A 257,815-nucleotide genomic window follows, 5' to 3' on the forward strand; every position below is an offset into this window, starting at 1 on the left:
CCTTATAGGTAAACTTCTATTGTATGAATGGGATAAACTGAATTTTCAAGGTTCGAGGCTAAATAAGTAATTTATAGGCTAAATACAAACTTACCTGTCAAGGTAGAATTGTAATCTGAGTGATACCGGTGTTTCTCAAGTCACCATAATAATTAGGAGTTTTGATTTCAAACAAGATTTAAAAATGAGAAATTATATGTGCAAAAAATTGTGGCAACCACAATATATGATCACAACAAGAAAATATAGGAGAAATATTTATATGATAAATAAAAAAACAGTCACCTTTGATTAGTAATTAATATCTAGTATTTATCACTGACTCATACGAGCTCATTTATAAATGATTATTATGATGTTTTAAACTAATTAATATTTTTGTAGAATTAACTTGAGTTTGTATTTTTAATAATAAATGGTTCTTATTGTCGTTTTATCATCATTCTCGAAGACTTCAGTGAATAATATTCCCCTTTCCATGTCCTCCAAAGTATTCCATGGGCCTGAGTAGAGTGAATGCCTCCTAAATATTTACCATTTAAATTAGAATTATGGCATCTATTGAACCACCATGCACCAGTAAACAATACAGCGCAATTGCCGCTAGAAGCATAGTCGTTTTTCTTGTCCTTGGTAGTAAACATCATGCCGTTGTGCAGCCCGTGATTAGGTCTCCCCATGCTATCTCCTATTCAGGAAAAACAAACAGGATCAATATCACATTTAAATACACAATATAATTCAAATAGTTTATCAAGGCAGGTGATCCTATATACTGACTGAGCAAAAAGAAATGTCTTCAAAGGGTACTTTTTTACCCATGAACTCGGATATCAAAGTATAATAGATTTAATATTAAGTAATTGAGACCTATGGTGTAGAGATGTGATGTCCTTTTTCAGCTAACACAGAAGAACAGATTATAATTCAATGTCAGCTTCTACATTGTAACGTTTGCTTGATATCGCTTCTTCTCAGATACTTCTATATACTAAACAATTCTAAGGATATGTTAGAAAAAAATAAAGTAACAAAAATACCGAATTCCGAGGAAAGTTCTAAACGCAATCCTACAACTAATAATTAATAGTAAATACACAACTATTATCAATATTTATAAATGTGAACATTTAGTTAATTACAACAATATACATGTAATACAAATAAAAAATTATAGGAAGACAAATGAAAATTTCAATTCATTTTTAAGAAGGGAAATATAACTCACAAACAAACTTTCCTTAGCCTTTTTGATATTTGATTTCCATGATTAGTTATAGAAATGTGGAAAGTAACATAATTTCTATTAATTTCGTTAGAAATTGGACACATTGTATTTTATTATCTCTACCAAGAAATTCAGCTTTTGGTTTTATACATCTGTTTGTTAAGTAATATTATCTGTCCCTTTATCAGCATGAGACGTCAGATTTACAGGTGTAGTTTATCATTTTATAATTGAGAGATATGAATATTTCTCACTGAAGGGCTTAAATGCAAGACTGAACCAGAAAGGACCTAAACAAATGGCAAAATCAGCTATAGTAGGTAACAATGATCATCAGTCAACATTGTGTTTGAGAGAAGATATGAAATTTTCTCTCTGAAAGGCTTAAATGCAAAACTAAAACGGTAAGTACCTTAGCAAATGCAAAATCGGGTATAGTAGGTAAAAATGTCAAAATTAGGGATACATCAGTCAACATTGTGGTATAATCTAATATTTACAATAAAAGTTTTAGTCTTCCTGCAATAAGGTAAAAATAATTCACTTTTCTTCTCTTACATTTCCATTCCTTATAATAAACCACCAAAAGACACATTGAAGAATTGTTTTAACTTAGTTTCATAACCTATAATTTCAAACATAAAAAATCATGTTTTTGGAAGAAACAAACAACGTTCTGCTATAAATGATGCTCTTTTATTGAATAATTCAAAATTGGTGACTATGTTGACTGCACCAATCCCAATAAACTTGCAATAAAACATGATCAAGTATTCGATAAATAAACTAGTAAAATCTGTCCCATATCTTCACTTGTATCTAGAAATAGAGATAGCTGACTATATGACATGGGCTTTGATCATTTTTGAAGACCGTACAGCGACCTATAATTGTTAATTTCTGTGTCATTTGGTCTCTTGTGGAGCGTTGTCTCATTGGTAATCAAACCACATCTTATTTTTATATTTTAATGACCCGTTGATATTTTAGGCCTCTCTTTACATGATTTTTTTTCTAAAAAATGAATAAAATTCCTGTCTCAAAATGTACATATCTTTATACATTTTGAATAAAAAAAAGTGTGTAGAATATTCGTGTTCTGCTATGTCACTATCGTAAAATGTTGAAACAAATCCGATCTATCTTGAATGTAAAATGAATATGATACTTTTCTGTTACAAACTTTTTTATTATTATAAATTTTATTAATATATTCAATTATACGATCATTGTTTATTGTTTGCTGAAAATATTATAATTATATTGAGAACGATATCATGTTTTGGAGATATATGTTGTTTGTTTTTTTGGGGGGGAGGGGGGCTTTGCACCAAACTTTAACGTTAAGCAAGATCCCTTTCTTGATGTCATTCGATAAGAATCAGATTTCATACTGGGGTACACATCACCATACCCGGCCAACTATTGCAACTTCAAATGTGCTCAATAAGGAATGACTGTAATATCTTTTCAGTCTATAAAGAAATCAGATAACAAATGTGGTGCACACTGACTAACTCGAGTAGCGTTGTTATTTAAATTGTGCACCTCATTTTTAGCTCACCTGGCCCGAAGGGCCAAGTGAGCTATTCCCATCACTTTGCGTCCGGCGTCCGTCGTCGTCGTCGTCGTCGTCCGTCGTCGTCCGTCGTCCGTCGTCGTCCGTCGTCGTTAACTTTTACAAAAATCTTCTCCTCTGAAACTACTGGGCCAAATCAAACCAAACTTGGCCACAATCATCATTGGGGTATCTAGTTTAAAAAATGTGTGGCGTGACCCGGTCAACCAACCAAGATGGCCGCCACGGCTAAAAATAGAACATAGGGGTAAAATGCAGTTTTTGGCTTATAACTCAAAAACCAAAGCATTTAGAGCAAATCTGACATGGGGGTAAAAATGTTTATCAGGTCAAGATCTATCTGCCCTGAAATTTTCAGATGAATCGGTCAATCGGTTGTTGGGTTGCTGCCCCTGAATTGGTAATTTTGAGGAAATTTTGCTGTTTTTGGTTATTATCTTGAATATTATTATAGATAGAGGTAAACTGTAAACAGCAATAATGTTCAGCAAAGTAAGATCTACAAATAAGTCAACATGACCAAAATGGTCAGTTGACCCGTTTAGGAGTTATTGCCCTTTATAATCAATTTTTAACCATTTTTCGTTAATTAAAGTAATCTTTTACAAAAATCTTCTCCTCTGAAACTACTGGGCCAAATTAATCCAAACTTGGCCACAATCATCTTTGGGGTATCTAGTTTAAAAAATGTGTGGCATGACCTGGTCAACCAACCAAGATGGCCGCCACGGCTAAAAATAGAACAAAGGGGTAAAATGCAGTTTTTGGCTTATAACTCAAAAACCAAAGCATTTTGAGGAAATCTGACTGGAATAAAAATGTTTATCAGGTCAAGATCTATCTGCCCTGAAATTTTCAGATGAATCGGTCAATCGGTTGTTGGGTTGCTGCCCCTGAATTGGTAATTTTGAGGAAATTTTGCTGTTTTGGGTTATTATCTTGAATATTATTATAGCTAGAGATAAACTGTAAACAGCAATAATGTTCAGCAAAGTAAGATCTACAAATAAGTCAACATGACCAAAATGGTCAGTTGACCCGTTTAGGAGTTATTGCCCTTTATAGTCAATTTTTAACCATTTTTCGTAAATTAAAGTAATCTTTTACAAAAATCTTCTCCTCTGAAACTATTGGGCCAAATTGATCCAAACTTGGCCACAATCATCTTTGGGGTATCTAGTTTAAAAAATGTGTGGCATGACCTGGTCAACCAACCAAGATGGCCGCCACCGCTAAAAATAGAACATAGGGGTAAAATGCAGTTTTTGGCTTATAACTCAAAAACCAAAGCATTTTGAGGAAATCTGACATGGAATAAAAATGTTTATCAGGTCAAGATCTATCTGCCCTGAAATTTTCAGATGAATCGGTCAATCGGTTGTTGGGTTGCTGCCCCTGAGTTGGTAATTTTGAGGAAATTTTGCTGTTTTTGGTTATTATCTTGAATATTATTATAGATAGAGATAAATTGTAAACAGCAATAATGTTCAGCAAAGTAAGATCTACAAATAAGTCAACATGACCAAAATGGTCAGTTGACCCCTTAAGGAGTTATTGCCCTTTATAGTCAATTTTTAACAATTTTCATTAATTTGGTAAATTTATGTAAATTTTTACCAAATATAGTTCTCTGTTACTAATGGGCAAAGTTCATTATAGATATAATTGTAAGAAGCAAAATCGTTCAGTAAAGTAAGAACTTCAAACACATCACCATCACCAAAATACAATTTTGTCATGAATCCATTTGTGTCCTTTGTTTAATATGCACATAGACCAAGGTGAGCGACACAGGCTCTTTAGAGCCTCTAGTTGTATATTATTCCTTATATAATTTAATTCTAAAAAGGAGTAAAAGAGGGACGAAAGATACCAGAGGGACAGTCAAACTCATAAATCGAAAATAAACTGACAACGCCATGGCTAAAAATAAAAGTACAAACAGACAAACAATAGTACACATGACGCAACATAAAAAACTTAAAAATAAGCATCACGAACCCCACCAAAAACTAGTTGCTCCGGAAGGGTAAGCAGATCCTGCAGATCCTGGAGTATACTATGATAACGTTGATGACTTCGCGGTCTTATGCCACGTTACACATCATATAGAGAAAAGTATGTAGTTGGTTTTATACAACTGTAGACTGACAAATTTTGTCATCTTTGTCTTCAAGTACAAAATTTGTCATCACCCTCTTTTATACTTTGTTTTCAAATATGATGTTTTAATTAATTTTGAGTAAAAGCGTTTTAACGTATGAAAAATGTGTCACTGTAAAGGAAATTTATACCCAATTAAACGGTTTTTATATTCATTTTCCAAATTTACCTTTATTGCATATGAATATATATACAAAACGTTGCAAATATTTGTAAATAGTGTCAAATACACACTTTGTTTAAATCTAACTAGATGAAGCTTTTAATTTTAATTTAATTCTAATGATTAGGGAAAAAGTAAAATCACAAAAATACTGAGCTCAGAGGAAAATCAAATCGGAAAGTCCCTAATCACATGACAAACACATCAAAAACGAATGGACAACAACTGTCATATTCCTGACTTGGTACAGGCATTTTAAAATGTAGCAGATGGTGGATTAAACTTGGTTTTATAGCGCTAAACCTCTCACTTGTGTAATTGTATAATTCCGTACTTGTTAAAACTGCTTTGAAATATTTTACACACTTTTCTTTATTCAAAATAATCATATGAAATTCTGAAATTATACCTGCCGTTCCGCAATATCCATTTATCTTTAAAATATAGTTTGTTCTTGCGTTCCCGATACTAAATTCGCTATACTCTGCATATCTCCAATTCCCGTCAAAATCTTCAAGGTGGATGAAAAGCTTGTAGTGTCCAGAAGATGCAAGTATATTAATGTATTTATTTCCTGTGAAAATTGAAATAAAACTTGAATAGTTATCAAAGGTACCAGGATTATAATTTAGTACGCCAGATGCGCGTTTCGTCTACATAAGACTCATCAGTGACGCTCATATAAAAAAATATAAAGCCAAATAAGTACAAAGTTGAAGAGCAAAAAGTTGTGTGGACACATTGTGTATTATACTGAACAATCTACCATCTTAAGTTTAATATTCCTTATATATTTTAGTTAGAAACAATTCATTTCTCTCTTATCTATACTAAAAAGATATCTAACTGACTATGCGGTATGGTATTTGCTCATTGTTGAAGGCCGTACGGTGAACTAAAGTTGTAAATGTCTGTGTCATTTGGACTCTTGTGGAGAGTTTCCAAGTGGCAATCATATCTCATCTTCATAGTTTTGTACAATATAACAGAATACGTCGTTACCGCACAATTTATCTTCGAAACAATTAGAGTGAAGTTTAGTTAAGTTGTTGCTACAATAAATGGATATTTCCATATAATGAGATAAAGTTATTAATAGAAAACTTTTCATAACATTTTTAAAACAGGATATGTTTTTTTTTCACTCATATGAAAAATAAAAAATAAAAAATGAAGATATGAAATTTAATTCGGTCATCTTAAATCTTACATGCATTATTATAATTATATACCGTGAAACAAATCATTTTCTTCAAAAAGTATTTATAAACTTTAAACTAGGCAATGAGAATATTACAAATGATAATCTTTACAACAGATGCAATGTTTCTGCTGACATTACTATACCAAACAATTACTTTCCAAACTTTCTTCCTACACGTAAAATAATTGTATACTCGAAAAGTATCACAATAAACCTTTTTTTTAAAGGTACCTTAACAAGCCGTATTGAATGAAAACAAATATAATCTAATTGGTTCTGTAGATAAAATTACCCAACCAAAACTCAGATTTCAAATTTCCAAAACCAATCTCATAATCCAACCATCCTTTGTAAAAATTGACAGTTCCATTCACTCTGCTTTGAAAAACCTTTAAAATATCATATATTACTATAACAATGAAATTAAATAAATCCCTTTTTTCGGCGCTTCAAAGTCTAAAATTATTAAGTGTTTCATTTTTTTTTTTTTTTTTTTTTTGCCTTTTGATTCGATGAATGTGTCGTGAGAATTGGTAAAGTGAACATCAACTGTTAAAAATTAAACACTTGTTTGATACAGTGTAATGTTTGATTTTTTCAGGTTGTATAGACTCCTTTCTCGTTTTGCAATTACCTTGTTGTTTCTTTTTTTTATGTTTTTAGAACATGTACGCTACCCATAACACACAGAAGAATATCTCAAAAACGTTTTATGGGAAAATATGAATGCCTACTAAAATTCAATCGATTAGATAAATCGAACTATTACAGAAAAGTGCCCACCATGCATTTGCAGTGCTCTGTTATTAAAGTATTAAAGAAAATTATCTATACATGTTACTGGTATATACAAATATTAATATAAATTAATATATATCAACTAACCAGAGTATATTGATTTGTATCACTACAATGTAATAGTTATTACGATGAGGTTGAATTGCCTGTTTTTAATTCACCATTTACGCTTGAACTTGTCTCAGAATATATCTCAATACATTAACCTCACTTTCAGGTAATATATGGTTATTTTTTAAGACAAGCGCTTGTGACCATCCATAAGAACTTGCGGTCATCCGGTGTTCAGTACTCTATTACTATTTTTCCATCCTCAATTTTATTCAATTTTCAGAGGCCTTGCAAATAAACTTCTTCCTTTTGGCCCGAGAACAGTTATTCAGTTATTTCGTAGTGCATTTCTTTGAAATAATAAATTTAAATTAAAAAAGTCGCACATGCTCTATCTCAAAAAGATTATTACTGTGTAGTGTACTACTAGTGGAACAAATAATATCAAAATTATAGAAATTTCTACAAGCTCTTACTCAAAATATTGACAATTCTGTGTTATTGGGTTGTAAAATTTAGTTTGACAGCTTCAGACGTAATAAAATTTTACCTTTTTTGACTGGACCAAATCACTTCTTAACATAAAGATTTAGCACCAAAATGACGTTTTTTGAGGACTCGAAAGCAGTTATTTATGTGGGGAAATATTAAAGATTTATAGATATAAGAAGATGGTGTATGAGTTCGAATGAGACAACTTTCCATCAAAGTAATAATTTGTTTTAAATAACCATTATCGATCAAAGCATGGCCTTAAACACGGAGCCTTGGCTCATAGCGAACACCACGCTATATAGGACCCAACAAATTACTAGTGTTAAACAGGAAAATCAATGGTCTAATTTGTATAAAAAACGAGATTCAAAAGTATAGGTCAGATTTTGTCGTATCAATCTGAACGAGGACAGTATGATTCAATTTTGGCACAAGTTAGTTTCATTGTCACCAATAGAAAAGTCTTCCATGTGTGCGTTGGAAGAATATAGGATATATATTATTTCAATGCGTTCATTATGAAATTTGCTAGATGGAATATATGTGAACAATAATTTTGATACTTAGCTACTTAATTACGACATTGTTGATAAACTCTTATTTGATTAGTTTTGCTTCCAAAACCATTTAAAAAATTTGAAAGATGTTACCAAAAACAATTTGAATTTAAGCAATGGTCTTTAAACTGCTTATTTACATACAATACTACTAAGAAGTAAAATCACAAAAATAATGAACTCCGAGGAAAATTCAAAACAGAAAGTCCCTTATCAAATGGCAAAATCAAATGATAAAACACACCAAACGAATGGACAACAACTGTCATATTTCTGACTTCGAACTGGCATTCTCAAATTTTGAAAATGGTGGATTGAACCTGGTTTTATATCGCTAATTCTCTCACGTGTATGACAGTCTCATCAAATTATGTTATATTTACAACGATGCGTGAACAAAACAGACATAATAGGTAAAATTGTCAAAATATGGGTACAGCAGTCTAATATTAATACGAATAAGTACCAATATTGATATAACAAAAACACTGTTATGATATTTTAAAAGTATCGCACTGATTAGTATTAGAATTAATAGCATTTGTTTATTTATGTATATATGAAAAACACCGCACTTCAAACTTTACACGGACATAAACTTTTGCTTTTAACTAACTTCTGAATGTATATTTAGACTCAATTGTTGTTTATATTTAAACAATCAGTTTAAAATTAGTATTTCCTTAATTTTTCGTTACCGAAAACAAAATTTTCCGCATGGAATGTCTGCATATTTACAATTGATATAAGACAATATGGCTATGTGATATAAGAAACGTTTTTACGCTTCCTCCATAGACTGATACAGTTCAGACGAATTGCCGATAAAGAAATAATTATGATCATATTCTATACGAATATAATGATATTAGGATATAATACCAATAGATGATTAAAAATCTACGTCTTCACTATACTTACAGTCCAACCAAATCCTGTTGTATCCATGTCACAGTAAACATCAAAGTTTTCATCTGCTGGGTATATTGTATATACCCCGGATTTACTTCCTTTAGGAAGATCATTGCAGTCACGAGGCCGAAGTTCTGGAAAACATTTTAAAAAGTAAATATATTTTTTAAGACTCTTTGTGTCAGCAATATTTAACATGGTCCAATGAATCAGAGGATCTAGATATGTTCTAAAAGAGGGACGAAAGATACCAGAGGGACAGTCAAACTCATAAATCGAAAAAAAAACTGACAACATCTGGCTAAAAATGAAAGAAGACAAACAGATAAACAATAGAACACATGACACAAAATAGAAAACTAAAGAATAAGCAACACGAACCCAACCAAAAACTAGGAGTGATCTCATGGGCTCCGGAGAGGTAAGCATATCCTGCTCCACATGTAGCACCCTTCTAACTTATGATATTTTATAAACGCGTCATGTTCATCTTTTTTCTTTAAAAGTGATCGCGTTGGTTTGTGTTGTTGATGTGACGTAACCGATGAAGACGACAATTTAACCATTTCAAGTGAAGCATTTGATAAAAAAATTAGTAAGTTTATATATTTTTGAATCAGTGATTTAGAATAATTTATTTACTATTTTTTGAACTAATAAAAAAATTGGGAGATGAGGTATGATTGCCAATGAGACAAATATTCACCAAATAATGTGGATGTAAGCAATACTGGTAAAGTCTGTTATAAAAAGCCTTGACATGAAAAATATGAAACAAATCAACTGACGGCATAATTTATAACAAAAATAAACGAAAAACAAATGAATTAATATGAAAGATATTGGTCATTTTACTTTTATATACAGAACTTATCTTCGCTTATTGGAAGTGGGGAGGAGGGTAGGGGAAGGGAAACAATCTGTGAGGAAACATACGTGTTTTTCTTTTCAAGAAGCCATCTTAAAGACAGGTAAATGTTTTAAGTTCCCTACTGGTGACTAACAGATTTCAATCCCCTCTCATTTTCTCAATTCTTTTGTTCGTTATAAGAAAGGGGTTTGTTGCTTGTGACGTCTGGGAACTTTATTTCGATATATCGATAATGTTCGCATTCATATTTACCACACATTCATTCAATTTTAACCTTTTATGCGACTTTCAAGTGATATGTTTAGCTAGCTATGAAACGTTCAATCCACCATTTTTTTCCTGATACACCAAAACGTCGTGATTGGTTAAACAAGCCATAATCAATAGAAAATTCAACCAATGGTGTGAGGTTATTTTCATTTTGGGGAACGAACAATTAAATTCCCCATGATGCTTTAGATTCTGAAACGGTGAATTGGGAATTAATGCCATGATAATTTGTTAAGTTATCAAATCAATATGATTTGAGTATAATTTGCATTAAATTATACATGGTTGTGAAATACAGACTGATTGGCAGACAAATTTGAAATAGCGGCCACATAGGATGTTGCAGAGTGAGTTAATAACTTAAATTGACTACCAAATACATACAGGTATCTACAATTGAGTAAAGTTTCGTGCCTGAATTATCAAACCAACAATTCTTCAAAAAATATGCACGAATCAGGTGCACTTTTTATGTTTAACTTACGTGTGCTGCTATCTGATAACTTCAAAGGTAATGGAGCACAATAGTATCCTGGTCCCTTTGGCATACAGACCTCATTGAGTTTACAATTATTACCATTGCAATTGCCAGCTAAATTCTGAAATTTGAAGGGACGAAAATTACATGAACATGAAAACTCTATGTTTTATATGTGTAAATTTCTGCTAGAAGAACGATAGACATTGTTTGAACTGGGGTACTAAAATGGCATTCTTAAAGTGTTATGAATGTTCTTAAGATATATCGTTGAAATATGACTGCATTAATTTGAAAATATATTTCAATTTGACCATTTCTTTCTCTAAAAAATAAATAATGCTTATAGTTTCAAGATACGCCGTAAATTGTGTATACTTTTACAAATGTTTTAATCAGAGTTATTTCTATTGTTCTCTGTTTGACTGAATTACTTGCTAAATGAAGTAAAACTGCAGAATATACCCCATCAAATCTGTTTGCCCCAAATGTCCCGAGATATAAAACATGTGATATGAAAGACACACCTCACCACATAAATTATCTATTTATAAAATACATATATTCAGGTTAGAAAATATTTTCGACGGCAATTGCGTTTTGCATTCATTTTAAGAATAAGATTTTGAATTGTGTAATTTGTTTTAACGTGAGCTATCTTGCATGTCGAAATGTACTATTGTATTGTTTATTTGTGTGTTTTTCTGTTCTGTTTTTTTTTTGCATTTATTTTTATTGTATTTCTGTTATGTAATGGTGTCCTTTTATTGTTATATTTCATATTGCCTTAAAAATGCGGGGTTTGGTTAGCCACAAAACCAGGTTTAACCCAACATTTTTTTCTTAAAATTCCCAGTGCCAAGTCAGAAAAATGGCAGTTGTTATCTTATAGTTCGTTTCAGGGTGTTGAATTATCGTTTGTTTTTTGTTCACTTCAGTGTTTCTGTTGTTTCGTTGTTTTCCTCTTATAGTTGATGTGTTTCCCTCGGTTATAGTGTGTAACCCAGATTTGTTTTTGTCTCAATCGATTAATGACTGTCGAACAGCAGTATACTACTTTTGCCTGTATTTTAAAGAGAGGCGAAACATACCAACAGGTCATTGAATCTCATAGGTGGAAAATAAAATGACAATTAAAAACATAAAAAAAGAAAAATACAACAGACAAACAGTAGTATACAAAGCACAATATGAAGCACACAAGAGTGAGCAACACGAATTCCACCAAAAAACTGTGGTGATCTTAGGTGCTCTGGAAGGGTAACCAGATACTGCTCCAGATGTGGAATATAGTATCAACTTGGAGACAGCCGCTACAGGAATGTTGCTACTTAGAAATGGAATGTTCAAATCTTGGATGCTATAATCATCCCTTCAGTCGTTAAGTAATTTCAACCAACCCTCATTGTTTTTTTGTATATGTAAGTCAAGATATGAAGCAAAATTTGGCGCAAACAAACTAGTTCAAACCGCTGCATTTGTTTGCACCTGTCCTAATTCAGTCGTTTGATAGAGTGGTTCATAATTGTTTCTCGTTTCTCGTTTTTTATATAGATAAGACTGTGGGTTTTTCCTGTTTGAATTGTTTAAAACTAGTTATTGTGGGGCTCTTAATAGCTTGCTGTTCTGTGTGAGCTAAGGCTCTGTGCCAAAGCCCGTACTTTGACCTGTAATTGTCTACTTTTTACACATTTTGACTTGGATGGAGAGTTGTTTCATATGCACTCATACCCAAACTTCTTATTTTTATTAACTGTATCCTTTATCTTAAGTTCAATGGGATAGACCCTTTCAACATAGCCACCAGGTTTTGAATTATTTATTGAGAGAACATCACCAAGTGGAAAGACAAGTTACAGGGCACAGCTAACTTCTTCATATATACTTCGTATGCAGGCGCTGCTGGTATGTTGCTACATAGAAATGGAACATTCACGATCGGGAAGCTGGTTATTGTTTTGCAAAATCTCTCTTGTCATAATGTTTTGTTTTTAAATGACTCTCATTGTCAATTGCCACATATAAGTAAAATTATGAGGCAGATATAACTGTACATGTTTTATCTCAAGTTCAATGGGAGAGATGCGATCAACATAGTCACCAAATTTGAATTATTTAGTGTGATAACATCATCGTTTTAGCAGTAAGTAAAGATAAATAATACTGTTAACTTCTGGTCGTTCTCTGTAAGAAGTTACTGTATGAATTCAGCCTCATAGCAATAAAGGAACAAGTCGGCAAGACTGTTTGAATCAGAGTGATTTTTTACAAAGTAGGGTTTATCCCTCCATAAGACAAGATAGATGTCTTCACATGGCCTATTCTTTTTAATGAAACACAACAGGACAGACTCTTTCCATTTGTCTTTTAGTATGGAATGTGGAATACCTTTGTAAAGTGTAGAAAAGTCAAATAACTGGTTAATACTATTGTAAGATGAAAAAGTTTTAGATTGTATATACCCTAAAAGATCTTAGGATTGTTTTCAGTATCCACATCTGATCAAGCCACCTATAGAACGTGACGTTTCAAAATAACTTTAGATATCGGCTTTATTGCTGATAAAATATGTTAATAATCAAGAAAGACGTTTTGTCGAGCACTTGGAAGACCAGGCAATAAACTGTTGTATGGGAAGACGCTAAGGTTCAGGTATCTTATAAAGTAATGAAATATTCAATTCGTCAACTTTGATTGAAATTCTAAAGGAACGTATATAGTACCAAAAAAAAACTATTTAATTTGTAAGCTAGGGTATTATAATTTAATTTTGGATGTAACGCGTCTTCTGATTGGCTGATAGTGTTTTGTCTATCAGCTCGTAGACATACTTTTGTCATGTGACATCAACATTTTTTCATGATTTACTCCGTCTTAAAATAGAATTATGAATTAAATTATAAGGAATGACTGTAATATGACAAAAATGTGGTGCACACTTCAAAATAGCCCGCAGGTTATATTTTGAAAACATAACCATCAGTTTTGATGATTGATTCATGAAATAATTATATAATAGTTCTTGAAAATATGGTCATTATCGTGATATATGGACTGCCCATAGGACAGTGGTATTGACTAAGATAGTAATAATGACTGAGCTGAAGGCGAGGTCCTTATCGCTGTCGCAGTCAATACCACTGTCCTACGGGCAGTCCATGTATCATGATAATGACCAGTTTTTCAAGAACTATTATATTTAATTGAGAAACCATGTTTTGGAAAATTCTCATAAATTCAAAATGCCTACAGCGAACTCGAGTAGTTGTACGATTTATATGGCAAAGAGTGAAGACCAGTCGTAGTAATACTGCCATTCATTTTAGTGCCATTTTCAGTATATAAATACTTAATCAAGTTATCTTTCATTTTATAATTAGCGAAAACATATAATAAACAATTCAACAACTTAAATATAATATTAAAAACAGGAACATGTTTTATGAAAGGTACATCTCTCTAAACAGAGAAACCACGCCTCACCGGTCATTAACAGAGAAATCACGCCCCAGCGGTCATTATCAGACGAAAACCACGCCCCAACGGTCAATATCAGACGGAAACCACGCCCCACCGGTCATTATCATGTAAAAGTTCGTTAACGACCGGTTTTCTGGACCGTTTTTTTCTGTTAATGACCGATGGAATTTATTACTGACGAATAATGAATCTCATGTGACCCCTTTTAATCCAATAAGAGAATCTTATTCTCAACCGATATGAAATAACACTAAGTAATGATAACATATAATTTGTAAATACCTAAAGACATTCTGCATTGTTTGTCATGAATCTACAACCCTTTTAAATGAAATTCAAACTATATTTTAGAATGCAATAATAATTTACTATCTCCACTTGTATTAGTTTTCTCATATCTAAACGAGAATGTAAAATGTGAATTTGATTATTTCGCGGATTTGTAAATATATTGCCGCAATTTTAATGCATACATTTTTATATATTCCTTCACTGTACATAGTTTTTATCCTGCAACTAAACATTGAGCCGACACATATAGTTAATAGTTATTTTCAATCCCAATCTTGAAATTTGTTTTTGAAAGAAATCGACATGACTTAGAAAAAAGTAAAATCACAAAAATACTGAACTTAGAGGAAAATCAATTCGGAAAGTTCATAATCACATGGCAAAATCAAATAACAAAACGCATCAAAAACGAATGGACAAGAACTGTCATATTCCTGACTTGGTACAGGCATTTTCAAATGTAGAAAATTGTGGATTAAACCTGGTTTTATAGCGCTAACCCTCTCACTTTGATGACAGTCTCATCAAATTCCGTTATATTTACATTGATGCGTTAACTAAACAGACACAATAAACAAAATAGTCAAAATATGGGTTACATCTGTTATCATCGTATAACAATTTTAAAAGCGGACCGCAATGATGATCCCAAATCAAACTGAGAAGTAAATAGTTATTTGAACATAATCGTACGCTTGCAACAGAAGAAGGGTAGTGTACGACTATAAACGTCTAGTATCATTCATCGCTTCGTGTTATCTGTACACCTGTATTCGTATAGTAGATAGGTCGATTGCAAGATAAAACTGTATTACTCCATATCATCTATTGTTAGAATGTACTGTCCGGAAACTCTATGAAAAGAAATTTTTTAAATCTATAAAAAGGAAACGGTATTATATAATAACATAAACGGTACCAATTTGTCTGTACCAGATGCGCATTTAGGATGTAATGTATTAACGAATGTTTTGCTACATTTTTTTTAACAGTATTAAACTATATTTACCTCGGGGAAATTCGAGGACATTACCAGGCTGTTTCCAACACTTTCAAGGACTTCACAATTACTGATCCCCGGCTCATCATCATTTATCTGACAAGTTTTATTCCATGCTATAAAGTTGATGGATTGGCATACTTTTACTCTTGAGCAGTACTGAGCACATATAGACCACATCGGCATTTCTATTTCTAACAGCACATGACCTGTATATATTTTGTCTTTTTCTTTTTTGATAACAACTATTTCACATAAAGCCGAAACAGAAAGGAAAACTAGTAAAAATGTCAAGCGGTACATATTTATCAATTGAACCATCACGAGAAGTTATGGTACTTTCTATTTTCGACAAGCATTGCATGTAATGCACTTACAAAATGTGGAATAACCTTTAAACAAGACATTTGAAATTTTAATATGCGCACATTATGAAGCTGATTGCACATTTCAAATTAAATGGTTTCGATTTCTGATTTTAACTAAAAATGTCCTCTGGGAATATTCAGAGTTTCTAATCAAACATATTCTACAATCTTCAAACATCCAGTAGACGGTTAAATTAAAATAGGTAGAAATCCATGTTAAATTGTTACACAGTTACATAGTTACAAAGTACCGAAGTGATTGATCGCAGTTTTGTTTTGAAAGTTTTACCTAATATTGTGCATTTTTGTTAATTAAAATAAGATGAAATACATGTGAGATTGTTACATAGTATCTGTTTGTAAAAGCCTTTGTCAAAATAAAAGAAATTGATCACAGTTTTGTATTGAAAGCTTGAGATAACATAGTGCATTTTTTTCAAATTTCGTATTTAATATGGCCTAGTTAATGTTTCTATTTGAGTACCACCGATGAGTTTTATATTGACGAAACACGCGCGTCAAGAAATCCGATTTATTAGTCTTGTATCTTGTTACATGTAAGTTATTTCTCGCTACATTGAAGACCTGTTGGTGACCTTCTGCTGTTGTTTTTTTCTATGGTCGGGTTGTTGTCTCTTTGGCACATTCCCCATTTCCATTCTCAATTTTATTTCAACGTTAGTAAAAGTTTAAAGAATAAGGTTCATACAAATGATCGTAAATAATAATAATGCGACTACAACATGTAAATATTTAGCCAGTATTCAAAAACTCACCTAAAGATTAATTAAAAAGTCCTTAGTTTTCAAAATGTAATGGCAAATGTTACCGTCTAACAAATAACATATTCAACACGTTCTGCATATGTACAGTATAGGTTTCAACGAAAGAAAAAAAGCATCAGTCTTTTTTTTTTATTTAAAAATATATATACTCAGCATGACATTGTAGACTTAGTTTGTTTTAAATAAATTTTTCACTTGTTTTTAAATTCAAAGTACATTGACCTATAATGGTTTACTTTGTTATTTGGATGGAGAGTTGTCTCATTGGCACTCACACAACATCTTCCTATATCTAAGTAAACATATCAAGCTAGCTATATATGTAGAGAGGAACTCTCCTATAATTTTACATATGTTCATAGAAACTACTGCGTTTTGGCGATTTTGAATGTATATTTACGCAGGCAGGGTTAAAGCGTATTAAATTTTTGCTTTATATGATGAGGAAAATGAATTAAATAAATAGGCCAAAACTTACCTGTATTATTGAGTCATGTTATGTGGAGCAGGATCTGCTTACCCTTCCGGATCACCTGAGATCACCCCTAGTTTTCTATGTTGTGTTAAATGTAATATTGTCTGTCTGATTGTCTTTTTCATTTTTAGCCATGGCGTTTATTTTCGATTTATGAGTTTGACTGTCCCTCTTGTATCTTTTGTCCCTCTTTTAATGTAAATTGTAATTGGATATGTGTATATTCTATCATCAATGTTTATTAGCAATAAAAGTCCATTATATTTTACCTTAAAATATTCATTTTGTTTTATTATTGTTTTTGACTTTGAAAAAGCTGCCAGTAACTTTGAGTTCTTTTAGGTCTCTACTTAGTGGGTTTTTTTTTTTTTTTTTTGTGGGGATGTATTAATATCCCGCCGCCTCCACTCTATGTTTTATTACTTGTTTTTGCTTTGTATTTATGAGCTAAAACCTTTTGAACTAATTTTCAAAGTTTGTTCATACATGTATGTTGTACTGTTACACCATTGTTTTGCGACCGTTAACACCTTGAACCCCGCCATTATTAATGTGCCTATCTCACGCCAGGAGCCTGTAAATCAGGGAATGTTGTTTGTTGCTATTGATCATACATTGTATGTGTTTTTTTATTTATTGTTTTGTACTGTTCTTGTGTTGTTCTGTTGCACCTCTGTCCAATGATAAGGGGAGGGTTGGGCTCTCGATAATATGTTTCCATGTAAATTAGATGTGGCAATGCTATAACAGTTGCATATCAAATACCATTAACTTATTATAAGTCGTTCCCTTTCAAAAAACCTGAACACAAACATTAACTTGTAAACAATTTTAAAATTTCAAAGTCAAAGAACCATGAAGAGAATGTTGGGCTATATAATCTCCATGGAAAAGATACTTGCAAATGCCAATATAGCATAGTCTTAACATTAGCAGTTCATCTTAAACTTGTCTAATCACAATACATGTTAACTAAGCAAAAGTTTCGAAGTCGATAGACCATGATTGAGAGGACGGGGCCAAATATTCTCAATTGAAATGAAATTTTCTAATGCTTATACAACTGCATACCATATATCATTGACATGCCACTAGTGGTTCCCCATAAACTGACCTTATTACAAACAAATACATGTAAAATAACAAAAGTTTCAAGGTCAATAGACCATGACTGAGAGGGTTTGGCCAAATAATCTATATGGTAATGATATGTGCCAATGCTAACGCAACTGCATACGAATTATGATTGACCTACCACTTGCGGTTCACCATAAACTAGACCTAATCACAAACTAATAAATTGTTGACGCCGCCGACGCCGGGCAGAAATTTGTCTCGCAGTCAAGGCGAGACAATAAATCAGGCCGTTAGACTTCTCTTTCAAAGAGTTTTACATATGTCATTTCGGGGCCTTTGCTCACTGTTGCAGGCCGTTCGGTGATCAATAGTTGTTACTTTCTGTGTCATTGTGGTCTTTTGTGGAGAGTTGTCTCATTGACAATCATACAACATCTTCTTATTTTCATATCTATATTTGATTTCAGTTATCAGAAATATGTTCAAATGAGATAAGAAAAAAATGTATGCGCGTTTATATTGCATTCTGGTAAATCAAATCGATATTTATTCAAATTAACACAAATAACAAAGAAAAAAAGAAAACCAATATTCAAATTACCGTTCCTTGACATTGCAAATACGAACTAGAAATTATTCGATTTAATGAGAATAGGATTTTTTACAGTTTATATTTGTTGATTTGTATCATTTATTACAAGGCTAAAGAAACACGCTAATTTTACCTGCAAATTGCCTTTTTTTTTTCTTCTTCTTTTTTCCTTTTTGAGGAGGTCTCTATTTAAATGTTTGTGTTTTATTTGTCTACCTGAAAGCGTCACACTGGCCTCCAAATGGTAGACCAACTGAGTTGTGGTAATAGTAATGCAAATAAACTCTCTATAGATATGACCGGACGAAAAGCATGCTAATTATTTGGACTATCATCTTTCTGACTTAAAATACTATATCTTTCAATTGTCATTTTTAGCTCAAATATTTACACACAATTATTTTTGGTTTAAAATGTATGTTTCTGCTAATCCAATAATGGACTTCATATCTACGTGTCAAAGACAGTTTTTAGCAGATTATCTGAACGATGGACAATAATTGCGTAATCCGTTGTTACATGTATTTCTAAATTATTCTGTTTTATATACTTCTTAAAACTAATTTATATTCAGTTTTGGATAAGTTCTTAAACCGTAAACACCGGACTCAATATTGTATCATCGTTTATATTCTTGTTTATTAAATTGTTAAACTTCATACCGACTTGAATCTTCATTTGATACCCAGCAAATAGTCTGGCTTTATAGATACCAGGATATAAATTTTGTATTTGCGTCAACTGCGTGTTTTTCTACATTAGACCAACCAATGACGCTCGTTTAAAAAATAGTTAAAAGGTCCAAATAAAGTATGCAGTTAAAGAGCATTGATAAGCACAAATTCCTACAGGTTTGCCAAATACAGCTTAGGTAATCTATTCCTGATGTAAAAAAGCCTAAGTTTTTCAAAAATTAAAGTTTTGTAAACAGTCAATTTATAATTATGATCATATCAATGATAATTCATGTCAACACAGAAGTGCAACTAATCGTTGATCTATTCTCAAACTGATTAAAGCAGAAAACAGAATATGGAAAATTTCCTTTTTCAAAGTGTCTGAAGGGGACGGGGTCTCCAAATAGTCCTCAAAGTGATATATACAGATAGTTGGGCACCATTGTAGAAAATATAATTTATCCATCAGAAGCAGTTCTTTCTTAACTGACTTCGGCAAAAAAATATTAAAAAAGGTTGATACAAACAACCATATATATGAAGTTGTTTATCTGCCAGATAAACCTGTACACCTTCAAATCATTTGATACAACAAGCATCGCTGACTTACTGCATCAAGTTCTAAGAGATGGGCTGTTCGGTGCGAGCCAAGGCTCTGTGTTGAAGGCTGTACTTGAGCCTACAATGGTTTTTTTTTTTACAAATTGTGACTTGGATGAAGAGTTGTCTCATTACTATTTACTGATTAAATTGAACATTGCCACGTTTACAGTATTATAAACGGAAAGCACGAATATGCATCAATATGCATGAACATGCATGAATATTGCATGAAGATCATCTTCAACTATTTTTATTTCATAATATAATATACATTAAGTTACGTAAATCTTTAGATTGAAAACACCGTATTAACAGTAACAAATTAGGAACACAAAACATTATCTTAAAATATATTGGCTGTATAACATATCGGAATAACGTGTAGAAGATGACAGTAATGTGAATGATGTGGTCAAAATGTGATAGCTTTGAGGCAATTTGAATTTAATATTCAATATAATATCACGTTATTCTTCAATATGAAGAATTCAAGTAAAATAAATTTGAATGTTATCAATTTCTTTCATGATATTTGTTTTTGTAGTTTCATAAATAATTACTTTGCCTTAAAAAGACGTATCAGGAAGCAGCAATATATCTAAACAGATATTGCAATTAACGTATACATTTAAAAACCAACAGGAAATGTGAATTCGTTGAATTGAATTTTGGTTTAATTCAGTATGAGTTAGTAGTCTCTGTACAATACATTTTGAGTTTTCTAATGTTTATTTTGGTAAGTGGTACATTATTATTAATTAATAGGTTAACAATTTAAAGGTGTGGCTTGTAAAATGTACAGACTTATGTCGTGATAGATGATGTTTGATTGAGTAATTATTGATAATATAAGGTGTATTTCATCTTCGTTTATATTTTTTTTTCAAATGTTTAAAACATATGGCTTACTCAATTCAATGAAAGTGTATATTAGTACAGTTTTCCTAAATTATAATCTAGGTACCTTTGATAACCATTTACTGTAAAGCAATAAATAATCATATGTTATTGCTGCTAGACTGGCCAACCTCTCAATTACAAAACTTTAAATATATCATACTTTTAGAGAAAAAAAATATGCTTTACTGCGAAAAAAACAATTCTGAATGTATCGGTATGAATAATATTTTTATATATATTAGTTTTAAATTAAGCAAGTTGGCATTTTGCAAATAAAAGCTGTTTACATATATACATACAACAATACGTGTAAGCTATGGTATCTGTTTCAATGAAAAATGCCCCGCGTATCCACTAAAAGACCAATGTCATCGTCGTTAGCAAATGCACCTCATCAATGAGAAACATCATAATCATATATAGTTACAAATACAATGTAATAAAACGCCTTAAAATTAACAAGTGTTAAACAATTAAAAATGAGAATGAACGGTCTGTTATGATTAAACAATAGACAACACAAATATAACCTATATAGCAACCTACAGAGACAACTGAATTTCAGCATTTGTCAGGTTTCTTACATCGTGTACATAAATTCATACAACATTCGAGACACCCCTGAATATAACTGTATCTCTCATGGCGATACAGTTTGCTGACCCCAGGGCTCTGGTCTACTGTATAGTTATGCATAATGGAATGGTCCATAAGATTTTCTGGGGATGCGACTTGGGGCTTTGATAAAAAATGATTTGATCTTTCACCTGTTGTTAGGCTTATCTATGGTATTGAAAAATTAAATAATCATGTTTGAACCTTTTTTTTTCCTTAATGATTTCTAATTTTGTAAGGCCGAAATCTCCGTTTAATTCTGTTTTGCGGCATTTTGCCGAAATTCAAAGCGGAAAGTTTCTCATCAAATGGCAACTAAATAGGTCAAACACATCCGGTTGTCCTACTGACATCAAAAGAATAAATAACAGCTGTCATATTTCTTACTTACTACAACCATGTTCTATATTAAAAGATTGTTCTTAAAAATTTCTTATTCTACCGTCGGTAACAAATCAATAACCGTAGACGAGTGTTTCAAGTGTTTCATTCATAAACAATGAGAAAATTCTGTCAATATTGTTTTCTTTTAAAAATATTCAAAGAGTTTGTATGCCCATTTTCCCTATATTTATTGATATATTAATAGCCTATTATAGAACATATCTAGTTTCTTGAATGGCCGAGTATAATATATGTTATTGGTTTTTTTTACATAGATATCCACGCATCGAAGTTAATATCCCTAAAACTTTTATTTTCCTAATACCAACGAACTACTTAATACAATAATTAACAGATAGTCATATCTTATTTGACGTTTTGCGGACGTCTGGGAGTAGTTTTACCTGATGCAAATTGATGCCTACTTAAACTTTGAAATTTAAAACTGATTATTTAGAATAGTATGGATGACAGGGATGGATTTCGCATTCATGACCAACACAATCAGCGAAACTTTTTGAAGAGAATCAAAACGATACAGTAACTGTATATAAATGAAGCGAACCATGTACCACAAGCAACTTTTCTGGTCGAAATAAGTTAAAAGTTTACTAGGAATCTAATTATAGAGAATCTGTAGAATAAAGGAATAAATGAGGGAAAGTGATTTTACACTCAATGCCTACACCATCAGCGGAGAAGTTAAGAACGAAACGGTAAATCCAAGCTTCGACTCATATATTACAAATACCCTGAGGGTACCGAAGGCATTGACAATACAATGTTTCTTGAAATGACTGAATCAAGTCAAACATTGGCAACTGCATTCAATATGCATCCTATTAAATTTCCAAAACAAAAGTGTTTTACAGACAAAGACAGACAAATCGAAATAACACTGCAACAGAAACATATGTGTCGTCTACCACAGAGTTGATAGAAGATAAAGATAGCTTTAACATAGACAACAGACTATAAGTGACAGATAATTTTGACTTGAAAAATGACATTTCTGATAGGAATTGATCGACGAAAAACTATTGATTCCTCTGCAAAACATAAACAGTTAAGTAAGTCTACAATAGATAGTCCCATCGGAATGATATTTCCAGACAATTAGTTTTAGAAAGAAGTCCCTACTGCAGGTTCCTTTATTCTAAGTTATCAAGTTTGGAAAAGTCTTTGCAAAGGACAGAACAATGGATGTCTTCAGAGTTTTTAATACAAGCACATTATTTCAAATGGACAAAAAAGTGTTGTGTTCATATTGCAAAAGTTCCAATTATAGCAAAACACAACTCTAAAGCAAATAAGTTTCAAGTATTCAGGGATGAGGGTTTACGCAAATTTACTAATTGTAAAATCAAATGTTAATTTCACATGGATGACAAGACAAGCGTGCACGCCCATTAAGGAATTAAGGAAACAAAAAAGCAAAAAGAATATATATCGAGGTCAATGTGCTTGTTATCGAGATATTAGCCATTGAAATTTTGGCGGAAAAATGTTCTCTCTTGATTTTTCTTAGCTTTATCATTGACAAGTTGAAGTTCTAAAAAACTATTAAAAAATAAATAAGATTTTATAAGACTTTTACAAATGGCTTATAATTATACATGCAAAAGATTTATAAAAAGAAAAGTGGGGGTCAATGGGCATTCAAATGGATTAAACCAGAGGATTCCGAAAATCTGACAAAAATTTCAAAAAATTACAAGCAAACATCCTTAAGTCCTGAGATAAATCATCAAATAACAAAGAAGCATGCCAAACCTTTCCAGGGAAGACAACGACAAAAGCTTCGTGAACTATTCAAATCCAGAAAGAAACCATCCAAGCATTACTTAAAATAAATAAAAAAGATGTCAATGGATGTAAAAATTACAGAGAATTTCTCCGATTTTGTGAAACAACAAAAACACTACAAAGGAAAGCTACAGAATCCAGATGACCAAACAAATTAGATTTGAATGAATTTGAAAGTATGCTTAAACTATCTGGTAAAAAGGTACAAGACATAGAAATAAGAAAACACATTAGGGTTTATACAGCATATTTTCATGATTCCACCATACGTGATGTAATGGTCAGAAGATGGAATAAGGATATAGCATGAATGACCAAAGATAGCATCTATTGAGAGGTAACAAGAACGATTATTAGAAGCAAAAACTTAAAGATAAATGGAAATATAACTATCACGAACGTGTTATCTGAACGAAGATCTGAAAAACGAATGTTTGGAATGAGGTGGAAGTTTGCAGAAACGATAAACGGATCGTTGCCATGTTTGCGACAGTACAACTACCGATAGACCCACGCAAAGCTTCAAATACAATGCAGTGATCTCTACTCTAATGCTAAATAAACATTTCATTCAATTCTAGTCATTTTTTTAAAATTTGTAACGAAAAGTTCCGCGAAGTGATGTGTGCTTAAACTACATGTTTAACGTCAAATGTATGCATTTGGCATCAAGTGTAAACAACGGACAATATCTTGCTTCTTGTCCGTTTCAGAATGTGATAACATTTGGTCATTGTTGGTAAAAAAAATCTAGGGTTCAAAAATTTGGTTTTTTTAGCTTATTAATGAAGATATGAAATCATACGAATACTATCTTCTCTTGTACTCAATATTAAGTAACATTCTTTTTGAAATACCTAGATATGTCACTTAAAGAGTTAGTACGCAATATAATAGAAAAATCAACAAGAGTGCACATGTTGAAATGTCTCCCTTGCTTTGCTGACCATCAATTTTATGTTGATAATCCTAAATATAAATGTGTACTACTAGAGTCTCCTAGACATAAACACGATCAAAGCAAATGAGGTCAAGGTAAAAAAAATCAAGCCGGAAATACATATACACCTTACAATCATTCCATATTTCGAATATGATTGTCCTTTTTCTTACAGTTTTAAAGAAACATATCAAATCATTAAAACTCTATATTGACAAATGAATCATCAAAATGCTGCTAGACAGACAGTATCTTTTATATATTTCGGAGTTTACTATGGCGTCCATTATCACTGAACTAGGACATATTTTTGTTTAGGGGCCAGGTGAAGCACGACTCTGGCTGCGGGATGTTTTCGCTGTATTGAAGACCCATTTGCGGCCTTCGACTGTTTAATGTTCTTCGAATGGGATTCCTTGCATCAAATAAATTTGAAAAAAAGCTTACTAGTATATTGGAAACAATATTTATCAGGAAGATTAACATTGACCAATGAACCACGAAAATAAATTAAAGGTTAGATGACACATGTCAGACAGACATATAAACTAACAATCATTGCATACAACACATTTAGTTGACATATTGCTAATAGTTTAAGAAAAACCGACCAAAACACACAAAACTTATCATTGAAGAAAGAACCATGAAAGCGAGGTCAATGTCAAATATAACTTGCAAGACTGATATGTACATCTTGAAATAGATATAATAATTTACCTATTGTATTCAGTATTAGAAAAACAGTCAAAACTAAAAATCATGTTAAAAACTTAACTTTTACCTCTGAACCCTGTGTATGAAGTCAACAAAGGTGACGCCTGCCACTTGGACATACACACCTTATAATCTTTTCATACACCAAAGTAAAGTAGACCTATTGTTAATGGTATCTGAGATAAGGACTTAACCTTGGTTACTGATCAATGAAATGAGTACTAGATCAAGGAAGACACATACCAAATATAATTGTCCTGTACTCAAAAAATAAGAGAGAAATTAACATTACCAAAAATTCGGGGGGGGGGGGGGTGGGGGTGTTCATGTCGAAACAGAACCATAAAAATGAGGTCAAGGACAATGGACGGACGGAAATCTCATATCATAAGGCTCGTATATACAAAATGCGACATATTCCCCATTTCCATTCTCAATGTTATGCATATAAACACATCATAGATACCAGGATTAAATTTTGTAATAACGTAAGACGCGCGTTTCGTCTTCAAAAGACTCACCAATGACGATTGAATCCAAAAAAGTTAAAAAGGCCAAATAAAGTATGAAGTTGAAGAGTATTGAGGACCAAAATTCCTAAAAGTTTTGCCAAATACAGCTAAGGTAATCTATTCCTCAGGTAGAAAACCCTTAGTTTTTATTATACCTCTGAAATATTAAGCTTTAAAGTCGTTAGTTTAAACCGTGTCTATCATATACAGTGGCGGATCCAGAGGGGGCGTAGAGGGCGTACGCCCCCCCCCCCCTCTTTTGTTCGTTTTTTTATTTTTTTATTTTTGTAAAATGATTAATCACAGACTAGACTTCGTGAACTTTGCCATTTCCCGTGTACTCTATTATTTATTTTTTATGCGACAATTCTTTACTTATAAAGATATTTTTCGCTGGAATTTACTGATTGTCAAAGTCATGTGATTCTCTATGGTGGAGTTGACCAGTGCGTCGAACAAAACGTCGCTCAGTCATTTTGAAATTCAAATTACAGTTACATATTGCGTAGGCTGAGGATGACAATCATGAAACCTTCAAAGCGATACAGGATTGAGCAAGAACGTATTGACTTCTATTTCACTTTTCCACCAAACAGAAAGTAATACTCTATAGACTATTACACTCTCATGAAAAAAAGCACCTAAGCAATATTATTTACCTACTAAAACATGTTTAATGATAATTAAAAATAATATAACTGAGTAATGATCCCCAGTCAGTATAAGCTCTAGATATATTTAAAGTCTAAGGTACGAACCATTTGATTTGAGGAGACAGTCTGAGTACTTGAGAGAAGAAAAAGTGACTCTGATTTTTGCCTTAAACAAAAATTATGGCTGTATCTTGATTGAAAACAACAATCTTGTCCACTGTTTTTGCTATTAGAAACGAAAATTTCCAACGAAATTATTTTTTTTGTGGCAGGGGTTTGCATATCTGACCGGAATGTCTGTTCGCCGAACTGATATATTAAATACTTTTTTCAAGAAAGACTGCAACCTGCCTGCTGGGTGTGGCCTTTTTGTCTCCATTTGTCGGCCGTCATTCATAAATTCGTTGTCATTTCAGACTAATTCGTAGCTTTTGGTTGATTTGGAACCCCTCACTTCCCTTAAATTTGTTGGGTGAAACATATCAACCAAACATTTGGATAAAAATTGCTTGTTTGTCTTTTTTAACTGGTGTCGGTCGAAATGTACATTTCATTGAATACCCCGGCGTATATCTTGTTTACAACAAGAAATCTGTGAGGTTATGATAACATAACCTACAACAAAACGGCGAGAATTTCCCATGTCTATTGTTTACTAACAAGTCCCACATCAAATTTACATATTATCAGGGTTGCGTTCAACATCGTAGATGCTACGTAGTTCTACGTAGATTTTGACTATTGAACGTGTAGCTATAGACTAGTTGTTACATAGATATTGCAGGAACCGTTAAAAAAGTGCATATTACACCTTTTTTATGTTTTTATCCCCAAAAAGGTCCCAAAATATTTTTAAAAACTTCGCCCCCCTTTCGAAAATCATTGATCCGCCCCTGATATATCTATCCCTATGAGGTAAAATTGACAAAATAGGGATACAGCAGTCATCACTGTGTAACGATCTCAATAAGAACAAAACCTAACAAATATTTAACAAAAAAGCACAAAAAACATCTATCAAATTTAACAACCACATTCATTGCTTTCTTATATATGTAACCCATAAAGGATTGAAATATTTGAAGTCCTGTGACAGAATTCAAATGCGTGTTTGACGTCAGAATGTAAACGTCATGCAGGAAGAAATATAAAATAATTTTGTCGTTCACAGTATTTCCAAAGTTGTAATTTCACATGGGAAATGGTGGTTTACAGGGTTGAAAGATCAAAAGTTTGTTAGAACTAATTTCAGAAAAAGACAAAGATTAAAAATCATCCAGAAGTTCTTTAGAATTTTTAAGACTCCAAATATGGTTAAAACCACTACGAGAGTGAAATAATTAATCTAAACAAGATGTGTCATTATTTAGAACCCATACCTTGAAAACAGCTCGTTCACCTATCATTTATAAAAAAAAATTAGTCAAAAACAAACTGGTAATGCCATGGCAAAAATAAATAACAGAAAAGACAAATAATAGTACAAAACACAATGCGCTGACAAAATACCTTCTCCTGTACGATTTTAATGCAGTGTTAGTTGTCTAAAAATGTAAACACCAACACATGCCATGGACAGTAACCAAAAGTTATTTGAAACTATTAGCTCCTAAATTCATAGTCCTTCTCAATGTTTTATGAATATTGAACATCTATGTTTTGCTAGTTATTGATAAACTAAAATCTCATTCATATATAACAGAAGAAGATAAGCAATGCCATTATGTAAGTAATAGAAAGATGATATTTAAATTAAACTAAACTGTAGCCAGTGACTTCAGATATATTGCAGACACAAGATGCATTTTCTAATAAGCAGACATTAAAAGTCTCTGTTTTATCAGGAATTCGGCAGTTGTTATAAAAAAAGTTTCTGGTATGTTGCATTGGTGTTTGTTTTTGTTGCACTTCGGCGTTTCTGTTGTTCCATTATTTTCTTTTTATAGCTGATGTGTTTCACTCGGATTTACTTGAAACCCGGATTTGTTTTCTTTCAATTGATTTATTACTTTTGAAAAGCAGTATACTACTGTTGCCTTTATTTGTTAAAAGGAACCAAAAATTAATCATTTGAATCAATAATTATACATGGAATGCACAATGAAATATTGTAGGATGAATTGTGCAAAATTTATTGAAATCTACATGTCCTTTAGGAAAAATTGTAGATAAAGATGCTTTTCACTGACAAGTCCCATGGAATCCAAAAAAAATGATTGACATCCATGTTTGATAACCAGGGTTTAAGGAAAAGTTGCAGATAAAGGTAACCTTTTTGTAGACAACAATGAATATGTTTTACTATGGGGCTAATTAAAGGTAATTCGAAACGAAACATAAAATAGGTCAACACTGTCATTAGATAATTAAGTTTCTCAGTAAGCTATGATATAAATTTTAAAAGATATGTAAACAAGTAGGCGAATCTGTATCAAACAAATTGATCATCTAGAACATATTAGTTACATCACTGTCTTCAGATATTTATGTCAATTATATATCATTATTGGGTTGTTCAGTATTGTTTTATACACCTTTGTACTTATTGATGCATTGTTTTTACTTGCTTTTATAATTATGGCATTTTTAAAAGGTATATAAAGGTCGAAACATAGATGAAATTGTAGAAATGGGGAAGCTGCATTGGAATCATGAGTATGATTCCTTGTACAATTTACAGAAACTTAAATTAATTCTTTGATATATATCAGTAAATGTAAATAGTTATCACAGGTACCAAGATTATAATTAAATACGCCAGACGGGCGTTTCGTCTATATAAGACTCATCAGTGATGCCCAGATCAAAAAAGTTGTAAAGCCAAACAAATACAAAGTTCAAGAGCATTGAGGACACAAAATTCCAAAAAGTTGTGCCAAATACGGATAAGGTAATCTATTCCTTGGATAAGAAAATCCTTAGTTTTTCGAAAAATTTAAAGTTTTGTAAACAGGAGATTTATAAAAATTACCATATAATTGTAAATAGATCATGTAATCTAAAATATTTTCAGGTATATACTAGTTTATTTCTTAGATGACAAAAAAAGATAAATAAACTTCCTGACTCCATTTAATTTTTTTTTAAATGTGTTCCAAAAAATATGGTATGATAAAATATGTGGGACCTCGCTCCTAAATCATCAATCATATTAGAAGTAAATATATGCCTAATATTATAAAAGTGCACAATGTATTCAATCATATCGATTTACAAAATATGTATGATTGTTTCAACTTTGTATACCATCATTGTTTTTTTTCTTTTTTTAAGATTTGCACTTCACTGGAATATGTTTATGTCATTATCTTTTATTATACTGAATAATCAACTAAAAAATCTTGTTATAGACACATACATTTTGATGGTCTGATATTTAACCCCTACATGTAATTGGAGGGACTGTGCTATGATGAAGGCATTATCTTTTAAAATCAGTTTAATTGAGGTCTGCAGCTGACATTTCAGTAACTGCTAGTAGTCCTTTATTAAGTTATGTATCATTGTCATTTTGCTTAGTATCTTTTGTTACCTATTCTACCTTAGTTAGAGGCATAGAGAAGGGTTGAGATCTCACAAAAAATATTTAACCCCAGCTCACTTATGCGCCGTTCCAATTCTTGAATTTTTTTTTAATTCTAGTTCATTTACATGTTATGGAGTTAAGTATGACATCCATATTCAACCCAGTACACATTTTAATTTCAAGGCCAGCTGAGGTGGGATTTCACACTGCTTAGAAGTGCCATTTGTGGCCTTTAGCTGTTTTTTGCTCTTTGGTCAAGTTGTTGTCTCTTTGACATATTCCCCATTTCCATTCTCAATTAAGAGTAACTTCTGGACATAAAGATATGTTACTGAAAACACACTATAAACTGCACATACAATTTTAATCTTGCATTTCTTAAAACATATTGCAAACAAACACAAGCAGATTATTTCTGCAAATAGATTTCTATTGTCTGTGCTCCTCTAATTAAGTATGTATGTCTGTTTCACAGTATATTGCAAGACAGTAGACTTGTATAGGAGGTTCAACAGTTCTTTCTAATGAAAATAAATAAATAAACGTCCTCTGCACATCTTCTGGCCAGTTCAAAAGTCCCAAGTCATACAAAAATAAACCTTTCATTTCCTTTCTTTCTTCCTTAACATTTGACCTGAACCTGAAAAGGCTTCAAAATCTTTTTCCTCCTCCTGCAGAAAATAAAAGATAGTAAAATGAACTGGATGGTTTAGATCAGATGCATACAGGTATATATGTTTAAAAAAATATAAATGTAAGTTGTGTAATTCAGTAACTGTTTTTAGTTTATTGTTTTTTTCATAATTCATGCTGTTGCTTTTCTCATTTGAATTAATTTCTCATTTTGTCAGGATTTGGACTCCTTTATATATATACCATTCAGTATAAGTTTTGCTTACTGTAGTCTTGTAGAAGGCCGTACAATGACCTAAAGGCTAACATTTGCGGCAATTTTGCTCTGGATGAAACTACCTCATCAACAATCATACCACATCTCTATATTTTTAAAGTAATTATAATATATACACAAATCATTAAAAGCTTTAAAAGAGAATAGAGAACTAATATTGAGTGAAACTGATACATACACCATCAAATGATATTAAAAAAATAGAAAATATTTAAAGGTAACTGATTAAAAATTATTCAAAATCCATATTTTTCATTTTGCATTACTAGAACTAAACATATAAAATGCAAGACATTTCAAATACATGAAATATATGCACAAATAAAACAATTATACACTTAACTTATTGTTTCTGTTTCAGGCTACTTTTAAAAGAAGCTTTGAAATTGCATGTACCATAAATACTTTAACAGTAACCATTTAAATATTATCATAGCCTTTATTCCTATTTAAGAATTGAATGCTTTTTTTTGTAACTTCATTGGGTTGTAAAAGCTTTGACCAAAGTAAATTTTGTATGAAGCGCGAAAGCACTTCATTCTAAAAATGTGTGCACCATCAACGCTTTTACAACCCTATGAAGTTACAAAAAGAAGCATTCAATACTTATAATTACATTTTTTAGCTAGGATCATGAAAACACGAAATACATATTTTTTTTATTTAATTCACCTGTGCACTTTATTGTGGGACCTCGTGTTATCATGAATGATAAGTTTTATTGACTAATGCAATTGCTTACGGAATAACATGTGATGTGCAGTTAGCCAATCAGAATAACTTATTATAATGAAACATACATCCAATGTAATTATTATGTGATATAAGATATGAAAAAAATATGTGAGGTAAAATATATGTGTTAATGAAACTTTGAACCAACAACCAAGAAGATATTAAAAGTGAATAACTTTACCTCGTTATTATCTGTGATATTTCTTCGTGTTCTGATAAATGTTATAGTACCTTTCTTATGTTTATAATTTGGGATTCCTCTGAAATTCAAATAAAATTGATGTGAATGCAACCACCTTGATATTGTAAGTTTCTTGTATCTATACTAGCTTATCTGAAATTGATGATAATGCAATAATCAGTGACTATCTAACTTTGTCTATAGAAGTGATCCGTTTGGGAAATAGAGACTCAATGGAAAATTACATTGTAAATGGTAACACATCTACAGTACATTCCTTGTGATAGTTATGAAAATGTTTAAAACCATTGTTCCTATTATTGTGAAAAATACAACAATATAAATTTGCAGTTGTTAGAACTTGTAAAGAATTCCGATTTTCATTTTTAATATACAGCATTTCCCGTAATCCAATTCAATTATTTCAATTTTGCCGACTGATCAATAATTACAACAATTTCTGAATTTAAATGAAGAACCCCTTATCAAAAGCATTATTAATACATGAAATTTTTCATTACCTCCAGGCTAACATCCCTTGACCAATATCAGAAAGCTTAAGCCTACTTAGACATATCTTTTAATCTGCACCAAATACTTTGATATCAATAACATAAGGATTTACTGACCTTTTGTGTGGAACTGAGTTTTTAACTTCTGGAGAAGCATCCAGACCTTTCTTTTTTCCATCTAACCTATTACCAGAACCACTAAATGCCTGTAATTACATATTAAACACAAACTTATATAAAACCATGTAAAAGGTTAATTGTAAGGGGGGAAGAGACTGAAAATGAATACATATTCAATTTTAATTCTACATTTAATTATATACATGTAGAATAATAAGGAGTACAGATCTCGAAGTTTTCAACAGAAGTATTACATGTTATACATACATGAGTAATAGAGTATTAGAGTGCTTTACCTCTTGAACATTAATGAATATGTATGATGATGATAATAATTATATTTTTTTTGGTTAAAACTTTAAAAAAGAGAGACAAAAAAAGGTTTTGAAAACCTTCAAGGAATGACTACTTTTTCTGTCTATCAATTTATAAGAAATAACATAAACTAGAGACTCTAAAGAGCCTGTGTCGCTCACCTTGGTCTATTTGAATATTAAACAAAGGAAGCAGATGGATTCATGACAAAATTGTGTTTTGGTGATGGTGATGTGTTTGTAGATCTTACTTTATTGAACAATATTGCTGCTTACAATTATCTCTATCTATAATGAACTTGGCCCAGTAGTTTCAGTGGAAAATGTTAGTAAAAATTTACAAATTTTATGAAAATTGTTAAAAATTGACTATAAAGGACAATAACTCCTTAGGGATCAATTGACCATTTTGGTCATGTTGACTTATTTTTAGGTACATTATTGCTGTATACAGTTTATCTTTGTCTTTAATAATATTCAAGATAATAACAAAAAAAAGCAAAATTTCCTTAAAATTTCCAATTTAGGGGCAGCAACCCAACAACGGGTTGTCCGATCAATCTGAAAATTGTAGGGCATATAGATCTTGACCTGATAAACAATTTAACCCCGTCAGATTTGCTCTTTTTTTTGTTTTTGAGTTATAAGCAAAAAACTGTATTTTACCCCTATGTTCTATTTTTAGCTGTGGTGGCCATCTTGACTGAATGGACGGGTCACCGGACACATGTTTTAAACTAGATACCCCAAAGATGATTGTGGCCAAGTTTGGTTTAATTTGGCCCAGTAGTTTCAGAGGAGAAGATTTTTGTAAAAGTTACAATGACAGACGACGACCGACGCAAAGTGATGAGAAAAGCTCACTTGGCCCTTCGGGTCAGGTGAGCTAAAAATGTTGATGAACATGACAAAATCATTTTTATGAGCTGATAGACAAAAGACTGCCAGTCAATCAGAAGACGTAATACATTCAAAATTAAATAGAAAAAAAATAACTATGATATTTTTTATACATACCGGTACTGCTGATAAAATAATTACTTTAAATTTTATATCATTTAGTTGATACCTACTGTAAAAGCCTTATCTAGATACTCTGACATGTCTATTGGATCCTGAAATAAACAAACAAAATATACATTTACTGAAAATATGTACTTGATAACAAATCATGAATACAAATTCCTCATCAAAGAATGTAACTATTGTTGTACTAATTTTATTAAATATAGTAAAATGTCTTAAAACTATTTATTTTGCTCATTGTTGAAGGTCGTACGGTGACCTACAGTTGTTAATTTTTGTATCATTTGGTTTCTTGTGTTGAGTTGTCTCATTGGCAGGCATACCACATCTTCTTTATTATAATCAATAACACTGATTAATTGAATGCAACAACTGCTTCATCCTGAGTAATACTTATTAAATGCTAGCTTGTTTTGCTTTGGTTCAAATTGTTACATTTTTAGGAAAGCATATCACCTGGCATATTCTTATAGAATATCATTCTAGCAAATAATTTTTTTACATCACTCTACTGTGCTGTGAAAAAAAATTATCAGTCACTAAGATTATAGGAAATTTCATAAAATAGTGATAATAATAATACATGTATTAGCAATCTGTAGTGAAAGTCTTTCTTCATACCCATGATTTTTTCTTGTGAAATAGAGAAGCAGTAAATACTGATTTGAATCATGTGACTTTGGTTTGACAGAAACCAATCAAAAGAATGGATTCCATGTACAAATCAAATCAGGTTTGCATTCTTGTATATTAATTAATAATTTTTGCATTATATTAAGGTGGTACCCAACACTACAGGGAGATAACTCTGTAAAATCAGCTAAACGTTTTAATTACGTTGTGTTGTTTAGGGAATATTAAGCTTCTCGATGATCAAAATAAGTGTTTGTCAAACTGCTATATAACCAGTGTAATTTTTCTGATAAAACGGTTGGTTAAAATTTTTTGAAATTTTTATATTTATGTCAAAGGGTCAAAGTAAATACTTTGCCAAAATTTTATGAAAATTAAACGAGCCAAATTAATTTTAGTTAAGGTGTTGGGTACCACCTTAAGTGCCAAATATTGACCTGATTTCTTTTTGTTTTGTATAATGAAAACTGTGTATCAAACTTTTTGCATAATACTTGACAGTGGATTTGTTTAGAGTTATATATGTTTTTAAATTGATGGTGTCTCTCTCTCATCATACAGAAAGGTCAAAGGAAAATTTTAGAAAATAGCAATCACATCATTTATGTGGTAAAAAGTGTTTGAGCATTACGCTTGTTCTTGATATACTATGACAGCAGTTTATGATAGTAGTTCATAACAAAACTGTAATAAATATCTTAACATCTTCTGTGATTAGTCATTTCTGAACGAATTTCAAAAGTTTTTTTCTAAGATTTTTTCCCCCATTTTGTTCAACAGGAGGTAAATTTTCATGTAAAAAACATAAAAATAGATAAACAAGAGATATAAACTCTTGACAGGAGATTGTGTATACTGACTTTAACCTTCATGACTATAGTTTCCTAATTTTTAAGCATAGTATCATTGTATATTATTATTATAAGATATAACATGCAGTCTGTAACTGGAATTTATATCGTTATTATCAATATCATGAAAAAACAACATAATCATTACATGCACATTAGAAAACTGGTAAGCTAGAATTATGATAAGCATAAAGACCACCTGTGTAAATCAGTATTTAAATGTACAAAATTTGGTCATTGTTATAATAAAGGCATAATTAAGTTAGGTACACTTCAAGAATTCAATTTTCTTTCAAAACACATAAATATATACCAATATAAACAAACTTTCTCAATATTAAAAACAAAATGCTTTGCTAAGCGCAGCCTGAAACGACCACAGAGGTCGAACCCTGAACAGTTGGGGCAAATTTTAACACGGTATTCAAGCTTGATACTGTCTGAATTTGGATTGTGATCAAATTTTTGATATAGTATAGGTTTCTGACAACAAAACAAATGTGGTCAAAGATCTTAGAAATCTATTGTGCGATACTGTGCAATTCAATGATTCTTCTTTATTCTTGAAACTGTTCAAAAATTTGAAATTTGAAACACTTTGAAAAAAAAATATGAACCCCTTAAAAAAATTGGACCCCCAACTTTTTGAATCTCTCCTTGGAGCAATTAACCCCCCCCCCCCCCCAACTCAATCCTAGCCTTTCCTTTGTAGTATGGAACCTTGCAGTACAATTTCAGAGAGATCCATTCACTTAAACACAAGTTATTGGCTGGAAACTACAGAAATGTTTGTTTTTGGCCCTTTTGTGGCCCCTTATTTCTGCATGTTTGGGGCAATTACCCCTCAACTCAATCCCAGACATCCCTTTGTGATATGATACCTTCGGCTTGTAACATTTAACATTGTGGTACAATTTCAGAGCAATGAAAATACTGATAAACAAGTTATTATCCTGAAACTAGAAAAATGCTTGTTTTGGGCACCTTTTTGGCCCCTTATTCCTAAACAGTTGGTACCATCATCCCAAAAATCATTCCAAACCTTCCAAACGAACCTTCTTTAAAAATTTCATAGAGATCTATTCCCTTAAACTGAAATTATTGTTTGGAAACCAAATGTGTTTTCCGTTGACAAAGCAGACGACAACATCATACCATTATAGGATCTAAAAAAAAAATTTAGGCGTTTACAAAGCAAAGGACAAGGTATGATAAGGGCTATTTTTGGCCCCCTCTCCAAATAAGTTTATATTGATATCAACGATGGTCTTAGTGTAGACACTTGAAAAAATAATGATTTTATTGTGTTCCGGTGAAAGGAAGGTTGCCTAGCAACGGTTTTTATTAAGAATGAAAATTATCACATAATAATTGCTTTATCAGTAAAAATTTAAATATTTGCAAATAATATTGTTTGTCCAAGAAGAACTTGAAGTCACAAATGAAAAAAACCCTTTGAATTTGTTTATTATATGTTTAAAACAACCTTGGCAACAGAAATGTTGCCTAGCAACGGTTAAAAAATTGGTGCTTGCCACTCTTAAATATGAATTAAGAAGTTGTTTGAAGATTTTTCTTTCCATTTCGAGTTTCATTCCAATATTTTTTCATATACATCTTTTTTTTATTCTTTACAAATTTCGTATTGAGCATAGCAACACAAGTGTTGCTTAGCAACAGCAAAACATGTTTGAATTAAAGCCAACTACAAATCAATTAGTCATTATATTGAACAAATTAAATTGAATGCAATGCAGATTGTCTGTTTGTGAACATGTTTAGTTAGAAATGAACACTTAGTTCAATTGTAGGTCACTACACGCTGATCAACAACTAAGATACATAACAAGTGCATATCAACCATGCAATAATAGGTTCTTTATATTTTTTGAAGTATGAACTTAGTTATTTTTTAGGAATTTACTTCCTAATACGGTGTTACACTATAATATAAACATCTAGATTATCATTATTTTTTGGACGAATTCTATATCGAGTATAGAATCCCACATCTTGCTTAGCAACAGCAAACATTTTTTTTTAAATTGTAGACCACTACAACACCTTTGTTTGACTTTCAATGTGAAAGTTTTTTCATGAAAACAAGAATATATAGGATTTAATAATTTGAGATGAGTTTGAACAGCTTTCAAAGATACTTAACAGTTAATGGAATCAAAGAGACGTGACTTGTACCACATACAGACATAATCACATTGTGTGGAATAAAATGTCTAATCCAGGCAATTACGAATTAATATAATGTAGGGGTTGGAATAGGAATGTGTCCTCTGCATGGGTACAAAACCTATAGTGAATTAGAAACGACTTATCAAGGCAAAAAGGGGGGGGGTTAAATCATTTTTGAAGTTATTAACGAGGCATTAATTGACCTAAGAAATTAATCCTATTGTGCAGTAAAAAAATGGCATAGCCTGTAAGAATATATATATATATATGGTTTAAGGGTTAGACAATCATTTAACCATGAAAGTTAAAGGTCAATTAATTGTACCTTGAGATCAACGGTAAATGTCATAATGATATTAGACTGTTATGATATCTGATTCATGGCTATACACTGTATGCCAAATATCATAAGTCAATGTATAAAAACTAAATAAGTGTAGACCCGGACAAGTGTGTATGAGAATAAAATTCCAAAAAAGAAGAAGAATAGTTATGTTTAACATAATGTATCCATTCATTTCATCTTTTGACATTTTTTTATTCGACCGTCACTGATGAGTCTTTTGTATGCGAAACACACGTCTTACAATCAAGATGTCTTTAATTATGATGCGTTTTATTCCTTTCATATTCAATACTTATTTTTATTCTTTTGAATATGTTTAAATTCATTCTACATGTAGTGCTGTTATTTAAGAAGACATATGATTGATTGAATGTTGTTTCCTGGCCGTCCAGTGACAAATACTTTATGCATGCAAATTTTAATGAAAAGATATGTAGAGAATGATTTGCAAACAAGAAATACGAAGTAGCACGCGTTTTCGTCAAGATAGAACAACGGGAAGGCGGGTGACAATTACAAATAATAAGTCAAATAAATTCAACACCATGACCAAAACATAACTCAAGATACATAATTTAGATCATAAAAGTGTTGGATAGTTTTGTTTAATCTTGATTATTGTTATACTTACACAATTAACTAATTAAAATTGTCACATGGTGTCTTCTTATGTCATATAAATTACAATGTATGTTATTATTCACAGTTCTGTAGTTTATTTTGCCATCGCCATCTGTATTTATATTAAATGATTGTCTAAAATGTTAACTTGGCATGCCATACTTGGTAGAAATGCGGACGTGAAAGAAAGCACTTTTCACAAAAGTGTCATCGGAGATTAAAACATTCCAGGGCGACGATTTCGTCAATTATGAAACAAAATAAGTATATGTACTGTTTGAGTATGAACCAGTTATTATATTCATTCACAATTACGTTCCCAGAATTTCTCTGAAGTTTGTCACAGTTCCGTCTAATTTGGGTCAAATTTCGACGGTCTGCTAAAATGTCACTTTAAATTCAAGAATAATGAATTATACAGGAATATCCTGTTTTCCTGTCTCAAATATGTTTATTTTTCGTCCTGAAGAAACTAGCCATTATTATAGCGTACCATGAATACATTTCCGTCGGATCCAGTAAATACCGGAAATCATCTCCGGTCCGCAATTCGGTTAAAAATTTCGATGATTCAATGAAAACTACCGACGATTTTTGTCACTTTTTTGAATTTTTAACTATGAGCGTACTTACGACCCACTAAAATATTTGAACTGCATCAACATTTATGTTCAAGGAATGTCTGGTATAAATATGATCGTGGGTCGTAGGTACGCTCATAGTTTAAAATGCAGAAAAAGGTTTAGAAACTGCCATTTTTCTGGCCTTTTCGCGAATCTTGAGGTCTTTACAGCAACAGAGCATGAATAATATCAGCGGAAGTTGAAAAATCTATTGGTGTTTACAAAAATATAGGTTTTAAACTTTAAAAATAATGTATTATAATTAAAGGCAGGTCACTTTTAATTTGAACGAAATTAGGGGGCCGTTCTCTGATGCTTATCGTACCTTGTCCTTTGAATCTTAAAAAAAATGTTTTACCTTCTTTTTTTTTAATATTGCTAAGTATATATTTTTTGGCATGATACACAATTTTATTATATAATGCAAAATAACTATTTTTGATGACAGAAAATTAATAATTGTGTAAAAATTCTGTACGCAATAAAGGTTCTAATATTATAAATGCTTAACTGTGATAAATCACCCATATGTTTAAATTTGAGATAATTCAGTATAAACCACCAAAAATAAGCATAAGATAACAATATTATAACGTATCAAAGTTATACATAACAATAAAATGTAAAACATTTTGTATATCTATCACAAAAAAGCTGTGTAAACTGACATGAATATTTATTTCAGCACTAAATATAACATCAAGTAGGAAAAAGTGTCTATCAAGCTGATGTCATGATTTAATGATAAATTCACTTTCTAATGATTGAGTGTAAATAAAATGTATTTAGTTACAATGATTAAGCCACTCTGAAGAAATGGTTTGCAGATTGTTGCCAACTTCCGGAAATAAATCAGTAGATTTATTTTCCCCCTTTTTATCATCAACACCTCCTTTTGCTTGAAACATGTTTTTATCAAGCAATACATTATGAATTTGTATATAGCAAAAATTTGAAATGAAGTCTTCAAAAGTTACAATGAATTCACAATCACACTAAGCTACAGGTGAAAATATGATGACAAATTTTCATTACCTGCAAGGCATGGTGCTGAAATTAACATTAAAAAATCTAATGAAAACTTTATCCATCTTTTATCTTAAGAATAATGTTAAAAGATACATTATAATTTCAAATTTTCAAATAAAAGTTTTTTGATTAATTTCATGTTTTGTCTTGAAATTGAATTAACTCCCTAAAGATGTATGTGACAATTATTTGTTTTTATTTCACTTGAACTAATGCAGTTCTTTAACAGTTATTTCCCCTTTGTACATATTAAATATTTCATTCTTACATTTATTTACTAAATGTAAAGGAATCCAGTTTGCTTAGTGTGGGTATATAACTACAATTGGTTAATGAGAAAACAGAGCATTTGAACAGAAAAGTTTTCACATTTTCAGCTAAATTGTAATGTGTTTTCAAAAGCACTGTTAATCATATGTGTGCTTTTTCAATGATTATTTTTGCTTGGTTAAGTTTTGGTTTTAGAGAAGGATGAATACATGTATCTCTCTTTGTCATGTTTGTTCTGTTATAAAATGACAAGACCAATAAAAAAATCCAACAAGAATAAATTTGACAATAAAATAAAAGGCAAAACCAGTACTATTGCTTGTCTTATACCAAAAAAGGTTTGTTCCCAAGTATAAACTGTTGGAAAATCTAGTGTTGTCATTGCAATAAGTGAAAAGCATATATCATGTATATATGTTTTTCAAATTAATATATTAATTTCGTTTGTAATTTAAAGAAAATCTGTTGCTTTAAGAATCATAAATCAGTGACTTAATATTTTTTGATATATATGCTATATATCTTTTCCTGAAGGTAAGTAACTTCATACAATTTCGTTAAGTCTTGACAGGCAAGCATTTTTTGTGCTATGTATGTAAACTGTAAATTTAAACCTTTAATTCTACTGCTATCTATATACATGATTGGTTTTGAAATAAAATTGATAACTTTTCTCCATATTTGAAATGTTTGAAAACCTGTGGGAGTCCCACTGGGACATATCATCACCAATGATGACACAAACATTATAAATATGTAAGTCCCAAGTCTAGATATCATGCCTCATTTCAAATCCTGCAAGATTAAAAAAACATTGAGGGTCATGATGGCCAGGATAAAAATATCCATTGTATGTATTGATATTCTTCATTTATATTATTCCTCATGTTTACCGCTGACATATATAAAACACTCAAACACTGCTGTCAGGCTAATATGGGCATAGGAGATTGAAATGCAATTTGCCTATACAAAGCATTCAATAATCACTATGTGATACATACATCCATATCTACATCTTCATCATGTTTTTTCTCTGGTCTTTTTGGTTCTTGATAACCAACTGGAGGTGCAAAATCAACCTGTAAAGATATTGTTATGTAATAAATCAATGATGAAACAAACACCAATTGTAAAATCAAAGAGCTGAAGAGCTCTGAGGGAAAAGACGGCCATTGTTTCAATTTTTAGGGGGTATCTTTTGATAGTCTAAATACAAAGAATGAGCAAAAGAACAGCTAGAACATATAGAAAGGCTGACAATAATGAAACTAATTGTTGTTTATTGTTATTTCATTTCCTTAGTCAAGAATTCATCATAGAGACAATTTGGACCAATGAGATCTGCACCTTCTAAATCAAAACATTTGATTAAAGTTGGGAGTTAATTATCTAAAATTCAATTGAATTGAACTACTACAATATATTTTAGAATTTTAATTATGTACAACTGAACGGCAGGCTAAGACCATTCTCAATTTTTTGTGACAGTATTCTCAAGAAAGTGAGGACTGAAAAATCTATTCAGTTTTAATTTTCCATTGATAAAGTTCCCAGTTACAACTCTCATCACAGGGATACATGTACTTATAAAATCAAATATGATTGATATAAGCTGTGTGAAGTTTGTTTCCAGATCCCACATTTTGATATATCTGTAAAATTCATGAATAAATAGTTTTAAACTACAAAAAGCAATATTTAAAAAAGAAATGAGAAAAAAAAATGACCACTACAATAATTATGTTGGTACGCAAAATTATTTTTTAATTGATGACTACTTATCATATATATACTTAATGTGACATTTTTAGTGTTCAGATACATTAACTTTCATTTTAGTGGGTAATTACTCATCAATTGAGGTGCTCCTTAATTGGAGATAGATTCTAAAAACATAACTTTACAAAAAGAATGAAAACTGCAGTTGCTCTCCCCAATCTCAATAGGTATAAACTACAAAAAGCAACATTTTTTTTTTTTTTTTAACCATTTCAATAATTATGTTGGTACACAAAATTTTTTTTATATAGAAGACTACTTATCATATACTAAATGTCACATTTTAAGTGTTCAGAAACATTTACTTTGATTTTAGTGTATAATTACTCATCAATTGAGGTGCTCCTGAATTGGAGGAAGATGCTAAAAACAGAACTTTACAGAAACAATGAAAACTGCCGTTTCTCTCCCCAATCTCATGTATCCCCATTGACATTGTTTACCGTGAAAGTTGACCTACAAATTATCTGATTATAGCCTCAGATTAAAGCATTGCATGTTGGTGTGTGAATCATCTACACTACAGCAAACATCATTAGGTTTACCTTTAATAAATACGGATTTTAAATTAGTATACAAATACTGTGAATGATTTTTATAATGAATAAAGGATATCCCTGTGTAGTGTGGCATTCCAACAATGACGTCACTAGGTTAGATATATTTAGAATATTTCGTAATACTGATTTTTCCGGACTGTAAAAGAAACGTATATAGTGTAAGGGAAAGTTCAATATACGATAATTTCACGAGAAACAGAAGGGAAATGTGTAAACAATGTATTTAAAATCAATCTGTTCTCCTTGTCATCAATTTCAGTATGACATTTTGAGGGGGTTTCCAAACTATCAAAACAAAATGATTGACGTGAGGAAATGATACTCTGGCCAACCCCATTAGGGAATTGACGGCTTGAAGCCCTCTTTCCCCAAAAAATCATAAACATATATTTATTTTTCACCTTTCGTTTTCTTTTATCGGTTGAAAAATTAATCGATATACTGTTAACCAATAGTCAGTCGATTTAGTATTTCCCCTATGAATTACAACAAAGCAAACAATTTAAGCATGAAAACATGTTGAATAAAAATTATGAGCGTTGCTTGAAAATAACCCTTTACAATCCACCATCCTCTTTGGCTGACAACCATTGACATTTCTACAGCACATTTTCAAAATAACAAGCTTTTCATAACACTAGTATATATTGATAGGGTATTAATAGAGAAGCCAAAAGAGCTAAAAAAAAATGTATCGGTCAATAAGATTGTTTTCAAGATATAAGCCATTGAAATTTGGGCTGGAAAATTTTCTCTCTTGATTTTTCATAGCTTTATCATAGACAAGTTCCCCAAAACTATTAAAAAATAACAAAGATTTTATAAGACTTTTACAATTGGCTTATAATAACACATGTAAAAGTTTTATAAATAGGAAAACGGAGGTTACTTGGCAAAATTTTAGGGCCTTCAAATGGATAAAACGAGAGGATTCCAAAAATCTGACAAAAATCCCAAAACATGACAAGCAAACTTCCTCAACAATGAGTTGAGATCTATGCTTCTTGTACTGTTGAGTTGCTGTCTAATTTTTTTGTTGTAGCCAATCTAATTGGGTGGTGAAGATCAGTAACCATAATTAACCTATCTACAAAAATTGTTGCTCTGAAGTCGGTTTCAAAAAAAAATTGCAACCAAAATTGTTTCCAAATATACTGAATTGTGCATGACTTACGATCTACCTTTTATTAGAGAAACTGACACATTGGATCTGAACACTTTTACCTTATCTGGGGTATATATGTAGTTGATTAGGTAAACTTACATTCATATCACATTCTATAATAGATATAGCATCCTCTGGTTTAGTTTCCAGTACACATAGTTCATACTCCTGCAATAAAACAGAATTTAATTATGTGCTAAAATAGAAATACATCTTGTTAATTTTATAAGGCAGCAACCATTTGATTTTCTGGGGGGGGGGGGGGGGCTATGTTTTTTTTTTTTTTTTTAAGTTTGTTTCCAGTTTTTGGTGAAAAAAATAATTTGTTTTTAATTCTGAGATAAAAAAAATTGTTTGTTTCACCCTCAGCTGCCACTATATGTAATGCTAAAATTGAAAGAAAAAATAGTTTTCGACTTGTCGCGAAAAAAAAAATTTGTCCAGAAAAAAAACCCATTGCCCCCCCAGAAAATCAAATGGTTGCTGCCTAAATGTTCCTTTATTTTTAGTTGATTTCATTTCCTTTTATCAGTTGCACTATAGAAGAGTGCATCAGTGAAATTCCATCATCTATATAAAACCATTCAAAAATTCACATTTTACACAATTATAAAATGTATTTGTTCACCATTAATTGAACGAGAATAATTTGAAAAGCTTCTTTTTTTCTATTTATTCCTATATTTCATTTAGAACATGTGCAATGACATTTTCTTGTGGGTGACAAATTCACAAGAGATATTCAGATACAACCAATATCAAAAACAATCCTTAAGGTGGTATGGGAGTCTAAAATAAAAATGATAAAATTTGTTCATACTTTGCCAAAACGTAGTATCTATTGATACATGTGGAAATATATAATAAAAATTATAGGTCACCACACATTTTCTCAAGCTACAGGACGCGACAAAATGACACATTTTGTAAGGATTATACAGGAAAAAACACCATTTGGTGATAAGAAACTAAACAAAATGATAGAATTGTTAAATACTTATGGAAAAGATAGCTTTCCGACAATGCTTTGAGAATTTCAAAAGAAAAGATAGGGTCACCGTGAGTTTTTTCCGGCTAAAATATTAAATAGGAAAATTCCATGTACAATCCTTCAGAAAATGCACTTTTTTAGAGTTACCTCCCCTTAAAATGGCAATTTAAAAAATAAAATAAAAAACAAACAAAAATAATCAACATTTGCAAAAATATTAATAAATATAAGTTATATTCTCATAAATTGGTTCTTTTAAATGAAAATTCATATTAAATATCTGCATTCCTACATCAAATTTTGCTAACTTGATAGAAAATCTGGACCTTTGGTTCACTGTTTTTTACAATCCAAGATGGAGGAAGACACCCATACCACCTTAAGGATAATAAAACACAGAATTTGAATTAAAGAATGTAAAATATGTCAATATTTTCCTGTCTTCCTTATTAACATAAGATTTGTCCGCTTTAGATAATTAAAAGGTATGAATGATCCTTGCTTTAAAAACATTGTTGTCTTACCCTTTCATTGTACTTGATTGATATTACATCTCCTTTAGTTAAACAGGCAAAACTTCTCAGCATGTTCTCTAATCTGTTGCTCAGTCAAGGACTTAACAAGAAAATATAAGTGACTAATTTCTACTTGACTCCAGATGTTTTTTTGTTGTTTTGTTAATCTATATTCCACATTTCCCTTTATTCCTTTATACACAATAACTAGACGATGAATTTATGATTATGCTAAAAAAAAATCCTGCGACTCTGAGTACAATCAAGAAATGATTATCTCTAAGAGTTTAAATGGCATTTTAAAGTATGGTTTGATTATTTATTTGTTTGTGATGTTAAATGCCACTTTCAACTATTTTGGCTATATCATGGCACCCAGTTTTGAATGGTGTGTCGCGTAGGAAGCCAAAGTGTACAGCAGTAACTACAGACCTTCAGCAGGAAACTGACAACTTGATCAATTTCAATTGAAGTAAAACATGGCAGAGTTGGCAGGCTTATGATCGCTATTGTTGTAAATTAATTATTCTGCTACACTTGTTACCCTTTATAAATAAACTGAATTGAATATATCTACAAATTCATTATAATCATAATTAAGAAGTAACAGTGCATTTTTTGTAAAGGATACACAGCTTTAGGATTTGTTATATCTAAGAAGTCAACTGACTGTGGCTGGAACTTTGTAAATGTGGCTACTTTCAATGCAATATTCTCTACTTCCACAAGGTCACCTTCATTTAGTAACAGGTTCCTCATCATCTGAAAAAGGTTGAAAAAGGGTTAAATATATAAAACATGTCTCATATTAATAGATACCGGTTATTCCAAAAAAATATTTAACAAATTCATTATTCTTCTTAAGTTGACTTCAAACTTCTAACTCACTGCTATGTGTGTACCCATCATTAAACTGGTAAATGCTAACTTTATAAGTTATTAAATTCCACCATTGACCTAATAAAATAAATATTTTTCCTTCTTCTGTCACAAACTAATGCACCACAATATGTGTGCTTACCTGTCATAATACAAAGTCGCTAATACAATGTATGTGCCTGTTAGTATGCTTACCCAGTAAGGTATATAAATTCTTCCTTCGTCAGCTACAAATTCTAATACACCACAATGTGTGTGTCTGGCTTGTTGATTGTTCCTTAGTTTAAACAGCATAGGGTACTGTATATGCAAACGTGCTGTAAAACATTTTTTTCCATTTTATTATGTGAACTTTTTTGGCATACAGATATGAAAAGTGGGTGGAATAACATGCATTAAAACTTTTTTAGATTCCATTTATGAATCTCCCTAATTAAGAGTTTCAACTTTGAAATTTCTTTTCAGTTCAATAAATATGCCATTTCCTTTATCCAATTGCTTGTTTAGTTATACAGTACTGAGTTAACATGTTGTCTGTTTACTAAATGTGTTACGCTGCAATTTTCTTTATTTGATTATTTGTTTGGTTTTATATTGGCCAATATTATAAGTTTATCTTACCGACTATCTTAACGTGTGAAATTTAGACTAGTGACCTTATCAAAATGAGCAAGTCTTCAATACTGTTAGCATTAAGAAACTACTCCCATTGATCCTACAAAAACAGATACCAACAATAACAACTTGTTAGGTTTAAATGTGTTTTATGAATTTATTTCAATCTTAATCATTACTTTTTTCATCTGTTGAAACCTTTACAATTTTTTCTCAGTACCGTTTTGTTTTTATAAAGGGATGTAACACCACTACTAACCGTGTATGAAATAAGCCCCGCCTTCCTACTACCTTATAAGGAATATAAAGGGATGTAACACCACTACTAACCGTGTATGAGATAAGCCCCGCCTCCCTTCTAACCTAATATGAAATATACACGGTCTCCAAGAGGGTGCTTTTAACCAATCACATTCCTAGAAATGTATAGGAGGTAAGATAAGTAGTGATACTTACTTAGTTGATCTAATGCAGAGGGAGGCATAATTACTGAAATAAAAAAAACACATTGAATTAGCAGTAAACAGGTGAGATTCAAAATACATATATGTATAGTAATCTTGTCCAAGCTTAAATCTGGAATAAAAAACGAAATTTCAGTATGTTCATCTTATCTCCTTTTAGTTCCATTTAAAATTTGATGTTGTTGTTAGGTATTAGCTGTTTCAGTAGAATTAATTCCAAGTTACTGCTAGAGGTTGACATATAGGGCATTTCAAATTTTTATTAATAGGTATATTTGAGTGATTTAGACCTTTTACTGGTCAGCTAGTGTTGTGAATTGTTCAATTTTGAAAATAGAATATGTATCTCTAGATGTAATATGTGTTTTTTTTGTTTCATTTGTGCTTTTACTAGCTAGGTTTCTATGTAAGCGCTTAGGGTAATTTTAATTAGATAATGCGCTATATAAATATTGTAAATAATAATAATAATAATATGTCTGACATACACTATCATATACTATAGATCTCCGATATATCATTCCATCCATGATTGAAATAATTTAGGAACTTTTACTATTGTTCTTGAATTACACGAGATAGTAAATATAAATGTTTTGGCTATGACCTGATAACATGGACATTTTTTTCTATAAAAAAATCTTGTCCCCAAAAGTAGTACACTTAGTTAGTGTAAAAAAATCTTTTTGAGATGGAGCAGGTGCAATTTTTTATAATTTGTATTTTTTTACTACAAGACATGAACTGCAAAATAACTGCTTTCTGTGACCATGTGACAAGACCAAATAACAAAAGGAAAAAAAATGCTTATCAAATCTTCTTTATTATATAAAAAAAAAAAAATCTTGTGGCACATATTAACATGATAAAGGGAGATAATATGTAAGTATAATTATGTTTGTTTATCTTACTTTTTCCACCTCTCTCTACATCTTCTCTGTTATCTAACATGGTCACAGAGTAACATCTGTATGTTTGTTTAAATCCACCAAGACCGCCACCCAGCTCAGGCCCAAATATGTTACCTCCAAATCTACCAAACTGGAAAACAAAAAAATATAAAAATTGCATACCTGTCAACCTGTGACGATGAAAATGCAGGTCATGACCTGCATTGAAGAATCAAATCTCAGGTCATAACGCGTACGAACTTTTTCGAGCTGAATTTCAGTATTTATGGTACATTTTCTTATAATGTATATCAAAGATACCAAAACATCAATGCATGTTCACTTTGTTAAGTCATTTTAAATCTTATTAAATATTATTTCATTGCACTTTTAAAGAATTTTATAAATTTGTGTAACTCAGTCTTATGTGCTTTACTTTTTGAGAAAAAATACTACAATCTTCGAACACTAGAATTTAATGTACTTCTTAAATGTTTGAGACTGTTGACTATGTAGCCTTTAACCATAACATAATTCATTTAACAAGGAAATTAGACTATGATAAAATATAGTAATACAGTTAAAGGAAGTATAAATGTAAAAAATAATTTTCAACTTTTTCAAAAAAATTGTATAAAGGTATAAAAATAATGAAAAGTTATGTATTTGAATTTTATATTTTTATGATTTAATCTTTTTCACCCATAAAGCGTAAATATAAGGAATAATTTTGAATGGTGACAAATAAGAGGAAGTAACTCTAGTTCAGTTTTTAAACCAATGGTGTAATTTATTTACGACCTAAATCTAAGGTAATTGGTGTTAATTAACAGTGTGTTTGACACCAAAGCTGTCAAGTGAAGCCATGCACTTAATGGATCACTTAATTTGACAGTTTACATAGCTAGATGAACATCCTGTTCATGGAAGAATTACGAATTTGCCGGTACGGGATCCGGTATTTCAAAGGAATATTACCAAGGATAAGAAATACGGGTGAAATCGGGTAATTTTCGGAATTCCCGGGTTATTTCAATGACCCGGCGGGTGTTCCGGGTGATCCCTCAGAATTGTGAAAATCTCGGGTCACACCCGCAGAATACGGGTCAGGTGACAGGTATGAAATTGTCTGCTACGGGTAATAATAATTATACATTATGATATTACCATCTACATGTGTATTATACATGTCTATGTATCAAGTGTATTCTGAATTGTCAAATTAATCCATAATAATCATTGTTAACCATCATCACATTTTTTTGTGGTTTAATTTTCTGTTACCAAAATTTTGAATCAGTTTCTCTCTGAATTTGATGGATAATTTACATGCATTTCTCTCTATCTGTCATATCTGTCTAAATTCACCAATGTTTTTTTATGAATGAGTTACAATGGTTGACCTGTGGTCAATCAGCATAAACGCCATCACACAATGGGTTCTTACTCAGCATTGTGACTTCTGGAAATTACCGGAAGGTGCATGAAAAGTCTTCTAATGTATCTGGCATCATATCTTCTTTGTTTTAATGTAATATTAAAAAAGTTTTTGTATATTGCCAGTTTGACAAAATGTTGGAATAATTCCACAGTTCTTCTATTGTCCTATATCCACATGTTCAAAGGTTTTTCTATAGTCAGAAAGCGAGAACATATCAAACAACGTAATCACTTATTTAAGTAGCAAATTCAATGTTTTGTCACAAATTGGGATTTTCAAAATTTTAAACACATAGGTTTAAATATTATCTTTTAATTAATAAAATTAAAAAATATGAACTTTTTGCTTCTTTTATTAAAGTAGCAAGGTTTGATACTTAAACAAGTGATTTTTATGTCATTATCCTAGATTCAGTACAAGGTCATCACCTGAAATGACCTGGTCATCTAGACAACACAGATGTTGGTTCTGATAAGTTTAGAAACATAATTAGTCTCTGGATCATTAGTATTCTATATTTAAAGCTACAATAAAATTAAATCACTTCTTCCAGTGATTAATTTGTACTACTTAAATAGGTGATTATTAAAGAAAGACAACTATAACCACCCAACCTTTATGGAAATAATGTTACTTGAATCAGTGATTTAGAAAATCACTTATTTAAGTAAGTCCCCTGACTGATGTAGTGATGTACATGATGTACAAAGGCATGATTACAATGTATTCTCAAAGAAAATCAACTCGATCAATAGGGACACTGTTTTAATATTGTATACTTGAGAACTTGTTTACATCCCTAGTTAAAACATGTACACCCAATATGAAGGATAATGTATGGCATGTATGGTGGCTAATACACCTTATCGCTATTTGTCCGCCCTTACTGGATATCACACAGTTTCCCGTAAAATTTTGACGTCATAAAGCAAAATATCTGACGCCACAATGGAAAAGTGATTGTTGTTGACGTCAAAAGTTCAAGCGGCCAGGTCGGCCGGGATTAGCGATAAGGTGTATTGCTTCTGTCAAAAAAGATTACAGCGATAAAATTATCTTGATTCTTGATGTGAATTGCTTAAACTTTGTCATGACAACTGTATTACACTAAACTAGTGAATAAACTGTCTCACATCTGAGAACCGACACAAATTTATTTATATTTAATTTTATATCAACGATTTTGAAGATTTATACTTAATCTATTAATTATATGAATCAGCTGTACTTTCTGAACTATCAACTTATGTATTTAATTTGATGTTTTCATTACCATTTCTGTATTGTTTGGTTTCCTTTGGATTTAAACGTGTAATATTCTTAATTCAACAAAATGACTCAGTGGGAAATAAATCGAAAGTAAATAACCAATGTGTATTATGTTGTCAGTCAACCTCTGTGTTTTCTTGTCCTGATAAACGCAATACTGATTCAGCTTTTGTGGCTTAAAATAGACTTTTCTCAACTAGGTTATGATTGGTCAATTTCTACTTTCGTATTGAAAATTCTACCAACGAAAGATATTGTTACAAATGACAACAATTTGTCTTACTTCCGGTGTAAACCCCCGCCACAATCTAAAATGTGAAAAATTACTTTATTGTTGAAAATGTTTATAAAAGACCTCAGAAAGGGCTTTTATGACGAGATCTTACATCAGGTAGACAAGACACTAAGCATTCGAACTCAATCATTCAATCATTCAAATAAAAAATCATTTTCTGATGGAATACATAATCTTTCAATTCAGAAAAAAAATGCTCCATGACCATGAACTCAGTAACTACTAACTGTGAAGCAAAATAACGTCTTGTCATTAAGTAATGTTTTTTGGGCTCTCATGACGTGACAGCCACATTTTAATGATGTCCATACTGCCACATCCTTTGGACACTGACACTAGTCCGCTTGGGTGCTGTGTTTATTGTGATCTCAATTTGTATTTTTCCTTTACAAAAAATACTCAAGTGTGAGATTGCTATAACATCCAACAGCTGTTTTGCCAGACGAGCTGGGGTCATTGGACATCAGTGCTTGTCCCATATCAAAATTGGATAAAATGGATACACTTCTTTGTTGCTTCTTGAGCCGACTGATGTCCCCATATAGATTGTTTATATTTTATTTATTTTTTTCATTTAATGCATGAGATGAAGTTCATTTGAAAATGAAATTTTCATTAATGAAAAGATATATGAAAAATCAACAAGTTGATGTCCGATTTATATGGGTCATGGGATGTTGGTTGGCTTCAGAACAACAAAGTAGCACATCCAGAGTAATCTCAAACTACTATTACTTGTAACTCAAATATTGCATCCACTTCCTGTAATCAATCTACATTCTCAGAAAATGTTGTCATCTACATGTATTCTTTTACTTTCTGGTTATACTCACCTTGACCATATCATGGTTATATTGTGATGTAAATTATGCATACACGGTATTGTACTTCAGGCACAATTTTACTGTATTGTATGTATCCTGAATCCGTGATGACAGTGGCTTAGACACCAAAACATGCAGATCAATAAATATGAAAGTTACTTGTTGAGGTATCAACCCTGACCTACCAACCACTTTTTTGTCAAACGTCATATGACATTAATGGTCTCTACTTTAAGCTGGTCTAGAAGTTTTTTTCGATATTGCTTTATTAGCCTCAAATAGTTTCAAAAACTTATAATGTTTATTGTTTTATTTTCAGAGAGTGCTTGTTTTAGTTGCCTTTGATGTTGATGCTTTATGTGCCTGTAAAATACTTCAGGTAAGATATCATTTATTACACAGTTATTGTTTGTTTGATTGCGTTAACTGTGTACTGTAGTGCCCTTGTCATACATTAAAACAATTAAACCCATTCTATCTGGGGAAAAACAAAAACCTAGAGCAAACTATCGACATGCAAGAAGGGAAAATCAAATTAAATATAACTGGCAGTTTTATAAAGCATAAAAATAGATAACAGGAAAAGCGTAAAGTATATGACACCACAACAGAGCACACCGTCTAGCAGCAATGAGTTCTCTGAGAAAACAAATGTGCAAACAACAATGAAAAACACATATCATGTATATACTCAGTGAATTGTAATTGTTCTAAAATGTATTAACATGATTAAGGAGGCTTGAGGGTTAAAAAAAATCATTTTTGTTTCATTACAAATGTTATTTATTACACCATAAGTTGTTACTTTACCAGATAATACAAAAATTGAAGAATATCTTTTTTAACTCATTGGTGACAAATATTTTTTATTATTTTTTTCAAATATGCTGTACTTAAACTAAACTATTATAAAATTTAAGCGATTACTGTAATTTAGTTCTTTTTTATTTCGATTTTACCTTTTTTCTCCTATTAATTCAACAGAAAAAAAGTAACGTAACAAAATTGCATGCTTCTTTCTAAGGCAGATTGTGAGCTTAAATAAACAGTGACCCCATAATTTTATTTTTCTATTAAGTATGGAATAAAGTTTATTTATAAAAAAAATAGCGAAATCCTATATTTAAAAAAAAAAAGATTTATACCCCTGAGCCCCCTCAAGGCTTGAATTTTTAATATGAATATGTTATTTGTTGTATTTATTTCAATATGAAGTACATTTTGTTTACCAAGTATTAAAAGTATTAAAACCTGGATATTGTCTGTGAATTGTATGAATAGATCTAAGTCAGCCCACCCAGTCCATGTATAAAAGGCTATCTTTTTGCCCTAGATTTTATCAATATTAAATTTAATTTGAATTTCATTGTCTTTCTTTTTCAGTACTTATTTCAGTGTGACCAAATCCTTTATACAATTGTCCCTGTCACAGGAAAAGAAGAATTAGAGAAAGCTTATGTAGAAAATTCAGAAGGGGTAGGTTTTGATACACATTGTATAGTGTATATATTCCTGCCTTATTTGTCTTGTGGTAGCCTGTTACATGTCTTATCATTGAGTACACACCTGTGGTAAATTACAAACATATTGTATTTCAGCTGATTTAAGTTGTATACTTTATGGAATGTTACCATCATACTCCCAAGTTGTATGCTTATTATGAATGATATACTTGAGTCCAATCAGTCTAAATGATGTCATTAAAAGATCAACTCTTAACTATCTTAAGACCATGAGCACTGTACAGGAATATGCAAGAACGTGAAAGTTGTCAATACATTTACATGAAAACAATGATAATGATAAGAATTCTTGGAAACACTTCTTGTCAAATAAAAGTAAAAATTTATCAAATTTGTTATGTGATTAAGGGAATAATTATATGAATGAAAGTGACATATAAATTTAAAAGACACAAATATTTGTTGAAAGCAGTACCAACCTAACCTCTTTTAATTGATGTTATGTATTTTATACTTGCAGGTAAAACATGTGATATTTATAAACTGTGGAGCATCAGTAGATGTTGTAGAGACTTTACAGCCAGAAGAAAGTGTTAGATTTTATATATGTGATAGGTGAGGTATATGGTCTACTTTTAATGTTGTAGAGACTTTACAGTCAAAAGAAAGTGTCAGATTTTATATATGGGATAGGTAAGATAGGTCTACTCTCAATGTAAGAGAATTTGAAATAGGGAGAATATGATGTGGCATTTGGAAATAATCTTGGCATGATTACTAATGAGTCAACTAATCATTAGAAATCAAAGGATAATCTTGTAATGTTTACATGGTTAAGTGTTCCGTGTGAAGATAAAATCTGAAAAGGCGCTTCAAACTAGTAGTGAAACAATGTTCTTGGTTTAATTTTCAATTAATTTCATTCATATTATGGTTTGGTTCCCTTCTGGGTAAATTCTGATTTTATCATTTTCAAAACTTGATTCAAATTACATGTCTCTATGAAAATGGTTGGCTGATAAATCATTAGTTAAATAAATATTTAAGATCTGACTAGCTACATTTGAGGAACAGCATGTTTGCTAAACAAAACAATAAAAACAGTTTGGGTATTGATTATGTATCCAATAGTCATCCTAGTATTGTGCATGTGGTAATCAGATATGTATGGTATCATACCTTCTTTAAAAACACCCAAATTTATAAAAAAAAAAAAAAATTTTAAGCTTGACTGTTCATGTATTTATTTTAGCCATAGACCAGTAGATATACACAATGTATTTCATGCAGCACACATAAAACTGTTGTATTATATTTTAGCCACAGACCAGTAGATGTACACAATGTATTTAATGCAGTACAAGTCAAACTGTTAATGAAAGAAGAAGAATTTGACGAGTTACCAGAGTATGATTCTTTATTCAGAGATGATGATGTAAGAATCCTATTAATAGGTCAAGTAGTTTATCCAAATGGATGTATGAGACATATACAGTACGCCCAGAGAGTATGTAATCGCGAACTCTAATCACCGATTTCCGAGTGTAGCGGTGTGACACCGCGAATCACGGATTATACTCCCAAATTCCTCCAAAGATTCTCTCCCAACACCGCGTGGCTGTTTATTGGTTTATTGCCCATGGGATGTACTGAAAATTAATGACGCGTGACAACATCATAGGATTAGCCACATTTATTACCTTTGTACATTTAATCGATCTTGATTGCACCTGTGTGCTTTAAAATACGTTATTTAAATGTCCTTTCATTGTCAGATAAAAGTGTGACATTATTTTGTATTTTCATTATAGTCCGATCAGGTCATAATTTTTGTTTTTTCAACAAAAACGATTTTACCACAATTAGAACCTTTTATGACCTACTCAGTGAGCAATATTCGGTTCATTAATAGTTCAATATTATATAATTAATATCAACTGGCTTAAAACAAAATGATGTTTTTTACGGTGATATGTCCAATCTAAATTAAACCCAAGAGTTAATTTATCGGATCAACAAGTGAACTCTGTTACTTTCAATTTATTTTGAAATGCAAAATATTATGTTTCACTACCTCGGTAGATTACCGACTTGAAATATTTGAATTTAAAAAAGAAACTAAAGTGACAAATAGTTTTGTTTGCAATGTGGCAGCCCTATATTCATAAATACTGAGATACATTCGCCGCCCAGACACAACACAATAATCACAACCTTTAAATATTTAATTATATGGAGAGAAAAAAATCATGTGTTTTTTATCCGTTATGATCTGTTATTGATCTTTAATTATTTAAAATAAAATTGGATTGGCGCAATCCGTATTTTACTGCTTGTTAAAAGTCCTTGGCGAAATATAAAAAGAAGTATTTCAACAATTATAAAATAGAATATTTAAATGAAATTATATCGTGTTCTACAAGAAAGAAATATGTAAAAAAAAATGTGGATCGGATTTTTACGATCGGCAAATTTTCACAGAGGATCTCTACCAACGCCCATCAGGAACTGAACGACATGCATCCTGTTTTCATCTACCATTAATATATAGTGTTGACTATGGACGTATAAATAATGTCCGGTTTAATGTCCTCTGTTGACTGAGAAACGTAAAAATAAAAGGCTGATGTTGGTTAATTCAGAAAAGGAATACAATTTAGAATCCGGTTAATCAATTGTAAAAGTACCTTCTAGAGCCTCAATCTTAACGCACAGAAATTTATGTCAATCATTACAAAGCAAGTTTAAACCTTGAATGAATTTTCCCACGGTTATCCAGAAAGGTCACCTGAGTTTACTGTTACATGATACTATTTCCCGCCAAATAAAAATCTCGTGGACAAAATTGATGTCTCTATTTTTAGCATTCAATATTGTGAGCAAAGTCAAGTTCAAGTTCAACTACGCACTGTTGATCACTAAGATGCGTATTGTCTTCCCACGGCAATTAATTGCTTTAAAAATATTTAAAGATCACTGTTCTAAATACAACACAAAAGTTTACATTCATTGTGCGTAAATGAATATTATGCAACGACGAGTTGATGCAGCTATAGAAGTATTCCTGTTGTAGCCGAAATGTATTATTTATCCTAAAGTAATGCTAACAAATCGTGAAGAGAAAATGCCGTAGACTTATTAAGCATAAGGAATGGTGAAAAGTATTTTCTTTTTTTCTTGCATATACAAGTTTTAAATAACGTAATTTTCTTTCTTTCTCACATTTATACCTTCAGCGTTAATTTTCGTTTATTTTCACGCAAGTATGTCTCTTTTCGTAAGTTATATAAATTACCTATAAAAAAAAAAACGAGGTCATAATCAAAGTATAGATTTTATTTTTATAAAACTTTAATGCAATTGAAAGCATTAACAACAACCTTTTGCTTTTTTGTAATCGTAAAATGGAAATGGCGTAGACTTATTAGCATAACAGATGGTTTTTTACTTGTATAAAAAACTTTGAGACGTGTCACTTTTCTTTAAACTACCCTAATTTATTCAGCGTTAGTCTCCTTTTATTGTTACACAATTATATCTCTTTTAGTAAATTAAATATTTATTTACTGATAAAAAACGGAAGTCAAAATCAAATATAGTTGTTTTTAAAAATTGATTTAAATGTACAGAGTAATTAAAAGAATTAACATCAACGTTTTTATTTTTATTTTAATCTTTCATTTGTTTCAAGCAATCAGATATAAACTGATAATCAATAGACAGGAAATACAATTGTTTAATTACATTAGAAATCTCGCATACAGTACAGGTAGGGACTTATTTTTATGGATGCCTTAATCCGTCTAGATGTCAGACTGGTCGGACAGTTGTCCCAGTGTAATAAACACCTGCTGTGCAATATCCAAGTGGAAGGTCGTAAATCAATCTGTACCAGCTTGATTAGAATTAAATTTTACCTGTACAGATATATTAGTATTTATGGAGGATAGATAAATGTAAAATATTGTTTTGTATTCAAAGAGAAAGAATTAAAATTAAAATTAAATATAAAAAATAAAATTAAAATTAAATATAAGAATAAAAATAAAAATTAAATATAATTTTATTTTTTTTATAATTTGAAAATGAAATAAAGACGATTTTTAACAATATATTGTGTTGCCAATTATTTCAATAGTTTTGTGCCAATAAACTTTTTTGTATTTGTAATAACAACCAAGACTGTTAAAAGTTAAATCAAATTGTTGAGACTTCAATCCCGTAAATTATACGAGTTTTCGTTGATGGTTATATTATTTCCCGCTTTTAACGTCCTGTTCCTTTATATGTTATTATAAGAAACTCAATTTTAAGTATAAGGCCAACATATCGTATTTATGAAATATATATAGGCATTGTGAATTAAGTTATTTTCCTTTTGATACAACTTTCCCCGTCGGAGCCTCTACATCTATTCACACCTGTCAATCATTTCTCGCAAGTGAAACATTTTGGTCAGACAGATCACTCGTGCTTTCTATTTTGACATATTTCCCGTTAATCTCTTTGAAAGTCAAACAATTGGTTTCCTTTAATACAATATTTATAACGCCGAGATCATATTTCGATTCCTATTTTTTTTAATTTTATTTCAAATTGTTGACACTCAGATAATATGCCTTTCTATTTTCATGTCTAAAATATTTTATGAAAATCGCGGGTGTTATAAATATATTTTACAAATTGTATCAAATCGATACACGAAAATCAAAGTTTAACCTTATATAGTTTATTGACTAAATGCACATTTATACCCCAATGGGGTTGAACGCTAGTCCTACTAGTCATGATCAGCTGTCTTTACTTTTTCGTCGTACTTCTAGTCATTTTAAAGCTCGCGCAGTCAGTTTGATTTTTTAAATCGATGTTGTATTATTTCCGAAGTTTAAAGGAGGTCTCCAAATAGATTATTTAAATGGGAATCCGGGAAATGACTGATAAAAATAAAACAAAAAAATAGTTAAAGAAGACTAAATCGTGTTTTTATTATACATGTATGTAAATCGATTAAATTTCTATTCTGGTAAATCGATCAAGAGCCTCAAAACTAAAACACATTACTGTCAATCATTCCACATCAAATTTAATCATGAATGAATTTTCCCACGGTCGGTCAGTAAGGTCACCTGTGTTTACTGTTACAACATTTCCCGCCATATAAAAATCTCGTGCAGTGGACAAAATCGATCTTTAATATCTTTTATTAGCATTCAATATTATTGTGAGTGGAGTCAAGTTAAAGTTCAACCACGTGCACACGCTGTTGATCACTGATATGTGTATCATGGAATTGTCTTTTCACGGCAATTTTTCTTTTAGATTGCTATAAAAAAATATAACATACAAGTCTCCTTTGTTACATGGATTGTGCGTAAATTAATATTATGCAAATAAGTTCGGGATTTCGGGATTAACCCTTTCGGGATCTGGGAATTCTTTTTTCGCGATGTCGGGATTTAAATTTATTTAAATTCGGGACCTTGTGACTTCGTGTTTTTAAGCCCGGGATTTCGAGATCCGGACCCCTTTTACCCCCAACCCCCAAATGCAGATCAATTATATTAATTTAGCATAATGAACAAACACGGAAATCTTAAAATAAACTTATGCCCGGGAAGAATCAATATTTTCTTCTAGTGTTATTATTTGCGTTCTATTTTAGTCATACATCTCCAACTTTCGGACAATATTTGTTTACAGTAAAAAGTAAAAACTACAAAGAATCATCAAGCTACTAATAATATACAAGTGTTGCTCACTGTAATTATTTTTATCTCGGAACTGACACAACAGACTGTATATTAAATACAAATTTTAGAAATATTTTGCATGTGACCGCGTCAAACTAAAATGTATGCAGCAGCACTTGAGATAGCATTCTGCTAATCAATGGATTTACGTGGAAAATAAATCAGTAAAATAAAAATAACCGTAAGCTTCAAGAAATAGAATACATGTAAAAATATATATGTTTAAACAATTTATGCAAACAAATAACAAAAAGATACAAAATAAAAAAAAACAAACGAAAAGGAACATAAGATAAAAATAATTTTTAGGAACAAACAAAATAAATATTAACAGTTGAAAATTAACAAAAATAGGCTATTTTTATTAAACAAAGTTTTCTCCAGTACTTCACCTGTAAAAATATTTTATGTCAAATACGATGTAGAACTAATATAATCAATAAAGTGACTGAGAGGTTAAAATTACAGGTAATCTGATTCTGAAATCAGTGAACCGTAATTTTAGCAACACGGATTAAGATGAAAGGACCATTCACACCTGGATCTTTTGTTTAATGAACATACTACCTACCATAAAAATGTCCGATTATTCATATCCGACTAGACGGATTAAGACATCCATAAAAATAAGTCCCTACCCGTACTGTACCTTGACTGTCGCGTGCCGGCATAGATCAGAAGGATTAGGGCAATTAATTACCTGGTGTGACACCGCGTCACTCCAGACTGGGAGAGATGTCGCTAATACAATAAACAAAAGGTAACGGATTTACACGGAAGTCGGAGGGAATACTCCCAAATTTCTCCGAGAATTTAGGGAGTGATGTCGGAGTTTCCTGGTGTCACACCAGGAAAAAACTCGGTGTATGGAGTTTGGGATGGCTTTCGCGAAAATTGTACTGTATTACTTATATAACAACATAACTTAAGTTTAGTAGGACTTTTCTCAATTTTCTCATTTGAATTGTTTCACATATCTCTTGTTGGGCTTTAATTTCAGACTATAGCATTCAGAATGGCTTTTGCTCAATTCTGAAGCAATGCAACAACCTTTTAATTTTTGAAATCCATGTGATTTATAAGGTTGGGGTGCCATATCCCCCTAGCAACTTATTTCACACTGACTGTTGAAACAAATGAAAGAAAAGACTATTGATTGTGAACAACATTGGTATACATTGGTATACAGCTCTAAAATAAGTTGTAGGAAAAACTTGTTTACATTTTCTTTTTATTTTATTTACAGTCAGACGATGATTCAGGAAATGATAGTGATACTTCAGAAAGGTCAGGAAAAAGAAAACGATTTGATGATGAAGCTATTGAAAAGAGACGAAATAAAAGAATCTGGGATGAAAATAGGTATTAATATCAAATAATTGTTATCTTATGTATAAAAAAGCCTTGAAAGAGTTTGACATAAAATGTAAAATCTGTAAATAAACATTGAAGGAATTCTAGAATTTACTTGTATCAAAATGAAAATGGGAGATTAATTGTAGTTATAGATTTGATAATTCAATGCATAACATATGCATTATTCCTTTAATACTCGCTAATTATCAGAACTTCCATGATAAATACATATTTTACAATCAAATTGGAAGAGGAAATCTTAAAGGTTATTATCATCTAATGGTATCCAGTCAAAAAATAACATTAAACCCATTAACCAATCATACAATATAATGTACAGTATTTTTATCTAAACAATTTTATTTTACCTATTAAGTTGCTGCTGACATAAGCAAATGTTGTTTTTCGTTTTTTTCCAGACAGAAGATATTATTTGAATACAATCAGTTCTCTACATATGGCACTTCTGTAAGTACATAAATCCACCAGCCTTTGGCATCAATTTTATTTACTGAAAATATTGAAAGTAATTACCTCATATAAGCCTGCCAAAAAGTATATGCGTGTATCGTACCTTGACTAACCCTAATTCTTGAGAGCAAACCCTAACTTTTTTCACTGAAAATTTCGTGAATTTATTTTCTCCGGTATAGATCTCCACAGAGATCTTCTTTTTTTTCAATCGCTACCTTAATGCCGAAAATCGTTCACAAGAATTGGGTAAACCAAGTAAAAACTTAAATGACTGACAAAAACAACTTCTTCAAATGACTGCTAACAGGAAATCTATGTAAATGCAAAACTAGATCTAATTAGGAACTATATAAGGTTATTTTTTGAGGTATGCCAATCAGATTTTGAAGAAAATAATTTGCTTTCTTTTAAGTTTTATTTTAGCAGGTAACCGTAAACACAGATGTATATTTTGTTCTATCATAACCATGGCAGGTATTCATGGAACCTACAGGTCATTTGCAAAAATGTAAAAGGCACCAGATATACCTATGTGTGATAGAGTTCAACAGTTTCACAGTAAGGGTTGCTATTTTATCGAGTGGTGTGTTCATATTTCTCTTAGTCGTAAAATTGTAGACATGAGTAAAAAATGATTAATACCCAGTCAATAGAACAGAGCATGCAAACAATGAGGTTTAGTGTAAACTGTACAGTTCAATAACTTCAATTGTTGTTTTTTTTTCTTTTCTTTTTTTTTACTTTCTGTTCAATTGAATCTGTCTCTTATTTATTACAGGCTTCTCTAATAATGTTTGAGTTGGCATGGAAAATGTCAAAAGATACAAATGATTTAGTGTGGTAAGATTCTTTTTTAGACTGAGCTTTTTACAGCAACAGTGCTTAATGTATGGTATATAATAGTTCATTCTTTAGTCATTTCATGATTTATAGAAATTCAGAAAAACTTAGGTTATTTAAAAGACCATGAAAAACTGCTTATTAGCTTACAAATATATTTTAAGCATTTTGAAAAAGAAATGCATTTCTTATTCATTTCCACACACAATCAAACATACCAGTATCATATATTAAAAAATTTAAAACATACCAGCAAGAATTATTTATTACTTTATTCATTTATTTGAATCAATATGTTTGATGTATAGATAAGAAATTATTTTAAATCTCTGATTTGTTTCTTTACAGGTTGGCTGTTGTAGGAGTAACAGATCAGTATATACATTTTAAAACCCCCAGGGATAAATATATTGATGATGCAATGGCTCTAGAGTCACATGTTGCTAGACATAATCACAGGTTTACATTTATGTTTAATACTCTAGAATTTAACTAGTTAGTCCAATAAGTAAGAAAACAGACTAAAAGTTGTTTGAAAGGACTTTGGTAAGGGAAAAAGCCAGTAGAAGTATCTAGGATTTTATCAAGGCCTTATTAACTTTGACTTTCACATATCACCAATGTCAAAATGAATAAACCAATGTTGATAAGTTTTGAAATTATCTTCCAGTTTGCTTTTGAAAAAAGAAAACACTTGTTTCTATCATGAAAAATTCACAAAAACAACCCAACATATCGAATATCTAGTTTTCTGCATTTTAATATTGCTAAGGCCTTTTTTTTTTAATTAGTTGGTTTACGGATCCGCCGACCCGATTTTGTTTAAAAGTGAAATAAAATTAAAATTTTGATTTCGTGTTGTTTTTTATTCCGCCGACCCGATTTTTCGAGTGCTGTGAATAAAAAAATCCGAGGCGTTCCAAAACGTTTTGTCTGTGTCAATAAAGCGTTTGTAGTGAACGGCGTATTTTGAAAAGCTTCGAAATGACGCAGACGAATTCAAAAACCCAACGAGGGAGGACCATGGAGTCTGACGGCTTCATCTACTTTCAGTTGAATATTAACTTTGATGGTCAACGTACTGAGAGCACTTTTATCAAATGCAAACCTAAGCAAACAATCGGCGATGCCATATTCGACAATATGGCTGATGAAAATGTTGCCATTGTCAAGGTACAAACATTGATCTCAACTTTTTATTTCTTTGCCACCATTTCCACTTTTCAGCGAACGGGATTCATGCATAATTTAGATGCTAACAAATTTCTTGTCTGTACAAAATATGTGTTTTAGTCAAACTTTGGTACATTGCTATTTCTTCATCAGCATGATAGGATCATGAACACAGTTGATTATCAAACATTTCATAAATCAAAGAAATTTGTTTATGTCAAGTATATTGTCCTCAAAAGATTTTTGGGTCAAACATGCACATATATTCATACGTGAAGACCACGTGCACCTTAAATGTGATGGTATTGTGTTCACCTGGAGAGTGAGAGATCTTGGGTTTGAACCTTGACCCGGTCAAATCAAAGACTTAAAAATTGGTATCTGCTGCTTCTTCGCCAAGCACGCTGCAATTGCAATTATTAAAGGAGTCAGAATAATGTGTTTGGGTAAGAGTCAGAATAATGTGTTTGGGTAAGGTAACATATCTTTGGGGGAACTGTTACCTTGTGAGCTACCACATTTAAATTCTGGCTCAGTGTGTCAGTTTAGCATTTCATTTCTCATTTATATCATATTCTCATCCTAATTATGCATCTGATTAGCCACTAGACATTAAACAACAATTGACCATCCATCCATCAAATGCAAAGCATATCAAGATAAGAGCTAAACTATTTCTCCTCCTCAACCCCTGTAATGTCATGAATGAACAGCATTTTTTTTTTTTTTTTTCCTCCAACTCAAATTTTTCAGAACAGTTATACGTGAACAAAAAAAAAATCTAAGATTGCTATTTTATTTTTATTTTTTTTACCTCCTCCGACCCTAACCTTTGACACTAGTTGTCCGTAAACCAACTAATTAAAAAAAAAAGGCCTAACTATCATCTGAACAAAAAAGCTTCACATTGTGACTCCTAGGTAATATTTTATAATATTATTAATTCGTATATTTTAACAAATTTGATTCGTTTAGGGATAGTCACATGTTAAACTATATTTTCGAAGGTAGAGAGAAAACGGCGGATAGCAAAACGCATCAGTGTTCTCCCCAGGCCGTTTTAGCGTCGCGGTACCGCGACGCTATATTTTTTACCGTGATGCTATAATAATTCCCGCGACGCTATAATTATTCCCGCGACGCTATCATTATTTTGAAGATGCTATTTTACTTGTCCTCAATTTTGAACTTTCATCTATTATCGATTATGATCATAAAAATTATATCACCTTTAATTGTAATCCCTTTAAGTCGGACACTAAAGGCAATTAAGAGATTAAATAGCTAGGTGTTAATTGCCCTTAGGGTGATAACTGTTTGGATGGGAATATCCCAAGCTGACACTTGTGACATGACTAATACCACGTGTCTGCAATCGCCAATTTCGACATGGAAAAATGCAATCACAAAACAATTCGAAATGTATGTTTTGTATTACGAAATTTCAAAGATTGAAACGATTTTTTTTTTTTTAAACGTCGTTTATTTCTGCAACTCTCCAAAAATTACTTTCTTTCTCAGCGAGAATTTTGGTTTAGAGCTAAAATAAGTTTAATACTTCTTTAAAAAGTTATCATAATTGGCTTAAGTTTATGTTTAATCCATTTAATGCATTAAAAGCGTCTTATTCATTCACAATCTCTTGTCAAACAATGTTTATTCTCGGACTCATTTTCGTAAAATTTTCTACGGCCACCTTGCACATTTTTTGTAAACTACGGAACCGGAACCGGAACAGATATGACAAAAATCCGCATTTTCACGATAATGACAACAGATGGACAGTAGACAGAAAAAATATACCAAGAGAGAAAACTACGCATTAACAGACTATTTGTTAGATAACTTTGTTAAAAATACATATCATTTTGATGTAAAGATAAGAAACAACTGGGACTAATTCATTGAGTGCCATGAAACAATGAATTTCATAAACATGATAAAAAAAAGTTTTTAAATTGATTTTTTTTTTGCTACTTTATCTTTACTTGATATAATATAAAAAAAAAAGTTAATTTTGTGTACTATATATTTAGTTTTGTATATATAAAGGTTGATCTATAATGAACCATTCATTCATTTGACTTATTGTTGGGTAACTGAAACCACATATTTATTTTTATTTGGCACAAGAGGAAAAAAATAATTCTGTAACTATAAATGAATAAAGAAAACATAAACTGAAACAACTGTTTTTGTGGTTATAGTTTAATTGTATTCTCAGTTATGAATTGAACAATATAAACTAAAACATATAAAGGAAATAGATCATCAACGCGACGCGACAAACAACATTAAAGAAAATACAGTTATTTTTTTTTACGCAAAATGTGATGCTATCTAAAATTTCTGGGGAGAACACTGCGCATATTGACCGGCAAAAAGCATATTGCACGGTTATTTTTAGAATATCTAAAAAAAAAAACGATATACTTTGTGACGTCATGTAATGAATTTCAGGATATTGTTTAACATTTTGAAACAAATGATATCTGTGATCAATTATTTGACGAAGAAAAATCTTCAAATACATAAGATGTCCCAAAAAAAAAGTAAATGAAATAACAACTAATATGTTGTTATTGTCAAGGAGACAATGTAAAATATATAAAGTTCCAACAAACCTAAATGACGATTTTGATACAAACATGGTCGGAAATTAATAATATAACAATTATAGCCTTTGTATGATATGGAACGCCAACACTGTCTTGTTATGACCATTTTCATTATATGATGTGCATTTACCTTTATATGATGTGCATTTACCTTTATATGATGTGCATTTACCTTTATATGCTGTGTTTTTACCTTTATATGATGTGCACTTGTCATTATATTATGTGCACTTGTCATTATATGATGTGCAAACACCTTTATATGATGTGCAAATATCCTTATATGATGTGCAAATATCCTTATATGATGTGCAAACATCATTATAGTATGTGCAAACATACTTATATGATGTGCATACATACTCATATGATGTGCAAATATACTTATATGATGTGCAAATATACTTATATGATGTGCAAACATTCTTATATGATGTGCAAACATTCTTATATGATGTGCAAACATTATTACATGATGTGCAAATGTACTTATATTATGTGCAAAGATCCTTATATTATGTGCAAAGATCCTTATATGATGTGCAAATATACTTATATGATGTGCAAAGATCCTTATATGGTGTATACATATCCTTATATGATGTGCAGTTTCCCTTATAATACGTGCAAACATCTTTATATGATGTGGTTGTGTCATTATATTATGTGCTTGTAATCTTATATTATGTGGTTAGGTTTACTTCATTATATGATGTCGAAACGTCATTATATGATGTGCTTTCATCGTCGTTATGGTCAATGAACATGATTACGATTAGAATGATTACTGTCTACGTCATAACTGATTCCGATCTGCTTCTGTAAATTATTAACCCGGCTCAAATATGTGTCTATCGCTAGCGAAAGTGCAATTTAAAGGGAAAATGAGACAAAGCAATTTAACAAAATCAACGTTTCAAACATTTCGGTTGAAGATTAAAATCAGTTGATACAGGAGCTAGTTGAAGAAATCTCCGGCTGTGGAGAAAATGATAACAAATAAGAGCCTTTTATAACTTGCTATTCGGTTTAAGCATAGGCTCCGTGTTGAAGGTCGTACTATGACCTATAATTGTTTCCTCTTACAAATTATGACTTGGATGGAGAGTTGTCTCAGTGGCTCTCATACCACATCTGCTTATTTCTATTTATTGCAAAAGACACCATTGAAATCACAGTCTGTTTCAAAAATATTTCATAACAATAGCTATACAATTATCTACTGATGCATACTATGGCGAGATGGTTTGTTTTATAAAATGTTATTGAATAATATTAATCTGTAAATGGTAAGATGTATAATGTAGTATTGAATATGTACAATGATATTACATCTAGTATATCATATAATCTGTGCTACTAAAGGAGTAGACCGATTTCATTGAGTCGCAACTCCTCTAAAACCATACCAAGTCGGAAATATGTGTGATAGGACTTTTAATTTGTCTTTTAACCAATCTTTTTTCCACAGAAAACGCCAATTATGTGAGAAAATACCCAATTTCGAAAACTGCAAGCTTAGTCGACGTAGTGCCCACAAAATGCGAAATGGCTATGTGGGAAATTATAAAAAATGAAAAAGTGGTATCTTTGCTAATGAGACAACTCTCCACAACAGACCAAATTACACAGAAACTAATGACTATAGGTCACCATACGGTATTCAACAATGAGCACATATTGGCATATACAGATTGTTTATTTTCAACTTATTTTAATAAAGATTTTTTTAATTGCTAATAAAATTCTGAAACATTAGTACTAGTATGTCAACATATTTGGAGTAGCGTTAACGATTTCTGAGATATAAGAGGTTGATTCCTGATGAAGTGTTTTAGATTTAATTTTTCGTCCAATTAGATCGGATTTTACCTTTGTGGTACTTATTTTGATCCTTTTCTCGGTAATGGCAACGGATTTTACGTAGACGATACAGTTATTGAGTTAAAAGGGGGGGGGGGGGGGAACACTGAAAATCACACTTTGCCACACTTTTTCCAATTTAGGGTATTTAATATTTTTATTTTCCAACCGAGATGAATGGGGTGACGCCCGTCTTTCGCATTTTGTTCCTCTTTTTCGTCTCTTTAACAAAAAATAGAATAAAAAGCATTAACTTTGTCATTACTGTGTCCACCTTATTACTGTATCATCATTCTTTGTTTCAACACTTGCCCACTCGCTGGCGTCTCCTTGTATCATCGGTACAGCGGATATAGGTACTAACCAAGGGGTCGTGATCGATTTTTCTTCTGACACGGTACGAAAATCTTTGTTTTGTTTACATTATATCAATGTGTACTTCAATCTAAACATATTTGTTGTTTTAAGAAATGTTTTGGTCGTAGGTTGGTGATTAGTCTCACTATTTGCCCAAAACAAGAATCCTTACTAAAAACATGTGCAAATACTTGTCAAAGAAGTTGGCGCTCGTCTCATCCGATATGATTCTATATTCATTGCAACTCTTTTTCTGATAGAAGGCCACTGTTTGTGCGTAATAAGTATAGCTGTTTCAATAATTGGCATTGAAATATTTTGTACATATGTTATTTTTCGATATTTTATTCCGACAAGAAGCGTTGTGTATAGCTGACCATATGAATCGTTCTGTACGGTGCATAGTTAAATGAATGTACGGTATATAGTTTTTCATGCTTCGAAGTACCTACAAAGCTATATCCGCTGTACCGATGATACAAAATAGTAATTATAATTCGGAATACTTTGCTTGCTTGTGACAATGGTGTTCGACAAGGAGAAAACTTATCACCTTTCCTATTTTATTTACTTTTGATTGACTAAAATAATTTCTTAGTGACTAGAAATATTACATGACTTAACAGAACTATACCAGAAGATCTGGAAAGAGAATTAGAAATATATCTTAAGTGTTTTGTTATATTGTTTGCAGATGACACGGTGTTGTTGGCTGAAACAGCACAGGACCTGCAGACTCAACTAAATGCTTTCCATGATTATTGTAAGGCTTGGAACTTGAAAGGAAAGTTGTCAAAATTAAAGTCTTAGTGAGGTTTTTTTTTGGACGGATGCCAAAAAATCTCCGAATTTCTTACAATGATACTAACATTGAGATGATAAAACAATATAACTATTTGGGTATTGTTGTTACTAAAACGGGAAATTTCAATATGACAAAAAACATTTATCCGATAAGGCTTTAAGCCATGTACGAAAACTTGAAAACAGGAAGGATGTATAAGATTTCTGTAAAATGTCAACTTCAGCTTGTTCGTTTATAAAAAATATATAAACACGTGCGTTTGTCCTCCAGCTGGCTTAGTAATTTTGAAACCTCTCTCTCTCTTGTTTTGTATATACTGTAAATAGTTATTATTTTTATCTCTGTATACTGATGTCATACATTGACATTGCTATTATATAGATTTAGAGGCCATAAGTATACCGGTATGGATGATTGATTGACTGTTATTTCGCGCAACTTTCAACACTTTCATGCTATTTCGTGGCGGTGAGTTTATATTGGTGGAGAAAGCAAAAGTGCCCGGAGAGACCCCCTGACCTTCGTTTGGAAAACATACAATTCTGGTCAATTAAGATTGGAATCGAGCTTACCTGCCACGTGCGGGATTTGAAATCGCACACCTAAGGGTTGACATGCTAGTGATACAGCAGTTCGACTACTTATAAAAAAGAAGAAGTGGTATGACTGCTAAAGAGACAACTCTCCACAAGAGGTCAAAATGACACAGAAATTAACAAGTAAAGGTCACCGTACGGCCTACAACAATGATCAAAGCCCATACCGCATATTCAGCTATAAAAGGCCACGAAATGACAATGTAACCACTCGACCACCCAGCGCCCATCACTTTCACCCGAAATGGATGAAAGGAGATATGGAATGAACCTGAACTCGGTGTATTACATTAACGTGCAGCTTTTTATCATGTTTTTTGTGCATATATTTCACAGTTTCAACTATAGATGATTATGGGTGGATTCTTGAGGTCCAGCAGCAAATTGATATATGCATATTCGTACAAGAACATGTTTAACCCCGCCGCATTTTTGCGCCTGTCCCAAGTCAGGAGCCTCTGGCCTTTGTTAGTCTTGTATTATTTTAATTTTAGTTTCTTGTGTACAATTTGGAAATTAGTATGGCGTAAATTATCACTGAACTAGTATATATTTGTTTAGGGGCCAGCTGAAGGACGCCTCCGGGTGCGGGAATTTCTCGCTACATTGAAGACCTGTTGGTGACCTTCTGCTGTTGTTTTTTTATTTGGTCGGGTTGTTGTCTCTTTGACACATTCCCCATTTCCATTCTCAATTTTGATGTGGTATGAATATTAACCCTGTTTTGTACTAGACCGACACCCTGAGCCGGACTTTTTAACATGCTAGTTCAAAAGGAAGCATTCCGAAGGAAGACATGTATTTCACCTTACCCGGACACATTTTTCTGATTCCGAGCCGACCAGCTTTTGCTCTTTATCCTTAATCCCGCGTGCTTATATAATTAGCTGGGAAGCAGCATGTAAATAAGAATTTTAAAGTCTTTGGTTTTGACCCGGCCGGGGTTCGAACCCACGACCTCTCTCACTCAAGGCGAACATACTACGACGAAAGTACCACCACTAGACATGCAGTAACCCGCAATATAAAAGGTTTCGTGGGAAGCCGCTCATATACTAGTATTCACCTCTAGACTCAATTAAACAGGGCTAACTTACCGACCATTGATATTTTTATGTGAGGGTGGGGGGCAAGTTGTTTTTTAAACGTTTGATTCTAAATTTCTTGAAAGAGATTTTATCTATTTCAGAAGGGAAGCGAAATAGTTTGTTTCTATTTAAAATGAGGAAAAAATAAAACAATGATGAAACTTAAAAAAAAAATAAACCATGTTTTTTGTTGTTTTTTTAATTTCGAAAAAGGAAATACACGTGCTCCTTCCCTCAAACTAGAGTCGGTGTCTAACACATTTATTTATTAATATATAATGTACAGATCATCTGTTTCAGCTTTGGATACAAGGATCTGACAACACGTCATTTTATTTTCTGTCCTTGTATATATTACATCAGCCAATGACATTTCAGCCTTCAAATTTTTGAAGGTGTGTATCAATCCAACAAAACCAGAGAATTGAGCGTTTTTAATCTGGTGTCTAAATGAACTTAAAACATGCACTGCATTTATTTATTTTTTACTGAGACCTGTTGTTCTCTTACATATAGAGAGTGGTGTTTTGGATTTCCAAAGTGAAGATTTACGGCAGCGGCTTTTAATATTTTGCGTTTATCCTGGAAACATAATAGATTTAAAAAAAACAAATAGTGCAATGTGTCTGAATATACTCTATAGTAAAGGTACTTTTTGGGCAGTTTTGGCTTTTCAGAGTTTTGTTGTTTTATTGGCTATTATCTTGATAACTAATAATAGAGAAATCTTTTCTTGCAAGGTATAGACAAGAACATATATAATCAAAGTACTGAAGTATGAAAATCGTTTGCGACTTCAGGGAACTAGTTTATTCTTATGTTGCACTGTTATACCACTTTCCAGGTTAGGGGGGGGGGGGGGGGGGGGGTCCCGCTAACATGTTTTACCCCGCCACATTATTTATGTATGTGCCTGTCCCAAGTCAGGAGCCTGTAATTCAGTGGTTGTCGTTTGTTTTTGTGTTACATATTTGTTTTTCGTTCATTTTTTTTTACATAAATAAGGCCGTTAATTTTCTCGTTTGAATTGTTTTACATTTTCTTATCGGGGCCTTTTATAGCTGACTATGCGGTATGGGCTTTGCTCATTGTTGAAGGCCGTACGATGACCTATAGTTGTTAATGTTTGTGTCATTTTGGTCTTTTGTGGATAGTTGTCTCATTGGCAATCATATCACATCTTCTTTTTTATATTAGTTTGGATTTGCCGTTTGTGGTTTCATTAATATTTACCACACCTTCATTCAATAATAGCATCAGATGAAAAATTCTCTGCTAGAAGAAATTGTTGAAACTAAATTTTCAGGTTTTAACAATTCAGATGAGCGAAACGAGGCGTAAAGATTGATGCCTACGGTTGACGAAGAATTCGCCATAACATTATACCGCGGCAAATTTATAACTATATAAAATTGAATGCCACTTTTCCTATCCCCTCTTTTTTTTTATTACAAATGACCGGTTCCTTATATGAGCCATTACTCTATCAGAGTCCGATTTATTCCCAATTGTTTGTGTCTATCTTGAGAATATATAAAGAGAAAGTCGAACAGCTAACCATGATCAGAAAGGCAATATTTACATAAATGAAAATACTAAACTTCGTGTATTATCTTCTTATAGAAAAATTGCTAACGTTAGGTATACCGAAATTGACAAATATAATGCCTTCCCTCGTTAAAACGATCATATAGCATGACATAAAAGAATTATTTATTCAATTCAATAACCTTAACCGTATTGAAGACTCCGTATGTTTATTATTAAAGATTTGCGATTTAAACAAAACTTTGCAATTCATATATATTTTTTACAATTTTCCAACAATATCAGATGTGATTTTTTTGCATCTTAAAACGAGGTACTAACATGCTAAGGTTTATCTCAAGTCTCAACCATTTTCCAAACGGTAGCAACAGATTTGATCCTAATTAGTAGTAACGGTTACTCCGCAGACGCAGATCGGAATCAGTTATGACGTAGACAGTAATCATTCTAATCGTAATCATGTTCATTGACCATAACGACGATGAAAGCACATCATATAATGACGTTTCGACATCATATAATGAAGTAAACCTAACCACATAATATAAGATTACAAGCACATAATATAATGACACAACCACATCATATAAAGATGTTTGCACGTAATATAAGGGAAACTGCACATCATATAATGATATGTACACATCATATAAGTATATTTGCACAGCATATAAGTATATTTGCACAGCATATAAGTATATTTGCACATCATATAAGGATCTTTCAACATAATATAACTATATTTGCACATCATATAAGGATCTTACAACATAATATAAGCATATTTTCACATCACATAAGAATGTTTGCACATCATATAAGTACATTTGCACATCATATAAGTATATTTGCACATCATATAAGTATATATGCGCATCATATAAGTATGTTTGCACATCATGTAATGATGTTTGCACATCATATAATGATGTTTGCACATCATATAAGGATATTTGCACATCATATGATGACAAGTGCACATCATATAAAGGTAAATGCACATCATATAAAGGTAAATGCACATCATATAAAGGTAAATGCACATCATATAAAGGTAAATGCACAACAGATAATGAAAAATGGGCATAATAAGACAGTGTTGGCGTTCCATAGTATGAGGTCAATACAGGATATATCGACCCAAAGAAGTATATCGACCTCGGACTTCGTCCTCAGTCAATATACTTCTTTCAGGTCAATATATCCTTGTATCGACCTCATACAAAGGCTATATTTGTATAATAATATGCATCAACCTGATTGATACAAACTCCGACAAAAATGTACAATTTTATGTCAATAAATACGTTACCATCATAAATTCTGAGTTCATCCATTTGCGCAAGTCTGACAGGCGGAAAACCCCAAAATAAAAATATCATCCAATGAGAAGAGGGATGACCAGTGCCCGTATAACCATGCCTTTATATCATCCATTTAATTTCCGCCTGCGCATCAAGACACACGTATTTTTTGTATTAGCATGATTAGTACATAACTTACAGAGAAGACTGAAGTTTTTTGTTTTTTCTATATTGAATATCGTAGGTATCCCCATACCATTATTTATTTGACAATTTTTGTTATTATATTGTTGTTATAAGTGTTTAACTTCATACTTATTTAATTATGGAGTTTAATGCTCCCAGTCCTTACGAGGCCATTACAGGTAATGATGTTTTCTTAGACGGTTCATTACCTTTTCCTGTGACCGTAACAGCGGTAGGGCAGGGAACCCCTCCTATTAGTAGTCAACTAACCGACGTTTTTACTTCGGTGACTACTAAGACCGGTCAACAGACCCTGCATGCAGGTTCTGTCGGTTATGATGGAGGTGTCCCTACCACTGCTACGGTTACACACACTTTTTCTAGGCCAGTTGACACCACAGGGTCCATTTCATCTTACCCTGGTATCTCTATGGGTTTGAACTTACCTGGTTCTAGAGCACCAGCGTCCTATTGTGGCTTAACTTTCCCGGCTTCGGCTAGTAATGCCATGTCATGGTCTAGACCTCCTTGGTCTCAGGGTTATCCTTATTCAGGCTTTTCTGGTCAGGGTTTTCATGGTCAAGGGTTTCCTGGTCAAGGTTTTCCTAATCAGGTTTTTCCTAGTCAGCCCTTTCCAGGTTTCTGGCCTTATTGTGGACCAACACCAGTTATTGTTCCACAGAGTACTACTCCTAATCTGTCAGTTCCTGCTCCTCCTGTAGCAGTGTCTAGTAGGGGTAGTAGTATATCTACCTGCTGCTCTGCCTACCTCTTCTGTTGGGCATCAGTCTAATCAGGTAGCTAACTCTGGCCCCGCCTTAGATGGGTTCAAGAGTATTTTGGATGATTTTCGTCAATCTATTTCTTCGGAATTGACTTCCTTTTCCAATCGCCTGTGTACACTAGAGAACATTGCCAATAAGTCAAGTTCTCCAGTGATTTCACTCCGTCCAGATCATGACATTGGAAGTGACCTGGAAGACAGTGATGAGGAGGAACGTTTTTCAGTTGCCCCAGGCAGCCAAGAAGAAGGGTTTACTTCGGATGAAGATGACAACTCAGTTCAGGTTTCTCAGATTGTTTCGCAACCTTCTGTTCCTGTGTCTTTATCTTCATCTGTAATTGGTCAGTCTTCTACCAATTCTGGTAAAGAACCAGAGACTGAAGATGCTCCTTCCTCCTTGAAGGATCTCAGAGATTCTGTCTATACAATCATGAGAGATGTCAACAAGGTGCCTTTTCAGTCACCTCCCAGACCCAAGAAACTAACCTCCACATTTGAGGCTTCATGTGGTCTGCCTGTAGACGATAATAAATCTCATAGTAGTTTTCCACAGTCTAATCATATGTCCAACTCTTTGCAGATCATTAATGATGGGATTGTGTCTAATGAGTCCCAATTTTCCCAGGTTAGTGGTTTCGGTCTGGCCTCATTCTCTGAGCAGTTCCGCTCTAAGGATTATGAAATTTTTGACTCTACTTTGGGCAAACTAGTACCCAAATGTGACAAAGTTTTATCATCTACTATTTCTTCTAAACCCGCCGATGGACTGCGTCTTACTCAGTCTGTTTGGTCTAAAACAGAGAATCTTCTTAGAAACGCTTCTCATGTTCTAGGCACTGCTGAACATTTCTTATCAGCAGTTGCCCCAGTTCTTAAAGACTCTTCTCTTCCACCAGAGGTCAAACCTTTCCTATTACAGGTAGACAAGGCTTTGGGTGTCTCCCAATTGCTGATTATGGGTTCCATCGCCAACTGCACCTTATCCAAAAGATCTGAAATTATGGAGAAGGCAGATAATCTTAAGGATGCTTTAATCAAGTCTCCTTTGGATGAGAAGATATTTGGGTTACCACTTGATGAGGTACAGAAACATCTCAATCAAACTCCAGTCCCAGTGAAGGTAAATGTATCTGTTTCGGGAAATAATTCTAAGCGAGGTAGTTATTCTTCTGCTGGAGGCTCATCTTATAATTCTCAGGAGAAGAGGAGAAAAATCACTAATGATGGAGGTAATAAACCTAAGAAATCTTCAATCCCTAGGTCTAAACCTAACAGTTTTAAGAGAGGTGGCAAGAGGGCCAACCCCTCTTCCTAGGAAGTTGCCCCCTCGTACGTTACTGTCAGAACCCAATCCAGAGATGTACTACAAAACTCCTCTTTCTCAATTACCAGTACGGGGGAGGTTAACTCATTTTCTAAAAAAATGGATAAGTATTACCTCAGATTGTTGGGTTCTGTCAGTAATTCGAGGGGGATTGACTCTTCAATTCAAAGAACAACCACCTCTTTCACCTGTTCCTATCCCACTGTCCAATACTCAAGATCCACAGAAATTTCTTCTTCTGTCAACAGAAGTAGAGACTCTTTTGACAAAGAGGGCAGTGGAGGAAGTCCCTGTATCTTCAATAGATCCAGGTTTCTATTCTCGTCTCTTCCTTGTATCGAAGAAGACCGGAGGAATGAGACCGGTCATCGATTTGTCTATCCTCAACTCTTATATGATTATTCCCCATTTCAAAATGGAGACCAATCGTTCAATAAGAGCTTCTATTCTTCCAGGTATGTGGACAACATCCCTGGACCTGACGGACGCTTATTTTCATGTCCCAGTTTGCCATTCATACCGCAAATTCCTTCGGTTTGTTTGGAACAAAAGGGTTTACCAGTTCAGGGCTCTCCCTTTTGGTCTGTCAACTGCACCACTAGCTTTCACCAAACTTATGCAGGTAGCAATTGCTCACCTTCATTCACAGGCTATTCAGATTCATTCTTACCTGGACGACTCACTGATCAAGGAACTTTCTCCCGAGAAACTCTATCTCAATACAGATGTAGTCATCAGATTGCTGCTCTCTCTGGGGTTTCTCATTTCTTGGAAAAAGTCGGACCTTATTCCGTCTCAGGACTTTATTTTCCTAGGCGAACATTACCTTACTCATCAGTGCATAGTTCGACCTCCTCAGGAAAAGTTTCAGAATCTTTGTTCAAAAATTCATCTGTTTCTATCTCAAAAAACAGTCACTGCTCGCCAGTTTTCACAACTGCTAGGTCTCTTGAATTCTCTAGCCGATGTTGTTCCACTTGGTCGCCTTCACATTCGACCTCTTCAATTTTATCTACACCAACATTGGCTCCCAGCTACACAGAATTGGGAGTTTCCAGTTCCAATCATTCATCAGGAATTGTGTCCTCATTTGGTTTGGTGGACTTCTCAAGCAAACGTTTTGAGAGGCCAACTTCTGTCCTCTCCAGTCCCAAATCAGACTCTGTTCACAGATGCCTCCAACCTCGGTTGGGGAGCTTATCTGGAAGGTCTTTCAGTGTCAGGAGTGTGGACTCCAGATCTTTTGAAGGAACACATCAACATACTAGAAATGAAGGCAGTGCTTCTTGCCCTGTCTCATTTTCAGTCCCTACTGCAGAACAAATCTCTGGTTCTAGCAACGGACAACACCACTGTGGTGGCTTATTTGCGAAACCAAGGGGGAACTCATTGTTACGAGCTGTATCTTTTAGCAAGAGAAATCCTTCTTCTTTGCAATCAACTTCATCTACAGATTGTAGTTCGTCATGTCCCAGGGAAACTCAATGTGTTAGCAGATGCTCTGTCAAGAACACTTACTCCAGTCAATACAGAGTGGGAACTTCTACAATCAGTATTTCAGGCAATAACACTGCAGTGGGGGTCTCCCCATGTAGACCTGTTTGCAACGAGCCTCAATTACAAAATTCAAGTGGTCATGTCTCCTGTACCAGATCCGAAAGCTTACGCAGTGGACTGCATGAGTGTTCCTTGGGACGGGATGTTCGCTTACGCTTTCCCATCGTTCAGATTTCTGTCACAAGTTCTTCGGAAGATCTCAGCAGAGCAAGGGTTGATCATTCTTATTGCTCCAGCTTGGCCCAAACAAGCCTGGTTTCCAGATCTTCTTCATCTATCCTGTGCTCGTCCACTGGTTCTACCAGTACGACACAATCTTTTGTCCCAGTTCAAGGGCAAGATACTTCATCCCAATCCAGAGAAGCTACATCTGTTCGCGTGGCTTCTCTCAGGGATAGCTTCAAGGAGAGAGGTTTTTCTGAATTTGCAGCCAGACATCTCTCCAGGGCAGTCAGAGATTCCACTAACATCGTCTATGAAGCCAAGTGGACTATCTTCAGTAGTTGGTGTAGTGGGAAGGAAATTGATCCTTTCCAAATTTCTGTACAACAACTAGCAGACTTTCTGATCCACCTTTTTGAAGAGAAAGGATTATCTCCCTCTACTATTAAAGGCTATAGATCAGCTATTTCTAGGACGATTCTACTGTCTGGAGGTCCAGATTTTGGTAATGATGAATTCATTTCTCTTTTAGTTAAGAATTTCACTCTTGAACGCCCTAGACAGAGAGTTTTAATCCCGTCTTGGAATTTGAGTCTTGTTTTATCAGCTTTAAAAAACCATCCTTTTGAACCTGCGGAAAAGGTTGAAATCAAGTTTTTGTCGTATAAGTGTTGTTTCCTTCTTGCCTTAGCTTCTGGTAGAAGAAGAAGTGAAATTCATGCTTTTTCCACTGCTGACTACTGCCTTCGTTTTAATAGGGATAAGTCATCTGTTACCCTATTAACGGATCCAGCTTTTTTAGCCAAAAATCAAATTCCTGGTAGAGGTTCAGAACCGATAGTGATTCCAGCCCTTCCTGTTGATTCAAGTTCTAAAGTACTCTGTCCTATCCGAGTCTTACTTTTATATCTTCAGAGAACTCAAAGTCTCCGCACCTCCTCAAATTCCAGGTTATTTATTCCTATTAACAAAGGAAAACAAGATTTGTCTGTTAAAACCATTTCATCTTGGATCTGTAAAACTATTCAATTAGCTTACAGTTTTTCTAATGAAGAACTTCTGAATAGTATGCATATTAAAGCCCATGATGTTAGAGCTATTTCTACCTCCTGGGCCCTGTTTAATAATGCTTCTTTAGAGGAAGTCTTATCTGCAGGTTTCTGGAGAACTGAAAATTCTTTCATTTCTCATTATCTGCAGTCTGCTACTCAAGCTCAGAGTTTGTACTCCTTAGGACCTTTAGTTTCCGCACAAAGAGTTGTTTTTCCTCCTGCATCTTCTGGTTCAGGGGATTCAGCTTTGTGTTAGATTCTATATTTCACTCAGAATTTATGATGGTAACGTATTTATTGACATAAAATTGTACATTTTTAAAGTAAAATGAGATTTTATTAAATAAATACTTACCTTCATAAATTAAAGGTCCCTCCCAACCTCCCCTTCATCCCCTGTTTTTTTCCTATGGCTTCATGCTTATGTTGGAAAATTAAATGGATGATATAAAGGCATGGTTATACGGGCACTGGTCATCCCTCTTCTCATTGGATGATATTTTTATTTTGGGGTTTTCCGCCTGTCAGACTTGCGCAGATGGATGCACTCAGAATTTATGATGGTAAGTATTTATTTAATAAAATCTCATTTTACTTTAAAAATGTACAATTTAATTAAAAGCAAAGCATGTGGTATTCAATATTTTAATTTGTAATTTTCTGTTCTAAAATATTTGTATATCAACTGAGATTCTTATTGTTATTTTTCTTTACAGAGGTGATGATGAAGATAATATAATATCTATAAACTGTTTAAAAATAGTGTTTGATGAAGAATTACAATTAACATTATACCGACATTGGTCGTTGTTTGACAGTATATGTCATTCTGTCAACTTGGCTTGTAAATTCAAAGTATGGACATTAAAGGGACAAAAAAGATTACATGAATTTTTAGCTGAAATGGGGTGAGTATTATTTCCTTTGAAAATCATTATTTTTCTCATATTAGATCTATCAGTGTCAGAATGACCACAATATTCAAATCCATGAAAAAAAATCCACAACTTTATGCCCTACACATTTTGGTCACTATTCCCAACATTTTCTGAAAATAAGATTGAGATCTATAGATAAGTTTTCATGTCAAGCTTTATATTTCCTGCCCAAAATATAATGTTAACCTGCCCTTTAATTGCTTTAAAACTAAAAATGTCTTTTCAAAAATGCCAAAAATAGATTTGTTCATATTAATGCAATTAGTGTTTCCAGTAAGATTGTTTCCTCTTGTGTAAACTCTGTAATTAACTGACAATGTACATAACCCCTATGTTATGGTTTTTATCACCTTTCTTTAGTAAACATTCATAATAAAACTTGCTTTGTAAACACTTATAATTAATGACTTTGATTTATTTCAGAATGCCATTGAGTCAGTGCAAACAAAAATTTTCTTCAATGGAATCAACTTTACGACATAACATAAAACAGATGATTCAAGATCACATGACAAAATATGGGTAAGAAGACGGCTTACAATTATAACATGTTACTTTAATGAAGGAAAAAGCATTTTGACTGAGATTATTGCTGGAATTTGTGAACAAAATTTAGAATTAAACCCCTGCTTAGAAATCACTATTTGCCTTTTAAAGATACAATGATAACAACAATCATATCTTCAAGGATAAAATTGATGCATGTGATATGTTACATGTTGTCCATGATTTTGTACAGCTTGATCTATCCACATTAGTATTATTAAACTATTAAGGTGGTACCTAACACTTTCACTAAAATTAATTTGGCTCGTTTAATTTTCATTAAATTTTGACAAAGTATTTACTTTGACCCTTTTGACAAAAATATAAAAATTTAAAAAATTTTTAACCAACCGTTTTATCAGAAAAATTACACTGGTTATATAGCAGTTTGACAAACACCAATTTTGATCATTAAGAAGCTTAATATTCCATTAACACCACAACGTAATTAAAACGTTTAGCTGACTTTACAGAGTTATCTCCCTGTAGCGTTAGGTACCACCTTAAATTTATCATAATATTTGATTGGCAGTAGTTTGCTTGTGGATGATACTTATATTTTGTGTGAACATTGTCGTTATTTCACAATACATCAGACAACAAAACACGCAAATATTCAAATTCATTTTCTTTCTTATTGAATACTGTAAACAGGGAAATTTTCGCGGTAAGCATTGAACCGCGAAAATATAAAGTTAACTCTTTTTATTCAATTTACTTTTACAAATCATGACTTAGACGGAGAGTTGCCTCATTGGCACTCATACCAGCTTCTTATATCTACATATGTGGATAGAATATCTATAGGACTATTGTATACAATTGATTTTATAGACGACATATATATAACTGAAATCATAACTGTATATCGTAATGAAAAGCAATGTTAGAAGTCATGTCTTTAAGTCAAATCAGTAATCTCATAAGCGATCATTATGTATATTGTTATGTAAACAACACGCATTACCATTATGTTAATGACACATGTCAATCAGTAATAAAAGTATCACCTCGTTGAATCTACTATACAGATTAATCAGATCAAACAATCGAAAAACTAGCATTAATCCTGACAGCATTTTATTCTAATTCAATCCTAATTAGGTCTACTTTTCTAATATTGTGTATGTGTTTTTACAAGGAAAACATGACACACGTTTAATCTACTTTAACATTAACATGATTAATAAACCGAAAACAGAAGATTTATGATTGATTTAATAACTTGATTTAGGATATATTATAGCTGTTCACTTTTGAAAATCATTTATGAAAATATTTATATAGACCACAGGGAAATCGCGAATTCTAAACGACGCGAACTTGGATTGTGTTAGTAAATCGCGAAATAAAGACGGCGCAAAAATTTCCCGGTTTACAGTAATGATGCTCCATCATACAAAAGATTCATCTTATTAAAGTTATTTAAGAAAGGATATGCAATACGATATTGTACTGAATATAAGATCTTGTATGACTTTCTATTTATTTTGACAGTTTAACAAACCAGGATGTTGTGATACCATCATTTTCAGCCCAGTATGGTTATAAAAATAAATTATGTGCAGCTGACTATGTGTTGGCGTGTGTCGCTACACTAGAAAATATAGTAAGTATACTTCTGAAGTTTGAATGACACAATTTATCATATGTGGTACAATTTTAAGACTTTCTTTATTAAAGGCAGAAATCTTGTTATAATTTGTGGAGAGAAGATATGTCAGAGGTAAAAATCAATGAGATAAAAATATAACATCACAAAAACCTAGAAACATTGAGAGGTTAGAAAAAGGTTTTAAAAATAGCCAATACTTTGTATCAGGCTCTAAGATAAGAAAAGCAAGACTCAAACTGCATCGGTCAACAAATGATGAACTCTTGTACTCAGGAAAATATAAAGGCTAAGTTGACCTTTAAAAGTCTTAATATTAAGTTGCAAACAAGAAAAACAGTACAGGTTTGAAATAGGACAGACATAACAAATCTATAACTGTTTTTGAGATAAACCTGTTGTAAATTAAAAAAATAATGTTTTAATAATTTCTTTCATTTAATTACATTTATTTACTATAAAAATACTATTTGTTTGTATCTTTCAGGGAAATTCAACCATTTCTAAAAGGGAGATTCCCAAACCAGGAAAAAGGGGGTTGGGTTCTAAATATAACTCCCCTTTCAAATGTATTGATCATTAAAAAAAGGGGGGGGTTCCTATCCTGGAAACTCTTCCCCCCTTCTGGATCCATCACTGACTTTTGTGATTTTTGTATGTTTATTTTTACTTTTGTTTATAGCATGTTGGTCATTTGTATCAAACATTTATATTAAATTGTTTATTTTCATCTTGTACATTTCAGGATAAAAATAAGAGTGCTACAGATAACTTTTTAAGTGCATTAGATATTCTACAAAGGTAATTATATAAATATTTTTGTTGGTTTTAAATGAACAATTAGATTTGGAAAAAAAAACTTACACCATGCTTGATATTACAAAAGATTGGTTAGACAGAAGTAGGATTTTTTTCAAGGTTTGATGTGTTTCATGGGGCCAGAATTAAAATTTAGTTTGTTTCCCTTGCCCTGACCGACTGAGAAAATAGCCGCCGACTCAAAAAAAAAATTGAGTTCCGAGTTCAATTTTTTTCTTTTTTTTAATATCTTGAGTACGACCAGATCAAGTAAAACTTGCTGTCATGGTAGACAGGTTCTCTGTTTGTTTCTGATAACTAGAGTGACTCAGACAGGAGTCCAGATACCCCATGGATTTTCCTAGCATTCCGCATGCTCTGGTCCTCGGCAAAACTCCTTATTTTTTTGGAAGCAAAATTCCCAAATGATCACAAAATTCATTTATTATTCATGACAGAGATATTTATTTAGTTCAACAGTAGCTTTAAAACCAGGCCGGAAACAGATAAGGCTAAAAATCTGGGTTTGCTGATCAAGTACAATGTAGTTTCAGTTTAATTTGTCAAAGAAACAAGATGCTGAGATCAAACATCAGACAATTCGGTTTAGTTTGGGATTTCAGATTTTTAAGACTTCAATAACTTTGTCAAACCATTAAAGATTTTTTTTAAAACATGGACAGAAGCTTTTGAATGGTCAAAAGACAATATCCAGTATCCCATTCATTACAAAAAAAGATACCCTCTATCAAGTACTCAGGGCTTTCCATTGAAATTGAAGTAGAAGGCTCAATTCAAATAATAGCCGGCTGTAACATGCGTTCAGCAAAGCCGGACGCCCACCAAGCTGTAAGCTTGGTGCTATATGGCAGGGGGTCTGGGGGCCGCTGAAGGCCCCCAGAAGCTCTGGCATAAATAGAGCAAAATCCTGCATTCTCGCAATCTCCTGGCACCTAATTTCATCTTTCAAATGACCATTTTTTATGTATGAATTAAATTAAAGAAAAAAAACAAAAAAATCTCAAAGAAATTTCTTTTTTTTTTGTTATAGTTTTTTATTTTATTACCTTATGCTTAAAATTCATTTACTTTTATAGGAGTTTTATTTATATAATAATTCGGTTTGTTAGAAATCTTGATCGATTTATTTTGCATAACTACGTGCATTTGTAAACAAATGACCCCCCTTTTCTCTATAAAGACTGTTACACGTATTTAAATCATACAATTGTTTCTCAAGCATTGACAGAAAATTGATATATCCTCTGATTTTCGCTTTTTTTTGTATACTGTTCAATAAGTCGGATACATAAATCATTTGGAAATGTTATTTATTTGAGGCTGACAATATTCTACTTTCGTTTTTGACCTTGATTCTCTGAACACCACGTGGGTTTTGAAAAATGAACTTCAAAACTTTTTTAAAGATACTGTTTTCCAGATTCTGTACAATATGATCTACTATATTTTCTTTAATTTGACTGCTATTATTCCATAACATAAGATTGCCATCCTATCTGATTGTCTTCACGTTTTAAAAGCCCCCCCAAAAAAAAGCCAACGAGTTAATGACCATCGGAACGTCTCTATTGTTATCGTTCAATGACCACTGGAACGTCTCTCTTGTTATCTTTGAAAAGAAACGATGCATTCTGACTTTAAATAGACAACCAATCAGTGACCTGAATTCATGTGAACTATATTTAGCCCAAGGTAAACACTGATTTTCATCCTTGTTTATCGTGACCGCGACTTTGCGACAAGACGTCTCTCGGCTGCCTGTAAACATTTGAAAAAGATATTTTTGTCTTTTTGAATTTATATTTTTGTCAGTGAAGTAGCCGGCACTGGAATCTACCGCAAGCGGCGGATTTCCCCCGGCTACCGGCTTCAATGGAAAGCCCTGAGTACTAAATGCTGTTGATATTAATTAAAAGCTAAAAGTGTTTTCTATTTCTAGATTTTATGTTTATCAATCATTTGTCAGTGGTAGTATATTTTTTTGCCTCTTACAGAGTACCTGTTTATGGTAATAACAAACTTTCTGTTTCCAGAGTAAATGTAGCTTCCCTAGAGAAGGCAGTAGAATTGGCCAAGAAACAGACACAAGCCATAGTAACCCAAGTTCAGACATTTCTAGACATGCATCAGGTCATATCTGCTGGTCCATTCTTGTATGCTTTTATACAAGAGGTAATTAGTCATACTCATAAAAAACAATTGTTAACAAGAAACTGTTTGTCTGTCTGATGTAACAGTTTCTATTAGTCTGCAGCAGAGTACTGCATGAATTCAAATTTAACAAAAGAGCCTGGAAACCACGACATTTTAAACAGTTGACAGCCTAGTACAATATGTAAGCATAAACAATAGAGGGATTTGTCTTTAAGGCTAGTACCATATTACACATTGCAAAGTAAAGAAATGGGATTTATTTTGAGCAGAAGAAAATGATGCAGTCGTATAGCTGTCAAGGAAATCTGAAGTGTTCTTACTATATGGTGTTTGAAATTCTGAATAATTATGATGCATTTTCCTCAATAGAAATGGATTCAGATGAAAATGTGTCTTCCACAAGCTGTTAACTTTTACTATTTTTGCAGGGTACTATGGATGTCAAGTTCTTCGCCAAACCTCAATGTTTGATGAGATTAGCCAGGTTTACATTAGAGGCTCACTGTTCTGTTGTAAGTATCTACCATAAATATAAAAATATTAAGATGTGGTATGATTACCAATGAGACAACTCTCTAAGAAAAACCAAACGACATAGAAGTTAACATCTATAGGTAACTGAACTGCCTTCAACAATGTACAAAACAGATACTGCATATTAAATGTATTGATTGTTTCTGAAATGTTTATACTGTAAATTGCTATGTACATAGTTTTTCTTTCTTTACAGAGTCGTAACAAGAGAGCCCGAAGTCTCCCACTGGTTTTAGGTGCTCCTTTAGATGGAGAACAGGGAACAACTCTAGTTATAGGTATCCCTCCACTTCAGCTGGATGAAGAAAGGAAAAAGTAAGATGTGTCTTCGTGCAATTAAGAACCTTATTTATTGGTATTATTGTATTACAGTGTAATATTCTAACTGTTTGAAACTATAGAAAAGTTGTTTTTTAAAAGCTCACTTGACCCAAAGGGTCAGGGTCAAGGGACCTATTCTCATTAATTGGCACCATTCGTCTGTTAATTTTTACAAAAATCTTTAAATCTGAGACTACATGTACTTGTTGGCCAATATGAACCAAACTTGGTAACAACCATCATTTGGGTATCTAGTTATAAAAATATGTCTGTTGATCCCACATGACAACCAAAATGTCTGACATGGTTACAATAAAACATAGTCTTGAAAACACTTTTGATAAAGAAATTGAGATTTACATATTGTCTATTGTCATCAAAACTGTCATATGACTCTTACAGGAGTTATTGCACTTAAAAAATAAATATTACAGGGATGCATCTTTATTTTTGCCTATTATCTTTAAAACTATACACAGCAAACGTGATATCTACAATTTCAAAGTCATCAGTCACTCTTTTTTGGACTTATTGCCCTTTAATAATGATGAACGTTTACATATTATTTTCCATTTATCTTGTTATCTTTAAAATTAAAAAAAAAAGTTTTACCATTTTTGATTTCTTATTGTCTATTAATTTGAAATATAATGGATGGAAAGAGTCTTTTGATGCATCAGACAAGATATTTAAATAAGTCGATGTTGCCAAAATCTTTGGTTGACTCTTTATCAGAGTTATTGCCCTTAAATGACAATCTATCCAATTAGTTAGAGATTCCAAAAGCAATAAATTATCAGCGCAGATTAAGTTATCAATGCGAAAAACTTCAGGCAACTTTTAACTCTTTTTTTTATGCCCCACCTACGATAGTAGAGGGGCATTATGTTTTCTGGTCTGTGCGTCCGTTCGTTTGTTCGTCCGTTCGTTCGTCCGTTCGTTCGTCCGTCTGTCCCGCTTCAGGTTAAAGTTTTTGGTCGAGGTAGTTTTTGATGAAGTTGAAGTCCAATCGACTTCAAACTTGGTACACATGTTCCCTATGATATGATCTTTCTAATTTTAATGCCAAATTAGAGATTTTACCCCAATTTCACGGTCCACTGAACATAGAAAATGATAATGCGAGTGGGGCATTCGTGTACTGAGGACACATGCTTGTTTTTAAATGTTTTTGCCTATTTATGAATAGAAACTTTAATCAGCAAAACTGGTATAAAGCATGAGGGAACAGTTTTTTACTTTAAACTGGATGTCATAATATCTTTTTTTTTTCAGTTTCTTTGGTAAAGCATTCGAGCAGGCAGCTGTTAGTACTAATTCTAGAACTTTGCATGACAGTTTCGACAGCTACAGTAAGTTGTATAATTATAGAAGTTTAATGGTAGTTTTTTTATAATCACTTTAAGTTGTATATTGTTCACCAATTTTTTGGGGTATGAACACGGTGTAGCCTTTTCTAGCAGTATAAAAGTAAGGAGATATGGCTTCATTGCCAATGAAACAACAGACCGCTAGAGTTCACATGACAAAATTAAAAACAATCATAGGTCACTGAGGCCTTCAGCAATAAGAAAAGTCTACTCTATAGTCAGCTTTAAAAGAACGGGACTTTTAAAATGTAAATCAATTCAAGCAAGAAAACTAAATGCCTTATTTATACAAAACAATTTACCAAAAACAAATATGGCAGACATGAACCAACAACATCCACTAAATTGCAGGCACCTTACTTGATATATAAAGAATGTAAGCTATAAAGCATGTTTGTGAGCAATCAACCTCCTCATAACCTGAGACAGAGATGTAAGGGCTCAACAAAGAACAAACTTTTTTTCTGATTTTGTAACTTTTTTATGTATTCATATAGTTGAAGTATTGAAGTCGCATGTCTGTGTTAATTTTTCTGTGAGAAAAATGCAAATACCTCACCCAAGAAAAATTAGTCTACAGAAAAGTTTGGAGCTTCAGTTATCTTGGTTTTATCTTATTACTATGTTGTTTTATGATTTCAATTATAATGGTCAAAAGGGCTGATATCAGATATGAATAAATAAGAACTGTTCTTATTGCTTTTGTTATTTTTGTTTCAGTTATGGAAATGAAAACAGAAGACAGAAGCAAGTTTTTTGATGCCTTAATAAGTCTACTGAATTAAACAGACATTTTATATGATTGTCATAAACTTATTCCTGAGTACAAAGTATGATTCTTAAAAATGGAAAATTATTTTACTGCTTGTATTCCATGATAAAACTTATAATAGAAGTTATCAAGAATCATTTCTACCTGATTCTGTGAATATAATTTATTACATGAAATGTATTTTTGTTTACTGAACAACTTGATTTGATTTTATTACTGCTGAAAATATACAGGCCTGCCATTAACATATCTTTATTTTGATGCAAAATCATTTATTTATATTGTAACAGCTATGGCGTCATTAAAGTATAAAATAACAATGCAAATATTAAGAATTGATTGCTCCGCTAATTGTTTTACAACTGCAGAAAGTGTAGAAAAAGTCTCTTACAAAGTTGTATTTTTCAGTACTTTTTGATTCATAATTATTCTTAATGTCAACAATTTTTAAAAATATTATTATGACAGTAAAAACTTGTATTTGAAAATAAATAAAATGTGCATTTTAATTCATTTTATTTGTAGGGAAATCTTTGATTTATGAAATAATAAGATTTAAAAATAAGGACCTGTGTCTTTACTCCTTAATTTTAGAGAAAAATAATTGTTTAGAAATTAGCATGTTCATAAAACCCTTCTCTTAGTGAATTGTGTTCAAGCTTAGTTCATAAACCCCTTCTCTTAGTGAATTGTGTTCAAGCTTATTTTAAAAAAAAGACTAGACAAACAATGTGTCCTGAATTGTAAATACATTTGTCTTTATGGAGGTTTCTGGATGAGTTTTTCATTTCTGTATTCTATAATTTTTAAAATTATTTTCCCCCATCCTTTCTTTATTGTGTGCATTATATTAGAGGCGGATTTAGGGGGAAGGGGGCCTGGGCCCCCCTTTTTGAGAAAAAAATTGGTTGCTTATATGTGACCAGCCACGACATATCCAGGCTTATGGAGGTAGAACGTCATTGTGAGAAAATCGCCAATAAGTATATGCCATTTCCAGGCTTATAGGAGGGTACATTGTCTAAAATTTGATTTGTATATATATCTAGAATATATATTCCGAAACAAAACTCTCTGTCATGTTAATATAATGACATATTTGAAACGAGTCAGTACTACGGAAGCGTATTAGCGTCACACATTTTTTTATAATTTTTCTTCCTATGTTTGCGTTATAACGCAAATCTTTGCGTTTTAACGCAAACCTTTGCGTTTAACGCAAACCTTTGCGATATAACGCAAACCTTTGCGATATAACGCAAACCTTTGCGATATAACGCAAACCTTTGCGTTATAACGCAAATATCTTGATTTCAATTATTCATTCAGTTTTGTTTATATGTCCGTCTGTCATTCATTTCGGATGTGATTTACTAGTAGATAAAAAAAAGAAACATAAATACAAGGCCAAATCATTATAATAAATATGCATAGAAATAATGGAATACTTGAAGTGCAATTATACATAAATTAAGACTGATTTGTGCATCAGAAAAGTATATAATTTAACAAGAAAATAGATATAGTTTAGTATATAGTCATATTTAAATTGAAAGATCAAAAATAATGTCATACAATTCTGAAACCTCCAAGTCAAATAGACAAAATGATCTTTCTGCTTTAAAATGAATTATTAATAAGGAAACATTTTTTTTAAATCTCAGAATATGATCAAGATTCTTTGATAGAAAGTCATTGAATTTTCTTTTCAATATAATGAAGTATTTTTAAGATGCTTGGGTAGCAATTTGAATAGAGAGAACATAATTTTATTAATAAAACATCTTCATTCTATACATTTATTGCCAAAGGGTAGCTTGTTTGAATCTAACCTACTTTACACAGTTCTCAAACGAGAGCTTACTTTGGAAGTATATTTATATTCGGTTATAGCTATATTAGCAGGGTTGATTTTTTTCTTGGGTATAACCTCAATTTACTCAATTTTCTTTGTAATATATATATTGTTAAAGAGGCCAGCTGAGGGACGCCTTCGGGTGCGGGAGTTTCTCGCTACATTGAAGACCTGTTGGTGACCCTCTGCTGTTGTTTTTTATTTGGTCGGGTTGTTGTCTCTTTGACACATTCCCCATTTCCATTCTCAATTTTATTAGTAGTAACATGGATATCGTTTTTGGGGACCTTTATAGTTTGTTGTTCAGTGTGAGCCAATGCTCCGTGTTGAAGACCGTAATTCGGTCTATGATGGTTTACTTTTACGAATCGTGACTTAGATGGAGAGATTTCTTATTGGCACTCATACTACATCTTCTTATATTATTCTGCTCATTATTAGTCATTGATATGATCTAATTATTCAAGCATTTTACTTTGCAATGACTACAAAGGTGATAAATTTTAATATATACAGCCTCCTCCATTAATAACTACTGTTTCCTTTGAATCTTAAATAAGAAATAAGATAAAACAAATGTTTGCGTTACAACGCAAAGGTTTGCGTTATATCGCAAAGGTTTGTGTTATTTCGAAAAGGTTTGCGTTGTAACGCAAAAGGTTTGCGATATAACGCAAAGGTTTGCGTTTAACGCAAAAGGTTTGCGTTTAACGCCGCAAAAGGTTTGCGTTATTTCGCAAAGGTTTGCGTTACAACGCAACATAGGAAGAAAAAAAATAAAATGTGTGGCGCTAATATGCTTCCGTACATTTCAAATACCGGTATGAAAATGAGACTGTTCTATGACGACTTTTATTTATTGAAACCACTAATTTATAAAACACAAAATTATTGTATTTATTGGCTTTTAGTGATGTTCAATAGCATATTTGAATAAAATTTCAAAGACTTAAATTTACTACAATGCAAACAATTCTTAGCTCTATTTTAGAACATGTAATTTAAACTTGTTGAAATGAAGTTAGTTTGAAATTTGTCAAAGTAAGCTTTAAGAATTCCTTTTTTTTAATTTAGATTTATTATGCATGTCTCTAAACATGGTATGCGACGCGTAACAGTTTATAAGTAGGTGTTCTCATATATTAATTTGATACGGTGCATTTATTTATATGGATATATTTCAGACTTCATTTATGAAAGAAAATTTAGAGCAGAGAATTATTTGTTTTTTTGTAGCTCTATTTTAGAACATTTAATTTAAACTTGTTGAAATGAAGTTAGTTTAAAATTTATCAAAGTAAGCTTTAAGAATTCCTTTTTTTTAATTTAGATTTATTATGCATGTCTCTATACATATAGTAAGCGACGCGTAACAGTTTATAAGTAGGTGTACTCTTATATGCATTTGATACGGTGCATTTATTATGGATATATTTCAGACTTCATTTATCCTTTATGAAGGAAATCTATAAAGCAGAAATTTGATTTTTTTTTGTATCAATTTAAAATGTAGATTCAAATATTTTTCACTTCAAACGATAAAGTAAAACTTCTTCAAAACTTGTAAAAATGTATAGTTCGGCGTCCGCAAAAAAGAAGCCAACGAAAGTGTTTATCTCTTCTTCACAAATACGTATTTCATTGAATCTCGATATTTATCATGTTTATAATTTTTCTAACAATGACGTTCTACCTCCATAAGCCTGCAAATGTCTTGGCGGGTCACATATAGGGAATCACTGAAGCGTGACGTGATCGGGTCCCCTCTTAGGCAGGCAGTGGGCCCCCACTTATGAAAATTTCTGGATCCGCCACTGTATATGAAACTTCGACACCCAACTATACACTATTTTCTCTATTCCTTTACTTCAGCACTTTCTGTCAATCAATTTATTCTGTATTCTGTACATCTCATCCAGACCCTCATTAAGTATTTATGTTGTAAGTGATTATACTAAAACAAGTATGTCACATTAAATGTTTTTAATTGTATAGATTTAATTGTACTAATTTATATTAAATTATCATATCTGTATACCAGTCTTATTTTATGTCTAATATTATAGTTTATATACGGTGGAATCATTTATTTTTGTGGATGAAATATTCTATTTTCGTGGATATCTGATGTGGCAACCTGGGAAATCCAGCAGCATTTCAATAAATAATTCATGGTTCACTTATACCCACAAAATCAACCAAAATTAGGACCGCACTAATAATAATGAAGTAATGGTATGACCAGATGATAACAAATATACTAAACTGAACTTTGAATTGTTTTACATTGTCTTATCGGGGCCTTTTCTAGCTGACTATGCGGTATGGGCTTTGCTCATTGTTGAAGGCCGTACGATGACTTATAGTTGTTAATGTCTGTGTCATTTTGGTCTTTTGTGGATAGTTGTCTCATTGGCAATCATACCACATCTTCTTTTTTATATAGCTTAAACTAGAACTACTAGTTTACAGTCTTGATAATTATGTCATCAGCAATATACCACATCTCTCTTTTTATGCCTTGTCTTAGCAGAGGGGGCATTAAGTTTTACCCTTATCCATCTGTGTATATGTACGGAGCCTACATCCCAAAATTAGTTTTTGTTCTCTAACTTTAGTTTGCCTCAACCAAATGTTATAAAACATCAAACTTATACATAATGCTTATAACCACAAAACACAGATCAAGTTTGAATATTAATGGACTCACTTTTACCTATCTAGAGTTATGCCCCTTTAAATTTGGAAAAAGAGCTGAAGCTTTGGTTTCCATTCTCGAACTTTAGTTTTCCTCAAACAAATGTTATGAAACTTAAACACAATGCTTATTACCACAAAACACAGATCAAGTTTGAATTTTGGTGGCGTCACTTTTATCGTTCTTATCTAGTGTTAATTCCATTTACAAATGGAAAAATTCCTGATTTTTTGTTTGTTCTCTAACTTTAGTTTTCCTCAACTAAATGTTGTGAAACTCATACACAATGCTTTTAATTACCATACACGGATCAAGTACAAATTTGGGTAGCATGACTATTACGGTTCTTGAGTTAAGTTCCTTTATAATGTTGTATGCAAGTGGGGGCATCATCTGTGTCACATTCCCCATTTAATTTGTTTGTTGAAGGAATTCCAAGATTTTTAGTCCCTATATGCTGGCTACTTTCGGAACTTCAACTATTTCATGCAGCATTAGATGTGTGACTGTTACAAGTTACAAGCACTTTGATTTAATTTTTGGGTTAAACATACTTTAATTGGTCATTAATTATATCTCTTGCATTTCTGACCTTTATTTCTAATTCTATTTTATCTGATACTCTTAGGGACATTTTGATTCTCTAGGAAAAAAACCCATTTGAGATCACATAGTCCTTGCATTGTCTGTGTGTCATAAACAAATGTTTTCCTTATACCTAAAGTACCAATGTCCCTTTCTTAATTGTAAGATCTTGGAGGATGTTAATTAGAAGGGGAAGAATTACATAGGTTCACTTGATCAAAGTTTGGGGTAACTTACTGCATACACTTTTCTTTTTATAAAACATGGCTTCTGGACAGGTACTTGAGTTTTCCTTAGTTAGTTGGAATGAAAAGTATATAAATGTAAGAGAAAGAGAAAAAGCGTATCTTATGGAAGACAATATGCCAAAGTTCAAGATCCCTTACTATAAATAGAATTTTGTTAACATATTGATAGCAATTGAAGTTTACCCAATGATTGAATAACATTACAGGTTATTGGGAATAGGATTTTGGAATCAATCAGTCAAAATTCAAGGACAAAAACTATGAAAAGGAGTTATTAAAAAGTTTGGTTCTCAAGAATTTTACAGGCTATGTGCTTGAAGACTTTAATGGCTAAACAATGGCCATATGAACCCCATGCTTTACTGATCATGATTGAATTAATGTTGAAAAGTCTTAAAGGAAATTTTATACTTTGAGTACATGTTGGTATATTGAACAATAATCCATGTAAATGAGGTCAAGGTCAAATGAACAATGTGGAACATGCATGTACGCCTTATAATCATTACATACACCAAGTATAGTTGACCTACAGTTATGCTAATACTACTTATAGGATCTGAAATACAAACTTGACCAAGAAAACTAATCCTTTATCACTGATCCACGAAATCAGTTCTATATAAAACAGAAGATGTGGTATGATTACCAATGAGATAACTCCCCTCAAGAGAACAAATGATACAGAAACTAACAACTATAGGTCACTGTGTCAGGTGAACCATGTCAATACACACACTAGTGACATAACGATCTTGCAAGGAACATATACAAAAGACAAATATCATATTAATCATAAGAAGTGAGAAGTACACATTAGCTGTACCTTAATTTTTGAAGTTCAGTTTTACCTATAATGCCACTTTGAAATTGTTTTGCTCACATGTCTTTGCGATTTTTTCACATGACAAACACACTTTTCAGTTTTTTAATAGACACGTAGCCATGAAAATGAGATCAAGCACACACTGCATATGACAGACGGAAACCTCGTACAATGTAACATATGGGTTGATATACAAGGTGTGATGCATCAAGGTCCTTGCCCCGCTGAAATATAAAGCATTATATAAATAGTGTGAGCTGCATCCCTAATTAATTTTCTCGAATTTTGTGACTTGCCGTCTGAGATACATTCGCTGGCTTGCTGTTTATGCAATAGCATTGTGACCCAGCAGGATCTCAAAATTATTGGCCGAATTTTAATACGCCCGTCAAAATTTTGATGGGGACGTATTATGGTATACAAATGTCCGTCTGTCCGTCTGTCTGTGGGGCGTAAACATGTCGCACCGTAACTTGAGAACGACTTATCCTTATTTCATGAAACTTAATATAGTTGTTTCTTATGATAGTCAAACGATCTGTATACCTTTTGGTGAAAATAAGATTAAAACTTTTTGAGTTAAGGGACTTTGTAACTAAAACAGGGATGTGTTTTTTCACATGTCGCGCCGTATCTCAAAAACAATGTATGATTATTGCTTAAAACTGTACACACTTCTTTGTTATAATAATCAAAAGATCTGTATACTTTTGGTGATGATTCAAAATTTTGTTTTAGAGTTATTGAGTTTTTTGTTATAAAAAGGTTTTTTTCACAAGTCGCGCTGTATCTCAGAAACTAATGATGATTATTGCATAAAACTTACACACAAGATGACCGGCCTATTATGCGCCTATGGCGCAGCTGTTTATTTCACTTTGTCATTCTGTGGACTGACTGTTTGAACTTTCTCTAGATAGGTAATACTAGGTCGCTGTCTTTGTCATTCTGTAGACTGTCTGTTTCTCTAGATAGGTAATACTAGGTCGCTGTCTTTGTCATTCTGTGGACTGTCTGTTTCTCTAGATAGGTAATACTAGGTCGCTGTCTTTGTCATTCTGTGGACTGTCTGTTTCTCTAGATAGGTAATACTAGGTCGCTGTCTTTGTCATTCTGTAGACTGACTGTTTCTCTAGATAGGTCAATACTAGGTCGCTGTCTTTCAATGTCGATAGGTCAAGGATTTGTGTATTAAGATTTACTAGACAAATCCTTCGACAGGTATTGAAGCATTTATAAGGTTCGTTTTCACTTGGATGAATGAATTCTACAAGTTTTCTTAAAACTGTTTGTAATAAAACATTTAAATCCATCCTCCATTACCTATATGTATCTACACGTTTTATCTTTCATCTAAACTGAATAAAATTATAAACATCATTTGCCTTCCGCGATAGGAATGCTTTATCAGCTTTCAAATCTAAAACAGTACAAGTATTGAGACACCATTATTTAGGCTTTGATAGATGCAGAGACGGATTGGGGCGGAGGTTGGGGTTGGGGTTGGGATGGGTAGGTGGGGGGAAATTGGTTCATTACTTTGGGACCACTAAAGCGTGCCCCTTCTTATGGCAGTTATGAAAATTTCTAGATCCGCTACTGAGATGCGACCGGAACATGGGTTAACCTCCTCGTTCTTTATTTTCATGTGATTAATATGTTTTCAAAGTTTCTCTTTGTTTATAGTTCATTCACTGTAATATTTTAATTAATCTAATGTAATTCTTATTCATTCCTCTCTTATTATAGCTATAGTGATAGCGGTACGTTGTTTTCTTCACATTTGATCTATCCTATCTGAGACTACTATACGTTATCAGAAACATATAATTCAATATGTAATTTCAGTTTAAATGAAAGATAAAACGTGTAGATACATATAGGTAATGGAGGATGGATTTAAATGTTTTATTACAAACAGTTTTAAGAAAACTTTAGAATTCAATCGTCCAAGTGAAAAATCCACCCGATCTTAAACTTGACAGCAGCTTTTTCTTGTCTGTACTGTTGTATCATATTGTCGGAGGATGATATATCACGCCCAAAACATATATATTATAGTCAAATGTGTATAATTGATTTAAACTTTATAAATAAATTTATTGATAAAACAGAATTATAATATTCTACATGTGTTAGTGTTTATTAGTATAAGTAAGTGTTTCAAACATGATTATCAAGGTTAAAGTCATACATATTGTATTCTGTTTATTGTGTAGTTAGTATTATAAATATGTTGTTTTCTTCATTTGCCTTTACCAGCCATGTGCGGTTGAAGATCTGTATAAACAATCTGTACCCTAAAACAAAGAAATATGTTTTTCTATACAAATATCACAAATATGTTCATTCATCAGAATAATTCGCTTTATATGCAACAATAATTATATACGTTATAAAAAATGTCCCAAAAAAATCAATGTTTTAGAAATGGCTTGCGAACGGGTTTCTTTTACCTGCCTGTTTGTTTGGACTTGTTATGCTTGTGCAACTCTAGTAAATTGTTCGTCTTGAAAATTCTTTCCATTGTACGTTTAAGTAGCTACATTAAATCATTGTCTAAAAGAATGATGTATTATTAACGAAACAACAGATATTGTTCAATTTCATCGCTCTGAAACTCAGTCGACTGATTTTACTTTTGTTGATTTGTTTTCGTCCTAAATATGTCTGAAGTATTTAGCATTGGACATTAAATACGCAGCTATCAATCATGAAGTATTTAGCATTGGACATTAAATACGCAGCTATCAATCACTCGTACTTTCTTTTTACATTTTCCACAAGATTAAAATTCCGAAAACACATTTTTGCCAAGTTGGCAGGGCCTTCAGTACAGGATGTGGATAATATTTTTTTCCATTGTTTGCATTTGTAATTCAATTTAAAAATAAGGTTTTGGTGTGTTAAATGGATCATGTCAAAGTTTATACATTCTCCAAAAACAAGGTATTACTAAGACAAACTTAGAAAGTGCAAGTATGTGGTAGGTAGACAAAAAAAATTACTGATGATATTAACAATGAAACAAATTTCTCATCCTTCACCTAGCGTATGTGGACAGGGCAAATGTTTTAACATTATATAGATAACCTACATTCTATAAAATTGAGATGAAGCAATTGCTAAAAAAGCTGTAATTAACGTCATACTTGTTTCCAGGTAATTTGGTTTCTTCCTTAACAAAGGTAGTAATTTTGTCTGTATATCCTGGATTGTCTTTCTCGTTAAATCTCGCGATGGATATGATTGAGATCAGCATGAACGGTGATTCGTCTCCAGCATTACAAACTAAGGCATCACAGGTGATTACTAGTGTTATTTTCTGAAAGAGAAAATTTACAAACTAAAGCTTCACTGGTGATTACTACTGTTATCTTCTAAAAAAAGAAGATTTACAAACTAAAGCATCACATGTGATTACTACTGTTATCTTCTAAAAAAAGAAGATTTACAAACTAAAGCATCACATGTGATTACTAGTGTTATCATCTAAAAGAGAAGATTTACAAACTAAGGAATCACAGGTGATTACTAGTGTTATCTTCTAAAAGAGAAGATTTACAAACTAAAGCATCACAGGTGATTACTTCTGTATCTTCCGAAAAAGAAGATTTAAACACTAAACATCACAGGTGATTAGTATTGTTATCTTCTGAAAGAGAAGATTTACAAACTAAAGCATCACATGTGATTACTACTGTTATCTTCTGAAAGAGAATATTTACAAACTAAAACTTCACTAATGATAATTACCATTGTTATCTTCTGTAAGAAAAGATTTACAAAATAAAGAATCATAGATGATTACTACTGTTATCTTCTGAAAGAGAAGATTCACAAACTAAAGCATCACAGGTCGCTACTACTGTTATCTTCTGAAAGAGAAGATTTACAAACTAAGCATCACAGGTGATTACTTCTGTTATCCTCTGTAAGAGAAGATTTACAAACTAAAGAATCATAGGTGATTACTATTGTCATTTTCTAAAAGAGAAGATTTACAAACTAAAGAATCATAGGTGATTACTATTGTCATCTTCTAAAAGAGAAGATTTACAAACTAAAGAATCATAGGTGATTACTATGTTATCTTCTGTGAAAGAATATATACAAACTAAAATATCACGGGTGATTACTATAATTGTTATCTTCTGTAAAAAAAATATTTACAAATTAAAGAATCATAGCTGATTACTACAGTTATCTTCTGAAAGAGAAGATTTACAAACTAAAGCATCACAGGTGATTACTACTGTTATCTTCTAAAAGAGAAGATTTACAAACTAAAGCATCACAGGTTATTACTAGTGTTATCATCTAAAAGAGAAGATTTACAAACTAAGGAATCACAGGTGATTACTAGTGTTATCTTCTAAAAGAGAAGATTTACAAACTAAAGCATCACAGGTGATTAATTCTGTTTCTTCCGAAAAAGAAGATTTGCAAACTAAAGCATCGAAGAGGATTACTTCTGTATCTTCCGAAAAAGAAGATTTAAACACTAAACATCACAGGTGATTACTATTATTATCTTCTGAAAGAGAAGATTTACAAACTAAAGCATCACATGTGATTTATACTGTTATCTTCTTAAAGAGAAGATTTACAAACTAAGGCATCACAGGTGATTACTTCCGTTATCCTCTGTAAGAGAAGATTTACAAACTAAAACATCACAGGTGATTACTTCTGTTATCCTCTGTAAGAGAAGATTTACAAACTAAAACATCACAGGTGATTACTTCTGTTATCCTCTGTAAGAGAAGATTTACAAACTAAAACATCACAGGTGATTACTTCTGTTATCCTCTGTAAGAGAAGATTTACAAACTAAAACATCACAGGTGATTACTTCTGTTATCCTCTGTAAGAGAAGATTTACAAACTAAAGCATCACAGCTGATTACTTCTGTTATCTTACAACAACAACAATTTTTATTTGTCAATCAAGACGCCCCGAGGAGCAGTTAAATTACAGTTTAAATTAAAAAGTACAAATAATTGTGGTGATTTTTTTTGTTTTCATTGAAATTACAATACATGACAATAAAACTAAAACTATATAAGAGAAGGGAGAGAAGATGTTTATGAAATTATTGTAAAGATAAAGGTTGAATGGAACATCTGTGCATAAATCATAACAGTTTTAGGAAATCTGAATAAGATGCTGTTCAACATAACCAAGCAGAGACATGTACACTACCCCCCCCCCCCCCCCCCCCAAAAAAAAAAAAAAAAAAAAAAAAACCACCCCAACACCAGTACTTATTCAGATGAAATCAACCTGTAACCAGAAATATCTTGGGTGGGCGTAAACGGTACGACCTGAGTCTAGAGCAATATGGACAAAGCTCAAAGAAAATATCGCCCTTATTCAAACTGTTTCGCCATGAGAATCTACTCAATAGAACCCACGGTGACATTGTAATAGCGTCAAAATAGATCAACAACTATATATTGATTTTGAACGGTTTTAGATAGAAAAATGATAAAATCAGTTGCGTAGGTAACCACATGATTTGCCTGTATGATCAGTATCTCTCGCATGGATAACAATGCAATGCACTCATCCTTTAAAAATCAGTTATATACTAGTACAAGATAAACTGAACTGTCACAGTTGTTTTTTATTTAAAAATGAATGCAACCCACAACATTGGAGACATTTCATCTTGTTATATCAAATATACATGAAATATTTGCCACTGGACGTTAAGCAACCAACAATCAATCAATCTTACACACCCAAGAATAGTTTTTCGGTTTTCAGAGTTTGTCGAATTAAGGTAAAGTTATAACTTTATAGTTAAAGTGCAAAAATCAAGTATCAAAATCGTTCAACTAACAAAAAGGGACGAGCATAATGTATAATTCACACAGGTAAAAGTTCTTGTATATAAATACTTACCTCAATTGGCTTGTCCAAGGTCTCGGCAAGAAACGCAGAAAATTTCTTGGCAAAATCTTTCGGTATCTGTTCTTTAGTAAGACTAGTTGTTATCTGCACAATAGGCATGTTTACATGTATGTGTATAATGGAGTAATGTGTATTGAATTTGTTTATCTGACTTATTTAAATGTAATATTATGTCACATAAACACATGTATAATTAAGCGACTTCTCATTGGTAAAGATTAGAAGCGGGGAAAATTTAAATCGATGTTTATAAATAAATTCGAGAGAAGCCACAGGTTTTTGATATTTCTTACAGTTATTATGTATTATACTTTATCATGTTTATATATAAGTCCATTTTTCTCTATTGTTGTTATTTGGATCGTTATTTCTTTTTCCGAGAGTTGAATGGGGTATAGAAATATGGCCAGTCCGGCATAATAATCTTGCTACAATATGCTTCCGTTTGCCTGTGAGGGATGTATAAATACGCAGCCACGTCAAGTCAGAATTGTACAGTTAAATCTAAAGCATCGTGTAGAAAGAGTGTTAAGCTCTTTGTGTGGTAAAGAAGTTCCGAACCCTCGAAAAAAAAATATCAAGATGAGGAGCCTGTAGTTGGTCAGTTACAATTCCTATTAAACATACCTGCATTTAACAGTGGCATAAATATAAATAAGATGTGGTATAAGTGCCAATGTCTGTATTCCCCGTCTCCATCCCGGTAGGACCCTTTCTTGTATATCGTACTTAATCTTTTCTTTGCCTTTCTTCATTTGTTCTCGTCCTGGTAATCGCAGAAATATTTACCACTGGACATTAGGTAAACAACAACCAATTAAACAATACATCTTTTATTCTCTACTGTATACCACATCGTTATAAATATTCTCTTTTCTTTACAATTTAGCACACCATTATTCCGTATTCTTTAGTTGATGGTTAGCTCTCAAGTTCGCGCATCTTTTATAAATATCATAGCTATACAGATAAATGAAGAAGAAAACTGAAAAACCGATTACAATGACATTAACGGGGACCTCCTAAACTCTTTGATTGATTGATGATTGCTTAACAACCAGTGGCAAATGAGATTCGATAGGCCATAGATAGGGAAAGAATTTTTGACTTGCAACATATCACCTATACGAATCCCTTAAATAGTTGTTGAAATATTTTTTTACGCACAGATAGCGGGATACTCGTATCTTCAAGAGGTATCGGATTTAGTTTCCCCGTCAACCTATATCAATAGCAAACTACTTTACTCTGAATATATGGCTCTGTCAGAGGCGGATTTAGGGGGCAGGGGGCAGGGGGCCCGCCCCCTTTTCTGTGATTTTTTTTGTTGATTATATAGGGAATCACTAAATCATGACCGGAGCGGGCCCCCTCTTAGACAGTCAGTGGACCCCCACTTATGAATATTTCTGGATCCACCACTGTCTGTTACCTCTGCAGAGACAAGATTTTAAGTAAAAGTACATGACACTGCATTATGTATGAATTATAAATGTACTGCAAGTTTGTGTTACGTTGCCAAATTAAATACCAACGCTGATCGAGCTCTCTATTACACAGGCTGAAATTTGTCTTTTCCTCTTTTTCGGTAATTGTTCAATTTTACTCTTTTTCGGTAATTGTTCAATTTTAGAATAAACATAAAGGATGAATCAATTTGTTTTTCTGCATTGTTAGTGACGTTTCTGTCTGATAACTTAATGTATTCCCAAGACATCGTCTGTTTCGTCTTTTATCGTGTATAGGAGCATGTAGTTTGTTTGTTTGGTCAAAGACCCCAAATCTGAACATCATGTGTAACAATTGGACAAATCATACCAGTAATTTATCTTTCCCATGCTTAGTCATAAATATTTCATCATATTTGAATAGCATTTGTTGATGTCTAGATATATATGAATGGAATAAACACGGCTGCTGTAAATGACTTTACTAGTCAAAACTGATGTCTTTTCATTTAATTGCTGCAAACAAACAATTTACCCAACATGGAACAATAGCGCAATTTTCATTACTTTTAATAGCAAATATTACAGTTTGAAGGACTGAAAGAATATAAGTGTTTCCTTCAAAATCAGAGTATTTTACATGTATTAATACACAAGTATGACCTAATTTAAACACACCCCCTTCCGACTGGGACGACATCAAAATTTCAATGTAGGTATGTAGTTTTGAATAAACTTAATTCAAATAGTTTGTTCACTGACTAAGAAAAGATTGAGTATTTTCAAGTATGGTACTTCATCATATATAGCTTAGTGTAATTTGTCGCTGTGGATATCGTTCTTATATGTGAAGACAAGGATGTGAAAGGATCTTTTTTATAGTATGTAAATTAATTAGCTGCATCTTTTGTAATTCCAATGATAAAGATAGTAGGATTCGGAGGGAGGAGTGAAATTTGGTATATTTTGAAAAAAAGCTAGATATATTTAGCCTACTCACAGAATTCTCTTTTGTTACTTTCTAGAGGTGTGCCTGAGACGAAGGTTTTATATATACTTTATTCATATTCGAATATATGAACACTGTTGTTTCTTATTTGTGTACTTTATTGTTTATTATATTTGTTAAAATAATATCATAATGATATTGTATTATGCTCCTTGTCACGGAGCCCATTTGATAGAAATAAACATCTTCTTCGATCTGTATTAGTGACCGCTGTGGATAGTAAACTTGGAATTGATATACATAGCAAAAAAAAAGTTATTTCTCATATATTTGTGTTCATATTAAAAAGAAAAAAAAACCACGAAAACTAATTGAAATTATTAAAAAAGATATATCACTGAATATGGAAAAAAAAGGGGGCACTAAAAAAATGTCCTGTCCCCAAGTACATTGAATCGCTATAGTCCTATAATATATGCCTTCGCATTATATATTCACTATTTAACGTTTTCATGCTGATATTTTCATTTTTTATTTTTTGTCTCGGGTGGCACATTGATAGTAAAAAAAAAAATATCAGAACAGCAAATAGAAATAGTAAATAATGCCCCCGAGGTCATATGTTATAGGACTAATTGAATCGCTAGTAAATTCACTTCTCTATTGTTCTATAGTTAGTGGTTTAAGTTCGGTTTTCTATTTGCAAGGAGAAAGATATGAAGGATTCCCGATTTTTCTTTTCCGTGTTTCCGAGTTGGCATGGAATGAATGACTAGTCCCTTCCAGCTTTTCGTAATGCCCACTTTTAGGAACGATAACTCTAATTATCACTACGATAACAGATACAGGCAACAGCCCACCACATAGTTTCTTGTAAAATATACGAGCAGATAAAAAAATGTCATCGCAAAGTATACCCGTAAAAAAGGCAGATATGAATGTTCCAGCAATGGAAGAAGTTGCAAAAGGTGAAATATAACGAAAAGTATTCATTTTAGATAAGTTTTTACTAAGGGTCAAAATATAGTACGTGTTTATATGTATAAGGACATAAAAGTTGACAACATGTGTATTTATGTACTTTTAAAAAAAGTTGAGAATAGACCAATCTGAAATTTAGAAAATTATTTCAATATATTCATATATAAGTTCATTATTTCTTTGCTATTATAGGCTTTTGTCATGGACCCCTTTTTTTTCTTTTTCCCTATTTTCGTGTTTACAAAAAAAATAGACGGAATAATATTTTTATTTTTTTTTTTTTTGTGTCCACACATGTTTTTACGTGTGGACACATGTGTGGACACAAAAAAAAAAATTAAGTAGCCAAATGATGAAAAGAAAATATGAAAATGACAAATGTACCCACACAAGAGACAGTTTATTCGGTCTAACAAAAAATATAAGATACAATGTATACGAATCTAATTTCCATGTTCCATCTTTCACCAACTATTGTTTTTTAAATTTTTAAAGTCCTCCTCTAGATATATAAAAGTTAAATTTATATTGCATATCAGAAAGATAAACTAGTCCTATAACATATGACCTCGGGGGCATTATTTACTATTTCTATTTGCTGTTCTGATATTTTTTTTTTTACTATCAATTAGTCCTATAACATATGACCTCGGGGGCATTATTTACTATTTCTATTTGCTGTTCTGATATTTTTTTTTTTTACTATCAATGTGCCACCCGAGACAAAAAATAAAAAATGAAAATATCAGCATGAAAACGTTAAATAGTGAATATATAATGCGAAGGCATATATTATAGGACTAAAAGATAAACATGATAAAATCGGTTTTGGATTTTGATGGACATTTTTTTTTTCTTTCCTGTAAAAGATGTAAAGAAAAAAAAACACCTGAGTTGCATTTGACACGGTCCACTCAATTCCTACCTTTAACTCACCTATCTATGCATAGATAACTATTGTCCATGCCAATCAAGGCCAATCAATACAATTAACAAACCAGTTGTTACCTGGGAGGGAGCATCTCCAAGTTGTTTCCCATCTTAGTTAATGTTTACACCTTCTTGGTTTTTTTTAACATGCATTCACATCTGTTATTTTGTAGTACTAAATGATGGTTTGGAGAAGAACTTTTCAACAGTCAGTGTGAATGTTGTGGATTGTCCTGATCTGACCCAGAAACCGTATGGTCTTTCAGCACCAGGTAAATCTTCATGTTACAAAGCCTCATCAAAAACAAACCCAGACACTGTATGGTCTACAATCACCAATTAAATCTTCATGTTACAAAACCTCATCAATAACAAACCCAGACACTGTACGGTCTACAATCACCAATTAAATCTTCATGTTACAAAGACTCATCAAAAACAAACCCAGACACTGTACGGTCTACAATCACCAATTAAATCTTCATGTTACAAAGCCTCATCAATAACAAACCCAGACACTGTATGGTCTACAATCACCAATTAAATCTTCATGTTACAAAGCCTCATCAATAACAAACCCAGACACTGTATGGTCTACAATCACCAATTAAATCTTCATGTTACAAAGCCTCATCAAAAACAAACCCAGACACTGTACGGTCTACAATCACCAATTAAATCTTCATGTTACAAAGCCTCATCAATAACAAACCCAGACACTGTATAGTCTACAATCACCAATTAAATCTTCATGTTACAAAGCCTCATCAATAACAAACCCAGACACTGTATGGTCTACAATCACCAATTAAATCTTTATATTACAAAGCCTCATCAATAACAAACCCAGACACTGTATGGTCTACAATCACCAATTAAATCTTCATGTTACAAAGACTCATCAATAACAAACCCAGACACTGTATGGTCTACAATCACCAATTAAATCTTTATATTACAAAGCCTCATCAATAACAAACCCAGACACTGTATGGTCTACAATCACCAATTAAATCTTTATGTTACAAAGCCTCATCAAAAACAAACCCAGACACTGTATAGTCAAACCCAGACACTGTATGGTCTACAATCACCAATTAAATCTTTATATTACAAAGCCTCATCAATAACAAACCCAGACACTGTATGGTCTACAATCACCAATTAAATCTTTATGTTACAAAGCCTCATCAAAAACAAACCCAGACACTGTATAGTCTACAATCACCAATTAAATCTTCATGTTACAAAGCCTCATCAATAACAAACCCAGACACTGTATAGTCTACAATCACCAATTAAATCTTCATGTTACAAAGCCTCATCAATAACAAACCCAGACACTGTATGGTCTACAATCACCAATTAAATCTTCATGTTACAAAGCCTCATCAATAACAAACCCAGACACTGTATGGTCTACAATCACCAATTAAATCTATATGTTACAAAGCCTCATCAAAAACAAACCCAGACACTGTATAGTCTACAATCACCAATTAAATCTTCATGTTACAAAGCCTCATCAATAACAAACCCAGACACTGTATGGTCTACAATCACCAATTAAATCTTCATGTTACAAAGACTCATCAAAAACAAACCCAGACACTGTATGGTCTACAATCACCAATTAAATCTTCATGTTACAAAGACTCATCAAAAACAAACCCAGACACTGTATGGTCTACAATCACCAATTAAATCTTCATGTTACAAAGCCTCATCAATAACAAACCCAGACACTGTATGGTCTACAATCACCAATTAAATCTTCATGTTACAAAGACTCATCAAAAACAAACCCAGACACTGTATGGTCTACAATCACCAATTAAATCTTCATGTTACAAAACCTCATCAATAACAAACCCAGACACTGTATGGTCTACAATCACCAATTAAATCTTCATGTTACAAAGCCTCATCAATAACAAACCCAGACACTGTATGGTCTACAATCACCAATTAAATCTTCATGTTACAAAGCCTCATCAATAACAAACCCAGACACTGTATGGTCTACAATCACCAATTAAATCTTCATGTTACAAAGCCTCATCAATAACAAACCCAGACACTGTATGGTCTACAATCACCAATTAAATCTTCATGTTACAAAGCCTCATCAATAACAAACCCAGACACTATATGGTCTACAATCACCAATTAAATCTTCATGTTACAAAGACTCATCAATAACAAACCCAGACACTGTATGGTCTACAATCACCAATTAAATCTTCATGTTACAAAGACTCATCAATAACAAACCCAGACACTGTATGGTCTACAATCACCAATTAAATCTTCATGTTACAAAGCCTCATCAATAACAAACCCAGACACTGTATAGTCTACAATCACCAATTAAATCTTCATGTTACAAAGCCTCATCAATAACAAACCCAGACACTGTATGGTCTACAATCACCAATTAAATCTTCATGTTACAAAGCCTCATCAAAAACAAACCCAGACACTGTATAGTCTACAATCACCAATTAAATCTTCATGTTACAAAGCCTCATCAATAACAAACCCAGACACTGTATGGTCTACAATCACCAATTAAATCTTCATGTTACAAAGCCTCATCAATAACAAACCCAGACACTGTATGGTCTACAATCACCAATTAAATCTTCATGTTACAAAGACTCATCAATAACAAACCACGACACTGTATGGTCTACAATCACCAATTAAATCTTCATGTTACAAAGCCTCTTCAATAACAAACGCAGACACTGTACGGTCTACAATCACCAATTAAATCTTCATGTTACAAAGCCTCATCAATAACAAACCCAGACACTGTATGGTCTACAATCACCAATTAAATCTTCATGTTACAAAGACTCATCAATAACAAACCCAGACACTGTATAGTCTACAATCACCAATTAAATCTTCATGTTACAAAGACTCATCAAAAACAAACCCAGACACTGTATGGTCTACAATCACCAATTAAATCTTTATATTACAAAGCCTCATCAATAACAAACCCAGACACTGTATAGTCTACAATCACCAATTAAATCTTCATGTTACAAAGCCTCATCAATAACAAACCCAGACACTGTATGGTCTACAATCACCAATTAAATCTTCATGTTACAAAGACTCATCAATAACAAACCCAGACACTGTATGGTCTAAAATCACCAATTAAATCTTCATGTTACAAAGATTCATCAATAACAAACCCAGACACTGTAGAGTCTACAATCACCAATTAAATCTTCATGTTACAAAGACTCATCAAAAACAAACCCTGACACTGTATGGTCTACAATCACCAATTAAATCTTTATATTACAAAGCCTCATCAATAACAAACCCAGACACTGTATGGTCTACAATCACCAATTAAATCTTCATGTTACAAAGCCTCATCAATAACAAACCCAGACACTGTATGGTCTACAATCACCAATTAAATCTTCATGTTACAAAGACTCATCAAAAACAAACCCAGACACTGTATGGTCTACAATCACCAATTAAATCTTCATGTTACAAAGCCTCATCAATAACAAACCCAGACACTGTATGGTCTACAATCACCAATTAAATCTTCATGTTACAAAGCCTCATCAATAACAAACCCAGACACTGTATGGTCTACAATCACCAATTAAATCTTCATGTTACAAAGACTCATCAAAAACAAACCCAGACACTGTATGGTCTACAATCACCAATTAAATCTTCATGTTACAAAACCTCATCAATAACAAACCCAGACACTGTATGGTCTACAATCACCAATTAAATCTTCATGTTACAAAGCCTCATCAATAACAAACCCAGACACTGTATGGTCTACAATCACCAATTAAATCTTCATGTTACAAAGCCTCATCAATAACAAACCCAGACACTGTATGGTCTACAATCACCAATTAAATCTTCATGTTACAAAGACTCATCAAAAACAAACCCAGACACTGTATAGTCTACAATCACCAATTAAATCTTCATGTTACAAAGCCTCATCAATAACAAACCCAGACACTGTATGGTCTACAATCACCAATTAAATCTTCATGTTACAAAGACTCATCAATAACAAACCACGACACTGTATGGTCTACAATCACCAATTAAATCTTCATGTTACAAAGACTCATCAATAACAAACCACGACACTGTATGGTCTACAATCACCAATTAAATCTTCATGTTACAAAGCCTCATCAATAACAAACCCAGACACTGTACGGTCTACAATCACCAATTAAATCTTCATGTTACAAAGCCTCATCAATAACAAACCCAGACACTGTACGGTCTACAATCACCAATTAAATCTTCATGTTACAAAGACTCATCAATAACAAACCCAGACACTGTATAGTCTACAATCACCAATTAAATCTTCATGTTACAAAGACTCATCAAAAACAAACCCAGACACTGTATGGTCTACAATCACCAATTAAATCTTTATATTACAAAGCCTCATCAATAACAAACCCAGACACTGTATAGTCTACAATCACCAATTAAATCTTCATGTTACAAAGCCTCATCAATAACAAACCCAGACACTGTATGGTCTACAATCACCAATTAAATCTTCATGTTACAAAGACTCATCAATAACAAACCCAGACACTGTATGGTCTACAATCACCAATTAAATCTTCATGTTACAAAGATTCATCAATAACAAACCCAGACACTGTAGAGTCTACAATCACCAATTAAATCTTCATGTTACAAAGACTCATCAAAAACAAACCCTGACACTGTATGGTCTACAATCACCAATTAAATCTTTATATTACAAAGCCTCATCAATAACAAACCCAGACACTGTATGGTCTACAATCACCAATTAAATCTTCATGTTACAAAGCCTCATCAATAACAAACCCAGACACTGTAGAGTCTACAATCACCAATTAAATCTTCATGTTACAAAGACTCATCAAAAACAAACCCAGACACTGTATGGTCTACAATCACCAATTAAATCTTCATGTTACAAAGCCTCATCAATAACAAACCCAGACACTGTATGGTCTACAATCACCAATTAAATCTTCATGTTACAAAGCCTCATCAATAACAAACCCAGACACTGTATAGTCTACAATCACCAATTAAATCTTTATATTACAAAGCCTCATCAATAACAAACCCAGACACTGTATGGTCTACAATCACCAATTAAATCTTCATGTTACAAAGACTCATCAATAACAAACCCAGACACTGTATGGTCTACAATCACCAATTAAATCTTCATGTTACAAAGACTCATCAAAAACAAACCCAGACACTGTATGGTCTACAATCACCAATTAAATCTTCATGTTACAAAGACTCATCAATAACAAACCCAGACACTGTATGGTCTACAATCACCAATTAAATCTTCATGTTACAAAGCCTCATCAATAACAAACCCAGACACTGTATAGTCTACAATCACCAATTAAATCTTCATGTTACAAAGACTCATCAATAACAAACCCAGACACTGTATGGTCTACAATCACCAATTAAATCTTCATGTTACAAAGCCTCATCAATAACAAACCCAGACACTGTATAGTCTACAATCACCAATTAAATCTTCATGTTACAAAGCCTCATCAATAACAAACCCAGACACTGTATGGTCTACAATCACCAATTAAATCTTCATGTTACAAAGACTCATCAATAACAAACCCAGACACTGTATGGTCTACAATCACCAATTAAATCTTCATGTTACAAAGACTCATCAAAAACAAACCCAGACACTGTATGGTCTACAATCACCAATTAAATCATGTTACAAAGACTCATCAATAACAAACCCAGACACTGTATGGTCTACAATCACCAATTAAATCTTCATGTTACAAAGCCTCATCAATAACAAACCCAGACACTGTATAGTCTACAATCACCAATTAAATCTTCATGTTACAAAGACTCATCAATAACAAACCCAGACACTGTATGGTCTACAATCACCAATTAAATCTTCATGTTACAAAGCCTCATCAAAAACAAACCCAGACACTGTATGGTCTACAATCACCAATTAAATCTTCATGTTACAAAGCCTCATCAATAACAAACCCAGACACTGTACGGTCTACAATCACCAATTAAATCTTCATGTTACAAAGCCTCATCAATAACAAACCCAGACACTGTATAGTCTACAATCACCAATTAAATCTTCATGTTACAAAGCCTCATCAATAACAAACCCAGACACTGTATGGTCTACAATCACCAATTAAATCTTCATGTTACAAAGACTCATCAATAACAAACCCAGACACTGTATGGTCTACAATCACGAATTAAATCTTCATGTTACAAAGACTCATCAATAACAAACCCAGACACTGTATAGTCTACAATCACCAATTAAATCTTCATGTTACAAAGCCTCATCAATAACAAACCCAGACACTGTATGGTCTACAATCACCAATTAAATCTTCATGTTACAAAGCCTCATCAATAACAAACCCAGACACTGTATGGTCTACAATCACCAATTAAATCTTCATGTTACAAAGCCTCATCAATAACAAACCCAGACACTGTATGGTCTACAATCACCAATTAAATCTTTATATTACAAAGACTCATCAATAACAAACCCAGACACTGTATGGTCTACAATCACCAATTAAATCTTCATGTTACAAAGCCTCATCAATAACAAACCCAGACACTGTATGGTCTACAATCACCAATTAAATCTTCATATTACAAAGCCTCATCAATAACAAACCCAGACACTGTATAGTCTACAATCACCAATTAAATCTTCATGTTACAAAGCTTCATCAATAACAAACCCAGACACTGTGTAGTCTACAATCACCAATTAAATCATGTTACAAAGCCTCATCAATAACAAACCCAGACACTGTATGGTCTACAATCACCAATTAAATCTTCATGTTACAAAGCCTCATCAATAACAAACCCAGACACTGTATAGTCTACAATCACCAATTAAATCTTCATGTTACAAAGCCTCATCAATAACAAACCCAGACACTGTATGGTCTACAATCACCAATTAAATCTTCATGTTACAAAGCCTCGTCAATAACAAACCCAGACACTGTATGGTCTACAATCACCAATTAAATCTTCATGTTACAAAGCCTCATCAATAACAAACCCAGACACTGTATGGTCTACAATCACCAATTAAATCTTCATGTTACAAAGACTCATCAATAACAAACCCAGACACTGTATGGTCTACAATCACCAATTAAATCTTCATGTTACAAAGCCTCATCAATAACAAACCCAGACACTGTATGGTCTACAATCACCAATTAAATCTTCATGTTACAAAGCCTCATCAATAACAAACCCAGACACTGTATGGTCTACAATCACCAATTAAATCTTTATATTACAAAGACTCATCAATAACAAACCCAGACACTGTATGGTCTACAATCACCAATTAAATCTTCATGTTACAAAGCCTCATCAATAACAAACCCAGACACTGTATGGTCTACAATCACCAATTAAATCTTCATATTACAAAGCCTCATCAATAACAAACCCAGACACTGTATAGTCTACAATCACCAATTAAATCTTCATGTTACAAAGCTTCATCAATAACAAACCCAGACACTGTGTAGTCTACAATCACCAATTAAATCATGTTACAAAGCCTCATCAATAACAAACCCAGACACTGTATGGTCTACAATCACCAATTAAATCTTCATGTTACAAAGCCTCATCAATAACAAACCCAGACACTGTATAGTCTACAATCACCAATTAAATCTTCATGTTACAAAGCCTCATCAATAACAAACCCAGACACTGTATGGTCTACAATCACCAATTAAATCTTCATGTTACAAAGCCTCGTCAATAACAAACCCAGACACTGTATGGTCTACAATCACCAATTAAATCTTCATGTTACAAAGCCTCATCAATAACAAACCCAGACACTGTATGGTCTACAATCACCAATTAAATCTTCATGTTACAAAGACTCATCAATAACAAACCCAGACACTGTATGGTCTACAATCACCAATTAAATCTTCATGTTACAAAGACTCATCAATAACAAACCCAGACACTGTATAGTCTACAATCACCAATTAAATCTTCATGTTACAAAGCCTCATCAATAACAAACCCAGACACTGTATGGTCTACAATCACCAATTAAATCTTCATGTTACAAAGCCTCATCAATAACAAACCCAGACACTGTATGGTCTACAATCACCAATTAAATCTTCATGTTACAAAGCCTCATCAATAACAAACCCAGACACTGTATAGTCTACAATCACCAATTAAATCTTTATATTACAAAGACTCATCAATAACAAACCCAGACACTGTATGGTCTACAATCACCAATTAAATCTTCATGTTACAAAGCCTCATCAATAACAAACCCAGACACTGTATGGTCTACAATCACCAATTAAATCTTCATATTACAAAGCCTCATCAATAACAAACCCAGACACTGTATAGTCTACAATCACCAATTAAATCTTCATGTTACAAAGCCTCATCAATAACAAACCCAGACACTGTGTAGTCTACAATCACCAATTAAATCATGTTACAAAGCCTCATCAATAACAAACCCAGACACTGTATGGTCTACAATCACCAATTAAATCTTCATGTTACAAAGCCTCATCAATAACAAACCCAGACACTGTATAGTCTACAATCACCAATTAAATCTTCATGTTACAAAGCCTCATCAATAACAAACCCAGACACTGTATGGTCTACAATCACCAATTAAATCTTCATGTTACAAAGCCTCGTCAATAACAAACCCAGACACTGTATGGTCTACAATCACCAATTAAATCTTCATGTTACAAAGCCTCATCAATAACAAACCCAGACACTGTATGGTCTACAATCACCAATTAAATCTTCATGTTACAAAGACTCATCAATAACAAACCCAGACACTGTATGGTCTACAATCACCAATTAAATCTTCATGTTACAAAGACTCATCAATAACAAACCCAGACACTGTATAGTCTACAATCACCAATTAAATCTTCATGTTACAAAGCCTCATCAATAACAAACCCAGACACTGTATGGTCTACAATCACCAATTAAATCTTCATGTTACAAAGCCTCATCAATAACAAACCCAGACACTGTATGGTCTACAATCACCAATTAAATCTTCATGTTACAAAGCCTCATCAATAACAAACCCAGACACTGTATGGTCTACAATCACCAATTAAATCTTTATATTACAAAGACTCATCAATAACAAACCCAGACACTGTATGGTCTACAATCACCAATTAAATCTTCATGTTACAAAGCCTCATCAATAACAAACCCAGACACTGTATGGTCTACAATCACCAATTAAATCTTCATATTACAAAGCCTCATCAATAACAAACCCAGACACTGTATAGTCTACAATCACCAATTAAATCTTCATGTTACAAAGCCTCATCAATAACAAACCCAGACACTGTGTAGTCTACAATCACCAATTAAATCATGTTACAAAGCCTCATCAATAACAAACCCAGACACTGTATGGTCTACAATCACCAATTAAATCTTCATGTTACAAAGCCTCATCAATAACAAACCCAGACACTGTATAGTCTACAATCACCAATTAAATCTTCATGTTACAAAGCCTCATCAATAACAAACCCAGACACTGTATGGTCTACAATCACCAATTAAATCTTCATGTTACAAAGCCTCGTCAATAACAAACCCAGACACTGTATGGTCTACAATCACCAATTAAATCTTCATGTTACAAAGCCTCATCAATAACAAACCCAGACACTGTATGGTCTACAATCACCAATTAAATCTTCATGTTACAAAGACTCATCAATAACAAACCCAGACACTGTATGGTCTACAATCACCAATTAAATCTTCATGTTACAAAGACTCATCAATAACAAACCCAGACACTGTATAGTCTACAATCACCAATTAAATCTTCATGTTACAAAGCCTCATCAATAACAAACCCAGACACTGTATGGTCTACAATCACCAATTAAATCTTCATGTTACAAAGCCTCATCAATAACAAACCCAGACACTGTATGGTCTACAATCACCAATTAAATCTTCATGTTACAAAGCCTCATCAATAACAAACCCAGACACTGTATGGTCTACAATCACCAATTAAATCTTTATATTACAAAGACTCATCAATAACAAACCCAGACACTGTATGGTCTACAATCACCAATTAAATCTTCATGTTACAAAGCCTCATCAATAACAAACCCAGACACTGTATGGTCTACAATCACCAATTAAATCTTCATATTACAAAGCCTCATCAATAACAAACCCAGACACTGTATAGTCTACAATCACCAATTAAATCTTCATGTTACAAAGCCTCATCAATAACAAACCCAGACACTGTATAGTCTACAATCACCAATTAAATCATGTTACAAAGCCTCATCAATAACAAACCCAGACACTGTATGGTCTACAATCACCAATTAAATCTTCATGTTACAAAGCCTCATCAATAACAAACCCAGACACTTTATAGTCTACAATCACCAATTAAATCTTCATGTTACAAAGCCTCATCAATAACAAACCCAGACACAGTTTGGTCTACAATCACCAATTAAATCTTCATGTTACAAAGCCTCGTCAATAACAAACCCAGACAATGTATGGTCTATAATCACCAATTAAATCTTCATGTTACAAAGCCTCATCAATAACAAACCCAGACACTGTATGGTCTACAATCACCAGTTAAATCTTCATGTTACAAAGCCTCATCAATAACAAACCCAGACACTGTATGGTCTACAATCACCAATTAAATATTCATGTATCAAAGCCTCATCAATAACAAACCCAGACACTGTATGGTCTACAATCACCAATTAAATCTTCATGTTACAAAGACTCATCAATAACAAACCCAGACACTGTATGGTCTACAATCACCAATTAAATCTTCATGTTACAAAGCCTCATCAATAACAAACCCAGACACTGTATGGTCTACAACCACCAATTAAATCTTCATGTTACAAAGCCTCATCAATAACAAACCCAGACACTGTATGGTCTACAATCACCAATTAAATCTTCATATTACAAAGCCTCATCAATAACAAACCCAGACACTGTATAGTCTACAATCACCAATTAAATCTTCATGTTACAAAGCCTCATCAATAACAAACCCAGACACTGTATAGTCTACAATCACCAATTAAATCATGTTACAAAGCCTCATCAATAACAAACCCAGACACTGTATGGTCTACAATCACCAATTAAATCTTCATGTTACAAAGCCTCATCAATAACAAACCCAGACACTGTATAGTCTACAATCACCAATTAAATCTTCATGTTACAAAGCCTCATCAATAACAAACCCAGACACTGTATGGTCTACAATCACCAATTAAATCTTCATGTTACAAAGCCTCATCAATAACAAACCCAGACACTGTATGGTCTACAATCACCAATTAAATCTTCATGTTACAAAGCCTCATCAATAACAAACCCAGACACTGTATGGTCTACAATCACCAATTAAATCTTTATGTTACAAAGCCTCATCAAAAACAAACCCAGACACTGTATGGTCTACAATCACCAATTAAATCTTCATGTTACAAAGCCTCATCAATAACAAACCCAGACACTGTATAGTCTACAATCACCAATTAAATCTTCATGTTACAAAGCCTCATCAATAACAAACCCAGACACTGTATAGTCTACAATCACCAATTAAATCTTCATGTTACAAAGACTCATCAAAAACAAAATGTCCCATGGTTAACATTAAGTAATAATTAGGTAATACATTTCAAAGATATAAAGTGACATGGTGTGATCTCAATTATCTGGTTTGCACTGTTTGCTGGTCTGCCACAGTTTCAAGGTAATTAATTGGATGTATCAGACTCAGCAATAGTTGAAACAGTGTATTGTGTAATTTAAGATGACTGTTGTAAAATTTCAATCTTCTAAACATTTTTGAACAGGTTTGAATGGAAACCCCAGACTTGCTGACATTGGTGGACCTCCCTATCTGACACCATTGCCACAGCTAAACAAGGTACACACATAGACCTTATCACTATTTGAAAATCTCTGCGATTTCTGGGCTTTTCTGTTTGGGAAAGGGGAGACAACTCCTACTCCAAAGTATCACATGCCAATGTTATACTGCTAATGGTCAATACTGTAGCACATACCAACTCATGAAACCAAATGACATTACAGCCGATTTCGATAAGTTGGTAACTAAAGGTAATATCTTTGGTTAACTTGGTTGCTAGCTGAACCGTGAAGTCATTGTTAGGTTAGGTTAACTACCCTACTTTAAGGATGTTCTCTGCTCAGTTTCAAAATAAATATCTTTCCATAACACTAGTATATATTGATAGGGGATTAATTGAGGAATCAAAAAAGCAAAAAAAAAAAAAATAGGGGTCAATGTGCTTGTATTTGAGATATTAGCCATTGGAAATTTGGCGGGAAAATGTTGTCTCTTGAATTTTCATAGCTTTATCATTGACCAGTTAAAGTTCTCAAAAACTATTTAAAAAATAAATAAGATTTTATAAGACTTTTACAAATGGCTTATAATTGAAAAAGATTACATGAAAAAGATTTATAAAAAGAAAAATGGGGGTCCATGGGCAAATTTTGTTAAGGCATTTAGATTGATAAAACCAGAGGATTCCGAAAATCTGACAAAAATTCCAAAACATGACAAGCGAACATCCTTAACAGATGACTAGTCTGACAAGTAACCAATCTATCTGTCTGTAAGACTAGGCTTCTTCGAAAGGAGGGTAGTATACCTTACCTAATAATGACTTCACGGTTTAGCTAGCATGCAAGCTAACTAAAGATATAACCTTTACCTACCAACTTATTAAAATCGGCTGTAAGAGGTTGACATACTAAAGTACTTTGTTTTAAACAACATGTTTGAATATTGAGTCTTATATAGGTTGTAAATAGTCTAATTCGGTGGGTCATATTTGTGAAAAGGGAAGGGTATTGTAGTTAAACGACATGAAGGAACATGTCCGATATCATCTGTGAAACGTTATTCTATAACAGTCAACCAACAGTGATGGCATCCATAAAATTTACGAAGCGATGATAAGAATATTAAGTCATGCATTTCTAAGTTGTTGGAACTACATTTTGTGTACCTGTGATGAAGAAAAAATGTGTTTCATATTTTGTTAGTCCCCTGTCGATGAAGTCAGTTTTCTTCACTTTTTTCTTCATGCTTGAAGAAATTGATTTGCTATTTGGTGTATTGTTTTATCATGACAAGTTACAGATCAAGTTATAATGTTGTTCTGGTCTGATGATTTTGTACAGAGTTATGGTCCCTTGTCTTAGAAAATTCACTAAAATAATCTTTTTTCCACACTTTTTTGTCATGTTTGTCATGTGTAAAGATATTGATTTGATAATTGGTAATATGGTTTTATCATGACAAGTTACAGATCCAGTTCAAATTTTGCTTCTGTTCTGATGAATTTGTGCAGAGTTATGGTCCTTGGACTAAGAAAAATTCACCTTAATAATCATTTTTTAGAATGCTTGAAGATATTGACTTGATATTTGTTTTTGTTATATACATGTAGTTTACACCATGACAAGTTGAAGATCAAGTTAGGATTTTTTTCTGATACAATGAATTTTTAACTAGTATGGAACTATGCATTGGCTTGCAATACTCACAGAATGCTTGTTATCTTTTATATTGCTTCGGGTTGGTAGAATAATCTGAATCCTTTGTGTTTACAGGTCTATACATTTACCCAGATAGCTGAGTTGGTTGACTTACCAGGAGCATTTATGATTGGAGCAGGAGCAGGGCCACACAAACATATTGGGTGTTGTTGTGAGGTGTGTAGGAAAGACAAATTTAATACCTGATCCAATTTTGGCCATAGCTTTGGTCCTTATTATTTAAATATGCTCTTTAACTTCTGTATTACATTTTTGATTTTCTACTATTTTGGGCTTAAACATCAATGAAGAGACATAGATTGCTGATATGTGCAAAATGTTTTTTAAGTACTGTGGATTCATTTTTATTCGTGGTATACCAATTTTCGTGGGTTTCGTGGGTCACAGCGAACCACGAATTTAAGAATTCAACGAAGAATAATCCCGAGAAATGTGTATGGAGTCGGATGTTTATTTCCGTTTATGTTATGCAGTTCTAGTATAGTGTTGACTAGCGATAAACATTGTAACATAACACGTGTTCTTTATTGATAGAAGATACAAGTATTTTGATTAAATCTATAATAAATATATCGAATATCAGTGATAATTTACTTTTTAAAATTGATTAAAACTGTTCATGGAAAATAACTGCAAGTTGTTAATTACCGTGTCATAGTTTGGTTTACCAGTGATTAAAAATCAAAAGGATTAAGTACTGGGATATTGCCCGTAGGTAATATTGTTTATGACAGGAACATTTATTTTCACACCTTATACTTATATCACTGTTTATTATATCGTGATTAGGGAAATGAGCTTTCAATCATAAAGTTTTGAATGCCTTATAGAATTCAGACAAGCATTTATAAATTGTAAAACAAACAAATAATTAGTTGTCTCTGTCCATTATTGTAATCGAAGTTATCAATGAACACTTTAACCTAAAATGACCAAGCGAGGATTTTGACAATTCAAAACTTTTTCAATGAATTCCTTCTTTTTTGTTTTGTTTTATTATTGATCAAACCAAGGAGATTATATGATCTCCTAAATCAAAAAGAAATCCACGAATTACGTATCTAATTTTATTTTTTGTTATCAGCGATCCACGAATTTACGTATACCACGAAACGTCTTTTTTTCTCTATCCACGAAAATTGATACCCACGAAAATTGATACCCACGAAAATAAATGAATCCACAGTATATGTTACGATGTACAATGAAAAATTCCACCCCTTCGTCATAGAGCACTGGATCTACCCCTGCTAATTATGTATTTCATTGTAAAGGAAAGTAGGTAACCTTTTTTACTCTTAATTTCATTTCCATTTGTTTATCAGTTTCTAATGTTTATTTTCTTTTGAAATTGATTAATATTTTTAAAGAAAAATCTATTGTTAAAATAATATAATGATAAATGGTATGATTATAATTTCAATACTACAACATAATTTAAAGAAGAGAAAATGCCAACAAAGAACCACAACTGTTGCAACGTATATTAGTCAAGAAATAGCAAAGATTCTTAGTTATGTATTTACACCAATGAAAACCTACATGAAATAGGCAAGTACACTTACTGTGGTGTTATTAAACACCAATCAATTATTTGTATACCTGTTTTAAAACTTAAAATTCTATTTTCAGCTAATTAATGATGTAAAGTTGGACAAGTCTGGAAATGTGGCTGTTATGAATTCACACATTGCAAAAGTCAGTACAGAGGTATGATTAGAAAATCTGAAATTCTACATCTTTTACTCTTCTCTTATATTATTAAGCACCAGACCTAAAAATACAAATACATAGATAAAATAATTTGATATTTGTCATTTCTTTGAATTGAATTATACATTTGTTTAGGATTTAAAAGTGGAAACTGGCTTCAGCATATTAAGTTTAGTCATATGCTTTTTCTAAACAGTTTTGATAAATCCACAACATATGGGAGATAACTCTAAGATACAATGGGAGATAACTTTAAGATACATTGCAATCATAAAAATATTTATGCACAACATGTTATTTCATGGGTAAACTAAGAAAAGTGAATCCAGCAAACAGAAAAAGTGTTCTAACTGGTGTTGAAAAATAAAAAATTACGCAGTATCATTACCGGTCCATGTATGTGTTATACATTTTCTTAATAATGACCTTAAAGTCATTTTAATTAAAAATATTTTTTTGATAGGATGGAGGTTGTATCCAGGAGACACTCACTAAAAATGAATTTTCTTTGATGGGGAATTTTTTATGTTGTGATGGCAACCCAGGAAAGGTTAGTAGTTCTTTCATAAGTCATAAAAAAGACTTAAATATCTTTAAGATAGTATTTTGCGATGTCTGGGCTTTGGTGGCCGAGTGGTCTAAGTAGTTACTACTGTAATCACTAGCCTGTCAACACTGAGGATGTGAGTTCGAACCCCTGTTCATGCAAGTGCACTCGACTCCAGTCTTAATTGACTACTATTGTCAGTTTTCCTATCGAAAGTCAGTGATTTTCTCCAGGCACTCAGGCTTCCTCCACCAATAAAAAACTGTCTGCCACTAAATAGCATAAATGCGGTTCTTAAAAGGGAGTTAAAACACCAAAAATCAATCAGTTTTGCGTTGTCCATTAAAGGTAATGTGGTAACTTATAGTTGACCAACATTGAAAACTATTTCATGGATAATTCATGATATAAACATAGAAACATACCATATTAATTGTTCCTTGGTGCAATATGAATTTATAACAGTTACTAAATTATTTTTGGTAAACAAAATGCACTGCAATGCAAAATAGACTTAAAAAGGTGGAAAATAATGAGAAGAAAATCAAAACTTATATCTTGAAGAGATTGACAAAACGATGGCTAATAAACAGTGAAAAGACAAACTTTCAATCCACAGAACACTTTAAGGATATACTTGGGTGAGGTTTTGGAACATGTGTCAAATGTTCGGACTGCTTGTTTTTTTTTTCCATATGGTATAATGTAAAATATTTTGCCCCATAATACCCATTTGTTTTTTCATATAAGACTTAAAATAGCTCATAAAAGGTCATTTGCCAAAATCTGAGCAGATTTTTTATTTTTAATCATTTGATTTAAGACCCAAATAATACCAATGCAAATATAAGGTAAAAGTCTGAGTCAGCCTTTTCCTGCCATGTTATAAAAAATTAAATATCTTAAAAGGAGCTGCACAACCTTTCAATATTTTTAGCTTATTTGGTTCCTAAACTAATGCTCTTTTGACTGAAAGTATCAATTTTAAGTGGGTCTCATTGGGGTCTAAGCGTGACGCGGGATTGCTGATTTTTTGTAAGCGTGACACGTGAAAGTCAAATTATTGTGTGGGGAAAACGGGAAATGAGGTCTAGCGGGATCCGGGAAATGGCAAAAAAATGAGAATTGCTTACGTACATAGTGTAAGCGGGATACAGGAAACTGACAAAACAGTAAGTGGGATCCGGGATCGGAACCCCCCAATGAGACCCCCTTTTAAATTCTTGTTTTTTTTTTATTTCACCTAAGTACATCCTTAAAGAATTAAAAAGACTACTGTACAGCAATTTAAATTAAAGAATGTTGCACCTAAGATATATCTAATAGATTTTGAATACATTGATATACTTTACATTAGAAAATGTTTTGTTTTATTAAATTCAGAGTACACAACTAATGGAATGATTTGTATGGCCCTGCAACAAAGTTGTTGGTGTCATAAAGTATAGTTTTACCGTTGTCCATCATTCTGTCATTCCGTCATTCCCCAACAACCCATTATACAGACTCTTTTTTTCTAAATGCCTTCAGATATTGGGCTGATATTTGGTATGTGAGTTAACCATGATGAGTTACAGATCAAGTTTAAGTTTCATTCTGCTCTGCTAGTATTTGCAGAAATTATGGGCTTTGGACTTGTATAATTTGTTGAAAATCACAGTTACACAGACTTTTTTTCTTAAAAGCTTCAGATATTGGGCTGATTTTTGGTATGTGAGTTAACTATGATGAGTTGCAGATCAAGTTTAAGTTTCCTTCCCCTCCGCTCATTTTTGCCAAAATTATGGTCTTTGGAATTTGAAAAAATCACAGGTACTCAAGAGTTTTTTTCTAAAGGCATTTAGATGTTGGGCTGATTTTTGGTATGTGAGTTAACTATGATGAATTAGAGATCAAGTTAAAGTTTCGTTCTGCTCGGCTAATTTTTGCCGAAATTACAGGATTTTGACTTTGATAAATTGTTGAAAATCACAGTTATACAGATTTTTTTTCTAAACACCTTCAGATATCGGGCTGATTTTTGGTATGTGAGTTAACCATGATGAGTTATAGATCAAGTTTAAGTTAGATTCCTCTCTGCTAATTTTTGCGGAAATTACATGCTTTTGACTTTGATAAATTGTTGAAATTCAGTTAAAGACTTTTTTTCTAAACGCCTTCAGATATTGGGCTTATTTTTAGTACATGTGAGTTAACCATGATGACTTATAAATCAAGTTTATGTTAGGTTCTGCTACCCTATTTTTGTCAAAATTAAGGGTTTACGACTTTGAAATTGTTGAAAATCACAACTATAAGGACTTTTTTCTATACGCCTTCAAATTTCGTTTGTGTCCACATGTGTTGTTGAAATTGCAGTTTGTCAACTTGAGACGGGGCCATTCGTGTTGTTTCGACACATCTAGTTGTTGTAAAATCTCTCAAATTGTTCAATTTCAGCATTTTTGTGATTTCTTTGAAATCAGGTCAATTCTTGAATTAAAACTATTGTGGTGATAGGCTGAAATAATTTAAACATATAGATGTCACCAAATTATAAAACTATGTCCCTGACATTGATGTTTTACCTGATATACTTGTGTTCTTTTTAGGTGATAGAAGTAAAGGCTAGTAAGAGAACTGGAGAAGAAAACTTTATGTCATGTATCAGGAAAGTCCTAGGCAGTCATTATGGCACCAAACCTGTGGCACTAGGTGGCGTCTTTCTTGTGGAGAAAGGGAAAGCTAACCTTCATATCATGGTATATATATATATATATATAGAATTATGCACTTTCTTCAATCTCTGTCTGAGTATTACACATTTTGTATTTAAGTTTTGTCTGTTTTGGTTAAATTTCTAGAGTTATGCCCAATAACAAATGGAAAATTTTTTTGTGTCAATTTCACATTTAATGTCTCAACCAAATATTATGAAATTTATACACAATGTGTTTGCCATAAAACACAGATCAACTTTGAATTTGGGTGGCATTATTTTTACAGTTATGTCCCTTTATCATGATATACACGAGCAGGGGCATCATATGTGTACCATTTACACATTCTCCATTTATTCTTCAAGCATTTAGGCCTACTTGACTACCATTTTAAATTTGCTCCTGATACCTGAAACAGCTTTTTTTTATCTTAGGATTTGTAAACCATATCTGTATGATTCTTGCACAATTAAATAAGTTGAATAAATTTTGTTTTTCAGCCTGATTTTTCTAAAACACCACTGACTACTCCAGAACAAGTAGGTAAATGGCTAAAGTTTTATGAAATGGACAGTCCATTAGTTTGTCTTGGAGAACTTGTGTCACATGACCCAGTAAGTATTAGCTTACAGTGTTTTGATAATGAATTTATAATGTTTACCAAAGTTTTGAATTCTTGTATTAATTAAAATCTTCAAATGTAGCCCTAACAATTCTTAACAGATAATACAAAGCAATGAAAATGCAAAATGAAAGCAATGCTCGCAAGCCTTTGAATAAATTTTTTTTGGGCACATCCTTTCCAATTTTAAATATGCTGTAGATACAGAGTGAGATTGAAATGTCTGTTTAAAAAAGAATATTTAACTGGAACATTAACACTTATGTGTAAATCATACTCAATGTGTCTCTTTTCAACTTATTTGTAATTTCTCGTTTCAGGGTATGGATTTACGAGTTGAACATTTCCATTGTTACAGTGAACATGGTCAGGGTGGTCATTACCATAACGACACAACACCAAATGAAGTGGAATACCGTGGATATTTTATACTAGCAGACTATGTATACAGGGTAGATCAACCTCCTCAGACAACAGAATTAGCACGATAATGGCTTAGTCCTGTTAATTTATAGTGAAACCTTGTTATAGTACACTTTGTTAATGATGCTGTCAAGAAGTTTTGTGCTAAATATAGAAGACCAGAAGTTTTATCAGACCTCAATAGCTTTACGCATTTCATTATTATCCTGCATTTTGAAGGGGGTATATTGTGATTAAAAGTCGGTTTATCTGTCTATGAATTGATCTGTTCCACTTTTAAATCTGCATGATAGTCAAGGTACTTAAATACTCCCTAGAAGTAGTAGTATCTGCAAAAGGTCCAGAATTTCATCACAGAATTTAAAGAAACTTTCACTTAAGCTTACTTGCATGATTTACTTTATTCTTGGGACTGTTTTTAATCATTGTTAGAATTTGTTTAAGCCTTTCTCATAATCTCATCCATATAATACCATTGTTCACCTCTCATTTTGTGTTTTGAACCTTTATCGTATAGGATAATTTTTTAGCAAATCACAAATTTTTCATTGGTTAATATTGGGTGTGTTGGGCAACATTTTGTGAGTTTTGCTAGCAGTACTTCTTGATCTAATTAGGATTTATGGATTAGGCCACAATCTGTAAAAATTCTTTTAATCAGACTAACATATTTATCATAATGTGTATAGGTGCAATACATGTTTTTTTTTAATCTTTTACTAGTCCTTTTACAGTTTAGAAAATTGTTTATTAGTATAAAGTGAAATATATGAAATGTTTTGATATTATATTAGGGAGATTGATCAGCATATATTTTCATGTCAATAGCTTATTTTATTTCATTAAACTTTTTTCAAAAAATTCTTAAAGCAATGAGATGTTAACATAAGGAGCTTTATAACAAGGGTTTACTGTATTTTGCAATAGCTTGTCTCATAAAACAAGTGACAATCAGGGTATTAAAATTGACAAGTTTTATATTTAAATGAATTCATGTGAATAATTATACAATTGTTAGATACTGTAATTGTTTTTGATTTTAATAAAGATTTTATGATTTTTTTTCCCCTTCTTTTTTAGCCATGATAACATAATGTACTTATGCTACTGTTGAAAAACGTAATCTTGGCAGCATTTCATTATATTTAAACTTACTGCTAGTGGTTTCTTTGAAACTGATCTAATCACATACAAATGCATGTGCACTTTTAAAGACAATCGACTATGACCGAGAGGGAGGGGCCAAACTGAATATCTTCATGGCAATAAAGATTTGCAAATGCGAATCCTCAAACCCAATATCATTAACCTACCACTAGTGGTTCCCTAAAATGTCTAACCTGCTTCACTGACCATTGTTTTTATGTTGAAAGTCTTAAGATAAAGGTTTAATTAAAAACATCACAGAAACTTGAGTCAGATAAATGCTGTTGGACACCCATCTTTTGCTAATGATACATTGTAATTGAAAAACAGACCAAAACCCCCAAAAAACATGGTGATACAGTAACCAATGAACCATGAAAAAGGGGTCACGGTCAGATAATACCTGCCAAACAGAGATATACACATTAAAACCATTCAATACACCAAATAAAGTGGACATATTGCTGAAAGTTCTGAAAATCTGACCATACCACATAAACTTTACATTGCCCAATGAACCATGAAAATGAGGTCAAGGTTAGGCTAAACCTGCCAGACTGATATTTATCCATTACAATCATTACTTACGCCAAATATAGTTGACCTATTGCTTATAGTACTTGAAAAACAGTTCAAAACAAAACTTAAAATTAGCCAGTGAACCATGAAAATGAGATCAAGGACAGATGAAAACTGCCAGACTGACAGGTATCCACTAGTCATTCCATACACAACATTTTTGTTCAAGCAGTTGCTGAACTATAAAAATAAGGTCAAGGACATTAGACATATGACAGACAGAAACTTTGTCACAAAAGCTATCTGCATACAAGATATGAAACATCCAGGTCTTTACCTTCTGAAATATATAGCTTTAAACAAATGTAGAGTTTATGCCACCACTGCTGCCGGATAGTAATACCTATTGCACAGGCGAGACAAAAACCAAAACATTGTTGACTCAACTGGTGGAAACACGCCTTTGTCTCCCTTTTTAGCTCACCTGGCCTAAAAGGCCATGTGAGCTTTTCTCATCACTTGGCGTCCGTCGTTGTCGTCGTCGTCTGTCGTCGTTAACAATTTTTCAAACATCTTCTCCTCTGAAACTACTGAATGGATTTGAATAAAACTTAAAATGATTGTTCCTTAGTTTATCCTGCACAAAGTGTGTGCTTCGATTTTTGATCCGTCAAAAAACATGGCCGCCGTTACTTAAAATAGAACATAGGGGTCAAATGCAGTTTTTGGCTTATATCTCAAAAACGAAAGCATTTAGAGCAAATCTGACATGGGGTAAAAATGTTCATTAGGTCAAGATCTATCAGCCCAGAAATTTTCAGATGAATCAAACAAACCATTGTTGGGTTGCTGCCACTTAATTGGTAATTTTAAGGAAATTTTGCAGTTTTTGGTCATTATCTTGAATATTATTATAGATGAAGATAAACTGTAAACAGCAAAAATGATCAGCAAAGTAAGATCTACAAATAGGTTAATATGACCAAAATTGTCAATTGACCCCTTAAGGGGTAAATGTCCTTTAATGACAATTTTTCACAATTTGTTCATCATATTTGCTAACTTTAAAAAATCTTCTCCTCTGAAACTACTGAATGGATTTGGATGAAACTTAGCATGATAGTTCCTTAGATTATCCTGCACAAAGTGTGTGCTTCGAGTTTTGATCCGTCAAAAAACATGGCCGCCCTTACTTTAAATAGAACATAGGTGTCAAATGCAGTTTTTGGCTTATATCTCAAAAACGAAAGCATTTAGAGCAAATCTGACATGGGGTAAAAATGTTCATTAGGTCAAGATCTATCAGCCCTGAAATTTTCAGACGAATCAAACAAACCATTGTTGGGTTGCTGCCACTTAATTGGTAATTTTTAGGAAATTTTGCAGTTTTTGGTCATTATCTTGAATATCATTATAGATAAAGATAAACTGTAAATAGCAAAAATGATCAGCAAAGTAAGATCTACAAATAAGTTAAATATGACCAAAATTGTCAATTGACCCAAGGGGTTATTGTCCTTTAATGACAATTTTTTCACAATTTGTTCATCATATTTGCTAACTTCGGTTACGCAGGTTTTTTTTGAACTTGACCTCATTTTCAGTCCATTGCTAAGTTTTAAGTGTTTGTGTTTTGGTCTCATTTTCTTTATTTATAAACAGTAAGTCATATATATTTGTAATATTGAAGAATTGTTAGCTGTACATGTTTGCCTGGCATGGTTCAATATGTTCAATAAGGCATTGTTTACCAGGTGAGCGATTCAGGCTCTTGAGAGCCTCTTGTTAGACTTTGTAGAGGTAAAGAAAATATTGTTCTTATACCAACTGCAACAAGAATTGGTTATCTGTGCAGTACTGCATGTTGGGACTGTGATCCTGATTGATTTTTATCTCTTGTGGCCAGAATAAACATGTTATTCATTGGAGTATGAATGAAATAGATAGAACTTGTAAAACAATGGCAACAGATTCTCAACATATCTTTACGACAGAAAACCAATCCCCAAATAAAGTAATTTTGTTCGTATGTTATGCCGTTACACTTCTGTCCAAATGGGTCTTTAAAAAGGTCAGAATATGACAAATTTGTAGATTAGGAAGTGTGTTCTTAGTTTTATTTTAATTTTAGAAGACACATTACTGGTATAAAATCTACTTTAAACAAGGATTTCTCAACATGGATGGCAGATAAACCATAAATATGGTGTTTAAAATAAGCTTGTGATTGTGTGACCTTTATAGCTTACTATTTAGTATTGTTATTGCTCATTGTTGAAGGTTATCAGGTGTTTTATAGTTTCTTTAATCCACATCACTTGATCCCTTGCAATCAAACCAAATCTTGAATCTTATTTTGTGAAATTGAAGCCAAGATGAAAGCTTCATATATCACATTGTCTAATTGTCTGGAAGATAAAGATGGCATTATTTCTGTGAATTTGAAGAACAGTTTGACAATGAGTACTTTGACCTATACTGGTTTACTTTTACAAATTGTGACTTGGATGGAGAGTTGTCTCATTGGCACTCATACCAAACTTTTTACATCTATATAAAAATTCATTGTTTGAGAATTGAAATACTGATAAACCAGTGAATTAGGTAACAAAATTGTAAAGTCATCAAATTGCTGGAAATTTTGTACCCAGTAGAAATAATTCTCATTTAATATAATATCACTATAAAATCGAAATATAAATCAATATTCATTTTTTTTTATATTTTATTATGAAAAAATCATCACCAAAAAATTGGTAAATACCCCCAAAAAATAGCACCAAACTAAATTTGTCACCTTTTCTCACATACATAAACAAGTCAATCTTTGTTCTTGCTAGAAGATAAACAACATTTCCAGTAATAAGTAGAGAGTAATCTCCCTTTGTACTTATTTCTTTCATTAAAACTTCTAAACCAAAAACATCAATCAAGTTGAAGTAGCTAGTGACATATTGTGTTCGTTGAGGTACTGATCGTGTCTAGAGTCCTTGCCTTATTCTTCTCTCTATATACAATTTACACAATTTAGAGATTCTTTTTGATTGCCTCAATAATTAGATCTGCTGTTTCTGGGAATTTCATCTTCCTGGGTGGTCCTTTCTTTACTCCTGTCCATATTACAGTTTCTGTAAAATAAAAAAAATAATAATGCAATGAGGATGTTACTGTTGCAATACATAATAATTTGTATCGTCCAAGATATTGCACAAAATTCTGACACCAATATTAATCTGTACAATAGCATTATTTTATTGCTAAATGGAAAAACACAACTTCATTTCAACTTTCTGAAAATGTTTTCATTTTGAAGCAATTAGGTTTTTCATGGAATGCTGTTAAACATCAATTACTATTGCCAGTGGTTTTTTTACAAGGATGCAACGTTGATATACAGTAAAATTGTTCATATTGAAAGGAGTGTTTGTCCCATTATTTATTTGTCATGGCTGCCAAGGCTGCAGACCAAATATGAAGTCATTCTTTTCACTGGCATTGGAAAATTGTATATTGAAAATATTGACATATTAAAAGTATTGACAAAGAGGAAGATGATGCTAGACAGCTATAAAAAGCACTTAACACTTCATAACTCATTAGCTGTCAAGCTACTGATCACCAAATATGAAGTCCATCTGTTAATAAACGTTGGAGATGTGTGTGACAAAAATATTTAGACAAATGAATTATCAGATCAACAAGATCCTAGAGTGTGAAAGTGGGAATATGTGAATATTTACGTTAACCTGGAAACATTTTTGTAACCAATTAACTATAAATCTACATAATGTATCTTTATTTCCAATAACTGATTAAAGCCTCAGAATTTTTTATTAAGTTATACAATGTACATTGATATGACTTTTGCGTGACAGGATTATAAATCTAATTAGTATACATGTTAAACTGATGTCACTCAGTTATTCTCAAATAAACCTACCCTTCCCACCCTTAATCAGAGTGAATTCAAAACTTCCACGGCGAGGTTTGGAAGGATTGAAATCAACTTCTACCTCACCAAAGGTCTGGCGCAAGTCTGCTACTAATGTTTCAGCCCTGCGCTTGAATACTTGTCAGGATTTGCTGAAATTGAAAACAAAAGAATTAGGATTATAACTTTACAAAAATGCAATTGAAACTAGAAACATCATGACGCTCGATTTGTTAGTCAATGTTAGTTACATTATGATCTAAATCAGTATATTCATGATCCTTACAGCAGTAAGGCTATCTGGATAGCATGTTGTTTGAAATTCATGTGGAATTACTTTGATATCTTTTTTTTCTTAAAAAGAATAACAACTTTTGTGTTGATGGCTATTGACCTCATTATTTTGATGTGCTTTATTGAACTGCAAGTAGTCCAAATAATTATGACGTCTGGCAAGACTATTTTATTTTTTTTCTGGGACGCCTTCCTACAGCGTCCCAGAAAAAAATTAAAATAGCCTTGCCAGACGTCATAATTATTTGGACTAAACTGCAAGTACTTTTCACTCTGATGAGTGCAGTTATCCTATAAACTGTTTCAATTCATACTTTAAATGTTATATGAGTAAAACTAAGGAAACTTAAAAAAAAAAGAAACTTTTTAATAGTAAAACAGAGGCGGATTTAGAGGGGGCCTAGGCCCCCCTTTTTGGAAAAAAATTTGGTTGCTTATATTGGGAATCACTGAAGCGTGACTGGAGCGGGCTCCCCCTTAGGCAGTCAGTGGGCCCCCAGTTATGAAAATTTCTAGTGTAAAATATTGAATAATCTTGGAAAATGTAAACTATTACAGAGCTCCAGATAAGCTGCGTATTTGCGTGATCACGCAATACAAATAATTAAAAACCCAATGCAATTGCCCATTGCAAGGTTCAATAACCCAATTATATGCCAAAACCATGAGTTTTCAACGCTTTTATTCTCTATCTTTTGCGTTATTTACCCTTAACAGTTTATAGTCTTCACGTAATTCTATTTTTATAATATATATAATTGGAAATGTCCTTTCGTTCTAAAAATAGAGGCCTGCATCAAGTAGCTGAAATGGGTTCCCGTTGGAATTTTCTATTGTTCAAAAGGTATACATATTTATGAAAACATTTCAATCTTGTCAGCGTTTATCCAATTAGCGTGTATCATGTTGTCATATATATTTTTTTTAAATTTCTCGGGATTTATCATTACATACAATGAGTTAAAACGAAAGTTAATGTCCGGTAAAAATATTGAATAGAAGCATGTTTTCAGCTTCTTTTGAATAGCTGAGGAAAAGTTATGATGATAAAAGACTCAGTTAGTGTTTTTAGGAAGGGTCCATCGAATTCACGGGCGTACGTGTTTGCGTACCTTAACGAGAACATTACTAATAACGTCCCAGAAAAATATAAAATAGCCTTGCTAGACGTCATAATTATTTGGACTTATAATAATAATGGGGTTTGTCTAAAACGAAATCAGTTGGAAAAAGTGAAAAGCAAAATCAATTATGACATGATATGTAGTTGGAAAACATTTCTAATAAGGGACAACTTAACCCAGATTTATGTAAATTGAATTAAACAAAAACATTCAAGTATAATTTTAGTTTATATACTATTTTTTTCATTTTAGTTGAGTGAATACGCATATATCCGTTTTTTACAGTTTACATTAGTTGTGAGAAAATACAAAACGTTTGAAACAGGACACAGACACAAAGTGCTCGTCAGTGAATAAAACAGCTACATGTAGCACATATACAAAGAAAGAAACATATATATTTTTTAAGATGGGAAAATATTCAATATTGTGTTGATGAAAAAACCCAATACATTAAGGAGCTTGGTGGTGAAAAACCCCAATTTGATATTTGCTTGAGGGGTGAATTAAAATTGAAAATGCAATTCAAAAACTTTATCACCCAATTACATAAGAAAATGGTGGGTAAAAACCCCAATTTGTGAATTCTTATCTGGAGCTCTGCTATTTTATTTGAATGTAACAAATTTAAAAAGGGGGGGGGGGGGGGGGTGAATCTCTAAATACAAACTCAAATTGGGTGTCAAATGTTATACTATTATGAAAAGTTTCCTTAGATTTAAACTCTTAACAATTATGGTTATCATGGTTGGTTATGTTTACTATCACAATTGAAGCAAGGATTTGTATAGTACAAATCCTTGATTGAAGATAATAAAGCTAGCTGGCAAAAAAGACAAAAACCTGTTTCATACACGTGGTTTCATACCAGTATTCAACAATGAGTTTGAAAGCGTCTGCTTCTGAGGCTTTCTTTGATTTTTTCGTCGGACTATTTTTAACAGTTTCTTTACTATCAGCTGTCTCTTGTGACTTTCTTTTCTTAGCAGGCATTTTAGTCTTGTTTTCCTCTTTCCCACTTTTACACCTGGCTATCGTGCAGTAGGATGAGTCCAAAAGAGTTCCGTAAAAACGCGGGAAAATGTTATTGGAAAGGTTTAAACAATGGAGTGGGATATTGGAATGGAACCGATTGATCGGTACGGTAGTGCTAATACAGAATATTGAGATCAATGGAATATAAGAAATGAAACCATATATACTCTGTTTGAAAAGAGGGACCAAAGATACAGGAAGGACAGTCAAACTCATAAATCGAAAATAAATATTGATAACGTCTGCCGGTTAAAAATGAAAGAAGACAAAGAGACAAACAAAAGAACACATGACACAACATAGAAAACTGACTAAAGAATAAGGAACACGAACCCCACCAAAATCTTGGGGCGATGGAAGTTATGTCGATAACCTGGTATAAAACCATATGTATATACATATAATTATATACATTTACTCTGAGATTACTATATTACAGTTATAGTAATCTCAGATTTACTTTTGAAATTGCAATGGTCATATGATGGTGATCAAGATGTCTTTTACGTTTTTTTTTATGAGAATTGATGTATAGTTTCAGTTTAAGGCTCCCTTACTATATTATGTACTCAAATTGTCCATGTTTTTCTGGCAGGGTTATAGAAAGGCGGTGTATGTTCTGTATATTTGTCATCTAAACGGTACATTCTTTCAAAAACGAAATTCAATTCTGTTCCCCATGAAACTAACTGTTACAGTCTTTTAAATAGATATTTGAAACATAAGGAGATTAATATGAAATTTGGTATGTATATCTAGATGTATTTCAATGTTTTTGCATACATCTGTTGGGTTGATGTCCCATTGCAGTAGGTCACTAATCCCTATTCAAATTCGATGTAATTAATTGATAGTTAGAAAGATTGAAAAGATTGAAAAACACGCACTATATCGAATTAAAAACGTTCAATCATTATTTGCCAATGGTTACACAACTGAAATCAAATTAATATTGTTTAAAAATAGTTGAAGCACCTTCCTCATCATGTTGCGAAACTATTACATTGTGTATTGCATCACCGCCTATCCGTCTAACTCTAAATGTCCAAGCCGCCTTTGATCTTTGCGACATGTGTTTTTGTTAATGAAACGAATGAATACTGAAAATATTTTAATTGCGCAAACATTGGTTTAACCAGAGACATATAATTATATTATAGTTCTCTGGTTTAACATGGTCCGTATTTAACCACATGTAAGTTTCTGTGGGTACATCTGGCTTTGTCAAATTCACATCTGAAAAAAACAATAAAAGACAGGATTGAAATATTTATTAAATAGTGTATAATTTATATTCTGCAAAATTTAATGCAAACCACATCGCGCAACTTTTTCACACTGCTAATGCAAAATCTTAATCTACCAAGGGATCAATGTATCGAAATATGATAAATTCAAGATTTGAAAAAAAGATTCAAAATTAGAAAAAAGAACTTTAACGTACAAAAGTTTGTTATACCAATTAAAATTAATCAATTTCACGATTAAAATAGGTTTTTTAAAAACGATAATAACTTTGTTTAATGATGTCAAAACATTTTTTTTTCAAATTGTAAAATAGTGATATAAGTATAACGTACAAGTTAATGTATGTTGCCTTATTAGAGCCACATAACTGGAACGACCTTTCCAATAAACAGTTGTGATGAAACAAATCCAAACAGACTATATCATAGGCTGCTTGTAATCCATCTTGTGTGGGAACTGATGGTATGTCAGTGATTGTCGAACTAGTTGGACATGGTCCAGAGTGGACAGCATGTAGTCTTGGGTGGTCACAAGTTGCTATATTTAAAGCACACCTGAAAGTGAATCAGGTGTACACATTTTCAAAGTAAAGACACGAACGATTACAAAATTTGATGTTTTCTGTAAATTATATCACAACTCTTGTAAAAACCGTAGATGCCAAATGTTACTGTGTAGTGTTTTTGGACTGTTATTTAATTATTTGCCATGGTGATGACTTTTTGGATTGTATCCTTGTTTTCTTCTTCCTCTTTTGTCAATAGAAAATCTATATTGATATATATAATAACAATTATAATCATCAGTTAAACGATATAATGACATAATAATTGTACTTCATAAATCTACAATTTATATATACACATTGTAGTAAACTTCTCCTTAACTATTAGATACATACATATTAAGATAAACTTCTCATAACTATTGAAGACATACAGATATTATATTATTCTATTGATTTTGTATTTACATTGTATGCAAGATCAACTTTATTCATTCAGTGTATGTTCACTTGCTGTTAATATGTCTTTTGATTGAGTTAAGCCATTTCAATTGATATTTTATAGTGTGTCTTTCTAGGTTGGGATGTAACACTATTGTTTCAGATAAGGGTGAAGGTTTGGTACCATTAGACGTTTAAACCCGCTGCACTTGTAAGCACCTGTCCGAAGTCAGGAATCTGATGTACAGTAGTTGTCGTTTGTTGATGTGGTCACAGTCATAAGTGTTTCTGGTTTCTCGTTTTTTATATAGATTAGAGCGTTGATTTTCCCGTTTGAATGGTTTTACACTAGTAATTTTTGGTGCCCTTTACTGATATACTTGCTGTTCGGTTTGAGCCAAGGCTCCGTGTTGAAGACCTTACTTTGACCTATAATGGTTTGCTTTTATAAATTATGACTTTGATGGAGAGTTGTCTCATTGACACTCATACCACCTCTACTTATAGCTATATGTTGTGGTAATCTTCTCGTAACTATTGGATACATACATGTTGTAGTATGTTTTGCCGTCTGACCCACATGTTCTAGCCTCGTCACGTGCTCTGCAGTTGATTCTGTCTGCAAGCTCACAATAATATCTCGTCAAGGCTCTGGTATTACAAGGTGATACAAAAACTGAGAAAAAAAAACATGTGCTTTGGACATTGATCTATTTTTTTAATATTGTGGTGGTTTTTTTGTAATTATTTGTTTTTCTAATATTTTAACATACTTTCACTTGCTAGTATTCAGTGTGTTTCTTAAAAAAACAACCTCATTTATATAGTTTAAAAAACAATGAATAGAAAAAAGAAATTAATATATTTAAGAAATCGTCTGCTGTGCGTTCAACATATCATCATTTTCCAGTGGCAATTCAAATACTTTGCCTTCCATTTTAATTCCTCTACATAGCATATATAACTTTCTAATTTTATCAATTGTTCATTTGCTCTCATCTTGAATATGCATGAAACATTTGTCACTGGCATCAACAAAGCATTAATTCTTACATGTTCCATGATATTTAGATTAATTAACTTCCATTTCTCAAAAAAAAAAAATCAAGTTCACAGTAGGTCAGTTACTTTTTGGTTGCATGGCTGGAAGGGTTGTAAACATTAACCTGATACAAAAAAACCTAGTCTTACAATGCAGATGCAGGGGCGGATCCAGTCATTTCAAAAGGGGGGGGGGGATCCCAACCCAGGACAAAAAAGGCGCGGTGGTCTAACTATGTGTCCCCATTCAAATGCATTGATCGGCCAAAAAAAGGGGGTTCCAACCCCCGGACCCCCCCCCCCCCCCCGGATCCGCCAATGAGATGGTTAACTTGTTTGATTGTATGTTGTTTGCATAACGTTCTTCAATCTTGGAAGGATCATGATGATTTGAGTTAGGGTGTATAAACTACTGGCATATGTCAGTAACTGCCAGTAGTCCTCTGCTTGTCATTATGTTTAGTTGCCTATAGGTGTTTAAACTACTGGCATATGTCAGTAACTGCCAGTAGTCCTCTGCTTATCATTATATTTAGTTGCCTATTCTAGCATCGGACTCGGACTTCTTTTAAACTGACTTTTACTGTGCGCTATTTTTGTGTGGCTTTTCATTGACTAGAGGTAAAGGGGAAGGCGGAGAACTCAAAAAACATGTTAAACCCGCCAAATTCATTTGCGCTTATCCCAAGTCAGGCACCTTAAGCCTTCGTTAATCTTGTGTGATTTAAAAAAAATGGTTGTTTATTTTACATTGACTAGAGGTATAGGGGAAGGTGGGCAACTCACAAAACATATTAAACCCGCCTCATTTTTGCGCCTGTTCCAAGTCAGGCACCTTAAGCCTTCGTTAGTCTTGTGTGATTTAAAAAAAAAATATGGTTGATTCATTTGTATGTTTTGGAGTTTAGTGTGTTTACAATATTGTTTTTTGTCAGCTCAAGACCGCCTTCGAGTGCAGAATTTTATCGCTGCATGGGTCTAAGATCTATATGTGGCCATAACAGTGTTCTGTTCATTGTTCGGGTTGTTGTCTTCCTTCGGAAATTCAAAAACAAATAAAAACTAAAAAAGCAAACCGACACAACATTTGAACCCGTAAATACTGTATAAGGACATGCATTAAATTTTAAAGATTATTTGCTTAATTTCTCACAGAGGGGTAAAATGCAGATAACAAGTATTGTTTATAAAATAAATTGTCTTAACTAACAATATACTACATACCTTGGATGATCAACAAAACTAAAATGGAATCATAATTCATTTCAACAAAAATTCCGTGCTCAAAATATCCAAGTTCTGTTTCAAATGATAAGTTATCATAAAGAGAAGAAATAACCTTAGGAATTTGATGTTGTGGCCTATATTTAGGTAACTGGAAGGGCATAACATTAGAGGGAACATGTTTTTGAATTCAACAGAATGTGTATACCTGTTTGACTTTTTTTTAAATCAACATGATACGTAGACATTTAATTCATGTATGTATGCATACGAGATCGAAATAGCCATGCAGACTATCACAAAAAAAAAATATATTTATATGTAATACAACTTCAAGGGGGACACACTCCAAAAGACCATGCATTGTTCTTTTTTGGCCCGTTCATTTCAGAGTATTTCGGACTATATCCTTATGCGGTCCATCACAATTGATAGCGCATTTCTTTAATGGTGTTGCATTGACCGCAATGGCTAGTAGAAATGTGAAATAAATGTGTAGAATTCGAGCCTTTATACACAACATTCCATAGATCTTATGTAAAATCTACAGATATACATCGCTGAGATAAGGCAGTCGTGATATATTGTCACAAGTTTTTGACATTGATAGTCAAGAGAGTACTGAACACCAACGTAACAATGCTTCGATATATAATCCTTCTTGTGCCTGCCATTTGTAAGTAAAATTATATTTTTTTCAGGATTATATACAAGATAAATGAAGATGCGAATAAATGTCAATGAGACAGCAAAACGACGACTCAAATATCAAAATGACATCTAGAGGTCAAGCGACATATCTACAGTAACAGCAGGTGTCTATATTTAGCTCTTAAAAAGTCCCGAGTGGAAATAGTTTTTTTACAGATATTCAATGTACACTAAATTCTATAAAATTACTTGAAAAAATTTCAACATTCCCTTTTAAAAAGTTAATCTCGTTTTCACAAATAAAGACGAAGGAAAGGCACAGTAGGTAATGAGTATGATGAAAAAATAGTTTCAATACACGCAGCAATAAAATACTTGACTAAATGATTTACTGAAAATTTCATTTAATTCAAATCGTTTTGTAACTTTTTGAAATTAAAAAAGGTCATTTTCTTTTGACTTTGTTTAACGGTAATCCCTAGATGTTATAGCTGACAATATGGTATGGCTTTGGCTCATTATTGAAGGCTGTACTTTGACGCATCGTTAATGTCGTATTCTTTTCATTTGGTATTAGCTGGATAGTCATAAAATCCCCATGTTCATTGTCCGTTTTCGTTATGTAATTATTCAGATAATTGTTTTTTCTATTTGTTCACTCACTGTTTAGTTGATTTGGTTGTAGCGGTAAAAATCTACGGAAGGTCGCCAGAAGTTACATTAAAAAAGTATAGGTTAATAGGAGTGAAACAGGATGATTCTTGCATGAGATGGAATCAAGTTATTCTATTCTGAAAGAACTGTGAAATTGTATGAATACGATAATGTTGCATGGCTTGCTCCACACAAGTGAGATATTGGTATGGATAACAGTAGGGACTGGAGAAGTTAAGAGATGAATTTGCATGGAACTGCGTGCTGTTAATGTTCTGTATATTGCAAATTGAAATCTATTGGAGTTGTTTGATGGTCGTTGGTTGATTTTAATTTGTATTGGGTTTTTTGTTGTTGTTTTTTTTTTTTTTTTTTGCTTACATGCAACATGATGATTCTTGCATGAGATGGAATCAAGTTGCTACATAATATTCTTTAACCTGATTTTTTTTACTTCTTATGAGGCAGATTAAAAATTTTCAACACCGATTTTCGACATATTTTTGTCCCTTTTTAGTTTTAATCGTCCTAGCGGAGGAATATGAGAGAGAAAGAAGAGGTTATCGTTGTGCAATGTTTCTTGGACATCATTGTTTTGGTGAACCATATGACCCCCAGTGCGGATCTAACAACATGACTTATTATAATAAGTAAGTTTTACAATACGTTTTATAATAGAAACATAATACAATTGAGTGTGGATAGGAAACTCCAAAATAATTTAATAACTACTTAGTACTAAAAGAGCAATTTCGTTGAAAAGTGCATCTCTAAACTACCAACGAACGGTCATTTACCATAACATGTAATTACTATTACCATTTACTATCATTCCCTAGTTTACTGTCCACAGCGGTCAGTGATAATATATATTGTATGATTAATGCATATTGTCTCATAAAACTGCATTCAGTGGCGTCTCTTTCTTACAGATGCGATTTCGCCAAAAATCACTGCCAAGTCAAAACTATTCATCTAGCTCACAATGGCACCTGTCATGGAGAAAGTCAACAAGGTACTCTGAGCCACGGGGAATGGATCGTCCTCCAGTATACATGTGAAATGCTGTTGTTGAAAGGCTGTCCCGATGATATTGCTGAGATATGTGCTTCAAACGGAAAGACATACAATAATGAGTATGACAAAAAAACATTATTTACACTGCACTTTAACATACCATTGATATTCAAGAGATAAGATATACGCTTGGCCATTCAACTGAATTTTTCCGTATATTATAAATCGATTGACAAGCAGTCGATCTAACCATGTGAAGTCAAACTCGACAGCTTATCTTTTGCCTATTGTGGTTGGCTGAATATGGTTTGTTTTTTTTAACGTTCAGCGACAATACAATTGTTTTGAAAAATACATTTAAACTTAAGAAACGTACTCGCAAATTTCAATTTAAGGTTAATTTTTTGGTCTAAAATATGTTAAATGTTTTATGAAAAGTGTGGTTTGTGGTAAAATCAACTTGAACCTTTGTACATATGTTCATTATGAAGAAAAGCATTTAATATGTACTCCAAATTAGATTTAAGACAAAAAAAAATCGCAATTTTCTAAATTTAGAAATGTGATAGTAGAAGTGGTTATGCATGGTTTCTTATTGATCCATATTTTTGTTGTTGACTAACTTTTTGTCGACAGTAACAGCAACGTAAGCATAAAAGAAAGGGTGTTTATGGAACTACGTAATATAGGCTGTATTTTGTTGTTGTTGAAGTTAGATGGAATAATAACTTTTTTTTATACATTACAGATGTGAATATGAACTGCAAAGATGTATGCACCCAGAGCTTACCATTCTGAAGAGAGAGGCTTGTCTAGCTTAGGTTTCAGCTACGATATTAAAATATTTAAACATTAGTTCAAATGTATTTTTATATATCTTATGACTTTCATCGTAACTGACTAAGAGAAAAGTTATGTCATCTTTACAGCTGATTGCATTGACTATGAAGGTAGAGCTAATATCTTTGGCTAGCTTGCATGCTAGCTGAACCGTGAAGTCATCAGAAGTTAAGATATATTACACTCCATTCGACGTAGTCTAGTCCTACAGGCAGATAGTTTCGTTATCTGTCGGACTAGTCTACTCTTAAAGAAAGGTAGTTTACCTAATCTCATAATGACTTCACGGTTTAGCTAACAAACAAGCTAACCAACGAGATAACCTTAACCTCTTCGACTAGTTTGGACAATATACTTTATAAACAAAAGCCTTTACAATGGTCACATGTTTTATTGTCAAATGATATTGTGTACATATAAAGCTTTTGCAGATTCTCCTTATAAGCTCTTAACACCGGTTAAATGTCATATTCTATATCGCCAACTGTACAAAGCGTCTCACAATAACAACGCTCTAGTCCTATTCTTTAAATAGTCTATGTTTCGGCTTTCAGATATTTTCTTGTACAAGTCACTTCTTTGTCGCCCTCATATGCAACTAGTTTCTAAAATTAACAAATAAAGAAACATAAGAAATTAACAAGATTAATGGGAGTAACATGTGTTCGTGTTTTGTCATACAAATAATTGGACAAATTGGAAGGCATAACTCAAAAGTGATCAAATACTACATGGTTTTACACGAAGTGGAATCCCAACTATTCTATATATATATGCCAATGCATATCAAAGAATACTTTTTACATTTGTATTTTATATGTGAGTTCTTCCAGCACATCGATTTTGCAAGAGTGAATTTGTTACTCTTGAAATATGAACAAAATGACATACATAAAATGACGACATGGTCAAAACTCGAACAAACTACACTAGCGCTGTAGTTGTGGTTTATCGCAAAGATACTGTACAAATAATGTCTTTCTATAAACTTTGTGTATTTAAAATCCCAGTACTGAGGTTTTCATTGATACAAATACAAGTAAATACACATTGTATGGAACTCCGTGTTGAAATCTGTACTTTAACCAATGATGGTTATTCTTTTAGAAATTGTGACTTAGATGGAGAGTTGTCTCATTGGCTCTCAAACCACATCTTCTTATATCTAATGACATAAAACTTACCAGAGTCATTGTGTTGCCATCAAATTCTCGTGATATAAGTGAATTGCAGTCTCCCTTCTGGTCAATATCTAATCTGTTACCGTCCAATCGTGCTATACTCTGTAACACAATATATAATCATGATTTATATCAAAAGCCTTATTAGATTGTTTTGAAAACGCCAATGCTTCTGATCGGACATAATTTAAAAACTTATATCCTGGAACAATTTCATGATTTACACTAACTTTCACCTGATTGATAACGGAATTCTTATGATTAGACCTTATTTTTGGTTGCTATAAATGATAAGCTCCACCATTTGGTCAGCGACACAGCATCGTTATATGCTAGCAAAATGCATCCATGAAATGGTTTCGGCTGAGCTTAGATCGATCTTGTTATGTCCAATTTTCTATCTTTTTTACTTTTTCTACATGTTCTATGTGTATCAAAACTTGGCACAGAGAGTTCTTGGTGAAGGTTTATTTATTGAATACGAGAAGACACGCGATTTTATCTTTTTTTTCAATTATCACAATTGCCAACGCACAAAATAAGTGAACACTACCGTTAAAAGAGATAGGTGAACGAATTTCGAAAAAGGCGGTTGCTTTTAGTTCCGTTTGTTGTATTTGATGCATGCATAGGTATTGTGGTACATTTCTTTTCTACAACTTTGTATTGGTTATAGCATGAAATTACTACACTGTACTCACTTTAAATGCTGCTTAAAGTTTGACTGGTTTTACTCCATTTTGAATACGGTGTGTTGTGATGCGATGACGTTTTGATTTTTTTTGTTGCTTTTAGTCCATTTTTATTGAGATACATAATGGTGCTTAAAAATTTCATTGGTTTTTAGTCATAAACTATTCTGCATGAGCAATGAATTGCAATATTTCTTCATCTCTGGGCTGGGGTTAATTCCCAATTTAATTTTATACGAGCCAAAATGTTGGATGTTTTTTTTTTAAATAAATTAAAATGCATTCACGTAAATTTTGAAAACATATAGTTATTCATATTGAGTCATGATTTTAACATTTTCATGCAAAAAGGACTATACCTGAAACGAAAATTAAGATGAACTTTATTAAACAAAACACAATCAAGAATGATATTTGAGCAATAATAATTTAATGACAGTTTGCTTTATTATATTTTTTAAATGTGGTTATTTTGTTACCTGTTGCGCAAAATTTATAGGATAATTCAAATTAATTGAAGATCAGAGGTGATGGAAAATGAACACTGAAAATTTGGCAGAGTAAGTCTACAGAAAAGATCCCACTACGCAACATTTTCGGTGGCTGTGTATTATCGCTTTTAACTGTCATCTGAAACAATATGTTCGGAGGTTGCACTGTTTACCTTAGATTTGATATTGTGTCTAGTTTAAGGGCAAAAGGACAAATCTGCTATTCTACACTTTTAGAAATGGGATATATAAAAGGCGAGAAAAGTGGGGATGTGTGACATAGGGGAAAAGTGGGGATGTGGGATATAGTAGGTAAAACGTTGAGGTGTGGGATGAAGTGAGTAAAAAAGTGGGATATGGACAAAATTTTGGAAATGAGCGCCCCGTGTCATCTCTCATAGAAACAGGATCCAATTTATAGCCTTTAAGTTGTCTATTAGTTACCTTCACTTTTCGTCCATCTGCTGTAGTTTCATTGAATTCTTCATTAAGTTTAAAAGTGATCTCTGTTGTTTTTATAGTAGTTATAGTTTTGATGGTCCAGTTGTCACCATCCACAGATATTTCTATTGTTGGCTTGGCCATGTTTGCCATCTTTCTCATTACTAACCCGACACCTAAAACATCATGTATAATTAATAATTGATTTGTATTTGATTCAAGTTCAGTGGCCAATATTTCATACATAAATGAAAAATGTCAACCTTGTGTTAATCTGTCTTTTATGTGCGTGGGTGTTGTTGTATTGCTTAATTTAGCATTGAAATATGCCACACATAACTTTTTATGTATATCCAAAATACTATGCTGTAATAATTATATGCAAGATTTTGGGTACTAAGGTTATAACCCCTTTAGATTTTTCAAAAATACGGACTGCATAACAATTATCAATATTTGACATCATACTTAATCAATTGGGTCGTCACTTTTCAATGGATGAAATCATGTATAATTGATGATTTATTTGTATTTGCGTCAAGTTCAGTGGCCAATATTTCATGCATAAATAACAAATATCTAACGCAGAGGCGTATTAAGAGGGAACCAGGGTGTCCCCATCCCCTTTTCGTGGGAAAAATTTGGTTGATAGTGAATAAGAACCGTTGAATTAAGACAGGAGCGGGTCCCCTCCTTGACAGCCAGTTGGCCCTTTGTGACAATTTCTTGGTCTGCCAATGGTACGTGTGTTGATTTTTGTGTCTTTAATTTGCGTGGAATGTTGTCGGATTGCTGTCGCATTGGAAGTATACCACATATCACTTTTAATTTATATCTGAAATAATTTGCCGTTGTAACATATGCGCGCACGATTTGGAAATCTAATGTTATTACCACTTTAGATTTTTCAAAAGAAAGAAAAATATTGACTGCATATCAATTAAAGTTCTTGTTGGACATGCAACATATCAAATCACATAGAGCATTGTTGAGTCGTCACTTTTCAATGAATAAACTACAATTTTTTTTAGAAAATATGTCAATTATCTATACTACTGTTTTGGAAAACTTTTTACTGACATATCATCGTAGCTATACATCTGAAGCATTTTGAATTTCACTTTTTCGTTTTAATTGAATTTCTCTATAAGGGAAATGGGCGTTAAAGAAGGTTTGCATTTCATTACTTTTAACTTTCAGATCAAGCTGACCGTGTGTCTATTATCTAATAGAGTAATTGTTAGAAGGGGTCGTGCCCTATATTAATTACATTTGTGTCCATTTGATTTGACAGGTCAGGTGAAAAGTCACCGGACTATCCTCAGTACAGGAAGATAAATGACTTATATAATGGTCATCGGTTATCAAGTTGACTAACGTAGCGAAACAAAATATTATAGTAAACAACGTATAAAAGTACGATTTCTTTAAACAGGGTCGAGTAAATAATGGCGTATTTATATTGCATTAAGTACGAAAACGAAATTAATTAAATCTCCATATTATTATGAGAAACAATGAGTTGTCAGACAAATTGTTTTACTCGTATGGTTGATGAGATTTTGTTTACATGTCTGGTAAGCAAACATTGATATTTCTTTTTGAAAATGAAAATAAGTTTTTTTTATGCTGCAAAACGCTGCAATGAAATTTTATTAGAGCAAACATATATTTTATACTCGTGATAGTTGACTTGCATTAATGATTTGTATTATATCTAAAAAAATGGTTTATAGTCTCTCCATGATAACTCTCTATAGAGTGGTTCGTGTTGTTATCTTGTGTTTAACAATGCTATATATTTTATATGTAACAAGTGGTGAAACTTTAATAAAGTATTTGTCTATAGTCTTGTCTAGAAATAAAACTGTTGAATCATACGGTATATTTTTTATATCCTTTTCCACAAATGCATTTATAATTCTGCGCATTTAATCTTCTCCATTTGTTTTAGGTTGGTTTCGTGCATTAAAATATGCATTAGATTAAGATCATCTTTATGATATCGTACACGTGTACCATACACTCTCAAATTCATATATAAAAACCTTTGATCTCCACTTAAGAAGTAGCCACTTTTAACTACATACGAACAACAGAGGAAAATATAAATAATTTAACGCCACTAGAAAATATTCATATAATAAGTTTATCTTCCAGATTAAATGATTAAATAGTTATCCAGCTGATAAATTCAGTTTTAAGAGTACACAATGAAAACATGCACTCCATAATATTATTAATACATTATCTAAAATTTTACATTATTTACATTATCAGAAACTACATTACATCTACCCAATACCTTACCCAATGCTTTCATATAATCATCAAAATTATGAGATTCTGCCATTTTCCATGTTCCTAAGGCTAAGTCTGCCATTGTAAATAAATTACTATTTTATAGGAATAGTCGAGTTGATGTGTCTATACAATACAGTATATCGATTGAAGGTGCAGTAAAGAAAACATAACTCATGACAGTAATCTTTTATAAAATTGGCGGGAAATTCGGTACACGCGTCTTTTAACTAATTTTTCATTGAACTTTTTTATTTTTTAATGTATCATCGTCAAGGAGTTTGGTTAGTTCAATATTATACACTTATTGACTGGCTATGAGGACCACGGCCCGAGGCGGTAACTATTTCCCGACGTGAGAAATTTAAGTATCAGATGTTTATTAGTCTGAATAAAAAAAAAATCACATTCAGGACAATGAAAGATTTTGAGTAAGTAAGGCAGCTATTTTCTGGGTAGGTAGGGTAAGGGCCTAAAAACAAAAAAGATGGATAGAAAATATTCCTTCTTTCTTGTTCCAGAACGAGTCGGATTACGCCCGTTTTTGATCGAAAAAAAATCAATAGCTGACAGCGATGTTTCTTTTTTCTACCATAACCATTCACGCCCCCTTTCTTTGAATCCAGTGGCGGTTCATTCCACCTATGCCAACATTTTGAAATTTAGGTATAAAATTGTATGAAAATATGTTGGTATAAATGGAAAAAATATAAAAGATTAAGTGTTATAAAAACAAAAATTAATTAGAGGCCAATCAATTTACAACCAGTTTAAAATGGCAGCAGTCCTTTTGCGCCAATTACAGTTTTTCAGGGGTATCATTTGCGCCAATTTTTTTTTTCCAAATGTATCAATTGCGCCAATATTCGAAACTCATTTGCGCCAATTTACCCGTACACATATCTATCATAAATATAAACGATTAATATATTTTTTTTTCTTAGTTTTGGCTTAAAAAATATCATATGTTCGGAGATATTTCACCATGAAGATGAGCATCTGAAGAGAAATGACTTTAAATGCATTAGACAATGTACAAAGAGAGAATAAAAAAATATTGCTTTGTTGAATATTTAATAAAGATATATACCAAAAGAGAAGAACATAGAAGCTTTTTCTGATAATGTTTTGGCTACATATGTTGATAACACAGTGCCTTGTTCTCACAATGCGTATGGGCTTTGTTATTAATAGGAATTATTATGAACTGTTTTATGCGTTTCAACCTTAAATGTTTGTGTATTTGGACAATACAATGAAGTTACAAGCTACTACATACATTAAACTGGGAAGTACCCATGCAGCAGCAGAAAGAAGATATGTTTCAAAAAAGGAGTAGGGAAGTCATTTTTCTTCTAATTGGCGCAATCGTATTGTGTTTTTTTTTGGCTAGGATGAAAAATTTTGTCCTGCCTTTTTTTTTTAGTTGTAAACTCTGTCCTGCCTTTTTATTTTTCACTCTATTCGGTCCTGCCTTTTTTTTTATTAGTTTATCCTGACTTTTTTTTAACTTAATTGTCATCCTGCCTTTTTTTGGCAAAGTGTCTCATCCTGCCTTTATAATTTTACTCAAAACTCCTGTCCTGCCTATTTTTTCAAATTTCATCCAAGCCCCCCCCCCCCCCCCCCCCAAAAAAAAATCAAATGGTAGCTCCCTTAGTCTATCAAATGACAAGAATATTGTAATTTCTTGAAAAGAAAAACAGCCACGTACTTTATGATTTGGAAAGGGGGTAAACAAAATATATTGCATACCAATATTTCATTATGCATGTATGTATAACAACATTAGGCGTCGGTCCGACGTTCGTAAACTCTTCACTTATTAAACATCTACCTGAAAACCAGTATCCATGATTAAAGGAAACTCATGTCATTTTTCATATTAAATGTATTATCAGACCTTTTTATGCTCGATTTGAGATCTTAGTTTATTGTTCAACAAGGCTGTGGTCAAACAAATTTTATGAGTAGTTTTAATACCGAGGGTGTGTCTTGTTTTGTTAGTTCTCATTGGTTTGAAGTTTTAAGACCTTCATTTTTGGCCATTGGAAAATTTCCCGCCAAAGTGTTTCAAATTGCACTTTGTCTTCAAACGAACAAGATGGACACAATTTACAGAAGCAAAAGATTTACGATGTAAACTTTGAAACTGTTCGTGAAGCCACAAAAACCCAAGGTAAATATTCTGAACCCCTTGATATGCTTCCAGGTTATTTTCATTATATGAATCATTCAGAACACCGCTTTTAAAATCTTTTCTCAAAAATTTTGGATATGAAAACAGAAGACCATCTGAAGAAATTTGAGAAGCTGGCTCGTGTTCATTTATCGTTCTAAATATGCATGAAACATTTGCCACTGGACGTTAAGCAACCAACAATAAACTAGACTGGGTTGATGCATTCCGGCATGATTTGTCAACTTTGCAATAGCAAATATATTAATGTTTGTAAAAGTCACACAAACTGAAAAGGAATATTCATTAATATAGATAGCATATATTTTGCTCAACTATCGATAGCAAAGTTTTGAAAATTCTTATTTATATTTTTTTCGTATTTTACTGATAAATGGACTTATATTTTTTTACAGTTAACATGAAGATGCAGCCTGGGGTTGAAGTGTATATCGTCGCTGTTATGCAAAAACCTCGTATCTCAACATTTTGCGGAAATCTTTTTATCGATTATTTAGAATTAAATATGTATGTTCCACTATATGCGAAAATATCTGACCTTCTAACCAATCATCAACCCGAATTCTGACATGTGACGAAAAAGTGTAGTCGGATTGGTGAGACATTTTGTTGTGCAAAAATATCGTATCTCAAAAGAAAAAAATTTTGCACGGCAGCTGACATTATTACAGGTACAGTTTTATCAATTTTAGGTTCTCAAAGCTAATATATTAGCTTAAAAATAATGAAAATACAATATAGGTGCAGAAATTTTTGCTCGTCTTGGTAATTGATTGGTTAGAAGATCAGATATTTTCGCATACAGCGGAACATACATATTAAATTCTAAATAATCGAAAAAAGATTTCAGATTTTACTGCCTGGTGTAAAATTATCAAAACCTTAGATACGAGGTTTTTGCATAACAGCGACGATATATATGATTAAGCTATATTTCAAAAGGTAGAAGAACTTGATTCTTCATATCTGTCCTTGGTCCACTTTTTAGTTTATCAGTTTTCGTGGTCAAACTTAAAAATTTGAATGCAGGTTCTTTGAGCCTCATGCTTCAGATTTTACTGTTCTTTAACAAGTTAAAAAGAGTTCCCTTGAGGGCAATTCTTTATTATCTGAGCAAAATTCAGTTACATATTTTTTTGCAATACTTTTGTCAGGTGAAAATATTTGGCTTCACGGCTGGTTACTCAAGTGTGAAGTTAGTAGATTGAGTGTATAAATTATCATGTGATCAACAGGTTTGAATTGGGCTTCATTTTTAGTTTAAATTGATCTTTACTTGGACAAACCCCTGTGTTTTTCCTTAAATTTTTTGGGGACATCAAATGAGTTCAAAGTTATAGACGATTTAAGGTATCATTTATTTATCAGAAATTTCTTTAATGTGATCCATTTTGTTTGATTTACTACTAGAGATGTAAAACATCTTCTTAATGTCTGTGCATGTCTATGATAAGCTTTACTTGAGATACAGCATAGAGCTTTTACTTTAACCATTTAAGATTCATGATTGATTGTTGGTTGCATAATGTCCAGTGGCAAATATAACAAGAAGAATAGAGCTCACATTCATGTATCTGTCTAGGGAACAATTAAGTTTAACCAATCAAATTTGGGTAAAGTTATTGAACTGGTTGGCAAAACTTACTGAAAACATCTATGTTGAAAACCTTGTATTACATGTAGGGTCAATACTCAAAAAGAGTCTATGGGAGCAACATTGCTAAATCAAAAAATTTCCCAACAAAACTTTAGGGAAGGTATGGGTACAGTAAACACACATACTTTTTTGTTTGCAACATATTTTCTGGAATAATTTTAATATTAAATGTTTCTTTTCAGTACTTTGACACTACAAACTTAGTCATCTAAAATCTAAATTGGTATTCAGATGCATCTAGGAAAGCAAGACAGTATATCAACTTCATTTCACAAACATGTTGATTTTCCCTTGATACAGTAGACCAAGTGAATACAGGTATAGTCAAATAGTTTATTACAAAACTTAATCAATTTTTTTTTACCATCCGGATTACTAGCAGTTTTATCTGATAATATATTGTACTATATGTATATTAACAATTAGATTGTAAGTTTCTGTAATGATCTAAACTAAATATACCTAAACAAAATTTTCATAAATGTTTGAGACTGAAAGCTTCTGAATTTGTTTTTTGATGATGAATTTCTCCCAAAATTCTTTTTGATAAACTTTTCTCAGATTTGACTACTATTATGATTTGGACATTAAAGTATACAGTGGTATTCATCTTTGATAGACCTAGTGCTACAGTTTAATAGGTAAACAAAGAATATGCACACAGGAATATCCATCCAGAACACAAAATCAGTACATAGACAGCATAAATAAACAAACAAAAGAAAGGAAAAGTGCTTTTATTGCTGTTCTTCATCTCATACATAATCAATTTGCACAAAATTTATCATTTTCACTCAAAAGTTTGAATAAGTTTTAAAAAAAAATCAAATGTATGAAAATATACTTTTTGTTGCTATTGATATACATTGAAGTCATTTATACAGACATACATTTTATCAATGAAAGTTATCATTATAAGTTATAATAAGGTAATATAAGTTAAGTACTCTTTTTTAGCTCACCTGGCCTGAAGGACCAAGTGAGCTTTTCTCATTACTTGGCGTCCGTCGTTGTCGTCTGTAGTCTGTTGTCGTTAATTCTTACAAAAAATCTTCTCCTCTGAAAATACTGGGCTAAATTAAACCAAACTTGACCACAATCATCATTGGGGTATCTAGTATTAAAAATGTGTCCGGTGACCTGGTCAACCAACCAAGATTTATAAAAAATGATAAATAATATAGAGTTTTAAGTTCCATTCTTTCATATTTATTAAAAAGAAATGATGTTTTAGAGGAGCCAACAACTGAGCAGAGAGCAGAAGAGAGATTGATGACCTTGAAGAGTAAGCAATGTGAACAGTAATTAGACAGCTGTTAAGTATATCTTGGGTTACCAAATATTATGGTAAGAACCTCATCTATAATCAAACTTGGTGAGTATTCTTTTTGTTGGTTAGATATTATGCATCATTATGAAAAAAGGGGGATATAGGGTATAAATCAACAAGGCAGCTACCCAATGAAAATAAATAACCAAAGACATCTACATGTCTTCAACTATAGACTGATGTTTATACAATACATGAACTTGTAAATCATCCAAAGTCTAAAAGATTTGTGAATAAAATGAACAGACTAACAAATAACTTACATACACACCAATATCTGACCTAAGCACATGAGCATGTTGCAGGGTGAAACTTTTTTATATAAAGCCCACCCTTTTTGTGCAATGCCTAACCAAACTACAAAATTTCATACAGAAAACTTTTCAAATTGAAGGGTTTCAAATTTTGAATAAGCTAATTTGTTAATCTTTTAAAAAAAAGAATGCCAGATGCAATTAACAAACAACAAAATATTTGGAAATCTTGACTCCCCGCAAGAGAAAAATGTCACTCTTATTATTGAGGAAAATGGCCACTACCTAAATGGTCTTTAAAATTAATTCAGAAATTGCTCTGGTCATTTTTCAATATTTAACAAGTGAATGGAGTTGACTTTTAATCAATGGGAGATAACTGTGACCACATGGATCATAATTCTGAAAACTTATCCTGAAATCCTGGGCTTAAAAACTTGAAATCCTGAGGTCCCGAATTTAAATAAATTTAAATCTCGACATCCCGAAATTCGAAAAAAGAATTCCCGGATCTTGAAAGGGTCAATCCCCAAATCTCGAGCTTAAAAACACCCAATCCAGGAGTCCCGATAAAGGTCCTATCCCCCCTCGTATCTATAATTGATAACTAAGATAAAAGAAATACAGAAATTGTTTACATTAAATTGCCTTTTGCCATGCTTACATCAACAAAAGATTTTTTTTTCTTTTTCCAAAATAAATTCCAAGGCTAAGATGTAGGATGCCATTCTTCTAACAAAATACCACAGCATGGAGACCCAAATCAGCACACTAAAATGTCCAATGTGTGTCCTACATCTTGAAATAAATATCATTTTATAAATGTTTAAATATCTTCAAAAACATTTAATATTATTTTTTTTTACTCATTTCTACTCTGTTGAGACTATTTCACTAGCACTGCACTTTGACTTTGACTAAGACAAACAAAATGTTTATTGAAGTGGAATGGCCTTAGTGATGACTTGGTTGAGGACATGGAAAGCATTTTGTCATTGTTGGTTGTTTCGTGGGCTTTGACCTCTTGAGTCATAAAGACCTTGTGTATGTTAGTTCTATTGAAATGTTCAATGCATTGTCAATGCTAAACATTTGATTGACTTTGACTGATTTTTTTTTAGTTTCTGAAGAGTATAAATGAGTTTGAACAAAGTGCAGCATAATTTTTTCTACATGATAAGAAGATTTGATTTTAATATTTTCACCAAATTTACTGATGATAGCAAGGCTTATGGTTTGTGCAATACTAGAATATGCTTTTTTTTCACTAGGAGCTTGTCACTTTCACTCAAAAAACATTAAAGAATCCATCATATTTGTAAAGCTAAGCTTAAGGTTTGATATGTTATACACATAGGAGCTTGAAATTGTTAAAAAAAATAATTACGTAATTATCTTGTGTATTTGTTTCAGCTTCCATTCACTTTTTAAAAATTTGAAAAAATACATAAAGAGGCATTTGCTATAAAAAAGACAATAAATAACAGCACTTCATTTTTGATAAACATAAATTAAAGTGGAATAATGAAGTAATGACCTGCAATTAGCAAGTAGATATAGGAAGATGTGGTGTGAGTGCCAATGAGAAAACTCTCCATACAAATAACAATTTATAAAAGTAAACCATTATAGGTTAATGAATGTCCTTCAACATGGAGCCTAAGTGGCTCACACTGAACGACAAGCTATAAAGGGCCCCAAAATGACTAGTGTAAAACCATTCAAACGGGAAAACCAGCGGGAAGCAGTCTGTTTAGTTAAATTTTGTAAAAATGAGCTAAAAACATTGCTAATTTATTATTTTTTTCCAAGACTATAATTTAACCTCAGTTTGGTCTGTATGCATGCAACATTTAATAGGTACCATTGTAGTAGACGGTTGCTCAGCTTGGTCAGATAAAAAAAAGAACAATGTCAAACTAAAAAAATGAAACAAGGGAGCCACTGCACACAACAGGTTTGCTCAGACCGGTTTTTCCAACAAAAAATACGAGTCTTATACAAAATTGAAAATAATGTTAGAGACAACAACCCAACCAAAGAGCAGAAAACAGCAGTAGTCCACTAATGGCTCTTCAACTCAACCAGAAAACTCAGCATTAGGAAGCAGGCTTCAACAGGCCCTACACAAAAATGTGTACTAGTTCAGTAAAAATGGATATATTACTAAACTCAAAAACATATAAATGAACTAAAATTAAAAAAACATACAAGACTAGCAAAGGCCAGAGGGTTCTAACTAAAGACAGGTGCATAAATACAGTCGCTAACTAAACAGGTTTGAGAGATCTCAACCCACACCTATACCTCTAGGAGCCAATGTAGAAAAACAATTCACACAGTAAAACTCATTTAAAAAGAAGTCTGTGTCCCATGTCAGAAAAGGTAACATAAGAAACAGACTAAATAAGCCAAATGGCAATAGTTTTGGTATTTTCACAGCAGTTACAATGCTAAATTTCATGGAAAAATAAAGTAAAAAAAGTTAATTAAAAAAAAAAATTAAATTAAATTTTGAATTTTACTTTCAAGAAAATAGAATAAAATTCAATTGATTTTATTCTTATATGCCCGTATGTAATGTTGTATATTTATTTATGTTTCATTTCAGAGTTCACCAACAGATGTTTAATTTTATAATTTTGAATTTTGCAGATTGCAGCAGGGAGATGTTACAGTCATAGACCTTGAATAGACTCCGTTGTACTAGGCCAGGGAGGGTAGCGCATAGTTTCCGCAGCACTATACAATAGTAACAAGATCACTCTACCATGAGCTTGTTAAAGGGCCCGTTTGATGAAAGTGACACCAACGTTCTCCAAAACACTACAGATTTTTTTGCAGATGCAGCAGAGAGGATGTTTCAGTCATGCAACGTTCTCAAACACTAATAATTTACAATTTTTGTTTGTTGTAGATGCAACCTCAGTCATAGACCCTAGAGTATGGCTCTGTTGTAACAGATGAAGAAAAGTGGCATATAAATTTCTGTATGTCCATTTCAGTGATGGAAGTGACAAATTACTAATCTTTTTTCTTCATATCCATTTCAGAGTTCTTACAAAGATGTATAGGTATACGGTATTTATTATTTCTGTCTTTTTGTGTATTTTTGTCAATGAGAGAAAACCCACAGAACAAAATCAATATAAGTATTAACTGGTGTTATTTGAGACAGAACACCCTGGAACACAAGAAGTATTCCAGTGACCTCACAAAATTTAACACATGAGACATCTTACTTTCACCTTTTTTAAATGAAGCAGCACATCGTGTAATCAAGAAGTTATTCATGTCCTGGAACATCTAGGAATAGCATATCGCTAATAGCATTTCTACAATTATCCTAAAAATTCAAACAGTCGGGTACAATGATAAACAAGAGATACACAAAAAAGGAATATACCAAAGGGCCGATATTAAACCATGTGGTGAAAAAAGATAAGACAACACATAACCATAAGAAATGACAGAAAATTGTCTACACTGATAACAAAATATTGTACAGCAACAATCCAACCAAAGACCTAAGAGGTTCTCAGGCATCAAGCACCAATCCAACCAAAGACCAGGGATGATCTCCAGCACCGAGCACTAACCAAAACAAAGAACAGGCATGAACTAGGGCAAAGAGCACCAACCCAACCAAAGACCTAAGAGGTTTTCAGACTCCAAGCACCAATCCAACCAAAGACCAGGGATGATCTCCAGCACCGAGCACCAACCAAAACAAAGAACAGGCATGAACTAGGGCAAAGAGCACCAACCCAACCAAAGACCAAAGAGGTTTTCAGGCTCCAAGCACCAATCCAACCAAAGACCAGGGATGATCTCCAGCACCAAGCACCAACCAAAACAAAGAACAGGCATGAACTAGGGCAAAGAGCACCAACCCAACCAAAGACCAAAGAGGTTTTCAGGCTCCAAGCACCAATCCAACCAAAGACCAGGGATGATCTCCAGCACCAAGCACCAACCAAAACAAAGAACAGGCATGAACTAGGGCAAAGAGCACCAACCCAACCAAGGACCAAAGAGGTTTTCAGGCACCATGCACCAACCAAACTTAAGAGCCAGGGATGATCTCAGGCACCAAGCACCAACCAAAACAAAGAACAGGCATGAACTAGGGCAAAGAGCACCAACCCAACCAAGGACCAAAGAGGTTTTCAGGCACCATGCACCAACCAAACTTAAGAGCCAGGGATGATCTCAGGCACCAAGCACCAACCTTTCCAAAGACCAGGGATGATTTCAGGCACAACACACCAACCTTACCAAAGACCAGGAATGATAATGATCTCAGACACCAAGCACTAACCAAAAAAAAAGGGTGATCTCAGGCACCACAGAATGGTAGCAAGTATTTGATATGTTAACTTATTTACTAATTGTTTAAGTTTTTTTTTCATTCTTTGCTCCATTTTTTCTATCAAAAATTGTCAAAATGCAACATAAATTTTTATGTGTTTTTTCATCTTCCTTCAAAATGTTAATATAATAAGTAAATAATTTCTTGAATAGAAAAAAAAATTGGAAATGTTAATTTACTTTAATCAACGAATGAAAAAAGAAATGTTCAAACCTTTTTCATGCATAACCAAATTATTAAATGTGTTAAATAAAAGATTATAATAACAATATCTATATTTTTTGGAGTATTATTAAGATAAGCTTCTATGAATTTTTACAATTGAACTGTTCCAAAATTTAATAATTTATCTTTTTTTACAGAAAATATAAGGTAAAATAACAAATAATGACTCTGCATGGTTTACATGAAAACACTGATATCTTGAATGACAGTAGCATATAGGTGGATCCAGGGAGCCTTGCCCCCCCCCCAGGCCCCCCTTTTGTGGGAAGATTATATAAGGAATCACTGTAGCATGACTGGAGTTCTGGATTAGCCACTGAGTAGTGAAATAAAAATTCACTAAATTAGAAGGGGAGGTAACTCGTATGAAATGAGGGTTTCGATACGATATGGTATTTCAACTAAGTGATGCAATTTTGCTCTAAATTTGTGAAATAAAATTCAGGTACACTATGCCAAGATCAAAATTCATGTATAATTTACTCTTGGGAAAGTTGAGGGGATACATTATTAAACCTAGGGTATTTTATTATTAATATATACTGCTTAAATGTAATGCTACCTGAATTGAAATCAGTTTGCCCAGGTGAAAAAGCCTCCTCCACTATTTTATGGTAGAAGGATTTAGTATTGGGAAAATGTGATTGAATTTGATTCTGAATTTCTGAAATTAGTTAATATTTATATATAAAACAAAATCATTTATGATTATCACAAATATTCACCATCAAAATTTTTAACAATGTTTCTGGATTATGATGAGCCATTTTTAATTATAAAAGTTTTCCTCATGTTATTTATTACAGAAGCCAAATGATCATTTGATTAATAATAGCCAAGTACGTAACACCTTCTTCTTTATTCTCATTCTCATATTTAAAAAAATATTGAGATAAATTAATGCCGATATAAATACAAGTGGTACTTATATTACATTCTTGTCAGGGGATTGTTGAATAATTTTCATTAAAAATTCATATTTAAAACTTCCCAAAAAGTATTTTCTTTTAGAACATATTCAGTTTGCATACGTAAATGACAGTATTTTTATTAAGCATTTCATGAGAACCATGTAGTTAGAATTTTGACTGGAAAAATGGGGCATTCAATAGTGATGTAAAGATACAAATTAGAAAGTGCTATAAAAACTGGAAATTAAATGGAAAACGCAGAAAGAAAATTGATTTGATTTGGTTACAACATACACAAAAAGCATCCCCAGTTATTTAACCATTGAACAAAATTTTCTTCTGGAATGCAGTTAAATGATTTGCCCATCAATTTCAGTAGTTCAATTTGGCATATTTTAATATGCAACAACATTTGAAGCTAAAAAAGAGGTTGGAGATTAACCCAGAGTGGATTGCCCACTTATTAAATTTGTTAATTTTTTGTCAAATTGATCCATGTTGAAATGGGGATAGTTGAAATAACTTTGGATGAGGTTTATTAAGTTGTAAAACATTTAAGGTCTGTGGGTCCAATGATCAACAAATATCAATAAAACATTTTAAAACATTGTCTTGTTTGCATTGTCAGTGCTTTTAGGTGGTTGAAATTGGGTTGGCCAAAATATTCCTGCAGTTTTTTTGTGGTTCACTAGTTAAAAAAGATAAAACTGAAATTTCAGATTTATAATTAAACAATTTCCCTAACTTTTTTTACTGTTTCAATACATCTTGATTGTCAAATTGGAGAATAACATAGTACATTTGTACTTGAAACTAAATTTAGGTCACAGTCATCTGCATTTAAAGTTTCATTGCTGAACAATAATGTTCATCTTAAAAGTTGTTTTTGAAGACAAAAAAACAAATATCAAATTATCATTTCAGAAATACATTGAACTTGGAGCGCTGCGTCTCTTACTAACAGTTTCTTTTTGCTGTAGCTTGCAGTAGGGTCTGGTTGTTTCTTTTGTTTTTTTCATTGGTTCTTTGAATGGTGTTATGGTTTTCAAGTGTTCAGGATATGGTGTTCTGCTTTCAAGGGAATATCTTTATATGTAATTCTGAAATGAAAGTATTTGATATTTGTTTGGTCATTTAAATATTTGGAAAAAATATGATTTGGAGCTTAAAGCTATTTGAACATTAAATCTGAAAAAAAAAAATGTATAATTTTCGAAACAATGTCAAAAGCAATTAAATGTCTTAAATCAAATTCTAAATTGTATTTGACATATTATGATGTATTGGAAACCAAAAAATTAAATATATATTTGTATCTTAGATTGAATTCAAATACAGTATTGTGAAAAATGTCCCAAAATGTTATTTACTTGAGCGTCAACAAAATTATTTCAGGGTATCTGTTTCTTTAAAGCACTTGTAATGGTGAAGTAAAAGTAACATTTCAAAATTATAATCTAATTGGATGCATCTCTTATCTATAAAAATCACTTAAAACTTTAACCAAATGGGAGGATAATTAATTAAATCATTTCAAACCCGGGGTTATCCCCCCCCCCTAAAAAAAACCAACAAAAAACAAACTTCATTCTGAGTTATCTAAAACTATCATCATTTCCCAGAGTTATTTAAATAATCATCCCTAGTGTTATATGGTAGTAAAATCTGTTTTGCGGCGGATATCTCATTCTTGGGTTAATTTTACAACTCTAATCCCCAATAATATGCTTTCATTCAGACATTTTACAAATTCTTCATACAAATCCTCAAAAAATAATCTTGTGAAAAACTAAAATTTGTGGTTCACATGAATAAAAAATAAAAAACTGTCAATAATAATGAATCCACAGTATTCACTTTTTGCTTGCAACATACTTGAAGTCAAGTTTCATCATTAAGCCTCAAATGTTGTATATATTTATTAGCCTTTGACTTAAGTCTTTAGTTTAAAAAATGAGACATAGCGATCCTTCATTCCGTCGTCGGCGTCGTCCTTGGCGGTGTCAGCATATTTGAAATTTTAATAACTTTCTTAAATTCTCCTGGATTTGTACCAAGTTTGGACAAAACCTTGTTTATGATCATAAGATAGTATCCTAAAGTAAATTTTGTAAAAATAAAATTCCATTTTTTCTGTTTATCACTTATACATGGACTTAGTTTTTCTTCAAGTTAACATAACATACAGTCTGCTGTTAAAGTTTTTTAAACATTTATTAGATTCATAAACTATTCTGGATTTTGACCAAACTTGAACAGATGCTTCTTTCAATCAAAAGATAAGAAAAAGACTAGGGATTGCTACAGTGAATCAATAAGATAGACATATTTTGGTTCCTATGGGTCCTTCATCAGGATTGAAACTAAAGGAGAGTACAGAATTCTGTAATGAAAATTTGCATTTCACAATGACACCATCAGAATAAATTACAAATAGGGAGTGAACGTAGATGTGAACTTTAACTGGATCAAGAATGTTAAATAAAATGTTTTTGTAAATTTGGACGACATTTGACTTGCAATTATGTACCATTTACGATGCTGGATGTAGTACAGACTTGCTTACCGTACTATTTCAACACTGGAAGAAGTATGTTTGTCTGAGCGAAGCCAATTGGAAGCACGTACCTCATGGTGAAGCTAATTGGGAGCACCTACCCTCTGTCTTGTTGCGAAGCTGATTGGAAGCAGTACATATATACCTCTGTCTGCTAAAGCTAATTAGAAGCAGTACCCCCGGCAGAGTGGTCCCAATTAGAGGCAGTAACTCTGAGCGAAGCCAATTGGAAGCATGTACCTCTGCAAAATTTGATTAAACACTATTCAACAAATTTTATTTGACATTCTTTTTAAACTCCCATTATTACCTTCTTTTATTTTTTATTTATTATTTTTCCTCCTGTCGACATTGTGTCTTTGTGAAGTGCAAATTATCATTTAATTTAATTATTCCAACAATCCCTGAAGTATTGTTATAAGAATTATCATAAGTGAATCTTTTATAGACAATTCAAATAAAAAAAATACTATGCATTTTGCTGATTATATATTTTACTGGGAATTTCACTTAATGTAACTGTAAATGTAAAATACCATTAATACTTTTTGTCCAGCCTTCAATTTAAGTTGAAAAAAATTAGACCTAACCATCCTACATTCTGTCAGCGGGTTGTCGTTGGCAATCACAAATATTCACTCTTTGCTTCAAGTTTTTGAAATTTTGATAACTTTCTAAAACTATTCTGGGTTTCTACCAAACTTTGACAGAAGCTTGTTTATGATCATAAGATAGTATCCAGAAGTAAATTTTGTAAATAAAACGAATTAATTTTTACATTTTTTACTTATAAATGCCAGGATACAATACATTCACTCTGTGGTTAAAGTTTTTAAAATTCTAATAACTTCTTAAAATATTCTGGATTTGTAACAAACTTGGACAGAAGCTAGTACAAACAAAATGTATCTAGAAGGAAAATTATTTAATACTTTGTTTCTGTTTTTCAGTATTTTACTTATAAATGGACTTAGTTAACCTTAAATACAATCTGAAGTTTTTAAAACATTTATTAGACATGTTAGATTCATAAACTATCCCAGATTTTTACCAAATTTGGACTGAATTGCTTCTTACAATCAAAAGATAAGAAAAAGACTAGGGATTGCTACAGTGAATCTCAGACACTGGGTTCTGGGGAACCCTTACAATTTTTTTGATGATCAATGCAATTGAATCGGAACATAAACTAGTTTGAACCCTGCATTTTATCCTGGGTGGGAGCCCCCTCTCTTTAGAAATGGCTTAAACCACCCCTGGGGGTTTAAATAATTGCTTTTTTATCATTTGAAGATGTAAGACTATTTACGTTATTACATGGGATTTGTTTCCTCTACAAATGGCCAAAAAGAGCTGTTTCCTGTCTGTGTATTGACTGGAGTTAGTTCTGACTGTTATCCTCCATTTAACATGTTTAAGGAACCAGTCATTCCAAGAGTTACCTTGTGCTAGTCCATCTCTATTAATGTCAAGATATCAGTGATTTCTCTTCTTTTCAAACAGAGGTTTTTGGAAGCAGTCTTATGAAAAACAAAATTTTGTCATCACCTGCAATTAATATGATACATGTATCAAACTTGATTTGGGAACAAAAATGTTTCTTTCGAATTGTTAATTTTGTAACTTTTTTCTTCAGCTATTAAAGTTTAAAATTTAATGATTTTTATCACATGCAATTTGAATTTGGACAATTGTTTTTTTATTCTAAAGAATCAGCATTTTTTTACCATTTCTTTAGTTCACAATTTTTCTTTCTAAATTTGGTCCTAAAAAGATTTTCTACTTCATACCACTATTTTGCATTTAATAAATTTGTATTTTATATTTTCAGTGTTTCTTGTATCATCAAAACTTCAATGAATGATTGCACTCGTGTTGAAGTTGTGTAACTCCTAGTATGAAATTGTTTGAGGAATTTTCCCCACTTTTATTTAAATTTACAGACGGTACCAGTTTTGTGTAATTATAACTTAACAGCAGTTTGAAATGTTTATAATTTTTCTAATTTTTCTTGAAGTGGGAGCTTTTTATCTAAAATCTTTTTAAGAAGGTAACAATTTTTGTTTCGAAACTCATATCTTTAGAACTCTCATGCAAATTGATTAAGATTGATTGTCATCAACAATTTTTGACCTTTTAAAATTCCATATACCTTATTTAAATTTCAGTCCATTCTTCATTGTTAAAGGAAAATATGAATTTGGACAACTGAGCTACTTCAGGCTATGATCAATTTTTGGAGTATAATTTTCATGCTTATGATGTGCATGATGATAAACTTAAAAGAAGGGATATTTTTATTAAACTATGCTCCAAAACATTAGAAAATGTTTGTGATTTATAGGTGTTAGCCAATTACTATTCTGTTCTTTTTTATTACCTCTTTTTTTAGGTCTTTACATATCAGATGTCTCCAAACTAATATTAAAGAGCTATTATTTAGAGCTCTCTAAATAAAAGAAAATACAGCTGTTACCAATTTAAAAGCACACCTGGTATTTTTACTGTATTTTATGTATGAATTAAAAATATTATTTGTATATTACATTGAGAATTGCTTCAACTGCCATGAATGGAAAAAGAAAATATTGTGAGATGCTTTGGAACATTCTTGTGATAATTGTACACTTGATTAAATACAATGGAAAGGACATTTCGTTAAGTGCATAAATTGGATTCAGTGAACTGGACCAGCATAAAGAATTATGTTGAAAAGCATGAAAAAGTAACCATGGTAGCAGCTCCAAGGAAGATGGTTAAATAAATCTTCAACCAAGTCTGAGGCTTTACCAAGAAAATAAGAAGGCAAGTTTAATTAAGTCAAACAAGTTCTATACATTATTTTATAAAAAGTGTATATTTAGAGCATACAATGCAGTTACAGTGGAGAAAGTGATGTTACTATCGTAAAATGTTATTTTTTGCCTTTCAATGGGAGATAACTCATTGTAAAATGTGCAGATGATTTACCTTTATGAACAATAAAATATTTTTAAACCATTATTTTTGTGGAGTTGAAATTCAATAAGTGAATTTATAAGACTTTTTTGTAATTTTTCGTCTTTTACATTGATTTTACAGTTATTGATGTTATACTTATGTGTACACGTAGTAAGAAATCCAAACAATATTGGTAAATGTAGGGGAAATGGAAATAAGTAAAGTATATAAATAAATTGTCAATTTTTATATTTTAGGTTCTTTCTGTGACATGTTTTCATGGTGTGGGAATAAGACTTGGTGGTCTAACACAGCTAATATATAGGTAGGTACCAGTATACAGTTTCGAAAAGAAGAAAGAAAAAAAAAGATAAATGTAGTACATGTATAAAAATAATTAGATCCATTTTTTACTTTCCTTGCCGTGAAATAATCAAACACTAAATTTCTATTATTTATTTCTACCCTCTCTTGATAGTACAAATACAATGTATAGTGTAAATTGAAGGATCTAACATGGTTATTTGGTTTGTTATGTTGTTGGATTGCTGTCTAGTCAATATGTTCTCAACATCTAGTACATGAATATAACCCATTTCTTTTTAATTTTAATACAGTAACAAGTGATCCTTTTAAACCATTTTATTAATAATATGACAACATTTTATATTTCAGGTTAGCTTCACAGCTTGTCTGTAAGGATTGAAGTTGGGAATGGGCATTGGAGCTGGCTTTTATGGTAAGAACTATGAATTATTCAGCAAAGAACATGTACAAACCTAGTTCTTCATTATGCTAAGAAGTATTATACTTTAATTGTGCAGAGAAGTAGTATACTTTAATTTTTCTTAAAACTATAATCGTATATATAATCTGGAAGGAGAACATTAGGAGGTATGAAGATAAATAAAGGAAATAAAAAATTATACTGTTACTTAGAAAATCTAAAATTGTCCCCATATATAAAGTAAAGAAGATCATTGTCAATGAAATAACTCTCCCAGAGACCAAATGACATGGATGTAAGCAACTAATGGTCACTATGGCCTACAACAATGAGCAAAACATATACTTTACAATTAACTATAAAACAGAAAGTAGGCGACATGAAAAAATGTGAAACAATTCAAACAAGAAAACCAACAGCTAGATTTATGATGAAACAATGAAATAATAACAAATATGTTAGACAGCAACCAACTACTTGTCATCCTTTGTTTGCTAAAGAAGACTGGTTGTTTGTAAATTCATGTCAACACATCACTTTAAGACCAAGTAAATCAATTTTCTATGCATCATCAATGCAATAACCAGTTACTGATTCCTTTGCATTGAATATTCGTTGTTCTGACAGATATTAGAATGCATATTTCTTTTTCAGGTGACTTCAACTGTGGCTGCAAGAAATTATTGTGCAATACAACTGAAACAAAAAAAGAATGTAATTCAGACTATTTTTGTGTATGTTTGAAAAAATGTTTATAATTTTTATCACAAATAAAAAAAAAATGTAAAGATTCTCTATTTTCAGCAAGACTGGAAGTTGTATGCTAAATTGATACTTCAGAATTTTACAATATAACTTGTAGACCTACTTGAGACTATTTTAATAATGGTCCATGTGTATTTAAAACATTTCCAGTAGGTTGAGAATGGAGAATCTAAAAAAAAAAAAAAAAAAAAAAGAAATGTATTTTTCTTATTTGTATGATATAAATATTTTTCCAATGTTTTGTTATTTTTAGCATTGTTTTTAGCTCAAACAAATTATTTCAAAATAACCATAGTAAAGAAACATCCTGGTGAAAAAAAGATTGATTGATTTTTAGTGTATACTCACCACTTTCAGTAATATTGATTATATCTTGGGTGACCATTTTTTTAATGGTTGAGAAAGTCAGAGTAATGGGAGAGAACCACCAAGGTGCTAAATATTTTTTGTAAATGTTTGAATATTTTATATCAAATTATTTATTTTTAATTATAGCTCTACCATTTTGTATTTTTGTTAGATGTGGAGTCCCAACAGGTGAAATTTTTTGGCAATGGGAGGTAATAAATTCCCCTGTTTAACTCCTCATTCTCGAAATTTCCTCATGGTAGGGAATATATAACTATTTACTTGATTTTCACATTTGTTTTTGCTTTGATATCAGATGCATACTAGCTAATACAAAACAATGTATTATTGACTGTTATTCAGAGTTCTGTAAATAAAAAAATGTAAACAGAGGTCTAGATAATAGTTTTGAGGGAGGGAGAAATCATGGGTCATTACGGGTAGAATTGATTTGGTGACATTTTCAAGATATGTGATTAATTGAGAGTGCATCTGATATTTTTTATTTATTTCTATAAATAATGGACCAACAACTGAAAGATTGCAATTAAGATAATGATGACAGCCACCCTGGCAGCCAGGAGAGCAGCTCAAAGGAAGATGGTCAATAAAATCTTCAACCAAGTCTGAGGCTTAACCATGAAATTGAGAAGGCAAGTTTATTGAAGTCAAACAATTTCTATACATTTTCTAGAAATACATGTGTATAATTGTTAAAAGGTACATATTCATCTTTATTTTCTGCATGAAAAACATCTTTGAAGAATTTATTTACAAGTTTAATATTTTTGAGATAGCATGTACATAAACAAGAATTTCTATTACAAATACAAGATTCTGAGATAGGAATCAACTTTCAAGGGGAGACTACTTTAATTAACAGCAAGATTTGTTTATTCAATGGGAGACAACTCATTTTCATTATTCAAAGTAGTTGAGTGTAGAATTCAAATCATAAACCTTTGACTTTTTTTGTTTGTTTTTCAATCTTTTGTATAAATATTACAAAATATGTGAATGTTAAACTATTGGTACATGATGTAAGAAATCAGAACAATTTGTAAAGTATGATCTTTAGGTTGACATATAAATTAGTTTGTAAAATTAATAAATGTATTCATTTCTTTTTAGATACTTTCTGTGGCATGTTTTTATGGTGTGGAAATAAGACTTGGTGGTCTCGTACAGCTAATATGTAGGTAGGTGCCAGTAATATTAATCCTGTTTAAAAGATAATAATTCTATAAATAATATTATTTGGAAATAAATACTGACTTTAGGGTTAAAGGTTTATAAGTTTGGTCAACAGTATACTCTTTATTTTATCGGTACCATTAAATTTCAGCCTTTATCATAGAATATCAAAAATGCCCCATCTGGTTACTTAATGGATATATTTCAAAAGACGTAATGCAACATAAAATAAATTGCTTCTTTATAATACATTGTAGACTCTATAATTAACCATATTGGGAGATATCATCAAAATGCGATGATTTTATGGATTTTCTGACCTAAAAGCTTTAAGAATAATACCTTTGGTCAAAAATGTTTAATAAACTAAAGGTGCTAAGGGTAATATTTAAATTACAAGACATAAACTATTTCTGGATCAGGGAAAGTGAATTATGCTAAAAAAAAATTCTGAATTGTGAAAAATTGGGCCTTCATTGGCGCTTTTGCGAAAAACAGCAGAATTGCATAATCAACAGGTCATAACTTAGTAGTTTATATTGTGAGGTGCCAAAAAGATGATGTGGTTATTTTGTATCAATAATGATACCACAACACTGTATATGTCAAATTTGTAGTTTTTGGGCCTGAATCAAAAAAGATTAAAATCTTACGGCCAACTTTAGCTTTTTTAAACCTACCCCTTATAGGATTGAAGTGGGTTGTTGGTTTGATGTCTATTATTACATGTATATATTTTACCCATTTTATAAACCTGTAACGTAGATAGAGTATTCCAGAAGTGATCCTTTAAAACAATTTTGATTGACCAAGCATTTTATATTTCAGGTTAGCACTACAGCTTGTCTGTAAGGATTGAAGCTGGGAAAGGGCCATTGGAGCTGAATTTTATGGTAAGAACTAAACTAGAGGCTCTAAAGAGCCTGTGTCGCTCACCTTGGTCTATGTGCATATTAAACAAAGGACACAAATGGATTCATGACAAAATTGTATTTTGGTGATGGTGATGTGTTTGAAGTTCTTACTTTACTGAACATTCTTGCTTCTTACAATTATATCTATAATGAACTTTGCCCATTAGTAACAGAGAAAAATATTTGGTAAAAATTTACATAAATTTACCAAATTAATGAAAATTGTTAAAAATTGACTATAAAGGGCAATAACTCCTTAAGGGGTCAATTGACCATTTAGGTCATGTGGACTTATTTGTAGATCTTACTTTGATGAACATTATCGCTGTTTACAGTTTATCGCTATCTATAATAGTATTCAAGATAATAACCAAAAACAGCAAAATGTCTTTAAAAATTACCAATTGGAGGACAGCAACCCAACAACCGGTTGTCCAATTCATTTGAATATTTCAGGGCAGATATATATTGACTTGATTAACAATTTAACTCCTTGTCAGATTTCCTCTAAATGATTTGGTTTCAGAGTTATAAGCAAAAAACTACATTTTACCCCTGTTCTATTTTTAGCCGTGGTGGCCATCTTGGTTGGATGGCCAGGTCATCAGACACATTTTTCAAACAAGGTACCTCAAAGATGATTGTGGCCAAGTTTGAATTAATTTGGCCCAGTAGTTTCAGAGGAGAAGATTTTTGTAAAAGATAACTAAGATTTACGAAAAATGGTTAAAAATTGACTATAAAGGGCAATAACTCCTAAAGGGGTCAACTGACCATTTCGGTCATGTTGACTTATTTGTAAATCTTACTTTGCTGAACATTATTGCTGTTAACAGTTTATCTCTATCTATAATAATATCCAAGATAATAACCAAAAACAGCAAAATTTCCATAAAATTACCAATTCAGGGGCAGCAACCCATTGACGGGTTGTCCGATTCATCTGAAAATTTCTGGGCAGATAGATCTTGACCTGATAAACAATTTTACCCCATGTCAGATTTGCTCTAAATGCTTTGGTTTTTGAGTTATAAGCCAAAAACTGCATTTTACCCCTATGTTCTATTTTTAGCCATGGCGGCCATCTTGGTTGATTGGCGGGGTCACCGGACACATTTTTAGCTCACCTGGCCCAAAGGGCCAAGTGAGCTTTTCTCAGCACTTGGCGTCCGGCGTCCGTCGTCCGTCGTCTGTCGTCCGTCGTCTGTCGTCCGTCGTCGTCTGGCGTCGTTAACTTTTACAAAAATCTTCTCCTCTGAAACTACTGGGCCAAATTTAACCAAACTTGGCCACAATCATCATTGGGGTATCTAGTTTAAAAAATGTGTCCGGTGACCCGGTCAACCAACCAAGATGGCCGCCATGGCTAAAAATAGAACATAGGGGTAAAATGCAGTTTTTGGCTTATAACTCAAAAACCAAAGCATTTAGAGCAAATCTGACATGGGGTAAAATTGTTCATCAGGTCAAGATCTATCTGCCCTGAAATTTTCAGATGAATCGGACAACCCGTTGTTGGGTTGCTGCCCCTGAATTGGTAATTTTAAGGAAATTTTACTGTTTTTGGTTATTATCTTGAATATTATTATAGATAGAGATAAACTGTAAACAGCAATAATGTTCAGCAAAGTAAGATTTACAAATAAGTCAACCTGACCCAAATGGTCAGTTGACCCCTTTAGGAGTTATTGCCCTTTATAGTCAATTTTTAACCATTTTTCGTAAATCTTAGTTATCTTTTAGAAAAATCTTCTCCTCTGAAACTACTGGGCCAAATTAAACCAAACTTGGCCACAATCATCATTGGGGTATCTAGTTTAAACAATGTGTCCGGTGACCCGGCCAACTAACCAAGATGGCCACCACGGCTAAAAATAGAACATAGGGGTAAAATTCAGTTTTTGGCTTATAACTCAAAAACTAAAGCATTTAGAGCAAATCTGACATGGGGGTAAAATTGTTTATAGGGTCAAGATCTATCTGCCCTGAAATTTTCAGATGAATCGGACAACCCGATGTTGGGTTGCTGCCCCTGAATTGGTAATTTTAAGGAAATTTTGCTGTTCTTGGTTATTATCTTGAACATTATTATAGATAGAGATAAACTGTAAACAGCAATAATGTTAAGCAAAGTAAGATTAACAAATAAGTCTACATGACGGAAATGGTCAGTTGACCCCTTTAGGAGTTATTGCCCTTTATAGTCAATTTTTAACCATTTTTCGTAAATCTTAGTTATCTTTTACAAAAATCTTCTCCTCTGAAACTACTTGGCCAAATTAATCCAAACTTGGCCACAATCATCTTTTGGGTTAGTAGTTTGAAAAATGTGTCCGGTGACCCGGCCATCAAACCAAGATGGCCGCCATGGCTAAAAATAGAACATGGGGTAAAATGCAGTTTTTGGCTTATAACTCAAAACCCAAAGCATTTAGAGCAAATCTGACATGGGGTAAAATTGTTTATCAGGTCAACATTTATCTGCTCTGAAATTTTTAGATGAATCGGATAACCCGTTGTTGGGTTGCTGACCCTGAATTGTTAGTTTTAAGGAAATTTTGCTGTTTTTGGTCATTATCTTGAATATTATTATTGATAGAGATAAACTGTAAACAACAATAATGTTCAGCAAAGTAAGATTTACAAATAAGTCAACATGACCAAAATGGTCAATTGACCCCCTTAGGAGTTATTGTTCTTTATAGTCAATTTTTAACAATTTTCATAAAATTTGTGAATTTTTACTAACATTTTCCACTGAAACTAATGGGCCAAGTTCATTATAGATAGAGATAATTTTAAGCAGCAAGAATGTTCAGTAAAGTAAGATGTACAAACACATCACCATCACCAAAACACAATTTTGTCATGAATCCATCTGCTTCCTTTAATATTCACATAGACCAAGGTGAGCGACACAGGCTCTTTAGAGCCTCTAGTTTAAACTAGATACCCCAATGATGATTGTGGCCAAGTTTGATTAAATTTGGCCAAGTAGTTTCAGAGGAGAAGATTTTTGTAAAAGTTAACGACGACGGACGCAGGACGACGACGGACGCAGGACGACGGACGACGGACGCAAAGTGATGGGAAAAGCTCACTTGGCCCTTCGGGCCAGGTGAGCTAAAAATAGATTGAACTTATAATTCATCCAGGAGTATGTCAATGCACCATGGATTTAATTATGTACACGTGTAGATCTAACATTTTAAAAATGTTTTCCAAATTAAAAGTTTTAATTATACCGGTAATCATAAGGGTATATAAGAATAAAGAAAGGTTATAAGATTGCCAACTACACAACTATCAATAAGAGAATCAACTTACAGTCACCATAAGACATTCAACAATGAGCAAAATCGTTATGAATTTTAATAATACAACTGGTTGATTATCACAATAGGTACTCATATTCATCATTCTAATCTCTGATGCCTAACTTTGAAGGTAGATTTTTCTGAAATCGGTAATATTCATATTGCATTTTTGTCCATTTATTAAAAAATCACAAGAATAGATGCTTGCATAATTTGTGAATTTACAGTACCAGTTTTAAAGTAAGCAATAAGAGGCCCTGAATATGACAAAATGTGAAACAATTTCAAACACGAAAACCAACGCAATGATTCATAAAAAAGAATAAACGACAATTAAGACACACATTGATTACTTTTTCGTCCTTATTTGCTAATAATTGTATCAGATGATGTTTAAATTTTTATATAAGTTTGATCATTTGTTTAAGGATGTTTATTTCTTTTACAGGAAACTCTGGCTGCCGCATACATTGATTATGTGATATAACAGTGAAGAATATTAGTCAGAAATTTTTTGTATATGTTTCAAAAAATGTAATTTTTTACACAAAAAAAAAATGTGTAAAGATTCTCCATTTTCAACTAGATTGGAAGCTTGTATTTAAAATTTCCAAATTACTCTTACTTTTCTTATCGTGCTTATGGAGACTGTTTCATAATTTAGATCTTATTCGTTATTCCCCACCCCCTGTAACTGTATTTCATTTTTACCTTGAAAATGAAATGAAACGGACCAATTTTACTTGTAAACTTAATAATGGTCTGTCTAGTCCAAAGGCTTCCAGTCAGTTCAGAATGGAGAATCTAAAAAAACAAAAAAAAACAAAAACAAAATGTATTGTGTTTTTTGAGTTTCCTGAATTGTTAGATATTTTTATAACTTTTTGTTATTTTTTTGCAGTGCTTTTAGTTAAACAAATTACAATTATTTCACAAGAAGCAGAGTAAAGGAACATATTGGTGAAACAAGATTGATTGATTGAATTTTGGTGTATAATGCCACTTTCAGCCCAATTTGTAATATCTTGATGGCCATTTTTTATGGATTGAAAAAGTTAAAAGTAATAGTAGATACCCACCAACTTTTCCCCCAGGGAACTGTCAATTCTAGTCAATTAAGCTTTGAGTCAATACACCTACCACAGGTTGGGTTTGAATTCTCAACCTCATTTTGACATGCTAGAGATGCAATAATACTTCTTAGACCACTGCCACTACGGCCCTTAGGTAAAAGTTAAAAGTACTGAATTAGTTTTTGAAATGTGTTGTAGTTTTTACATACTGTATTATTTTTTCATTTTAATTATACTATATTTTGTATTATTGTTAAACATGTTAAATATAGGAAGGATGTGGCGTCTTGACTGGGTCATATTTTCAAGGTAAGGGGAGGTAATTCCCTTGTTATATTCCTCATACTTTAAATTCCCTAAGTGTTTATAGGGAATATAATTTTTTTTATTTAAATATTCACTTTTGTACACATTTTCTTTAAATATCAGATGTATACTAGCTAAAATGACTATTATTTAGAGCTCTGTAAATAAAAAAAAAATATGTAAGCAGAGCTCTATAGATAATAGATTTGGAGGGTTTGAGAAATAGCGGGTAACTACAATTGATGAGGGGAAATTTTCAAAAAAACTGATTTTGTTAAGTGCATCTGATATATTTTTTTTTTTTATACATGTGTAATGTTATTTTTGAAAGCAAATGGACAATAAGATAATGAGGACATGGACCTCCTTGGCAGTTATGATAGCAGCTCTAAGGAAGATGGTCAACTATATCTTCAACCAAGTCTGAGGCTTTACCAGGAAAAATCTGTGGTGAGTTGAAATGTTCCACAAAATTTATAATAATATTATTATAGACTTTTAAAACTTTTTATTTATTAAGGGTTTTTATACGACCGCAAAATTTGAAAAATTTTTCGTTGTATATTGCTATCACGTTGGCGTCGGCGTCGTCGTCGTCGTCGTCGTCCGGCGTCCGAATACTTTTAGTTTTCGCACTCTAACTTTAGTAAAAGTGAATGGAAATCTATGAAATTTTAACACAAGGTTTATGACCACAAAAGGAAGGTTGGTATTGATTATGGGAGTTTTGGTCCCAACATTTTAGGAATTAGGGGCCAAAAAGGGCCCAAATAAGCATTTTCTTGGTTTTCACACTATAACTTTAGTTTAAGTTAATAGAAATCTATGAAATTTTGACACAAGGTTTATGACCACAAAAGAAAGGTTGGGATTGATTTTGGGAGTTTTGGTTCCAACAGTTTAGGAATTAGGGGCCAAAAAAGGGCCCAAATAAGCATTATTCTAGGTTTTCGCACAATAACTTTAGTTTAAGTAAATAGAAATCAATGAAATTTAAACACAATGTTTATGACCACAAAAGGAAGGTTGGTATTGATTTTGGGAGTTTTGGTCCTAACAGTTTAGGAATAAGGGGCCCAAAGGGTCCAAAATTGAACTTTGTGTGATTTCATCAAAAATTGAATAATTGGTGTTCTTTGATATGCCGAATCTAACTATGTATGTAGATTCTTAACTTTTGGTCCCGTTTTCAAATTGGTCTACATTAAGGTCCAAAGGGTCCAAAATTAAACTTAGTTTGATTTTAACAAAAATTGAATCCTTGGGGTTCTTTGATATGCTGAATTTAAAAATGTACTTAGATTTTTAATTATTGGCCTAGTTTTCAAGTTGGTCCAAATGGGGGTCTAAAATTAAACTTTGTTTGATTTCATCAAAAATTGAATAAATGGGTTCTTTGATATGCAAAATCTAACTGTGTATGTAGATTCTTAATTTTTGGTCCAGTTTTCAAATTGGTCTACATTAAGGTCCAAAGGGTCCAAAATTAAACTAAGTTTGATTTTAACAAAAATTAAATTCTTGGGCTTATTTGATATGCTTTATCTAAATATGTACTTTGATTTTTGATTATGGGCCCAGTTTTCAAGTTGGTCCAAATCAGGATTCCATATGAAATATTGTGCAATAGCAAGAAATTTTCAATTGCACGGTATTGCACAATAGCAAGAAATATCTAATTGCACAATATTGTGTAATAGCAATTAATTTTCAATTGGAGTTATCTTTCTTTGTATAGAATAGTAGTTGATAATATATGTTGGAAATTTGCCAGACATGACTATGATGTCATTTTCTATTTTTATTTGCCAATAACTTTATGTAAATGACTTCATTGGAAATTTGCCAATATAAAATGTTGCTGATGAAGCTTTTTTTCCTTATCTTATCTAAAATGTTTTTAGATAATGTATGTTGGACATTTGCCAGACATGACTATGATGTCATTTTCTATTTTTATTTGCCAATAACTTTATGTAAATAACTTCATTGGAAATTTGCCAATATAAAATGTTGCTGATGAAGTTTTTTTTATTGTTTTATACAATAAACAATGTATATTCACTTTTACTACCAACCAATCTTTACCATTCAGTGATAACAAGCACTTTATTTTACATTTTAATATTTTATGATGTATTTAAAAGAGTAGTTATTGTTGCAAACTCCATTAGAAATTTGAATTGATATCAGTTTTGGAAAAAGGGAAACGGGGATGTGAAAAAAAAGGGGGGGGGGGTTAAATTTTTCTCATTTCAGATTTCATAAATAAAAAGAAAATTTCTTCAAACATTTTTTTGAGAGGATTAATATTCAACAGCATAGTGAATTGCTCAAAGGCAAAAAAAAACTTTTAAGTTCATTAGACCACATTCGTTCTGTGTCAGAAACCTATGCTGTGTCATGATCAACTATTTAATTTTAGATTTAAAAAGTTTGAAGAAGAAATCTTTAATTGATTTGTAAAATCTTGACATTTGTTTTGTGTAAAAAAAAACCATGTAATGTCAAAAATTTGATCACAATCCAAATTCAGAGCTGTATCACGCTTGAATGTTTTGTCCATACTTGCCCCAACTGTTCAGGGTTCGACCTCTGCGGTCGTATAAAGCTGCGCCCTGCGGAGCACCTGGTTGTGTGATATTGAAGATATCTGCATCATTTCATAACATTTTTTTATAACTTGTATTTCATGAAAATGTTTCCTACCTTATGTATCAGGTCAATATTTTGAAGATATTATATAACAAATTCATAAGAAATGATACAAGGCATAATTATGTTTCTCTTCTTAATTTTATCTTTTAAATATTTTTTTTTATTTCAGGTTGTTGAAATTACAATGTTTTCCTGGTGTTGGGAGTAAGACATGGATATCTGATATTGTTAACATGTTGGTAGGTATTAAAGCTTTTATTTTTAATAATTTTAATAGTATTTGATATCAATAAATTTTTTGAAGGCTTGAAATACTATACAATATAATGAAATACAAGTTTATTTTTTGCCAACTTAATAAAATTGAAAATGTAAATCGGGAATGTGTTGGAGAGATAAAAAAAAAAACTTACAAAGGGCAAAAAACATAACCATTAGTTTGATTTTGAATACCAATTATTTTCTTGCAGAATTTTGTTTGTTATCTGAGAACTTTTAAAAAATTATTATGATGTACATGTTTTTTGAAAGTTGAGAATAACTGACCTTGAACTTTGTTTTACAGGTTAGCATTACAAGTTTCCTTGGGGTTACTTGCTTGGGGATTTATTAGAGCTGTTTTAAGGTGAGAATTTATTAATCAAACAATTTAAATTTATTTATTATACATGTATCTAATTTTAAATGCCCCTAGATATCTATATATCTATCCTAAATATATGTCAATGTAAAATGTTGTACCTTTACTTTAGAAGTGTATCTAATGTTTACTGATTTGTCTCCCTTGCCCTGAACAAGATTAGGCTGAGACTACAATTCCTCTATCAGTTCTTTATAACGTTTTGTCGCATTTAAAAAAAAATGGCCTATTCTTTTTGTCTAATTTTTGGTGTGTGCAAATTATGTACAGTTCAAGTCCAAAAATAGTTTACATCATACAAATTTGGCCAATACACATCCATACCCCTATAGGCAAGTCAAGAGATGTTCCGAAAAGTGTAAATACTACCTTTTTGTACCTGGCGGAATCACTCTTTCCTCATCAAAATCAGTGAAAATAAAACATCCAAAAGTTTATTTCAGCTCTCTTCTTTCATTTCCACCCCAGAAAATGTATGAGAAAGGAAAAGAAAAAAAATAAAGAAAAAATACACTATAATTAAAGGGAGCTATATTCATGGACAACGAAAAGTGGGGTCATTAATTGTGGTCTTGGGACAGATGTGAAGGGGAGATAATCTGATATCAAGTAAAACCTAGCTATCATAAAAAAAGATGATCATGTATGATAACTGCTTTACATTCAGTCATTCATATTTTCATTACAAATTTCAAAAGAATTTATTCCTACTTTTTTATCATGGAGAAAATTTTGTTTGGATCTCGATCAGTAAGGGTCAATAAAACAACAAATAACAAAATATTCATTAAATTTTACTTTTTATTAAGTGAACTTACCAGCAGCTTCTGCATTCACTGTGTAAAATATTTCCAATAATTGCTCAGGTATTTGACGTCAAGTCTCATAATTGTAAAGTTTGGAAAAATTATTTTTGTGTATAGACAAATTTCAGTAAAATGAAGTAGCAACAATAAGAAGAGTTTTCACATTCATTGATATGATTTTTTTTTAAATTGAATTTTATTATATACCCTTAAGATTATTTTGATAAAATAATTGAAACTTAACTTTTTTGCTTTTCAGTTGAAAGTGTAACAGTTGCTGCCTTGTATGGTAAAATCCTCAGACAATAATCCTGCAAACAATCGGATGAACTGTTAATATATCTATTGGAACAATCTGTAGACAGTATAGTCTTGTAAGCAGAATGAGTTTTTTTTAACAAATTGTATTTTTATTGCTGTATTGAATTTCAAATTATAGATTTTTTTTTAATTTATATTACTTGCATTCAATTATTGTTTTGTGATTGATGAAAAATTAAACTGAAATTATTGTTATTTGAGGGGTCCCAAAGGTATGCCATATGGTTTCTCAAAGTACCCACAAGATGTACATAGGTTTACATATATATTTTAAGTTATGTAGCCTTACAAGTGCTTTGTGAAATGAATTTTGTCGGTTACAATTCAAAATAGTAGGATTTTGATGGCCAAACACTATGAAAAGAGAATATGAAACTAGTACCCTGTTAAATATTTTAACTACTAAGTTTTTGACCCCAAATAAAAATGTTTGGGTTTTGGGTTTGGTTTTACTCCACTGACTGCCTAAGAGGGGACCAGGCCAGCCCAAGTGATTCCCTTTATAATCAACAATTTTTTTCCCACAAAGGGGGGGGGGGGGGGGGGGATCCCTCTTAACCGCCTCTGCAATGGGAAGAGTTGAGTAATTCTCAAAAAATAATTTGTACATGCATGTTTTAATATTTTTATATTATAGCTTTTACCACAGTTTTACTTTGTATAAGAATTATATTGTTTTTGGATGTCATTTTTAAAAGTTGAGACAAACTGAGGATTCTTTTTTTATATGGAATTTTATTATTTATTTATAAGTTGAGGACTAGAAAGCCTTAAGTTTATATATTAAACAAAGAATAGTCACTAAATAATTACAAAATTTATTACATGTATCAAAAAATTTACATGATTTTTTTTTAATTCATAAACTTTTATACGTAATTATATAGACTAAAAAATTACATTAGGATTATTTCCCCCAATAATAAAAACAACCAGGAAAATAGATAGCATCCTCAGTACTGTCATTAATATTTTGCATTATTGTAATATTTTGCTACTGATACCAAACCCATGATGCAGATCCTTTTCCTCCTTTTTATTTAAAGATAATTTACAACCGTGATCAAAAGCATATCACAAGTAACTGTTTGTTTGATATTTACACACATCTTAAAATAAGCAGATTGTGTTTGGTTTCATTTGGTTATTTTGTATCATGCAGGATCATAATAATTGGTAATTAAAATTTATTTGGAAAATCATCTTATCTTAATTGTATCTGGATGACAAGTAAAGGGGGAAGAGGTTTCTGTGGTCGAGGGTATGACACATGCAGATGCTTTAATTATATTTATTTATATTTAATTATATTTATTTATATTTAATTATATTTATTAGGGTCCCACCTTTAGGCGGGTACCCTATAGTGATCAGTCTGTCCGTCCGTCCGTCCGTCCGTAACACTTTCGTGTCCGCTCCATATCTAGAGAACCATTATGATTTCATACTTTATACTTTACATGTTTATTAACCACCACCAGAATACGTGTCATGATGTATGTGCAACTTCCTATGTCAAAGGTCAAGGTAAAAAAACTTTGGTTTCAGTTGACAACCCTGTGTCCTGTGGTGAAGATCGTGTCCGCTCTATATCTTGAGAACCGTTATGATTTCAAAGTTTATACTTGACATGTATATGAACCAACACCAGAGGCTGTGTCATAATTTATGAACGACTGCCTCGGGCAAAGTTCAAGGTCAAAAACTTTGGTTTCAGTTGACAACCCCATGTCCTATGGTAAAGATTGTGTCCGCTCTATATCTTGAGAACCGTTATCATTTTGAAGTTTATACCCGAAATGTATATAAACCAATATCAGAGGGTGTGTCATAATTTATGTACAACTTCCTAGGTCAAAGGTCAAGGTCAAAAACTTTGGTTTCAGTTGACAACCCCATGTCCTATGGTAAAGATCGTGTCCGCTCTATATCTTGAGAACCGTTGTCATTTCAAAGTTTATACTTGACATGTATATAAACCAATACCAAAGGGTGTGTCATAATTTATGTACAACTTCCTAGGTCAAAGGTCAAGGTCAAAAACTTTAGTTTCAGTTGACAACCCCATGTCCTATGGGAAAGATCGTGTCCGCTCTATATCTTGAGAACCGTTATCATTTCAAAGTTTATACTTGACATGTTTATAAACCAACACCAAAGGGTGTGTCATAATTTATTTACAACTTCCTAGGTCAAAGGTCAAGGTCAAAAACTTTGATTTCAGTTGACAAACCCATGTCCTATGGTAAAGATACAATTTTTTAATGCACATTATTCACAGCGGGGCCCACAGAGATGGCTCCCATCTCAATGATATCTAGTTTATATTTAATTATATTTCCATCACTTGGCGTCTATCATCATCATTGGCTTGGCAGTGTATCATCAGCAGAACTTAGGGATATTATAACTTAACAGGGTTGTCTTTTTTAAAACTTTATTGTCCAAACTTTAAAGGTGCTGGATAGCTTCATACTTGTAAGAAGATGGCAAATGGTCTTTTTATTTGACTAGCTATATATAGTTATCCCATTTTTATGTGTGATATGGACAACTATATTTGGTACAAATAATTGACCACAATTGTCGTCCCTTGATTTTATAGTCCCTAGTGTTGACAGTGGCTTACTTGCCAATGTTTTTTATACCCCTTCCAAAGTTATTTCTCCATGTTTTATGCCTCAAATTGCCAGTAGGGGGGTGAAATTGCACTGTAAAAAAATTGGGTCCAGAATTTTAAAGGAAAGTAGTGATTTGGTTCAGCTGAAAAAGGTTAAAAATTAGCACTTCGGAAGCTGTAAAGATTTCAAGACGCCCTAGACATAAAATTGTCCATATTTTGAGTTAGAGCCGATAAAGTTTTCTATAATTTTGATATAATTTGTCCCAAAAGTAGTACAAGACACTGTAAAAATTAAATTGAGAAAGCGCAGGTGGGATTTTTTAAATTTTCATTTATGTTCTAAAAGAAATGCACTACGAAATAATTGCATGTGGTCTCGGACCTGTATATGGATTTATTGCTAGGTATACATATAAAAAAAGAAGTGCGATGCCTAATGAGACAATTAACTCTTCACAAGAGACCAAATGACAGACATTTACAACTAAGGAATCTTATACAACATCAGTGGTCTTGTATTAGTGTGTTCGCCTCAAATTGGAACTCTGGAATGTTAAAACCTAAAGGACTCAAAAATTGGTATTTGCAGCTGCTCTTCTTGTGGATTGCACAAAGCAGGATTAAATATTCATGTACCTGTCCTGAATATGCATTTAATTGCCACAGGACTTTTAACAGCTGTCCATCATTACAATCATGAGAGATCGCCCAGCATTACAAAGTCATGGTTCAGTGATTAATATTCAGTTTTGGGTTTAGGTCACATTTTGTTTCTCTCACATGAAATTATAAGTAATTCATTATGTTTATTCAATGAATAGAATAATTGTAAGGTTCACACGTCTGTCTAACAAGGTTCATCTGACCTTGACCTTATTTTCATGGATATTTTAGTCCATAGTTTTTTTTTGTCGAGCCTGCGACTTGTCACAGATAGCTCGACATAGGGATAGTGATCTGGTGGCGGCAGCGGTGTTAGCTAACTTCTTAAAAGCTTATATTTTTGAAGGTTGAAGACCTGGATGCTTCATACTTTGTATATAGATGCCTCATGTTACGAAGTTTCTGTCAGTCACATGTCCAATGTCCTTGACCTCATTTTCATGGTTCAGTGACTACTTGAAAAAAAAGTTAAGATGTTTTGTAATGTTAAATTCTCACTTATTATTAGTAATAGGATAACTATATTTGGTATGTGCGTACCTTGCAAGGTCCACATGCCCGTCATACAGTTTTCACTTGACCTCTACCTCATTTCATGGATCAGTGAAAAAGGTTTAGTTTTGGTGGTCATGCAAGTCCATATCTTAGATACTATAAGCAATAGGTCTTGTACATTCGGTATATTGAAGGACTATAAGGTGTACATGTCCAACTGGCAGGTGTCATCTGACCTTGACCTCATTTTCATGGTTCAGTGGTTATAGTTAAGTTTTGTGTTTTGGTCTGTTTTACTTATATTGTATGCAATAGGTCTACTATATTTGTCGTATGGAATGATTGTAAGGTGTACATGTCTAGCGTGCAGGTGTCATATGACCTTGACCTTATTTTCATGGTTCGGTGGTCAAAGTTAAGTTTTTGTGTTTTGGTCTTTTTTTCTAATACTATATGCAATAGGTCAACTATATTTGGTGTATGAAAATATTTTATGATCTATATGTCAGTCACATAGGTTTTATTTGACCTTGACCTAATTTTCACAGTTCATTGCTCAGTGTTTAGTTTTTTGTGTTTTAATTGGTGTGTTTATAAGCAATAGGTCAACTTTATTTGTTGTATGTATGGAAGAATTCGTTAGCTGTACATGTCTGCCTGGCATGGTTCATTTAACCTTGACCTCATTTTCATGGTTCATTGGTCTGCAATGTTTAATTTTCTTGGTTAATGTTAAGTTTATATGACAGCTACCCAGTTGTCACAATAAAGCTTTATATTTAGGACTATCAACATACTATCAATGATTGGTATTTAAAGAAGGCGAGACATTTCAACATGTGCACTCTTGTTTTTATTAGGATTATTTCTTAGAAGTAAAAAAGAGTTATAAAAGATATTCAAAAATAGGTTAACTGTATTTGGTATACAGAATGATTGAAAGGTTAGGCAGCAACCATTTGATTTTCTGGGGGGGCTATGGGTTTTTTTTCTGGACAAATTTTTTTTTTCGCCTGTGGCGAAAAACAATCTATTTTTTTCGCGACAAGTTGAAAACAATTTTTTTCTTTCAATTTTAGCATTACATATAGTGGCAGCTGAGGGTGAAACAAACAATTTTTTTTTCTCAGAATCAAAAACAAATTATTTTTTTCTCCAAAAACTGGAAACAAACTTTTTTTTCCAAAAAAAACCATAGCCCCCCCCCCCCCCCCCCAGAAAATCAAATGGTTGCTGCCTTAACGTGTTTGTCTGATGAGGTACACCTGACCATGACCTTATTTTCTTGTATATATTCTGTGTTATGATAGCTGGAAAAAGCGTACGGCTGCAGTGACCCATTTTTTTCCCGATGACATCGAAAAAGCATTTAGTATGAGCCATCTTTTTTTCTTCAAATTCTGTAATTCAGTAGCTTACCTTTCGTCTCCATTATGATACTGAATAATCTGTACGATGCATACAAAATGTGTTATATATTCAGTAGACAAAAACCGTGATTAAAAAATTATTACACTGAGTGTATAACATCTGAGGAACACAAATCTAAGAAAAAAGAAGTATGCGGAGCGGGTTGGGTTGATTTCAGGTTCATCCTTCTTCAATATGGCACAATGCTCTGGTAAGTAAAATGCTTGCCTAAAAAATTGTGTATTATCATGAAATAGTTAATACTGAAAATACATAATATTAATTTTTTAATTCGCTCCCAACATATCTATATGTCGGTTAAAAGCTCATTATGTCAGTTAAAAGCTCATTAGAGCTTTTTATTATTATTATATTGATATTTTGGGAGGCGACTTTCCGGATATGGAACTTGCGCCCATTAGAGCTTATGTTTGTCTATGTTTTATATATCATTGGCCGACTCTAAGGGAGCTACCATTTGATTTTTAGGGGGGGGGGCTAGGATGAAAACTTTTGTCCTGCCTTTTTATTTTTCACTCTAATCGGTTCTGTCTTTTTTTTTTTTTTAGTTTATCCTGACTTTTTTTAACCTAAATTGTCGTCCTGACTTTTTTTTTGCAAGTGTCACATCCTGCATTTTTTTTTCTCAAAACTCCTGTCCTGCCTATTTTTTTCAAATTTCATCCTAGCCCCCCCATAAAAATCAAATGGTAGCTCCCTAAATAAAGCTTATTTATTATTATTTATTATATGATTTGCCCTATTAAAATATTATTTCTGCTTGCCAAACAAAACTTCAATTCTAAATAGCCGATATTTTCCCATCAAAACTAGTATTTCTATATTAAAATAAGTACATGTAGTTCGTCACACATTAATTTGGTTGTTAGATGAATTTTTAATTGGTTATTGGACAAGCCTTAAAAGAGTCACATGACTATAAAATGGATGCAGTGCGGCAGATTTTAAAAATATTTACAAATATTTACCTGATCAATAATCATTGATAATGGTTTCGCATGCTTAATAAATTATATGGACAGGATTTCAAAATATTACTTTCTATCTGACATCGACACGAAAATTTCCAAATCATCAACCGAGGTAAACGGATTCTGTAAAAAATCACCCAGATAGAATGATAGATAATTAAATCAAGGACATCCTTGATAAGATATATAACGAAAATCACAGACATTTGTTTCTATCCATAGGAAGATCCACTGTTTATAAACGTATATAAATAAACGTTTATTTTATATCTTCCTATGGATAGAAACAAGTGCCTAGGACAAAATTCCAGGACTCAAAATATGTAAACAAGGGATATAAACCCCTGACCATGCTGGTTGTGTCTAGCAAAGATTAGAAGACATTGAACTATAAAAACATTTATTTATTCATTGTCACATTCATCATTGACCTCTCTGATATCATGGCTATGGGATTCAATAACAAAACCTGTTCAAACTTAAAGGAATCTACAACATAAACTCAATGTCATGATCAGATGAAATATATGAATGTCATTAATTTGCTTTCTTGGAGATGACCTTGACGTTTGACCTTGTAACTGTTGTCAAGGTCATTAGTACCCAGTGTCATTGCTCACTGCCCGTAGGAAATTATAAGGTGTAAACCAGGCGTAAGTGGTAGTTACGTGTCTAGATCCAAGCGTAAGCAGTCAGGGGACTTACTGAAAAAGTGATTTTTAAATCACTTATTTGATTAGCAAATTCAAGGTTTTGTCACAAATTTGGATTTTGTAGTTTAATTCAACACATAGGTTTGAATAATATCTTTTAATTAGTAAAATCAAAAAATATGAACTTTTTGCTTCTTTTAAGTAGCAAAGTTTATGCCTTTGATGCTATCATTTAGCTGAAAATTCTATTTTAGCTGAAAAAATGCTATAATAATGGCTTTACATAATGAACTGACCCTTTCTTAAAAGATTTTTCACAGCAGTGGGAGTATTTTTCTGTGAAGTTGAAGGTTTCATCTTTTAGATTATGTAATAAAATTCTACTGTTCGCGATAAAAATTTCACTGTTCGGGGGTGTTGAAATTAGTGGGGGTTATATATTAAAAGAATGATACTTAAAGAAGTGATTTTTGGGAAGGAAATTGAGGTCTGATACTTAAACGTGATTTTTATGTCATTATCCTAGATTCAGTAAAAGGTCATCACCTGAAATGACCTGGTCATCCTAGACAACACAGATGTTGGTTCTGATAAGTTTAGAAACATAATTAGTCCCTGGATCATTAGTATTCTATATTTAAAGCTACAATAAAATTAAATCACTTCTTCTAGTGATTAATTTGTACTACTTAAATAGGTGATTATTAAAGAAAGACAACTCTAACTTCCAACCTTTATGGAAATAATGTTACTTGAAAATCACTTGTTTAAGTAAGTCCCCTGACTAGTAAGGGAGCAGGAAACATAAATTTGTAGTCCTTACGGGCGTAGAAAAAAGCAGGAAACCTGGCGTAAATTAAAATAAGCAAGGCGAAAATTGAAATAAGCAAGGCGTAAATTTTCTTACGGGTGTAAAACTGTTGGTTTGGCGTAAATAGAAATACCCATAATGCTTTGTTTAAAAAATCATGGGATTTTTTTTTCAAAATTTGGCTCTTTGGTTTTAGTTTATTACGCCTAATTTTATGCCTGGTTTACGCCTTAGGTACGCCTTATTTACGCCAAGTTTACGCCTGGTTGACGCCTGGACATGCATTTTGTAAACACTGCAATGCCGCCAGGATAAAGTATGATTTTTACGCCTGGTTTCTGTGTCATATACGGGCGTCACAGTTCGTACAGGTGAAGACCCCATTGGTCTAGGGGCTTTGGTTATGTAGTAAAAGTTTATTTTGTCTTTTCAGAAACCTAAAACAGGGGTTTTATACATGTCCAAGTGTAATGATTTTTATTCCCAGAAAACAATATGAAATGTTTATGACCAATTGAAGTTAATTTAAAATGATTTTTTCCTAAAGGGACAATCTTGAATTCATCCAACCCGTCCAAATAAATTGTTGGTTATTAAATACAACCGACATGAATGATGTACATGACCCAAGTCTTACAGTTTCTTTAATTCTGAAGTTTCCTTTCACAAATGTCCAACAAACATGACATGCATGACAAATATGGATAGGACGAAATATATATTTTATTATTATAAACAATTAAATGAATATTATAGATTTGTAAACAATGAGTTATAATAATAAGTATAATATTTCTAGTTTTTTTTTTACAGGAAATACAAAGATGGTGCAAGAAATTGAGAACTTTTATGGAGTTTATTTACTTTACAATGTAAATCCAAAGTTTAAAGGACGTACATACATAGGATTTACAGTTAATCCAAATAGGAGAATCCAACAACACAATAAAGGTCGGCATGCAGGAGGGGCATGGAGAACACATGGAAGAGGTCCATGGTAAGTCATAACATGATCATGGACTACATACTTTTGATTCAGTAGGGTCATAGAGAACACATGACAGAGTTTCATGGTAATTCATAACACTTAGGAAGGGCAATGAAAACAAATAAAAGGGGTAAGTGATATATTTTGTACATGTATGAAATTACAATTTACAGGATAAGAACTGCATGCTGGGATGCCATGCAGAACAAGTGAAAGGAGTCTATGATAAGTCATATCAGGATCAGGGACTATACATGTAAGAAGGTCATTAAGAACACATTAAAGGGGTACATGGTAAGTCATAGCATGATCAGGCACTGCACATAGGAAGGGCATAAAACACACATAGAGGCATAGTGGTATACAATTGATGAACTGAATGTAAGGTCCATGGTAAGATTTAACTCAATAAAGGTCATAATACAGGTGGGATGTGGGTAGCTGCAAAAAACATAGATTCTAGGCAAATAATAAAAAAATATAAGGACCTTAACGCTACTGTCCTGTAGCTAGGGGGTGTGTAACCCAGAGAAATTGTAAGGTATGCACACTAACGAGACATAACCCCACTTCACAACAACAACAAAGTAAATCTAAAATGGTATATCATTACAAGAATCTTGAAATTTACATCTGAAAGGAAAATCATTGGATAGACTTACATCTGGAGGTATATCTGTGGATATGCACCTCATAATTATGGTAATTTGCTTTTAATTTTCGCTTTTTTTTAGGATTTTCTGTATTGCTGTAACATAACTTTTCCATTTTATATATATTTAAAAGAACATTTTTTTTAATATCATTTACAGTAAAGAGGACACAGAAAGGATAATCGTGTGTGTGTGCAAAACAAACTAGGTTGTAAGTTATATACTGGTATTGAAAATATAAAAAATATATGCATTCATTTATATCTACATTTATGATCAATCACTTATCACATAATTGACATTCTATTTTGAATATAATTAAAGATCTTTTTCTCATTTTGTAGGGAAATGGTTTTGATTATCCATGGTTTTCCAAATGAAATATCTGCTCTAAGAGTAAGTACTTAAAGGGATAAACTTTATATTTTTATGCCCCATTTATGATTTATGGGCATTATGTTTTCTGGTCTGTGCATCCGTTCCTTTGTCCATTTGTTTATTCGTCTGTCCCGCTTCAGGTTAAGGTTTTTGGTCAAGGTAGTATTTGATGAAGTTGATGTCCAATCAACTTGAAACTTAGTACATGTGTTCCCTTTGATAAGATAGATAAGATACTTTTATTTCATTTAAAAGGCCCATGAAAAGTAAAGTAATTTATTACAATGATTTTGATAATTGACACAATAATGTTGATATAAATCATATATAAATATAAATATAATCATCTCAATTTTAAGATATGATTTTTCTAATTTTAATGCCAAATTGAGAGTTTTTAACCCATTTACATGGTCAACTGAACATAGAAAATGATAGTGCATATGGGGCATCCATGTACTATGGACACATTCTTGTTCCCATATGATTCAAAATATGATAGTTGAGTGGCGGATCCAGGGTGGGGGTTCCGGTATCCTTTTTTTTTTTTATGATCAATGCATTTGAATGGGGACTTGTAGTTGGAACCCCTCTTTGTCCTAGGTTAGGAACACCCTTTTTAAAATGGCTGGACCCGCCCCTGTAGCTGTTGTTCATTCTTTTAATGTGTTTGAGCTTTTGACTTTTCCATTTGATTTTCCTCAGAGTTCTGTATTTTTGTAGTTTTACTTTTTGTTACATATTTGTTTAATATCCTTTAGGATGAACATTATATCCTTGGGTAGTCTTTATCATGTTTATGAGAAAACAAAGAGTGTGATTTCAAATGTTTCCTGTACATATTATTTATAGATTTGACAGTTATTTTGCCAAGAATTGGCACACGCTTGCAAAGTGATAATTTAAGATTTTCTTTTCCAAGTTTGAATGGGCCTGGCAACATCCTGACAAATCAAGAAGACTCAGACATGTTCCTGGAAAAAAGAAAAAGGAAACCCCATTCCTTTTTCGGTTCCGAGTAGTATCAGAAATGTTAAGAAGTGGACCCTGGAATAGACTTGCACTAACAATCAGATGGTTAAAACAGGAATATGTTACAGACTTTGCCCCTGACAATAAACCACCAGTTCATATGCCAATAGCTTATGGTTTAGTGAAGGTTAAAAAGGTTGGATCTGATACAGGAAGGAGTAAGAAGGGAGACAAGTCAGAAAAAGAAGCTGTAGATGAGGATTTGGTTAATCTTTCACAATGTGGTAACAAGTATCCAAGATGTAGTGTTTGTAATAAAAGAATTCAGGTATATGGAACACTTTTTTAGCAGATATGCATAATAAAATATTTCCGATAAGTTATAATCATGAGAAAGCAGCCCTACAACACGAAACACCAGAAGACATTTAAAAAATTGTTTATATTCTAATAATTCATGGTATAAGTTTGTTGTTTCCTCTACTAACTTCTATGGCTCAGTACATTGGCATGGTCATCATGGTCATATTTCAACCAGCAGCTGACCAGTAAATAAATAAACCAATCATAGTCCTTAAAATATAAATACATGCTGACATAGCTCTATAAGAAGTCATGTGTTAAGAAATGTATCTGATCCTGCTGAATGGTCTACATCCAAACACAATGATTGCATTTTGGTGTAAAATACTTTCAGATGTCAAAATACATCGTTAAAAGATCTCAAGTAAGGATTCAAATCATCTATAGAAGATGAATGAATGCTTTCTATTTTTTCAGGCAGAAGATCATACATTGAAATGTGTTCATCCAAAATGTCAGATGGTATCCCATACATTATGTTTAGCCAATAAGTTTCTGTCAGACAAAGGAACAATGACTGAAGTTTTACCAGTTGATGGTACCTGTCCCAAATGTAAAGGTGCTGTGTTGTGGGGTGATTTAGTGAGGCTCAAGACAGGATGTTATCAGAACCTGGAAGAGGTAAGAAATTAAGACTCAAATAACTAATTTAAGTCTCAGGGTAATGGATATTTTCTTTAAAGAATCCAGTTGAAAAATGTATGTTTATTTATTAAAAATATTTATGATAATTAGTGTGTAGCCACAGGCACTTGTCTCAGACCCCCTATATACATTAATATAACAGGTACATGTATATAGGAAAAAAATGTTCTGAGACAAGTGCCTGTGTGTGTAGCTTGCAATTTATAAATGATTTTTCACAAGCTAACATAGTGATCCTTAATTCTGCCATCATCATACTGTCAACATTAAGTTTCAGACAAAAAACAAAAAGTGTCATGCTGTAGTTAGAATCTATTGTTTTAGACATCAATGACATCAAAAACTTTGATAAACCTTGATGGAATGTATTTTAATGTGGACAGAACCTTCTTCCTGATCAAGCATTTACAGCAAAATTTTGAAATTGCCATGTAGTGAGACCAGCTCATACGAGCCTTTAATTTGCTTGTTGTAATTTACTTTTCATGTATTTATTGTATGTACAGTACACACATGGATATTCACTCAAAAATTAATGCTGGTTATGTTTGATGATTCACTTAGAAATTATCAACCCTATTAGCATATAGAAATAGGATTATCTATTGGGCTTCTTCTGGACAACAGTAAAACAATTGCTTAAATTGGGCATCTGTTTGAAAATGGGATGTATAAATTAGAAGCCACTTCACATCAGAAAAGTGATGTCAAATTGATGTTTCCATTTGACAGAGTGCCATGCAGTTTAAAGGTTTAGAACCTTTGCAAAAACTCTCTGAGGGGTTAAAAGGTGGCCTGTTGCAAGACAACATTTCTGCCTAATCTATTTTCATCCTGATCATACAAGACATATTTGCCACTAAATGTAAAGCAAACATCAACCAATCAATTATCAAGATGTCTCTGTTAATTCCAGAGGTTTTTCTGGAAAGGGTCATAAATCAGAATATTGTCTCATGACAGAGTGATTCATTTCAAACCAACAAGAGATTGCTATCAGGGTAATCTGAACAAACGACATACTATGAAAGGCAATGAAATCTAAAGGAATAAATTTGGCAAATGCTGTGTTAATAATGTCTTAAAAGTCAAATATAATACAAATGCATACATAAAACCAATCTAATTAAAAACCGATCTCTCATCGCTCCTGTTTTTGATATGTCACGTGGGAGATCTAACAAAACCGGCTTTGAGGTCACATGTGAGTGAACTAAAAGTTATGAATTTATAAAGATATGCAAATGAGTTGACGACCTATTAATAAGCCAATCAAAAAAGTTTATGAATTATTTTGACTGACGATTTCGTCGTAAATAAAATGAGTTACATCCCTTTGCCTTACGTTAAACTTCCAAGATCGTGGAAGATTCAATTTCATTGGTCGAAAAAGACACACCTACGAGGTCACTCACATGTGACCTCAAAGCGGGTTTCGTTAGATCTCCCACGCGACATATCAGAAACAGGAGCGATGAGAGATCGGTTTTTAATTAGATTGACATAAAACAGGTCTTGTATGATTTCTAATTCAAGTTTCTTGTGTATAATTCGGAGTTTAGTATGACGTCCATTATCACTGTACTAGTATACATATTTTTAAGGGGCCAGCTGAAGGTCACTTACTGGTGCGGGAGTTTCTTGCTACATTGAAAACCCATTGGTGGCCTTCGGTTGTTGTCTGCTCTATGGTCGGCTTGTTGTCGCTTTGACACATTCCCCATTTCCTTTCTCAATTTTATATAATCGAGTTGTCTCTTTGACACATTCTCCATTTCCATTCTTAATTTTATTTTGAACTAGCTAGTTAAGTAATTATGAGTGTAAGAAGAATTAAGGACAATTTGTAATAGTTGATGACAAATAACTTTTTTTTTTAGTGTGGAAGCTCTGATGATGAAGAACATGAAGATCATTGGGCCAATGAACTACAAACTCAAGTCACATGACTGCCTTAAATTCATGCCACATTTTCCCAACAGGATTAAGATCATAGGAGTTTAATGGAATAAAGTCCTTAACAGTGCATTATAAGGTACTGTGATATATGTGAGTAAAGAAGTGAGGAGTTATATATGGATTTTGCTTCAAATTCGACATGAAAACATTTCAATGTTAGAATTAAAGAATTAAGGACATAAGAATAGATTTTACAAAGGATATTAGATAGATTTGAAATACCAACATATGCTGTGACAATATGGTTTAACCACATATTTGCAGTAACATGTTTTACATTACAAAATTAATAAAAATCCATTAAACAACAGTTAGTGTTCAAAAGTCTTATGGATATATATTAAGACTTGACAGACAAATGTTATATTTTAAGAACTCTAGATTATTCTTGATGTATTAAAAGTGAAGTAATATGATGTTCAGTCTTTCTTTATTTCGAGAATAAACATACATTATGTGACAGCTACAACAAGCCAGGTGACTGAATTTTAACTGGCTCAAATTATCTCTTTAATCAGTTATAGTTAATTTTTCAGTTTGTAAGAGATAATGTGGTGTATTAGAGCTTTACATATTGTATTGACACATGTCTAATATTGTCCCAGACTGTATGTTTCCTCTAGTTGTGTTATTGTCTAATATTGTCCCAGACTGTATGTTTCCTCTTGTTGTGTTATTGTTATGTTTGTCCCAGACTGTATGTTTCCTCTTGTTGTGTTGGTGTTATGTTTGTCCCAGACTGTATGTTTCCTCTATTTGTGTTATTGTTATGTTTGTCCCAGACTGTATGTTTCCTCTTGTTGTGTTATTGTTATGTTTGTCCCAGACTGTATGTTTCCTCTAGTTGTGTTATTGTTATGTTTGTCCCAGACTGTATGTTTCCTCTATTTGTGTTATTGTTATGTTTGTCCCAGACTGTATGTTTCCTCTAGTTGTGTTATTGTTATGTTTGTCCCAGACTGTATGTTTCCTCTAGTTGTGTTATTGTTATGTTTGTCCCAGACTGTATGTTTCCTCTAGTTGTGTTGGTGTTATGTTTGTCCCAGACTGTATGTTTCCTCTTGTTGTGTTATTGTTATGTTTGTCCCAGACTGTATGTTTCCTCTATTTGTGTTGGTGTTATGTTTGTCCCAGACTGTATGTTTCCTCTTGTTGTGTTATTGTTATGTTTGTCCCAGACTGTATGTTTCCTCTTGTTGTGTTATTGTTATGTTTGTCCCAGACTGTATGTTTCCTCTTGTTGTGTTATTGTCTAATATTGTCCCAGACTGTATGTTTCCTCTAGTTGTGTTGGTGTTATGTTTGTCCCAGACTGTATGTTTCCTCTTGTTGTGTTATTGTTATGTTTGTCCCAGACTGTATGTTTCCTCTTGTTGTGTTATTGTTATGTTTGTCCCAGACTGTATGTTTCCTCTTGTTGTGTTATTGTTATGTTTGTCCCAGACTGTATGTTTCCTCTAGTTGTGTTATTGTTATGTTTGTCCCAGACTGTATGTTTCCTCTAGTTGTGTTGGTGTTATGTTTGTCCCAGACTGTATGTTTCCTCTTGTTGTGTTATTGTTATGTTTGTCCCAGACTGTATGTTTCCTCTATTTGTGTTGGTGTTATGTTTGTCCCAGACTGTATGTTTCCTCTTGTTGTGTTATTGTTATGTTTGTCCCAGACTGTATGTTTCCTCTTGTTGTGTTATTGTTATGTTTGTCCCAGACTGTATGTTTCCTCTAGTTGTGTTATTGTTATGTTTGTCCCAGACTGTATGTTTCCTCTAGTTGTGTTATTGTTATGTTTGTCCCAGACTGTATGTTTCCTCTTGTTGTGTTATTGTTATGTTTGTCCCAGACTGTATGTTTCCTCTTGTTGTGTTATTGTCTAATATTGTCCCAGACTGTATGTTTCCTCTTGTTGTGTTATTGTTATGTTTGTCCCAGACTGTATGTTTCCTCTTGTTGTGTTGGTGTTATGTTTGTCCCAGACTGTATGTTTCCTCTAGTTGTGTTATTGTTATGTTTGTCCCAGACTGTATGTTTCCTCTAGTTGTGTTATTGTTATGTTTGTCCCAGACTGTATGTTTCCTCTTGTTGTGTTATTGTTATGTTTGTCCCAGACTGTATGTTTCCTCTTGTTGTGTTATTGTTATGTTTGTCCCAGACTGTATGTTTCCTCTAGTTGTGTTATTGTTATGTTTGTCCCAGACTGTATGTTTCCTCTAGTTGTGTTGGTGTTATGTTTGTTCCAGACTGTATGTTTCCTCTTGTTGTGTTATTGTTATGTTTGTCCCAGACTGTATGTTTCCTCTAGTTGTGTTATTGTTATGTTTGTCCCAGACTGTATGTTTCCTCTAGTTGTGTTGGTGTTATGTTTGTTCCAGACTGTATGTTTCCTCTTGTTGTGTTATTGTTATGTTTGTCCCAGACTGTATGTTTCCTCTTGTTGTGTTATTGTTATGTTTGTCCCAGACTGTATGTTTCCTCTTGTTGTGTTGGTGTTATGTTTGTCCCAGACTGTATGTTTCCTCTTGTTGTGTTGGTGTTATGTTTGTCCCAGACTGTATGTTTCCTCTAGTTGTGTTATTGTTATGTTTGTCCCAGACTGTATGTTTCCTCTAGTTGTGTTATTGTTATGTTTGTCCCAGACTGTATGTTTCCTCTTGTTGTGTTATTGTTATGTTTGTCCCAGACTGTATGTTTCCTCTTGTTGTGTTATTGTTATGTTTGTCCCAGACTGTATGTTTCCTCTTGTTGTGTTATTGTTATGTTTGTCCCAGACTGTATGTTTCCTCTTGTTGTGTTATTGTTATGTTTGTCCCAGACTGTATGTTTCCTCTTGTTGTGTTATTGTTATGTTTGTCCCAGACTGTATGTTTCCTCTTGTTGTGTTGGTGTTATGTTTGTCCCAGACTGTATGTTTCCTCTGGTTGTGTTATTGTTATGTTTGTCCCAGACTGTATGTTTCCTCTATTTGTGTTATTGTTATGTTTGTCCCAGACTGTATGTTTCCTCTTGTTGTGTTATTGTTATGTTTGTCCCAGACTGTATGTTTCCTCTTGTTGTGTTGGTGTTATGTTTGTCCCAGACTGTATGTTTCCTCTTGTTGTGTTGGTGTTATGTTTGTCCCAGACTGTATGTTTCCTCTAGTTGTGTTATTGTTATGTTTGTCCCAGACTGTATGTTTCCTCTAGTTGTGTTATTGTTATGTTTGTCCCAGACTGTATGTTTCCTCTTGTTGTGTTATTGTTATGTTTGTCCCAGACTGTATGTTTCCTCTTGTTGTGTTATTGTTATGTTTGTCCCAGACTGTATGTTTCCTCTTGTTGTGTTATTGTTATGTTTGTCCCAGACTGTATGTTTCCTCTTGTTGTGTTATTGTTATGTTTGTCCCAGACTGTATGTTTCCTCTTGTTGTGTTATTGTTATGTTTGTCCCAGACTGTATGTTTCCTCTTGTTGTGTTATTGTTATGTTTGTCCCAGACTGTATGTTTCCTCTTGTTGTGTTGGTGTTATGTTTGTCCCAGACTGTATGTTTCCTCTGGTTGTGTTATTGTTATGTTTGTCCCAGACTGTATGTTTCCTCTATTTGTGTTATTGTTATGTTTGTCCCAGACTGTATGTTTCCTCTTGTTGTGTTATTGTTATGTTTGTCCCAGACTGTATGTTTCCTCTAGTTGTGTTATTGTTATGTTTGTCCCAGACTGTATGTTTCCTCTAGTTGTGTTATTGTTATGTTTGTCCCAGACTGTATGTTTCCTCTAGTTGTGTTGGTGTTATGTTTGTCCCAGACTGTATGTTTCCTCTTGTTGTGTTATTGTTATGTTTGTCCCAGACTGTATGTTTCCTCTATTTGTGTTGGTGTTATGTTTGTCCCAGACTGTATGTTTCCTCTTGTTGTGTTATTGTTATGTTTGTCCCAGACTGTATGTTTCCTCTTGTTGTGTTATTGTCTAATATTGTCCCAGACTGTATGTTTCCTCTAGTTGTGTTGGTGTTATGTTTGTCCCAGACTGTATGTTTCCTCTTGTTGTGTTATTGTTATGTTTGTCCCAGACTGTATGTTTCCTCTTGTTGTGTTATTGTTATGTTTGTCCCAGACTGTATGTTTCCTCTTGTTGTGTTATTGTTATGTTTGTCCCAGACTGTATGTTTCCTCTAGTTGTGTTATTGTTATGTTTGTCCCAGACTGTATGTTTCCTCTAGTTGTGTTGGTGTTATGTTTGTCCCAGACTGTATGTTTCCTCTTGTTGTGTTATTGTTATGTTTGTCCCAGACTGTATGTTTCCTCTATTTGTGTTGGTGTTATGTTTGTCCCAGACTGTATGTTTCCTCTTGTTGTGTTATTGTTATGTTTGTCCCAGACTGTATGTTTCCTCTTGTTGTGTTATTGTTATGTTTGTCCCAGACTGTATGTTTCCTCTTGTTGTGTTATTGTTATGTTTGTCCCAGACTGTATGTTTCCTCTTGTTGTGTTATTGTCTAATATTGTCCCAGACTGTATGTTTCCTCTTGTTGTGTTATTGTTATGTTTGTCCCAGACTGTATGTTTCCTCTTGTTGTGTTGGTGTTATGTTTGTCCCAGACTGTATGTTTCCTCTAGTTGTGTTATTGTTATGTTTGTCCCAGACTGTATGTTTCCTCTTGTTGTGTTATTGTTATGTTTGTCCCAGACTGTATGTTTCCTCTAGTTGTGTTATTGTTATGTTTGTCCCAGACTGTATGTTTCCTCTAGTTGTGTTATTGTTATGTTTGTCCCAGACTGTATGTTTCCTCTAGTTGTGTTGGTGTTATGTTTGTTCCAGACTGTATGTTTCCTCTTGTTGTGTTATTGTTATGTTTGTCCCAGACTGTATGTTTCCTCTTGTTGTGTTATTGTTATGTTTGTCCCAGACTGTATGTTTCCTCTTGTTGTGTTGGTGTTATGTTTGTCCCAGACTGTATGTTTCCTCTTGTTGTGTTGGTGTTATGTTTGTCCCAGACTGTATGTTTCCTCTAGTTGTGTTATTGTTATGTTTGTCCCAGACTGTATGTTTCCTCTAGTTGTGTTATTGTTATGTTTGTCCCAGACTGTATGTTTCCTCTTGTTGTGTTATTGTTATGTTTGTCCCAGACTGTATGTTTCCTCTTGTTGTGTTATTGTTATGTTTGTCCCAGACTGTATGTTTCCTCTTGTTGTGTTATTGTTATGTTTGTCCCAGACTGTATGTTTCCTCTTGTTGTGTTATTGTTATGTTTGTCCCAGACTGTATGTTTCCTCTTGTTGTGTTGGTGTTATGTTTGTCCCAGACTGTATGTTTCCTCTTGTTGTGTTGGTGTTATGTTTGTCCCAGACTGTATGTTTCCTCTTGTTGTGTTATTGTTATGTTTGTCCCAGACTGTATGTTTCCTCTAGTTGTGTTGGTGTTATGTTTGTCCCAGACTGTATGTTTCCTCTTGTTGTGTTATTGTTATGTTTGTCCCAGACTGTATGTTTCCTCGTGTTGTGTTATTGTTATGTTTGTCCCAGACTGTATGTTTCCTCGTGTTGTGTTATTGTTATGTTTGTCCCAGACTGTATGTTTCCTCTAGTTGTGTTATTGTTATGTTTGTCCCAGACTGTATGTTTCCTCTAGTTGTGTTATTGTTATGTTTGTCCCAGACTGTATGTTTCCTCTAGTTGTGTTATTGTTATGTTTGTCCCAGACTGTATGTTTCCTCTAGTTGTGTTGGTGTTATGTTTGTCCCAGACTGTATGTTTCCTCTAGTTGTGTTGGTGTTATGTTTGTCCCAGACTGTATGTTTCCTCTAGTTGTGTTATTGTTATGTTTGTCCCAGACTGTATGTTTCCTCTTGTTGTGTTGGTGTTATGTTTGTCCCAGACTGTATGTTTCCTCTTGTTGTGTTATTGTTATGTTTGTCCCAGACTGTATGTTTCCTCTTGTTGTGTTATTGTTATGTTTGTCCCAGACTGTATGTTTCCTCTTGTTGTGTTATTGTTATGTTTGTCCCAGACTGTATGTTTCCTCTAGTTGTGTTATTGTTATGTTTGGCCCAGACTGTATGTTTCCTCTAGTTGTGTTATTGTTATGTTTGGCCCAGACTGTATGTTTCCTCTAGTTGTGTTATTGTTATGTTTGTCCCAGACTGTATGTTTCCTCTAGTTGTGTTACTGTTATGTTTGTCCCAGACTGTATGTTTCCTCTAGTTGTGTTATTGTTATGTTTGTTATTGGGTTGTTGTCTCATTGGGTTCCTCTGATCTCAAATAGAATCCTTCAAGCAAGGAATGCATTCAATACTCTTTAGTTAATTGACCTGTTGAAGTTAGTCCCTTAACACTGTTTTGAATTTGTTCAGTCAGAGTTTGTAGATCTTAGAATCAATGGCTTTAGGGGAAACAGGCTAGCCGTGTTCAACCCACCATTTGTTCTTAGAATGTCCCATACTAAGTCAGGAACATAGCAATTATCCAATACCGGTAGTTTGTTTCTATGTATGTTGTCGTTTGTTTTTGTTGCACTTCAGTGTTTCTGTTTTTCCTTTGTTTTCCTCTTATAGTTGATGTGTTTACCTGAGTTTTAGTTTGCAATCCGGATGTGTCTTCTCTTAATCGATTTATGAGTGTTGAACAGTGATATTCTACTGTTGCCTTTATTTGATATGGTAAACCTTGTGAGGTTTTAATTATGAATCCCACCTTTATATAACATGGTGACGTAATAAACCATATATTGTTTCCAATTCCACTCCAAGGAAAATTATCAATGTTGACATAAAGAAAACGAATTTTTGTCCTTGTTAATGACTGCAATTGTTTTGTAGAGTCCAGCCTTACATTTTTTTTGGAAATTTGACAAATCCTATCCAGTTCATGGTCCAAAGTCAATTTTCTTATGCAAAAGTAAGAATAAACTAAGGGGCACTACATAATCCATAAGTGGAAAAAGACATATGACAATGAACAAAAGAAAGAAGACGAAATAACAAACAACAGTCCCTTAGTTTAAAAACATTACACAGAAAATTAACTTGAGGCTTCCAGTGGCCTGAATTAATCACTTGGAAAAAGTATGCAACATAAGAACTTAAGGGCAAACGATACAGTTTTGAACCTGTATTTACAAGTTGATGAAAATTTGCATATAGGCTATTTTTTACCTGATTAAATCAAATATGAAATAAAAAATATACCTTCATGTGCTACTTTTTGAGTAAAATAAGGTCGAAATTGTGTATATTTGCTCAAAATTCAGATTTGTGTCCTTATTTTCTTTTTCGAAAGACAAATTAAATAGAAATGTCAGTTAGTGGCAATAATAAAGACGTTAAGGGCATACGATACAGTTACAGGGAAGGTAATGACGTTGCTAACGTAAAATGTTATTTTCGCGACGTCAAACTCTGACATATCGGGAAAAGATGCATTTTTCGACTGATTTTTACCATTCAAACTGATTTAATTTGAAAACGAGTGCATGGACCCCTATTTTTTAAAACAGCAATTTGTTTCATTTTGCAAGGAGATTATATGACCCAAATTTTATAAAACTGTAAATAGCGCAATTTTTTTAATTTTGATAAACATGCAGCAATAATTGACGTTTTTTCCTCTATTCATGAACATTTGATAAATATAAGAGTTATTTCGGAAAAAAAATTGCAAAATTTTTAATAATACTTATAAAATACAGAAATTACCGATTATCTAACAAAAACCATTTTGTGTTTATCTTTTAAAACAAAAAAGTTATGTCTTTCTTTCGAAAAAGAAAATAAGGACACAAATCTGAATTTTGAGCAAATATACACAATTTCGACCTTATTTTACTCAAAAAGTAGCATGGTATTTTTAAATTTCCAGACCTTCGTCCTGGACGTCACCTATTACAGGACCTAGCTCCAAGTATTTATTGTAAAAAAAAATCAACGTTCCTGAACTTGCATCAATATTTGACACTGGTTGTAAAAAAATCAATCAATCAACTGGCTTCCAGTAATTTTGAGTACTCTCAAATCTGCGCAATCTAATTAAAAACCGATCTCTCATCGCTCCTGTTTCTGATATGTCGCGTGGGAGATCTAACGAAACCCGCTTTGAGGTCACATGTGAGTGACCTCGTAGGTGTGTCTTTTTCGACCAATGAAATTGAGTCTTCCATGATCTTGGAAGTTTAACGTAAGGCAAAGGGATGTAACTCATTTTATTTACGACGAAATCGTCAGTCAAAATAATTCATAAACTTTTTTGATTGGCTTATTAATAGGTCGTCAACTCATTTGCATATCTTTATAAATTCATGACTTTTAGGTCACTCACATGTGACCTCAAAGCCGGTTTCGTTAGATCTCCCACGCGACATATCAGAAACAGGAGCGATGAGAGATCGGTTTTTAATTAGATTGAAATCTGCGTGTAATGGCCACAATTATTCAAAATTCGTAAGCAGGTAGGGATTTTACAGTAGAGGATATAAAGAAATACGAATTTCTTGAATTTTGTTAGGCATCGACTATGTCTGTATGTATTTGCGTGGCTAGGGTGAAGGTTTAAAATTCAAAAGATTGATGGAAGTTGATGTCTAGCCAAAAGGGTAGTTCTATTATATAGTAGTATCATTGTTTACGTGCCTATTTTTTTAATGAAGGATCGCCATTATGTACTACTGGTATTAAATAAGTTAAACGTATATATCAATTAGAACGGAATAGATATGATAATACCAAACAGGTGTACTGCTTAGTTAAAGGGATACGATGATCTACGCTGGGCAATGCATATTGTATTTTTTTTATAGTACGGATTGTACTGCGTTATTCAATTCACCAGTCAGATGTTATGGTACATAATTCATAATTCTTCGAGCTTTTCATCATGTATATTATAATTATTAACATTAAATAACCAGTAAATTTAATATTTTTGTACATAAAATTTTGCAGCTAAAACGCTGAAAACCGTTTTCCGTCGGGGGGCTTCACCCCCTGAACCCCCTACCAGGGCTCTGCCCTTGACCTGCTGGGGGCCTTAAGCGGACCCCAGGCCGATTGTTGCCTACAGTTGACTGAATACCTAGCTACGCCCCCGTATTTAAAAAAAAACGTAATTAGGGGCACCTCGATATTGTGCCTCATGATTTTAATGAACATCTGGACTAAATTGCAAGTGTATATGCATATACTAGTTTGTCTCAGATATGATTACACCTACATGGTAAACTACCTTAACAAAAAATTCAAAATTATTATATATGTGTTGGTTTAATAAATTCAACAGTACTATAATGCTATATTAAATTGAAAGAAACAAATCCGCGTTTCCAACTAAAACACAGGGTAACACGTCAACTGTAAGAGAAAAACAAAGGAACATCAGAAACACTGAAGTGCAACAAAAACAAACGCCAACATACATAGAAACGAAATGTTTGATAACAACTGCTACATTCCCTACATTTGATGAAAAACGGAAAGTCCCATATCAAATGACATAATCTAAATCTCAAACACATCACACGAATAGAAAACAAAGTCATTTGTAAAACTTGAGAATGTAGTTTTAGAATTGATGTTCAGTATCACCAAAGCAATGTTAAGCGACTTGTTTATCTTACAACATGCGTGTTTTCAATCAGATTGAGAAACCTTGGTATGTTTTAACACGAGTAGTCCACGCTGCTTCTTTCGTAGAATTCGCTAGAAGTATTTTTGTGTTTTTTTTATAATCTGCAATCTTTTTGTGAGATGTGTGGTATAAATGCTACGGTTGGCAAATAATTGTGGGTATTATATATGGACCATTTGTGCATGTTGTGGTCATTATTATTTGTCTATTTGTCTTTTTATTTTTATCTATGGCGTTCTCAGTTTATTTTCTATCTATGAGTTTGACGCTCCGCTCCCTCTGGTATCTTTCGCCGCTCTTTTAGATACTAAACCAACGGAACGAATGGAAAACAACTGTCACAGTCCTGACTTGTCATACAGTCTTGGACAGAAAATAAGGTTAAAAAACAAAATAGTAAATATATATCTATAAAATACAAATAAATATTGAAATACAATTTGAAAATCTTTACAAATACGGGACTACAATAAATTTACATGTTAAAACTTTTAGCGCAACAGAACACCGAATTATTCGAGATAAAGTAGATCTTGTCTACAAGAATTTGTGTTTCAATCAAACTTGTTATCAGGATAAGACATAATTTAAGTGAAAACAAACACTCCGGGATAATAAATTAAAACATAACAAAACAAAACAAAATACAAATACCTGTATAAATAATATTGAACTCCTTAATTATGTATGCATAAAATTATAATTATGCATAGAACAAAAACTATTTTGCAAAGGCAGTTAATTGGTAAAAATTGTAAATTATAGAATTGTAAAAAAAACTCTAGTAGGGGACCAGAATAAATTAAAAATAAACCCTGCAAACAGATTTGACCCTAGTTGTTGCGAAATTCTCCCCAAAAAAGAAACACATTTAGTTTCTTCACATAATAGCAATAACTGAACTAGAAACCCCCAAGTTGAAAATAATTTGAATACTCTACTATGAATTATAACGAAACAATGATATGGATTTAAATTTTAAAAAAGTTCAACTTTAATATTGCAACTTAACTAATATGATATTTGATGACGGCAGCTATATGCATCATATTCACAGATACTTGTAGACTAGGTTGCCCTCAACTTTAATTGTAGGATTAGTCCCATTCTCATTTGATTTTTATTTATATAACACTATCTATCACTCACTCTCTAATAAAAAAGAAAAGGTTGTGTAATCTGCTCTGCAAGTACCTACGACATTATGGCATATTTAAATATAGAATTCTATTGCACAGAGCATACTTCCGAACGTGAACGTTTGATATTCTGTGTCATTGAGACACCAGTTGATATTATTCTGTGTGATGGCGGTCTGCGATTTTCTTCTATAGCACTAGTCTGTAATCTTGCAGAAAGTCTCGCGTGATCTGGTGTTCGGCACATCATGTGTCTTATGTCTTTCTTGATAAGTCTCATTGAATCCGGTTCTTTTTCTGGTTTAATCTGTCTGCTTGGGAACGATTGTATTATTTCCCGGACTGGGTCACAGAGTTCTAAAATTATAGTGAGAATCAATACACGGCCATCCTCACAACCAACGACAACTGTTCTGTCGTCTGCTCCTACCGATACACACGTGGCACAGCCATGTACAAACATGTGACCTTTGACAATTCCATCACAAGTTCGCACGACAATTACTTCCCTAAAATTTGGAGTAAGGCCAACAATAAAACGACCATCTAAAACAAATCGTGGAGTACCTATTCCGAATTGCTTATCGATGGGTATAACAGACTTCGGGTTAACTACATTGAAAACAGATCGGTTTTGGTCCATTATGATCATGGAATTGCGAGATAAAGTTAAGTTGTTGATGTCTGACGATGGCGAAAGAAATTCCGGTATGTGTTTAAGGATTCCTTTGTTCTTGAAATCATACACAATAAGACCCTTTTGAATATACGATGGACGAACGAGGCCCTTCTCCATTTCAAAAACATATTGGTCCAACCCTTTTGCATACATAAGAACCAATTGGTTTTTCAAGTTCGTTTTGACATCTAAAAATTGACAATCTTCTGCTGCTTCTTCTAAAACGTTTTGAATCTTCAGAAAAGTTGTTTCCTCTTCCGTTCCAGAGATGTCCTCCAACAAAAGCTGTACCTCATAATGTCTTGATCGTTCTTTCTTTGATTTGGAGTCGTGGGTTTTATTGCAGATTTGGACGATTGCTGTAAAATAATTTGTGCTTCCACATAGAACGATACACGGAGGTGAAACAAATTCTGTACATGGTGGGAAAGGTACAGTCCTAGTAATGCCATTTTCTGCCTGAACAACAGAAAGAGCATATGTATTGTCACTCCAATCATAACGTGAATAATTTACCAGTGAGATGAAGACTGCATATTCACTGTCCTTAGTGAAATTCACAAACCGATTGTTACCAGAATAATGTGTTCTTTTACTAGCCTCCAAATCCCAAACTACATCATCACGAAGTACTCGCCAAACTGTAGAACCTTCAGTCATATCTTCTGCTCTCTGACCACGAGTTACAGCAAACCGCCCATTAGGTGACAAGATGACTTGTCTGACTTTGTCGTCCGTATTATGACTATGCTGAAGGATGTCTGTTACTTGACCATTTCGTAAACTCAATACCTTTGCTTCTGGAACTCTTCCCTCAAATGCCACTATCTTCTGACTGACGGTTGATAGTTGTGCTCCAAACACGTTTCCGGGAAAGATGTTATTTGAATGCAGTATATTTGAATCTATATTTTCTAGATTCCAAACTTGAAATGAATTATCGGCCAGTAAAGACACTACTTTGTTGACAGCATTGGAAGTGTACACTCTTAGAATTGGTGATACAGAAGACTGAAGTACTCTCAAAGGATTACCCGTAACAGTATCCCAAACGGCCAGAAATGTATATCTTGATGCCACAATATACTTATCTTCCGGTGTAAACTCTGCTCCTGTGAAATTAGATGATTGCTCTACTATAACATCTTCCGGTAGTTTATCGAACTTCCGTAACAGTTTATTGTCATGCGTATACACCAAATGAAGACATTTTGCACTTCGACAAAGCAGATATTTTTGTGTGTTTGAAATAACACACTGTCGTAGTTCAAGGTCGCTGAATATGAATTTGCATGTGAATTTACGACTGACAACGTCAAACTCAATTGATTCGACGATTTTTGACTTAGTAAAAATGAAACATTTTGGTTTGTTGTTACTGAATATGATATCTTGCGGAACATCTGATGCTTGCGCCATACATTTGCGCTCCATCAATGGCATTTGATAAAGCAGAATATTCTTCTCGGAATTGAATGCGACATAGTTCTCGTCTGGACTAACCGCGACGGCATGCGCATGAAAGCTGAAACGGTGCAGAACTGACTTAGCGTCTACATCTATTATGTATGGCCCAGTGCCCTTTTCTACACAAAATGTGATATATTTATTTGACACTTCTATATCTGAAACACGTCCATGTCCATATACGATTTCACCATGCAGTTCACCGCAATCTGATCGATATATTTTTATCATTTGGTCATTCTGAATTATGTTGAGAAATCGTCCGTCACGAGTCGGGTGTATTTCTCCAAGAGGCATCATCATATCTGGCCTCGAATCGCCTCTCGATAATTCCCAAACCCTAACTCGAGAACTAAAATGAGGCTTTGCTGTTAATAAAATACCATCTGGGCTATTGAATACGTCAATATCAATTGGGCAGAACACGTTTCCACCTACATCACATTCGTACTGTAAAGGTCCACCAGGAGCACTGTATATTTGACAGTTCGGAACAAGTGGACAATGAGCTTGTGCTGCTAAATCGCACTGGTATATAAGTTCTCTTATGTAATTGAAACGTCTAGAATGAGGAAGCAAACGACCGGTCAACTCGACTCCTAGTGAATCTACATCTGCTTGTAAGGCAGCTCCTGACATGCGTAAAGCATCGGCTACTAAGGTTGTCTCTCTGTCGCGAAACATATCGAAGTCGGCAAGTAAGTGTTCTAATGATGATGCTTTCAGGCGATAATAAATATAATGAAAGTTGCAAAATGTTTCTGACCGTAAATCTCCATGTCGACCACTAGACATTAGGCTAAATGGTAGTTCTGTCATTTTTCGTTTATTATATAATCCTCGCACCTCTGACTCGCCGTGAAAATTGTGCTGAACAGGAAGGAGCCGACACGCTTTATCATCTGAAGTCATCATCTTCTTTTTTGCCGTCAATCTTGATGGATATGTACAAGGTTTCCTAGTGAATCCTCCCCATTTTCCTAGGAAATAATCTGCAATGGTGGAATGCAGCTTCTCTTCGTCATTTCTAACGTATCGACCATGTGCTACGATCTTGAAGCAAGGGTATTTCCAACATAGAACACGAATACTGTCGCATTCTTTTTCCAGTAGGTAAGGTTCAAAATACTGTCGAATAACACTTACGAGATAAGCCGGATAACGTCTTACCTTCGGATGCCAAGTACAGAACACGTGATTCAAATTGTCTTCATCGGATGATAAAATATCAACCAGTTCGGATTCTGATAAGCCGTCTCTTGAGGCTGTTAAATATCCGAGTACTCCGGATAAAATATGTTTCCCGAATTTTATTTCTGCTCTATGAAAAATATTATCAATAACGTCATTGACGCTGTTTCCAAGAACTTGAGTTTCCGAATCATCATACGAATGCCATAAGGAAACTTCGTCGAAAACTATTTTAACAAATAATGGTAGTGTACAGTTTTGAAATGCATTTTGAACAAGCTTCCATTGATCATAAGAGACACTTCGACGTTCTTTGTTCATCATCACTTTCATGACATTTTCACAATCTGTGTTTGATAATGGTATAATATCTACAATGTTGTCTGGGCATTTGTGTACGAGTCTTGTCAAGCATTCTTTACATTCAGAATTTACCGAAACTACAATTTTAACATTTACTGCAACTCTTGATGGTAACCATTCTAACTTGTGTCCATTTTCAAACGTTGACAACATGTCAAGCGAATCAATTAGAATTATAAGCATCCCGCCAAATTCTCCTCTTTGAACCATTTCAATGAAATAAAGTTTTAAAGCTTTGAAGTCTTTTGGCACATCATGGCGATACTTGCCCATTACAAAGGCAAGTTGGTTACACAATGAGTAAAGCAGCTCCTGCGCAGTGACCGCATTTTGTGTTTGACCTACGAACCGGAACACCAAAGCTGTCCGCATTGCAAGATCTTCATTCTTTATTGCTATATTTACATCTGATGCAATCTTTGCAATTATCGATGACTTTCCTGAACCGGATACACCTGTTATTACTAATGGCTGATCAGTTTCAGAAAGAAGATATTCTTTGACCTTGCTAAGAATGTTGTCTCTGCCTACAAAAGGCTGTGATGAATTTATTGACGCATGCCAATGTTGAACAACTTCACGATATAAATTGTCACTGTGGAGTGTATTTTGATTTTTAACGGAATAATCTATTAATTTCTTGACTGAATTGTGCAAGTATCGACATACATTTTGTGTATATTCATCTACGTTTTTGTAGTGTATACCATTTGTACTAAAATCAACAAAATTTTCCCTGCTGTTATTTGAATCCAGATTTCCCAGAACTTCTTTCCTAAGAGAATTAGCAGCAATTTCGGCGTTTATATCCTGTTCATTGTTGCAAGGAAGAATATCTAGGAATTTCGGTCTTTTTGATGACGTCAGCAAATCGTCCATGTTTGATACAAGCCTACTGAAAAACAAGCATTTATCGTCTCTGTCTGATTGGTTCAGAATGCCTTGCTGGATTTCCTGATGAATTTCTGAAGATAAATGAATATTCAAATACTATATTTTGCTTTTAATATATATTTTCATACAACGCTTACTTGTTAAATAAATGGCGGGTGCATCTATTGAAACAGGATCTGCGTATCATTCCGGAATACATGCGATCACTCTCAGTTTTTGTTCGGTTTGTTTTGCTCAGTCTTTAGATTTCTATGATGTCCTTTGTGGACTTGTTTCTCTTTCTTTTTTTCATTTTTATTGCCAAGACATTGCCACTTTCGAGTTTCCTCCGCCTCTTTTGCCTTCTTCATTTTAAAACTGGCTTGATTATACTAACATACGGTAATTCATACTTTTATTTCTACATTTTAAGTTTTTATGTGCAATAGTTATACAAAAAAAACTAAATGGCATTTGATTGTCTAGTTATTTTTATATTGGTTTTATCCTTCCTTAACGTATGCTAGTGTAAGCACAAACCTCATGTAATCATTTGATATGCAGTATAGTTCATGGCTTCCAATATTGAAACAAGCGTAAAATTAAAATACCGGTGAGCATGACAAGGCATATTGTGTTTCTTGCATATCATTGAATAGGTTACCCGAGATCCAAAGCTTTGTGTCAACAAAATAATGGATATCACATACCAAAAAGAGCCATTGTAAACACTTACCACTAGATGTATATTTCAGAAACTTTTCCTTGCTAATTTTGTTACTTTCCAAACACGTTCTTGCAGCGTCTTCCAATATTTCCTGAACAGTTTTCTGTGTATCTTTCCACATTTTTAGAGATGGATCTATAAATGAAAAAGACATTTGTTATTTTTCTCTATCTTTAAGTCACTTTTCAGTGATCTTCTTGGTTTTTTTTTGCCTGGATTGGATACATAAACTATGTTGGTATTTATTCGTATAAATTTATTTGATGTTTGTCCGTATATATATTGGTTTCTTTTTTGTTGTATATTTTATACATCTTCTTGTTTGTTTATTTTTGTGCCTTTGTTTTTCACACTTCTATATTGAAGTAGTTTTTTCATCTGATTTTCTGTTCATATACATCAGTTGCGGAATCTTCTACAAGGTCCTAACTACATTATAGCAAGTCAATCATAGCATCTTTACCTGAAGGGGAGAGGATCGGATCGAAGATATAACTGAAAAACCATAATACATGTACAAATGATTTTTACCTTTGTCGGTACTAGGACGTTGAAGTCGGTACACTGCAGGGTTTATGTTTGTATCTTTTTCATAGATCACGTCTAATAATGCTATGTTTTCCTCCTCCATCAACGATTCTTTCAACAGCTCAAATTCTTCTTCCTCTATCGTCTCTGGTGGTGTAAATCGTTTGTATTTCTGTCCTAAAATTGCCTTTTAAATGAGAAAAAAAACGTATGATTAAATTTGCTTATTTTGCATTTTTCATAAATTTCGATACTATTCTATTGGTAGGTATTCGCATGATTTCATTTACCATTGTACAGTTGTTAAAAAATATAGTTGAAATCATACTATTTTCATTTTTCTTAATTTTGATTTTATTATTGTAATTAATTTGACCACTGGGCTTCCAGTAAGTTTCAATTTACTTTTTATGAAAATTTATTTTGGTAGAATAATCATATAACAAATATTTTATACAAATACATTTGAAATGATTCGAGCCGAATTGAAACATACCACAATACACGGGCCCAAAGAATGTGTTTGGCAGTGTTGGAGCTCTTTAAGGCATGTTTCTGTAGATGGCCATCCATTTTCTGAATAGTCTATACCCCATCTCATATCAATTGCCTGCATTAATAAAAAATAATTAAGATACTGAAAATTTTATCTTTATCAATATGTATATTTATCGGTAATTCGTATATTTTTCCTTTGATCTTACTGCCTAATATTTTCGAGTATCAACGTACTGGCTGTATCACTGAAAATATTAGGCAATACATGGTGTGTCGTCATAATAACCCGATAAACAGAATAATAGGTAGTTTCGTTTTTGATACTGACTATATCATGTGGAATATTTTAACCCGCCCTAACGGGCTCGTCTAGATATTCCACATGATATAGTCAGTATCAAAAACGAAACTACCTATTATTCTATATGTATTATTTTAAAATGATGTTTTTGTAATGATATATTACTGTTTTTGACCCATACAAAATGTGTAAATGATGAAAAACATACGTTAAATGTTAGACAAATGGAAAAAAAGTGCAACTGTCTTACTGAGGTTTATTTCAATAAGTTATTCCGCATAGTACTGGTTTACTTGTGTTTCGCAAAGACATCTGGAACCGGTCAAATTGAATAATAGTATAATTGAAAACTTAATACATTACATCGGATTTTTCTCTTAGTTTTAAACTTTCGATATCTAGCAGGATTTCATTAAAATTTACCATTTACTATGGCTGTCTGGTCAGTCATTACAGTCCACGTTTGACAAAATATCTCGAAGTTTTGTTTTCGTTGACAAGACAGAACAGGATAAAGCATCTATGAGTTCACCACGTGACTATGCAGCTATATATACTTACATGAAAATCCAGTCCATGTGTCTCTTTACAGTAGTCTCTTAGAGCAGGATAAACATCCTCAACAAAAGCATCTCTTTCAACCTCAGAATCTAAATAAGCAAGAGAAATATTACATGTAAAACTATACACAAACGGAGGCTGAGGCTGATTAGTGCTTAGGCGTACATGTAGTTAATTTAGGTCTTTATTACGACTTGGTTAATAGTAATAAGGATTCGGGTTTGTGAATGTTATAATGAATCTAAATAGCTTAAACGCTTTATCATGACTTAGTCAACCGTTATGACGGCTCAATTTCGTGATCACGAGTAAATAAGTTGTGATAACGTGTTAACTTAGTCCTGATACCGAGTTATATGAGTTATATAAAAACTATACCTAACCGGCTTCCGTGGGCCTATCATCTGTTAGCTTTCATTTGAATGATTAACGATTCGCATGTTATATATACCTTTGGGAAATCAGGCTTGTCAAGGCAGTACATATCGAAACGTTAACTGACCTATCTTTTAGTTTCATTTTTTTTTAAATTTTAAACCAAAAAAGATTTTAAATTTTACAGTCAGGGCTTATATATTTAAAGAACTAATATACTCTATATGTATACCTGTTCCCGCAGAGCAGATGTATATTTTAATCTCCTTAGACCTAATGTGGGGGATATCTTCTGCTAGAATGCCACCAAACAGTATCTGTTTTGTATGAGATCGTTCAGTATCCATTAGGTCTTTATACCGAAGAGGTACTTCCATCTCTCTTCGGACTTCATCGGTCTCATCCTGGTCGATGACATCATCTAAATGACGTAGTCTGAAGGGGTTTACTGGACCTGCAAAATACAAAAAAGTCCCTTTAAAACAGGGTCACATTTAAAATAATGTCTGTTTCAACTTTCCCTATCTACCCGTTGTAAACAGACCAGGAAGGCAGGTTATTTTTTTAACTGGACGTTGTCCAGTGGAGGCCAGTTGTATGTGCTCAATTAGATTGCATTTATTTTAATAATCAATCTTTTCGCGTTCAATCACTGTTCAAAAATGGAAACAAATTTATTTCGGGTATAAAAATAATTTCGAAATGTTTGTGTAAAATAATTTTTTGAACCGGTAGGGGAAGGGTAAACAAATATATTTTTTTTTTGGCCCAGCTTCATGGATCACGGTCTTATACAAATCTAATGCTATTGTTTTTTGTTACATTTGTATGTTTGTGGGCTTCCAATTATCAACTTGCTCAGTCTGAAGCTCTTTATGTTGTGTTTTTACTGCTGTTTGTCTTTGCCTTTTTAGTTTTTTGCCATGATATTTTTTTGTTTTAATTTATGATTTTACATATCCCTTAAGCTTTGGTGTCGTTCGTCTCTCTTGAAAGTGTAAATTGTGTTGTGTTATGATTGTAATCGGATCTTTCTCTTCATGAAGTATCACTTTATGTAGATAACTGATGCTTGGATGAATAGTCATATTCAAGCCTAGGAATGAAAATATTTGCATATGCACCATGAACAACTTAAATAAATGTTCACTCAACTACTGCTGTGCATGGTTGACAAAAAGTCTTAACTGAATCCATGTCCAGTAATCGATATTACAAACATGTTTAGGGAGAAATCTGAAGTGTTGTTCGTTGTACTTTTCCACGCCAATAAGACTTATGCACAACGAACCGTCTTTTCCAATACAATTCCTTCTTTGAAGTTTTTTTTCTACTGTTATGACGTGAAGGTATTATTAGTCAACGCATTCATATTTGTAAAAAAATGGACTGATTTATAGACAAGGTCCACAGTTAAACTAGCAATGTCAATAACCGTTTATTTTTTGTAATTCAAAATAAGGTTTTTTAAAGAAAAATATTAATGACAATCTCACCTTTTAATGTCATTGTCCACACTTTACCTCTTCATATTGTTGATGAATGGGAAAAATTAGTCCTGTCATTCCGACTTTTAATTTAAGTTTAACTGCATTTACATGTTATTGCTAAGCATATTAATTGAACATAAAGATTAAACTTTTTGAGTTTCTTCCTTTGTTCACATAATATATTTTGGATTAAAACATTCATAAAATTTTAATCTTTACGTTATGGTTTAAAATGGACCATGAGATTATAAAATCTAAGTGTTGAAAGAATTTTATTGATTTATAATGAACGGATCGAAAAAGTCGAACTTGTGGATTTTATTTGACGAGCAAAGGGCTTATAAATCAAAACTCTAAGGCTGTAAAAGAATTTAATAAACTTCTGCATGAATGACAAATGATTTGTCGTTTTGTTTGTTGTGTCTGTGAATGTGTTTTCTTTGTTTGCTTTATATAAAGATAAGTGTATTATTTTTAATTAAAAAGGATGACACATTGTAACAGTATTATAATTATCATTTTGACAGTTACGCCCCTTTCCCCCAAACCCTGCATCAGACCCTGGTAAAAGAACAAAGATTGTATTGTTTTCATCATAGGCGGATCTAGGAGGACCTGGGGCACCTTTCGTGGGAAAAATTTGGTTGATTATAAAGGGAATCACTAAAGTATGACTGGAGCGGGACCCCCTTAGGTCAGTCAGCGCCCTCTTCCTTTATGAAAAGTTCTGGATCCGCCACTGTTCATGCGTGTAGATTCGATGGAACTTGAATATTCAGGTCATGTCTTGAAAAGCAGGCAAAATCTGATATAGCTCCATCTCATTGAAGTTGTAAATATAAGTCTCGCAATTAAAATGGAACAAATGAAACTGAACGCATAGTATCTTGAACATTTATTCAACATAAGTATGTATTGAAGTTTGAGGAAAACTAGCTTTGTCATTGAACTTGCAACACGATTTACCATAACTGAATTGTATTACTAAAATTTAAAGTAAATCTGAGTCAATATTTAAACTTATATCATTGATAGATAGATGTCTGTGTATTCGTTACAATATAGGTAGAAAATATTTACACCTTGGTCCACATAAAATATTCTAATTTATTGACACTTGATATAATGAGATTCTTTCTGAACTTTATGTCTCTGTTTTATTCTAATAGCTTAAATGTTCAACACTTGATATGACTTCTTTTACCATAATAACTATACATTTTAAAAATTAACGTTACTCTTGTCTGAAATTAAATAGGATAGATCCATTCAGGAAAGGTTGTAACATTTTCCAATCTGTAATATTTATATATTTGTTAATGTGTTTTAAAAAAAAAATAGTTTTCATATAATTAGTACTGTGTCCGTCTGAAGTATGTAAAAAATAATATTAAAACATTGAAATCCGATCTAAATAACGACGTTTCGTTTTTGAGTAATTAGCTGCACATACTTTTCAAAGTGTAAAATTGTTTTCTGGACTTATTCATCTTTTTCCGGGTTTTTTTCTCGACTCGTGAGTTTTGATAGTCACTTTTGTATTTTCCGCCTTATTTTTCTTCATTCTGGTACATCCGGTGTAGGCCAAAAGAATTCAAGCAAAAATTGGTTGAGAAAATTATCTGCATTGTATTGACCTCTACGTCTTTTTGTGTTTTGTTCCATTGCAACATGTACTACTTTATTCATATTTGTATTCTTTTATCTTGTTAGATCTTGTCTAATATAAGAATTTTAACAACAACAGAATACATACTAGTAGATGAATACTCTTTCAAATTATATATATATATATAACATTTGACAGTGCATCATTGTATAATAAATGTTGCGTTGGGTTTATGGATGAGCCTTATTGTTTTGTTGTATTATGTCCTATAACAACGGTAAGATATATGGTATACAGTTTCAGTATATATAATTCATCATCAATCAATTAGCATGATTCTCAGATATTGACATATGTGACACTTGATATATTTCTATAGTGAAATTCCAATGTTAAAGTTATCTGGTTCCATGAAGGCAAACTGTTTTACACAAGATGTGTAGGAAAAAAGTTTGGAGGAGGCGTTGTTACTAAGCTAAAAAAACGAATGTCTAATTCGTTTGTCTTTTTTGAACAATACAATATGTTTCAACTAATTATGAATTGAAGTAGAGACTAGTAAATGAAAGAGCTGAGGGTTTCATTGTCAGTTTTCATTGTCGGGTGTGGGTCATAGAGTTTTAAAAAGAAGTCATATTTCAAAAATGAAAAACGAAAGTAGACTGTCGAGCGGAACGAGGCAAAACCATTTGGGACAATGTCATGTCAAAAAAACTATAATTTTACCGATTAAAAGGGGATACATGCCCTCTACAGCAACCACTTGAATCCACCACTGTCTTGTATTGATTTCTCTTGGTCAAACTGGCTTGTGAGCTGAAACTCTTCAAATCTCAAATCTGGGAAATTTTCACAAAGTCCGAAAAAAAGTGGAGTGAAAAAATAATACACTACTCCATTTTCAATAAGTAATTGACTAATCTAATTTATTTCATATGCATGTACAAATTGAATGATTCTTCACACAAGTTTCCAACAGAAAAGATTCAAGCAAGTAGCGTAATAGTAGACTGGATTGGCCAAACTTCTAAAAAATCTATAGTCTTCTTTGGTTTCCTTTCAATACACTATATTTACCAGTACATACATGTATACATAATTTATACATATGATTTGAGTTGTTATTGAAGTTTGTACGTATCAAAACATTTATTTAGCTTTTAAAAATTCAGTTTTCAATGAAAATTGCCATGAAATATGAATGACACTTGTGTCACAAGGTTTAATCCAGTATCAATAAGGTGTAAAGTCATTCAGTCAATAGTAAGCGAGGTCATTCGGGTTACTACTGGTGCTTTCAAAGGTCACCTGAAAATTGACAATTTTGTGTAATAGCTTTCTTTTTTAGATGAGCAGTTCATGACCACAGGGATGTTTCAGTATACGGATATAGATAGTAAACTGCACATTTCTAAAAAAAAAATGGGGAAGCCAACGTAAAAACAGGTTTATGATTTACAGAAAACACGAAAAATAGATTCGAAAATCGAAAATCGTTGCTAACAAAATTTTATTCTTCTGACCAAGTCCCTGTGTTCCTGCCAACAATAAATCCGTCACCTGCCTAGAAGGTCATATAAGTATATGTATTTGGCATGTTTAAGTGGTGCAGTTTAGAAAATAGGAGGTAGTTGGTTATATCGTTTATAAACCACATACAGCAGATTAAACATGGAATCGAATTTTAAGCTTCTTGGCTCTTTTTCTGGTAACTCTAGAAACATGTTATTTATTGTATATGTAAACAATAGCATTAGGTATTTGTATAAATAAGGAATTACAATTTGTTGAATTGCTTTTCCATTAGGGACAAAGTTTATCTGAATTGTATACGTTTCTATTCTTTATAAGGTATAAATATACTCAAGTACAATAAATACTGATAAAATACTGATTATATATACCCTACTTTTGACACTTTATCTACTCCTAACTGGTGTTGTATTTGTATACAAGTCGTAAATTAGCCTTAGAACATAGATAAAATGTAGACATTAAATCTTTCTTATACATACGACAAATGTAACATATATTCTTATACGTTTTAAGATTCTTTTAAGAACTTTTAAATGCAAAGGACTAGTTGTGTCGTTAAGCTTCCGACGACCGATAAAACAGCATTAAATACTATGGGTCGAAATAAAGGTATTCAAACTTTTTATCTAAGATTCTTAAACCCCTTTGCCACCAATCCCGCCTGTAACCGTGATGGCGACCACATTTTTTTGATGGGCAGTATGACCCTTCAAACTTTATTAAGACTGCCCCAGCCGAACTGTCTTGACAGCAAGGACTTCAACCATGCAATTCGTGATCCATAAACTCTTCTCAGATGTGTATTTATGAAATTATGGCAAATTGAATGGATGGCCATTTTAGAGTTCAAAATCGGAAAACGTGAAAAGTAGCCAAAATCAGGTGGGTGAGAGTCTTTTGTTGGCCACTATACGATACCGGTATTATCATAAGTACATGCATACATGCATGTAGGTGGTACAGAAGCTTAGGAAATAGGCTTACGGATAAGCAGAACCACCTAAAGGTCATCTCAAGGATGATATATAGGAGTATATTCGTGACGTTGTTATTATATATATACTTATTATATATATACAAAACTCATCCTATATACCATGATTGAAATTTCGTTTTTGCGCCAGACGCGCGTTTTGTCTACAAAAGACTCATCAATTCATTGACGCTCGAATAAAAAAAGTTAAAAAGGTCAAATAAGGTACGAAGTTGAAAAGCATTGAGGACCTTACATTCCTAAACGTTTTGGCAAATACAGATAAGGTAATCTATTCCTGAGGTTATATTTGCATTCACATGATTCAGTAATTTTGAAGTCTTGGAGCAAAACCCTTTCGTTTTGAGATAAAAAAAAAAAATGTTTTGGGCTCCCTCATAATAGAACGACTACATCCAAAGTAACATGGAAATATGCTGTGTTATTTGTCTATCTATATCACGATTATAAATTCCTTCATGAGAAATAAATAATAAAATCATTCAACTTAATCTTTTATAATGTGAAGAAAAACGTTAAATTTCTCTTAGATATGTATGATCATGGATTAACATACTAAAAGGTATGCACAGTTTTGATGAGATGCGGACATGCTGTTTTTAAGGTTTTCAAATTAAGTAAATATTTATGCATTAAACAAATTAAATGTAGAACACGGATACGTCTTTCACCAAAAAAATACTTTAAAAGGAAGTTAAAGCTACTTAAACTTAATGTAAATTTTGTATTTAGTGGTAAAATTAAATACAGCTAAAACGGGCCTTTGAAACATTCAAAGTATTATTCACATTATTTGTTTATTGACTTGAAAATACAGGTATCAATATATATATATATTTATCATTTAATGATAAAAGTTAAACTTTTATAATTTATGTCTTTTACTTACAAATGATTTCTGAAGGTCATATCTTTTAATTTCTTTTAAACATAGTATTATGAATTCCATACAATCCTATTTCAATAATAACCTTCAATTTTCTATAATAAATAGGGATGTGGGGTATATATGATATACATAAATAAGACATCAACCCCATGACACAAAAAAAATAAACCACAAAGATATATATTCATGATATTCTGGAGGTCAGCATACATTTGATTTGATAAAAAGTCCGTATCAAATACCCTCCAAAAACTATAGTCAATTAAATCAATGAAAGCATTTAAAAGAATACGATACGTACTGTGCATCGATAATGACCTATGCAGACAAATCAATCTTGTGTCTTTTATTTATTTATTTTTTCTTACTCAACATGCTCAAGTTATCCCAATTTACCTTTTAAATCAATTTACTAGCTAGCTCATAACTATGACATAGAGAATAAAAGGTGGGTTCCAACCCAGATGAAAGTGTTTGTGTGTGTATGGTGGTAGTGGTGGTGGTAGTGGTGGGGGTGGGGGGGGGGGGAGCAAATACATATCCCCAGTCAAATGTGTTGATCGTCGATAAAGGGGGACGGGTCAAACTTTCGGACCCATTTTTTTGTGTATTCTTTTATTTATATAAAAGTCATACTATCTTAGGTCTAAATTATACAGTTTGTTTCAATTCATTCAATACAGCTCGTAACAATTATACGTGTATATAAATCTTTAATTCAGGTGGTCTCGTATACATTTTATCATTACAGTTGTCTGAAAAAAGATTTTTGACAAATGCAATGGAATCTACGAAAACTTATATAGAATTAACAACTATTGAAAACATATCTGACTACTTGACCTCAAAGCAAATATTGATCCGGATTTTCTACCAGTATATCCGGATTCTAAACTAGCAAAGACTGGTTACTAATAGTTGACAAAGCCTCAGCGAAAATTTTAGGATCGTTCGTCACTCCTAATCGTAACCTTCAGAAATAAAGCTTGTTTATAAAGGTCGTAGTCACATACATATTTTAATGAACAATTATTTGATCAGATTAAGACTTTGTTATACGTTATTTATGGTCATTGTCATCATACTAGTTAGAATTTAATAAACAACAGAATTATTATTTATTTCGTGGTCGTAGCTGATCTGCTGATCTGATTGAATATTTTCTCGTGAGAATCAGATATTCGTAAATAATCATCTAAACAGATTTGATCAAATCAATGGTCATATTTAAATGCTTATTAAGAATGCATACTATATTGTGTATAACTTGAATGGCTTTATGTGTGAATGCACAAAGGTATTGCAGTACTGTTACAATGTCTAGGTCGTTCTTTGCCAGACAATTGGTGACTCAAACGGTGTTGTTCAATGATGGCGAAGAGAACGTTTTAATAAAGACTTTTCTACAGGTCAGATGCATACTCCGACATCATCTGATGTCGATCACTTTACTTTCAAGGTGAAAATAAAAGAAGAATATTTCTGAGGAAAAGAATAGCCAACTCAAGCTTTGCAATTTTCTTAGTAAAAAGGGGCATAACTCTAGAACTGTAAATGAATCGCACCCACATTTGAACTCTGTCTGCTTGTTTGGTTGTTGTTAGCATTTGGTACGAGTTTCATAAAATTTGCATGAGGCACACTTAAGTGAGCGCGAATACACGAAAATGGGACGGACGGTATGACGGACAAAGATAATGGACTACATCTGATCAGAAGACAAGCCCCATTGTCTTAAACCATGCGTTTAATTCTGTTTCAATTAAGTGGTAGGTGGAGACACCTAAAATGGCAACTGAAATAAAATAACTTAGTCTTAAACCATGCGTTTAATTCTGTTTCAATTAAGTGGTAGGTGGAGTCACCTAAAATGGCATCTGAAATAAAATAACTTAGTCTTGAACCATGCGTTTAATTCTGTTTCAATTAAGTGGTAGGTGGAGTCACCTAAAATGGCAACTGAAATAGAATAACTTGGATACATTGGGTTATTTTTCATCTTAATTGGATTCTTGGCTCGTGTACAGACACCCAAATCCCTGTTTTCCCTCTTTACATAACGCAGTTCTGCAGCAGCACTTTGGTCAGATTAACATGATACTTTCATTACGTCTAGGCAAATCCATTTTACAACCTGTCATCTTTGTTGGTGAATGACTTAAGAGATCGAAACTGACCACTGGATCAACACCCGCTATCTACCAATACCCAAACGCAAAATTGCGTTTTGTTCAAACTACAATGACCGCATTTATGTTTGACAAACACATAGAAACTGTAAACGGTAGAACATGGGCATATATATGTCTATTTTACTTATTCTGGAGAACAGAAGGGTCTTGTTAATATCCTTTACAAATACTAACAAGATTGGTGACGAGGATCTGAGCGTGGTGTTAAAAGACTTTAATATCAAAAGTCAATAGCAGCTTAAATTACACCTTGTGTATTCCGACAGCATTAGACAGTAATCATTTTGTCAAATGTTCCTATGTTATACTTTATTAAAGGGCCGACAGCTAATTTCCAATGTTGAAAAAGTAAACATTTAGTTAACACAAAACGGTCTTATCAGTTTTATATGTAATGAATTTGATCAATATTAAGTATTTTTCGATTAAAATGATCGATTTGGAAGAAAAGTAAATACTATTTCGTTGGTAATTACAATAGTTAAACATTACCAATCCATAACTAATAGTTGGTTGTTAATATAAACTGATAGTTTAATGTTTAGTCAAGTAATTACTTAATTGTCATTGGTAATTATAACATTACGATTTGTTTCCCTCCCTCAAACACGCCATCAATAAAGGGTGTTTCATTTTTGAGAACAATTCTTTCAGTAATATCTAAAAAAAACATGTTGATTTTTTCCCATTTGAACAGAAAATTATCCAATACTTGACTAAATGGTTTCAGAACAATGCTTTTATCTCACTACATTGAAGACCTGTTGGTGACCCTCTGCTGTTGTTTTTTATTTGGTCGGGTTGTTGTCTCTTTGACACATTCCCCATTTCCATTCTCAATTTTATTTTATTTCATGAAAACCATTTACTCTCTTGAATTAAGGTAACATACGTTCTAACCTCAGTTGAAAATGGCTATTTTATTAAACCAAGTGCTAATTGGCCTTGCGGAGTTAGTTAATATGTTCTTACGGGTTCACACAAATGATTTCAGCTTCGTATGTTGTCTTGTATTCAGAATAGACTAGTCACTTGCTTGAAGCATTGAATCTGTTTTGCAGGTCGGGACCAATTATTAACTTAGCTGATAATCTGATTTGGTAATGTTATCCGGTGCATGAAACTAGGAAATATTTATGTTCAATGATAATGTTTCAAGCAGTTGCTGTCGTAACCATATATACATGTAATTTCGTCCAGTAGCCCTTAAAGGCTTAATTTTACATTTGCTTTTTCAAATACATGTAATTACGCCCAGTAGCCCTTTTATGCTTGATATTACCTTTGCTTTTCCAAAAAAAGCAGGTTTACTTTTACAAATTATGAATTGGATGGAGAGTTGTCTCATTGACACTCTAACCACATCTTCTTATATCTATATAATATTCTATTAATCCCATTAAGAATGCAGATGTTTTCAGGTTATTTGTTTTAATTTTTCGAAAAAGAGTAAAAAGAATAAAAATATTGATTGTCAGAACATCATTTTGGTTAATTAGCACCAACATCGTTTATAAAATTGCAAAGTATCGATATCCTCGATGCATTAAGGAAGCTTGCTTGTCATGTTTTGGAATTTTGGTCAGATTTTCGGAATCCTCTGGTTTTATCCATTTGAATGCCTTAACAAATTTTGCCCAATGACCCCCATTTTTCTTTTTTGTAATTCTGTTACATATATAATGATAAGCTGTCTGTTAAAGTCTTATAAAATTTTAATTATTTTTTAATAGTTTTTGAGGACTTAAACTTGTCAATGATAAAGCTATGAAAAGTCAAGAGAGAACATTTCCCCGCCAAAAATTCAATGGCTAATATCTCAAAAAACAAGCATGGTGACCTACATATTTTTTTTGCTCTTTTGATTCCTTTATCCATTCACTATCAATATATGCTAGTGTTTTGAAAAGTTAATTACTTTGAAACTGAGAAGCCAACTCCCTTAAACATTAAAACGTACGCAAATTCAATGTTTTCAATTTTCATCAGAGGATTTTGAACATTAAAAGGGTTATTTCAAATAATTAAAGTATATCAATATAAACCAAAATAGAAGTTTGATTTACGTCAACAGCAAGCCAAAAAGGCTATCAACTACAGAAAAAAAATAATGTCTTCTCAAATAGCTAAGTGCCTATACTATATACCTAGCAAATGTTTTTCTTCATCACATTTGCGTTAAGAATTAGTTAAACCGATCACAAGGCAAGAACCTCGCCACTGGATCTTAATGAGTTTGATATTTTTGAATTTGCTGTAGAATTTATTTCGGTATAAATTGTTTTTACCCGGATTGATTTCTATAAACATCTCGGGTCTAATGTTGAGAGGAACTAGGGATTCGATGGCGGATCCAGAACTTTTTTGTAAGGCGGCTCAAGTAACGCTACAGTGATTCCCTATATATAATCAGCCAAATTTTTCCCACGAAAGGGGGGGGGGGGCTACCCACGAAAGGGGGCCAAACCAGACACCGCCTAAGGGATTGTATGATACTAATTAATGTCACAAAATGTCTACACGCACAATTTGAAAAAACCCAAAGAAAAGGAACAACGCTTTATTGTTATATTGTTATTATTCATCTCAAAAATAGTTGAAAGACTACATTTTGATCTCTTGATGACTTTTGGTCATTTGAGTTGTTGGGTTGCTGTCTCATTGACTTATTGTTTTACCCAAACCTCCCTTTATTCATCTTTCATAGCATAATATGATCACAAATTTCTAATTTTTTGTTTGTTTGTTTTCCTACGACATTACAAACAGATAAAATACTTGTTACTATTTGCTCGTTTGAAATTAGATATTATTGCCTTATTGATCACCAACGCATTGTATTGTATTAGGAGAAATAGCTATTTAAAATGACAATCAAAATATTACATCATAGACTATATGATTCAATAAATCCGTTTAAGACCTTACCGTCTTCTATGGCTAATCCATTCATAGCTGAACTAATCCTAATTCGATTCCATTGTTCATATATTGCATAAATATAGTATTTTTTTGTTTTTTTCTTCTGGTTATAGTATTAACTCGAAGATTAATCAAGTTCCGAATAACTGTTGTACTTGTGAAAGATGGAATTAAAGTTCGATCACAATACCCGGTAGCTTCGCCACTAGTTCTTTTTAAATTAAATCCAATGACAAAACAATGAATTTTAAAACCTTAGCTACGTCTAATAGATTTGTACAAATTTGCTTATTTAAATCCCCTTGGAACACTATCAGTCAGGAAAATAAACATATACCCATCGAAGTCTGATCTTTTTGTAACGATCTATAAAGTTAAAGGCTACATACAAAGATTCGTTAGAGTCAGTTGGTTCACCAGTTTTATGGCTTCTAATATGGAGAAATGATATAATACACAACGAACGCGCTATACTTAACATATATAATTCAATTTAATTCTTCTTTTAAATATTTGTTGAATAGAAGGAATAAATATTGATAACTTATTTGGTATAAACGTTTTTTGCTAATGAAATTCGTATTCAACTGTACTGAGCAGAAAAAATATTCAAACGTTTTCCAGTTTGTTTGTTAAATTTCCATTTGAAATTTAAACGTAGTTATATATATTTATTTGACTAATGTGTTTGTTCTGTGTCATAGGACACCAATAATTAAATATCAGGAATCGTATAATGTATCAGTAGTAATGAGAATCTCAAATTAGTATTCCAAGATTATTTCAACGGAGAAATGACAAAAGATACATTATATTTTATCCTTTTTAGTACACTTATAAGGCTTTTCGAAGATACTGCAATGCAATTGCAAGAGGCGGATGTAGTGGGATGGCCGAGTGGATTTTTTTTTTTTTGGGGGGGGGGGGGGGGACTGTGTGTGGTTGGTTGAGGCAGTCTTTTTATGGACTGAAAAATTCTCTGAAGCATGAATGGAGCGTGTCCCCTCTTAGGCAGTCAGTGGGCCCCCTCTCATGTTTTAGGGATCCGCCACTGATATTTAATATATTGTTTCTCCTAAATCTTTGATAAGTTAACTTATGTCTTTAAAATAACAAAATGAATCTTGTTAAAAATGATATGAAACATGCTTGTCTCTCCGAGCTTCCAACACCTTTAATTATGTCTTATATAGGAACCATTACCGGGTGCAAAGTATAAAGTGGTCTAAGCGTGTATTTATGCCTAAAATATTTATAAAACCATACCATACATGCTTCCTTTATGCCCGCGTCACAATGTCCCGATTTACATATACGATGGACACCCGAATGCGAAAATTGTAAGTTCGTACGAAGTTGGTCCCGATCTCGTTAAAATACCAAAAAGTGACCGAAGCAAGTACGATGAATAACGAAGTCTATACGATGGTGCCGAAATTATATACGATAGCAAAAGATGGACATACGAAGGTTAACCGAAGACGGGTATTTAAGCTTCATATCTCAGCCGAAGCCTACACGATGGATCACGAAGGCTACACGATGGATTACAAAGGCTACACGATGGATTACGATGATGGCGCGATGGCCATACGATGTCTAAAAGATACGAACAGAATTTCGACAACATATCGTTTCTGTACAAGTCTGCCATGCATGGCGGGAAATCGATCTTTTTGTCTAATTCTTATAAAACTTAGTTTATTATCCCTTCGCCTACTACATGAAAGTTGCGTGTAGATAAAACTGTTATGGACACTCTAGAGCCAAAATGCTCAAAACTTGGTATGGTGTTACTCGTTAAGAATATCTTAAGCGCTATTGACTTAAAAGTTCAAAGGTCAAGGTCACAGTGGCAGTTGTAATACAAGGCAATATCACCCTTGTGGACACTCTAAAACCAATATACTTCAAAAGATGTTAACCACATCTGGTATATTGTTCCTCCTTGTAATGATCTGACATTTTTACGTTCAAGGCCAAAGGTCAAGGTCATGCAGATGGACTTGTTTTTTCTCCTTGAAATAAAAAAAAATGTAGCATAATACACAGGAAATCGGTTGCTCATTTTTATACCTGCTGGTTCTAAAGACAATATTAAAGGTATTTCCAGTTACTGAATGTTTTGGTTGATTTCTAAAAAAAATAGTTTATGTATCAAATATGCATATTCAATTTACCATTTTCTGTATGTGTCATATACAAATATAGTGTCCATATTTGTCCCCAATATGTTACATACGAGGGGATGCCACGCTCGGCATTGCCTTGTTTGAACTGTAAAATGTGTGCACTAGTCTGAATAATCACCCATAATTGTGCCCATGTTTACTGATCTATCTTAAAGGTAAGGTAATGGGTTCGTTGATCCCTTTTATTCAAAAAGAGCTCTTTCCAGGAGAATATCATAATATTATAGACAAAAGGAAGGATGTGGGAAAGCAACAAATGCGGCAAAATATGACATATAGAAAACAAAATGGTTATGGAGTAAACATTCGTGTGACAACAACTCAGACGATACATAAAAAATCAGAATAATGAAGAAAAAGTTGGTTTCCCTATATACGTGTACATGCAGTATTGGTGTACGAGGCGCGTTTATGATTTTCATTATGTAACTTGATATGAAAAATTGACAAAAAATAATATTTTACTTGTAAAAGTAAATCCTGAGCCTGTAATAGCTGCTCTTCTTGTTCCATTTGAATTAATTGAAACAACGCTGTCGCCTTCCTTGTTCTCATAGAATCATATGATATGAGCTCCATGTTTTGTGAACGTCTTTCTTAACTGTCGTATTAGACTGAACAGTGCATATCGCGCATGGCACTTTAAATGTATTTTAGCGCGAAAATTAACCTACATTTAGCTGGATTTATTGCCGTCGTAGTTCCATCTTGTCGCCTTCGTACTTTTATTCGATGGCAACACGACGGGATTACGAGGTCTTCACGAAGTCGTGTTGCCATCGTAAGACCTTCGGGTATCTTCGTGATTCATTCGTGTAGACATCGCAATGTCAAAACTGCCCGATGGAAACGATGGAAACACGAATGCAATACGATATGTAAAGATGCATTCCCGGTGACATTACGATGGTGAGGATGGTGATACGAACTCAATACGAACCCTCAACATCGGACGCACCTTCGGGAATTTTTTAACATGTTAAAAAATTTAGAACCCTTCCCGAAGTTGTCCCCGAAGGCTAGAAAAAGTGGCCGATGGTTCTACGATGGTTAAAGATGGCACTACGAATAGCCCGATCTGGATACGATCAGTCCCGATTTTGAAAATTTCCATTATCGTGTTGCCATCGGCGTAAAAATCGGGACAGTGTGACGCGGGCATTAGTAAAGTAATTAACTATAATTTCATGAGATTTTTAAGTTGTCGTGTCAATATCCCTTCTCCCAAAATACTTTACGGGTACTTATCGAAGTCAAACATACGCCCTTATACACGGTGTTTACAAACAACCAACATGCAAAATGACGACATTGTGTTAATTAAAGTTTGGATATACATGTATAGGGCCACAGGATGTGAACAATTACAGGTCACTGTACGGATTACACCTATGTATGGTGGCCGGTTATGGCCTGGCCATTTTGCATTTCGCCCTTTATATTCTAAAGGGTGAAACACGAAATCGCGCAATCAACTAGAAAAAAATATTTCATGTTTTCGCGTTTTCACCCTTTATAATATGAAGGGCGAAAACGCCAACTGGCCTTAACCGGTTAGGCAGCAACCATTTGATTTTCAGGGGGGGGGGCTATGTTTTTTTTTTCTGGACAATTTTTTTTTTCCCCTGCGGCCAAAACAATCTTTTTCTTTCAATTTTAGCATTACATATAGTGGCAGCTGAGGGTGAAACAAACAATTTTTTTTCTCAGAATCAAAAACAAATTATTTTTTTCTCCAAAAACTAGAAACAAACTTTTTTTCCAAAAAAAAACCCATAGCCCCCAACAGAAAATCAAATGGTTGCTGCCTTACCATACATATGAGCCAAATTCGTATTGTACGGTAAGCAATGAAAGGCCCGGGATAACAAGATGTAAACTTGAACAACTCGAAATTTATATGTAACTACTAGATTCAAGTTTATAAAGAAGTTTTGACCTAATGCAATCACACATGTCATTATATACATATAGTTTTGCTTTATATATAAAATGCAAATAATATGTAACCATGGTAACTATATTTGGTGTATGGAATAACAGTAACGTCTTACCTCGACCTAATTTTCATAGTTAATTTGTTAACACTTAGCCTGTTTCACATGTACTATCGGTAAATTGCATGCGGTGTATGGAATGATTGTAACGTTTACATGTACTTGTGTGATAGGGTTGGTTTGACCTTGATATAATTTACATGAATTGATATTGAATTTTGGGATACTCATCTTAAATTTTCCAAATGAATTCTATTATGACCAATAAATCTTCAGAATGTAATGTAGTGTATTTCCTTTCCAAAATAGTGGCCATCATGTTGATACCTTCACTGTGCAGGTTTGTTTATTGTGTGTTTTAGTTTAACAATATATGGGCTGCATGGCTAACTCCAGTCATGCTTGCGTTATTCCTTATATAATCAAACAAATTATCCCCATAAAAGGGGGTCCCGGACGGTCTCCTGGAAAACCCTTTAAATCTGCCTCTGCTAACTAGTACAGTTATGCTGTGCCTTTATCAAGTCTGCTACTTGTAAAAGACTGTACAAGACAAGTTTGATTAACTTGGGTCTCATCCCTTTTGCATATCTATACCCCCACGCAATTTTCGCGTCAAGAATAATGTTTTGACCCGTCTTTCTGCCTGTCCATCAGTCCTGTTCTTTTCATTGCAACTCCTCTGAAACCAGCATAACAGAATCTCATGAATCTTTATAGATAAGTACACGCTATAAAGATGTGCATTCCGATAGGAAATTAATGATCATTTTTTTCTAGGAGCAATTGGTCTCAATATACTAGTCTACTGCAACAGTTTGTTATTGTAACTCCTCTGAATCTACACAACAGAATTCCATGCAACTCTGTATGATAAGGACATACTAAGTAGACATGAATATAACAGGGAATTATGATTTTTTTTTGTCTCCGAAAGCTCGACACAGGGATAGTGATCCGGCGTTAGCTAACTTCTTAAAGACTTTATATTTTAGAAGGTGGAAGACCTGGATGCTTCATTCTTTGTATATGGATGCCTCATGTTACGAAGTTTCTGTCAGTCACATGTCCAATCCAATGTCTTTGACCTCATTTTCATGGTTCAGTGACTACTTGAAAAAAAGTGAATATCTTTTGTAATGTTAAATTCTCTCATATTATAAGTAATAAGATAACTATATTTGGTATATGCGTATCTTTCAAGGTCCTCATGCCCGTCACAGTTTTCACTTGACCTCGACCTCATTTCACGGATTAATGAACAAGGTTTAGTTTTGGTGGTCAAGTCCATGTCTCAGAATACTATAAGCAATAGGTCTAGTATATTTGGTGTATGGAAGGACTGTAAGGTGTACATGTCCAAATGACAGGTGTCATCTGACCTTGACCTCATTTTCATGGTTCAGTGGTTATAGTTTAGTTTTTGTGTTTTGGTCTTTTTTTCTAATACTAAATGCAATAGGTCAACTATATTTGCTGTATGGAAATATTTTATGATCTATATGTCAGTCACACAGGTTTTATTTGACCTTGACCGCATTTTCACAGTTCATTGCTGTGTTACCTTTTTGTGTTTTGGTCTATTTTTCTTAAACTGTTAGCAATGGGTCAAATGACTTTCAAATGTGTGTTGTTCAGCAGATAATTATTTTTTTTAGTATATATTGTGAGGAAATCCCAGTAAAATGAAGAGAACCTGATAATCCAATTGGAAATGGTTTTGATATGTGAAGGTAAGCATTTGATAGTGTTCATTTTACTTGGAATCTTTGCTCTGTTTATGCAAGATCAAGAACGCTGATGATGGACAAAGTTGATGTCAATTACACACACTGGCCTTTTTAAAAGAAATGAAATAAAATGTGAATGACAATTGATTCTAAATATAAATTAAAATAATAAGACAAAACAAGAGGCTTTAGAGTGACAGCAACCTGGATTTTCCTGTAGAGGTTGAACCCTGAACAGTTGAGGATGCAAGGACACAAGATTTAAACAGCTCTGAATTTGGATTGTGATTAAACAGTTGGCACATCATAGGTTTGCACCATGAAAATATGTGGTCAAAGAACTGACAAATTTGAATTTAGACATTTACCTAATCTAATCCAATATCAAAATTGAATTGTTAGAATCAGCATATCAAAGTACCCCAAGAAATCACTTTTTGGTGAAACACATATATATATAAAATAACATTTCTGTTCAAAAGAAAATAACTCAAAATAAACTAAAAACCAAATGACATAAAAAGGGAAATAACTCAAATGCATATAACAAAAAATAATAATTTGCTACTGTAAAGTTACAACTCAAAAAGGAGAACAGCTTAAACGTGAAAACAAACCTCGACCTTCATTAGGGAAGCTGGCTTGTCATGTTTTGGATTTGTTGTCAGATTTTTCAGAATCCTCTGGTTTTATTCATTTGAATGCCTTGAAAAATTTTGACCTTTGACCCCCTTTTTTCTTTTTGTAAATCTTTTACATGTATAATGATAATCCATCTGTTAAAGTCTTATAAAATTTTAATTACTTTTTAACAGTTTTGTGAACTTCAAATTGTCAATGATAAAGCTATGAAAAGTCAAGAGAGAATATTTTCCCCGCCAAAATTGCTAAAACAAGCGCGGTGACCTATATATTTTTTTTTGCTCTTTGGATTTCTTTATTAATCCCCTATCAAAATAAACAAGTGTTTTGAAAAGTTAATTACTTTGAAACTGAGAAGTGAACTAACTCCCTTAAGTCACAGGAGACAACATCTATTTTGAAAAGATTTTGGCAGTCGCCTGCCTGTCGTACATCCCCAAATCAATAGCCAATTTTTCATTCGGGGAGAACAAAACCAAAACCAAACATCAAATTTGTGCATTAATAAAAATAAAGACATAAGGATGCTTAATTTTATTTCATTTTATCTGCATCTAAAGATTTCATAACTTTCCATCAATATAAAGTTGTCAACAAAACCAAAAATTTACATACATCAATTGAGGGATGAAATAAATGGTTAAATTATATCACAGAAAAAATAAATAAGTAAGCACTTCTATCATTAAAAACTGTATGCACCAAAAAATATGAAATAAAAATAAACCATGTTGTAATAAAATAATCTCTAGCCCAAAAAGAATCTGAAAGGCGAAAAAAAAGCTTTGTTCACCAGAATAGTTCAAAAGTATCAGCAGAGATAATTGGTTCTGAAATCTCCTTTAAAGTTAACATAACAACAAAACTAAATCATTCTGGTAGTAAAGAACAACAACTTTAACACATTTGGAATAATACCTTTAGTTCTCTTTTGCTTTCAAATCAAAACAATAAATCAAAATATCAAAAATGTCTCACTAATAACATGATTTATACTCCATTCTAACAACATACTTTTTTTAACATGTACTTTTAACATTACAGAACATTGATAAGTATATATAATTTAAAGAGGATTACATGTACAATCTCAAAGATAAATAATCTTCAATAAACAGTTAAAACTTACAATGTAAAAACTGTACAATAAATATCTATATAAAGAAAAGCTCAGGTAAATGCTCATAAAACTGAGATTCTATGATAACAACATTGAAGTTAGGGAACCAGTCTTTCTTTATCAAATCAGGTAGTGATGTTAGGAAACCAGTTTTTCAATAACCAATCAAGTTCTTTTTTCAAAATGTTGTTCTTTGGTAAAAAAGCAGTAAAATATCAAAGCCAAGTATTATGCTAAATTTGACGACTTCGTTGATTAATCTAACTTTAGTAGGCATGTTGGGCAACAAACAATGATTGATCGGCAGCAGAACTCTTGATGTCACCCTTAAATTGTCCAACAGCTGCCAAACCATTTGCCTGAAATACACATTGAAATAAATTCATTAAAATTAACAGAGCTACAGCCTACATAAACCTGAAATTAATTAAATATACATTAAAAGGATTGATAAATTGATTGATGTTTAAAGCCATTTTCAACACTACTCTGCTATTTCCTGCTATCAGTTTTAATTGGTGGAGGAAGCTGGAGTCTCTGGAGAGAAACACCAACCTTCCATAGGAAACTGAGTTTAACTGACTATCCTAATCAATTAAGGTTGGAGTCAAACCTAACCCTAATCCTAACCCTAAGTTCACTTAGCCATAGCAGCCAAAATTTAAAAGAAGGAAGAACTGTATGTTCATGTGTATTTTATTCAAAGTTTTTGTGAGCAACGTACAGTAAAGATAGCATCTATTTGGCAGTTGGAGCATAAAATCAAACATTTCATTAGTTTTAGTATTGGAAGAGGTTCAGCTACAATCAAAGACAAAGAAAGATAACTCCAACTTTTAATATTATTTACACAATGACATAATGATATTTGCAAAAAATACACCATGTTTATGCACCATGCCCAATCTATGAATTTTTAATTGATACGAATAGGATATAAACAATGTTGAAAGGCTCAATGGAAGTGATTTCTCTCTCTCAAATGTAGTGATCAAAATCTAGAAAATTGAATATGAAGAAGTGTTACGCTTCAATAAGAGGTATTTCATTTATCATGAAGATTATTTTGTTTTGAACCAGGCCACAATAAAGTCTTCTAATTACCTTAGCTCTATTCATGAGTTCTGTCTGTGCAGTTTTTATATTTTCATCTTTTCCTTGCCAGGCTTTAAGTACAGAAGCTTGTAGAGCTCTACCAAAAGAGAATGTAAGGGACCATGGTTTCTTTCCTTCACAGGTATTGATGGCATTCAAATTAACGGAAGCATCATCTTCAGACTGACCTCCGGATAAAAAGGTTACACCTGAAAAATATAAATATAAAGCTCTTAAAACACAGTTAGTTATCTTGGTATAATCAAAAGAAAAAATATGCACTCAGGGGCAGCTGAAGGGTGTATGCATTTTCAATACTGGTGTAAATTTCTGTACACTACAAATAAGGTAATGGTAACAAATTTATTTCTTATTTAGCTTTCCTTTACGTTTTTATATTTAAAATGAACATCACATTTTCACTCATTACTTATATATAAATGCATCTGGCATGTTCCCAAGTTGAGTTTCTTTAAGGACATCTATACATACCTGGAACTGCTGGTGGGACAGTCCTACTCAGAGCCAATACGGTAGCTCTGGCATTTTCATCAGCAGAGTTCCTCTTAGAACAGCTCATTCCAGCAGTAACCATGTTAGGTTTGAGTAAAGTTCCTTCTAGGAAGACATGATGATCTGCTAAAGCTTTGTATGTAAATGCTAAAACCTAAAATAGATTAAAGAAGTGTTGTTTAAGGTGAAAATAATTTATTCGTACGGTAGTGAGTGACAGTATTTTCCTACCTACATGTACTTATTTGGATCCAAACTTGGGCCCTGTCCCAAATAAAAATATGCTCTATTTTTCCCACATGTCAGCTCTAAAATTCCCAATTGTATATAGACATCGTTGCAAGATTTTGTTGGTCTCATAATGTGGTATTTTGTTTACAAATCTCTTGAATCTTGTTTGCAATTCATGCAATTATAATTTAATTCTTTTCGGCATGTAGGATTTTGCACCTAATTTTTCAAAATTTTCTTGGGGACCCCACTTCCAAGTTACACTCATGATGCTGTGTGTCATTGGTATAAATGAACTAATATAAATATCTCAAATCCAAAATGTCACAAAGTTTTGTCCCCAATTGCATTGGCCCTGGGCCCCTTTCCCTAAACACTAGGAAAATCAATTTCCTTAATATGTTTATTGAAAATCATAAAATCTTGGTAATCAGCCAAAATAAAAAAAACATGAAATGCAATACCAACTTAAATTTTCTCTGCTACCCGAATTTACAAAATATATAATATTTCTTTCCTACATGAAAATCTGAAGAAACATGGGTCACTTTAAAGTGATGAAACATGAGGACTGTTTTAATACCTGTTCTGTGACTTTTTGTGCTGTTGCTAGATCATGTTCTCCATCTGGTAATACTTCTGGTTCTACAATGGGAACTAGTCCATTCTGAAAAAGAGCATCCAAACTTTACTTCAACAGTAATTATCATTGGTATGAATTTAAAACTTAATTCATTAAGCTACTGAACAGTAAAAAAAACAAATTGGTGTGCAGTCAAGGGGAAGTAACTCTAATGCATTATAGTGTTTTATTGTGTTACCAAACTTGAATATATATGTAGATACAACAATTGTACTCCTAGATAAAAAGCAACCATCACACTCATTTAATATTGACATCGTAGACATCTTTCAAAATATTATTATTACTATTAAGACAGGAGTTTGTAATGTGTGTGCATATATGTATATCTATTTATGTATTATATTTTGTTAACCCTTTCACCTATAGCTGCCCAGACAGAAGATACTCTTAGACAATGGCTTCCCTGGCTACTATTACTCAAGTGGGAGATCTTCATAATAAATGTCAATAAAAACTTGTCTGTAGTTATTTGTGTCTTTATTTCATTCACTAACACCATGTTCACAGTTTTGTTCATGCTTTAATAATTTTTTCTTCATAAAACATTCCAATTTTCAAATTTTCAGCATTATCTATGTGAAATTCTCAAAATTCTGTTCTTTGACCCAAAATTATAATTTTAACCCCAAAACAGCAAAATTATTTTGAAAAATTTAATGAGGCTGTACAAATTCCCGACACTGATCGAAGTCCATTCCAAGTGTTTTGATGTAAAAAAAAAAAGTATACTAGTTTGGCTTCAATTCTTCCATATTCTTTCAAAAAAATGTTCCCTCATTTCAAATTCTCCTAAATTCCGTAAATTTCCTCTGATTTTGTCATGCTTTTCAACAAACAGAAGCAACATGTTTACACTTTCATCTGGGTATTCAAAGAAGAAAGATAACTCATGTTTGCACTGTTTTGAGCGGGAAATATAAAAGAGGTATTCCGATCCTGGTTAAACGAGACTCATCGTCAGCTGTCTGAAGCGTGAATCCTGGTAAACCTGAACTCATCGGGGAAAGGGTTAATAGTCCAGACTACACGAATGAATTTTATTTTTACAGGACATTCGGTCTGGTAAGCATCCTAGCTTTACCAGACCGAATGAAATTTTACAAGACCAATTTTTTTTTACATCTAATTGTATATTATCCGACAAAAACAACAAACATATGACTTTGTTGTGCCCTACTCCTCCCCAAAATGCACTAAAACAAAATGACGTAACAAGAGGGTATATTGTTATGAAAGTTGTGCACAATTGCTTGAATGCATTTCAGTGAAGAGTAATGTCACATTTTATTGGATTTTGACAATGTTTGTGAACTAAAACATAATTGTTTCTGTATAAAATATTATTTCCTGTTTCTTCTTTCTTTTTCATATATCTTTTGGTTTTCAATTCTAGTGTTTATATTTCATAGCTGAATTTTGTGTTCTGCTTGGATTTTTATTCAGTTATTGTATTTAATCGGCAAACCTGGAATTATCCTTATCCGTTCCCAGACTCTGATCCGGTTTTATTTACATTTCCGGTTGTGCCAATGATGGCAGCCATTGTTGTTTTTGACAGTCAGATAGGTTTTTACCCTGATTTACACATTACTGAGTGGCGATTTTTGGCATAAAGCTAGCGGTTGAACAAAATAAACATCGCTGTGATGAATAATAAAGATGAAAATAAATTTGAAATCGTTTGGCAATTTTGCTAGAATGTTAGAAAAATCCATGAAAAAAAACACCAGACATTCGGACCGGAATTCAACAAAATTTTACCAGACCGATCCATTATTCACCGGATTTGTCCGACGGTCCGACATATTTCGTGTAGTCTGTAGTCTTGATTGTGATTTCAAAAAAGAACATATGAAGACCTATTACAAATTCATTTACTGCTTACCTGTTGACAAATGCTGGCATATCTAGCCAGAACATTAGCATTTTCTAACATAGCTTGATAAGAGGGAGTATATTGTTGGATTTTTAGAACACATCGCCATTTAGCAAACTGAGCACCATCTTTCTTGTACTGTGCACATCTCTCTGAGAGACCATCAAGACCTAAAATTTACAAGGAAAAGTAATTGTAATGCTCATGTATCAATCAACTGTGTATAGTGTAATTAGTAAAAAGATAAAAGATTTGATTAAATTAATGTAAAGCAGGAATAACTAGTCTACTTACACCATTGTTTGTGAATAAGTATATTTTAGAACCTTTTAATGCACTATTTTCATTATCAACCGTCTTGTAAAGAGAAAAAAAAGTTATATTTGTATCAGTCTCTTGCAAATCACTGTTTAATATCTTCAATATAACCAAAAAGATTGAAATGTACGTTTCCTTTTAGTTACAGCAGCAACATCCGTTTTCAAACAAACACAAGAGAACCACCAGTGGAGCAGGTTCTGCTAATACTCTACAACAGCTTCTGTGATCATCCCAGTTTTTTTATGAGATTGTGTTTCTCTGTCTAAAGTCTTTTAAGTGATCAAGAAAGTGTCTCATGAACTTGTTTATCTTTTATCTTTTTTGATTTTTTGCCAGTAATGAGGTCCAGAACTGTTGTCAGTTCATCTGGACATAAGAACTTTTTATATTTTCCTCGGTATCCCTTCTCTATTTGGTATGTATACCTACCCTGTGTAGTACATTCATTATCTGTTCCAGCCAATGGCACAACACCTTTGTCTACTTTGATGCCTGGAATTATACCCTGATCTTGGAGAAGTTTTGGGAATGGCACACCAGCTTTGTTTTTCTGGTAGAATGTTTCATGGAACATGATGACACCACTGATGTTTTGTGCCAATGATGTGTCACATGTGAACAGGAGTTCTCTGTAACGTCTCCTGTTCTCTTCCGTGTTCTCAACATTGATTGGTGCAAATCTCTTACCAATAGAACCTAAAATACAATCAAAACCGATGAAATCTATGTTCAACTTAAAAGTTTCACTATATTGTATTTTTTCTGATTGGTGTATCTTTTCTGACATGATTTATGCATTAATCAGTCCAAAACATGTTAAACTGAACCAACATACATTTGTAGGAAACAGAGTTTTACATGTCGGTAAGGAAGCTTTATATGTGTCCAGTTAAACCTGCTTTAAAGGTCACCTAGTTTAAGCTGTTTGATAGCTGTCTTGTCAAGGTGAAGGTCTTCACATTTTGTCTTGATCATGCCAACATACATGAAGAATAGTGATATTTATACATGTACCTTTTTAACCTCATTTTAAAGGTCACCTGTCTTGTAAGGTCAGTTTTCTCACGGAGGGTGTCCTTAATATACATAATTGACTATATTTCCATTAATTATAATGTGTACCTGTAGATTCATCAGCAGCTAAAATTCCTTTACCAGGGGCAACAATGGCATTGGCAATCTTTCGTAGCTCATCTTCCTGCTCAGGTGAAAGGTTTTGTGGGAAAACTGGCATGGTTGTACTGAAAAATCAAATCAAATTTTTTAAACTGACAGGTTTCAAGGTTTGTTTACAAGAAACTAATTAAGAAAAGCAACAGCCCAGGGTTCCCGCATGCATAACTAAACTCAAAACTATTCAAAAGAGAGAATGTGACCTGGTAATATGATAAAATCAAATATGGAAGACAGGTACCAACGACAATCACTTTGCTAGAGGCTCATGAAATTGAATTGATGACAGTTATATAACAGCACAACACAATTAAAAATCCTCAGAGTAGATATCAGTCGGACATCGATCTTAAGGTTAACACGGATCACAAAAAAACCCTGCAGAACACAGAAACAAAACCTACAAAATTCTGATCCAAGATCACTCACACAACATGTACTGAAAGCAAGCCCAAAACCAACCCAACATGCAATCATTTCCAAAGCTAAAAACAGATGCATACACTACAGTATGCAGTACAGGTTTTAAATCCTTGCAAGAAAACTGTAAAAAAATAAATGCTTTAATTGGGAATGTGTCTTTAGGACACTTGCATTAAACATTGTTAAGGTATATGACTCAAAAATGGTCAAAATAAAATGTGTACTTGATCTCAGATTCTGAGTTTTGTGGTATTAAGCATTGCGTATAAGCATGATAAGTAACATAACATTTGATTGAGGCAAACTAAAGTTCGAGATTGGAAACCAATTCTGGGACGTACCAATGGACGGATGTACAGATGGACAAGGGTAAAACTTAATATAAGTATCTAACAGAGATCATTTCTAACTTAATTTGTGCATTTACATTTAAACAATATATATAATTAATTTGTACAACGTTAAAAAAATTAGTGCAAAGATAAAATACATGTATGTGCAATGATGTGTGTTCTTACGTAAATTGTATGCCTTCCTTATATATAATGTTCACCTGCATCTATGTGGTTCGATTTTGAAGTCAAGACTTATACACTGTAAATTTAATCTTGCAGTTTAAAAGAAACACTTCAATAAAATTGAGAATGGAAATGGGGAATGTGCCAAAGAGACAACAACCCGACCATAGAAAAAAACAACAGCAGAGGTCACCAACAGGTCTTCAATGTAGCGAGAAATTGAGGCGTCTTCAGCTGGCCCCTAAACAAATATGCACTAGTTCAGTGATAATGAATGCCATACTAATTTCCAAATTGTACACAAGAAACTAAAATTAAAATAATACAAGACGAACAAAGGCCAGAGGCTCCTGACTTGGGACAGGCGCAAAAATGCGGCGGGGTTAAACATGTTTGTGAGATCTCAACCCTTCCCCTATACCTCTAGCCAATGTAGAAAAGTAAACACATATAACAATACACACATTAAAATTCAGTTCAAGAGAAGCCTGAGTCTGATGTCAGAAGTCAAGATGTAACAAAAGAAAATAAACAAATGACAATAATACATAAATAACAACAGACTACTAGCAGTTAACTGACATGCCAGCTCCGGACTTCAATTAAACTGACTGAAAGATTATGATTTCATCATATGAACATCAGGCACAATCCTTCCCGTTAGGGGTTTAGTATCATACCATCATAACATATATGAGAAGAACATAACCCGTGTCATGCCAACAACTGGTTTTTGAAAAAATGTGTTCAGTTCCGATGCAAAGACCCTATAAGTGAATCAATATTAACGCCAAAATATGCAATCTTTAATGACCTAACAACAGAATCGTAACTATATACCTTCTTAATAAGTCTGTTCAAAGGTTCTGTTAGTTTTTGAGGTGAATACTGATAGATACAAGTGCCTGTGTAAACCAAAATTATATCGGGGTGAAATTTGTCACTGTAGTTGTTGTTATTTTTTCATCCGGAGGAAAATATTTCCCTGGGATATTTTTTCCTTTGCCGTGAAATTCTATCTGGGTAGTTAACTTATTGAATAGTTATTAGAAAAAAATTATCCTTTACAAATACTATGAAATAGTGTATTTGAATTAAACCTATTTTGTAAAAAAAAATGTATTATAATGGGAATTATTTCACAAATTATCATTGAAAAAAATTCCTGAAAAAATTCAAGTAAATATCATTCATTTTGTCATTCTTTAAAAAACAAAATTATCATTAAACATGCATTAATTACTACTGTTAACAGTAATGGAAAAATTTGATTATGATGATATTTTTAACTATATAAATAGTTTTCTCTGGCATGTTTGTCTGGGGACAAAGATGTTGTTGTTGATTATATTGAAATCAGATAAATTATAGCATAACAATTGCAATATATTGGAACAAAAGCAATTTTAACAGCTAGATAGTATTTACCTGTGAAATGTTATCTGTCTTATTAAAAATTCTTGTTATATAAACGAGTATATAAAAAATAAGATTCAAGGAAAAATTTCACTATGAAATAGATTCAGGAATATATTATATTAATATCTTTAACAAAATGTTTAAAATATAAATTGCTCATAATTACCTCCCTTTGATAAATTATGCAAGTTTGTTCTACAATGCACGGGGGGTTAACTTCCTATTATTGGGTATACGGGGATGTGCCAAAAATATGGGTCATAATTTTGCGAGATTTTATATAAAAATGACCCTCCTTTTTAATGACATCCTATATTAAAATGCATTTACGTTTGATAACTGTATATTGATTTGGGGTATGATCTACACACCAATCCAACAATCCATGCGTATATAAAACAATACAATATATGTGCACCAAACGATGTCAATTCATATATAAAAACTTAAGGGCAGCTGGTATATTTATGAATTATGAGTGATGATGAGTTGGTGCTTATATAAGCATGGGTCATATTTTAAGTATTGTATATAAGTATAGTTCATTCTTTCTTAAATATTTATATAACTATAGGTACTGAATTTCAGTGAATGTTATATTAAAATGGGTACGTTTTTTGAGGCAAAAATGGCACACCCCTACCAAAAAAATATCAAAGTTACCCCCCCGTGCTACAATGTACCTTTGTGAAACATTTTATAATTAAATTCAGGTATATATTGATTGCGAGTAACTTACATACTAGTTAGTGGGACTATATTTCACAAGATTCTGTGAATTATGATACGGCAAATATATACCGGTACATACTATCCGCAAAACACAGATAGATTTTCACTCCTCTGTAAAAAATTCTACCTATGAAATACCATGCCTGGAAAAAAATTACCGTGACAAATATCACAGAGGAAGAAATAAACCATTACACCTTTGCTAAAATGGCATTAATTTTAATGAAAAAATAGTGTGATAAAATTCAACTGCCTATGCTTCCTATGCAAGTCAACTTTTTTATAAACACATACATTGTATCCACAATAGGAAGGTAGAAATTATATCAGAATACGAATTTATAGTATCCACATTTACTAAACTTACTGTTAAAAGCAGTCTCTCTGTCGGCGGAATACATAATATTTCCTTACTAACCTTATTAATGGGTTCTTCTCTGTCTGAATAAAAATATCTTGGCAATAAATGTCCTTTCAAATTACAATATATCAATAGAGAAGGTCACACTCAGTATAGGAAGCAGGCGCATAGAAAGGACAAGGTCGTATAAATTCACCTTCACGGCTTCAGCTGTTCTGTACGTGGGGTTGGCAGTGTACCATAAAAATATATCGTTTAAAACCTTGACATGTGCTGTCAAAATTATTTTCAAAATGTTTGATCATTTACAGGTTATAGTTTTGGAACTCAATTAACATATGTATCGCATAACTGTCTGCAAATTACCTTAATTTGGCGAGCTTGTGATGCAGCAACCTTGTTCCTGTCGGCAACAAAAAATACGCAACTTCCGTATTTTGATTATGACGTCTTCTTTTCCTAGTAATCTCCTCCGTTATCGGAGCACCCGTATCACACGACTAAAACCGTATGTAAAACGTGAACGTCTGTTTAGCTCAGGAATATAGTACTTAATCGTTAATCGAAAAAGAAAATAATTATAGAACAGACGAGTCACAGGACTTTCAATTTGTATACCGGTTATTTAAAAAAAAATGTCGAAAATTTAGTATTGAGATTGCAAAATTGATTTAAAATAAGTTGACTAGTACTACTTGAATTTAAACTACTGTACAATCAAAACTAACAATATTTTGTCTCTCCCAGCTGTTACCATATTCAAAAGAAACGCATTTCTCAGAATGGTAATGAAGAAGAGGTTGAGATAAAATTTTAGTTTTTTGTGTAGCCAATATTAAAACTTTTGTTTTATCCAGTCTAGATCTGTGAAATGATAGATTTCAGTTTGCCAAAATTGGTTATCTTCTTCTTTAAGTTTTCCAGTTTTCCCATCTGAATAAAGATGATAAATAACTGGTGAATACCATGTATACGTGGCCTATTTATTTAAAACTAATTAATATTTTAGTTACACAAAACGGTGCAGAGAACAGATGTAGTGATTAAAACTATGTACAGGAGATGAAGCTATTCAAATGATAGTGGAGAGAACAGCATATGAAGTAAGCTGCTCTCTGAAAGAGTCGACTGTCTGTATTTACAACTGTAGTTGGTAAAAGATTCCAGTGCGGTATTGTGTATGGGGAAAATGAAAATCTGTACGCCTGAGTCTTTGGATGTATAAATGTGTCTGAAGGTGAGCATGATGTTTTCTGGTTCTTGAGTCTGATGAAATGAGAATTGTGCTAGATGGTATAGCAACAATATGATGTGTGATCTTGTACATCATAACCAGGCGTGCACGCAGTCTGCGTTATGTTAATTGAGTCTAGTTGAGTGTGTTCAGCATGTTTGATACACTGCTAGTGTCATGATACCTGTTGCAGGCATACCGAGCACTGAGCTCTTTTTTGGACCATCTCTTTTTTTGAGATAGATTCTGAAGTGTGGGGATCCCAAACCGAGCAAGAGTACTCGAGTTTGGGACGGACAAGTGCTTGGTATGCCTGGCTCTCAATTTTTTGATTTGATGTTTTCAAATTTCTTCGAAGGAAACCGATTATTTTGTTGGCTTGCGAGATATTGTCATCTATATGTTTGAGTAACCGTTTCTAAAATATGATTGTGAAGAGTGTACTAGTAATTATGTTGTAAAGGTTGACATTAAGTTGTGACAGAGAGAACATAACACTTGTCTGAGTGGAAGGCCATCAGCTAGTCCTCTTCCCATTTTGCAGCTGCATCAAGATCAGCTTTAACATTTTGGTTATAATGTTGTAAATAATTGACAAAGATAAGCAGGTGCAAGACTATTTACACACTTATACATTAATACTCCTTTGTGATATGTGATTCTTGTTTGAAAAGTTAACAATTTTAATTGTTTAAATACAGAATATAATGCTTCAATCGATTTAGTAAACCTAGTCTAGTACTAATCACAGTACATACTTTGTTTGTTTGTTGGTTCCATGAAAGACAGTCATCGAAATAGACTGCACATTCAGGTATGGAACTATCATGGTAGCATTGTAGATTAAACAGTTTTTCACCAGAAATTAAAGGAAAATGATGGTTACAACGATAGGTAATCGTATAAACTCGAATGACGAGCAAAACCCAAGGAAGCTTTAAACATTCCATGCATGACTAAACTCAAAACTATTCAAAAGAGAGAATGTGACCTGGTAATATGATAAAATCAAATATGGAAGACAGGAACCAACGACAATCACTTTGCTAGAGGCTCATGAAATTGAATTGATGACAGTTGTATAACAGCACAACACAATTAAAAATCCTCAGAGTAGATATCAGTCGGACATCGATCTTAAGGTTAACACGGATCACAAAAAAACCCCGCAGAACACAGAAACAAAACCTACAAAATTCTGATCCAAGATCACTCACACAGCATGTACTGAAAGCAAGTCCAAAACCAACCCAACCTATTAATATCCCATGTTTACCAACACCAAAATATTAACATGCACACATCTAATCAATTTCAAGCAAATATGTCATAAACAGTACATGAGCTTTTAAAACGCCTAAATACAAGCACCGACAGGACACAGGATCACAAGTGCCCTTATTCGCACAACAACCTACACACAATCATGATTCAATCAACAAAAACAAACAATAACTCGAGCACGCACAAAGACGACATATGCTTTTCGACTTTACTTCTGAATCAATTGTTCTTTCATTTTTTTTTATTTGAGCTTCACTCATGAGTCTTTTGTAGACGAAAAGTCCGTCGGGCGCCCACAATTTTAATCCTGGTATCCATTATAAGCGCAGTTATATGTTCCTATCTTCCACACTTTCACTGATTTTTAGAGTTTGTTCTTATGTTGTGATGTGATGTTACATTACTATTTCAAGTCAGGAGTCTATAAATCAGTGGTGTCATTTTGTTGTTGATTGTCATATTTATTTTTCTTTTATTGTCATAATTAGTTTTCCTGTATGAATTATTGCACATTGTGTCATATTGGGCTTCTTATTGCTGACATTATGTTATGGTTTTTGTTCATTGTTGAAGGCCTTAAGGTGAAATAAACCAGCTTACATGCACGTGATTTGTAATGTTTGGATCGTTGGGAATAGTTTTCTCAATATAATATATACCAAATATCCTTATTTTTATATTCCTATGAAATATTGGCAGACATAACCATGTTGTGGAAAACATACAACGGAGTTGTGAGGTACCGGTTTTCGTGGATTTCGATGATGTGGTAAAACTAAAGATTTAAATGTTAACAATTTTGATAGACTTGTATCTAGAATTTGACATATCCACAAAATCAAATTTATACGAAAGCACTATACTAAGTAAAACATCCACTGATGCCAAAATAGGAATGGTAAGTGAGCGGAGGAATTCAATCCAGTTGGAGCTGTCTATATGAGGATTGTAACGTCTCTTTTAAGGTAAAAAGCACAGTTAATTAAATTGAAAAGGATATTTATTACAACATTCCAAACATCGTGTTTCTGATAGGGAGCAACCATTTAACTTCAAGGGGGTAATGGTTTTCTGTTCGAGTCAGATCTTTTTCCAATATTAAATACTATAAGGTATGGAGATGATAAGGGTTAGTAGTATTTTTGTTGTTATCTGCTTGACAAGCATATTTTTTTTTTTTTTTTTTTTTTTATCAAATTGGGAATCAGAATTTGTTATTTTAGAAATAAAAACATTTGAAGTTAAATGGTCCTTCCCTAAGCCTATTAAACATAAGAAAGTTACCCTGGCTCATTACTATAAGTTTACAAAATTTAAAGTGTTCGAACTAATAAATTTTCTACCGCATAATTACTTCAGGTATATTTGGCATAACCTGTAGGAAAATAGGTCCTCAATGGTCTCCAACTTCGTACATCGTACATTATTTAGCCTATTTGATATTTCTTTATTCGATCGTCACTGGTGAATCTTGTCTAATATTTATTTATGTAAATGTGAATATTTAAATGTGGACGTGCTCTGTATGTATTTGTCAGGCTACCATTATTGTTAGAACGTTCGCCTTGTATGTACGATTAAATATTGCTTTTAGATTGCTTTTAAATTTTAACATTAACAAGATGTTTGTATTCGAAGGATGTTGCACAGGTAGCAAATTACATTATGAGTTAAACTGAAGCTAATAACACATATTTTGTAGGGTATTGTTTTGTTTTTGTATTGCACCGATTCTCTTTATTCTCGGTTCCCTTTCACATGATTCAGAAAAATAATAGAACAAGCAAAACAACATATACACGAAATAAACATATATTTTCTGTAAAGTTGGCATACAAAGATCCATACAATTCTTATTATCAAGTTTATTTTTCTTGTCATCATGGCCCACAGTCAACGTTTTTCCAGCTACACACACTTCCTATTCTCTTGCATAATCCCTGTTTACGATAACAATCAGTGTCAGCGTTCAATGCTGAGGGAAGCTGACATCCTTTACTTGAGTCAAATTTTCCAGGTTCATGTCTAGGGTTCACAATTTCCTAAATAAAAGAATAAAAAAACAATATTTGCATGAAATAGAAAATAATAATCTCACAATTTGTAAGTCATGCAACTTGTTAAAAAAAAGCTACATTGCTCATACTTTTACATCTACTGTACATATGCTTTTCATGCAAAATCGAATAAAAACAGACAATACCATGCAAAATAACCACGACAACAACATAGCAAAAAATAAAAAATAAACAGCTCGCATCCCATCATAAATCTAAATGTACCTAGGCGATGAACAGCTGTAAGCAGATCCCGCTCTTATATGACACACATCTGGTTGCTCCTGTCAAGCCATATTATTCACTAATAAGCCTCATTCCCGTTAACCTTTTTTTATTGAAAAATAATGCCTGATGGTTCAAGAGTAACCGTAAAAATAGCTGGTATAAAATAAAATCACAAAAATACTGAACTCGAAGGAAAATTCAAAACGGAAAGTCAAAACACACCAAACGAATGGATAACAACTGTCATATTTGGCTTGGTACAGGCATTTTCTTATGTAAATTCATTCATTTTAAATTGGAAGTAACTTATAAGTATTAAGTTAGTTTCAAGTGACAGTGGGTTCTTATAAACTTCGTAACGATCAATATATTATTTGACATTTGTATTATTGAACTTATAAATACTGTTATGGTCTACATCATTTATGAGTTTGCGAATTAATATTATTCGATATTTAAAAGTTATCACTTAAATACCAAACTCCAAGGCAATTTCAAAAAGGGCAAGTCCATAACAATTGACAGAATCGAATTCTATGTTATGTCATGTGTTCTATTGTTTGTCTATTTCTTTTTAGCCTGGCGTTGTCAGTTTATTTTCGATTTATGAGTTTGACGTACCTCTGGTATCTTTGGTATCTTTCGTCCCTCTTCTATTAATGAACATGCAGAACGAGTGAAAACAACTGCAATATTCTTGACTTGGTGCAGGCATTTTTACAGGAAAGGAGTGGTTAAACTTGGTAAAGAAGCCAGCTTATCCTCCATAATAAAGTTATACATTTTTCTCATAAAAAGAAAAATGAATTCACAGCGATAGATATTTAATTTATGCGTTTATTTAACGAAATAATACAATTCGATCCAAGTTAAATTCATAAACTCAAACCAACGGGAGGCATTTTAGGATAATACAAAACCGATTTTTTTTTAAATCAAAAATTGAAATAAAATTTAAAATGCTATACTTGCTCTTCATCAGATATCATACCCTTGTAATTGGTTACACTAACTGTATTTCTTTTTTTAAATTTGGGATCTCAAATCTGTCTTACTTTTTTTTTATATTTTGCCTATTGTATTCTTTTTATTCAAGCGTCACTGATGTGTCTTTGTATCCATTCGTTTGATAAGTTTGAGCTTTTGATTTTACCATTTGATTAGGGACTTTCCGTTTTGTATTTTCCTCGGAGTTCAGTATTTTTGTGATTTTACCTTTTATGTAGCCGGCACTTTGATACTGACTCTTAGTAGTGAGTTTTACTAATTAAAAAGTTATTGCTGGTAGACGTGTCGTCCCCGAGGGTATCACCAGCCCAGTAGGAGCACTTCGGTGTTGACATTAATATCAATTATATGGTCATTTTAATAATTTTAAATTTCTGTTGTCAAATTTTATCCCAAGAAAAGATTACTTCGTTATTGGCACAACTTTTTGGAATTTTGACTCCTCAATGCTCTTCAACTTTTCACTTGTTCGGCTTTATATCTTTTTTGATATGAGAGTCACTGATGAGTCTTATGTAGACGAAACGCGCATCTGGCGTATTTAATTACAATCCTGGTACCTTTGATAACTATTATTGAAAATTTTACTATTATATCTTTCAATTGATTTAAAAATCAAACAACAATGAATCAATGTAAAATCAAAAGTGTGTTAAGTTATTGAAGGGCATAGTCATATGTGAAGCCTTAACAAAAACTAGTAATTCAATATGTGATCCTTGTTTATGAGCATGAGGACAATTTTCAATATACTTGTACAAGAAAGTACAGTTAATAATATAAAAAAAACATATTGTAATTTGTATATCGATATAAGTCTGAGTGCCAATGGGACGACTCTCCATACAAGTCACACTTTGTAAAAGTAAACAATTATAGATCAAAGTATGGTCTTCAACACGGAGCATGGGCTCACACCTAACAACAAGCATTAAAGGGCCCAAAAATAACTAGACTAGTGTAAAACCATCCAAACGGAAAAACCGGCGGTCTCATCTATACACAAAGAAAAAAGTTAAGCACCCCCTGATATATAGCATTGTAGTTTTTTTTTTTACCAAGAATGTTAATTTGAATATCAATATTGATTTTAACCTTACAATGTTCTTTATAGTATACAGATGCGAGCATACATGTTTTACTGGTCATTAAGATATCGACGTATCATGCACGTGAACCATGCCTCCCATGCAAATTACAAAATGCAGTTTCCCCGCGCTTCAAATTTGAGTATTTCAGTCAGGCGATCGGAAAATTGAATTCATACTCTGTAAACATGTCACGAAGACCAATATTGAAGGCCCAAAAATGGCAGATTATCGGCATGCGGTCATCAGGATTATCTTATAAAGCTACTGCACGTCAGATGGGCTACCAGTACACTGTAGTCAGCAGGCTTGTGCGGACACACATCCAAACCAATAACGGAAAAGACTTTCCAAGATCAGTTAGACCATTGTTGACATCGCAGCGTGAAGACAGGGCACTGCAACGCATGGTTAGACGAATGCCATACACAACAAGTCCTGTTCTTAAAAGAGAATGGTTACCTCATAGACAGCTATCAACCAGAACCTTGAGAAACCGGTTGAAATCAGCAGGACTGAAGTCAAGGGAGGGGAATGAGACGTCCAATGTTAACTGACCGATATCAACAACTTCGTTTGGCATGGTGCTTAGATCGTCGTGGTTGGAACTAGAGGAACTGGAGGAAGATCCATTGGTCAGACGAGAGCCGGTTTCTTCTGCTTGTTACAGATGGGAGATTGAGAGTTTGAAGACATAAAAATACAGCATATACCCCAAGGAACATCAAAGAAACTGTCCCTTACGGTGGAGGCTCTGTGATGGTATAAGGATGCATCTCTCATGACTAAAAAATGGACTTGGTCACAATACGAGAAAACCTTAATGGTGATCAATGCATAAGATAAGTTCTTCAGCCTTATTTTGATAACCACCAATTAGCTGCAAGACCCTTGTTTATTGATGGCAACACTAGGCCGCATCTTTCAAGGGCGGTTATCACATTCTTTCAAGGCGAAGCAGTATCTGCTCTTCCATGGCCTGCCATGAGGCCAGATTTAAATCTGATAGAGCTTATTTGAAACACGTTAGGTCGTCGGGTACAGGGCAACGGACCACGTGTACAAAATTTACCGTAGTTGGAAGCAGCATTGCACCGGGAATGATGGCAAATACCACAGCAGAAAATCCGACAACTAACTGGAGGGATGAGACGCCGGGTTGAGGCCTGCATCCAATCGGTGGTGGTTTCACCCGATATTGAATACTGAATTATGGATATCGTTAACAGACTTACAATGGACGTTTAAGTGAAATGACAATAGAATCATGCATATCGAACTCAGAAAATCCATACTTCAAATGGACATTTAGTGTTTAAACTGGACTTTTTGGTTTGTGACAACCTAATCATTAAATTATCATTTCTGTTGCAATTTGTTGTGTATTTCTTAAAGCTTATGTCATGTCCTAACAGTCTGCATTACTATTTTTGCGACCAATTGTTCCGGGATCCCATGACCCTTCTCGTAATATTTGTCAATTCGAAAACACGTGGGGGTGCTTAATCTTTTTCTTTGTGTATATATAAAAAACGAGAAACACTTATGGACCTATTCAACAAACGACAACTACTGAACATCAGATTCACGAATGAGGACAGGTAAAAACAAATGCAGCGGGTTTAAACGTTTAAAATAGGTACCAACCTTCACCCTTATGTGAAACAATACTTACTTTACAATCACAATTTTGTACGTATGAATCAGAACCGCCACTGAACAGGTACAACATCAACTCAAATGTAACATCAGTGATCTTATAAATGAAGTTACCACATGTTGAGGTAAATATTCTTCCTGTTTTTGTGCTCCTCCGACCTTAAATGAAAAAGAAAGCGTTTGGTTGATTTATACTACCATAACTTATCATGTTATTTAATCAACGTATTTCTCTATTCTTGTGTAGAAATATGCACTTGTATAATCAGTTTATACTTCTGGAAATTAAAAAATTGTATAATTGATATTATATAAATCATTTGTTAAATTCGGATACTTGTTCAAATGCAAAGACAAATTTGTACAATATTGCATATCAAGTACCTACATAACATGCATCAGGTATCAACAAGCATGTAAACTCGTATAAAGAAAACCACCAAGAGTCATATTTGGCTGTCGTGTGTTTTTCTTAAAAAAGAGAGAGAATCTAATTATTATGAACTGAAAAAATACAGATAGTGAACACTTCAAAAGTTTAAAAGTCCGAAAAGACCAGTTTTTGTCTTGATTTGCATGAACTTTTACTCGACATTCTCCAAAAGTATGACTTGTGTCTTAATTTTTCTTGACAAATTCTCATTTATATTAAATTTGTATGAAATTTACTCGACATATTCTCGACATTCTGAATATGGTCTTACAATTTCTTGACAAATTCTTGACATTTGAATACTGTCTTGAAATTTCTCGACATTTTCTCGAATTTTTATTTTTTCTCAGTATGGCTTGACATATTCTGAACATTTTGAATTGTGTCTTAAATTTACTTGACAGTTCTAAGTTTTAAAAATCATGACCAATATTCATGATATAACTTTAATCTTTACTTCTCTTTATATAATAAACTGTTCTCACGTTACACTCCTTACAACAAAAATGAAAGTTTGGCATATAAAATAATTGAAAATTTGGGTATCTAAATATTTTAACAATTGCAAATATGGCTATGAAATCTAATGTATAAAATAATTTAAATTTTGGTGTGTTGATATAAAACAATTTAAATGTTGATGTGTTGATATAAAACAATTTAAATGTAGATTTAAAAAAAAATACAAATTTTGATTCATAAATCTTGCAAATCAAATGAATAAAACCGATCATTGTGTAGACATATTTCATTCTACATTCATAATATTCAATGTTAATATGGTAAATAATTTTTGTACAAAAATGTGATTTATATAAATAGCAAATTATGATGATATACAAATCATTCATTTAACAGAAGAAAAATTTGTGTAATTTCATCTGTTGGAATATATATTAAGTTTTACACATGGCCAGGATGTTCCCTATAAAGTTAAGGTATTCCACACCCCAGAGTACACGCAACTGTAGAAATTACTGATTCACCTGTAATCAGCCATACAACTTATCAGTTGACCGACCATGACACTACAATTTAAAAAGTTTGTTGATAGATGAAATTATGAAAATAATCATTTTGATGAAAAAAATTGAATTAAAATGGAATTTCTTCATCAAAAATAAGTATTTTATTTTGACATAAAAACAAATTGAATAATTCCCAAAGATTAAAAGACAATTATTATCTTTTGAAATGAATCTCAAACAGATATGCAAAATATATTTTTTTTCCTTTTCAGGACGGAGTTATCACAAACATTTATTTTTTTATAAAAAAATTATAAAATTCAACACTCACATTTGAATAAAGAATGTTTTTGGGTTGTCCCAAAAAATGAATAAGGTTTTTGAATCAAGATGAAATCAAATTCTTTGACCAACACAAAGCCATCCCCCCCCCCCCCCCCCCCCCAACCCCCGTTCTTTTTTTTAGCCACACAAACCCTAAAGATAAATTGTGGGGTCCAAAAGAGACACATGATCACATTTTAAAACTGCCTACAAGACACCTATTTTAGTAAAACAAATTTGACTGGCAGTTTTGCGAATGGCAAACATCTAAATGTTGTTTGTCAGTTGTTACTTCGACTTATATTCCAAGTGAAAACAATTGATTAAACGTTTAATAAAAATAAATCAAAATTAAAATACATGGGGAATTATTCAGGGTATTCCAACTTAGTTGCACCAAAAGGGTATCTTACTATACCAAATTAATTATTGATTTTTCAAAATTTAGTTTAGCCATAATAAAAAGGAGTATATAACAGCAAAATAATGTCATAAACAGTGCAGAATAAGTCTGTACACATTTCAGACGAAATTTATACTGTTGAGATAGTGTCAAGACATATTTAAGACTATCAAGAATGTGTCGAGACATATTCAGAATATCAAGAATGTGTTAAGACATATTCAGACATTATTAAGAATGCCAAGACAGATCGAGACAAATTTAAGACAGTCAAGAATTGGTCGAGACTAATCCAGACTCTTATTAGATGATATAGGAAGTGTCGGGAAATTTTAAGACAATGTTCATACTGTCAAGACACTTGTCAAGAAAAATCAAGAACCTTATTAGACAAATTCATACTATGTCAAGAATTTAAAAAAAATGTTCAGACAAATTTAGAATGTCGAGTAAAAATTCATGCAAATTCAGACAAAAACTGTTCTTTTCAGAATTTTTGACTTTTGTAGTGGAAGAAAGACAATTTAGTATTGTAAACATGCCAATAACAAACTAGTCACTGAGCGTTTTACAGTAGAATGCAATGAGTATGTAGGTAAAGGTATACTAATATCTTTGGTTAGCTTTATTTGCTAGCCGAACCATGAAGTCATTATTGGGTTAGGTAAACAACCCTCGTTTAAAAGTAGAATAGTCTTAAAAATTACCAATCTTTCTGTCTGTAGGACTAAACTACTCCGAAAGTATGGTAGTATACCTAACCTAATAATGACTTCATGGTTCAGCTTACAAGCAAGCTAACCAAAGATTCGACCTTCACCTACACTTTCAGTTGTAGACGTTTGAACTTTTTGCTTATATTTAAACCATGTTAAAACTATGGTGTTACTCTGTACCTGACAATACATACTGTTCTCCTACAGCCATGAATCTTACACCACACATCGAAGAAGTGGAATACGTTTCTATGATAATTGTTGAACCAATTGTTTCATGAACACCCTGAAACATTCAATGTACAGTTTAGCATTAATATTAAACAATGTTGAACCAATTGTTTCATGAACACCCTGAAACATTCAATTTATAGTTTAGCATAAATATTAAACAATGTCGAATCAATCGTTTCATGAACACCCTGAAACATTCAATAGATATAGGAAGATGTGGTGTGAGTGCCAATGAGACAACTCTCCATCCAAATAACAATTTTAAAGAAAGTAAACCATTATAGGTCAATGTACGGCCTTTAACACGGAGCCTTGGCTCACACCGAACAACAAGCTATAAAGTGCCCCAAAATTACTAGTGTAAAACCATTCAAAAAGGGAAAACCAACGGTATAATGTACAGTTTAGCATAAATATTAAACAATGTTGAACCAATTGTTTCATGAACACCCTGAAACATTCAATGTACAGTTTAGCATAAATATTAAACAATGTCGAACCAATTGTTTTATGAACACCCTGAAACATTCAATTTATATTTTCGCATAAATATTAAACAATGTTGAACCAATTGTTGCATTAACACCGGGTCACCCTGAAACATTCAATGTATATTTTAGCATAAATATTAAACAATGTTGAACCAATTGTTTCATGAACACCCTGAAACATTCAATGTATATTTTAGCATATATATGAAACAATAAAAGCAATACTTTTGGGTTAAGGAAACACGATACCGAATGACATATCTCCCGTCAATTGTAAAACAACAAAATTAATACCTTTGTTTTAAATGAAAAGCAATTATTTTCTATATATAATTACGACAACTGAGTATTTCGTAATATCTTTTGTTGTAAATAGGGTTAAGGAATAAACTAAGTGTAGATATAACGTACTTTAATAAAACCAAAACAAATACAATTTGTACACCGGATCATCATGTTCATAACTGATATCCCGAATCGGGAAGAGTGATGTGTACACCGGATCATCATGTGCATATCTAATTTCCGAATCAGAAAGAGTTTAAACAAATCCAACTTTATAAGAAATTTTGTTTACACATCTATGTGTTTGTATTGAACCAAACTAATTATGGCTTCTGTTTATTTTACATTCAAATTGTAATATTTGATTCGACTTATTTCATCCAAATGCTTTTTTCTGTAAAACATTCATAAAAAGTTCTGAATTTTTTTATAGCTCCACTGTAAATAACAAGTCCATAACATAAAAGATACCGCAAAAAGTAAACTGACCCCCAAAATACCGAATTACGAGAAAAAATTAAAACAGAAAGTCCCTTAAAAAATGGCACAAATGAAAAGCTCAAACACATCGAATGAATGGATAAAAACTAATTGTTATATTCCTGACTTAGTACGTGCATTTTCTTGTGTAGGAAATAGTTAATTAAACTGTTTTATAGCTATCTAAACCTCTCACTTGTATTACAGTCGAATACGATTCCATTATTTTGACATCAATTTGTGAACAAAACAAACAGACACAACTGTCGATAAAAAGTTAACAACAGTCAATATTGAGTTATAATCTTAATCACTATAAAAACAAACAAATACGTCAACAAAATAAATCATATTATTTCGCTGATACTACATTTTCCGTTTTATTTAAATAAGTAAAGATCTAACTTTAACATCTCTTCTCGCGCACGTGGCGAAAAAGCGAAAAAGAAATCGATCGCAAAAATTAGTTGGTTTACAGTGTTCGATATGTTCATACGAAAATTTTCTGATTGCACGGAAATATGTGGTTTTTTTAAATTTTGCAATCTATTCTGTCTATCTTACCTTCAATGACTTGAGTAGTTTGAAGTGATATTTTATCTCATCTCCTCCCTTAGGAATTTCCTTTTTTATTACTCTCCCGACCAGTACTAAGAAAGGATAAAACATGGTTATTGGCACATAATCCAATCAGACAAAGGCACCCCCTAAAACCATCACATCATAAGAAAATCCAAACCTTTACACACATAATTAATTTTTTCAAACTGATTGAAACTAAGGCATTTACTAGAAGTTATTCGTACACGATGGAGAAAATAAACCTTACTTTGAAAAACTAACACCAGAGTCCTCGACTCACCGTCAAAATTATCGCATTAGAAATCTAACCTTTGCAAAAAATCGTCTGTGTTAGAACGCTTTTTATAACGGAAACCATTTTTAGTTCCGAAAATTACTTCAGATTTAATTTAAAAAAATATAAACACCATGAACACATCATGCTTAGGGAAAACATACATAATTCAATTCATAAAATCGTTGGGACAACACTTTTTCCAGCTTATATCTTAGTACGATTTCGTCTGTTGCAAATGTGGTTGGAATACACACAAATGCGTCATTGTTGGAGCTTTTCAATATAAACTTTTTTTTAATCTTTTTAGTCGATTTACGAGATCTCAACATCGGTAAAAAAACAAATTAACAAAAAATACCGAACTCTGCAGAAAACGGAATGTAACTAGAAAATCAAGTGTCAAATTCAAAAGCTCAAACTCATCAAACGATGAATAACAACTGTCATATTCCTAACTTGGTTAAATCATTTCCTAATGTAGAAAAAGGTGGATTAAACCTTGTTTTATAGCAAGCTAAGCCTCCTTTATGAAATCTTACGAAATAATTGTTACTTTTTCACATTTTTAATAAATAAAAATAGCTGCAATGTTAGATGTACAATATATCTAGAGACAATTATTTCCCGCCAAATTTCGAGTGCTTGTATTTAGCAAAACAGTACACAGATCTTTCATTTTTCTCTCACTTTTTTTAGTTCTTTTATTTCTATACAATCATTTTGAATTCGAGATATCAGCCTTTGAAAATTTGGCGGGAAAATTATCTCTTGATTTTTCATTGCTTTATAATTGACAAGTTAAAGCTCTCAAAAACTATTAAAAAATAACAACGATTTTATAGATTTTTATTGATTAAAAGAAAAACGGGGGTCAATGAGCTAAATTTATTAAGGCATTCAAATGGATAAAACTAGAGCATTCCGAAAATCTGATGAAAATCTAAAAACATGACAAGCGAACATCCTTAAAAAGCTTTCAAATTGTTTAAGGTATGTATCATTACAACATAAACAGAGGACGATTTATAAATAAGAAGGGGGAACACGGAGATTTGACAGATTCTTGTAAGCGAAATATGAATTGAAATCAATTGGACAGATTTATGAATATGTGATTTATAAAAAAAATATGAAACTTTTTTTGACAATCAAACACTGAAAGGTAATGCCTATTAAAAGAAGTTCAAAATGGGAGAACAAAAAACCTTTTACAATTTGAAATTTGTGTCACTTTGTTTAAACAACTGAATTGACTGACACGTCGCAAGAACTAAAGAGTTTTATTGCACCCTGTCCACATTTGTTATTTATTTTATTTTAATCAATATTGTAGAAAAAATAAATCGTGAGAGTTTTATTTCACTTACTAGTCTCCTGTTTTTGAAGTGTACTACTTATTCAATTGACACATGCAAAAAGTGAAAAAACAAACATACCAAACTCCGAGGAAACATCAAAACGGAAATATCGTATCATAAGGCTAAATCAAACAAACGCATAACTGTCATTTTCCTGACTTCGTACAGTTTTTTTTTATGTTATAAAGGGTGGAATAAACCTAGTGTTTTAGCTCGCTAAACCTCTCACTTGTGTGCTAATCCCATAAAATACCATTATATACATGATATGAACGACGATATGTAAACAAAACAAACATACATTATAGTTAAAAATGTCAAAATTGGGGTACAATTGAAATCTGGAGGAATAGATATTAATCTACTTACATAATTCTGAGGTGAATGAAAGCTAAACAAAATACTCACCGACAGAATCTTCCCTGCAAAATATTCTTTGCGGGTGTTTTACAAAGCACCGACATCCACTTGATATGTATGTTACCCATAGCAAAATTACTAATATGCATGTTACTTTAAAAGACATTTTCAGAAACCTGTTGTTTTACACGTTATATAATCTCATGTTATACAAAATGTTATATTTTCATCGATATATAAATAGTTAACAATCACGTGACCGTGTTTATATTTACATGAATAAATTGATGTTTATTAAAATATATAACATGTCATTTCATTTTTAATACAGGATGTTTACTCAAATTAACTGACGTAAAGTTAACCACATATTCCTCATATATGATCTCTTCATTAACTCACCACAGGTTAACCGTTTCCAAAAGGTACAAAGTACTTAGAATTATCATAAAATTTACGGAAGCTTTTTTTTTTGTGTTTTTGTTATTTTAGAAAAGAATGAAAAATCAAATGTAGTTGTTAATATTTTTTTTAATTTTCGATACCATTGTTGGAGTCTAATTTTTATTATTATTAATTATAAATATCAACTATATTTAAATATTTCAAATACGTGTATTTTTTCTGGACCCTGATCCGCGTTCGAATACCAGTCAGATCTTTTGATAGGATTGATCTCAAAGTAATAATCTCATCGCCAGTAAACAATGTACTTTTAATCAGTATAGTATGAATAAAAAGTTATTTTCAGTGGTTGACAAACCAATGATACCGCTAATTCTCAATATGATGTTAATGTGTGACAAAGATGCTTCAATAAGTTTATAACATTTCAATTCGCAATTAACATGTTCAACGGATGCTCGGTATTTTGCACTGAGTTGTTGAGCGTCCATCATTTTCTCTTTTTCATGTTTCTACTTTCTGGTTAAATATGATATCTGGTATTTGTCGTCTTTGGTTGATGAAACTATTAAAACTCTTTCTCTCGACGGGGATTAGGAACCACCTAACTTCAAAAGATAAATAATGGAGATATAAATGCAGGCGATGCTACAGCGAAAGCTGAACAAATTGTCTCAGATAATGTTACAGCCAGAACTGAAGATAATTTTTATGACGCTCTTGTAATTCTTAAAGCCACAAAAGACCATTCCATAAAAAGTAAATAAGAATCGTTTAGGATGTATACCTCTGAGGAGCAAAACATTTCTAGATTGAAACTTTTTTTCTCAACCTGATTTGTGGGTGTATCTTAATGTTATTAATAATAGGGCAAAGGAAAAATTATATGGTGGTACACATCTTTTTTGCTACGGCCATTTGAAACTAACCAATTCTGATAGTTATTTTAACATTTTTCATCAATTTTTACTAATTTGTGAATATTGTTATAAACAAATCACAGTTTCACATTTCAACTTTTTTTTTTTATTATAAATGACTGAAACTAAAAAACTACTTATTGTAATACATATTGTTTTCACAGAGTTAAGTTTGATTTAAATTCATTGATATTTTCCACTAGTTTCAATGTTTTGGAAATGATTCTAGAACGGGATTTCAACGGGACATAAACGTAAGAACATGATACATTCTTAATGCAATTAGGTTGCAGTAACCATAAAGGATATGACAAGTTATTACGAAACAGGTTTTAAGATAGTTGTAAAGCCTCGGAGTCGATTTAAAATATTATGACGCATGAAACAATCATACAAAAAACTTAATACCACAGTCCCACTAGGCGACGATCGCACTACCATTTGTGAAAAAAATGCAAATTTTGATGATCGTAGTGCGATCGTGTAGATCGCAGTAAGGTCGTATCACGGCCGTTGTGAGGTCTTCAAGATCGTGATGAGCGTGGCCAACTTTGCAAAACAATCGTGGTGCGTTCGTGATGAAATCAAGTCGTAGTAGAAGCGTAGTGAGAGCGCACTAAGGTCGTGGTAAGATCGCAAAGGTCCCTGTAAGCGTGATTCTATTCGGAGAGACTGCGCTACGATATCACAGCGACGTTATTATGACCTCACTATGACCATCACGTTCTCGTCGCGACCAACTACGACCATACCACGTTTACACCACGCTGTTCAAGACCACAGTGCGAATCTAGCACGCCCTTGCTGTCCTCATCACGCTCTTCTTACGACATCACTACGTTCATACTACGACCATCATTCTCATTGTCATTTTCACATAAAACATATCTAATCTCTCCAGGTTTTGTTTCTCTGTATGCAATTAGGACTTCTTGTCCATTTTCTCTAACGGCTCAACCATGCTTCTCGTTTTTATTTATATTATATCGTTGGTTTTCCCGTTTGAATGGTTTTGCACTATTAATTTTTGGGGCCCTTTATAGCTTGGTGTTCCGTGTGAGCCAAGACTCCGTGTTGAAGGCCATACCTTGATCTATAATGGTTTACTTTTATAAATTGTTACTTGGACGGAGAGTTGTCTTATCGACACTCATATCACATCTTCCTATATCTATTGACACATATGTGTCATCTCTGCTATTGTTCACTAAAATATCGTCATTTAAGCTTGATGCACCAGCAATAGGTTTTAATTTAGGTTGGATTGGTCGGTCCGACATCTCTGCTGGATCAGGATTCGTTACTATCAGAGCTTCCTTTGCCTATCATCAACCCCTACCACCACGCCCACGTGTTCAAGTAGATTTTGGTGGCATGACTGTATTGTTTCCGAGAAATCTACGTATTAATCAGAAATAGAATGAATGGAACTGTATTGATAAGGAACACGATGTTGACGTTATTGCTGAGAACGTAGTAAGATCGCGGTATGCACGTAGTATAATCGTGGTAAGATCGTGTTGCAATCGGATAACTCGTGGTATGGTCGTAGAGAACGTGATGAGCGTAGAAAGATTTTGATAAGCGTAGTGAGCATGGTGAGGTCGCAGAATAAGCGCGATGAGAACGTGGTATAATCGTAGCGGGATCGTTGTAGAAGCGTAATGAGGACGTAGTAGCATCGTGAAAGCAACAAAAAATCATATTTTCATGCCGCTCATACCGCGACCTCACCACGATCTGAATTTATTTTACATCGGTGAGCGTGGTGCGATCGTGGTCTAGTGGGACTGGGGCTTAAAGTATAATAATAACATTATATTTGCCTGTATGTCCAATACTTGGAAGGTTTTTTTTATAAAATTTATATCAAAAGTTTAAATCAGGAATGTCTCGGACACTTCAAAAATTAGCTTTGACCAATTGTTTTAAAAGAAAGATTTTCCAGGAAATTAAAATCTATAAAAAAAATACATTGTAATTGCTCTAACGTAAACAATTTTTGCCAGATATTTATAGTATTTGGTATTGCCCTTGGGCATATAAAATATGTGAAACGTGGAGGACATTGGAACCATATTCTTTTATTCTTATTTAAAATCATCATGTACAAAAGTATGCCTTACTACGGAGCCCCATAATTCCATGTAAATGTGAATATTTCGATTGAAGGAGATTTAATCTGGTGCGCACAAAATTAAAAATCGTGAACACGGCTTTTAAACTATGATATTAACGTATACACATAAGTAGTGAATCGGTTGTTTTTGTGTGTGTAGTTTTTCTATAAAGCATTGTCTATTAATAATATAACAATTATATCATATTACTTGAAGTATAAAATACATTGTTTTGAAAGAATATAGCTGTCATATAAGACAACCTTAGTAGGTTTTATAGATGTGCTGAACAATGTTCATCTAACAAATAGCGTAATGTAAGTTTCGTTTTTTGTTAAATAACGAAATTACCCGGATAAATTCCTTATCTAAAAATTAAAAAAAAACAAAAATACCGAACTCAAAGGAAAATTCAAAACGAAAATTTCCTTATCAAATGACTAAATTTAAAATTCAAACGAATTGATTTGTTAAAGATAGTTTAATAGCTAGCCAAACCTCACACTCGTATGACAGTTGCATAGAATTTCATAATATTAACATCAATGTGTTACCAAAACAAACAAACTTAATTCGAAAAATGTCAAACATTTGTGTACAGTGGTCATCGACGTGTAATATGGGGACGAAGTCCCCAATAACAGTAGAAAATTCAATAAAAAAAAAAATCGGGAAAATTTCCCGAATTTTTCATTGTACTAATGAACTCAAAATCGTTCAATTTTTTTTATGTCATGTTTTGAAATCCCGGACCTGCGCAGAAATGTACAATATACTTCCTTTTTCCGGTCTCGTTTGTATGAAACTTTGAGTAAAATATATATTTATCAGTCTAATATAAAATAGAAAGGAACGCGCAATACCAATTTCATTTTTAATAATTCCTTGATATGAAAAAACGTTACCTAATGATAGCGTTTTTTTGTTTACATTGCATATGACGTCATAATTTGAATAACGTCACAACTTAAATCCATAACAACAGAACCAAAATCGGAAACGTTACGGTATTTCCGTGTCTTTTTTTTTACAAATAATTAAGTTACAAATAAATAATTCATACAGACTTCGTCCCCATTTACAGGTAATGCCTGCCTCATATTAATCTTAATCATTATAAAAACAAACACCTATGTAAACAAAGAAAAACAAATTGTCATAAAGACAAAGCAAATAAGCAAGAATAAAAAATCCGGAATAACCCAAAAATGACCATAGCTCAATAATACAGTAGAGCTAAATATTTATAAAGACCGAAAGTGCCTAAAGAATATAACCAAAAATGCACTAAACAGTTTAAAAAAAAAATACGAAGACAATTATAATGAACACAATAACACTGCATTAAGATTACAAAGGCTTAATGCATTATTTGTGCAGTTGAAACGGTATATTTATCAACAAGGCCTAGTATTTTTCGAGGATATTTTTTTCAGAAAAAATGTCGAATCGTCCTTTGACATAACCCTGGTTCGTCAACTTTCTGCTCAGAAATTTTATATAAAGCATAATTTGCAGATACAAGCTCTTGAATACCGAATGGGTTTGAAAATGTATTCTAGTATCCAAAATAAACTCATCATAGATACAGGATTAAATTTTGTATTTAAGCCAGACGCGCGTTTCGTCTACAAAAGACTCACCAGTGACGTTTGAATCTAAAGAAGTAAAAAAAAAGCCAGATAAAGTACGAAGTTATAAAGCATTGAGGACCATAATTGCTAAAAGTTTTGCCAAATACAGCTAAGATAAATTATTCCTGAGTTAAAAATCCTTAATATTTTAAAAATTCAAAAGTTTTGTGAACAAAATGCAGTTCCAATGGGCATATTGCTGCTAAGGTATGCATGGGAATGTATATTTTTTTTAATTAAGATAGTCTCGTTTGTTATAGATAGTGGTACTGCACACTTCGGGGTATAAGTCTAAAAATAAGATTGAGAACGCCGTGTCTATTGTTTCTTTACTTTCTAGATTTGGAGGATATACTAATTGAACCCAATCAGAAAAGTTTTGATTGTTAATAGAAAGTGCATCATCAATGTATCAAACTATGAAATTAAAGGACTTATTGTTGTGTTTGAGGGGCACTCATACTTGTATGAATTGAGAGAAGGTCGGCAACGAGAGGTGTATGGTTCGTTCCCATAGGAATACCAACAATTTGTAAGAGAGAGTCTACCAGCAAATTAAACAAACATGTTGTCAATAAGAAACTTCAGCATAGTGATCACTTGTTCCTCAGTGAGGCATTGTTTTACCTTTTGTTCACAATTTAACAAACTATGCCTAGTGGAATCTCAAAGTAATACACAGTATACTTATAATGTATGCTTCCAAATTTTAGGTTTAAATGCATTGTGAATGACTTCATTTACACAATTTTTCAATTTCACATGGGGAATGGTTGTTTAACTACTTGCTTAACAGAACCAGTTTCAGAGAAAAATGGATTACATATTGATTTCATTTGTTTTCTAATCATTCAAGAAAGAAATAAAAGATAAAGAAACTTATAAATTTAGTAGCTTTGTACCACTTTGAACTTGGTGTCAGATGGTCGTACAATTTACTTATAGTTATAAAAGGCTGGTGGGAATGAATAAGTATGGTATCCGCCTTAACCAAATAGCAACTCATGACCTATAAGGCATTTTGAAGGTGATAAACTGCAATGAAAACACTGTTTTGCTGATAAATTAATATTTCCTTGTGTTTCAAAAAAATGGGTTTCTCTTATAAGACATGTTCACTATAAGCCGATACCGAAACCAAATCCGATACCGAAACCAAAAATAGTAGTGAGGTAAATGTTAAATGTTAATGTTATGTCAATTAGCTCAAACCTTTCACTCAATTATATTGTTTGAAATTGGAATACACTATATGGGATATTACTTCAATTCATCAGTTCACATAAATCTATCGAAAAATCTGAGTTTAATTCATTCAATATTAAATACACTTATATATACATGCAATTTATAGACAAATTATTTGTCATGTACATTTATCTTTTAGCAGGTTTCGTCGTAGGTATAGAGCTGCACATAGTTCTACAATAGCCGCATTATCGTTCCCACTATGTCGATAAAACCTATCATTTCATAAATTTTCATACGTCCTATGGGAATGTTCTACATAAACTCTTCTTGCACGAATCTTTTCATTGAGAATTTTGCGTTGATGGCAAAACATTGCATTTTGAGTGCGTAGATGCCTTACAGTATATGGTGTTGCAATATGATGTTCTGATGAGTATATGGTATCACCAATTTAGTAACAATCACGAGGAAACGGTAATATCTTGTGTGGACCGGTCGCATCTATCAATCTGAAAGTCATCACGTCATTATTATGACCTAGAAAACAAGAATTGATGGATCTTATTTTCTTTGCTGTGTCTATTATGACCTGCGTACTAATATAGTGTATATGAACATATTCACTATAAAACAATGCCTGGTTTTCGGTTGGGCGATTTATTCTATGGAAGATCCCATCAATATATCCCATTGATTCTTCAAACTCTGGCCTTGTTATCATTGATCTGAAAGCTTGATGGATAACTTTGTGAACTAAAGTATTGCTAACATCAACCATCAAAGCCATTTGTTCAAATGAAGGTTAACAAATCAAATGAAAACCATAATACCATTTCTTAATTCTCTTGACCTATTCTGCTTAGCGCTCTCATAAATATCAAATATATACTTCATTAAAATTATGAACTGTTGATGGATAATTGGGCTCTGGAAGCAACTGGAATGTTAAGAATTTCGTTTATTTATACTGACATAAAAATGTTTGCCTTTATAATTATTTGTTTTGGTTCATCTGTAAATTAAAGGCTCTCTCATTTTTTACATATAGTTGGAACTATGTACAGTTCATTCTATTCGACGAAACTTTCATTACGGTTTCATTATTAAATAATTATCAAAGGTATCAGGATTATAATTTAATACGCCAGACGCGCGTTTCGTCTACATAAGACTCATCAGTGACGATCATATCAAAATATTTATAAGCCAAACAAGTACAAAGTTGAGGAGAACTGAGTATTCAAAATTCCAAAAGGTTGTGCCAAATACGACTAATGTAATCTATGCCTGGGATAAGTATACATCATTATTAATGTTAATCCACATTTTAATTGTATGTAACTTGCATTACTGTATTTAATACTCGTTGAATTAACTTTGTTTTTTGCTATATTAATGAAAATTTTTAAATTGAAGGTATAATCCATTTAGTGTATGCAAATGTCAA

The 257,815-nt window shown here is 32.7% G+C and overlaps 9 protein-coding genes and 6 long non-coding RNA genes across 19 annotated transcripts; 6 read left to right on the forward strand and 9 right to left on the reverse strand.

Moving 5' to 3' along the window:
• Window positions 1-339: 339 nt before the first annotated feature.
• On the reverse strand, window positions 340-15,967 carry LOC143075323 (microfibril-associated glycoprotein 4-like). Its single transcript, XM_076250710.1, has 6 exons — window positions 15,550-15,967; window positions 10,776-10,890; window positions 9,160-9,284; window positions 6,630-6,726; window positions 5,543-5,707; window positions 340-688 (listed from the first exon to the last, which is right to left on the reverse strand). The coding sequence occupies exons 1-6, from the start codon at window positions 15,859-15,861 to the stop codon at window positions 423-425; spliced, it is 1,080 nt and encodes a 359-aa protein (XP_076106825.1). The 5' UTR covers window positions 15,862-15,967; the 3' UTR covers window positions 340-422.
• A 14,550-nt stretch (window positions 15,968-30,517) lies between these two features.
• LOC143075324 (ubiquitin recognition factor in ER-associated degradation protein 1-like) lies at window positions 30,518-51,240 on the reverse strand. Of its 2 annotated transcripts, XM_076250711.1 has the most exons (13): window positions 51,107-51,240; window positions 48,414-48,543; window positions 47,495-47,527; window positions 46,619-46,740; window positions 46,176-46,306; window positions 45,554-45,626; window positions 44,138-44,206; window positions 41,536-41,613; window positions 40,268-40,282; window positions 34,016-34,057; window positions 32,626-32,714; window positions 31,997-32,075; window positions 30,518-30,841 (listed from the first exon to the last, which is right to left on the reverse strand). In XM_076250711.1, exons 1-13 carry the CDS (start codon window positions 51,107-51,109, stop codon window positions 30,773-30,775), a joined length of 933 nt encoding a protein of 310 aa, XP_076106826.1. In that variant the 5' UTR covers window positions 51,110-51,240; the 3' UTR covers window positions 30,518-30,772. The 2 variants fall into 2 exon arrangements, with proteins under 2 accessions (XP_076106826.1, XP_076106827.1); XM_076250712.1 differs by lacking the exon at window positions 40,268-40,282.
• Window positions 51,241-51,368: 128 nt separating this feature from the next.
• LOC143075327 (cell division control protein 45 homolog) lies at window positions 51,369-91,477 on the forward strand. Its single transcript, XM_076250714.1, has 18 exons — window positions 51,369-51,493; window positions 52,541-52,600; window positions 53,605-53,697; window positions 54,205-54,299; window positions 55,005-55,119; window positions 60,681-60,796; window positions 61,210-61,258; window positions 62,043-62,104; window positions 62,453-62,563; window positions 79,238-79,429; window positions 79,883-79,981; window positions 81,503-81,614; window positions 82,363-82,418; window positions 84,470-84,608; window positions 85,019-85,102; window positions 85,321-85,439; window positions 86,721-86,797; window positions 87,536-91,477. The coding sequence occupies exons 1-18, from the start codon at window positions 51,443-51,445 to the stop codon at window positions 87,598-87,600; spliced, it is 1,695 nt and encodes a 564-aa protein (XP_076106829.1). The 5' UTR covers window positions 51,369-51,442; the 3' UTR covers window positions 87,601-91,477.
• Window positions 91,478-95,878: 4,401 nt separating this feature from the next.
• LOC143075330 (MIF-like protein mif-2) lies at window positions 95,879-99,914 on the reverse strand. The gene is made up of 3 exons (XM_076250718.1): window positions 99,711-99,914; window positions 96,952-97,124; window positions 95,879-96,099 (listed from the first exon to the last, which is right to left on the reverse strand). Exons 1-3 carry the CDS (start codon window positions 99,816-99,818, stop codon window positions 96,045-96,047), a joined length of 336 nt encoding a protein of 111 aa, XP_076106833.1. The 5' UTR covers window positions 99,819-99,914; the 3' UTR covers window positions 95,879-96,044.
• Window positions 99,915-102,930: 3,016 nt separating this feature from the next.
• LOC143075325 (ester hydrolase C11orf54 homolog) lies at window positions 102,931-124,372 on the forward strand. The gene is made up of 9 exons (XM_076250713.1): window positions 102,931-103,084; window positions 104,201-104,299; window positions 116,081-116,154; window positions 117,873-117,974; window positions 119,451-119,528; window positions 119,995-120,081; window positions 122,670-122,819; window positions 123,278-123,391; window positions 123,720-124,372. The coding sequence occupies exons 1-9, from the start codon at window positions 103,015-103,017 to the stop codon at window positions 123,888-123,890; spliced, it is 945 nt and encodes a 314-aa protein (XP_076106828.1). The 5' UTR covers window positions 102,931-103,014; the 3' UTR covers window positions 123,891-124,372.
• Window positions 124,373-129,427: 5,055 nt separating this feature from the next.
• LOC143075326 (uncharacterized) lies at window positions 129,428-131,845 on the reverse strand. Its single transcript, XR_012978287.1, has 2 exons — window positions 131,705-131,845; window positions 129,428-129,570 (listed from the first exon to the last, which is right to left on the reverse strand). It is a non-coding gene; the product is annotated as an uncharacterized LOC143075326 (long non-coding RNA).
• A 1,124-nt stretch (window positions 131,846-132,969) lies between these two features.
• On the reverse strand, window positions 132,970-136,469 carry LOC143074374 (uncharacterized). The gene is made up of 4 exons (XR_012977823.1): window positions 136,331-136,469; window positions 134,615-134,741; window positions 133,452-133,673; window positions 132,970-133,107 (listed from the first exon to the last, which is right to left on the reverse strand). It is a non-coding gene; the product is annotated as an uncharacterized LOC143074374 (long non-coding RNA).
• Window positions 136,470-136,866: 397 nt separating this feature from the next.
• Window positions 136,867-138,643, forward strand: LOC143074375 (uncharacterized). Its single transcript, XR_012977824.1, has 3 exons — window positions 136,867-137,006; window positions 138,153-138,285; window positions 138,568-138,643. It is a non-coding gene; the product is annotated as an uncharacterized LOC143074375 (long non-coding RNA).
• Window positions 138,644-139,863: 1,220 nt separating this feature from the next.
• LOC143075329 (sodium/calcium exchanger regulatory protein 1-like) lies at window positions 139,864-144,761 on the reverse strand. Its single transcript, XM_076250717.1, has 4 exons — window positions 144,608-144,761; window positions 142,301-142,473; window positions 140,677-140,775; window positions 139,864-140,097 (listed from the first exon to the last, which is right to left on the reverse strand). The coding sequence occupies exons 1-4, from the start codon at window positions 144,678-144,680 to the stop codon at window positions 140,029-140,031; spliced, it is 414 nt and encodes a 137-aa protein (XP_076106832.1). The 5' UTR covers window positions 144,681-144,761; the 3' UTR covers window positions 139,864-140,028.
• A 1,925-nt stretch (window positions 144,762-146,686) lies between these two features.
• LOC143075331 (uncharacterized) lies at window positions 146,687-154,643 on the forward strand. Of its 2 annotated transcripts, XR_012978289.1 has the most exons (4): window positions 146,687-146,777; window positions 148,638-148,773; window positions 149,690-149,830; window positions 153,093-154,643. It is a non-coding gene; the product is annotated as an uncharacterized LOC143075331 (long non-coding RNA). The 2 variants fall into 2 exon arrangements; XR_012978288.1 differs by having other exon boundaries at window positions 149,690-153,093.
• Window positions 154,644-157,586: 2,943 nt separating this feature from the next.
• On the forward strand, window positions 157,587-175,447 carry LOC143075332 (uncharacterized). Its single transcript, XR_012978290.1, has 10 exons — window positions 157,587-160,909; window positions 161,302-161,369; window positions 161,720-161,783; window positions 162,426-163,537; window positions 164,016-164,083; window positions 164,907-164,971; window positions 168,758-170,138; window positions 172,516-172,585; window positions 172,912-172,971; window positions 174,052-175,447. It is a non-coding gene; the product is annotated as an uncharacterized LOC143075332 (long non-coding RNA).
• Window positions 175,448-180,222: 4,775 nt separating this feature from the next.
• LOC143075328 (structure-specific endonuclease subunit slx1-like) lies at window positions 180,223-188,134 on the forward strand. Its single transcript, XM_076250716.1, has 6 exons — window positions 180,223-180,408; window positions 182,574-182,757; window positions 183,746-183,797; window positions 184,702-185,079; window positions 185,532-185,735; window positions 187,640-188,134. Exons 2-6 carry the CDS (start codon window positions 182,585-182,587, stop codon window positions 187,706-187,708), a joined length of 876 nt encoding a protein of 291 aa, XP_076106831.1. The 5' UTR covers window positions 180,223-180,408; window positions 182,574-182,584; the 3' UTR covers window positions 187,709-188,134.
• A 9,561-nt stretch (window positions 188,135-197,695) lies between these two features.
• Window positions 197,696-217,972, reverse strand: LOC143075333 (NACHT and WD repeat domain-containing protein 2-like). 2 transcript variants are annotated; one of them, XM_076250719.1, is made up of 7 exons: window positions 217,647-217,972; window positions 206,241-206,462; window positions 205,634-205,722; window positions 204,770-204,883; window positions 204,277-204,460; window positions 203,755-203,880; window positions 197,696-203,110 (listed from the first exon to the last, which is right to left on the reverse strand). In XM_076250719.1, exons 1-7 carry the CDS (start codon window positions 217,669-217,671, stop codon window positions 198,534-198,536), a joined length of 5,337 nt encoding a protein of 1,778 aa, XP_076106834.1. In that variant the 5' UTR covers window positions 217,672-217,972; the 3' UTR covers window positions 197,696-198,533. The 2 variants fall into 2 exon arrangements, with proteins under 2 accessions (XP_076106834.1, XP_076106835.1); XM_076250720.1 differs by lacking the exon at window positions 217,647-217,972 and adding an exon at window positions 207,505-207,641.
• A 6,748-nt stretch (window positions 217,973-224,720) lies between these two features.
• Window positions 224,721-235,053, reverse strand: LOC143075334 (fructose-bisphosphate aldolase-like). Of its 2 annotated transcripts, none has more exons than XM_076250722.1 (8): window positions 234,996-235,053; window positions 231,126-231,244; window positions 230,433-230,699; window positions 229,692-229,852; window positions 227,744-227,827; window positions 226,909-227,083; window positions 226,426-226,625; window positions 224,721-225,680 (listed from the first exon to the last, which is right to left on the reverse strand). In XM_076250722.1, the coding sequence occupies exons 2-8, from the start codon at window positions 231,235-231,237 to the stop codon at window positions 225,588-225,590; spliced, it is 1,092 nt and encodes a 363-aa protein (XP_076106837.1). In that variant the 5' UTR covers window positions 231,238-231,244; window positions 234,996-235,053; the 3' UTR covers window positions 224,721-225,587. The 2 variants fall into 2 exon arrangements, with proteins under 2 accessions (XP_076106837.1, XP_076106836.1); XM_076250721.1 differs by lacking the exon at window positions 234,996-235,053 and adding an exon at window positions 234,687-234,826.
• Window positions 235,054-238,943: 3,890 nt separating this feature from the next.
• On the reverse strand, window positions 238,944-250,386 carry LOC143075336 (uncharacterized). The gene is made up of 5 exons (XR_012978291.1): window positions 250,147-250,386; window positions 248,086-248,171; window positions 246,212-246,317; window positions 243,204-243,346; window positions 238,944-239,189 (listed from the first exon to the last, which is right to left on the reverse strand). It is a non-coding gene; the product is annotated as an uncharacterized LOC143075336 (long non-coding RNA).
• Window positions 250,387-257,815: the final 7,429 nt, after the last annotated feature.

This window comes from Mytilus galloprovincialis, chromosome 5 (genome assembly GCF_965363235.1).
Source record: "Mytilus galloprovincialis chromosome 5, xbMytGall1.hap1.1, whole genome shotgun sequence".
In the NCBI taxonomy this organism is placed as follows: Eukaryota; Metazoa; Mollusca; class Bivalvia; order Mytilida; family Mytilidae; genus Mytilus; species Mytilus galloprovincialis.

What these genes read in the sequence shown, in the direction of transcription:
- LOC143075333 (XM_076250719.1), bottom strand. Translation starts at nt 217,671, where the DNA reads ATGAATGGATTAGCCATAGAAGACG. An exon ending in TGGATTAGCCATAGAAGACG is followed by an intron (nt 206,463 to 217,646) that starts GTAAGGTCTTAA and finishes TGTATTTTGCAG; the next exon opens with GTCCAGTAAACCCCTTCAGA. An exon ending in CACATGGACTGGATTTTCAT is followed by an intron (nt 204,884 to 205,633) that starts GTAAGTATATAT and finishes TTATTAATGCAG; the next exon opens with GCAATTGATATGAGATGGGG.
- LOC143075328 (XM_076250716.1), top strand. Translation starts at nt 182,585, where the DNA reads ATGGTGCAAGAAATTGAGAACTTTTATGGAGTTTATTTACTTTACAAT. An exon ending in ACACATGGAAGAGGTCCATG is followed by an intron (nt 182,758 to 183,745) that starts GTAAGTCATAAC and finishes CTCATTTTGTAG; the next exon opens with GGAAATGGTTTTGATTATCC. An exon ending in ATGAAATATCTGCTCTAAGA is followed by an intron (nt 183,798 to 184,701) that starts GTAAGTACTTAA and finishes TTCTTTTCCAAG; the next exon opens with TTTGAATGGGCCTGGCAACA.
- LOC143075329 (XM_076250717.1), bottom strand. Translation starts at nt 144,680, where the DNA reads ATGGCAGACTTAGCCTTAGGAACATGGAAAATGGCAGAATCTCATAAT. An exon ending in TGATTATATGAAAGCATTGG is followed by an intron (nt 142,474 to 144,607) that starts GTAAGGTATTGG and finishes ATGATGTTTTAG; the next exon opens with GTGTCGGGTTAGTAATGAGA. An exon ending in ATGGCAACACAATGACTCTG is followed by an intron (nt 140,098 to 140,676) that starts GTAAGTTTTATG and finishes TGTTAATTTTAG; the next exon opens with AAACTAGTTGCATATGAGGG.
- LOC143075334 (XM_076250722.1), bottom strand. Translation starts at nt 231,237, where the DNA reads ATGCCAGTTTTCCCACAAAACCTTTCACCTGAGCAGGAAGATGAGCTA. An exon ending in TGTCCCACCAGCAGTTCCAG is followed by an intron (nt 226,626 to 226,908) that starts GTATGTATAGAT and finishes TATATTTTTCAG; the next exon opens with GTGTAACCTTTTTATCCGGA. An exon ending in AACTCATGAATAGAGCTAAG is followed by an intron (nt 225,681 to 226,425) that starts GTAATTAGAAGA and finishes TGTGTATTTCAG; the next exon opens with GCAAATGGTTTGGCAGCTGT.
- LOC143075324 (XM_076250711.1), bottom strand. An exon ending in CTCTGCATTAGATCAACTAA is followed by an intron (nt 46,741 to 47,494) that starts GTAAGTATCACT and finishes AATGTTTTACAG; the next exon opens with CACGTTTGCATATACAGTAC. An exon ending in TTATAGAATGTGATATGAAT is followed by an intron (nt 41,614 to 44,137) that starts GTAAGTTTACCT and finishes ATATCTTTACAG; the next exon opens with GTTGATTTTGCACCTCCAGT.
- LOC143075323 (XM_076250710.1), bottom strand. Translation starts at nt 15,861, where the DNA reads ATGGTTCAATTGATAAATATGTACCGCTTGACATTTTTACTAGTTTTC. An exon ending in CAACAGGATTTGGTTGGACT is followed by an intron (nt 6,727 to 9,159) that starts GTAAGTATAGTG and finishes GATATTTTAAAG; the next exon opens with GTTTTTCAAAGCAGAGTGAA. An exon ending in TGGATATTGCGGAACGGCAG is followed by an intron (nt 689 to 5,542) that starts GTATAATTTCAG and finishes TTTCCTGAATAG; the next exon opens with GAGATAGCATGGGGAGACCT.
- LOC143075330 (XM_076250718.1), bottom strand. Translation starts at nt 99,818, where the DNA reads ATGCCTATTGTGCAGATAACAACTAGTCTTACTAAAGAACAGATACCG. An exon ending in CCTTGGACAAGCCAATTGAG is followed by an intron (nt 97,125 to 99,710) that starts GTAAGTATTTAT and finishes TTTCTCTTTCAG; the next exon opens with AAAATAACACTAGTAATCAC. An exon ending in ACCAAATTACCTGGAAACAA is followed by an intron (nt 96,100 to 96,951) that starts GTATGACGTTAA and finishes TCTTTGTTTTAG; the next exon opens with GGTACAGATTGTTTATACAG.
- LOC143075327 (XM_076250714.1), top strand. Translation starts at nt 51,443, where the DNA reads ATGTTTATAAAAGACCTCAGAAAGGGCTTTTATGACGAGATCTTACAT. An exon ending in CTTTATTCAGAGATGATGAT is followed by an intron (nt 55,120 to 60,680) that starts GTAAGAATCCTA and finishes TTTTATTTACAG; the next exon opens with TCAGACGATGATTCAGGAAA. An exon ending in GAATTTTTAGCTGAAATGGG is followed by an intron (nt 79,430 to 79,882) that starts GTGAGTATTATT and finishes GATTTATTTCAG; the next exon opens with AATGCCATTGAGTCAGTGCA.
- LOC143075325 (XM_076250713.1), top strand. Translation starts at nt 103,015, where the DNA reads ATGTCATCGCAAAGTATACCCGTAAAAAAGGCAGATATGAATGTTCCA. An exon ending in ATATTGGGTGTTGTTGTGAG is followed by an intron (nt 117,975 to 119,450) that starts GTGTGTAGGAAA and finishes TTCTATTTTCAG; the next exon opens with CTAATTAATGATGTAAAGTT. An exon ending in TTGCAAAAGTCAGTACAGAG is followed by an intron (nt 119,529 to 119,994) that starts GTATGATTAGAA and finishes TTTTTTTGATAG; the next exon opens with GATGGAGGTTGTATCCAGGA.